Raw genomic sequence first — 288358 nt, forward strand, 5'->3', positions numbered from 1 at the left:
CCCTGAAAGTGGTCTATGGACCAGGAGAAACTGTAATCCATGGTTCAATTTTCATTAAACACAAAGTATATGAGTTGGAACACGGTAACAACTTTTTTTTTTTATGACAAAATAAAAATAATACGCTATCCACCAAGGTACACTGTCAGGAAGACGGGCAGTCAAGTGGACTTGGCGCTTTTATTTAACTTTTTATTTTGCTACTTATATTTCTTATTTTTTTAGGTATTTTTCTTAAAACTGCGTTGTTGGTTAAGGGATTATAAGTAAGATTTCACTGTAAGGTCTACACCTGTCACGCCCTGATCTGTTTCACCTGTCCTTGTGCTTTTCTCCATCCCCCTCCAGGTGTCGCCCATCTACCCCACTTATCCCCTGGCTATTTACCTGTGTTTTCAGTCTGTCTGTGCCAGTTTGTCTTGTTTGTCAAGTCAACCAACGGTTTGTCACAGCTCCTGGTTTTCCCCAGTCTCTCTTTTTCTCATTCTCCTGGGTTTGACATTTTCCTGTCCTGACTCTGAGCCCGCCCACCTGCCTGACCAGTCTGCCTACCCCTGACACGGCCTGCCGTCCTGTGCCTTTGTCCCTACTCTGGATCACCAACCTATAGCTGACCTGATCCTGAGCCTGCCTGCCGTCCTGTGCCTTTTTCACTACACTGGATTATCGACCCCTCCCTGCCTTGACCTGTCGTTTTCCTGCCCCTGTTGCTATAATAAACATTGTTACTTCAACGCAGTCTGCATTTGGGTCTTACCTGAAACCTGATAACACCTTTGTGTGTCTTCATGCAATGGGATCTGTTGGATTTAATTTAGCTGTTATCCCTTGTCCTAACAGTTTACATGAATCTTCATAACTTTCACTTGCTTGACACACTTTGACATACCTTTGTTTGGTTATAGTGGTTTTCTCTTTATTGTGTCCCCATCATCTTGTCATTCTTCGGCACCATTGCAGAGTACAACTGCCTTATTTTGCGCAGAGGGAGGGAGCTACAGTCTCACTTTGTTAATGGTGCCGGAAAGTATTTTTTTCTTTACAAGTAACTTGTTCGCCAATGACAGTGAAGTGAAGAAATTGTCCATATTGACATTTCTCCCCTTGCCAACATAAGGTTCCAGAAGCCTCATCCCCAAATTATCTGACACTCGCTTACCTACTGCCCAATGTGTACATTTTTCTAGTTATTGAAAGCCGTTCAGCATGTACAATTACATACCCACTCACTGTGTAGTCTACTCCAAATAAGCTAAACCAAGTTTATCATTTTAAAGGGCTAATTGATCATTAGAAAACCCATTTGCAATTAAGTTAGCACAGCTGAAAACTATTGTTCTGATTAAAGAAGCAATAAAACTGGTCTTCGATTACAGGCTCAAAATGGCCAGAACAAATAACTTTCTTCTGAAACTTGTCAGCCTTTTCTTGAACTGAGAAAAAAAGGCTATTCCATGCGAGAAATTGCCAAGAAACTGAAGATCTCGTACAATGCTGGGGACTAGTCCCTTCACAGAACAGCACAAACGGGCTCTAACCAGAATAGAAAGAGGAGAGGGAGGCACCGGTGCACAACTGAGCAAGAGGAAAAGTACGTTAGAGTGTCTAGTTTGAGAAACAGACACCTCACAAGTCCTCAACTGGCAGCTTCATTAAGTAGTACCCGCAAAACACCAGTCTCAACGTCAACAGTGAAGAGGTGACTCCGGGATGCTGGCCTTCCAGGCAGAGTTGCAAAGAAAAAGCCATATCTCAGACAGGCCAATAAAGGAAAAATAATTCAGATGGGCAAAATAACACAGACACTCGACAGGGAAACTCTGCCTAGAAGGCCAGCATCCCGGAGTCGCCTCTTTACTGTTGACGTTGAGAATAGTGTTTGCGGGTACTATTTAATTTCTTAGAACAAGAATAGACTGACGAGTTTCAGAATAAATTCCTTTGTTTCTGGCCATTTGAGCCTGTAATCGAACCCACAAATGCTGATGCTCCAGATACTCGACTAAGCTAAATAAGGCCAGTTTGTCACGTTCTGACCTTTATTTCCTTTGTTTAGTCATTATTTAGTATGGTCAGGGCGTGAGTTGGGTGGGCAGTCTATGTTTGTTTTTCTATGATTTGGGTATTTCTATGTTTCGGCCTAGTATGGTTCTCAATCAGAGGCAGGTGTCATTAGTTGTCTCTGATTGAGAATCATACTTAGGTAGCCTGGGTGTCACTGTGTGTTTGTGGGTGATTGTTCCTGTCTCTGTGTTTTGCACCAGATAGGGCTTTTGGGTTTTCACGTTTCTTGTTTTTGTTAGTTTGTTAGTTTGTTAGTTTGTTCATGTGAAGTGATTTATTAAAACATGAGTCAAAATAACCACGCTGCGCTTTGGTCTGCCTCTCCGTCAATGGAAGAAATCCCTTACACAGTTTTATTTCTTCTTTAATTGGAACAGTTTTCAGCTGTGCTACCATAATTCCAAAGGGGTTTCTAATTATCAATTAGCCTCTAAAAAAAAATTAGAAACTTGGATTAACTAACACAACGTGCCATTGGAACACAGGAGTGATGGTTGCTGATTATGGGCCTATGTACGCCTTATAAATCAGCCGTTTCCAGCTACAATAGTCATTTACAACATAACAAATATCTACACTGTATTTCTGATCAATTTGATGTCATTTAAATGGACAAAGAATTTTTTTTTCTTTCAAAAACAACGACATTTGTAAGTGACCCCAAACTTTTGAATGGTAGTGTATATTTTATATTTTTTACCAAAGCCTATTCATACATAACATCTGTCTCCATAAGATAACTAATCTAAACTAAAGCAATGTGCTAGAAAGGTTGACTAGAAAGAATGGTCTGAAATTTAATTCAAAAGAAAGTATACAAAATCTTGACAAAACATGCAAAAGGGGCCGAGATTATGCTCTGTATTTCTATTGCACACAGTCTCTATGGCCTATAGCACTAATGTAAAGTTTTGCTCATTAAATAAGCTATGGTTTCCATCAGAAACCTGTGCTCCTCAAGCAAGCCAGCAAGGAAGAAAACTATATTACTCTGTGAGGTTGATCCAACAAGCAATTGTTATCCATCTCCTTCCTTCAACTGCATTCCATTTTGAGTTTTTTAGTAACGCGGGTCCAACGCTGTGCACCAAGTGAGGGGGGTGTTCACTTGGGCTGCGGGTGCCAGCATGCACACCTCGCCTTTATGAGCAGGGGGAAACTGACACCCTCGGAACGCCGAGTCTAATGAGAGATGCCTTCACACAACCACTCGTTGCATTTAATTTTTATATCTCCTACGCAAGTCGCTCGATACTTCTCCCCTCGCCTTAGCTAGGCCAGCTCTACACCTCTGCTTGTTTGGCCTCGCTCTTTCTCGGGCTTCAGATGGTCCCCAGCTGTAATGAACTGTTATGTGCAATTGATTGTGGACAGCTTAGCAATTGACCAGCTTCATTATGGAGTCCCTTGTCTGCCAATACTCGCCAGTTTATTTCAGCTGACCGGTCGATAGTTAACGTATTAAAAGCTTTATTTGTATATTGTTTGCCCCGAATTCCTTTGGCCCATTGCGCCATGGGTTTGCTCTGTGTATCCCTCTCCCGCCATCCACCTCCCTAGTGACCCTAGTGCTTGGTGATGCTGGTCTATAAGCAGGGCCCTGTTTATGGCTTCTATATCCATTTTATACTAAGGCACACATATTCTACACAATACCAAACCAAAGGCTGAAATCAGAACGTATAATACTCTGCTCCCCTGTAGAACCATGGGCGTTAAGGCACCCATACACTCTTCCACTGACACACAGGGTGGCTCTCTGATGAGATATCATTTTGTCATTTAGCACACTTCGCTACAAGATCTATCTCCCCATCAATGCATCAGCACAAGCTTTTTGTCCTTGTCTGGCATTTCCCTCAAGGCTACATTCACACCAGAGGAGTCACACATAGAGGGAGATGGAGGGGAGCATGGCTGCAACATTATAAATTCTCTCTCTCTCTCGCCCCCTCTCAGACTTTGGTGACAGAGAGTTAAGTACAGGGGTTCTCAACCTTTCTTTATTTGATTTCTATTTCTCCTTTACCCCACTATGAGTCTCACACCAATGCATGGTATATGGGGTTATCCAGACATACACTACCATTCAAAAGTTTGGGGTCCTTGTTTTGGAAAGAAAAGCACATTTTTTGTCTATTAAAATAACATCAAATACAGTGTTGACCGTGTTAACGTTCTAAATGACTATTGTAGCTGGAAACGGCTGATTTTCAATGGAATATCTACAGAGTGTAGAGGGCCATTATCAGCAACCATCACTCCTCTGTTCCAGTGGCACATTGTTAATCCAAGTTTATCATTTTAAAAGGCTAGTTTTTATTTTAATTTTTTTGAATTTTACCCCTTTTTCTCCCCAATTTCGTGGTATCCTATTGTTGTAGTAGCTACAACTGCCGTACGGGCTCGGGAGAGGTCATGCGTCCTCCGATACACAACCCAACCAACAGCGCGCATCCAACCCGGAAGCCAGCCGCACCAATGTGCCTTACAACTGCAGACCCCGTGTAACCACACCAGTCCAGCACTTCCACATCCGGCTTTTCACCTGCAGGATTGTCAGAGGGTGCAGGGTGGGGTGCTGAGGAGTATTTATGTCTGTAATAAAGCCCTTTTGTGGGGAAAAACTAATTCTGTTTGGCTGGGCATGGCTCCCCAGTGGGTGGGCCTGGCTTCCTAGTGGGTGGGCCTATTCCTTCCTAGGCCCACTCATGGCTGCACCCCTGCCCAGTCATGTGAAATCCATATATTAGGGCCTAATTAAATTATTTAAACTGGGTGAATTCCTTATATAAAATGTAACTCAGTAAAATCTTTGACATTTTTGCATGCTGCATACATTTTTTTTATCAGTAAATATGGAATTGTTTTCAGTGGTGTAAAGTGCTTAAGTAATGTACTTTACTATTTATATTTTTGACAACTTTTACTTCACTACATTCCTAAAGAAAATAATGTTCTTTCTACTCCATACATTTTCCCTGACACCCAAAAGTACTCATTCAATTTGAATTTCTTAGCAGGACAGAAAATGGTCCAATTTACACATTTATCAAAAGAGCATCCCTGGTCATCCCTAATGCCTCTGATCTTGCAGACTCACTCAACATAAATGCTTAGTTTGTAAGTTATGTCTGAGTGTGAGAGTGTGCCCCTGTCTATCCATACATTTTTTTAAACTAGTAAATTGTGCAGTCTGTTTTGCTTAATTTAAGGATTTTTTTATTATTCATACTTACTCATACATACTCATACTCAAGTATATTTTAGCAATTACATTTACTTTTGATACTTAAGTGTATTTAAAACCAAATACTTTGACCCAAGTAGTGGTTTACTGGGTGACTTTCACTTTTTCTTGAGTCATTATCTATTAAGGCATCTTTACTTTTACTCAACTATGACAATTGGGTACTTTTTCCACCACTGATTGTTTTAAGAGAGTCTTACCAAGGATCATTTAGCTATATTATGTTTTATTTTAGTAACCCTTGAAGTATAATTATTTTTTTTTTTTTGAATTTAATATACTATTCTCCGTCTTAAATTGTATTGTTTCTTTACATATTAGGGTACCTCAGGATTGATTAGCAATGTTGTTTGAATTGTTTGGAAGAAGTTTATTGGTAACTTAGGGGGATTCATTTGTATGCATTTTTTCATGGATTACTGAGTCAAGCGCGCCAACTAAACGGACATTTTTGGGATATAAAGAAGGACTTTATCGAACAAAAGGACAATTTATCATGTAGCTGGGACCCTTGTGATTTCAACCAGATGGAGATCTTCAAAGGTAAATTATTTATTTTATCTCTATTCCTGACTTTTGTGACGCCTCTGCTTGGTTGGAAATGTATGTAATGCTTTTGTGTGCGGGGCGCTGTCCTGCTTTCGCCGTAAAGCCTTTTAAAAATCTGACAAAGCGGCTGGATTAACAAGAAGTTAAGCTTTCAAATGATGTATTACACTTATATTTTCATGAATGTTTAATATTACGATTTTTGTAATTTGAATTTCTCGCTCTGCAATTTCACCGGATGTTGGCCAGGTGGGACAGTAGCGTCCCACTGACGCCAAAGAGGCTAATCTTCCTTGCTCAAAGGCAGAATGGCAGATTTTTAAATTTTGCCAGGTTAGGGATTCAAACCAGCGACCTTTCAGTTATTGACCCAATGCTCTTAACCGCTAGGCTACCTGCCACCAGTGAAGCATGAGTACAATACAATGCAAAGTATTATACAAACTAATACAATACTGAAGTATGCTTGTTGCAAAACAGAAAAACATGCTCGTGACACTTTCATGGTTGCCATTCACGCCATTCAAAAATAACACTTTTTAAATGTTGTTTGTTGAAAATATCCCCTCAAATTCTGCAGCGAAATCATAGCCTACAGTGAAGCATGACCCGTTAATGTTTGTACCAAGTGGCTTCCGGGGAGCTAAGCATTTCACTTGTTTGCCCTTTAACATTTCACATGTTTGCCAGTTACCCTACAGGGAGCTCAAAAAGTTGCTTTGCCGAGATAGGCGGATATCTCTCAAATGATCTCTTTCCTGTCCGTCTCATCTATTTTCCCTAGGTCACTCTTTACTTTACTAAGAGCTACAGGTAACAGTGGAATTACTTATGTAATTACACTCACAACCTACTTAAGCACATTCAATGATGGGAACTTTTTGGGGGTCATTTTAGGGATAGCATATAATAATGATAATACTACCAAAAACCTAATATGAGAAAACCAGGCCTTTCCACTTTTGTTCTTTATTGCTCCGCTATTGTTCCTCAAGTAAAAACCCATAATTTTTTTTACACTTTAGTGTGTGTACTTTACTGTATTAATTAACACATGGGATATAACTTTTCAACAGAAAAAGTTTAAATCACTGAAGGGCGTCTTTATTTAATGCTTTAATGTCCCAAATTGCTCCCTATTATGTAGGGGATAGGTTGACCTTTGGGACGCAGACATTTATCCCGGTTGCGGTGGCTCAGATCAGCTCATTATTGGACATTATTGGACAGGAAAACAAAGGATACACATACACAGAGCCACCAGATCTTATAAAGATATATTACTCTTCTGCCATATAGTCTCTAATTCCACATTTAATAAAGCAATATCACATTACAGTTGCTTTTCCTCTCATGAAAATATAAGGCTCCAGTTTTCACAGGTTCTTTTATATAAGTCTGCAGCGATAGAGCATGTGATTCATCTGTAAATAGATACAAGGATACAATTATTATTATTAGGGGTGGCAGGTAGCCTAGTGGTTAGAGCGTTGGGCCAGCAACCAAAAGGTTGCTAGATCGAATCTCTGTGCTCTCAAGGTCAACATCTGTCATTCTGCCCCTGAACCTACTTGTTTGGTCAGGCACCGTGTTATGCGGTGGAGCGCACAGTGTCTCCAGTACGCATTCTTAGGGTGAGGATCCAGCCTGGACGGATGGTGCCAGCCCTGCTCTCCAGACCTCCAGTGCCTCCAGACCTCCAGCACCTCCAGTGCGTCTCCTCGGGCCAGGATATCCTGCGCCGGCTCTAAGCTCGCCAGTAGAACCCAGTGCGGCCTGTTCCAGCTCCCCGCACATTCCGGGCTAGACTGGGCATTCAGCCTGGAAGAGTGGTGCCAAGGCTATGCACCAGATCTCCAGTGCTCCCCCACAGTCCGGTCTATCCTGAGCCTCCTCCACGGACCAGGCCTCCAGTAGTTCTCCCCATTCTGGTGAGTCCTGTGCCTGCGCCCTGTCCGGAGCTGCCAGAGTCGCCCTCCTGTCCGGAGCTGCCAGAGTCGCCCTCCTGTCCGGAGCTGCCAGAGTCGCCCTCCTGTCCGGAGCTGCCAGAGTCGCCCTCCTGTCCGGAGCTGCCAGAGTCGCCCTCCTGTCCGGGGCCCGCTGCGAGGGTCCCCAGTCCGGGGTCGGCGGCGAGGGTCCCCACTCCAGAGGCGCCACCTAAGTGGGCCAAGCCTAAGGTGGAGCGGGGTCCACGTTCCGCACCAGAGCCGCCACCGCGGATGGACGCCCACCCAGAACCTCCCCTAGGGGTTTAGGTTTTGAGGCCGGAGTCCGCACCTTTGGGGGGGGGGGGGGCGGGTACTGTCACGCCCTGACCTTAGAGATCCTTTTATGTCTCTATTTTGGTTTGGTCAGGGCGTGAGTTGGGGTGGGCATTCTATGTTGTGTGTTCTATGATTTCTTTTTCTATTTGCTTGGCCGGGTGTGGTTCTCAATCAGAGGTAGCTATTGTTGTCTCTGATTGAGAACCATACTTACAGTGCCTTGCGCAAGTATTTGGTATTGAACTTTGCGACCTTTTGCCACATTTCAGGCTTCAAACATAAAGATATAAAACTGTATTTTTTGTGAAGAATCAACAACAAGTGGGACACAATCATGAAGTGGAACGACATTTATTGGATATTTCAAACTTTTTTAACAAATCAAAAACTGAAAAATTGGGCGTGCAAAATCATTCAGCCCCTTTACTTTCAGTGCAGCAAACTCTCTCCAGAAGTTCAGTGAGGATCTCTGAATGATCCTCACATTGGCTTTTTCTACACTGAACAATAAAATGCCACTCTAAACTGTCACACAACACGATGCCACAGATGTCTCCAGTTTTGAGGGAGCATGCAATTGGCATGCTGACTGCAGGAATGTCCACCAGAGGTGTTGAAAGAGAATTTCATGTTAATTCCTCTAAAATAAGCCTCCTCCAATGTCGTTTTTGAGAATTTGGCAGTACTTCCAACTGGCCTAGCAAACACAGACCACGTGAATGGCGTCATATGGGTGAGCGGTTTGGTGATGCCAACATTGTTAACAGAGTGCCCCATGGTGGCGGTGGTGTTATGTTGTGGGCAGGCATAAGCTACGGACAAGAACACAATTGCATTTTATCAATGGCAATTTGAATGCACAGAGATACCGTGATGAGATCCTGAGGTCCATTGTGAGGCCCATTTTTTGGGTGTCTGGTATCTGTGACCAACAGATGCATATCTGTATTCCCAATTCATGTGAAATTCATAGATTAGGGCCTAATTTATTTATTTCATTTGACTGATTTCCTTATATGAGCTGTAACTCAATAAACATTTTTAAATTGTCGCATGTAGTTGTAGCTTTTTCAATCAAGGAATGTAATATACTCTGGCAGATGGATGTGAAGATAAAATATCTATGCTGTAAGTATTACACATGTATGCTCATGTAACCGCTGATTAGAATAACATACTACATATGATAGACACTGAGTGTACCAAACATTAAGAAAACCTGCTCTTTTCATGACATAGACTGACCAGGTGAATCATTTATATTATATATATACATTTATATTTTTGTTCAGTATAAATTAAATCCGCTGATTACAAAACTAAATAGGGGCTAAATAAATATTTATTTACAAAGCTAACAGACTGAATTTCATTATTCACCCTCCACAAAGACAATCTGTTTCTGTTTTCATTGTGTATTTCTGAGTCTTTCCCTTTAAATCGCCATAGAAACAGCCCCTCTCAACTTAGATTGAACGCCAATATAGGCAATGAAAGCCAAGATCAGGATGTAATAATGACAAAGGTTTCAAGTTGATTTTGATTGGTCCAACCAGCAGAAACACCTGCAAATGGTACCACCTTAGAACACCAAATAGTCTAAACCAGCAACAGACACAGTAAATTAACATTGTCAAGTACAAGTCTATTAAGTGTATAATATTGTAGAGAACAATCTAATGATTAACTTTATGTAATTTATAAAGAAAAGAAAATGTTGACAAATTTCATAGCACCCTCTTGAAATGCCCTGTTTTTCTTTACCCTGTATAGAAGTGAGTGAACGCCCTACAACCTTTATGCAGCAATCAGATGAAAAGCATGATCTGCCTTTTTCTTCCTCACAAGTACTGTAATTAATATGCCAGAATATGTTACATCTTCATCACTCAAGTATTGAAGGTCGTGAGATGTTTCAGCTATCTTTACACATATAGCCAATACCACCACAGAGGAATATAATTATAACCTACCAAAACTAAGCCAAACTGAAATAGACCATATAGTAAGTGACAACATGCCAGAGGGCAGGGGAGTGTGATTGTTATTAATAACTCCTCTGCACTTGACACGATTAAAATAAAACAACTAGTGTTCATCGTATCAAATGAATCACAGGGCAGAAGGACAACATTTGTAGAGATGGATTTTACAGTCAGAAAAGGGGGAGAGATTAATTGGGATTATATTTGTCACATGCTGCTATGAGACACATGGTAAGAGAGAACCAATGTAGGTTTCAGTTAGGCCAATCAATGAGTAGGCCACATTAAAGAGAAGCAAAGATGTGATCTTCCTGTCTGGGTTGGCGCCCACCCTTGGGTTGTGCCGTGGTGGAGATCTTTGTGGGCTATACTCGGCCTTGTCTCAGGATGGTAAATTGGTGGTTGAAGATATCCCTCTAGTGGTATGGGGGCTGTGCTTTGGCAAAGTGGGGGGGGTTATATCCTTCCTGTTTGGCCCTGTCCGCGGGTGTCATCGGATGGGGCCACAGTGTCTCCTGACCCCTCCTGTCTCAGCCTCCAGAATTAATGCTGCAGTAGATTATGTGTTGGGGGCTAGGGTCAGTTTGTTATATCTGGAGTACTTCTCCTGTCCTATCCGGTGTCCTGTGTGAATTTAAGTATGCTCTCTCTAATTCTATCTTTCTCTCTTTCTTTCTCTCTCTTGGAGGACCTGAGCCCTAGAGACCATGCCTCAGGACTACCTGGCATGATGACTCCTTGCTGTCCCCAGTCCACCTGGCTGTGCTGCTGCTCCAGTTTCAACTGTTCTGCCTGTGATTATTATTATTTGACCATGCTGGTCATTTATGAACATTTGAACATCTTGGCCATGTTCTGTTATAATCTCCACCCGGCACAGCCAGAAGAGGACTAGCCACCCCACATAGCCTGGTTCCTCTCTAGGTTTCTTCCTAGGTTTTGGCCTTTCTAGGTAGTTTTCCCTAGCCACCGTGCTTCTACACCTGCATTGCTTGCTGTTTGGGGTTTTAGGCTGGGTTTCTGTACAGCACTTTGAGATATCAGCTGATGTACGAAGGGCTATATAAATACATTTGATTTGATTTGATTTGGAACCATTTGGAAAAGATTTACTAAATGTATTGCAAGAGAGCTATTGGAGATTAATACTGGGGCTTCAGTGTCGAGACAACCTCATACAGTAGTACCCTTATTGGAGGCAGGAAGAAAGTTGTTTTACTAAATGTCGGAACAGAGACTAAAGTAGTCATGTAAGAGACGGTGGCTAAAGCAGTCATTCAAATCAGGGTGAAATATTAATTTAAATTTTGAATAAATGTTCATGCTGTATAACTTTATAATCTCACATACACACAATGCCTACTAAGGTTGAATATCTGTACATGCACTCACTTTTTCCTTTGAGATTAATTAAACTACTTTATATGACTAATGGGAATATGTGATGTTGGTAGAAATTTGTATCTCTGTTAGATGTATAAAATTGAGATGAGTTATTGATACAGCTTGATAGTTTGAAATAATGTGGTGATATAACTATCATAGTCTGAGTTTCCTGGATCTGGGTATGAATTTCAATATTCATGAGCAGTCTGTTCTTGTACAAACTGTTCAGAAGACTGAACGAGTAACTTTGGGAGGAAGGCTGTCAAAACACTATCATGTCAAGATGAAATGGAGGAAAGATATCTATTCAATTCTGACATTTCATTAATGATTTATTTTCCCATGCATAAATATTAATAGATACAATTAATCAGTTAAATCATTGATGTGAACCAATCTCAAAGGGGAAGTTCTATTTTTCAGCTCTGTGCGCTTTCTGATTCTAATTTTATGATATTTCCTACAAATTAATATTCAGATGAGTGTCATTATTTGCAGACCTGCACAATTTCAAATAGTTTTCCATGCACCTTCTTTCCTCATCTTGAAAAAATAATTTGATTACATAATTATTTTATCTCAGCATTATTCGTTTTTTGGATAAGAAACAAATCTTACCGAGACAACCGACTCATTCCATCGACATGAAAAATATCCTTATGCTTGACATTGGTTGCATAGATGAGCATGTGCCAAATGAGTTATCCCCCCACCCCCAAATAACACTAATAGGGAAATCATTAAATACTCCTCATTTGACCTTTCAAAATGCTGGCTCCAAATTCCTTTTGCTAAATCCCCAACTTATTGACTTGGCAGCTTCCGTTGCTCTTAAAGGGCACGCCTGCCCAGGACCCCCACATACGGCTTCTTCACCTGCGGGATCGTCTGAGACCAGCCACCCGGACAGCTGATGAAACGGGGGGTTTGCACAACTGAAGAATTTCTGCACAAGCTGTCAGAAACCATCTCAGGGAAGCTCATATGCTCTTTGTCCTCACCAGGGTCTTAACCTGACTGCAGTTTGGCGTCGTAACTCACTACAGTGGGCAAATGCTCACCTTCGATGGCCACTAGCATGCTGGAAAAGTGTGCTCTTCACGGACGAATCACGGTTTGAACTGTACCGGGCAGATGGCAGACATAGTTTATGACGTTGTGAAGGCGGGCAGTTTGCTGACGTCAACTTTGTCAACAATGTGCCCCATGGGGGTGGTGGGCTTATGGTATGGGCAGGCATAAGCTATGGACAACGAACACAATTGCATTTTATCGATGGCAATTTGAATGCACAGAGATACCGTGACAAGATCCATTGTTGTGCCATTCATCCGCCGCCATCAAGTTTCAAGTTTTAATGTCATATGCACAAGTACAGTGAAAGGCATTTCCTGCAAATTCAAAACCGAACAATGCAATAATCAATAATAAAGTAATACTAGAAAAATAAGAAATGAAGAAATATGAAGAACACAATAAGTAACATACTTTATACAGGTGTCACGTTCTGACCTTTATTCCTTTGTTTTGTCTTTATTCAGTATGGTCAGGGCGTGAGTTGGGGTGGGCAGTCTATGCTAGTTTTTCTATATTTTCTATTTCTGTGTTTGGCCTGATATGGTTCTCAATCAGAGGCAGCTGTCTATCGTTGTCCCTGATTGAGAACCATACTTAGGTAGCCTGTTTTCCTTTGTGTTTTGTGGGTGGTTATTTTCAGTCTTTGTGTGTCTGCACCAGATAGAACTGTTTTGGTTTTCACTTTGTTGTTTTGTATTAATGAAGTGTTCAGTTGTTTATTAAAAAGATGAACACTAACCTTTGGTCCTCTCCTTCTTCCACCCAATACGTTCCATTGAAAGAGCACGGGCTCTAAAAAAAACTACATTCTGGTTGGTTTTTCTTTGAATTTTCTCCTACCATATCTATTGTGTTAGAATCTCCAACATTTAAAAAAAACATTTCTACAAACTTCAGAGTGTTTTCTTTCCAATGGTACCAATTATATGCATATCCTGGCTTCACGGCCTGAGCAGTCAGGTGGAAATGTAGAAAAATAGACCCTAGCCTGAAGAAGATTTAAGTCTTTAGTGATTTGGATACTGAGGAACTTGAAGCTCCCCAGCTCATGTTTCAGCATGACAATGCGTGTCCCCATGTCGCAAGGATCTGTACACAATTCCTGGAAGCTGAAAATGTCCCAGTTCTTCCATGGCCTGCATAAGCACCAGACATCAAATTGTATTTCTCATATGCGCTGAATACAACAGGTGTAGACCTTAGTGTGAAACGCTTACTTACAAGACCTTACCAGCAATGCAGTGTCACCCATTGAGCATGTTTGGGGTGTGCACATAACCTGAAGAGAAGTTGAACAACATTCCACAGGCCACAATCCACAGCCTCATCAACTCTGCGAAGGAGATGTTTTGCGCTGCATGAGCCAAATGGTGGTCACACCAGATACTGACTGGTTTTCTGATACATACCCCTACCTTTAAAAAACAAAAACAAATCTGTGACCAACACATGCATATCTGTATTCCCAGTCATATGAAATCCATAGATTGGGGCCTAATGAATTTATTTGAATTAACTGATTTCCTTATATTGATTTAAGTGGGGCCTAATGAATTAGATTGGGGCCTAATGAATTAGATTGGGGCCTAATGAATTAGATTGGGGCCTAATTTATTTATTTTAATTAACTGATTTCCTTATATTGATTCAAGTGTCCTCCCTGTAGTAAATTGCATTTTGTTAAAGAAAGGACAAAGCTTTTTGGTAATGCAATTCACAACCAAAAAATACCTGTATCTGCTTGGCTGGGTAATTAACCTACTAGTTTATCAAACCGGGTATTTTTTAAAATAAATAACACATTACCGTTGTTGATGAAGCCATCTATGTCATCAGGGCAGAAACTCGGGTCAAGCTAACTCTAGGTCGTCACTAGTTATTACAGCCACAACGTCATACAGGCCACCTATTTGTACAATTTCTCTTCTTAACATGCAATTTAAACCTTAACCCTTTCCTTAACAACTAGCCTGCTAACCTTATGCCTAACCCTAACCATAAATTAAGACAAAACAATTATTTTTGTTTTCATGAATCTTTACAATTTGTGACCCTTTACAAAAAAGTACTTCACAGGAGAGGCATTAGAATGTAATTTATTTTTTTAAATAACCAACATTCGTGAACTTCCATGTGCCTTAATTACAAACTGGTATGTAATCTGTAAATATAGATCAAATGTGAAATCACAAAGTTGTTTAGACACATAGAAAGTACATAATCTTGCCTAGCCATGATTGGTTGAGACAATGAGAGGGCTGGGACATTCACGAGAAAGAGAGTGCATTCTGTCACTTAAAGCTTCTCTGTCATCTCTGCTCTCTGCTACCGCAGATATTTGAAAGATCCATTGGATTTACTAATATTTTCAACATGCAAAGTGTAGCTACATTTTTCAATTCCAGGTTGAAGTTGTTTAAAGCCAAGTGGGAAGGATTATTTTGAAAGTGTTTCAGTCTGCTGTGAATCATCATAATCCATACACCGGTAACAGCATCCTTCGTCCTGCAACAAGCCATTGTTTACAGACGGCTGATTGCGGGACAAACCAACGTTAAGACAGTTAGCTGAGCTGGCTAGTTGCATTCTGCTGTTAATAAGGATTGCTGATGTAATAAGGCATGCATTACATTATAATAACCTTTTTCATGTTTGCCAGTTAGTCATGTTTAACTAGACTTTTAAGAAGCCCTTTGTCCTTTGAGCTTAGTGCTTGGACGTCAATGAATGTTATTTCTGTTATGCAAGGTTTTAATGTCTTGTCTAATTTTGCCTGCTTTCCTCCTTTATACTGTAGCTTTAATTGTCTGGATCCTGGTGTTGTTGTGGCCAAGGAGCTTTCACTCAGATGGAACCAGGTTCCAGCTGGTGTGCAATGTTGACGTCCCTCCTCCCAGAGATGTGAAAGCATCCCCTGGACTGGACACAACCTGGCAAACATATTTTTGAGATGATCAGGAACTTTTGCAATGAAAAGGCTATGGACATGACATGGCAGGACAGAAATATGCTCTCAGGCTAGATTCCTTTGTTCATATCATAACCTGAACCAAAGTTACTCAAAGGATCTTATGATATAGGCCTAGGTCTAGATATTGTTTTTCCTCATCCTTTATGTGTTTGTGTGTTAAGTTTTTCCTAATTGTAGGCTACTATCTTTAGCACTTGAAGTTCATAAAGTATTTTATTGTTGAAATCTTTTCTTTGTTTTTTAAGCACTATCTCACTGCTTTAGCAAATGGCCACACGTGTTCCAATGTGAATTCTATAAGAGATGGGTGTGACTAAGGCTTTAGAGGGTATGAACGATGCTAAATGGGCATAAACAAAGAACAGCACTGTAGCTGTTCAATTATTATACAACAATAGGCTATGTAATACTGTAAATGGTTTGCCTAATGGTGTAATTTGGTGAGATAATGTTCAGAGAATCCATTTGGGCAATTTGGTGAAAGTATTACTTTTTCTAAATATATGTTTCCCAAGGAATAATGTAAAATCGCAGAAAAATGTTTGAATGCCTTTTTCTCTGGATTATACGTTTGTTAATTTTAAAAGCAGCATTACTGCCCCATGTTTCCTCCAACTACAGTGTATGCCATTTTGAAGCTCTGATTCTGTAATTTTGGAACATAAGACTGAAAAGAGACAGTGGGTCACATATAGCCAATTTTGACTATGTGGCTGTGGTAACCAGTGGAAACCCTTAAAATGAAATGGATTTATAAAACGCATTGCATATTTAGACTAAAGTCAAATTCTATTCTATTGTATTCTACTGATGCAATAAAGTGCAAGTCTGAATATAATTGTTTTTCTCCATAAGATAGACCCATGGTCGGCTATACACACACACATGTTTCTCTTTGATAGTTGTGCCTCATAGCATTCATAAATCATTAATTTGGGTTCAAATCCTAACTTCAGATACAGATATGCGTAACAAGAATTATGTCACAAATCCTTTACGGCCATCAATGCCTTACATATACAGTCACATGTATTTTAAGTAAGAGGTAGACAGACAGAGAAATATTTCCGTGATGAGCATTCAAATCAGACAGATCTTCTCAGCTCTTACTCAAATATCTGCTGCTTATTCGCATACAAGCTTCAACTTTATTTAGATTCCTATTTAATGTGACTATTAAATATACTTTAAGTCAGTGTATATTAAGACAAACATAATTACTTTCACATTTTCAATTACATTTATAATTTATTAATTTGCACAATTAATTGATTAATGGTTAAGCTGTTAAAACCCCTCTTAAAGTCAACACTGAATTGACTAAATAATGTCAAAAATGGGGTTAAGGCGAGGGTCTTTTAACTGTGTTGGTGCCCTAATTGTGGGCCCAAACCCTTACCATTCATGTTTGATGTTTTGTGTTAGAACACAAAGATGCTTGGCTGTTTCCCCCTGCCCATTTATAATTTCTCTGCACACAGTGGGTCGACCGTTTTACTAATGATGCCAATTAATTGAAAACATTAGTGCATCTCAAAGATGAACATTCTCTGTGCTTTAATGGGAGTAGGGAGGAAGGAGAAGAGGAGGGGGAGGCTGTGCACTGTCTTACAAACGCATGGATCTCAAAGCCCAAATAAGAGGCTAATTGACACCCAGTTTGCCTCACTCTAATTAATAGGGGAAACAGGTTAAAGACTATGGAGAACTGGAGATACCACGATCAAAGCACCCTGTGTTCCGGGGAAGAGAATAAATGTAGTACTCCATTTGAATGAAAGGAAGTATGGACATAGCTTGTAACTTGTAACACTTCTACTGCTGCAGTCCGATTGCCAAGTAAGGCTTTTAAGCTTGTTTATATTGCTTATACAAGTTTTAGGGTTTTGATGTCAGGGCTCACTTCAGAAAACAATAATGTGCTTTTGGAATCATATTATTGATAAAACACTATTTGAAACAAGATAATGTCTAAGAATGTTCCTTTCAAGAAGGCTGGCTGAAAAAAATGACACCATTTTGCTAGGTGAAGTGTGTTTATAAATGATGAAATTCAGACAGTTATTGAATTATGCTTCCTACCTACATTTTATAAATAAGTCTGCTTGGCCTCAGGATCTTCTAGTCTTTTCCATGAGTACGACTTTCCAGAGTACTGATTATCAGAGAGTTTTCTCATCAGAAACGTGGCCCAAAATATTAATTTAATGGGCATGTGAGCATATGCCAAGTCCATATGTCTGCAGTCATGGCCATAAAATACACATGAGGAGAAACTTAGACTTGGCAGGAGAAACCATGACACATGCCTGGTGGATGAGGGGAGATGTGAGCACTGCCTTCCAGGCCAAACTCCCGATCAGCCAGGTGCCCATGGATGAGCGATGGGGGGGTGAGCAGCCCCTGCCAAGCACGGGATAGGGGGGGGACAACACTGAGTGCACAAAACATTAGCAACACATGCTCTTTCCATGACAGACTGACCAGGTGAAAGCTATGATCCTTTATTGAAATCAACTTCAATCAGTGTAGACGAATGGGAGGAGACAGGTTAAAGAAGGATTTTTAAGCCTTGAGACAATTCAGACATGGATTATGTATATGTGTCATTCAGGGGGTGAATAGACAAGACAGAATATTGAAGTTCCTTTGAATGGGGTATGTTAGTAGGTGCCAGGTGCACCGCTGCTGGGTTTTTCACTCTGAACAATTTCCTGTGTGTATCAATAATGGTTCACCACCCAAAGGACATCCAGCCAACTTGACACAACTGTGAGAAGCATTGGGGTCAACATGGGCCACCATCCCTGTAGAATGCTTTCAACACCTTGTAGTCCATGCTCTGACAAATTAAGGCTGTTCTGAGGGCAAAAGGGGGTTCAACTCAATATTAGGAAGGTGTTCCTAATGTTTTGTACATTCAGTGTATATCATGTTACAGTTTTGTAAGTTATAAATAAATAGGACAATCACTGAAGCTACAGAGTCTGGGGATGATAGAAGCGTGATGGGATGCTTGGCTGAGTGGCTAGATACTATTATATACTGTAGCTATGTAGTTAGATACTTTATATAAATGTATGCATACTGTTAAAACAGCCAGCTGATTCTAGCCATCCCTTCTGGTTAGTTGGTCAGCTTTGTCTCCGATTTAGAAGACCCCCACTTTTGTTAGTGTCTTATTGGTCAATTTATTTGACCATGATTTAACTTGGCAAGTCAGTTAAGAACAAATTCTTATTTACAATGACAGCATACCCCGGCCAAACCCTAACGACGCTGGGCCAATTGTGCACCACCCTGTAGGACTCCCAATCAAGGCCAGATGTGATACAGCCTGGAATCGACCAGTGTCTGAAGTGACGCCTCTAGCACTGAGATGCAGTGCCTTAGACCGCTGCGCCACTCGGGAGCCCCAATGATGGCCTACCCGTCAAGGTCACGTCAATTACTTATCCATACATCTCCTTCAGCCTATCAGTGGCCTTGATTCCCGGGACTTCTGTTTCCGTTGGTCTATGACCCCAGCACACTGTGTGGTCAGAAATGGGCTTTCCCCATCCTGATGAGCGCTACCACATTTTTCTCCTGCTGAACTTTTTCTTCTGTGGACTGAATCCCTGTCTGTCTGATGTTTAATTGTGCATGGATCTGAATGTAAGTGCCTTGAGTGTGTCATATTGTGTGGAGCTAAGTTTTGTGGTCTACTGTGTATGTTAAGCTTGTTAATTATCTTGCGCTCCCTCTAGTTTCAGCACTACTGTTAGTATTTTTCATTGGAATGCATGAGCATGTTTGCATGACTGTTAGGGATTAGCCGTTTATTAGCATTGTTCATTTTATAGCACTATGCTATTTTCTATTTTCTATATATGGCTCATTGTGTTTATATTATGTATACGTTTCAACATTACTGTAATTTTTATTACTACATTAATGCCTAATGAGTTCATCTGTCCTACCCCATCAGTATTGAAAATATAAGCTTGTTTTACTCCAATTTTTCTGAACAAATTACATGTAAACAAACACTAGATAGCCTCAAAACACTATCATTTTTATATCATAGATGGTCAGTCCTTACATCCATAGCTCTATGAATATGATCGTGGTTACATTTCTCCAGCCACACCACTCAGCTTTTTATAGAAACCGGGGCAGTGAGTACGCTTTATTGTTTCAACTGCTTTAAGCTCCCATAGAGAAATCCTGTCACATTTACACCTTCCTGCCTCTTCGTTTGAGTTGGGCTCTGGTAGCCATCCCGCCACTCGACACCAATGTAGCCAACTCCCCAGTCCCCCCATCGAACAGGAACTAGAACATGGGTGAGTTGGTGCTTTGGGAAATGACATGAGGGGATATAACTCTGCAAGGCATCTCATTATGGCTGCACAGCATTTCCTGTGATGTTTGTGCCCAGGCTTGGAGAAAGCGTGGGGAAGAGGAAAGGGGAAATTGTAGGAGCGTGGTTCCAGGCTTGTACTGTGCTGCCTACACGGGAGGGAGGCCTCCTATAAAATATTTGTGTGCGAGAGAGAGAGATAGGGAGTCTGAAAGAGAGTGGTGGGGATCTCCTCGGGATTGGAACTGTTTAGCGGATGAAAAAGTGAAAAGCAGATGTGAAGTTAGGTTGAGCCTGGAGCGGCTGGCGCAGAAGGAGGTGCCAAGCAAGGGAGACGGCTGATCAGGGTTTGAGTCGGGTTGAATCCACATGGTAAGCCCTTCCCTTCCCCTGAGGCTGGCTGTGTTAGAGGACTTGCTCTTGAATGGGTGACAGGGAGGGCCCCCATGCCATTTCATTACGAAAAGTGTATGTCCAGAAGATGGGAAAATAATTATCCCCCAAACCTGATTTATTGGAGAGGCTGAACTCACAGTGGAGAAGTGCTACATAGGTGGAGGTTACAATGTAGCTTCATTCACATCTCTCCCTCCCCTCCTGCTTCATTCTCTAAGGGATGTGTGCGTGTGTGTGTGCGTGTGTGCGTGATGATTCTCTGAGGAAAATTGTGAGTATGGGGTGTTCTGTCCGGCTTTCACGTCTGCCCAAACGATTGAATGTGAATGTTTGTGTGTAATGGTTGTGTTTGAGTGTGTATGTGTGCACATGTCATTAAGCATGTGCATATGGGACTGTGTGTTCAGATATCATAGGCCAAATTAAGTGTTTTTTACAGAACTAGTTATTTCACTAACTAGGAAGAGGCACAGAGAAACTGAGTATCATTGTGCTGATTTAACAGTTAAAAGAAGAATTACATAGAGCCACCAGACACAACCACTTAGGAGACACAAGACACAAATCCTGATTGTGAGGGAACGGAGCGCACCTTCATAGAAATATGTAAATCATCGCACACTCACACACAGTTTCGAGAAAACAGCTGAGGAATGGAAAACGGAGAAAGAATCTCAATTTGAGCTCATGTGCTGTGTTTGGGCCTGGGGGCACTTGCAAAACAATGATGGAGACACAAAGGAATGCCATAGAGATTTGCATTTAACAAACTAATGTCTACTCACCTGTCATGTAATATTAATGTATGGGGAAGATGGCTGGTGTTCTCACCTGTTTTAGTGTGGTAATAAGACAACTGTCTCCTTAAAGAAAGCCAATTTCCTTCGATATTGGATGAGATGAGTCGCACACTCTCTGGCTGGCACAAGACACCACGTCTTCTTAATCCTCCAACCCATGCTCAGGTAATTCCTCCCATTACCACTATTTTACAGTTATCATCATACTGCTACAGCTAACCATATTCCCATTGGTATTGTCAGTAATAATCTTGTGACAATAATGCTAAATTCCACTGTTAGTTCTGCTGTTAGCCCAAAATGGGAAGTCCACTGTGGTAAGCTCGTCCAGTGCTATTATGTCCAGTGTTCTTATTTCAAATACCATAAATATGCATACACCTGCTGTCTGCAGAAAGAATGGGATGTCAGCTATGAAATTACACATTGCCTTTGAAAAAATCTCTTTTGGTTATTGAACTACAGTAAGTGAAGTAAGATTTACACCCGGTGACAGTACACTTGATCTGAACTAAAACAGAAATGCATAATTATGGATATGAATGTAATTATCTTCATGGTGATGTATCCTAAATAGGTACACAAAGGTATACTGTACATATGCAATATCCTCCTTTGCATATTTGGGTATTATTCTACACACTGGCTATTATTTTAATGAGCTCTGCTTGATTGGTCATAGACGTCTATGTTTCACAAGTTTGGACATCAAAGTACAGCACAGCAGAAACTCAGTATAGTTCAGTACAGTTCAGTAGAGTTTAGTATTACAGTAGAATAGAGTGAAGTATAGTTCATTACAATAGTGTAAACTCTAGTGTGCTCTACTATGTACTGTACTGAACTCTACAGCACTGAACTGTACTTTTCTTCTTTATTGGACTCTATATTCTATTGTGCTGTGCTGAACTATACTCTACTTTTCTTTACAGTACTATACTGTTCTGTTCTGTTCTGTGCTGTCCAAACTGGTGAACCCAACTGTGGTTTGTGACTAGTATGATTTTCCATTGTAGCCAATTAAATTGCGGAAATCTAGTTATGGATTTTTTGGAAAGTCACTTATCGATTTTAATCACTTAATAATAATACAAAATATTATACCAGTAAAAACACTAACTAATTGATACGTCTACCTTTACTTGTTACGTCTGTGAACTTTCATTATCCTCCCTCCACACGAGGGAGAGAAATCTGAAAATATCTTAAAGATACAGTATGTGGGTTTTTGGTAACGAAATGTCTTAGGCACAAGGCAATGTTTTTTTTAAACTTACAGAAGGCAGTAAATTGGTAGCCTAGTGGTTATAGCGTTGGGCCAGTAACGAAAGGTTGCTGGATTGAATCCCCGATCTGACAAGTTAATAATCTGTCGTTCTGCGCCTGAGCAAGGCAGTTAACCCACTGTTCCCTGGCTGTCGAAGACGTGGATGTTGGTTATTGCAGCCCCCGCACCTCTCTGATTCAGAGGGGTTGGGTTAAATGTGGAATACACATTTCAGTTGAATGCATTCACTTGTGCAACTGACTAGGTATCCCTCTTTCCCAATTCTTCAGCTGGACCTGTGACCAAGAACAAGCTACATATGGACAGTACCAAAATAAATTATGTAATGATTCTGCCTCTTTGCAGCAAAATCTGCAGAGCAGGGAAGGTTGTATTGCCCATATAAATAACACTATTGGTTGAAATAATTCTGTATAATAATTTAAATAGAAAAATGTAGATTTTCTTTTTGAGTCTGGCGTCGTTTTGTGTATCTCTTCATAAACCACGTGCCATGGAATCTCTTCCGAACTATTGTACAATCTATATGGCACGGCTGTCAATTTCTTGAGCCTTAAATGAAACTGGTATACTTTTTTATTTAGCACAAATTTCTTTAACCAATTATGGTCTTTAATGCAGGGCCGACAGACAAGTTCCTTACTTTTTCCCCCTTCCACTTTCCTCTTCCATTTTTGCAGTAATATTGCAATTAGTTATTTTGGGTAGAACAGACATTTCCATGTTTTCATTAGCTGCATGTATGACATAACTCCACCAGTCGTGAGGTCTGTCCAACGCTGGTCCGACCAAGCTGACTCCACACTCCAAGACTGCTTCCATCACGTGGACTGGGACATGTTTCGTATTGCGTCAGACAACAACATTGACGAATACGCTGATTCGGTGTGCGAGTTCATTAGAACGTGCGTTGAAGATGTCGTTCCCATAGCAACGATTAAAACATTCCCTAACCAGAAACCGTGGATTGATGGCAGCATTCGTGTGAAACTGAAAGCGCGAACCACTGCTTTTAATCAGGGCAAGGTGTCTGGTAACATGACCGAATACAAACAGTGCAGCTATTCCCTCCGCAAGGCTATCAAACAAGCTAAGCGTCAGTACAGAGACAAAGTAGAATCTCAATTCAACGGCTCAGACACAAGAGGCATGTGGCAGGGTCTACAGTCAATCACGGACTACAGGAAGAAATCCAGCCCAGTCACGGACCAGGATGTCCTGCTCCCAGGCAGACTAAATAACTTTTTTGCCCGCTTTGAGGACAATACAGTGCCACTGACACGGCCTGCAACGAAAACTTGCGGTCTCTCCTTCACTGCAGCCGAGGTGAGTAAGACATTTAAACGTGTTAACCCTCGCAAGGCTGCAGGCCCAGACGGCATCCCCAGCCGCGCCCTCAGAGCATGCGCAGACCAGCTGGCCGGTGTGTTTACGGACATATTCAATCAATCCCTATACCAGTCTGCTGTTCCCACATGCTTCAAGAGGGCCACCATTGTTCCTGTTCCCAAGAAAGCTAAGGTAACTGAGCTAAACGACTACCGCCCCGTAGCACTCACTTCCGTCATCATGAAGTGCTTTGAGAGACTAGTCAAGGACCATATCACCTCCACCCTACCTGACACCCTAGACCCACTCCAATTTGCTTACCGCCCAGATAGGTCCACAGACGATGCAATCTCAACCACACTGCACACTGCCCTAACCCATCTGGACAAGAGGAATACCTATGTGAGAATGCTGTTCATTGACTACAGCTCGGCATTCAACACCATAGTACCCGCCAAGCTCGTCATCAAGCTCGAGACCCTAGGTCTCGACCCCGCCCTGTGCAACTGGGTACTGGACTTCCTGACGGGCCGCCCCCAGGTGGTGAGGGTAGGCAACAACATCTCCTCCCCGCTGATCCTCAACACTGGGGCCCCACAAGGGTGCGTTCTGAGCCCTCTCCTGTACTCCCTGTTCACCCACGACTGCGTGGCCACGCACGCCTCCAACTCAATCATCAAGTTTGCGGACGACACAACAGTGGTAGGCTTGATTACCAACAACGACGAGACGGCCTACAGGGAGGAGGTGAGGGCCCTCGGAGTGTGGTGTCAGGAAAATAACCTCACACTCAACGTCAACAAAACTAAGGAGATGATTGTGGACTTCAGGAAACAGCAGAGGGAACACCCCCCTATCCACATCGATGGAACAGTAGTGGAGAGGGTAGCAAGTTTTAAGTTCCTCGGCATACACATGACAGACAAACTGAATTGGTCCACTCACACAGACAGCATTGTGAAGAAGGCGCAGCAGCGCCTCTTCAACCTCAGGAGGCTGAAGAAATTCGGCTTGTCACCAAAAGCACTCACAAACTTCTACAGATGCACAATCGAGAGCATCCTGGCGGGCTGTATCACCGCCTGGTACGGCAACTGCTCCGCCCTCAACCGTAAGGCTCTCCAGAGGGTAGTGAGGTCTGCACAACGCATCACCGGGGGCAAACTACCTGCCCTCCAGGACACCTACACCACCCGATGTCACAGGAAGGCCATAAAGATCATCAAGGACATCAACCACCCGAGCCACTGCCTGTTCACCCCGCTATCATCCAGAAGGCGAGGTCAGTACAGGTGCATCAAAGCTGGGACCGAGAGACTGAAAAACAGCTTCTATCTCAAGGCTATCAGACTGTTAAACAGCCACCACTAACATTGAGTGGCTGCTGCCAACACACTGACACTGACTCAACTCCAGCCACTTTAATAATGGGAATTGATGGGAAATTATGTAAATATATCACTAGCCACTTTAAACAATGCTACCTTATATAATGTTACTTACCCTACATTATTCATCTCATATGCATACGTATATACTGTACTCTATATCATCGACTGTATCCTTATGTAATACATGTATCACTAGCCACTTTAACTATGCCACTTTGTTTACATACTCATCTCATATGTATATACTGTACTCGATACCATCTACTGTATCTGCCTATGCTGCTCTGTACCATCACTCATTCATATATCCTTATGTACATATTCTTTATCCCCTCACACTGTGTACAAGACAGTAGTTTTGGAATTGTTAGTTAGATTACTTGTTGGTTATTACTGCATTGTCGGAACTAGAAGCACAAGCATTTCGCTACACTCGCATTAACATCTGCTAACCATGTGTATGTGACAAATAAAATTTGATTTGATTTGATTTGATTTGATTTTTGATATTATTTTTTATTTTACATTATTTAGATGTTTTTTCATAAATTAGTATATTTGACAACAATATTTGTTGTATTATTTGTTCTATCTTTTCTAGTGGATTAAATTGAAGTTGCAACCAACTTTGTATTGCTTGTTTTAAAAAAGTGATATTTGGGAGATGATTTCCTTTTGAAATAACTGAAAGTGAGAGGTTGTAATGTGAATAAAGGGTAAAAGGCCTTCCTTGAACGTAGGGTGAGACATTCTTACTAATTTGCTAGAGAACCAGTTTGGATTTCAGTATAACTTTTGTAGGACTGAAGCCTTTAGTGAGAGGTGTAATGCTCTAATATTTAATCATTTCTGCCCTCCAAATTCATATTCATTATATAAATAGGCCCGATAAATTGTCTAGCTCGCCGTTCCAAATAAAATATTTTATTTCTCATGTCATTTAAAAAACTGTTCGCTAGGTGTAGGCAAGACCCTAAGCAAATAGGGCCAAGAAACAAGTTTTTACATACACGACTGGTCAAAAGTTTAGAACCCCTACTCATTCAAGGGTTTTTCTTTATTTCTACATTGTAGAATAATAGTGAAGACATCACAACACTATGAAATTATACACATGGAATCATGTAGTAACCAAAAAAGTGTTTAGCAAATCAAAATATATAGCCACCCTTTGCCTTGATGACAGCTTTGCACACTCTTGGCATTATCCCAAGCAGCTTCATGACGTAGCCACATGGAATTCTTAACCTCTTGGATTTTTGTCACGAAAAGATGCTCAACTATGCATATAATTGAAAGCTTTGGAAAGAAGACACTGACGTTTCCAAAACTGCAAAGATATTGTCTGTGAGTGCCACAGAACTGATGTTACAGGCGAAACCCAGATAAAAATCCCACTAGGAAGTACCGCATTTTTTGAAACCGCCTCATGCCAATGACTCCTTATATGGCTGTGAATGAGCTACAAATGAGCTTACATTTTCCACGTATTCCCCAAGGTGTCTACAGCATTGTGACGTCTTTTTACGCATTTCCATTGAAAAATAGCCGTAAGGGAGCATATTTAGCAAGTGGTCACATGGTGTCTCCCGCAGAAAATCTTGCGTAAAATACTGAGGTAGCCATTTTTCCAATCGCTTCTTATGAGAAACCAATTGCCTCGACGGATATATTATCGAATATTTATGTTAAAAACACCTTGAGGATGGATCCTAAACAACGTTTGCCGTGTTTCTGTCGATATTATGGAGTTAATTTTGAAAAAAGTTTGGCGTTGTAATGGTAGCATTTTCCGGTCGATTTCTCAGCCAAGCATGATGAACAAACGGGAGCTATTTCGCCTACAAAAATAATATTTTTGGAAAAAATGAACATTTGCTATCTAACTGGGAGTCTCCTGAGTGAAAGCATCCGAAGTTCTTCAAAGGTAAATTATTTAATTTGGTTGCTTTTCTTATTTTCGTGAAAATGTTGCCTGCTGCCAGCAGAGCTAGCATAGCATTATGCCATGATAAACTTACACAAATGCTTGTCTAGCGTTGGCTGTAACACATATTTTGAAAATCTGAGATGACAGTGTTGTTAACAAAAGGCTAAGCTTGTTTTTGAATATATTTATTTCATTTCATTTGCGATTTTCATGAATAGGAAAAGTTACTAGGGGTATTTATGTCCGATGCGTTATGCTAATTCGTTTGAGGCTATGATTACTGTGACTGCTCGACGCAAGAGGTTAATGCGTTTGTATCAGAATAAGGTAAGACCCAGAAGCAGACCGTGATGAAGTAACGTTTATTACAGCAACAGAAGCAAAGGTATAGAACGGCAGGCAGGCTCAGGGTCAGGTCAGGCAGAGTGGTCAGGCGGGCGGGTTAAGGGTCACGACAGGCAAGGGTCAAAAACAATGAGTGTGAGAAAATGAGATGCTGGGAAAAGACAGGAGCTGACAGGACAAACGCTGGCAAGCTTGACAAACAAGATGAACTTGCAACAGACAAACAGAAAACACAAGTATAAGTACACAGGGGATAATGGGGAAGATGGGTGGAAACAAGCACAAAGACAGGTGAAACAGATCAGAGCGTGACAGTTTGAGCCAATCAGTTGTGTTGTGACAAGGTATGCAGAAGATATCCTTATTTGGTAAAAGACCAAGTCCATATTATGGCAAGAACAGATCAAATAAGCAAAGACAAATGACAGCCCATCATTACTTTCAGACATGAAGGTCAGTCAATCAGGAAAATCTGAAGAAGTGCAGTCGCAAAAACCATCAAGCGCTATGATGAAACTGGCTCTTATGAGGACCGCCACAGGAATGGAAGACCCAGAGTTACCTCTGCTGCAGAGGATAAGTTCATTAGTGTTACCAGCCTCAGAAATTGCAGGCTAAATAGATTCGTCACAGAGTTCAAGTAACAGACACATCTCAACATCAAATGTTCAGAGGAGCCTGTGTGAATCAGGCCTTCATGGTCGAATTGCTGCAAAGAAACCACTACTAAAGGACACCAATAATAAGTAGAGACTTACTTGGGCTAAGAAACATAAGCAATTGACATTAGACCGGTGGAAATTATCATTAGAGATTTTTGGTTTGTGATTTATTTATAATTCAAGGCACACTAAAGTATTTTGCTTCCTCTTTCAAAATATAATTTGGTGCATCATAGGAGACTCCGTCATTTGTAACAAGTTTGAATAAATTATTTTTGGTAGCATTTCTATGTTTAAGATAAAAAAAAAACTGTGGTGCATTTTCCCCATATTCCATCCAGTTTGCTTTATACACTTGTTCCTCCATACAAATTCCTCCATTTCTTTTTGTTTTTACTTATTCTGAGCCTCTACCATACAGTTTTTATTGCTATCTATCTGTTCTGTTAGACCTTCTATATTCCTTTGTTAGTATGGACTCCTTTGACCTAATTTGCTTTCCATTGTTGCCTATTTTGCGTGTTATTTTGGCATTAATACGTGTCACATATCAGTTTGCAAACAATGTAAAAATATATATATATAACTGAGTTGATAAAGCCGGATACAAACATTGTCTCTCTTTTGTTTTCTTGAGTAAGGCGGCTCTAAAATGCAGGTGTTTCAGCCTAGCTCAGGGCTTTCTGTGGTTGTGAGGCAAGCCAGCAGAAAATACGATGCATTGCACCGTCATTGGCTCAGTGTTCTGTCACTCATGGGGAAACTACGTCGCCGCGAAATGTAAGGGGAGACCTAGAAAATTCTAGCCCTTTGGCTGCTGACAGAGCATTACATTAGAAGTGTCCATCCAAGAAGGCTCAAGGTCATTGGCCACAGATAAAATGATGTCAAATCACGTTATATGTACAGTAGCTTGATTGGTCAGATCATGTCAACATCATACTTTCAAAATCTTAGCTAGCAGTCATCATCATGAATCAAGTCGACAATCTACTGGCAAATCCTTATCATTTGAAGATAAATGATAGACAAAACGTATCGGTGCTCATCGGCCATTGGACAACAACATTACACAACAATAAGTGGTTTGGAAGGAAGTGAGCACAGCACAAGGTGAATCCAAAAATGTATTGTATGCTGCTGCATAAATGATATAATATGCCAGGGAGATATGTATACTGTAGCTAAGAAAGTAATAACGTTAGTAAGTGTATGTTTTGTAGTAAGCTGTTAGTAGCCCATGTGCCTCACGCTAATAATTGTGTGCCTTTTCCCCTCTTAATTAGGCATTGCTGGCAATATATATATTTTGCCCCACCAGGATTGACATGCTAAAATTGCAACTGCATGACATTGATGATTTCCTTTAGAGCATGTGGGTGATAGTTTGTAGAGTGATTTCCTATACGGTCTATTGAGGTATTTAAAACTGTATTATAATCTCCCACCATAATAACAGAGTCTTGTATTGCTTGCAGGGTTGATAATTTATTATAAATATTTTCAAAGAAGCATGGATCATCATTATGTGGTCAGTAAAGGTTAATGAGCCATATCTGTTTATGGTCCAATAACATTTAAAATCATCCATCTACGTTGCGGATCTGTTAGGACAATTTGCACATTCAGATACATTTTCCACACAACTTCATCTAAAATTGTTGAATGGAGTTTCCTGGAAACAATGGACGTTATATTCCTTCTCTTTGAGCCAGGAAAATATTGTTCTTCTTTTCTCATTATCTGCTCAGCCTTTACAATTATAATTGGCTATACTTATTTCACCATTTACCATAATGAGATACAAGTTTAAAATCTATTTATCATTTATGTTTGTAAATTTACCATTAAAAAGTACCATAGTGATTGAGTGTCCATATACTGTAGTTGTACCATGATATTTACAATGCTACTAAGTAACACTCCAATTGTTCTTCACTATTCCACCCACTAAAGCCCCTCCCAAGTTGGGTTGTCATCCCAATGACCGGCAGACCACCACCCTCCCCCCGGATCCCTAGGCCCCCTGTGAGGCCTGGACCCATCCTTCGAAAAGAGCACACAGTGCCACCCACAGAACAGAAGCAGATCAACTGCTAAAAGTATTTCCAATGCTCTCACCTAAATTGCTTTATATATATAGCAATTAATTTCCATTATTAACAATTAATATGCGTAATAATGTTGGCAGTTTGTGCAAAGGATTGTTACCTATAACCAGGATTGCCATTGCATTACATTACATTTTGTCTAGCAATTATTATATTAGTAAACATCTTTACCCCCTTGCAACAGATGTGGGATACATACACCAAAAAAATCAAACAGATTTCATAGGGCCCTACAGAAGATTGCGTCGTCTTTTCCCCATTTCTTTATGTTTCTGTCTGAAATCTAAAATGTGTCTGAAAACTTTAAAAGTCTGTTGATTGGGGTGCAGGGGTCTGTAATTTGCAATTAATGAACGACTCGGGTATCTGATTTGGGGGGAGGTCCTCATTTACATAGTGTAGGAAGAAAGATTCAAGAGGGCTCTGTGGTGGCGGGCAGGCGGTGTCTCGGGTTTGATTTACGCAAATACATCATGGTCGGCGATGGAGCTGCCATGGACTGCTTCACTCAGTTTACTTCTTCATCTCTCTCATCACGCACTTACCTGTAATGAATGCAGAGCGCGAGCCACAGATTTCTATTGCCTTGTCTCAATTGCTTGTTAATGGTGGGGTCATTAGGCCAGGGCTGGCTGTTCACTTCCAGTCTCTGGGGGTGGGTGGTGATGTCGGGCAGCACCGTTGGCAAGCTCTGTGCAGAATGCTGGGAAATGCTTTACTGACATAATACTTCATTACCTAACATAAAGCGTACATAACAACTACTGGAAGCATCCACCAATGAGGAGATACTGCCAAGTAGTAAAAGTAGATTTGTACAATAGCTAAAATCGTTCTGTGATTTGACTAACAGTGTTATGTCAGTTGTTATAACTGTAAGGTCATGAACTCAAAGAAATCATTCATAAAATATTATTAAACTCTTAAGCACACCTGAATAGACTCCAGTGCTACTTACTTTTAGTACAACTTAAATAACCATATGTTTCTTAGAGCTTGGTAAGAGCATGGTTGTTTCATGGTTATTTTTCTTACAACCTTCACACAACTTTATAGGAATGGTGCAGGATAGTTTCTTGGCTTTGGAACATTCTCAGCACATTTAAGGAACTTGACAAAAAAAAATATATTTTGTGTGGCAGTCTAGGGAAACCATTAATATCTTGAATTTTTATTTTATTTTTCTAATTTTATTTATATAGTTCTCGAAACTACAACATGCAAAATTCAGATATGTTTAAATTACAGAGACATCTCTATCAGAACCCGAGTTATGAGCTTTTAAAGTTGACTTCAGCCAAAAAAGTTAAAACTGGGAAAACAGCACTCAAAGATCCCTAATTCCAAGCATCGCATCTGGATGAAACCTGGCACCATCCCTACGGTGAAGCATGGCAGCATTATGCTGTGGGGATGTTTTTCAGCAGCAGGGACTGGGAGACTAGTTAGGATCGAGGGACAGATGAACGGAACAAAGTACAGACAGATTCTTGATGAAAACCTGCTCCAGAGCGCTCAGAAGCTCAGACTGGGTCAAAGGTTCACCTTCCAACAGGACAATGACCCTAAGTACACAGATAAGACCAAGCAGGAGTGGTTTCGGGACAAGTCTTTGAATGTCCTTGAGTGTCCCAGCCAGAGCCCGGACTTAAACCCGATCGAATATTCCTGGAAAGATCAGAAATAGCTGTGCAGCGATGCTCCCCATCCAAACTGACAGAGCTTGAGAAGATCTGCAGACAGAGAAGAATGGCAGAAACTCCCCAAATACAGGTGTGCCAAGCATTTAACGTAATATTCAAGAAGACTTGAGTCTGTATCGCTGACAAAGGTGCTTCAACAAAGTACTGAGTAAAGGGGATGAACACTTATGTAAATGTAATATTTCGCAAATCCCAGTCTCAACGTCAACAGTGAAGAGGCGACTCCGGGATTCTGGCCTTCTAGGCAGAGTGGCAAAGAAAAAGCCATATCTCAGACTGGCCAATAAAAAGAAAAGATTAAGATGGGCAAAAGAACACAGACACTGGACAGAGGAACTCTGCCTAGAAGGCCAGCATCCCGGAGTCTCCTCTTCACTGTTGACGTTGAGACTGGTTTTTTGTTGGTACTATTTAATAAAACTGACAGTTGAGAACTTGTTTCTTTCTCTTTCTCAAACTAGACACTCTAATGTACTTTTCCTCTTGCTCAGTTGTGCACCTGGGCCTCCCATTCCTCTTTCTATTCTGGTTAGAGCCAGTTTGCCCTGTTCTGTGAAGGGACTAGTTCACAGTGTTGTACGAGATCTTCAGTTTCTTGGCAATTTCTTGCGTGGAATAGCCTTCATTTCTCAGAACAAGAATAGACTGACGAGTTTCAGAAGAAATTTTGAGCCTGTAATGGAACCCACAAATGCTGATGCTCCAGATACTCAACTAGTCTAAAGAAGGCCAGTTTTATTGCTTCTTTAATTAGCACAAAAGTTTTCAGCTGTGCTAACATCATTGCAAAATGTTTTTCTAATGATCAATGATCAATTAGCCAATACAATGTACCATTGGAACACAGAAGTGATGGTTGCTGATAATGGGCCTATGTACGCCTATGTAGATATTCCATAAAAAAAATCTGCCGTTTCCAGCTACAATAGTCATTTACCACATTAACAATGTCTACACTGTATTTCTGATCAATTTTATGTTATTTTAATGAACAAAAAATTTGCTTTTCTTTAAAAAACAAGGACATTTCTTAGTGACCCCAAACTTTTGAACTGTAGTTTATATCGGACAGCAGCCTCTAGGTGCGGGGTGGCGTAACCAAGTGGAAGCTGGATAGTGACGGCTATTTAACCAGTTATGCATTAGGGGGCGCTCTTTTAATTTTTGGATAAAAAAACGTTCCCGTTTTATACAAGATATTTTGTCACGAAAAGATGCTTGACTATGCATATAATTGACAGCTTTGGAAAGAAAACACTGCAAAGATATTGTCTGTGAGTGCCACAGAACTAATGCTACAGGCGAAACCAAGATGAAATTTCATACAGGAAGTACCCCAGATTTTGAATGCGCTGTGTTCCAATGTCTCCTTATATGGCTGTGAATGCGCCAGGTATGAGCCTACACATTGTCGTTTCCCCAAGGTGTCTGCAGCATTGTGACGTATTTGTAGGCATATCATTGGAAGATTGACCATAAGAGACTACATTTACCAGGTGCCCGCATGGTGTCCTCCGTCGAAATTATTGCGTAATCTCCAGCTGCGTGCATTTTTCCATTTGGTTCAGAGGAGAAACCAAACTGCCAGGAATGATTTATCATCGAATAGATATGTGAAAAACACCTTGAGGATTGATTCTAAACAACGTTTGCCATGTTTCTGTCGATATTATGGAGCTAATTTGGAAAAAAGTTTGGCGTTGTAATGACTGAATTTTCGGGGGTTTTTCTTAGCCAAACGTGATGAACAAAACGAAGCGATTTCTCCTACACAAATAATCTTTTTGGAAAAACTGAACATTTGCTATCTAACTGAGAGTCTCCTCATTGAAAACATCCGAAGTTCTTCAAAGGTAAATTATTTTATTTGAATGCTTTTCTTGTTTTTTTGAAAATGTTGCCTGCTGAATGCTAGGCTTAATGCTATGCTAGCTATCAATACTCTTACACAAATGCTTGTGTAGCTATGGTTGAAAAGCATATTTTGAAAATCTGAGATGACAGTGTTGTTAACAAAAGGCTAAGCTTGTGAGCCAATATTTATTTCATTTCATTTGCGATTTTCATGAATAGTTAACGTTGTGTTATGCTAATGAGCTTGAGGCTATGACTACGCTCCCGGATACGGGATTCCTCGAAGCTAGAGGTTAACAGTCTGATTGCCTTGCAATAGAAGCTGTTTTTCAGTCTCTCTGTCCCAGCTTTGATGCACCTGTACTGACCTCGACTTCTGGATGACAGCGGGGTGAACAGAACATGGCTCGGGTGGTTGATGTCCTTGAGGATCTTTTTGGATTTCCTGTAAATAGGGAGAACAGGAAAGGGCTGAGCATGCAACCTTGTGGGCCCCTGTGTTGAGGATCAGCAACGTGGAGGTATTGTTTCCTACCTTCACTACCTGAGGGCGGCCTTCAGGAAGTCCAGGACCCAGTTCCGCAGGGCGGGGTTAAGACCCAGTGCCTGAGCTTAATGATGAGCTTGGACGGTACTATGGTGTTGAATGCTGTGCTATAGTCAATGAACAGCATTTTTACATAGGTACTCCTCTTGTCCAGATGGGATAAGGCAGCGGGCATTGCGATGGTGATTGCATCGTCTGTGGATCTATTGGCGCTTAAGCAAATTGAAGTGGGTCTAGGTTATAAGGTAGATGTGATATGATCCTTAACTAGCCTTTCAAAGCACTTTATGATGACAGAAGATAGTCGTTTAGTTCAGTGACCTTTACTTTCTTGGGTACAGGAACAATGGTGGACATCTTGAAGCAAGTGGAAACAGCAGACTGGGATAGGGAGAGATTGAAAATGTCTGTAAACACTCCAGCCAGCTGGTCTGCATATGCTCTGAGCCGGCAGCCTTGCAAGGTGTTAATATGCTAAAATATCTTACTCACATCTGCCACTGAGAAGGAGAGTCCACAGTCCTTGGTAGCGAATCACTTCGGTGGCACTGTTTTATCCTCAAAGCAGGCGAAGAAGGTGTTTGCTTGTCTGGAAGCAAGACTATGGTGTCTGCGATCACACCATGAGTTGTTAATCAGGAAACATACACCCCTGCCTTTCTTCTTCCGGGAGAGTTCTTTATTCCTGTCTGCACAATGTACTGAGAACCCTGCTGGCTGCATGGACGGGTTACATGTTTCCGTGAAACAGTGTATGTTACAGTCCCTTATGTCTCTCTGGAAGGAGATCATCGCCCTGAGCTGGTATACTTTGTTATCCAGAGACTGAACGTTAGCGAGTAATATACTCGGAAGCGGTGGATGGTGGCACGCCTCGTGAGACGGACTAGAAGTCCCCTCTGAATACCTCTCTTCCAACGGCGGTTTTTGGAGCAGCCTCTGGAATAAGGTAAATTGCCCTGGGGGTACGAACTCAGGTTCCAACTCGTGAAAGTCGTATTCCTGGTGAGCTACCGCCGCTCTGATATTCAAAAGTTATTTCCGGGCTGTATGTAATAGCACAAAATAATTTCTGGGCTGTAAGAAATAACACAAAAAAATACTGCAAAGTTGTTTAGGGGCTAGAAGTCGAGCTGCCATATCTGTCGGTGCCATCTTTAAGACTCAGAACCTCCCTGTAACCTAAAAATGGATATTCCCAAAACAGCCAACATTTTCACTTATGCCTTCGTTCCCAGAACCAACGGGAAACCAAAATCGTACGTTCCCACAACTTCTAAGAAACACAATGTTCTAGCTGGGTACGAAGCTTTACCTTGCAGGCTCTTGCAATGGTTTCATGAAGACATTATGTCAGGATACCTTGTGGAGAGGTGTTCCCTCTCAAACAATCCTGGGCCTTTATTTGATGTGCACTCAGAACCATCATAGTAGGGGGCGAGATGGCCCCTGCTCCAGGCAGGCGCAGGCTTTCATGCTGTTGACACTACTCAGCATTATAAACATATCTCCAGTGTTTTAAAACATTGTTTTTTAAGATGACCTTTTTGGATTATGCCCATATTTGTATTTGTATTGATTATGGATCCCCGTTAGCTGCTGTACAATACATTCACAGATTTCACAACACACTGTGCCCTCAGGTCCCAACTCCACCACTGCCACGTATCTACAGTACTAAACCGTGTGTGTGTGTGTGTGTGCCAATGTCTGCCATTCCGTTAACGGGATAATTGTCATCAACAACCGCTGAATTGCATAGCGCCACATTCAAATAATATTACTGAAAATATTTATATTCATGAAATCACAAGTGCAATATAGCAAATCAGCCTGTTAATCCACCTGTAGTGTCAGATTTTGAAAATATGCTTTACAGCGAAAGCAATCCAAGCGTTTGTGTAAGTTTATCGATCGCTCTACAAAACATTATGTACACCTAGCATCAAGTAGCTTGATCATGAAAATCAGAAAAGCAATCAAACTAATCGTTTACCTTTGATGATCTTCGGATGATTTCACTCACGAGACTCCCAGTTAGACAATAAATGTTCCTTTTGTTCAATAAAGGTGATTTTTATATCCAAAATACCTCTGTTTGTTTGGCACGTTATGTTCAGAAATCCACAGGAAAGAGCGGTCATGACAACAAATTCCAAATATTATCCGTAATGTCCACAGAAACTTAACAAACGTTTTTTATAATCAATCCTCAGGTTGTTTTTAAAATATATAATCGATAATATATCAACCGCAACTGTCTTTTTCATTCTGTCATTTCAAATTCACGCTCTGCAATTTGTGCAAAATGTTAAATTGATTTTTATTTGGATTTCATGTAATGGACCTACACAAAATAGTTCAAATTGGTGAAGTGAAATTAAAATAATACTTGTTTCAAGAAATTCAAATATTTTCTTAATGTAAAAGTGGTGCGTGCATATGTATTTGCTATGAAGCCCCTAAATAATATCTGGTGCAACCAATTACCTTCAGAAGTCACATAATTAGTTAAATAAAGTCCACCTGTGTGCAATCTAAGTGTCAAATTATCTGCCACATGATCTCAATATGTATACACCTCTTCTGAAAGGCCCCAGAATCTGCAACACCACTAAGCAAGGGGCACCACCAAGCAAGCGGCACCATGAAGACCAAGGAGCTCTCCAAACAGGTCAGGGACAAAGTTGTGGAGAAGTACAGATCAGGGTTGGGTTATAAAAAAATATCTGAAACTTTGAACATCCCACGGAGCACCATTTAATCCATTATTATTGAAAGAATATGTCACCACAACACACCTGCTAAGAGAGGGCCGCCCACCAAAACTCACAGACCAGGAAAGGAGGGCATTAATTAACCAGAGAGGCAACAAAGAGATCAAAGATAACCCTATAGGAGCTGCAAAGCTCCACAGTGGAGATTGGAGTATCTGTCCATAGGACCACTATAAGCCATACACTCCACAGAGCTTCTTTACAGAAGAGTGACCAGAAAAAAAGCCATTGCTTAAAGAAAAAAAATCTGCAAAAATGTTTGGTGTTCGCCAAAAGGCATGCGGGAGACTCCCCAAACATATGGAAGAAGGTACTCTGGTCAGATGAGACTAAAATTGAGCAATTTGGCCATCAAGGAAAACACTATGTCTGGTGCAAATCCAACACCTTTCATCACCCCGAGAACACCATCCCCAAAGTGAAGCACGGTGGTTGCAGAATCATGCTGTGGAGAAGTTTTTCATCGGCAGGGACTGGGAAACTGGTCAGAATTGAAGGAATGATGGATGGCGCTAAATACAGAGAAATTCTTTAGGGAAACCTGTTTCAGTCTTCCAGAGATTTGAGACTGGTACGGCGGTTCACCTTCCAGCAGGACAATTGCCCTAAGCATACTGCTAAAGCAACACTCGAGTGGTTTAAGGGGAAAAATTTAAATATCTTGGAATGGACTAACCAAATCCCAGACCTCAATCAAATTGAGAATCTGTGGTATGACTTAAAGATTGCTGTACACCAGCGGAACCAATCCAACATAAAGGAGCTGGAGCAGTTTTGCCTTGAAGAATTGGCAACAATCCAAATGGCTAGATGTGCCAAGCTTATGGAGACATACCCTAAGAGACTTGTAGCTGTAATTGCTGGAAAAGGTGGCTCTACAAACGTCACGATCGCTGTTAAAATAACTGGACCAAGGCACAGCGTGCGTAGAGTTCCACATGTTTTAATAAATGAAACTCACCAAAAACAATGCTAATCAAACGAAACGTGAAGTAAATGCAATGTTCACAGGCATAACACAAAAACAAGATCCCACAAACAACAGGTGGGAAAAGGCTGCCTAAATATGATCCCCAATCAGAGACAACGATACACAGCTGCCTCTGATTGGGAACCATACCAGGACAACAAAGAAATAGAAAACATAGATTTCCCACCCTAGTCACACCCTGACCTAACCAAATAGAGAATTAAAAGGATCTCTAAGGTCAGGGCGTGACAACAAAGTATTGACTATGGGGGGGGGGGGGGGGGGGGGGGTGAATAGTTATGCACGCTCAAGTTTTCTGTTTTTTGTCTTATTTCTTGTTTGTTTCACCCCCAAAAATATTTAGCATTTTCAAAGTGGTAGGCATGTTGTGTAAGTTAAATGATACAAACCCCACAAAAAAAGGTTTTTAATTCCAGCTTGTAAGGCAACAAAATAGGTAAAAAGCCAAGGGGGTGAATACCTACGCAAGCCACTGTAGTCCTCTCTGAATCTCTGCAACTAAAGTGGGGGGGAAAAGTACTTATTATGTCTGTCGACATTACAGACATAACTGCAGGACTACATATCAGCATGTTATCCTGTGTAAATATTAGCATATCAGCATGTATTTACTTTCTGTAATGCTAATTTCTCACTAATCACATTAGGCTACAGCCCTATGACAGATGGAAGCAAAATCACAATTTTTGGCTGTGGTGCCTGGCCTTAATTGACTACAGCTCAGTGTTCAACACCATAGTGCCCTCAAAATTCATCACTAAGCTAAGGACCCTGGGACTGAACACCTCCCTCTGCAACTGGATCCTGGACTTCCTGATGGGCTGCCCCCAGGTGTTAAGGGTAGACAACAACACATCTGCCACGCTGATCCTCAACATGGGGTGCCCTCAGGGATCTGTGCTTAGTCCCCTCCTGTACTCCCTGTTCACTCAATACTGCATGGCCAAGCAAGACTCCAACACCATCATTAAGTTTACCTTCAACACAACAGTGGTAGGCATGATCACTGACAACGATGACACAGCCTTTAGGGAGAAGGTCAGAGACGTAGAAATATGGGGCCAGGACAACAACCTCTCCCTCAATGTGATCAAGACAAAGGAGATGAAGAAAGTTGTGACAGTGCCTATTCCCCCTCAGGAGACTGAAAAGATTTGGCATGAGTCCTCGGATCCTCAAAAGGTTCAACAGTTGCACCATCGAGAGCATCACCGCCTGGTATGGCAATTGCTTGACCGCAATGTGCTACAGAGAGTAGTGCGTACGGCCCAGTACATCACTCGGGTCAAGCTTCCTGCCATCCAAGACCTCTATACCAGATGGTGTTAGAGGAAGGCCCTAAAAATTGCCAAACACTCCAGCAGCCACCTTTTGCTACAGCATGGCTGTGTTACTGGAGCTCCAAGTCTAGGTCCAACAGGCTTCTTAAACAGCTTCTACCCCCAAGCCATAAAACTGCTGAACAACTAATCGAATGGTTACCCGGACTATTTGTATTGAACCCCCCCTTTTTTATGCTGCTACTCGCTGTTAATTGTCTATTATCTATGTATAGTCACTTTACCCCTACCTACATGTACATATTACCTCAATTACCTGAACTAACCTGTACCCCCGAACATTGATACCCCCTGTATATAGCCTCTTTATTGCTGCTCTATGATTTTTTACTTTAGTTTATTTAGTAAATATTTTTCTTACAACTGTATTGTTGGTTAAGGGCGTGTAAGTAATACAAATACAGGTGTTTGTATTTGGCGCATGTGACAAATAAAATTAGATTTGATATTATATCAGTATATTGTTGCGAAAGAGCGCTCATGGTTAGAATTTCACTGTACTGTTTAACACCTGTTGTATCCTGTGCATAAAATGTTCTACAAAATACTTTCATATAAATGTTAAATTCAATCATTAGGACATACAACGCCAAGTCAACACACTACCCAAGTTAGCTAGCTAAAGTTGGATGATATATCGTCATTTTTACATTAACTCTAGTGACTCCCCATCCCGGGTCCGGGAGCGTAATCATCGACTGACACAAATTAGCATAACGCAACGGACATAGATATTCCTAGAAAATATTCCTATTCATGAAAATCACAAGTGAAATATATTGAGACACAGGTTAGCCTTTTGTTAATCACCCTGTCATCTCATATTGTCAAAATATGCTTTACAACCAAAGCTAGACAAGCATTTGTGTAAGTTTATCGATAGCCTAGCATAGCATTTTGTCCAGCAGGCGGTAACTTGGTCACGGAAATCAGAAAAGCAATCAAATTTAATTGTTTACCTTTGATGAGCTTCGGATGTTTTCACTCACGAGACTCCAAGTTAGATAGCCAATGTTCCTTTTTTCCAAAAATATTATTTTTGTATGCGAAATTGCTCCGTTTGTTCTTCACGTTTGGCTGAGAAATCGCCCAGAAATTGCAGTCACGAAAACGGCAAAAAATATTCCAAATTAGCTCCATAATATTGACAGAAACATGGCAAACGTTGTTTATAATCAATCCTCAAGGTGTGTTTCAAATATCTATTCGATAATATATCCACCGGGACAATTGGTTTTTCAGTAGGACCGATTGGAATAATGGCTACCTCTGTATTTTACGCGAGAATCACTCTGGGAGCCATCAGGTGACCAGTTGCGCAATGTAGCCGCTCACGGATATTCTTCAACATAAATGCGTAAAACTACGTCACAATGCTGTAGACACCTTGGGGAATACGGAGAAAAAGTAATCTGGTTGATAGCCCATTCACTGCTCAATAGGGACGCATTGGAACGCAGTGCTTTCAAAACATGAGGCACTTCCGGATTGGATTTTTCTCAGGCTTTCGCCTGCAACATCAGTTCTGTTATACTCACAGACAATATTTTTACAGTTTTGGAAACTTTAGAGTGTTTTCTATCCTAAGCTGTCAATTATATGCATATTCTAGCATCTTGTCCTGACAAAATATCCCGTTTACTACGGGAATGTTATTTTTCCAAAAATGAAAATACTACCCCCTAGTCACATTAACTAATAGCTAGCTAACTTTTAGCTTAGCTGGTGGGCTGACTTGGCATAGTATGTCCTAATGATTGCATTTAACATTCATATGAATGTATTTTGTTTCAACGTTTATTCTCGACGGGTCTCCTGATTAATGTGAGGCATAGGAGCACGAACCCTGTAAGACCCCAGGGCTTGAGTATAGGATAGTACTAGCCTGCTCCCAACTGTTCTTGTAGTCCATGTGGGATTTTAATGATATTAGGAATTTTAGCACGGAACGGATGAAACAGGATTTTGAAGAATTGATTGGGCCTGCTGGATACCAAAAAAACTACCTACCTTTTCTGGACCTGTGCTCTCGAAGGTAGCGAATGTTTTAGCAGGCTACTAGCACTCCACAACTGGCTATGTGACTACTGCAGCTCCTTGGGTGTAACTTTTACAGACAACTTGGAAACCTTTTGGAATTAGAGGATGCTCTATAAGGAGGATGGAATCCACCTAGGGCTGTTGCAGTGACTGTATTAACACCACACCGGCGGTCACGCGTCATGAAGGCAGTCAAATGCCACGTGACCATATAGTCACGGTAATTCGGCTTCTCCAAGCTCTGATGCTGCTGATGGTCATTAGTAGCCTACCAAACTTGCTAACTGCCTCGTACTCAGCACTCTATTGTCCCTCTAATCACTCTGATGTCAATGCAAATGTCTTTCGAAAAAATCGAATCAAACACTTCATGAGAGCCCTTGAGCTCATGTTCGTAACCTTTCAATAGGCTATGCAATTGAGTGAGAAAACAGAGGGATGGCCTCTACTAAAAAGAGGAGTATCAGCTATCTGTAGGCTAGGCCTATTACATTTATTTCTTAGCTTTCCTAATATTAAGCTCATTGCTTATATTTATAAGAGGAGTATAGCCTACCTGGCTGGCATGAAAATAAACCATGGGGAAAAGCATCCTCCATTCGCTATTTAAGTGCATAAATTACATGTATTTTTTCCCCACTGCCCCTGTTTCGATACAAGTGCATGATAATGGTCCATTCTAAATCAAAACAAATTTCATACATATATTATTTAGTATAGGTAAAGACAACATTAGATCAACAATAGTCTGATGGGTGGCAATAGTAGCCTATAACTGGTGAGTTATATATGTTCACTTGTGAATGATGCTCAGCATAAGAAGCAATGTGTCACGCCTGCTCCCGCTCTCCCTCTCTGGCACTCGAGGGAGCCAGGCTGCCATTCATTACGCACACCCATCACCATCATTACGCTCATTGGACTCACCTGGACTCCTTCACTTTGTTGATTGCCCCATCTATATCTGTATGTTCCTCCGTTGGTTCCCAGTGTCAGCATTATTGTCATCATCTCGTTTTGTTCCCCCCGTCCAGACGCTGTTCTTGTTTTGTTTGATGTCCATTAACTTCTTGGATATAGGGGGCGCTATTTTAATGTTTGGATGAAAAACGTTCCCGTTTTAAACAAGATATTTTGTCACGAAAAGATGCTCGACTATGCATATAATTGACAGCTTTGGAAAGAAAACACGCTGACGTTTCCAAAACTGCAAAGATATTGTCTGTGAGTGCCACAGAACTGATGTTACAGGCGAAACCCAGATAAAAATCCAATCAGGAAGTGCTGCATTTTTTGAAACAGCCTCATGTCAATGACTCCTTATATGGCTGTGAATTGGCCACGAATGAGCTTAGGCTTTCTGTCGCTTCCCCAAGGTGTCGACAGCATTGTGACGTATTTGTAGGCATATCATTGGAAGATTGACCATAAGAGACTACATCTACCAGGTGGTCGCTTGGTGTCCTCCGTTGCAATTATTGCGTAATCTCCAGCTGCAGTATTTTTCCGTTCGCTTCTGATGAGAAACCAACTGTCAAGACTGATATATTATCGAATAGATATGTGAAAAACACCTTGAGGATTGATTCTAAACAACGTTTGCCATGTTTCTGTCGATATTATGGAGCTAATTTGGAAAAAAGTTTGGCGTTGTAGTGACTGCATTTTCCGGTCTTTTTCTTAGCCAAACGTGATGAACAAAACGGAGCTATTTCGCCAACACAAATAATATTTTTGGAAAAAATGAACATTTGCTATCTAACTGAGAGTCTCGTCATTGAAATTATCCGAAGTTCTTCAAAGGTAAATTATTTTTATTTGAATGCTTTTCTTGTTTTTGTGAAAATGTTGCCTGCTGAATGCTAGGCTTAATGCTATGCTAGGCTATCAATACTCTTACACAAATGCTTGTGTAGCTTTGGTTGAAAAGCATATTTTGAAAATCTGAGATGACAGTGTTGTTAACAAAAGGCTAAGCTTGTGTTTGAATATATTTATTTCATTTCATTTGCGATTTTCATGAATAGGAAACGTTGCGTTATGGTAATGCACCTGAGGCTATGATTACGCTCCCGGATACGGGATTGCTGGTCGCTAGAGGTTAAATGTTCACTCCCTGTACTTGCTTCTCGTCTCCAGCATCTGTGATCGGCCGGGAGTAGACTACTTTGTGAACAGCCCTAATTGTAGCGCTAATCAATACCCAAACGGTGATTCAGTGAAAATAAACATCTCATTGACTTATCAAGACCAGTCCCTATGCTTGTCTCAGAGCAACACGAAACGGTACTGAAATAGTTGACCACACGCGGGTAGGCTATTGCTTCAAATCCTATTATAACAATTGGATATTTTGGGTGTTCCAGTAAGCAACAATTTGTTGCCTTCATTAGCCTACTTTATTCTTAAAAGAACTCCAGCACAGAGAAGAGAAAGGAGACTTAAATAATTAAACGATTGAATTCACAAATGCATTTGACTGTTTTTAATATTGGCCATCAACCAAAAACACAACATCTACCGTGGTAGAAATATGTTATTGAATTCGATCTTTATTTTTTACTATTTCAAAATGTATATGTTTATTAGTCTACTGTGAAGTCTGACAAGTAAACATAGCCTACAGTACATAGTAAACATGGTAAAGTGCCTAAACTATTGTGACCGCTACAGCCCTGTAATAGCTACTGTAAATTGAACAGTGCAGTTAGATTAACAAGAATTTAAGCTTCCTGCCGATATCAGATATGTCTATGTCCTGGGAAATGTTCTTGTTACTTACAACCTCATGCTAATCACTTTAGCCTACGTTAGCTCAACCTAATTGAGATGGTTTGGGATGAGTTGGACTGCAGAGTGAAGGAAAAGCAGCCAACAAGTGCTCAGCATATGTGGGAACTCCTTCAAGACGGTTGGAAAAGCATTCCAGGTGAAGCTGGTTGAGAGAATGCCAAGAGTGTGCAAAGCTGTCATCAAGGCAAAGGGTGGCTGTTTGAAGAATCTCAAATCTTAAATATATTTTGATTTGTTTAACACTTTTTTAACTGTGTTATTTCATAGTTTTGATGCCTTCACTATTATTTTGCAATGTAAAACATTGTAAAAAATAAAGAGAAACCTTTAAATGAGTAGGTGGGTCTAAACTTTGACTGGTACTGTATACTGTATACAGATCATGGTTTAATTTGGAAAATATTTTTACATTTTCACAGACTATGGTTTCATTTGTGAAATATTTAGCATATTTACAGATCATAGTTTTAATAACCAAATATTTAAATGTATTCACAGTTCATAGTTTGATTTGTGAGTTATGTTGATTATATGCACAGATTGTGGTAAATGTAAATGTTTTGTGCCGTCCTTTTAATAACACATGTGTAACAAATCATACTGTCAGGCCACTTCAAAGTAATTGTACTCTCCTACATACTCACACATTAAGTAGTTATGTGATAGTTAATCAATAATATTAAAATAAACAATGTTTTACCAAATATGTATAAAACCTGTTTTTGACATATTTATTTTATGTTGTAAATGTCTGTGGCATGTTGCAATTGGTGATACGTGCATTAAATTCTTGACATGGGAAAATGCAAGAATTTTATTCGGGACCATGTTGCTAACAGAAAGCATAGTAACATGGTCGAATGAATCATAATACGTAGAAATCAGTCTATTCTTGTCATAGTTATGAATATACACTGAATTTACAAAACATTAGGAACACCTGCTCTTTCCATGACATAGACTGACCAGGTGAAAACTATGATCGCTTATGGATGTCTCTGTCTAAATCTACTTCAGTCAGTGTAGATGAAGGGGAGGAGACAAATAATGATTTTTAAGCCTTGAGACAGTTGAAACATAGATTGTGTATGTGTGCCATTAAGAGGGTGAATGGGCAAGACAAAATATTTAAGTGCCTTTAAAAGGGGTAAGGAGGTAGTTAGCATGCGCAACATTTTGAGTATGTCAAGAACTTCAACGCTGCTATGTTTTCACACTCAACAGTTTCCCATGTGTATCAAGAATGTTCCACCACCCAAAGGACATCAAGCCAACTTGACACAACTGTGGAAGCACTGGAGTCAACATGGGCCAGCATCCCCGTGGAATGCTTTAGAGACCTTGTAGAGTCCATGCCCCGACAAATTGAGGCTGTTAAAGGGCAAAAGGGATGCATCTCAATAATAGGAAGTTGTTCCTAATGTTTTGAGTAACACAAAAGAGAAATCGAATGAAATGTTAAAATAAAGCATAGTTCAGTGTTTCTTTGCATTTCGGTTGCAACCATTTACGTCAATCAAACAGGTCAAAACAAAGTAGGCCGGCGCAGAGTGGGTGATCTCTCTCTCTCTCTCTTTCTCTGCCTGAACTGTTGTTGAACTCTCTATACTTCCTTCATGAGAGAGCTCAGAGCACCGGGTCCACACCAGAGCTGAATGCACTCTGCCCCCAGTGCCGCTCCGTTCACTTTCTGCATTCCCAATTACTTACACAGCCCCAGCCTTGCCCAGGCACAACAGCCCCTCGGAATGCAAGATCACCTCTTAATTCATTCTGGGGATTTTTCAGTGATCTCCCCTGGCTGTCTCTGACTGCAGCACCATTCCCACCTGTCAACTTTTCAAAGTCTGCAATCTTAAATAAACAAACAAAATCTCACCTATGATTTATGATCCGTGTAAGCTTTTTGTTTTCCTTGCGGAATATGTTGGTTGGTGTTGTGTCCAGTGCGTAGCACCCACATGTTGTACACTATTCAGTTTGTAAAGCTTCACTAAAGAATGTGATTTTGACCACATTATAGCTCAATGATCAACTATCAGCAATTTTATAAAACATTGTGCAATAAATCAACTGTGATTGTTGAAAGGAAAGACAGGATGCCTGGAATTTATGGTAACAAGCTTGTGCTCTGGGTGTCGTTAGAGCTAATACAAATTATATTTATTTATTTTTTATGTAACTTTTTGGTCAACCAGACTAAATTCACATCACAATTTGTTTATAGATCTGTCATTCTTCATTGAAAGCAAGTCTAAGACGCTGTATATACACTGCTCAAAAAAATAAAGGGAACAATAAAATAACACATCCTAGATCTGAATGAATGAAATATTCTTATTAAATACTTTTTTCTTTACATAGTTGAATGTGCTGATAACAAAATCACGCAAATGAAATGTATCAACCCATGGAGGTCTGGATTTGGAGTCACACTCAAAATTAAAGTGGAAAACCACACTACAGGCTGATCCAACTTTGATGTAATGTCCTTAAAACAAGTCAAAATGAGGCTCAGTAGTGTGTGTGGCGTCCACGTGACTGTATGACCTCCCTACAACGCCTGGGCATGCTCCTGATGAGGTTGCGGATGGTCTCCTGAGGGATCTCCTCCCAGACCTGGACTAAAGCATCCGCCAACTACTGGACAGTCTGTGGTGCAACGTGGCGTTGGTGGATGGAGCGAGACATGATGTCCCAGATGTGCTCAATTGGATTCAGGTCTGGGGAATGGGCGGGCCAGTCCATAGCATCAATGCCTTCCTCTTGCAGGAACAGCTGACACACTCCAGCCACATGAGGTCCAGCATATGGTCTCACAAGGGGTCTTAGGATCTCATCTCGGTACCTAATGGCAGTCAGGCTACCTATGGCGAGCACATGGAGGGCTGTGCGGCCCCCCAAAGAAATGCCACCCCACACCATGACTGACCCACCGCCAAACCGGTCATGCTGGTGGATGTTGCAGGCAGCAGAACGTTCTCTACGGCGTCTCCAGACTCTGTCACATGTGCTCAGTGTGAACCTGCTTTCATCTGTGAAGAGCACAGGGCGCCAGTGGCGAATTTGCCAATCTGGGTGTTCTCTGGCAAATGCCAAACGTCCTGCACGGTGTTGGGCTGTAAGCACAACCCCCACCTGTGGACGACGGGCCCTCATACCACCCTCATGGAGTCTGTTTCTGACTGTTTGAGCAGACACATGCACATTTGTGGCCTGCTGGAGGTCATTTTGCAGGGCTCTGGCAGTGCTCCTCCTGCTCCTCCTTGCACAAATGCGGAGGTAGCGGTCCTGCTGCTGGGTTGTTGCCCTCCTACGGCCTCCTCCACGTCTCCTGGTGTACTGGCCTGTCTCCTGGTAGCGCCTCCATGCTCTGGACACTACGCTGACAGACACAGCAAACCTTCTTGCCTTCGTGCCATCCTGGATGAGCTGCACTACCAGAGCCACTTGTGTGGGTTGTAAACTCTGTCTCATGCTACCACCAGAGTGAAAGCACCGCCAGCATTCAAAAGTGACCAAAACATCGGAACTGAGAAGTGGTCTGTGGTCACCACCTGCAGAACCACTCCTTTATTGGGGGTGTCTTGCTAATTGCCTATAATTTCCACCTGTCGTCTATTCCATTTGCACAACAGCATGTGAAATGTATTGTCAATCAGTGTTGCTTCCTAAGTGGATTTCACAGAAGTGTGATTGACTTGGAGTTACATTCTGTTGTTTAAGTGTTCCCTTTATTTTTTTGAGCAATGTGTATGTTCTATGTGCAATATTTCTATGCTTCCGATCTTAAGTTTTGTTAGAGTCTTTTTACATTTGGTTTAGTACACCAGCTTCAAGCAGTTGAAAATACAATATTTTTGGTTATGGAAAAAAAAATTAACAGCGGTTTAGATGGTACAATGATTATCTACACTTGCTTGTTTTGTCAAAAAAAACTGAAATTAAGTGAACTATTCAAATTTTTGTAACCAGGAAATGGTGCAGCAATTTCTGCATAGTGCATATTTAAGTAAATAAAAGTAGGCAAAATTGTAAGCAAATCAGGTTAGCTCCTTTAAAACTTCTTGTGACTCCCAAACCCGCATAGGGGAGCGTAATCATCGCCTGAAACTAATTAGCATAACGCAACGGACATAAATATTCCTATTCATGAAAATCACAAATGAAATATATTGAGACACAGCTTAGCCTTTTGTTAATCACCCTGTCATCTCAGATTTTCAAAATATGCTTTACAGCCAAAGCTAGACAAGCATTTGTGTAAGTTTATCGATAGCCTAGCATAGCATTATGCCTTGCTAGCAGCAGGTACCCTTGTCACGAAAATCAGAAAAGCAATCAAATTAAATCGTTTACCTGTGATGAACTTCGGATATTTTCACTCACGAGACTCCCAGGTAGATAGCCAAAGTTCATTTTTTCCCAAAATATTATTTTTGTAGGCGAAATAGCTCCGTTTGTTCTTCAGGTTTGGCTGAGAAATCGCCCGGAAATTGCAGTCACGAAAACTGCGAAAAATATTCCAAATTAGCTCCATAATATCGACAGAAACATGGCAAATGTTGTTTATAATCAATCCTCAAGGTGTTTTTCTAATAGCTATTCGATAATATATCTGTCTTGACAATTCGTTTTTCAATAGGACCGATTGGAGTAATGGCTACCTCTGTATTTTACGCGAGAATCTCTCTCGGAGCCGCAATGTGGCCGCCTACGGCTTTTCTTCAACAGAAATGCGTAAAACTACGTCACAATGCTGTAGACACCTTGGGGAATACGTAGAAAGCGTAAGCTCGTTGATGGCACATTCACAGCTCAATAGGGACTCATTGGAACGCAGCGCTTTCAAAACCTGGGGCACTTCCGGATTGAATTTTTCTCAGGCTTTCGCCTGCAACATCAGTTCTGTTATACTCACAGACAATATCTTTACAGTTTTGGAAATGTTAGAGTGTTTTCTATCCAGAGCTGTCAATTATATGCATATTCTAGCATATTTTCCTGACAAAATATCCAGTTTAAAACGGGAACGTTTTTTTTCCAAAAATGAAAATACTGCCCCCTAGAGACGCAACAGACCGACTTTACGTTTTTAATACCTAATTCATACAGTCCCATTGTTACTACATTCTTTCCGGGATTTGCCTTTTATATCTCCCGTGCACATACCGGCAAGTTTAGGAGTTGGAGTAGACATGGGCCGATGTGGATTGATGTGTATTTTAATAAATCCATTGAATATACACCATCACAAATAAATCCACTATTAATTTGATTTAGGCAGGTCCTAAGAAACATTATAAGACTAATAAAATGGCATATTTTGAGTTTAATTATGTTACTGGTCTGTGCAGCCTATGGGCTACATGGCTGCGCCATGCACATAAAATCAATAGTTATTTTGTTAATTAAACAGACAAGACACACTTAGGCTACGCTGATCACAGTCAACAAACATAGGCCTATATTTTATAGTTGGCTAACAATATAGTGAAATATAACATAATGCAATACAAATCATATTTTTCACACACAACATTCGTCACAGCAACGTGTGGAACCGCTGTCATATAAAAAAAGTTATATTTTGAAACAGAGCCCAAGGCAAGCCCATGCTCTTTTGATCCACGTTTCATCTCTTTCCTAACCTCACTCCGCTTTGTTAGGGAGCAGGCATAGGTTCTTACATTGAGAGTGTCTTCATCAATAATAGCAATTTATATTTTCAAAAGCATGCTTGTCTTGTGTTCAAATGTTACAAGCTCCGCAGGCTTTTGGAGTTGCCTATATGCGATCAAGCAAAATAATAGGCCTACACTTGATTTAGGCTACATTATTTAATGCTAAATTATTCTGATCAATGATATACAGTATGAGCAAATCTAATAGATAAGCTATACCTCCTGACAGCAATATGTAAGTCATTGAGAGAGGACATCAGTTCTGTATGTGAATTCATAATACTAATGACGGAGAGATAAGATTATGTCTCCCGGCCCCTCCTGTCTCAGCCTCCAGTATTTATGCTGCAATAGTTTATGTGTCGGGGGGTTAGGGTCAGACTGTTATATCTGGAGTATTTATTCTGTCTTATCCAGTGTCCAGTGTGAATTTAAATATACTCCCTCTAAATCTCTCTCTTTTTCTCTCTCTCTCTTCTCTCAGAGGACCTGAGCCCTAGGACCATGCCTCAGGACTACCTGGCATGATGACTCCTTGCTATCCACAGTCCACCTGGTCATGCCGCTGCTCTAGTTTCAACTGTTCTGCCTGCGGCTAGGGAACCCTGACCTGTTCACTGGACGTACTACCTTGTCCCGGGCCTGCTGTTTTGGATTCTCTCTCTACCGCACCTGCCGTCTCTAACTCTGAATGATCGGCTATGAAAAACCAACTGACATTTACTCCTGAGGTGCTGACCTGTTGCACCCTCTACAACCACTGTGATTATTATTATCTGACCCTGCTAGTCATCTTTGAACATTTGAACATCTTGGCCATGTTCTGTTATCATCTCCACCCAGCACAGCCAGAAGAGGACTGGCCACCCCTCGGAGCCTGGTTTCTTTCTAGGTCCTGGTATTTTCTAGGGAGTTTTTCCTAGCCACTGTGCTTCAACATCTGCATTGCTTGCAGTTTGGGGTTTTAGGCTGGGTTTCTGTACAGCACTTTGTGACATCAGCTGATGTTACAAGGGCTTCATAAGGGACAATCAAGGTGGAACAACATGGTTGTGGGCAGAATTGCAAAATCTCCATGAGACCTGGATCGAGTCTGAGGACAAAGTGAGGGAAATGGTCTCGGTGAACCTGAAGATTGACCACAGGAAGATTGAGGTTGAGTATGCCCACAGGACTGGAAAACCCACCACCAGCACAGTTGAAAGGCCCAGGCCGATTGTGGTCAAGTTCTTGAGGTTCAAGGACAAGGTAGCTGTTCTGGAAAGAGCCAAGAACTTGAGAGGAACGTTTATCTTCCTCAACGAGGACTGTCTTGAAGCTGTGTGCCAGAAGAGGAAAGAACTTATCCCAGCCATGAAAGCTGCCAATGGGAACATTGTTTACATCCGCTATGACTGGCTCATTGTCCACCCTCCTTCCCAAAATCCTGGAAGGGATGAGAGAGCTAAGCCATTGGGTTCATAGCTTCAACCCCACAGCACAGACACACTTACACACACCAACAGATTAATGGACTGCTGAATGTGTATGTTTTTCTCTTGCTTTGTTTGCTCTTTGCATAATATGTCTATCTCTGATAAGCTACACAGGAAAGGGTTGAAAATAGCCCATATTAATATATGGTGCCTTAGAAATAAGGTTAACGAAATCAGTAACTAGCTAACATCAGATAACATTCATATTCAAAAACATCCTATGGCATTCTGCATTAGCATCGAACAGCCCCCGTGATGTGTAACTTTCAGGGAAGTCAGAAACCAATATACACAGGCAGATAGAAAAAGCCAAGAATAGCTTTTTCAAGCAGAAATTTGCTTCCTGCAACACAAACTTAAAGTTCTGGGACACTGTAAAGTCCATGGAGAATAAGAACACATCCTCCCAGCTGCCCACTGCACTGAGGATAAGAAACTCTAACACCACCGATAAATCCACTATAATTGAGAATTTCAAGAAGTATTTTTCTACGGCTGGCCATGCTTTCCACCTGGCTACCCTTACCCCGGTCAACTGCACTGTACCCCCCCACAGCAACTCGCCCAAGCCTTCCCCATTTCTCCTTCTCCCCAATCCAGTCAGCCAATGTTCTGAAAGAGCTGCAAAATTTGGACCCTAAAAATCAGCTGGGGTAGACAATCTGGACCCTTTCTTTCTAAAATTATCTGCCGAAATTGTTGTAACCCCTATTACTAGCCTGTTCAACCTCTCTTTCGTGTCGTCTGAGATTCCCAAAGATTGGAAAGCAGCTGCGGTCATCCCCCTCTTCAAAGGGGGGGACACTCTTGACCCAAACTGCTACACACTTTTATCTATCCTACCCTGCTTTTCTAAGGTCTTCGAAAGCCAAGTCAACAAACAGATTACCGACCATTTCGAATCCCACCACACCTTCTCCGCTATGCAATCTGGTTTCAGAGCTGGTCATAGGTGCACCTCAGCCACGCTCAAGGTCCTAAACGATATCTTAACCGCAATCGATAAGAAACAATACTGTGCAGCCGTATTAATTGACCTGGCCAAGGCTTTTGACTCTGTCAATCACCACATCCTCAACGCCAGACTCGATAGCCTTGGTTTCTCAAATGATTGCCTCGCCTGGTTCACAAACTACTTTTCCGATAGAGTTCAGTGTGTCAAATCTGAGGGCCTGTTGTCCGGGCCTCTGGCAGTCTCTATGGGGGTGTCACAGGGTTCAATTCTTGGGCCGACTCTCTTCTCTGTATTCATCAATGATGTCGCTCTTGCTGCTGGTGAGTCTCTGATCCACCTCTACGCAGACGACACCATTTTGTATACTTCTGGCCCTTCTTTGGACACTATTAAATAGCAAATGTTCCTTTTTTCCAGAAACATTGTTTTTGTAGCCAAAAATAGCTCCGTTAGTTCTTCACGTTTGGCTGAGAAAACGACCGGAAATTGCGGTCACGACAAATATTCCAAATTAGCTCCATAATATCGACAGAAACATGGCAAACATTGTTTATAATCAATCCTCAAGGTGTTTTTCAAATATCTATTCAATAATATATCAACCGGGAGAGAGCTTTTTCAGTAAGACCGGGTGGAAAAATGGTTACCTCTGTCTTTTGCAAGAGAAATACACAAAGAGCCATCAGGTGGACACTGATGCAATGTTGTCGCTCAGGCTCATTTTTCAAAATAAAAGCCTGAAACTATGTCTTGTGATACTAGACACATTAAAGAAGCCATAGAAAAAGGAATCTCGTTGATATCCCATTCACTGCTCAATAGGGAAGCATAGGAAGGGACTCTATTTAGAAACCGCTGCGTTCCTGATTGTCTGTTATACTCACAGACAATATCTTTACAGTTTTGGAAACTTTAGAGTGTTTTCTATCCTAAGCTGTCAATTATATGCATATTCTATTTTCTGGTCCTGAAAAATAGGGAACGTTATTTTTCCAAAAATAAAAAAAATGACCCCTAGATTCAACAGGTTAACAACCCTTCAGACGAACTTCAATGCCATACAACTCTCCTTCCTTGGCCTCCATCTGCTCTTAAATACAAGTAAAACTAAATGCATGCTCTTCAACCAATCGCTGCCTGCACCTGTCCGCCCGTCCAGCATCACTACTCTGGACGGTTCTGACTTACAATATGTGGACAACTACAAATACCTAGGTGTCTGGCTAGACTGTAAACACTCCTTCCAGACTCACATCAAACATCTCCAATCCAAAGTTAAATCTAGAATTGGCTTCCCATTTCGCAACAAAGCATCCTTCACTCATGCTGCCAAACATACCCTCGTAAAACTGACCATCCTACCGATCCTCGACTTCGGTGAGGTCATTTACAAAATAGCCTCCATTACCCTACTCAATAAATTGGGTGCAATCTATCACAGTGCCATCCGTTTTGTCACCAAAGCCCCATATACTGTCCGCTCTCGTTGGCTAGCCCTCGCTTCATACTCGTCGCCAAACCCACTGGCTCCAGGTCATCTACAAGACCCTGCTAGGTAAAGTCCCCCCTTATCTCAGCTCGCTGGTCACCATAGCAGCACCCCCCTGTAGGACGCGCTCCAGCAGGTATATCTCTACGGTCACCCCCAAAACCAATTCTTTCTTTGGCCGCCTCTACATCCAGTTCTCTGCTGCCAATGACTGGAACGAACTACAAAAATCTCTGAAACTGGACACACTTATCTCCCTCACTAGCTTTAAGCACCAGCTGTCAGAGCAGCTCACAGATTACTGCACCTGTACATAGCCCATCTATAATTTAGCCCAAACAACTACCTCTTCCCCTACTGTATTTATTTATTTATTTTGCTCCTTTGCACCCCATTATTTTTATTTCTACTTTGCACATTCTTCCTCTGCAAATCTACCATTCCAGTGTTCTACTTGCTATATTGTATTTACTTCGCCACCATGACCTTTTAACTTTACCTCCCTTATCTCACCTCATTTGCTCACATCGTATATAGACTTATTTTTCTACTGTATTATTGACTGTATGTTTGTTTTACTCCATGTGTAACTCTGTGTTGTTGTATGTGTCGAACTGCTTTGCTTTATCTTGGCCAGGTCACAATTGTACATGAGAACTTGTTCTCAACTTGCCTACCTGGTTAAATAAAGGTGAAATAAATAAATAATACATATATTTGCATTTTCTGAGACTCACTTAGATAATTAATTTGATGATACAGGAGTAGCAATACAAGGATGTAACATTCATAGATGAGACAGGAATGCTTATGGGGTGGGGTTTCTATATACACTACCGTTCAAACGTTTGGGGTCACTTGGAAATGTCCTTGTTTTTTTAAAGAAAAGCACTGTTGACGTTGAGACTGAGGGTACTATTTAATTAATGAAGCTGCCAGTTGAGGACTTGTGAGGCGTCTGTTTCTCAATCTAGACACTCTAATGTACTTGTCCTCTTGCTCAGTTGTGCACCGGGGCCTCCCACTCCTCTTTCTATTCTGGTTAGAGCCAGTTTGCGCTGTTCTGTGAAGGGAATAGTAGGGAGTATGAGATCTTTAGTTTCTTGGCAATCTCTCGCATGGAATAGCCTTAATTTCTCAGAACAAGAATAGACTCACGAGTTTCAGAAGAAAATTCTTTGTTTCTGGCTATTTTGAGCCTGTAATCGGACCCACAAATGCTGATTCTCCAGATAATCAACTTATCTTAAGAATGCCAGTTTTATTGCTTCTTTAATCAGGACAACAGTTTTCAGCTGTGCTAACATAATTGCAAAATTGTTTCCTAATGATCAATTAGCCTTTTAAAATGATAAACTTGGATTAGCTAACACAACGTGCAATTGGAACACAGGAGTGATAGTTGCTGATAATGGGCCTCTGTACGATTATGTAGATATTCCATAAAAAAAATCAGTAGTTTCCAGCTACATCAGTCATTTACAACATTAACAATTTCTACACTGTATTTCTGATCAATTTGATGTTATTTTAATGGACAAAAAATGTGCTTTTCTTTCAAAAACAAGGACATTTCTAAGTGACCCAAAACCTTTGAACGGTAGTGTATATTCAGAGCCATATTCCTGTAATGCTTAGCGAAGATCTTATGGCAAGTGTTATTGAAGTGTTGTGGTTGCAGGTTCACCTGGCACATCTAAAGCCATTTATTTTGGGGTGTTGCTATAGACCACCATGTGCTAACAGTCAGTATCTAAATAATATGTGTGAAATGTTTGATAGTGTATGTGATGTAAAAAGAGAGATCTACTTTCTTGGGGACCTGAATATTGACTGATTTTCATCAAGTTGCCTGCTCAAGAGGAAGCTTCTCACCAGTCACCAGTCACCAGTTCCTGTATTCAGGTTATTAATCAACCTACCAGGGTGTTTTATGCATATAATTGGTAGTACTGGATAGAAAACACTCTGAAGTTTCTAAACCGTTAAATTAATGTCTGTGAGTATAACAGAACTGATATGGCAGGTGAAAACCCGAGGAGAATCCATCCAGAATATTTTTTTTGAGGTCACCACCCATTGAAATGCTTGTCTATGGGAAATTCAAAGGAAATCCTACCAGATTTCAGTTACTATGGCTTCCACTAGATGCCAATAGTCTTTAGAAAGGGTTTCAGGCTTGTGTTTTGAAAAATGAACTAGTAGTTGCAGTTTTTCAAGGTGGCTCTCATTTCAACTGTAGTCTTGTGGCGCGTTATTCATTATTTATCTCCGGTATTGAACATATTACATTCTGTCCTAACTTCTTGACGCTACCCATCCCTTTAGAGGGATAATTGTCATCAACAACCGCTGAATTGCATAGCACCACATTTAAATAATATTACTAAAAATATTTATATTCATCAAATCAAATGTATTTATATAGCCCTTCGTACATTAGCTGATATCTCAAAGTGCTGTACAGAAACCCAGCCTAAAACCCCAAACAGCAAGCAATGCAGGTGTAGAAGCACGGTGGCTAGGAAAAACTCCCTAGAAAGGCCAAAACCTAGGTAGAAACCCAGAGAGGAACTAGGCTATGTGGGGTGGCCAGTCCTCTTCTGGCTGTGCCGGGTGGAGATTATAACAGAACATGGCCAAGATGTTCAAATGTTCATAAATGACCAGCATGGTCGAATAATAATAAGGCAGAACAGTTGAAACTGGAGCAGCAGCACGGTCAGGTGGACTGGGGATAGCAAGGAGTCATCATGTCAGGTAGTCCTGGGGCATGGTCCTAGGGCTCAGGTCAGTTGACACTGGAGCAGCAGCACGGCCAGGTGGACTGGGGACAGCAAGGAGTCATCATGTCAGGTAGTCCTGGGGCATGGTCCTAGGGCTCAGGTCCTCCGAGAGAGAGAGAAAGAAAGAGAGAAGGAGAGAATTAGAGAACGCACACTTAGATTCACAAAGGACACCAAATAGGACAGGAGAAGTACTCCAGATATAACAAACTGACCCTAGCCCCCCGACACATAAACTACTGCAGCATAAATACTGGAGGCTGAGACAGGAGGAGACACTGTGGCCCCATCCGAGGTCACCCCCGGACAGGGCCAAACAGGAAGGATATAACCCCACCCACTTTGCCAAAGCACAGCCCCCACACCACTAGAGGGATATCTTCAACCACCAACTTACCATCCTGAGACAAGGCTGAGTATAGCCCACAAAGACCTCCGCCACGGCACAACCCAAGGGGGGGGGACGCCAACCCAGACAGGATGACCACATCAGTGAATCAACCCACTCAGGTGACGCACCCCGTCCAGGGACGGCATGAGAGAGCCCCAGTAAGCCAGTGACTAAGCCCCTGTAATAGGGTTAGAGGCAGAGAATCCCAGTGGAAAGAGGGGAACCGGCCAGGCAGAGACAGCAAGGGCGGTTCGTTGCTCCAGAGCCTTTCCGTTCACCTTCCCACTCCTGGGTCTTGTGACCGTAGCGTACGTGTAGGTATGTACGGCAGGACCAAATCAAAGAGAGAGGTAGGAGCAAGCCCATGTAATGCTTTGTAGGTTAGCAGTAAAACCTTGAAATCAGCCCTTGCTTTGACAGGAAGCCAGTGTAGAGAGGCTAGCACTGGAGTAATATGATCAAATTTTTTGGTTCTAGTCAGGATTCTAGCAGCCGTATTTATCACTAACTGAAGTTTATTTAGTGCTTTATCCGGGTAGCCGGAAAGTAGAGCATTGCAGTAGTCTAACCTAGAAGTGACAAAAGCATGGATAAATTTCCTGCATCATTTTTGGACAGAAAGTTTCTGATTTTTGCAATGTTACGAAGATGGAAAAAAGCTGACCTTGAAATGGTCTTGATATGTTCTTCAAAAGAGAGATCAGGGTCCAGAGTAACCCCAAGGTCCTTCACAGTTTTATTTGAGACGACTGTACATACATTAAGGGAACATTTCGTCATTTCGTGTATGATCAGTGAGAAAGTCCATATTGCAAATGTACGGTCCCTTACTAGACGTCCGAAAACATTTGTAAAATTCGCGGTCGGCGTCGGGCCGTGCGGTAGGGCCAGACCTACCGGGAAGTCATCAAATGAACTTTGTCGGACATTCGGTTTCCGTTTTATAAAATAAACAAGTTTTGGACCATTTTTCCGCTATCCCGGAAATTCCCACAAGAGGGCATACGGAATCATATGGCAATTTGGCAAAACATCACGAATCACGACGGGGCCTTATCTCGAAAACGGAAAATATTTCAAAGCCGAAACTTGGTGAGCGTAGGTTTGGCATAATGGGCAGTTGGCCCCGAACAAGATGGCGTCTAGGCCTCAACGGTTTTTGAGTTATGGCCGTTTTTCTTGGATTAAAGGTCCAAAATGGAAATAGAGAAATTATTTTTCCACTTCAGGTCAAAGTCAAGGAGCCTCCGGTGTCAATAAAAAAAGAACCAGCCATTTATCTATCGTCATTTAAGAGAAACGGAACAATGACAACTTGGCGATGGTCACAAATAGGCGTTTTTTTTTTTCAACGGTTACAGATCCAGTTGCAGGGTGTTCATACGAATCTTTTTAAAGTGTGCTGCGGAGCTCTGCGAGATTTCTGTGATTTTCTATGATTTTCTGAAATAACACACACATACTAAACCCTCCGTAAATAACTCAGTTCTTAACGTAAAGACTTAAAACTCAGGATTATGTAAAAGCATACCCCAATGAGGATATGTGGTGAATTATAGCTTCCTGTGCCAACCGGAAGTGCCATAATTGGTGTCTCAGGGGCTGTTTCAAAGGGTTAAAAAAGTCTGATCTGTCCAAAACTTCATATATGTGATTAGGCAACCCCCATGAACTGTAAATCAGTCATTTTTCCCCAAAAAAATCAAAGGAAAAAAAAATCACACTAAAACACAACTTGGATGGAGGGACGTATTGGGGTGCGTAGAGACAGACAGTGGCTGCAATAGTTAGCTTTGTTGGAGCTAAAAAAGAACCGTCAGACCTAGAGTTCCGAAACTTTAGAAACCTGTTCTAGACCTCCGGTCGATGGTACGTGGTGAGTTACGTGGCTCTAGACGGTTCTCGGACCGAGAAACAGCCTCGTACATTTGCAATACCTTCAATTCATTTTGACCATTACGAAAATGACGACGTTTAGAAAAGTCTCAGAGACGCAAGGCTAGGTGCATTGAAACCGGCTCGGCCCATAGAGACGGACCCCAACGTTTCTGTCCGATAGCTCGTTCAAGGACCCCGTAGCAAGGCATGGAAAAAAGTGGATTTTCAGCACCAATTAGGGTTTTTCTCGGACACCAAATGACCTATCGAGCCGAAACTCGGGGTCGCCTCACATAGGACTTCACATAATGTCCGAACTGGACCCGCAGCTAGAACGTAACTATGTGTTTTACCTTTTTATTATGTTTTAAACTAAAGGCGCTGTGAATTATGGGACTGCTCTGACATATGTGATAGTTGGCTTCTAAATGAGTAGTAAAAAGTGGGTTTGGTGTCATAATGACATCTAATTGACTGATGGACACTGACTTGCTAGTTGACTTTTGTGCATTTGCAATATGTTTAAACGGAGAGGGACCATCACCAAAATGGCATTCTGAAATCAACACAAAAAAATGGCATCACCATAGTCTCCAGACTGTGCTGAGTTCAACGAGCTATCCCGCTTGACCGTAGCTCGCTCGGTCTAAGCGCAACGACCATTAGAAAAGTAGGCCCAAAATGAAGCCTGCCCCACAATGTCATTTGCTTTTGAGTGACAGTGAGAGAACCGTTTAGGTGAGAAGAAAAATTCCACCACATGAATGTTCCTAAGGTCCTCCCGATCCGTGCAAGCCTAACCTTGACCGTGTGGCATTAACCCTTAACAGTAAAACAGTGTTTTTTGATCTCACAGATTACAGTGTCATCTCTCCCCATAGGAATACATTGCCTGCACCCCTAATTTCAACCTGAAGTCTATATGGGTTATGAATGCCGTATGAACCTGTCTTCGGTACCAGTCCATCAGGCCACTATGAGGTCTACCTGTGTTGATTCTGAGCTTCTTGGACCAACCGGAAGTGGTTAAAATGCCCCTAAAAGTGTTTACCCATACCCTGCCTGCAGTTTGACAGACATAGTGCATTCAACCCTGTGTAAATCAGTCAGTTCTTAACGTAAGGACTTAAAACTCAGGATTCTGTAACAGCATACCCCAATGAGGATATGTGTTGATTTATAGCTTCCTGTGCCAACCGGAAGTGCCATAATTGGTGTCTCAGGGGCTGTTTCGAGGGGTTAAAAAAGTCTGATCTTTCCAAAACTTCATATGTGTGATTAGGCAACCCCCATGAACTGTAAATCAGTCATTTTTCCCAAAAAAAATCAAAGGAAAAAAAAATCACACTAAAACACAACTTGGATGGAGGGACGTATTGGGGTGCGTAGAGACAGACAGTGGCTGCAATAGTTAGCTTTGTTGGAGCTAAAAAAGAACCGTCAGACCTAGAGTTCCGAAACTTTAGAAACCTGTTCTAGACCTCCGGTCGATGGTGCGTGGTGAGCTACGTGGCTCTAGACGGTTCTCGGACCGAGAAACAGCCTCGTACATTTGCAATACCTTCAATTCATTTTGACCATTACGAAAATGACGACGTTTAGAAAAGTCTCAGAGACGCAAGGCTAGGTGCATTGAAACCGGCTCGGCCCATAGAGACAGACCCCAACGTTTCTGTCCGATAGCTCGTTCAAGGACCCCGTAGCAAGGCATGGAAAAAAGTGGATTTTCAGCACCAATTAGGGTTTTTCTCGGACACCAAATGACCTATCGAGCCGAAACTCGGGATTCGGGGTCGCCTCACATAGGACTTCACATAATGTCCGAACTGGACCCGCAGCTAGAACGTAACTATGTGTTTTACCTTTTTATTATGTTTTAAACTAAAGGCGCTGTGAATTATGGGACTGCTCTGACATATGTGATAGTTGGCTTCTAAATGAGTAGTAAAAAGTGGGTTTGGTGTCATAATGACATCTAATTGACTGATGGACACTGACTTGCTAGTTGACTTTTGTGCATTTGCAATATGTTTAAACGGAGAGGGACCATCACCAAAATGGCATTCTGAAATCAACATAAAAAATGGCGTCTCCAGACTGTGCTGAGTTCAACGAGCTATCCCGCTTGACCGTAGCTCGCTCGGTCTAAGCGCAACGACCATTAGAAAAGTAGGCCCAAAATGAAGCCTGCCCCACAATGTCATTTGCTTTTGAGTGACAGTGAGAGAACCGTTTAGGTGAGAAGAAAAATTCCACCACATGAATGTTCCTAAGGTCCTCCCGATCCGTGCAAGCCTAACCTTGACCGTGTGGCATTAACCCTTAACAGTAAAACAGTGTTTTTTGATCTCACAGATTACAGTGTCATCTCTCCCCATAGGAATACATTGCCTGCACCCCTAATTTCAACCTGAAGTCTATATGGGTTATGAATGCCGTATGAACCTGTCTTCGGTACCAGTCCATCAGGCCACTATGAGGTCTACCTGTGTTGATTCTGAGCTTCTTGGACCAACCGGAAGTGGTTAAAATGCCCCTAAAAGTGTTTACCCATACCCTGCCTGCAGTTTGACAGACATAGTGCATTCAACCCTGTGTAAATCAGTCAGTTCTTAACGTAAGGACTTAAAACTCAGGATTCTGTAACAGCATACCCCAATGAGGATATGTGTTGATTTATAGCTTCCTGTGCCAACCGGAAGTGCCATAATTGGTGTCTCAGGGGCTGTTTCGAGGGGTTAAAAAAGTCTGATCTTTCCAAAACTTCATATGTGTGATTAGGCAACCCCCATGAACTGTAAATCAGTCATTTTTCCCAAAAAAAATCAAAGGAAAAAAAAATCACACTAAAACACAACTTGGATGGAGGGACGTATTGGGGTGCGTAGAGACAGACAGTGGCTGCAATAGTTAGCTTTGTTGGAGCTAAAAAAGAACCGTCAGACCTAGAGTTCCGAAACTTTAGAAACCTGTTCTAGACCTCCGGTCGATGGTGCGTGGTGAGCTACGTGGCTCTAGACGGTTCTCGGACCGAGAAACAGCCTCGTACATTTGCAATACCTTCAATTCATTTTGACCATTACGAAAATGACGACGTTTAGAAAAGTCTCAGAGACGCAAGGCTAGGTGCATTGAAACCGGCTCGGCCCATAGAGACAGACCCCAACGTTTCTGTCCGATAGCTCGTTCAAGGACCCCGTAGCAAGGCATGGAAAAAAGTGGATTTTCAGCACCAATTAGGGTTTTTCTCGGACACCAAATGACCTATCGAGCCGAAACTTGGGATTCGGGGTCGCCTCAGCTAGGCCAACACATAACTTAAGAAATGGACCCGCAGCTAGAACGTAACTACGTGTTTTATGGTTTTTTTATGGTTTGAACCCAAGGCGTTGTGAATTTTGGGCCAGCTCTGAAGTATGTAATAGTTGGCTACTAAACGAGTTGGAAAAAGTGGGTTTGGTGTCAGTTTGTATCAGTTTGGTGTCAGAATGATATCTAATTGACTGATGGACTCTTGTCCACTTGACTCTTGTACATTTGCAATATGTTTAAACAGTGAGGTACCATCACCAAAAGCGACATTCTGAAATCAACCCTAACGAGCGATTGAGATGAACCAGAATCACTGCAAAGCCATCCCGAGTTCATCGGGCCAGTCAATTTCACATTCCTGCAGGATTTTTATAGCATGACAAATTCGTGATGGTACCTGCCCATTGAAACATATTGCAAATGCACAGTGACTTTGAAAAAGTAAGGAAACATAAACAAAAAAAATCCAAAATTTTTATTTTTGGGTGACCAGTTGCACGTGCATTTGCAATATGATTCTATAGTGAAAAAACATCACCAAAAGCGACATTCTGAAATCAACCCAAACGAGCCATTGAGATGACCCAGAATCACTGCAAAGCCATCCCGAGTTCATCGGGCTAGTCAATTTCACATTCCTGCAGGATTTTTATAGCATGACCAATTCGTGATGGTACCTGCCCATTAAAACATATTGCAAATGTACAGTGACTTTGAAAAAGTAAGGAAACATAAACAACATTTTTTTATTTTTGGGTGACCAGTTGCACGTGCATTTGCAATATGATTCTATAGTGAAAAAACATATTGCAAATGCACAGTGACTTTGAAAAAGTAAGGAAAAATAAACAAAAAAAATCTAAATTTTTTTGGGGGGGATGACCAGTTGCACGTGCATTTGCAATATGATTCTATAGTGAACAAACATATTGCAAATGCACAGTGACTTTGAAAAAGTAAGGAAACATAAACAAAAAAAATCTAAAATTTTTTTGGGGGGGTGACCAGTTGCACGTGCATTTGCAATATGATTCTATAGTGAAAAAACATATTGCAAATGCACAGTGACTTTGAAAAAGTAAGGAAACATAAACAAAAAAAATCCAAAATGTTTATTTTTGGGTGACCAGTTGCACGTGCATTTGCAATATGATTCTATAGTGAAAAAACATATTGCAAATGCACAGTGACTTTGAAAAAGTAAGGAAACATAAACAAAAAAAATCCAACATTTTTATTTTTGGGTGACCAGTTGCACGTTCATTTGCAATATGATTCTATAGTGAAAAAACATATTGCAAATGCACAGTGACTTTGAAAAAGTAAGGAAACATAAACAAAAAAAATCAAAACATTTTTTTTTTGGGTGACCAGTTGCACGTGCATTTGCAATATGATTCTATAGTGAAAAAACATCACCAAAAGCGACATTCTGAAATCAACCCAAACGAGCCATTGAGATGACCCAGAATCACTGCAAAGCCATCCCGAGTTCATCGGGGTAGTCAATTTCACATTCCTGCAGGATTTTTATAGCATGACCAATTCGTGATGGTACCTGCCCATTGAAACATATTGCAAATGCACAGTGACTTTGAAAAAGTAAGGAAACATAAACAAAAAAAATCCCAAATTTTTTTTTTTGGGTGACCAGTTGCACGTGCATTTGCAATATGATTCTATAGTGAAAAAACATCACCAAAAGCGACATTCTGAAATCAACCCAAACGAGCGATTGAGATGACCCAGAATCACTGCAAAGCCATCCCGAGTTCATCGGGCCAGTCAATTTCACATTCCTGCAGGATTTTTATAGCATGACAAATTCGTGATGGTACCTGCCCATTAAAACATATTGCAAATGCACAGTGACTTTGAAAAAGTAAGGAAACATAGAATCAAATTATTTTTTTTTGGGTTACCAGTTGCACATTTCAGATCACCAGTTGCACATTTCAGATCACCAGTTGCACATTTCAGATCACCAGTTGCACGGAGGAAAATCGTTACTTTTGACTTTGACTTTTGACTTCCTATGACATCATATTGCAAATGGACAAAACATATGCCTTATGCACAAGTAAAACAAAAAAAAATTATGATAATACAAGTTGACAAAGGTATAGTTTGAGCAAAGTATAGTTTGAATTTTGAGCATGACAAATTCGTGATGGTAAAACATATTGCAAATGCACAGTGACTTTGAAAAAGTAAGGAAACATAAACAAATGGACATAATGAAATCATCATTTTTTTTTTCCCGGTTACCAGTTGCACGCGCATTTGCAATATGATTCTATAGTGAAAAAACATATTGCAAATGGACATGATGAAATCAACACAACGAGTGATGGAAATGAACAACTATCACTGCCCGGCCGTCCCGAGTTCATCAGTTCAGTCAATTTTGGCCCCCAAAAAAATTGACTTTTGACTTTGACTTTTGACTTCCTATGAAATCATATTGCAAATGGACAAATTATATTCCTTATGCACAAGTAAAAAAAATAAATATATGATAATAACATTTTACAAAAGTATATTCATACACTTCTTACACATGATTAATTGTCTTAAAATCGAAACAATTTCGAAAAACGGTCCAGAAAGCACTATTTTTAGTTTTTAAAGTTTAAAAAAAAAATCAAATTTTCGACTTTTGACATCCTATTAAATCATATTGCAAATGGACAAAACATATGCCTTATGCACAAGTAAAAAAAAAAAAAAAAATTATGATAATAAAATACGAATAAAGTATGTTGATACAGTTCTTATACGTGTGTAATTGACACAAAATTCGAAAGAATTTTGAAAAACGGTCCAGAAAGCACTTTTTTAAGGATGTGTGAAGTTTTTTACCAAATTTTGACATTTTTGACTTTTGACTTTCGACTTCCTATGAAATCATATTGCAAATGGACAAAACATATGCCTTATGCGAATGTAATTAAAAAAAAAAAAAATTGATATCAAAATTGGACAAAAGTATATTCATACAGTTCTTACACATGTGTAATTGACAAAAAAAGCGAAAGAATTTCGAAAAAAGGCCCAGAAAGCACTTTTTTAAGGGGTGAAAAGTTTTTGAAAAAAATATCCTTTTTTCAAAATGTTTCTTTTGGATGTTGACTTGGGTTGCATTTCCAATATGAAAAACCCCGGTGGAGCGCACTCGCCCCCTGTTGGATTTTTGAGGTGTTGCCATATACTTTGCACGAATCAACGCCGCTTTGGGTGGTATTGGACATCGTGTACATGGTTTGTCCAATGCCAATATCTTGCCATTCATTTTTGTACAATTCAGGGGGGTATTCCCTTACAACCATTAATATTAATTGTCAGATTCAACAGAAGATCTCTTTGTTTCTTGGGACCTAGAACAAGCATCTCTGTTTTGTCCGAGTTTAAAAGAAGAAAGTTTGCAGCCATCCACTTCCTTATGTCTGAAACACATGCTTCTAGCAAGGGCAATTTTGGGGCTTCACCAAATTTCATTGAAATGTACAGCTGTGTGTCATCCGCATAGCAGTGAAAGTTAACATTATGTTTTCGAATAACATCCCCAAGAGGTAAAATATATATTGAAAACAATAGTGGTCCTATAACGGAACCTTGAGGAACACCGAAATTTACAGTTGATTTGTCAGAGGACAAACCATTCACAGAGACAAACTGATATCTTTCCGACAGATAAGATCTAAACCAGGCCAGAACTTGTCCGTGTAGACCAATTTGGGTTTCGGTGGTCTCAAATGCAGCACTAAGGTCTAGGAGCACGAGGACAGATGCAGAGCCTCGGTCCGATGCCATTAAAATGTCATTTACCACCTTCACAAGTGCCGTCTCAGTGCTATGATGGGGTCTAAAACCAGACTGAAGCATTTCGTATACATTGTTTGTCTTCAGGAAGGCAGTGAGTTGCTGCGCAACAGCCTTTTCTAAAATGTTTGAGAGGAATGGAAGATTCGATATAGGCCGATAATTTTTTATATTTTCTGATTCAAGGTTTGGCTTTTTCAAGAGAGGTTTTATTACTGCCACTTTTAGTGAGTTGGTACACATCCGGTGGATAGAGAGCCGTTTATTATGTTCAACATAGGAGGGCCAAGCACAGGAAGCAGCTCTTTCAGTAGTTTAGTTGGAATAGGGTCCAGTATGCAGCTTAAAGGTTTAGAGGCCATGATTATTATCATCAATGTGTCAAGAGATATAGTACTAAAACACTTGAGCGTCTCTCTTGATCCTAGGTCCTGGCAGAGTTGTGCAGACTCAGGACAACTGAGCTTTGAAGGAATACGCAGATTTAAAGAGGAGTCCGTAATTTGCTTTCTAATAATCATGAAATCACAAGTGCAATATAGCAAAACACAGCTTAGCCTTTTGTTAATCCACCTGTCGTCTCAGATTTTGAAAATATGCTTTACAGCGAAAGCAGTCCAAGCGTTTGTGTACGTTTATCAATCGCTCGACAAAACATTATGATCACCTAGCATCAAATAGCTTGGTCACAAAAATCAGAAAAGCAATCAAATCAATTGTTTACCTTTGATGATCGTCAGATGTTTTCACTCACAAGACTCCCAGTTACACAATAAACTTTAGAGTTTCCAAAACATAAATACATGTTGATGATTTAATTCCTGTGCTGTTTGTATCTACCCTGGTAGGTTGACTGACAATGTGATCTAGGTTGCAGGCACTGGTTAGAGTTTTAAGGTTTTTCCTGGGTGGGCTGCTTGATGATAGCCAATCAATATTTAAATCCCCCAGAAAATATACTTCTCTGTTGATTTCACATACATTATCAAGCATTTCACACATATTATCCAGATACTGACTGTTGGCACTTGGTGGTCTTTAACAGCTTCTCACAAGAATGGGCTTTAGGGGAACCTGTAGATGAACCTGTAGACAGAGATGAACTTGTAAACATATTACTTCAACAGTATTTAACATTAGATCGTTTCTAAGCTCTAAGCTTTACAGGAATATGGTTCTGAATGTAGACTGCAACACCGCCCCCGTTGGCATTTCTGTCTTTTCGGTAGATGTTATAACTATGTATTGCTACCTCTGTATCATCAAAGGTATTATCTAAGTGAGTTTCAGAGATAGAATATGAATGTAATCTGTTACAAGCAAGTTATTGACTTCATAGACCTTGTTTCTTAGGCTACATAAATTAATATTGGCTATTTTTAGTACTTTTCTGGGTTGCTTGATTGTTTTTAATGCTTTACTGGGAAGCTTATCAGAGGTGTCCTTACTCATGTTATTTACATTGGAGCTGATAGTGCAGGGTGAGCTGCATAAAGTGGTCTTCCTACTATTGTACACAACCTCAGTGCTAACAGTTTAACTCTGGTTTATAGGTTCTTGATTACTGCTTACAATAGCTGTAGGATAAACAGATGTATTCGGTGCAATTAGCTGTCATAAATTATATGACTTACATTGTGTTTGCCAATGCCCCTAAGATCATGTGCATTTGATGCAGCATTATGACTCATTGTCACAATGGTCGGGATTAACTGAGCTGGTCTTGGATCTTTTACCAGTCATTGTTTCAACGCAGCCTTGAAAGGTGTGGACAGAGTCCAGGAGCCAAGATGATTTGTATGGACTCTGTCATTTCTGTAGAGCATCTTCTGTTTCCAGAAGGTGTCAAAGTTATCAATATAAGTGACTCCAGCAGAGCTACAGTAGTCTTTTATCCAGATGTGTAATGCCAGCAGTCTGCTGAATCTTTTACACCTGCAGCCCAACGATGGTACTGGACCTGAAATTATTGGCCATTTTTTTTGAGTATTTTAATGCTAAAATCAGTTCATTAAAATCCTTTTTCAAATGTTCTGAGCTAGCCCCCCTGATGTCGTTTGACCCCACATGGACTACAACAGTGTCAGCTCCCGGCATCTGTGATAGAACAGTCAGAAGCAGCCTTGTTATGTCCTGTACTCGTGCTCCTGGGTACCACAGGGTTTTTGCCTTGTGGACCGAAATGTTTCTCACCATAGAGCTGCCTATGATGACAGCTGGTGATATTGAATGGGCCGGTCTCTCAGGATCTGAACCCGAGGTAGAAGCCACTGGAGAGGGAGGCAGAGCCGAGGACAAAGATGCAGGTACCTCCGGATTCGATCTTGATTGGGAAGCCACCACGGACGAAGGCGCCGGAACTTCTGGATCCAGGGCGGCAAAGATGTTACTGGTCTGTATCAGTTCCGGGATCATCTACATATAGACCCCAGTTGCCTGAGGATGCCTTCTTCGACTTCCACGGCGAGCCGACACGGCAGCGAAACTTCCACCAGACCAGAGCGGTGTCCGGCTACTGGGGTGGAAAAAAAGAAAAATGATGTGGGCGTGGGATCCCGAGTAGCATACGTAGGTTTGCTACTTGCTTGCTAAGCAGTTGCTACATTGAAAGTCAACGTGGTCCACATTGTCCAGTGACAATGCAAAGTAAACACAGCTCCTGCAACGTTCAATAGCGGCCTACATTTGAGCCAGCTAGGCTAGCTGGGCTTTCGTGTATCTCCCCCTATACGGAATCTGGCAGGATCTCAGGACAGATAGCAACGCTCACAGCAATTTAGCCCAACAGAGCCGCAGGATTCAAAATAAAATAAAAGTATAAAAAACACTGTCAGCTTTTAACCCGAGGTCTTTAGTTCAGGTTTTAGCGTTCGACAGCGTTCAACAACAAACATACGTTGTACGTTGTGTCCATATCTCTTCAAATCAATATTAATCTTATCATTGTGGAATGAAAAGTATTTATATAAAACAGTTAGACCTTTCAAAGTATTATAGCTAGTATTATCTTGGTTATATATTAAGTTCATCTAGGTTTGACAAAGTTCCTTTATGTTCTAAGGCCACTGTACAGCATCTTTGTTTGCCAACCTGAGTATTGCTGTTCCTTTTGTTTTGATCAGGCCTGAAATTGCTCCATTGTATGCTGTCCCCGGTTAGCTCTGTGGTATCTAAGCCTAAGTATGTTGATCCTGGTTAGCTCATGGTATATACAGTGGGGCAAAAAAGTATTTAGTCAGCCACCAATTGTGCAAGTTCTCCCACTTAAAAAGATGAGAGAGGCCTGTAATTTGTCCTGGTCCCTTTGCAGAAAAACAGCCCCAAAGCATGATGCTTCCACCCCCATGCTTCACAGTAGGCATGGTGTTCTTTGGATGCAACTCAGCATTCTTTGTCCTCTAAACACAACGAGTTGAGTTTTTACCAAAAAGTTATATTTTGGTTTCATCTGACCATATGACATTCTCCCAATCTTCTTCTGGATCATCCAAATGCTCTCTAGCAAACTTCAGACGGGCCTGGACATGTACTGGCTTAAGCAGGGGGACACGTCTGGCACTGCAATATTTGAGTCCCTGGCAGCGTAGTGTGTTACTGATAGTAGGCTTTGTTACTTTGGTCCCAGCTCTCTGCAGGTCATTCACTAGGTCCCCCCCATGTGGTTCTGGGATTTTTGCTCACCGTTCTTGTGATCATTTTGACCCCACGGGGTGAGATCGAGGGAGATTATCAGTGGTCTTGTATGTCTTACATTTCATAATAATTGCTCCCAATGTTGATTTCTTCAAACCAAGCTGCTTACCTATTGCAGATTCAGTCTTCCCAGCCTGGTGCAGGTCTACAATTTTGTTTCTGGTGTCCTTTGACAGCTCTTTGGTCTTGGCCATAGTAGAGTTTGGAGTGTGACTGTTTGAGGTTGTGGACAGGTGTCTTTTATACTGATAACAAGTTCAAACAGGTGCCATTAATACAGGTAACGAGTGGAGGACAGAGAAGCCTCTTAAAGAAGAAGTTACAGGTCTGTGAGAGCCAGAAATATTGCTTGTTTGTAGGTGACCAAATACTTATTTTCCACCATAATTTGCAAATAAATTCATTAAAAATCCTACAATGTGATTTTCTGGATTTTTTTTCTCATTTTGTCTGTCATAGTTGAAGTGTACCTATGATGAAAATGGCCTCCTATGATAAAGGCCTTTCTCATCTTTTAAAGTGGGATAACTAGCACAATTGGTGGCAGACTAAATACTTTTTTGCCCCACTGTAAGCTTGTGTATGCTGTCCCAGGCTACCTCCATGGTATTTAAACCAGAGTTTGCTGTCCCAAGCTAGCTTTATTGTATTTAAATCAGAGCTTGCCATCCCAGGCTAACTTAAATGTATTTACACAAGAGCTTGCCATCCCAGGCTAGCTCCATTGTATATGGCTGGTGGCCTGTAGTTTGTTTAGGCCCTATAACCTGGGCCTTGCTGTGCATTGTTTGTTTAGGGCCCCTGCTCGGACACAGAGATGCAGATGGTGCAGAGAGCAGCCCTGGAGTGCCTTTCAACACACTCTTGCTGAGTGCAGGGTCATGTTCTCTCACCGAGTACAAGACAGGAAATCCATTTAATTACCTGTGAAGCAGAAGATGGGGCGTGGGGGCCTGACAGGGAAGGACTGTGTTCTAGGGAGCACTAGAGAGGCGAGACGGAAAGCGCGAGAGAGAGAAAGAGAGAGGTGGAGAGAGATGGGGAAAAAATAGTTACCTCTCCAGCTCCCACTCTCTCCTCCTCGCTAGCGTGCCTTGTCCTCTCTTTCTCGCTAGCCTTACCTGTCCTCCATCTCGCACTACCCTATGGCCTTATCTCATTCTCATACAAACATCCCTTGTCCTTCCCTTTCTCGTGTCTTTCTCTCTTGTTTAGCGCCCGCTGTCCTTCTCGTGCCTTTTCTCCACTGTGTCCTTTGCAGTCTCTCTGGTCAACCAGTGTCATATTGCCTATTTCCTTTCACTTGCCCCACACATTTTTATGTCTGTTCTCATTGTCCTCTCAAAAGTTACCTTAGATCTTCTCCGCCAGACCTTATCCTTGTCTCCTTTTGGATCATCTCTTTCCATTTTCCTAACTGTCTCTTTTAACAGCTATGGAGTAATGCTGCAAGTTAGTGATTGAAAAGATAAATGCAAAGGCCGGCCCTGCTGTTTTGGGCGCACTAAGCGAGATTTGGTTGGGGGCTCCCACCACCTCGCGGGCAAATCATTGTAGTGGGCCTCCTCTTAAGGGTTAATGCCACACGGTCAAGGTTAGGCTTGCACAGATTGGGAGGACCTCAGGAACGTTCCTGAGGTCAAATTGTGTTTCACACCCTAAAGGTTCTCCCACTGTCACCCAAAAGCAAATTACATTTTGGGCCAGGCTTAATTTTGGGCCTACTTTTTTCACGGTCGCTGCTCTCAGAGCGAGCTACGGTCAAGCGGGGCATCTTGTTGAACTCGGCACGGCCTTGAGAATATGGAAATGCCATTGCAGGCTCTGTGTGTCTTTAAGCACCGCACTTTGTCACTCCATCCTTGGTGTGTGTGTGTGTGTGTGTGGGGGGGGGGGGGGGGGGGGGGGGGGGGGGTGAGCTTTTCTTTGACATCTGTTGTGAGAAATGACTGATTTACAGTTCATGAGGGTTTCCTAATAACACATATGAAGTTTTGAAAAGATCAGACCTTTTTAACCCTTCGAAACAGCAACTATGACACCATTTTAAGGCACTTCCGGTTGACACAGGAAGCTGAAAGTGAACACATATCCTCCTTTGGGTAGGCACTTATAGAATATTGAGTTTTAAGTCTTTATGTTAAGAACTGACTTACAGAGGGTTGAATGAGTGTGTGTTATTTCAGAAAATCACAGAAATCTTGCATAGATCGGAAACACAATTCAAAAAAATGTGTCTGAACACGCTGCAACTGGATCTGTAACTTTAAAAAAACAACAAAACATTTTTGAACATCACCAATTTGACATTGTACGATTTATCTTAAATTACGATAGATAAATGGCTGCTTCTTTTTTTATTGACAACGTAGGTTAATTTACTTTGACATGAAGCGGAAAAAAAATGGCTCTATTTTCCTGTTTGACCTTTAATTCCAGAAAAATGGCCATAACTCAAAAAACCGTTGAAGCCTGGATGCCATCTTGTTCGGGACCAACTGCCCATTATGCCAAACCTATGCTCACCAAGTTTCGTCTTCGAAGTCTTTTCCATTTAGGAGAAAAGGCCACGTCGTGATTCGTGATGTTTCGTACATTTGCAATATGATTCCATTCGCCCTCTTGTGGGATTTACCGGGACAGTGGAAAAATGACCAAAATGTGAAAATTTTATAAAACGGAAACCGAATGTCCGAGAGACTTCGTTTGATGACTTCCTGGAAGATCAGGCCCTGCTGCACGGCCCGGCGCCGTCTGCGAATTTTAGAAACGTTGTCGGACATCTAGTAAGGGACCGTACATTTGCAATGTGGACTTTCTCACTAACCATATGGCGAATGTCAAAATGTTCCCTTAAGGTATGTATAAGGAGAATGCGGTTCTTATCGACTAATCCAAAAGGACACAAATCCACAAAGAGTCAGTATTAACCACATTTGTTTAAGAAAGTCAGCCATATGAGCTGTTGTTTTAAAAAAGGCAGTAAATGAGGCTGAATTAACTGTTTCGCTGCCAGACAAGGCTCCGGTGATAGCCAGGTGTAGCTCTGGTAAGGATTCACTCCATGGTGCTGAAAGGAAAGCTATGCTGTTGGGACAGATTTATGTAAGGCCTAACAGATTGTGGACACCGTTTCTCACTGTTATATTGCAATTCATGTATTTTTTAGTGTTGAGTAGTGTGGTGGATTTGCTGGCATGTATCCAAAAAAATGTGGGGATTTTACCCCACCAAGATTGACATGCTAAAATCGCCACTGGTTGGATCAGCAGCATACATGGACAAACACGCTTTGTTTAATGACAGTGGCACTGTCACGACTTCTACCAAAGTCGTTGCCTCTCCTTGTTCGGGCGGTGCTCGGCGTTCGACGTCACCGGTCTTCTAGCCATCATTGATCCATTTTCATTTTCCATTGGTTTTGTCTTGTCTTCCCACACACCTGTTTTAAATCCCATTCATTACCTGTTGTGTATTTAACCCTCTGTTTCCCCTCATGTCTTTGTCAGAGATTGTTTATTGTCAGTGTAGTGTTGTTTGTATAGGTGCGCGACGGGTCTTCGTACAAATATTTGTTTATATTCATTTTTCTATTTAGTGTTATGGAGCATGTTACTTGGACATTTATTAAAAGACTCCATTTTACACTCCGTTTGACTCTCCTGCGCCTGACTTCCCTGCCACCTATACAGTGCCTTGCGAAAGTATTCGGCCCCCTTGAACTTTGCGACCTTTTGCCACATTTCAGGCTTCAAACATAAAGATATAAAACTGTATTTTTTTGTGAAGAATCAACAACAAGTGGGACACAATCATGAAGTGGAACGACATTTATTGGATATTTCAAACTTTTTTAACAAATCAAAAACTGAAAAATTGGGCGTGCAAAATTATTCAGCCCCCTTAAGTTAATACTTTGTAGCGCCACCTTTTGCTGCGATTACAGCTGTAAGTTGCTTGGGGTAAGTCTCTATCAGTTTTGCACATCGAGAGACTGACATTTTTTCCCATTCCTCCTTGCAAAACAGCTCGAGCTCAGTGAGGTTGGATGGAGAGCATTTATGAACAGCAGTTTTCAGTTCTTTCCACAGATTCTCGATTGGATTCACGTCTGGACTTTGACTTGGCCATTCTAACACCTGGATATGTTTATTTTTGAAACATTCCATTGTAGATTTTGCTTTATGTTTTGGATCATTGTCTTGTTGGAAGACAAATCTCCGTCCCAGTCTCAGGTCTTTTGCAGACTCCATCAGGTTTTCTTCCAGAAAGGTCCTGTATTTTGCTCCATCCATCTTCCCATCAATTTTAACCATCTTCCCTGTCCCTGCTGAAGAAAAGCAGGCCCAAACCATGATGCTGCCACCACCATGTTTGACAGTGGGGATGGTGTGTTCAGGGTAATGGGCTGTGTTGCTTTTACGCCAAACATAACGTTTTGCATTGTTGCCAAAAAGTTCAATTTTGGTTTCATCTGACCAGAGCACCTTCTTCCACATGTTTGGTGTGTCTCCCAGGTGGCTTGTGGCAAACTTTAAACAACACTTTTTATGGATATCTTTAAGAAATGGCTTTCTTCTTGCCACTCTTCCATAAAGGCCAGATTTGTGCAATATACGACTGATTGTTGTCCTATGGACAGAGTCTCCCACCTCAGCTGTAGATCTCTGCAGTTCATCCAGAGTGATCATGGGCATCTTGGCTGCATCTCTGATCAGTCTTCTCCTTGTATGAGCTGAAAGTTTAGAGGGACGGCCAGGTCTTGGTAGATTTGCAGTGGTCTGATACTCCTTCCATTTCAATATTATCGCTTGCACAGTGCTCCTTGGGATGTTTAAAGCTTGGGAAATCTTTTTGTATCCAAATCCGGCTTTAAACTTCTTCACAACAGTATCTCGGACCTGCCTGGTGTGTTCCTTGTTCTTCATGATGCTCTCTGCGCTTTTAACGGACCTCTGAGACTATCACAGTGCAGGTGCATTTATACGGAGACTTGATTACACACAGGTGGATTGTATTTATCATCATTAGTCATTTAGGTCAACATTGGATCATTCAGAGATCCTCACTGAACATCTGGAGAGAGTTTGCTGCACTGAAAGTAAAAGGGCTGAATAATTTTGCATACAGTTTTATATCTTTATGTTTGAAGCCTGAAATGTGGCAAAAGGTTGCAAAGTTCAAGGGGGCCGAATACTTTCGCAAGGCACTGTATAGGTGCGCGACGGGTCTTTGTACCCATATTTGTTTATATTAATTTTTCTATTTAGTGTTATGGAGCATGTTACTTGGACATTTATTAAAAGACTCCGTTTGACTCTCCTGCGCCTGACTTCCCTGCCACCTATACACATACATCTGACAGGCAGGTCATTGGTAAAAATGTAAAATAATAGAGAGCTGCCATGTGGTACACCACATTTTCCATTTTCGACATTAGAGAAGCTTCCATTAAAGAAAACCCTCTGAGTACTATTAGATAGACACAGTTGAAGTCAGAAGTTTACACACTTAATTTTCATGAAATCACATATGCAATATAGCAAAACACAGTTTAGCTTGTTGTTAATCCACCTGGCATGTCAGATTTCAGCAAACCAAGCCAAACCAACCAAGTTTATGTAAGGACATCTCTCTCAGCAGACAAAACATTACAAACAGCTAGCAGCAAAGTAGATTGGTCACGAAAGTCAGAAAAGCAATAAAATTAATTGCGTACCTTTGATGATCTTCGGATGTTTGCACTCACGAGACTCCCAGTTACACAATAAACTTTAGAGTTTCCAAAACATGTTTATGATCCCAGTTACACAACAAATGTTCCTTTTGTTCCATAAAGATTATTTTTATATCCAAAATACCTCCATTTGGTTGGTGCGTTATGTTCAGTAATCCACAGGCTCGAGCGGTCACGACGGGGCAGACAAAAATTCCAAATAGTATCCGTAAAGTTCGTAGAAACATGTCAAAAGTTTTTTATAATCAATCCTCAGGTTGTTTTTGCAATAAATAATCGATAATATTTCAACCGGACCGTGGCTTTTTCAATAGGAGAGAGAGAGAAAATGTCTGCTCCAAGCTGTTGGCGCATGCAAAACTCTGCTGGCACCCAGCCATCCACTGACGCGATGTGATCGTTCTCGCTCATTTTTCAGAATTAAAGGCTGAAACTATGTCTAAAGACTGTTCACACCATGTGGAAGCCATAGGGAAAGGAATCTCGTTGATATCCCTTTAACCTTTTGCGTGTAGGGGAAAGTATTTTTGTTTTTGGCAACAAAAAAAATGGACCCATTTGAAACTGCCTATTTCTCAGCCCCAGAAACTAGAATATGCATATAATTGTCCGATTAGGATAGAAAACACTCTAAAGTTTCCAATATTGTCTGTGACTATAACAGAACTGATTTTGCAGGCCAAAACCTGAGGAAAATCCAATCAGGAAGTGCCTCTTATTTTAAAACCTCTCTGTTCCTATGCATGCTTATCCTCCATTTAAAGGGATATCAACCAGATTCCTTTTTCTATGGTTTCCCTAAGGTGTCAAAAGTCTTTAGACATAGTTTGAGGCTTTTATTTTGAAAAATGAGCGTGAAAAATCACATTGCGTAAGTGGATAGGTAGGGGTTCTCGGAGTGAGTTTTGCACTACAGAGTAAAGCGGCCATTGTTTCTCCCGGTGTTATTGAAAACCCTGCACACCCGGTTGATATATTATCGAATATATATTTTAAAAACAACCTGAGGATTGATTATAAAAAACGTTTGACATGTTTCTGTGGACATTATGGATATTATTTGGAATATACATCTGCGTTGTCATGACCGCTCTTTCCTATGGATTTCTGAACATAACGCGACAAACAAACGGAGGTATTTTGGGTATAAAAATAATCTTTATGGAACAAAAGGAACATTTGTTGTGTAACTGGGAGTCTCGTGAGTGACAACGTCCGAAGATCATCAAAGGTAAAGGATTAATTTGATTGCTTTTCTGATTTCAAAAATTCCAAATAGTATCCGTAAAGTTCGTAGAAACATGTCAAAAGTTTTTTATAATCAATCCTCAGGTTGTTTTTAGAATATATAATCGATAATATATCAACCGGTACTGTCGCTTTTTCAATAGGAGAGGGAGAGACAATGGCTGCCCCACTCTGTTCAGCAAGCAAAACTCTGAGTCACTGACATGATATTATCTTTCTTGATAATTGTTCTAAATAAAAGCCTGAAACTATGTCTAAAGACTGTTGACACCTTGAGGAAGCCATAGGAAAAGGAATATGGTTGATATCCCTTTAAATGGAGGCAAGGCATCCAATGGAACAGAGAGCTTTCAGGAAAAACAGCACTTCCTGGTTTTATTTTCCTCAGGTTTTCACCTGCAATATCAGTTCTGTTATACACACAGACAATATTTTGACAGTTTTAGAAACTTTAGAGTGTTTTCTATCATAATCTGACAAATATATGCATATTCTAGGCCTGAGAAATAGGCCGTTTAAAATGGTGACTTTTTTGGCCAGAAATGAAAATCCTGCCCCCTACACTCAACAGGTTAACGGGATCTCAGCCGTAAGAAGTTTTAACATATAGATCATGCTCCAACAGTCTTCTCAGCACAGACCTGACGCGGTCAGCAGAATAGACCAAAATGTTGTCTATATAGACCGCTATGCCCCGTCCCAGCATGTCCCGAAACACTTTGTTGACAAAGGCCTGGAAGACTGAAGGAGCATTAGACAGGCCAAAGGGCATTACGAGATACTCGTAATGACCCGTGTTCGTGGAAAAAGCAGGCTTCCATTCATCGCATGCACGAATGTGCACCAGAATGTAGGCGCTCCTCAAGTCCAGCTTCATGGAGTACTAAGCCCCGTGCATTTGTTCAATGATGGTTGGGTTGATGGGTAAAGGATAGTTGAACTTGACGGTGGCCTTGTTCAGTGTAATCAATGCAGGGGCGCAGTTCCCCATCTTTCATCTTGACGAGGCTGGTGACTTAGAGGTGGATACAACTCTGCTGGAGACTCTCCTGTACATAGGTCTCCATGGCCTCGGTCTCCACATAGGAGAGGGGATAGACATGTCCTCTCGGGAGGGTTGCTTCAGACAACAGGTCAATGGCACAGTCCCAGGGGTGATGGGCAGGTGTGTAGCCTGGGTCTTTGAGAAAACCCGGTGCAGATCCTGGTACTCCTCCGGAAAATCCACTTGAGGAGCACAGTCCAGATTTTCCAACGTATTGGTGTTGACAGACACCGCAAGACACCTCCCCTTACACTCCTGCAACCAACCCACCAATATCCTCTCTGACCAGGAAATTACCGGGTTATGCCAACTCAACCAGGTGAGACCTAAAACAATGGGGTGTGTGGGGGTGTCTATAATCAAGAAAGTGATCTGTTCTGATTGAGTGCCATGGTTCAGCAAGAAACAGGAAGAGTAATGTGATGTACAAGCCCTGTCCCTATAGGACAATTATCCAGTGCTCGAGCTGAAATGGGTGACTGTATGGGAACCAAAGGAATACGTAATGCAGTGGCCAGTGTGCTCTAAGAGATTCCCGGCAGCTCCGGAATCATTCAGAGCTAACGGGATTGAAGGGCTAGGGTACTAAGGGAATTTAATGGGAAAACAAACGGGTTGATTTGACAGACAAGGAGAGGAGACCTTGCCTTTTACCTGGGTTGGCACAAGGGAATTCCATGGCTTGTCACCTCCTCGCGGATAAAGAGCAGGTCAGGGAGAAAACACCCCTTTCTCCACAATAGAAGCAGAGGCCCAGATTCCTCCTTCTCCTATGCTCTGCCTCGGGCAAAAATTCCGAGCCCACCTCCAGCAGGGGTAGCCATGGGCTCTGAATTCCATGCAGGTCTTCTTCTGAACCGCAGGAGGTTGTCCAACCGGATCGCCATGTTGATGATCTGGTTGAATGACAGGTTGTCATCACGGCATGCCAACTCCAGCTGTAAATCCTCCCGCAGGGGAAAACGGTGACCAGAGCCAACACGTTCCATCCGGTGGAGGCCGCGATGGTCCGGAACTCCAGGGTGAACTCCAAGACGGCCCTAGATCCCTGGCATAGTCTAAGTAGATGCTCACCCTCCTCTCTGCCCTCCACAGGATGATCAAACACCGAGCAGAAGAGGAGGGTGAAGTGCTCGAAGGACTCGATCTCAGGTCCACCCGCACCCCAGTCCAGAGCCCGTCCGGTCAGTGTCGAGATGACGGTGGCCACCCTGTCTCCTCCGTAAACAGCCTCAGTGTAGCGAGCGAGGTACTGGTCACACTGTAGAAGAAACCCCTTGCATCTTGCTGGTGCGCCGTCGAAGCGCTCTGGGAGGGACAAGGGTATTCCAGGGAACGGCTCCGATGGAACAGCGGTAGGTTGTAGTGTGGAAGCTGGTACCGGGATCGGTGATGGAGACTGGAGGGACTGCACACTCCCCTCCAAGTGCAGGATAGTTGCCAGCACACTGTCCATGGCGATACCAGTCTGGAGAGACAGTCCTTGAGGTGCTGTACTGTCCCTACAATGGTTGACAGCTCGGCCTTTCCTGCTGTCTCCATTTTGCGGTTCTGTCATGCTGGTATAAAGGATTTGGAGACAGGCGCAGGAATACACAATAGGGGCTTCTAATACACCCAAAGCAAACACGTATACAAAAATACTGGGATGTACCCAAACATAAGAGCGAGGGTATGTTGATTGACATGGAACGATATCTGTAATACACAATATATAAAGCACGCAGCATAACAGCTGCACCAACGCATAGGTACTCACATACCTTAATCTTACTTCTACCCCCTCCTTTTTTGAAAATTCTGTTAAAAATCGCGCAACTTTTCAGCGTCCTGCTACTCATGCCAGGAATATAGTATATGCATATGATTAGTATGTGTGGATAGAAAACACTCTGAAGTTTATAAAACTGGTTAAATCACGGCTGTGACTATAACAGATCGTGTGTTTCATTGAAAAACGCAAGAAAAACTGCTCTCTGAAAGCAAAAAATAATTTCCATAAGTCACTTCCACCAGTTGTTAAAAGAGAACAGAATTTAATGGGAATCTGCCTGCAATTCATACAAATTCCGCACGATGGCGCCATTGTCCTAATTTTCAATTGAATTAATTGTTGGAAAATCCATCCATCTGACCTCCATTTTCCCAGTCTTCACCCGGATGCAGTTGTGGGAGATATCAGATGGCATTGTTTTTGCAAGTGAAGACCTATTGAAGAGACATCGCCCTGTAATCATTTTGATAGATTATAAACGTTTACTAATACCTAAAGTTGGATTACAAAAGGATTTCGAAGTGTTTTGTGAAAGTTTATCGTCGACTTTTTTAATTTAAAAAAATTACGCAGCGTTTAAAAACGGTGATTTTTTCTGAATGACACAACTTCCATACAAAGCTATTTTGGGTATATATGGACCGATTTAAACGAAAAAAAGACCCAATAGTGATGTTTATGGGGCATATAGGAGTGCCAAGAAAGAAGCTCGTCTAAGGTAATGAATGTTTTATATTTTATTTCTGCGTTTTGGGTAGCGCCGGCTATCGCAAAATCTGTTGTTTACGTGTCGAGCTGGCATTTTGGGGGGTGCATGCTATCAGATAATAGCTTCTGATGCTTTCGCCGAAAAGCATTTTAAAAATCTGACTTGCTGGCTAGGTTCACAACGAGTGTAGCTTTAATTCAATACCCTGCTTGTGAATTTTGATCAAAGATTGAGTTGTAACGAGTACATTTAGCATTTAGCGTAGCGCATTTGCATTTCCAGGGGCATACTTGAGACGTCTGCGTCTCAAGTATGGTCAAGAAGTTAAGGGAACATTTTGACATTCGCCATATGGTTAGTGAGAAAGTCCATATTGCAAATGTACGGTACCTTACTAGACGTCCGAAAACGTTTCTAAAATTTGCGGACGGCGTTGGGCCATGCGGCAGGGCCGGATCTACCGGGAAGTCATCAAACAAACTCTCTCGGACATTCGGTTTACGTTTTATAAAATAATCAAATTTTGGTCATTTTTCCGCTGTCCCGGTAAATCCCACAAGAGGGCATAAGCAATCATATTGCAAATGTACAAAACATCACAAATCACGACGTGGCCTTATCTCCAAAACTGAAAATATTTTGAAGCCGAAACTTGGTGAGCGTAGGTTTGGCATAATGGGCAGTTGGCCCCGAACAAGATGGCGTCTAGGCCTCAACGGTTTTTGAGTTATGGCCATTTTTCTGGGATTAAAGGCCCAAAATGAAAATAGAGCAATACTTTTTCCGCTTCACGTCAAAGTCAAGGAGCCTCCGGTGTCAATAAAAAAGAACCAGCCATTTCTCTATCGTCATTTAAGAGAAATCGTACAATGTCAAATTGGTGATGTTCAAAAATCGTTTTTTTTTTAAAAACAGTTACAGATCCAGTTGCAGGGTGTGTATACTAATCTTTTGAAAGTGTGCTGCGGAGCTCTGCGAGATTTCTGTGATTTTCTGAAATAACAAACACTCACTAAACCCTCTGTTAATAACTCAGGATTCTGTAAAGGCATACCCCAATCACTATATGAGTTTATTTATAGCTTCCTGTGCCAACCGGAAGTGCCTTAATAACTTCTTGCTCCTACTTGAGACGCAGATGTCTCAAGTAGACACCTGGAAATGCAAATGCGCTACGCTAAATGCTAAATGTACTCGTTAAAACTCAAACCTTCATCAAAATTCACATGCAGGGTATTGAATTAACGCTACACTCGTTGTGAACCTAGCCAACAAGTCAGATTTTTAAAATGCTTTTCGGCGAAAGCATGAGAAGCTATTATCTGATAGCATGCAACACCTCAAAATGCCTGAATGCGATGTAAACAAAGATATAGCTTAGCCGGCGCTACACAAAACGCAGAAATAAAATATAAAACATTCATTACCTTTGACGAGCTTCTTTCTTGGCACTCCTATATGCCCCATAAACATCACTATTGGGTCTTTTTTTCGTTTAAATTGGTCCATATATACCCAAAATAGCTTTCTATGGAAGCTGTGTCATTCAGAAAAAAACATCGTTTTTAAACGCTGCGTCATTTTTTAAAATTAAAAAAGTCGACGATAAACTTTCACAAAACACTTCGAAATACTTTTGTAATCCAACTTTAGGTATTAGTAAACGTTTATAATCTATCAAAATGATTACAGGGCGATGTCTCTTCAATAGCTCCTCGTTTTCAAATCAATGGCTGCCAATGTGCACATTCAAAACATCCTGGTGGAGACCGGAAGAAATGGAATCCAGTTAGTTGGATTTACCAAGGAAAAAGTCCCTTGAAAATGACGACAATGGCGACATCGTGTGGAATCTGTAGGAATTGCATGCAGGTCGATAATTAATTTTGTGCCCTTTTAACAACCCATGAAAGTGACGCATGGAAATAATTTTTAGCTTTCAGAGAGCAGTTTTTCTTGCGCTTTTCAATGAAACACACGATCTGTTATAGTCACAGCCGTGATTTAACCAGTTTTAGAAACTTCAGAGTGTTTTCTATCTACACATACTAATCATATGCATATACTATATTCCTGGCATGAGTAGCAGGACGCTGAAAAGTTGCGCGATTTTTAACAGAATGTTCGAAAATGGAGGGGGTAGACTTAAGAGGTTTTAAATGGTGTCGTAGTGGCTGTTTTGAAGGGTTAAAATGGTCAGACCTTTTCAAAGCTTCATATGTGTGATTAGGAAACTCGGGATTCGGGGTCGCCTCACATAGGCCTACACATAATGTCCGAACTGGACCCGCAGCTAGAACGTAACTATGTGTTTTAAGTTTTTATTATGTTTTAAACTGAAGGCGCTGTGATTTATGGGCCTGCTCTGACATATGTGATAGTTGGCTTCTAAATGAGTTGGAAAAAGTGGGTTTGGTGTCAATTGGTATCAGTTTGGTGTCAGAATGACATCTAATTGACTGATGGACACAGACTTGCTAGTTGACTTTTGTACATTTGCAATATGTTTAAACGGAGAGGGACCATCACCAAAATGGCATTCTGAAATCAACACAGAAAATGGCATCACCATAGTCTCCAGACTGTGCCGAGTTCAACGAGACGCCCCGCTTGACCGTAGCTCCCTCTGAGTGCAGCGACCGTGAAAAACAGAAGGCCCAAAATGAAGCCTGGCCCTAAATGTAATTTGCTTTTGGGTGACAGTGAGAGAACCGTTAGGGTGAGAAGCACAATTCGACCTCAGGTACGTTCATGAGGTCCTCCCGATCCGTGTGGTGTTAACCCTTAACAGGTAATCAGGGTTTTTTGATCTCACAGATTGACTTCGCTCCCCATAGGAATACATTGCCTGCACCCCTAAATTCAACCTGAAGCCTATGTGGGTTATGAATGCCGTATGAACCTGTCTTCGATGGCAGTCCATCAGGCCACTATGAGGTCTACCTGTGTCGATTCTAAGCTTCCTGGACCAACCGGGAAGTGGTTAAAATCACCCTAAAAGTGTATATCCATACCCTACCTGCAGTTTGATAGAAATAGTGCATTCAACCCTGTGTAAATCAGTCAGTTTTTATGGTAAATACTTAAAACTCAGGATTCTGTAAAAGCATACCACAATGAGGATGTGTGTTGACTTATAGCTTCCTGTGCCAACCGGAAGTACCATAATTGGTGTCACAGGGGCTGTTTCGAAGGGTTAAAAAAGTAAGAAAAAAAAAAAGTTAAAAAGTAAGATCTTTCCAAGTAAGATCTTTCCAAAACTTCATATGTGTGAATAGGCAACCCCCCTGAACTGTAAATCAGTCCCATAAAATGTCAAAGAAAAACTCAATCACACACAGAAACAGCTTGGAAGTTGGGACACATTGGGATGCATAGAGACATACACTGCCTGCATTAGTTAACCTTGTTGGAACTTGTTCTAGACCTCAGGTCGATAGTTAGTGGTGAGTTACGTGGCTCTAGAAGGTTCTCGGACCGATAAACAGCCTCGTACATTTGCAATAACTTCAATTCATTTTTGCATCACGAAAATGACGACATTTAGAAATGTCCCCGAGTCGCAAGACTAGGTGCATTACGACCGCCTCGGCCCATATAGACGGACCCCAACGTTTCTGTCTGATTGCTCATTCAAGGACACCGTAGCAAGGCATGGAAAAAAGTGAATTTTCAGCACCAATTAGGGTCTTGCTCGGGCACCAATTGACCTATCGAGCCGAAACTTGGGATTGGGGTCGCCTCAACTAGGCCTACACATGACATCAGAACTGGACCCGCAGCTAGAACGTAACTACGTGTTTTACGTTTTTATTATGGTTTGAACAGAAGACGTTGTGAATTTTGGGCCAGCTCTGAAGTATGTGATAGTTGGCTACTAAACGAGTTGGAAAAAGTGGGTTTGGTGTCAGAATGATATCTAATTGACTGATGGACATTGACTTGCTGGTGACTATTGTCCATTTGCAATATGTTTAAACAGTGAGGTACCATCACCAAAGTGACATTCTGAAATCAACCCTAACGAGCGATGGAGAGGAACCAGAATCACTGCCCAGCCATCCCAAGTTCATCGGGCCAGTCAATTTCGCATTCCTGCAGGATTTTTGAGCATGTCAAATTTGTTATGGCATTTGGCCCCAAAAAAAGTGAGTTTTGACTTTGACTTCCTATGAAATCATATTGCAAATGGACAAAACATATGCCTTATGCACAAGTAAAAAAAATAAAAAAAGAATGATAATAAAAGTTGACAAAAGTATAGTTTGAGCAAAGTATAGTTTGACTTTAGAGCATGCCATATTCGTGATTGTAAATGCCCATTGAAACATATTGCAAATGCACGTGCATTTGCAATATGATTCTATAGTGGAAAAAACATCACCAAATGGACATTATGAAATCAACACAACGAGTGATGGAAAGGAACAAATATCACTGCCCGGCCATCCCGAGTTCATCGTGCCAGTCAATTTTGTATTTCTAAAGGATTTTTGAGCCTGCCAAATTCATGATGGTAAATGCCCATTGAAACATATTGCAAATGCACGTGCACTAAGAAAGCACTTTTTTAAGGGTGTGTGAAGTTTTTTTTACATTTCTGCTATATTTGACTTTTGACTTCCAATGAAATCATGTTGCAAATGGACAAAACATGCGCAAGTAAAAAAAAAAAAAAAGATTATGATAATAAAATTGGACAAAAGTATATTCATACAGTTCTTACACATGTGTAATTGACAAAAAAATCTAAAGAATTATGAAAAATGGTCACTTTTTCAAAATGTTGCTTTTGGATGTTGACTTGTGTTGCATTTGCAATATGAAAAACCACGGTGGAGCGCGCTCGCCACCTGTTGGATTGTTACACCTGGCATTTGCCATCAACTTTGAACGAAACGACGCCGAATTGAGTGGTATTGGACACCGTGCATTCATTTTTGTCCATTTCAGGGGGATGTTCCCTTACACGACCAACGGACATGGGAACAATAACCTACAAAGCCAGTGGGAACAGACAGTGGGGAGAACAAGTATTTGATACACTGCCGATTTTGCAGGTTTTCCTACTTACAAAGCATGTAGAGGTCTGTAATTTGTATCATAGGTACACTTCAACTGTGAGAGATGGAATCTAAAACAAATATCCAGAAAATCACATTGTGATTTCTAAGTAATTCATTTGCATTTTATTGCATGACATAAATATTTGATCACCTACCAACCAGTAAGAATTCCGGCTCTCACAGACCTGTTAGTTTTTTTTTAAGAAGCCATCCTGTTCTCCACTCATTACCTGTATTAACTGCACCTGTTTGAACTCGTTACCTGCATTAAAGACACCTGTCCACACACTCAATCAAACAGACTCCAACCTCTCCACAATGGCCAAGACCAGAGAGCTGTGTAAGGACATCAGGGATAAAATAGTAGACCTGCACAAGGCTGGGATGGGCTACAGGACACTAGGCAAGCAGCTTGGTGAGAAGGTAACAACTATTGGCGCAATTATTAGAAAAGAAGTTCAAGATGACGGTCAATCACCCTCGGTCTGGGGCTCCATGCAAGGTCTCACCTCGTGGGGCATCAATGATCATGAGGAAGGTGAGGGATCAGCCCAGAACTGCACGGCAAGACCTGGTCAATGACCTGAAGAGAGCTGGAACCACAGTCTCAAAGAAAACCATTAGTAACACACTACGCCGTCATGGATTAAAATCCTGAAGCGTACGCAAGGTCCCCCTGCTCAAGCCATCCCATGTCCAGGCCCGTCTGAAGTTTGCCAATGACCATTTGGATGATCCAGAGGAGGAATGGGAGAAGGTCGTGTGGTCTGATGAGACAAAAATAGAGCTTTTTGGTCTAAACTCCACTCGCCGTGTTTGGAGGAAGAAGAAGGATGAGTACAACCCCAAGAACACCATCCCAACCGTGAAGCATGGAGGTGGAAACATCATTCTTTGGGGATGCTTTCCTGCAAAGGGGACAGGACGACTGCACCGTATTGAGGGGAGAATAGATTTGGCCATGTATCGCGAGATCTTGGCCAACAACCTCCTTCCCTCAGTAAGAGCATTGAAGATGAGTCGTGGCTGGGTCTTCCAGCATGACAAGGACCCGAAACACACAGCCAGGGCAACTAAGGAGTGGCTCCGTAAGAAGCATCTCAAGGTCCTGGAGTGGCCTAGCCAGTCTCCAGACCTGAACCCAATAGAAAATCTTTGGAGGGAGCTGAAAGTCTGTATTGCCCAGCGACAGCCCCGAAACCTGAAGGATCTGGAGAAGGTCTGTATGGAGGAGTGGGCCAAAATCCCTTCTGCAGTGTGTGCAAGCCTGGTCAAGAACTACAGGAAACGTATGATCTCTGTAATTGCAAACAAAGGTCTCTGTACCAAATATTAGGTTCTGCTTTTCTGATGTATCAAATACTTATGCCATGCAATAAAAGGCTAATTAATTACTTAAAAATCATACAATGTGATTTTCTGGATTTTTGTTTTAGATTCCGTCTCTCACAGTTGAAGTATACCTATGATAAAAATGACAGACCTCTACATGCTTTGTAAGTAGGAAAACCTGCAAAATCGGCAGTGTATCATATACTTGTTCTTCCCACTGTATATAACATACTAATCAGGGGAATTGGGAACCAGGTGTGTGTAATCAGACAAGACAGTCTGGGGTTGATGATAATGAATCCCGTTCAGTGTAGCCTAGAAAGCCGGTGACCTTTGCCCCCCAGACATTGTGTTGTGACAAGGTAGGGGTGGTATACAGAAGATAGCTATTTGGTCAAATATCAAGTCCATATTATGGCAAGAACAGCTCAAATGAGCAAAGCGAAACAGTCCATCATTACTTTAAGACACTGTCAGTCAATCCGGAAAATGTCAAGAACTTTGAAAGTTTCTTCAAGGCCTGTCGCAAAAACCAAGTGCTATGATGAAACTGACTCTCATAAGGACCGCCACAGGAAAGGAAGACCCAGAGTTACATCTGCTGCAGAGGATAAGTTCATTAGTTAGCAGTTTCAGTTTACGTATTTACGAATCAAGGTTATATTGTCATTTAATTTTCACAGATCGTAGTTTTATTTGTGAGTTATGTTGAATAAACACACGGATCGTGGTAGACATATTAATAGAATAAAGAAACAAATCTCACTCAATACAATTACTATGACCAGTTGTTGGCAGCTGTCAAATTTCTATAAACAAACCTGGGAATTTTGAAAACCATAAAACTATGTCAATGGAGAATCATTATTTCCAAGCCATAATTTCCACAGAATCATTTGAATGTTAGTAAAGTCCTAAGACAGAAGAGATTTCTTTATTTCGTTTAATTTTGTACCTGTTTGACATTTTACTGCATTGTTAGGAGCTAGTAGTATAAGCATTTCACTGCACCCGCTGTAACATCTGCAAAACTGTGCACGTGACCAGTAAACTTTGATTTGAGATGTACAAATGTCTACACATGTAACGCGATTCGTCTTCCTCTGACGAGGAGTGTGAAAGATCGAACCAATGTGCAGCGTGGTAAGTGTTCTTCATTTTTAATGAAAAGTCACTGAACACGAAAATAACAAAGTGAAAGACAGAAACGAAAAATGAAACAGTTCTGTATGTAGGAAACAGACACAGAAAACAATCACCCACAACTCAAGTGGGAAAAACAGGCTGCCTAAGTATGAGAACCAATCAGAGACAACGATTGACAGCTGCCTCTGATTGAGAACCATACCAGGCCAAACACATAGAAAACCAAAACTAGAACAACACAGAATACCCACCCCAACTCACGCCCCGACCAACCTAAAATAGAAACAAAAACAAGGAACTAAGGTCAGGACGTGACAGCACCCCCACCCCAAAGGTGCGGACTCCGGCCGCCAAACCTAAACCCATAGGGGAGGTTCTGGGTGGGCATCTGTCCACGGTGGCGGCTATGGTGCGGGACGGGGACCCCACTCCACCATAGTCTCGGCCCACTTAAGTGGCGCCTTAGGAGCGGCGACCCTCGCCGCCGACCTCGGACTGGGGGCCCTTGCAGCGGGCCCCGAACAGACTGGAGGCTCTGCAGACCGGAGTGAAGGGCGACTCTGGCAGCGGCGGAGTGAAGGGAGACTCCGGCAGCTCCTGACCGACGGGCGGCTCTGGCAGGTCCTGACCGATGGGCGGCTCTGGCAGCTCCTGACTGACGGGTGGCTCTGGCAGCTCCTGACTCTGGAGGGTCCGGACTGGAGGGAGACTCTGGAAGGAGAAGACACAGAGACAGCCTGGTGTATGGGGCTGCCACAGGGCCCACAAGGCTGGGGAGACCTACAGGAGGCCTGGTGGGTAGAGGCACCGGATAAACCGGGCTGTGGGGGAGCACTGGAGCTCTGGTGCGCAGCCTTGGCACCATTCCTCCAGGCTGAATGGCCAATTTAGCCCAGCCTCTCCAGAGTGCAGGCACAGATTAAACCGAGCTGTGGATGAGCACTGGAGATCTGGTGCATACCATTCACACCTCTCCATTTGGCTCAATGCCCACTTTCGCCCGGCACGAGCGGAGCGCAGGCATAGGATGCACTGCACCCTCCCAGCGCCCCGGAGGCACAGCACGCAGAGCTGGTGCAGGATACCCTGGGCCGAAATGACGTACCGGAGACCAAACACGCTGGGCTGGCACAATGCGCCCTGGCTGGGTGCCCACTCTCGAGTGGCTGGCCTATAGCGCACCGGGCTAAGAGCGCGTACTGGCGACACCGTGCGCTTGACCGCATAACACTGTGCCTGACCAGTACTGCGCTTCTTCCGGTAAGCACGGGGAGTTGGCTCAGGCATATCGCCTGACTCCGCCAATCTCCCCGTGTGCCCCCGCCCAAAAATTTGGGGTGCTGCCTCTCGTGCCTGTTGCGCTGACTTACCTCGAATTTCCACCTCTCAGTTTCGCTGCCTCCAGTTCTTCCTTGGGGCGGCGATATTCCCCAGCCTGTGCCCAGGGTCCCTTGCCGTCTAATATCTCCTCCCAAGTCCAGGAATCCAGAACCCTCTGCTCCGGGTTACCACGCTGCTTGGTCCTTTTTTGGTGGGTGATTCTGTAACGCGATTCGTCTTCCTCCGACGAGGAGTATGAAAGATCGGACCAATGTGCAGCGTTGTAAGTGTTCGTAATTTTTAATGAAAAGTCACTGAACACGAAAATACAAAATAACAAAGTGAAAAACAGAAACGAAGAACAAAACAGTTCTGTATGGAGGAAACACAGACACAGAAAACAATCACCCACAACTCAAGTGGGAAAAACAGGCTGCCTAAGTATGATTCTCAATCAGAGACAAAGATTGACAGCTGCCTCTGATTGAGAACCATACCAGGCCAAACACATAGAAAACCAAAACAAGAACAACACATAGAATGCCCAACCCAACTCACGCCCCGACCAACCTAAAATAGAAACAAAAACAAGGAACTAAGGTCAGGACGTGACAACACATGTTGAAATACCTAAATCATTTTGAAATCTTGTTAGTTTGAAATGTATACAGGAAACACTTCCAGCCAAGTCTGATCACTTTAACAGCCATTTCTGTGGGAAGAGTTCAAATAACACATGCATGATTCCACCTCTTCTTCCGATCTCCTTTCCATTTGAAACAAACATTCGAGAGCATGCACATCGGATACAATTGCCTACACACAAAAAGAATACACCCCACCACCAACGAAAATGGTCCGCTCTATAAATCACAAAACGGGAGGCAAGAGATACCAAACAAGGTGTTTGCAGGAGATAGCGTTGGCTGTGGGAGCGTTGGAGCGTGAACCCTGGCCGGGTGGCGGGCGACGAGGAGTCGTGACACCCCTGTCCCTGGCCACCTGTGTGTGGGGTTGAGTGTGTGGAGGTGAGTGCCGGAATGGGTGGCAGGCCGCCAATGGCAGGTGAAGAAACCTCCAGTTGGCACCTCAGGCACAGCAGAAGTGCACAGGGAGGGGGTTAAGAGGGGCTTAGTGCTGTGAGTGTGTGTGTATATCTGTGCCACTTATCCTTCATCTGCTCAGTAGAGGAATGAAGAAGTGTGTGTGTCAAATCATATATAGTTCCACTATGACAGAAAGAGCACCATAACAACAAGTCTAACTTAATCTAATTCAAACAATGATCGTGAATTTATAAACTCATCACTGTGGCTGCACTGGTTCATTTGTAAGGGTCCTTGGCGTTAAACACACTCCAAATAGTCATTAATAGGTGAGGTTTTGATGAATTCGTTGCAACATAATTCTCGCAGGGGCTGTTGCTGTTTCACAGTGTATTACCGTAATATGCCACACACAAAAGCTATTGTTTCTTAATCACACTGCCTGAATCATATGACATTGGGAGATGTACAGTGATGATGTACCTGAATGTCTGTCTCTGTGTGATGTTGTTGTGTTATACTTCTATACTACAGTATACTACCTTAATACTGGAACAGTGTCCAGAAATCGGGACAGTGTTACGCAATATTTGACTAGAATGGTGTTGTAAACAACAGCCAACTTTCCGTGACATAGACATGTCTTATATCGTCAGAAAGCTTAAATTATTGTTAAGATGAATGCAGTAACTGTAAGTGACTAAATGTCTAAAAGGTAAAAAAAAAAACTTAGGATACATAGTGAATTCTCCACACCCTGTGTTTCCAATCCAATAGTTACCATTCACAGCAGACCGCGCCCCCACCCCAAACTTGTTAGTATTGACATTTTTCGACTGTGCACTTTCACAAATCGCCTGAGGAGATATGGGGCACCTGCACTATGGTATGCTGCGTAATGGTATGCTGCTTCGCCTGCCTTTACACAAAACCTTGCCCCAAGTCCTTGTCGGGCGTTAGCAGTGGTCACCCTCTCGCTACGTTCTTCCCTCTGTGCCTTCCTGGCTAACAGGGCCCCCCAGGCAAGGACTGGCCCCATGATTGGCTAGATGCCCTCTGGAGAGGATCTTGTGACACTTTATGAGTCTCAAATAGCACTCTATTCCATATATAGTGCACTACTTTGACCAGGGCTGTGCACTATATACGGAATAGGGTGCCATTTGGAATACAGCCACTGCCTGCTGGGTACAAAATACTATGATGGTCAAAACACGCTGTTGGTGGGAACTGTGTGTCTTCACTTCAAATAGTAAACCTATGGGAAGAATATTTGTGAAAAAAGGGCATGAGGGGGCTTTTTAAGAGGGTTTATAAGCAAGAGAAAAGGGGGAGGTATTTGCCCTTCAAGCCGGACTGTTTTCATGCACTGAATGCAAGCCTTTTCATCACACAAAGCACTAGACAAGCACCTTCATGTCATGCAAAAGACAGAGAAAAGGAGTAAAAACACAAACAACTTTGAGGTGGTAAAAAAAAAACAGTAGCAGTGATGAATTCTCTCCCAGAGTGCTTTCATTCAGGATGCTCTCTCTCTCTCTCTTCTCTCTCTCTCTCTTCTCTTCTCTTTTCCACAAACAGCCAGTCAGTCAGTTTACCAGATATTAGCTTTGCGGTCATGCGAAGGGCAGATGCTACTGAGGGGGAGATAATTGGTCATGAGGTGTCTGAAATGTGTAATTAGATAGGACAAGACACTCCTCTCCCATCCCCTCTTCCTTTTCATTGGGTGATCTGAGCATCTTAGAGTCAGCTTTGATCTCAGTTCAAGTTCTCTGAGCATTTCAGATAGGATCAATTTTCTTTAACACAGATCGCTCTTTTGCTCCCCCCACCCACCGACCCACCCACCCACCCACCAACCCCTCCGGCAATATGTAGTTGTTTACAACAACCTCAGTAGCATCCAAAATAGCAGGAGGTTGACTTTCTCTCCCTCCGCTTTTCTTGATTCCTCTCGTGGTTGGCATTCCAACGGATGTGTGCATCTGTACTCTCTCTGAGTTACATTCTGAACGAGTAAACTGTTCCAGTATGATAATTGCCCTGCAATGGATATGTGACATAAATTATCATTGATGTAAATGCAGCAAGCTCCACACTATCATTACAGGTAGTACACAACGCCATCTTGCTCGTTCCGTCTTATAGGCAGAAACTCAAACAGGATGTACCAGTGACGACCAGTGACGAGAACCATTCAACGCTGGTCTGACCAATCGGAAGACACGCTTCAAGATTGTTTGATCGTGTGGACTGGAAAATGTACTGGTCAGCCTCAGAGAACAACATTGACCTATACGCTGACTGAGTGAGTGTGTTTATTAAATAAACTGTGAATATTAAAACCTACCCTAACCAGAAACCGTGGATGGATGGCGGCATTCGCACAAAACTGAAAGCGCGATCCACCGCATTTAACCATAGAAAGAGGTCTGGAAACATGGCCGAATTTAAACAGTGTAGTTATTCCCTCCCTAAGGCAATCAAACAAGCGCAATGCCGGTACAGGTACAAGGTGGAGTCGCAATTCAACGACTCAGACACAATACGTATGTGGCAGGGTCTACAGGAAATCATAGACTACAAAAACAAAAACAGCCACATTACGAATACCAACGTCACGCTTCCAGACAAACTAAACAACGTCTTTGCTCACTTTGAGGATAATTCAGTGCCACCGTCGCGGCTCGCTAACAAAGACTGCGTCCCCCTTCTCTTTCTCCATGGCTGATGTGAGTAAAATATTTAAACTTGTTAACCCTCGCAAGGCTGCTGGCCCAGATGGGATCCCTTGCCGCGTCCTCAGAGCAGGCACAGACCAGCTGGCTGGTGTGTTTACGGACATATTCAATCGCTCCCTATCCTAATCTGTTGTCCCCACATGCTTCAAGGTGGCTACCATTGTTCCTGTACCCAAGAAAGCAAAGATAACTGAACTAAATGACTACCGCCCCGTAGCACTTACTTCTGTCATCATAAAGGGCTTGAGAGGCTAGTCAAGGATCAAATCACCGCCACCATACCGGCCACCCTAGACCCACTTCAGTTTGCAAACCGCCCCAAAAGGTCCACAGATAACGCAATCACCATCACACTGCACACTGCCCTATCCCATCTGAACAAAAATAATGCCTATGTAAGAATGCTGTTCATTGACTACAGCTCAACATTCAACACCATAGTACCCTCCAAGCTCATCAGCAAGCTGAAGGCCCTGGGTCCCAACCCCGCCCTGTGCAACTGGGTCCTGGACTTTCTGACGGGCCACCCCCAGGTGGTGAAGGTAGGAAACAACATCTCCACTTCGCTAATACTCAACACTGGGTCCCAACAAGTGTGTGTGCTCAGCCCTCTCCTGTACTCCCTGTTCACCCACGACTGCGTGGCCATGCACACCTCCAACTCAATCATCAAGTTTGCAGACGACACAAGAGTAGTGGGCCTGATCACCAACAACGACGAGACAGCCTACAGGGAGGAGGTGAGTGGACTCGGAGTGTGGTGTCAGGAAAACAACCTCTCACTCAACGTCAACAAAACAAAGGAGATGATCATGGACTTCAGGGAACAGCACAGGGAGCACCCCCCTATCCACATCGAAGGGACAGCAGTGCATAAGGTGGAAAGTTAAGTTCCTGGGTGTACACATCACAGACAAACTGAAATTGTCCACCCACACAGTGAAGAAGGCGCAACACCACCTCTTCAAACTCAGGAGGCTGAAGAAATGTAGCTTGTCACCCAAAACCCTGACACACTTTTACCGATGCATAATCGAGAGCATCCTGTCAGGCTGCATCACAGCCTGGTACGGCAATTGCACCGCCCTCAACGCATCACTGGGGGCAAACTACTTGCCCTCTATGACACCTACAGTACCTGATGTCAGAGGAAGGCCAAAAAGATCAAGGACAATAACCACCCGAGCCACTGCCTGTTCACACCGCTATCATCCAGAAGGCGAGGTCAGTACAGGTGCGTCAAAGCTGGGATTGAGAGATTGAAAAACAGCTTTGGACTGCTAAACATGCAAACACTAACTTAGAGAGGCTGCTGACTACATTGAGACCCAATCACTGGACAATAATAAATGGATCTCTAGTCACTTTAAACAATGGCACTTTAATAATGTTTACATATCTTACATTACTCATATCACATGTATTCGCTGTATTTTATACCACCTACTGCAGCTTGCCTATACCGCTCGGCCATCGCTCATCCATATACTTATATGTACATATTCTCATTCACCCCTTTAGATTTGTGTGTATTAGGTAGTTGTTGGGGAATTGTTAGATTACTTGTTAGATATTACTGCACTGTCGGAACTAGAAGCACAAGCATTTCGCTACACTCGCATTAACATCTGCTAACCATGTGTATGTGACCATCAAAATTTGATTTGATTTGACAAGCAATGTCTTTTCAAATAAGGAAAACATGAGATATTCATGTGAGAATCCCATAACTGATAAAGTGTCTTCTAGTAAATGAAACCTACCGTATCTAAATGTATTTTGATCAATGCATAATGTAGCCTATGTTCAGCGAGGTGAGATCTCCAAGGGTCTGGTGTAGATTAAAAAAGCATCGGTTGTGGCCCTTACGACTTGGCACATGGCCAGCCGGTCCCTCCCTAGCCCAATAACCAGGAGTGTGAGGGTGATGAAGGAGAGAGGCCAGAGTTAGAGGACGTTTGTCCCATTACAACCTGCTCAATAAGGGACAGGGGACTTTAGATGGAGGAATGGGAGAGAAGGGAAGAGGGGGATGTATTTTAATATTCATCATCCAGATTTTAAGAGGTTGCCGATGAGATCAAGGAAGACTGGCTAACTGCCGCACTAATGGAAGGATATGCCCTATTTTGATGCAGTGAATATCCTCCTATAGTTATTGTTACCTGGGGATATTGCGTGTTGGATGCCACAAGCAAACAGCTAGTGGTGTATTGTCTAAACATACCCTATGCTACTGGCACCCAAAAATATATTTATATTTGTCACATGCTTCGTAAAAAAAAAACTGGTGTAGAGTAATAGGGATAGGCTTACTTACGGGTCATTTTCCAACAATGCAGACTTAAAGATGAAGATAAAAAATATAAAATAAAAATAGAAACCATTAGGCCCATAGGGTATTTTCTTTTTTTACACTATGTACGATGTGATGTGTAGTTCCTCAGTTCTTAGTGGTTAAGACAGCCCAAGTGTGGTTCTGTATAGTAGACTCAGACCTACCTCTCTAAGCATGCTCTGCACAGGGATTTTCAGCCAACTCTTTGTGTTCCAGGCTGCTCAGCCCTTTGCTCCCCCTCCCCCCTCCATCTGCTCATGGGCTGGGGAGAGTTCGAGCCAGGGCGGGCCACGAGCTGGAACAAGTCTATCTGCAGTAGCAGACTTGGATCCAGACACAGAGAAGGCTCAGACTGCATGGCAGAGGCTTTCCTCAATACCCTGATGCAGATGACTTCGCTTTTTTCTCCCCCCCCCCACACTCACAGCACAATAATACCCTTTTGTAGTGCAAGGGCAAAATCCCAGCTTTGTCCTGTCAACCTTAATTTATGGCACATATTCTGGACACACATATTGTTGCTTACGCTACAAAGGTGAAGCATTCAACGAGGCAGCAGAGGAAGAGCTGGCAAGGAAAGTCTAGCACTTTCTTTGTTCGAAAATTGTATGAATGAGTCAGTCGCGTTTGGCTTTCCCAACTCAACTCCACTAGTGCATTGATTCCCAAACTTCAAAAAGTCAAAGAGGCACAAAGGTGGGATGTTTGTTTTTTTCTAATCTGATTGTGTCTCAGCTTTTCTTTAGGGCTTCTCAGTTAACTAAAATGGGGACCAACTGACAATAATTTCTCTGTTTACACTCTTAGATAAAAATGGTTCCAAAAGGGTTTTTGGTTCAAGGTAGAACTCTTTTGGGTTCCATGTAGAACCGTCTGTGGAAAGGATTCTACATGGAACCCAAAATGGTTCTTCAAAGGGTTATCCTATGGGGACAACCGAAGAACCCTTTTAGGTTCTAGATGACACCTTTTTTTCTAAGAGTCTAGGTCTCTTCAAAACATGACCCTCATGAATCATTGGATATTGAAAGGAAGTTTTGTTTTCAGGTTTTCAAAGCCTGCCCTCTTTGTTAACAATTCAATATGGCAGATTTATCAAATAAATTGAAATGTATTTATATAGCCCTTCGTACATCAGCTGATATCTCAAAGTGCTGTACAGAAACCCAGCCTAAAACCCCAAACAGTAAGCAATGCAGGTGTTGAAGCACGTTGGCTAGGAAAAACTCCAGAGAAAGGCCAAAACCTAGGAAGAAACCGAGAGAGGAACCAGGCTTTGAGGGGTGGCCAGTCCTCTTCTGGCTGTCCCGGGTGAAGATTATAACAGAACATGGCCAAGATGTTCAAATGTTCATAAATGACCAGCATGGTCACATAATACGTCTGGGACAGGTAGCACGTCCTGTGAACAGGTCAGAATTCCATAGCCGCAGGCAGAACAGTTGAAACTGGAGCAGCAGCACGGCCAGGTGGACTGGGGATAGCAAGGAGTCATCATGCCAGGTAGTCCTGAGGCATGGTCCTAGGGCTGAGGTCCTCCAAGAGAGAGAAAGGAAAGAGAGAAATAGAGAATTAGAGAGAGCATGCTTAAATTCACACAGGACAACGGATAAGACAGGAGAAGTACTCCAGATATAACAAACTGACACTAGCCCCCTGACACAAACTACTGCAGCATAAATACTGGAGGCTGAGACAGGAGGGGTCAGGAGACACTGTGATACCCCCGGACAGGGCCAAACAGGAAGGATATAACCCCACCCACTTTGCCAAAGCACAGCCCCCACACCACTAGAGGGATATCTTCAACCACCAACAAGATCTCCTCCACGGCACAACCCAAGGGGGGGCGCCAACCCAGACAGGAAGTTCACATCAGTGATACAACCCACTCAAGTGACGCACCCCTCCTAGGGACGTCATGAAAGAGTAAAAGTAAGCCAGTGACTCAGCCCCTGTAATAGGGTTAGAGGCAGAGAATCCCAGTGGAAAGAGGGGAACCGGCCAGGCAGAGACAGCAAGGGCGGTTCGTTGCTCCAGAGCCTTTCCGTTCACCTTCACACTCCTGGGCCAGACTACACTCAAATATATGACCCACTGAAGAGATGAGTCTTCAGTAAAGACTTAAAGGTTGAGACCGAGTTTGCGTCTCTCACATGGGTAGGCAGACCATTCCATAAAAAAATAGCTCTATAGGAGAAAGCCCTGCCTCCAGCTGTTTGCTTAGAAATTCTAGGGACAATTAGGAGGCCTGCGTCTTGTGACCGTAGCGTACATGTAGGTATGTACAGCAGGACCAAATCGGAAAGATAGGTAGGAGCAAGCCCATGTAATGCTTTGTAGGTTAGCAGTAAAACCTTGAAATCAGCCCTTGCCTGGACAGGAAGCCAGTTTAGGGAGGCTAGCACTGGAGTAATATGATACATTTTTTGCGGTTCTAGTCAGGATTCTAGCAGCCGTATTTAGCACTAACTGAAGTTTATTTGGTGCTTTATCTGGGTAGCCGGACAGTAGAGCTTTGCAGAAGTCTAACCTAGAAGTACCAAAACCATGGATTAATTTTTCTGCATCATTTTTGGACAGAAAGTTTCTGATTTTTGCAATGTCAAGTAGATGGAAAAAATCTGTCCTTGAAACAGTCCTGATATGTTCGTCAAAAGAGAGATCAGGGTCCAGAGTAACGCCGAGGTCCTTCACAGTTTTATTTGAGACGACTGTACAACCATCAAGATTAATTGTCAGATTCAACAGAAGATCTCTTTTTTTCTTGGGACCTAGAGCAAGCATCTCTGTTTTGTCCGAGTTTAAAAGTAGAAAGTTTGCAGCCATCCACTTCCTTATGTCTGAAACACAGGCTTCTAGCGAGGACAATTTTGGGGCTTCACCATGTTTCATTGAAATGTACAGCTGTGTGTCATCCGCATAGCAGTGAAAGTTAACATTATGTTTTCGAATGACATCCCCAAGAGGTCAAATATATAGTGGTTCTAAAATGGAACCTTGAGGAACACCGAAATTTAGGACAAACCATTCACAGAGACAAACTGATATCTTTCTGACAGATAAGATCTAAACCAGGCCAGAACTTGTCCGTGTATACCAATTTGGGTTTCCAATCTCTCCAAAAGAATGCAGAATTGATGCCCTTGATTCAGCAGAGTTAAAACGTGTTGGAACTATCATTTGGAGCATGAATGTGTGACTCTATTTCTCTATACATTCAAAATATGTTCCTCTGTTGACCAGGATGTGGTTATTTCTCTTCAGCTCAAGGCCTGAGTCAAAGAAAGTGCATCAAGAAAGAAGTCTCCTCCTTTGCTGTGGGCCCTATGTCTGGGTCTCAAATGGCACCCTTTTCCCTACATAGTGCACTACTTTCAACCAGGGCCCATAGGGTCTGTTCTCCTTGACATGCCATCCGTGGACTAATCCGAAGTGACTGACTGCCCCCTGATGCAGAGCACAGCACTGAGCACAGACCTTTCAGATTCCGTCAACGGTGGGGGAAACAAAAGCTCCGGGGGAAAAAAGCAAACCCACTGTTGAACGGATTGACATTTCCTGTGATATTTGAGTCAAACTGCACATACATACATGGCTTTCAGGAGAAAACATGGCATTCACTCCAGGGAGACCCTCACCGCCCAACCTCACTCTGAAGTACAGCTCAATCCAGCAGGTATGTTGTGGTAGTTAAAGTGATGATGTTGGTGGGGTGAGTTTACCATGATCTTAATGTACTAGTTGGCAGAAGCATACAACTTACAATTTGGTCACACTTCATTTGGATAGTCCCATATATACAGTTTCTTGCAAAAGTATTCATCCCCCTTGGCGTTTTTCCTATTTTGTTGCATCACAGCCTGTAATCTAAATTGATTTTCATTTGGATTTCATGTAATGGACATACACAAAATAGTCCAAATTGGTGAAGTGAAATTAAAGCAATAACTTGTTTAAAAAAATTCTAAAAAAATATTAAACTTAAAAGTGGTGCGTGTATATGTATTCACCCCCTTTGCTATGAAGCCCCTAAATAAGATCTGGTGCAACCAATTACCTTCAGAAGTCACATAATTAGTTAAATATTGTCCACCTGTGTGCAATCTAAGTGTCAAATGATCTGTCACATTCTCTCAATATATATACACCTATTCTGAAAGGCCCCAGAGTCTGCAACACCACTAAGCAAGGGGAACCATGAAGACCAAGGAGCTCTCCAAACAGGTCAGGGACAAAGTTGTGGAGTAGTACAGATCAGGGTTCGGTTATAAAAAAATATCTGAAACTTTGAATATCCCACAGAGCACCATTAAATACATTATTAAAAAATGGAAAGAATAAGGCGCCAATAGAGGGCTGACCAGGCAAGGAGGGCATTAACCAGAGAGGCAACAAAGTGACCAAAGATAACCCTGAAGGAGCTAAAAAAGCTCCACAGCAGAGATTTGAGTATCTGTGCATAGGACCACTTTAAGCCATACACTCCACAGAGCTGGGCTTTACAGAAGAGTGACCAGAAAAAAGGCTAAAGGAAAAAATAAGCAAACACGTTTGGTGTTCCCCAAAAGGCATGTGAGAGACTCCCCAAAAATATGGAAGAAGGTACTCTGGTCAGATGTGACAAAGATTTAGCTTTTTGGCCATCAAGGAAAATGCTAAGTCTGGCGCAAACCCGACCCCTTTCATCCCCCCGAGAACACCATCCCCAAAGAGAGGCAGAGTGGTGGCAGCATCATGCTGTGGATGTTTCATTGGCAGGGACTGGGAAACTGGTTAGAATGATGGATGGTGCTAAATACAGGGAAATTCTTGAGGGAAACCTGTTTAAGTCTTCCAGAGATTTGAGACTGGGAAGGAGGTTCACCTTCCAGCAGGACAATGACCCTAAGCATACTGCTAAAACAACACTTGAGTGGTTTAAGGGGAAACATTTAAATGTCTAGGAATGGACTAGTCAAAGCCCAGACCTCAATCCAATTGAGAATCTGTGGTATGACTTAAAGATTGCTATACACCAGTGGAACTCATCCAACTTGAAGGAGCTGGAGCAGTTTTGCCTTGAAGAATGGGCAAAACTCCCAGTGGCTAGATGTGCCAAGCTTATAGAAACATACCCCAAGAGACTTGCAGCTGTAATTGCTGCTAAAGGTGGCTCTACAAAGTATTGACTTTGTGGGGGTGAATAGTTATGCATGCTCAAGTTTTCAGTTTTTTTTTGTTGTCTTTTTTCACAATAATAAATATTTTGCATCTTCAAAGTGGTAGGCATGTTATGTAAATCAAATGATAGAAACCCCCTAAAAAACTATTTTAATTCCAGGTTGTAAGGCTACAAAATAGGAAAAATGCCAAGGGGGTGAATGCTTTCACAAGCCACTGTAGATGATCTACAGATTGTCATATCTGTTGATAAGCAACTGCTTGCTAAGTTTAGGGTTATGATAAGGGTTAAGGTTAGGACTAGGGTTAGAGTTAGTGGATTGTTATTGAACATCGACTGAACATCTACAAACCATCTACTTGGGACTGTCCAAAAAAAGTGATTCCTTCAATTCTAACCATCTACCTTGAACTATACAAATAAAGTGTTACCTTCAATGTGTATCTGCCTCTACTTGGTCTATACTGTGTTTAGATTATGTCCTCACCCATTTGAAAATATCAAAACATCTCTGTTGCTGGGTACTAGCAAAATTACTTGGATTCTGTGTCAGCAACTAATGGACACAGCTGAAGGGGCTCAAGCAATCTGGTCCCTAACGTCATCTTGATCACTCTCCTGGGCTTATCAACAAGTGTTATGTAATTCTCTTTTCTTTTGCATAGTAAACAGATTGGGGGATTGTTGTTCTTTTTAAAGGGCATGGATGATCAGGGACCCAGGAATACCTTTTGTCATCAGATGCACCAAGCAGTTATTGAACCCTTAGCAAGAACCACACACGCTAGCGAAACAATATTCACCAGTGTTTAATTTTCAACCATGTTCTGGCATTTTACTAAGACCTTAACATCAATGCTAGCCTTCAAACCGACGTGCTTAACATTAAATTATTAATGTAAGATCAAGTATTGATTTCTGAGAGGTGTGGATATGTGCTTTTTGCCGATCAAAAACAAATTGGGTTACAGTAAAGGGTCCCTTCATTTCAAAATCTCACAACATTGCATCGATTAAGTGGACAGCTTAATCCAGAAAGACCCCTTTCAAATATATGTGTGGGTTTTTTTTCGACATTCTCACGTTCTGACACTAGTTATTGTGTTAATTGTTTGTTTTAGTTGGTCAGGACGTGAGTTGGGTGGGCATTCTATGTTTTGTGTGTCTAGGTTGTTTTTCTGTGTTCGGCCTAGAATGGTTCTCAATCAGAGGCAGGTGTCGTTAGTTGTCTCTGATTGAGAATCATACTTAGGTAGCCTGGGTTTCACTGTTGTTTTGTGGGTGATTGTTTCCGTGTCTGTGTTTGTTTCACCACACAGGACTGTTTCGGTTTTCACATTTATTGTTTTGTATTTTTGTAGTGTTCTCGGTTATCGTCTATATTAAAAGATGTTTAACACTAACCACGCTGCATTTTGGTCATCCTCTCCTTCAGCGGAAGAAAACTGTTACAGAATCACCCACCACAAAAGGACCAAGCGGCGTGGTAAGCAGCAGCAGGAGAGGCAGCAGCAGCAGGAGAGGCAGCTACAGCAGCAGCAGGAGAGGCAGTAGCAGCAGCAGCACTATTTGGAGAAATGGACTTGGGAGGAGATCCTAGACAGGAAAGGACCCTGGGCAGAGCCAGGGGAATATCGCCGCCCCAAAGCAGAGCTGGAGGCAGCGAAAGCAGAGAGGCGGCATTATGAGGAGCTAGCACGGCAGAGCAGCTGGAGGCCCGAGAGGCAGCCCCAAAAATGTATTGGGGGGGCACAGGGAGAGTGTGGCAGAGTCAGGAGTCAGACCTGAGCCAACTCCCCCTGTTTACCGTAAGGAGCCATGGATGGAATCAGAGTAGTCGGCGAAGTTGAGGTGTGCGTCTGAGAATGTTGAGGAGTTATTGGACAGAGTATAGAGAGAGCTGTTGGTTTGGCGTAGTATGCACGGCATTCGCCCTGAGGAGAGTGTTAGCTGTCCAATGCCACCTGTGTCAGTTCCACGTACTCAGCCTGAAACTTGTGTTGGAGTTCCGGAAGATTTGATGCTGGCTAAACACACCAGGTCTCCAGTACACCTTTAAGCCCGGTGTGTTCTGTTCCTTGCACTCACCCTGAGGTGCGTGTCCCCAGCCCGGTACCACCAGTGCCGGCACCCCGCACCAGGCTGTCTCTCCGTTCTTTGGCTACAGGTGCTCCCGCCTGTCCAGCACTGCTAGAGCCTTCATACTTTCCAGCGCTGCCGGAGTCTCCCGCCTGTCTGGCGCTGCCAGAGCTTCCGCCCCTCAGTACAAAGGGGCCAGAGCCCCTCAGTCCAGAGGCGCCAGAGCCCCTCAGTCCAGAGGCGCCAGAGCCCCTCTGTCCAGCCGCGCCAGAGCCGCCACCGCGGACAGATGCCCACCGAGACCCTCCCCTATAGGTTCAGGTTTTGCGGCCGGAGTCCGCACCTTGGGAGGGGGGTACTGTCACGTTCTGACCCTAGTTATTGTTTTAGTTGATCAGGACGTGAGTTGGGTGGGCATTCTATGTTTTGTGTGTCTAGGTTGTTTTTCTGTGTTCGGCCTAGTATGGTTCTCAATCAGAGGCAGGTGTCGTTAGTTGTCTCTGATTGAGAATCATACTTAGGTAGCCTGGGTTTCACTGTTGTTGTGTGGGTGATTGTTTCCGTGTCTGTGTTTGTTTCACCACACAGGACTGTTTCGGTTTTCAATTTGTACTTTTTTATTTTTGTAGTGTTCTCGGTTATCGTCTATATTAAAAGATGTTTAACACTAACCACGCTGCATTTTGGTCCTCCTCTCCTTCAGAGGAAGAAAACCGTTACAGACATGAATTACTGTGTGATATTTAACATTCTCTGCATGTAAAACACTCCATATTTAGATTTATCAAACTGATATCGCCTGAAAAGTTCATATTAAAAGCTAGTCCTGTAACGGGTGTCTTCGTTTGAAGTGGAAGAATCGGACCAAAGCGCAGCGTGTTCATGACTTTTATTGAACTGAACACTGGAACAAAATAACAAAGAGAATAAACGAAACCGAGCAGTCCTGTCAGGTGCAGAAAACACTGAACAGAAAATAACTACCCACAAAACATAGTTGGGAAAAAGTATGGTTCCCAATAAGAGAGAACGATAGTCAGCTGTCCCTGATTGAGAACCATACCCGGCCAAAACATAGAAAAAGGAACATAGAATGCCCACCCAAATCACACCCTGACCAAACCAAAATAGAGACATAAAAAGCTCTCTAAGGTCAGGGCGTGACAAGTCCTCTCTTGACCAAAGCGTGTATCCTGCAGGAATTATAATAGACTGAATAGATGTGCGAGAGAGAGTCATCTTTTACTAGACTAATTGCAAGACCTTTTAAATAATTTGATTAACAAGGTTATGACTGAAGCCCTTACCTACAACATGCCAAATCATTCAGTCGATAAAGAGAGCAAGAAGCCAGAGCGCCAGATTGGAATTTGAGGAGACAAATAGCATTTGAATGATGCCATGCATTATTATGTCATTTCCATAGTCATCTAATAGCTGTCTTACATTTAAAAAAAGGAGAACGTTATACAGTAACAGATGGTGAGAGTAAATCGGTGGCTCAGGAGCTATTTATTAAATGCATTATTAATTATTTTCAACATGATGAGCTCTGCAGCTTCCTTCTGGACAGGCTTGGAAGGAAAGTGTGCGCTAATCCCTGCCATCATTAAGCCTGTCCTGAAACCACTAACCCCTGTCTGCCAAGATGACCTAAGCCAAGCCACATACAGTACTACAACAGTCAGATTATGCTCCAATGATGTGTTGTGGAAATTCTTACACAGGGACAGTCGAAGTCAATCTTAAATTAATTATTGTTTATTGACAGCATGCTGGAGAGGTTCCCACAAACTCAATGCACCAAGTACACATGTCGATTAGGAGCTCGAACGGGGCAGTCCCATTTAGTTATCTTATATATTGGTTACAGACATGTTACATAGAAATAGTTCATTGTGTTGGTTCCGGTATGTGTCTGGCACTGTCTCCTATCTTAACTTAAAGAACATATTCTGGGCATTCAGCCAGATGATCTCATGGAGCAGGTCATTACCCCCCCCCCCCCCCCCCCCCCCCCCCCCCCCCCCCCACCTCCATATCTTTGCCAGGCACAGGCAGGAACCAAGGATTGTTTATGACACCAATGACACAAGATTAACATTTTCAAGTCTTTCTTCACACAGTAAAATTTCCTTCACAGATGTCGTAGTAGTATGTGATCTTTGCATTATCTAGACTGACATGGTCGATCATGAGTCCAACAAGTAGTCCAATTTCAAAAGATGCAGGCTGGAATGGATTTGTCTTGTATTGTTTTTTTTATGGAAGACAGTCACTATCTCACAACAGTCACCATCTTAGCTTTGTTCTGATCAACCTTAACCCCCAAAAGAATCCAAAAACCGTAGTTTCTCTGTTTACTTGGCGTTGACAGTAAAAAGCCAGAGGAGAGAACAGATTATAGACTTGAGTACTTGAGTAGCTGGCGTATGGCTGCAACACCCCGGGTGGCAATATGACTCGGTGGCGTAGATAAATCATGTGGTGGGTTGGGGTATGTGGTCTCAAGCAAAGTGAATCAGCCAAATGCAGAAGTGTGTGTGTTCATGAAAGAGCAGACCTTTCCCACATGGTAGCAGGCTCCACTGGAGCAGACAATTGCAATGTAGCCATGTGAAAACAGGGCAAGATGGAGTCACGTTTCACTGACGGGCTCACCGAAATGCCACAACTTTGATTGTGGAGAACCCACAGCAAAAGAATCAAAGGGAAACAGAGATATAGTAGGTAAAGATAGGGTACTTCGTTCAGTTAAAATGGTTTTTACTTTGACCAAAACCTGGCTCCCAGGTTTAGTTTGTACTTTGAAGGACCAGACTCCATTCCCTTCATGCGTGTTTCCCAACTGTGTGTGCTTGCTCATCAATCTGCGTGTTCCCTCCCTGTCCTTCCCATTCTCCCTCCCCACCAGCCACCACTGTACAGTATCTCTATTTTATTTTTTTATGTTATTTCACCTTTATTTAACCAGGTAGTCAAGTTGAGAACAAGTTCTCATTTACAACTGCGACCTGGTCAAGGTAAAGCAAAGGAGTGCGACAAAAAGAGCACTGTTACACATGGGATAAACAAACGTACAGTAAATAACACAATATAAAAAAACATATGCAGTGTGTGCAAATGCAGTAAGATTATAGAAGTAAGGCAGTAAATAGACCATAGAGGCAAAACATTTACAATTTAGCATTAACACTGGAGAGATAGATGTGCAGCTGATGACATGCAAGTAGAGATACTTGGGTGCAAAAGAGCAAAAATAAATAACAATATGGGGATGAGGTAGTTGGGTGGGCTATTTACGGATGGGCTCTGTACAGGTGCAATGATCAGTAAGCTGCTCTGACAGCTGACGTTTAAAGTTAGTGAGGGAGATATAAGTTTCCAGCTTCAGTGATTTTTGCAATTTGTTCCAGTCATTGGCAGCAGAGAACTGGAAGGAAAGGCGACCAAATGAGGCGTTGGCTTTGGGGATGACCAGTGAAATATACCTGCTGGAGCGCTTGCTACGGGTGTGTGTTGCTATGGTGAGCAGAGATAAGGCGGGGCTTTACCTAGCAAAGACTTATAGATGAGCTCGAGCCAGTGGGTTTGGCGATGAATATGTAGCGAGGGCCAGCCAACGAGAGCATACAGGTCGCAGTGGTGGGTAGTTTATGGGGCTTTATTGACAAAACGGATGGCTCTGTGATAGACTACAATTTGCTGAGTAGAGTGTTGGAGACTATTTTGTAAATGACATCCCCGAAGTCAAGGATCGGTAGGATAGTCAGTTTTACAAGGGTATGTTTGGCAGCATGAGTGAAGGAGGCTTTGATGCAAAAAAGTAATTCAATTCTAGATTTAATTTTGGATTGGAGATGCTTAATGTGAGTCTGGAAGGAGAGTTTACAGTCTAACCAGACATCTAGGTATTTGTAGTCAGAACCGTTGGAGTAGTGAAGCTAATAGGACAGGCATGTGCGGGGAGCGATCGATTGAAGAGCATGCATTTAGTTTTACTTACATTTAAGAGCAGTTGGAGGCCACTGATGGGGTGTTGTATGACATTGAAGCTTGTCTGGAAGTTAGTTAACACCGTGTCCAAAGAAGGGCCAGAAGTATACAGAATGGTGTCGTCTGCGTAGAGGTGGATCAGAGACTCACCAGCAGCAAGAGCGACATCATTGATATATACAGAGAAAAGAGTCGGCCCGAGAATTTAACCCTGTGGCACCCCCATGGACACTGTCAGAGGTCCGGACAACAGGCCCTCCGATTTAACACACTGAACTCTATCATAGAAGTAGTTGGTGAACCAGGCGACGCAGTCATTTGAGAAACCAAGGCTGTTGAGTCTGCTGATAAGAATACGGTGATTGACATAGATGAAAGTATTGGCCAGGCCGATAAAGACGGCTGCACAGTACTGTCTTTTATCGATGGTGGTTATGATATCGTTTAGGACCTTGAGCGTGGCTGACGTGCACCCATGACCAGCTCGGAAACCAGATTGCATAACGAAGAAGGTACGGTAGGGTTCGAAATAATCGGTGATCTGTTTGTTAACTTGGTTTTGAAGACCTTAGAAAGGCAGGGTAGGATAGATATAGGTCTGTAGCAGTTAGGGTCTAGTGTCTCCCCCTTTGAAGAGGGGGATGACCGTGGCAGCTTACCAATCTTTGAAGATCTCAGATGATACAAAGGAGAGGTTGAACAGGCTAGTAATAGAGGTTGCAACAATTCCGGTGGATACTTTTAGAAAGAGAGAGTCCAGATTGTCTAGCCCAGCTGATTTGTAAGGAGTCCAGATTTTGCAGCTCTTTCCGAACATCAGCTATCTGGATTTGAACCGGACTGCCGGGTGGTAAAGGGCGCTGTACTGCAGCGCCAGCTGTGCCACCAGCCCAGGCTCTGTCATAACCGGCCGCGACCGGGAGGTCCTTGGGGCGACGCACAATTGGCCTAGCGTCATCTGGGTTAGGGAGGGCTTGGCCGGTAGGGATATAATGGTCTAATCGCGCACCAGCGACTCCTGTGGCGGGCCGGGCGCAGTGCTTACTAACCAAGGTTGCCAGGTGCACGGTGTTTCCTCCGACACATTGGTGCGGCTGGCTTCCGGGTTGGATGCGCGCTGTGTTAAGAAGCAGTGCGGCTTTGTTGTGTATCGGAGGACGCATGACTTTCAACCTTCGTCTCTCCCGAGCCCGTACAGGAGTTGTAGCAATGAGACAAAATAGTAGCTACTAAAACAATTGGATACCACGAAATTGGGGAGAAATAGGTGTAAAACTAAAAAAAAAAAAAAAAGTCTGGAGTGAACCAAGGGCTATATTTGTTCTTAGTTCAATTTTTTGGGAATGGGGCATGCTTATTTAAGATGGTGAGGAAAGCACTTTTAAGAACAACCAGGCATCCTCTACTGACAGGATGAGGTCAATATCCTTCCAGGATACCCAGGCCAGGTCGATTAGAAAGGCCTCCTTGCTGAAGTGTTTTGGGGAGCATTTGACAGTGATGAGGGGTTGTCGTTTGACCGCGGAAACATTCCGGAAGCAGGCAATGAGGCAGTGATCACTGAGATCCTGGTTAAAGACAGCAGACAGCAGAGGTGTATTTAGATGGCAGGTTTGTCAGGATAATATTTATTTATTTCACCTTTATAACCAGGTAGGCAAGTTGAGAACAAGTTCTCATTTACAATTGCGGCCTGGCCAAGATAAAGCAAAGCAGTTCGACACGTACACCAACACAGAGTTACACATGGAGTAAAACAAACATACAGTAGAAAAATGAGTCTACATACAATGTGAGCAAATGAGGTGAGATAAGGGAGGTAAAGGCAAAAAAGGCCATGGTGGCGAAATAAATACAATATAGCAAGTAAAAAAAATAAAAAAATAATAAGTAAACACTGGAATGATAGATTTGCAGTGGAAGAATGTGCAAAGTAGATATAGAAATAATGGGGGTGCAAAGGAGCAAAATAAATAAATAAATACAGTAGGGGGAGAGGTAGTTGTTTACTGATTTAGGGTTGTACCTGTTAGGTTCTTTGATTATTTCTGTGAGATTAAGGGCATCTATCTTAGATTGTAGGATGGCCGGGGTGTTAAGCATATCCCAGTTTAGGTCACCTAACAGTACGAACTCTGAAGATAAATGGGGGGCAATCAATTCACATATGGTATCCAGGGCACAACTGGGGGCTGTGGGGTGTCTATAACAAGCGGCAACAGTGAGAGGCTTATTTCTGGAAAGGTGGATTTTTAAAAGTAGAAGCTCAAACTGTTCGGGCACAGACCTGGATTGCATAACAGAACTCTGCAGACTATATCTGCAGTAGATTGCAACTCCACTCCCTTTGGCAGTTCTATCTTTCCGGAAAATTTAGTTGGGGATGGAAATTTCAGATTTTTTGGTGGCATTCCTAAGCCAGGATTCAGATATGGCTAGGACATTTGGGTTGGTGCAGTGTGCTAAAGCAGTGAATAAAACAAATTTAGGGAGGATGCTTCTGATGTTAACATGCATGAAACCAAGGCATTTACGGTTACAGAAATGAGAGCACCTGGGGAATGGGAGTGAAACTGGGGGCTACAGGGCCTTGGTTAACCTCTACATCACCAGAGGAACAGAGGAGGAGTATGAAAAGGGTACGGCTAAAGGCTATTAGAACTGGTTGTCTAGTGCGTTGGGAACAGAGAATGAAAGGAGCAGATTTCTGGGTGTGGTGGAATAGATTCTGGGCATAGTATGATGTGAGTACAGTGGAGGTAAACCTAGGCGTTGAGTGACGATAATAGAGGTTTTGTCTATGGAGATACCAGTTAAACCAGGTGAGGTCTCCTTATGTGTGTGGGGTGGGACAAAAGAGCTTTCTAAGGCATGTTGAGTGGGACTGAGGGCTCTACAGTGGAATAAAACAATAAGAACTAGTCGAGACACCAGTAGAAACGGCATATTGACATTAGAGAGAGGCTATGGCTGGCTGGTGTCCGAGCTAAAGGTGAAGACCGCTAACCGTGGCTAACAAAGACTAGTAGCTAGTTAGCAGGCCAGCTCCTGGTGGAGGTTCCGGTTATAAGGAATAAAAATTGCAGATCCGTACCACATTGGGTGAGACGGGTTGCAGGAAAGTATATTTAGTTCATAGATTTAGTTCGTAGATAGAAAGTGAGATTAAAATTTATTACAAAAAAACTGGCTATTTACACAGGATAAGACACAGGATAAGACAAAGACAAACACACGTCTGACTGCTACGCCATCTTGGAACAAAAGGTAATGTAGCATCTGGTCTTGCAGAGAGCTCCCAGGCTGCGGTCCTGTTATTAACCTCCTATCCTTTAGGGAGGGCATGATGAAGCACACAGCAGGGTTGATAGAGAGCTAGAGATGGAGAGAAAGGACAGGGCGGACAGAGATTGTGTATTTGTCACAAATGGTACCCTATTCACTATATAGTGCACTACGTTTGACCAGGGCACATGTAATGCACTAAATACACAGAGCTTCCCTCTAACTCCTGTTGAATGACCTTTTGGTTAAATGGATAGAAGCATATCACAGGGCCTTTAGAGGGGATCTATGGTATATCAGACTGGATTACAGTCAACATCTTATGTTTTTCACTCCCTGTACATTGGTTCTTCCCCATGCTGCCCTTACCTTATTTAAAACAAAGAGATTGAGAGCAATCAATCAAATTAGTCTATTCTTCATGGCCCTCTCTGTAGAATTGATTTGATCTGAGCATAGCCATACAGATGACAAATTATACATTTGGCCAGGTTAATTGTTGAGCTGATATTTGAAAATTAAGCTCTCCCCACACTGGAAGCCTTGGCCTTCATTATGGCGGGGGCAACCATTTTGAAATGTATAGACCCAGATTGTGCAGCTACTGAGGCATGCTGCTGTCTGCTCAGAGCCCTGAAGCTGGAGGATTCCTTCCTCTCACATGGGAGAGCTTATTGGGGACATTAGGTCTGTATGGCCATTGGTTCAACCCGAGTGCCCTCAGCAGGTTGATGTTTATTGTCATGAGTCTTGTCCTGGAGGCAGAACTGAGCGATTTCCCATTAGATAGGCCCCTTAATCATAATTGGCTATACAAATTAATGAAAACAAATATTTGTTTTTTGGTCTTAATTTAAGGCTAGGCATTAGGGTTAGCAGTGTGGTTAGGGTTAAGGTTAGGGTTAGGTTTAAAATCTGATTTAATGATTTTGTGGTTATGCCAGCTAGTGATCACTCTGCAGTGCTGCCTCCAGAACAAGATTCATGAGAGAGAAATGTTAACTTGCATACCCTCACTAACAACAATAACATGATTCAGTAGCATGTTAGCACGGTTAGTAATCATGAATAGGATATGTCACAGGAAGAACTGCATCTCCATTACCTCCAGGCTTAGCCAATGGCTCATAGGCTTAGAGCATAGGGGGTAGAGGAGCTGTATTAGAAAGGGAGTGAGTATCTGATGTTCTTTATAATACTGATACTTTGATTAATATACATAATACTTGTTCACATCTAAAACACTATAATGTACACATGGATTTTGCAAACTTTTCAACCCTTTCACCCATGTAATGTCAACCAACAGGTCATTGATGTATATTTTAGTCTCACAGACAAGAAGAAGAAGTTGATATGTTAAGCATGATGTAAAGGTTACAAAGGTCTAATCATGGTACTGTAGTCTGCTTGCCCTTTCAACAACAGCGTGACTCAAATGATTTAGTGATTATAACAGTATCGTAATAATGCTTGACAAATATGTCTTAGATAGTCTTGCATGTTTATTTGACTAAGATTGTCTGATTTATAGTCCTTTAAAGATCATTGTTATTATTTTACAAACTGGAAACTGAGTTCTGACAGAATTGTTTTTATTCTTACACCAAGTTGGTTACCAATGGTGCTGCCTTTTCCCTGTTTATGGCCCCTTCTTTGATAAAGCTGGTGTGTCACTTACTGACCATATTGTTCAGTTATTCTTTTGAGACTTTAAATACATACATTAGTTCAGTGCATACTGTATGTTCTTTTCCTCTATGTACACATCCTCATTCCCCTTCCCTCTTTCTTTCTCTCTCTCTTTCTTCCCCCCCCCCGGCAGAGAGACGTGGTCCTCAGGCTGGCGCCTTCCACAAAGCGTTCTGTAAAAGTGTAATTGTGGCTAATGGTTTGTGCAGCTAATTAAAGTGTATGAATTACAGTAATCAGTCAGCCACGTTGGGCCGCGCTTTGCTCCTGCTCCTCCAGGCATGGTGGGGGCTAGAAGAGAAAAGAGGAGGAGTGTGAGAGAGAGGGTGGAGACAACAGAATAAAGAAGTGAGCAGATTATAGGGGGGTTAGAAAAAGAGTGAGAGATGGGATGAGGGGTGCTAAAATGAAAGTGTGAGAAGGAAAGAAAGAGAGAATGAGTGAGCAAGAGGAGCCAAGTATGTTATCAGAGCAGAACATAATTAAGGATTTTTTTGTATGACAAAAACACGTCCAAAGGAACAATATTGACCTTTGGAAGTAGAGCGGCACACCACATACAGCGCGCAGCTCATCATACGTTAGGGTACATTCGCATCAATGCTGTGCAGTGGCCCTGCATTCCTTTGGATGTTTCTGGAGCCAATGGAGCAATGGATGGCAGGCAATCATCAATCTAGCCATCCATCCAAACACCTCTAGGTGACCCAGGATCAGCCAAGGAAGCACTGGTGAAATACAACTGAAGCCATTTTTGACAATGATTTTTTCTGTTGAACCACTATATTGTAATATGTGACTTGTTTCAGGAAACTAGGCATAAGTTGCGCGTCACTACTTCACCATAGAGCCATTTAAAAAAACCATGATTTTTTCGTTAATATGAATTAAATTGTTAAATCATGTCCCTAGTCGGTTTAGCCACGGAAAAAAATCGGAAACTTTCCAGCTAGCTATGATTGGCTGAGATAGTGGCTGGGCAGGACATGCCGAGAGATGAGTTTGGATTGGTCTGCCATGGAGCACCTTTCTGTCCATAACATGAGCTGGTCAGTATGTGCACGTAATCCTTTCGGATCACATAGTAGAACTGCAAAAGTGATGCTCTCCACTTTCTAGAGGACCGGGTTTTTAAATCAGTGGAATGCCGTGGTGGAATTAGAATATGATAGCTAAGGAAAATGCTGGTGTTTGATTGCAAATATGCAGAGGGAGTTGAAAAGAGACCACACAGAAGGCTGTTGTATAAAACACCTGTCTCCTGATTATATCTCCAAACTAAGGGCAACCATGGCATCCGTGACAGAGGGAGAAGCGTCCATCCGTGTATGCGGGTAAGATTGTCTAGCTAGCTACATTTTCAAGTATTACACGTTTCTAATTTTGTCATTTCGAGTTAAAGCATACTGTTAGCTAGCTAGCGAACATTAACTGGCTGGCTCACTAGCTAATGTTACGTGTATGATCTGTGTCGTAATATTATTCGTACCTCAGAGCCATGTGTATTGCTAGTTATAGCCTAATGTTAGCTAAATAGATCAAATTGAACCTAGTTGGTTAGTTACCTGCAGATTCATGCAGGGTATTAACATTATGAGTTGGGATTATGGTTAATTGTTTAACTAACTAGCTAGCTAATGCCTAAACAAAAAACTCCACTATGCAAGTTACCATTTTAATAGGATGTTCATGATGTCACTGCGACAACTGTTGATAGCTGGGAAATTTGCTCTGGCAATCTACTCCGATTTCAGATTCAGAGCACTCTCATCTGAGTGTGCCAGAGCATAGAATAACTGACAAATTTATGAACGCTGAACACCCGTTGAATAAAGGTTGGCAAAAAAAGCGTAATTAAATTGTTGCCAGCAGCACAGTTACAGTCACCAACTCTCTGAATAACATGAAAACAGCCTAACCAGCTCTGATGGGTGAGTAAAATGGTCAGTGAGCTGTTCTCTCATTTGAGTCTGGAAGTAGCTAGCCAGCTAGCTTGGGTGCTTGACTGCTGTTAGGTTAGAACCCTCAGATCAGCCCTTCTCCTTCAAATTGGGAATTGATGTAAAAATGTATGTAAAAAATTTATCACTAGCCACTTTAAACAATGACACTTAATATGTTTACATACCCTACATTACTATTCTCATATGTATATGTATATACTGTACTCTATATCATCTACTGCATCTTGCTTATGCCGTTCTGTACTATCACTCATTCACCATATATTCACCCATATATCCTTATGTACATATTCTTTGTCCCTTTACACTTGTGTGTATAAGGTAGTAGTTGTGGAATTGTTAGGTTAGATTACTCATTGGTTATTGCTGAATTGTCGGAACTAGAAGCACAAGCATTTCGCTACACTCGCATTAACATCTGCTAACCATGTGTATGTGACAAATAACATTTGATTTGATCAGAGTGTCCAATGTGAAAGCTCAGAGAGCAAAACGCTCTGAATTTACCTAGTTCATGAACATCCAGAGTGCACTCTGGCTCCAGATTGAATTTACGAAGACACCCGTAGTATAAATCAACCTTTAGTCTTGAAATCATTGGTTGTTTAGTACATGGCCTCACATGTGAATCCTTAAAGAGTTGGCTGGGGCTAAGACTTACGAGAGTGTGAACGATGCTGAATGGGTGTAGACAAAGAAGAGCTGTCCAGTAGGTTTACCAAAATATTCAAGGGCCATTTTCTCAAAAGTGAGATTACAAGTTTATCAACTTTCAAAGCAGAATTACTTTCCCATTCTTCCTCAATTATAGTGTATGATATACCATTTTGAAGCTCTGTGTCTCTACTTTTATCCAATGTAAAAAGCTACATAAAACCGAATCGAGCTGGTCAGTCACATATGTGAGCAAAATTTGAAATGTTATTTTATACACTACAGTTGAGGAACAATGGGAAAGTAATTTTGGTTTGAAAGTTGATAAACTTGTAAACTCACTTTTAAGAAAATTGCCTTTGAATCTTTTGGTGCTACTACTGGAGAGCCCTTCTTTGTCTACACCTATTCGTTCACACCCCCATAAGCTTTAGTCCCAACCATCTCATTAAGAGTTAATCCGAGCGTTCTGTACTAACAACATAAGTTCCCAAGCTAACTTGCTAGCTACTTCCAGACACAAATGACAGAACAGCTCACTGAACATTACTCGCCCTAGCAGAGCTGAAGAGGTTGTTATGTTTTCCAGAGAGTTGGTGACTGTAACTGTGCTTTCAGATTGGCCGCTTGTAAATTCAAAATTAGTCGCAGCATTCAGAGCGCACACCGGACGCTCTGGCCGACGAGTAGGGTTGACCCGAACGTTCTGACCTCACAAGGGCAGTCAAGCACCCAAGCTAACTGGCAGACATTGGCTAGCGTTCCAGCTAATTCCAGACACAAAATCAGAGAACACCCCACTCTGCCCATTTTACTCGCCCTAGCAGAGCTGGTTAGGCTGTTTTCATGTTATCCAGAGCATTGGTGACTAACTGTTCTGCTGGCAACAATGTAAATATGCTTTTTTGCCGATGGTAACTGACACTGGCTATATTCAACGGGCGTGTTGAGCCAGTTGTTGAGCGTTCGTAAATTCATCAGTTATTCTACGCTCTGGCACACTCAGACGAGTGCTGTGAAATCGGAGTAGATGGCCAGACTGAATTTACAAACGCACCCTAAATGGATCTTGCATAGTGGAGTCTTATGTGAGGATGTAGCTAGCTAGCTAGGTAAACAATGAACCATAATCCCAACTCATGATGTTACTACCCTGTATGAATCTGCAGATAGCTAACCAACCAGGTTCAATGGTAGCTAGCTAACATTAGGCTATAGCTAGCTAAGCAAATGACTCTGAGATATGAATAATAAGGTCATACACGTAACGTTAGCTAGCGAGCCAGCCAGCTAACGTTAGCTAGCAAGCTAGGCAAACAATGACCCATAATCACAACTCATGACATTACTACTCTGCATGAATCTGCGGGAAGATAGCAGATTAAAAAAGTTAGCTAGCTAACATTAGACTATAGTCTTGTTACTACTTGTTACTGCAGCTTTTGACATTATTTATCATAGTCTGCTGCTGGAAAAATGTATGTGTTATGGCTTTACACTCCCTGCTATAATGTGGATAAAGAGTTACTTGTCTAACAGAACACAGAGGGCGTTCTTTAACCCTTTCACACGTACCATCACACGGGTGTGATCATTCTACAGTGGTCCCTGAAGCGTACGATCACACCCCGTGTGATTAGAACACTCATTTAGAATGCTTGTTTAGAACAGCCAGTTTAGAGTGACGCAACAATCAGCGTTTGAGCTGGCCACACTTTTTTCAGAAACTATTTACACAAACACAGTCCTTACAAGTTATGTCCAGAATGTGAGCAGTTTATTTTTGGATGGCATAAACTCAATTCTCGGCTGGCATAAACTACAATTTGAATTAGCTAATAGCAATTACTATGTATAATTAATCACATCACGGGTGATCTCTCCATTGATCGAAATAACTAGGTAAAACACTTAGAAATCGAAAGTAATCCTACGATTAGTTTCAGCGCGCAGCCATGCATTTTTTCCTCACAGAAACCGAAGATAATAAGAGAAGAAGAGATGAGAATGGTCTGTTTATAGTATGCGTGTTGAAGGGGTGTGTCATCTACCGTCGTTCACATCCCACCATTAATTTCCGGAAGTCCTCAAAAAATGTGTGAACTCTTACTCACCTAATTTTGTTATAACATCTTTGGTCAAACAGACGTGAAACGCAGAATGCATTGTATGTCAACAAACATGGCTACACAGCTGGAATTAGCTTAGCTCATCATAATCAGTACAACCTTCAAGAAAATATTTTACACACATATGTGCCCATTACAATCTGTGCAAGAATCGGAATGCATGATTTGTCACCTAGAATTGAAAACATGTGAATAAAACCGTAAATACACAAATAATTGCCACACAAAACATTTTCTGATTGTGATTTATTGATACAACCACGTAACCTCCCACTCTGCACCATTCAGTGTTGTTGTTTATGTATGTAGCTAGTGAGCTAAGCTGAAGCATTAGCAATGTCTTTCAAAAGGAGACAACTCACAAATGTGGAAATTCTGGAGATTTTTTAAAATTCTGACAATGAGTCTGAGTATGAAAGTCAGGAATCAGATTCTGACAGTGACAGTGAGGAGCTGCCCCCCAACCTTGTAGCCATTGAGAACCCTGAATCTGAATTTCCCTTGTCCACTGACAAAGTACCAGGTCCCTTTGAAGATGCTGGTGGTGATGGAGGCAGACCGACAAAGGATGAAGTATAGAAGTTCTGTGGTAGCTGGAAGGCCATCAGTCATTTCACCCCTCCTGGCCCTGCTGTTTGCTTTGACGAGTCCCAGTCTGGAGTGCAACGCCCCTTGCCATTTCCAACTGAGGCAGAGTGCTTCAAGATGTTTCTGACAGAGGAGCTGGTGAGAAACATATTAGAGGAGACCAATCGCTATGCATTGGAGCTACAGGAGAAGAGAGAGCCAGGAGTGAGGGGGAAACTCGCTAAATGGGTGACAACCACAATTAATGAAATGTATACCTTCCTGGTGACAGTCCTCCTCATGGGGATAGTAAAGAAGAACTCTAAGAGAATACTGGAGCACAGGTCCTATGTTTGCAACTCCCTTCTTTGCCACCCTCTTTTCCCATGACCACTTCCTAGTTCTGCTGCAATGCCTGCATTTCGTCAGCAATGCTACTGCCATCCTAAGTGACCCGTTATACAAAATAAGAAATATTCTTATCAGCCTGACATCAGCATTTGGTCGGGTCTTTGTGCCATACAAGGACCTATGCATTGATGTTATGGAAAGGTAGGCTGGCGTTCCGTCAATATATTCCCTCCAAAAGGCACAGGTTTGGAGTCAAGTTCTTTGTCATGTGCGACGTGAAGACAAGATTTGTCCAGGATATTATAGTTTACACAGGGTCCACCACTGACATCAAACATTATGAAGGGCTTGGGGTGTCCGGGTCCGTGGTGATGACCATGCTGGCTCCTCATCTCGGCAAGGGACACACTTTGTACGTGGACAATTGGTACAGCAGTCCCACACTCTTCCAGCATCTGCTCTCCAACAGCACAGGGGCCTGTGGCACAGTCAGGTCGAACAGGAAGTTAATGCCGGCATTCGGATGCAGGAAGATGCAGAGAGGGGAGGTGGAGTTCCAGGAGAACGGTCAACAGCTGGCAGTAAAGTGGCATGACAAACGAGATGTCCCCTGTCCATGCGGCAACCATGTCGGCCACAGGGAAAGGGGACCACCTGACGGTAGAGAGAAAGATCAAACCAGATTGTGTGCTTGATTATAACCTCAAAATGGGGGCCGTGGATAAGGCAGACATGATAAACAGCTTTGTGGAATGCACTCGGAAAAAGACCAAGTGGTATAAGAAGATATTTTTCCATCTTATCGACACTGCTGTCCTCAACGGCAGCATAGTTCACCGCCAACTAACAGGTGAGATGGTTACTGAACAAGGTATTTTTGTAATTGGACGTACAGTTCACATACAAATCTCACCCACCTACCCACTGCCTCATCATCCTCTAACTTTCCTCATCCTCCCTACTCCCTCATAGGTAAAGTAATTACCTACCAAAAATACAGAGAGAACCTCATGAGAGAGCTGCTGGAGGAGCACCACACCCCTCGGCGCCTATCCACTGGGGGTCGTTCTGCTGTAGTCAATCCCCTACGCCTCACTGCACGGCATTTTCCCTGCAAAGTCCCTCAAACTGCTGCTCAAGGTAGTCGCACACGGAGGCACTGCAAAGTCTGCCTGTCTGGAGCCAGGAGAAGTAAGCAGAGGAAGATGACAAAATACATGTGTTTAGCTTGTGATACACATCTATGTATTTCACCATGCTTTGAGGAGTATCACATGCTCAAGCATTATTGAGCACATCTGCAGCAATAAGTGACTGACTGACCTGACAGGTGACCAGCCATGATACTATGCCTTTAGAGATGGGGGTGGAAATGCAGTTGTTGTTCAGTCACTGCATAGATATTAAATATGGGTTATGCATATTCAGTTTTTTGTCCTCTAGTAAAACAAGTTGTTGAACCAACTACCAATACTGTAATGAAATAGATGACTATTACATATTGGCATATGTGTTTTCATCCAGTACTACTGTTAAGGAGTGTACTTTAGCATACAAAAGATGTCCTCATTCTTCAGCTCCAAAGATGTCCAGCTCCAGTTATGATATTGGCAAATAATGTTTGTGGTTTCTGAAAGTACAGAATAAAGAGGAATTATTCATTAGAATACAATATAAGGATATAGCAATAAAACAATACTGCAAAGAAGTAACACAATAAACACTGCTATAAAAAATAGTTTATTGCATTGACAAAATCACAGATTTGAGTTATAACAGTAAGAAACTAACTTTTGAGCTCCACACAGGGGCAAGGCAGGGCAGAACAGAGCTATGCTGAATAGACCAAATAAACAAACAATGGTCATATTTTTTATTTATTTAACTAGGCAAGTCATTTAAGAACAAATTATTATTTACAATGATGGCCTACACCAGCCAATTGTGCGCTGCACTATGGGACTCCCAATCACAGCCAGTTGTGATACAGCCTGGATTTGAACCAGGGTGTCTGTAGTGACGCCTCTAGCATTGAGATGCAGTGCCATAGACCGCTGCGCCACTTGGGAGTCATAAGGCCAGGGTAGCTTCAAAATACAACACAAGCTAAGAGTTCTCTGACGCAACTAGCATTGTTTTACAGAGCTAATAGAATAATGTAGCTACGTAAGCACAATTGACTATAACACCATAAAAGTTATAAAATGTGTAACGTTACCTCACGTGTCAGCGGTTATAAGGAATATATTAGGATCTATACATGCAGTGAGCTACAGCAGAAACAGCATACGGAAACTATTATAACGTAATAAGGCACTTACTTTGATAGAAACGCAGCCTGGATTTGAACCAGGGAGCCTGTAGTGACGCCTCTAGCACTGATGTGCTGTGCCTTTGACCGCTGCACCACTTGGGAGTCATAAGGCCATGTTGCTTCAAAATACAACACAAGATAATACTTCTAACGCAATTAATATTGTTTTACAGAGCTAATAGAAGAATGTGGCTACATAAGCACGATTGACTATAACACCATAAAGGTTATAAAATGAGTAACGTTACCTCACGTGTCCGCGGTTATAAAGAATATACACAAATACACTGCTCAAAAAAATAAAGGGAACACTGAAATAACACATCCTAGATCTGAATGAATGAAATATTCTTATTAAATACTTTTTTCTTTACATAGTTGAATGTTCTGACAATGTTTCAGATTTCAAAACTCAGTCCTACAGAAAGTGTAGAGCAACACTTATGTAGTTTTAATACGCAATACATTAAAAAAGCTGCATTAGACAGGATTACCTAGACATACTGACCACTTCAAATAGACAGAAGCGTGCTATATGGCAGACCAATCCAAACTCATCTCTCGCCATGTCCAGCCCACTCATTGTCTCAGCCAATCATGGCTAGCGGGAAGGTTGGAGTCTTTTTATGTGGCAAAACCAACTAGGCTCGTAATTTAACAATTGTATTTGTAATTTACAGATGGCATATCCGTTTTCTATTAAGGCACATGAAAGTTCACTTGTTCAAGAAGGCATTTCTGCCAACAATAATGTTTACTTTCAAACGGCTCTCCTGTGAAGTAGTGACCCGTGGCATATGCCTAGGTTCCTGAAACAGGTCACGTATGTGCAATATGCATGCATTTTAGTGCACTAAATTGATTGTATTGATAGGGGGTTGACTTAAATATGAAATGCACTTGTAATCTGAAGATCGACTTGCAGGTGCGTAGGAATTGTTGCATAATAGTTCATATTTAAAAAAAGCTCTGGCACTGTAGGTGGTTGACGAAGAGATGTCCTAGATGCCATGTAATGGAAGACATAGGCCACTCTAGTAAGTTTTGTTAGTTAGTTACTCTGGGTGAAAGAAGCTTTGTTGGCAAGTAGAGATACTGGTGTGCAAAGGCAAGATAAATAAATACATACAGTATCGGGATGAGGTAGTTGGATGGGCTGTTTACAGGTGGGCTATGTACAGGTGCAGTGATCTGTGAGCTGGTGCTTAAAGCTAGTGAGGGAGATATGAGTCTCCAGCTTCAGTGATTTTTGCAGTTCGTTCCTGTCATTGGCGGCAGAGAACTGGAAGGAAAGGCGACCAAAGGAGGAATTGGCTTTGGGGGTGAACTGTGAGATATACTTGCTGTAGCGCATGCTACAGGTGGGTGCTGCTATAGTGACCAGTGAGCTGAGATAAGGCGGGGCATTACCTAGCAGAGACTTGTAGATGACCTGGAGCCAGTGGGTCTGGCTAGGAGAATGAAGCAAGGGCCAGCCAACGAGAGCGTACAGGTTGCAGTGGTGGGTAGTATATGGGGTTTTGGTGACAAAATGAATGGCACTGTGCTAGGCTGCATCCAATTGGTTGAGTAGAGTGTTGAAGGCTATTTTATAAATGGCATTGCCGAAGTCGAGGATCGGTAGGATGGTCAGTTTTACGAGGGTATGTTAGGCAGCATGAGTGAAGGAGGCTTTGTTGTGAAATAGGAAGCCGATTCTAGATTTAATTTTGAATTGGAGATGCTTAATGTGAGTCTGGAAGGAAAGTTTACAGTCTAGCCATGCACCTAGGTATTTGTAGTTGTCCACATATTCCAAGTCAGAACCGTCCAGAGTAGTGATGCTGGACGGGCGGGCAGGTGCGGCAGTGATCGATTGAAGAGCATGCATTCAGTTTTACTTGCATTTAAGAGCAGTTGGAGGCCATGGAAGGAGAGTTTTATGGCAATGAAGCTCGTCTGGAGGTTATTGTTATGGCTGCAATCCCGGTAACGGGATCGATATGAGAACTACCAGTGAAAATAGAGGGCGCCAAATTCAAACCACAGAAATCTCATAATTACAATTCCTAAAACATACATGTTTCTTATATCATTTTAAAGCCATTCTCGTTGTTAATCCCACCATAGTGTCCGATTTCGAAATAGGCTTTTCAGCAAAAGTACTACAAACGATTATGTTAGGTCTCCACCAAACCACAATAAGCACAGCCATTTTCAAGCAAAATATAGGACTCACAAAAAGCATAAATAAAGATAAAATGAATCACCAACCTTGAATTATCTCCATCAGATGACACTCATAGGACTTCAGGTTACACAATACATGCATGTTTTGTTTGATAAAGTTCATATTTATATCAAAAAATCAGAGTTTACATTGACGCTTTAGATTTACTAGTTCCAAAAACATCAAGTGATTTTGCATAGCCACATCGTTTCAACAGAAATACTCATCATAAATGTAGATGATAATACAAGTTATACACATGGAATTGTAGATATACCTCTCCTTAATGCAACCGCTGTGTCAGATTTTAAAAAAAGTTTACGGAAAAAGCAAACCATGCAATAATCTGAGACAGCGCTCAGAACAGTAGCCAAATTAGCCTCCATGTTGGAGTCAACAGAAATATATGATAAATGTTTCCTTACCTTTGATGAACTTCATCAGAATGCAGTCCTAGAAATCCCAGGTCCACAATAAATGCTTGATTTGTTCGAAAATGTTATTTATGTTCAATTAGCTACTTTGGTTAGCGCGTTTGGTAAACAATTCCAAAGTCACAAAGCGCGTCCACTATAACGTGACGAAATGTCCAAAAGTTCCGTAACAGTCAGTAGAGACATGTCAAACGATGTACTGAATCAATCTTTAGAATGTTGTTTACATATATCTTGGATAACGTTCCAACCGGAGAATTAGAATTACTTCAGATGAGCGGTGGAACGCAAGTCCTTCCCCTGTGAACGTGCCTGGTGAAAGCATGGTCCACTCATGGCTGTGGTGACTATTTCCTGTGTCAATCGACCCCCCCTTCACATTAGAGTCATCAGACAAAGTTCTATTGACTGCTGACATCTAGTGGAAGGCATAGGAAGTGAAAACTCATCCATATCTCGCTGTAATTTCAATGAGACCTTGGTTGAAAATCTGCCACCTCCAGAAAAAAAACAACAGGAAGTGGAATTTCTCAGGTTTTTGCCTGCTATATGAGTTATGTTATACTCACAGACATAATTCAAACAGTTTTAGAAACTTCAGGGTGTTTTCTATCCAATACTAAAAATAATATGCAAATATTAGCAACTATGACTGAGGAGCAGGCTGTTTGATATGGGCACATTTCATCCAAGCTACTCAATACTGCTCCTGCAGCCATAAGAAGTTATCTCCGTGTCCAAAGAAGGGCCAGAAGTATACAGAATGGTGTTGTCTGCATAGAGGTGGATCAGAGAATCACCAGCAGCAAGAGCGACATCATTGATGTATACAGAGAAGAGAGTCTGCCCGAGAATTGAACCCTGTCGCACCCCCTTGGAGACTGCCAGAGGTCCGGACAACAGGCCCTCCGATTTGACACACTGAACTATATGAGAGAAGTAGTTGGTGAACCAGGCGAGGCAGTCATTTGAGAAACCAAGGCTGTTGAGTCTGCCAATAAGAATGTGGAGATTGACATAGTCGAAAGCCTTGGCCAGGTCGATGAATACGGCTGCACAGTAATGTCTCTTATCGATGGCGGTTATGATATCGTTTCGGACCTTGAGCGTGGCTGAGGTGCACCCATGACCAGCTTGGAAACCAGATTACATAGCGGGGAAGGTACGGTAGGATTCGAAATGATCGGTGATCTGTTTGTTAACTTGGCTTTCGAAGACCTTTGAAAGGCTGGGTAAGATAGATATAGGTCTGTAGCAGTTACGGTCTAGAGTGTCTCCCCCTTTGAAGAGGGGGATGACCGCGGCAGCTTTCCAATCTTTGGGAATCTCAGACGATACGAAAGAGGTTGAACAGGCTAGTAATAGGGGTTGCAACAATTCCAGTAGATAATTTGAAAAAGAGAGGGTCCAGATTGTCTAGCTCGGCTGATTTGTAGGGGTGCAGTTTTTTGCAGCTCTTTCAGAACATCAGCTATCCGGATTTGGGTGAAGGAGAAATGGGGAAGGCGAGTTCCTTGGGCGAGTTCCTGTGAGGAGTGCAGGGCTGTTGACCAGGGTAGCGGTAGCCAAGCGGAAAACATGGCCAGCCTTAGAAAAATGCTTTTTGAAATTCTCATTTATAGTGGACTTATCGGTGGTGACAGTGTTTCCTAGCCTCAGTGCAGTGGGCATCTGGGAGGAGGTGCTCTTATTCCCCATGGACTTTACAGTGTCCCAAAACTTTTCTGAGTTTGTGCTACAGGTTGCAAATTTTAGCTTGAAAAATCTAGCCTTAGCTTTTAACTGCCTGTGTATATTGGTTCCTAACTTCCCTGAAAAGTTGCATATCATGGGAGCTCTTCGATGCTAATGCGGAACGCCACAGGATGTTTTGTGCTGGTCAAGGGCAGTCAGGTCTGGAGAGAACCAAGGGCTATATCTGTTCCTGGTTCAACATTTTTTGAAAGAGGCATGCTTATTTAAGATGGTGAGGAAGGCACTTTTAAAGAATGCCCTGGCATCCTCTACTGACGGGATGAGGTTAATATTCTTCCAGGATACCCGGGCAAGGTCGAATAGAAAGGCTTGCTCGCTGAAGTGTTTCAGGGAGCGTTTGACAGTGATGAGGGGTGGTCATTTGACCGCAGACCCATTACGGATGCAGGCAAAGTGGCAGTGATCGCTGAGATCTTGGTTGATAACAGCAGAGGTGTATTTGGAGGTCAAGTTGGTTAGGATGATATCTATGAGCGTGCCCGTGTTTACTGATTTGGTGTTGTATCCGGTGGGTTCATTGGTAATTTGTGTGAGATTGAGGGCACCAACCTTAGATTGCAGGATGGCCAGTTTGTTATGCATGTCCCAGTTTAGGTCACCTAGCTGCACAAACTCGGAAGATAGATGGGGGCAATCAGTTCACATATGGTGTCTAGGGCACAGCTGGGGGCAGAGGGTGGTCTATAGCAAGTGGCAACGGTGAGAGACTTGTTTCTGGAAAGGTGGATTTTTAAAAGTAGAAGCTCGAATTATTTGGGTACAGACCTTGATAGTAAGACAGAACTCTGCAGGCTATCTCTGCAGTAGATTGTAACACCGTCCCCTTTGGCAGTTCTATCTTGTCGGAAAATGTTATAGTTTGGGATGGAAATGTCAAGGTTCTTGGTGGTCTTCCTGAGCCAGGATTCAGACATGGCTAGGACATCTGGGTTGGCAGAGTGTGCTAGGGCAGTGAATAAAACAAACTTAGGGAGGAGACTTCTAATGTTAACATGCATGAAACCAAGGCTTTTACGGTTACAGAAGTCAACTAATTATAGCGCCTAGGGAATGGGAGTGGAGCTAGGCACTGCATGGCCTGGATTAACCTCCACATCACCAGAGGAACAGAGGAGGAGTACGATAAGGTTACGGCTAAAGGCTATTATAACTGGTCGTCTAGTACATTCAGAACAGAGAATAAAAGGAGCAGATATCTGGGCACGGTAGAATAGATTCAAGGCATAATGCACAGACAAAGGTATGGTAGGATGTGAATAGAGGGAGGGTAAACCTGTGCATAGAGTGACAATGAAAGAGATATTGTCTCTAGAAATTATTTTTAAGCCAGGTGATGTCACTGCATGTGTGGTAGGTGGAACTAAAGTGTTAATTAAGGCGGATGGGCATTCAGGGAACGACGCGATAGCGAAGCCAGTTGAGAAAACTCCATTTGGGTGAATCACGGTGGTCCAGTCGTGATGGGTCGGCGGGGGTCCAGGCCATTTGGCAAAATAGGTATTGTAGCCCAAGGAGTGGCTGATGGATCTCTTTGGCTAGCCAGGAGATGGGCCTAGCAGATGGGCCTAGCAAGGCTAGCTCCAGGCTAATTGGTTCTTGCGCCGGGACAGAGACGTTAGCCAGGAGTGGCCACTCGAATAGCAGCTAGCTAGCTGTGATGATCCAGGTGAAATAAAAGGTTCAGAGCTTGCGGTAGGAATCCTGAGATTCCCAATTAAAAACAAGTCCGATTTGTCTGGTTTGAGTCACTCTGTGCAGACTGGCGAGAGTTGTCTGTGCTAGAGGTAGCTGATGACCACTAGCAGTGGCTAGCTGGCACTTTTAAAGAACCTGGGGCCGGCTCTGGTGTACAGTGTACATCATGTTACAGGACGGCTAGCAGAGTTACGCTGGCTAGTTATTAGCATTAACGGCAACATGTTGTACTACCTCGGGTTCCGTGGCACCATAACAAACACTTTTCCTGCCTCATAATTGATTATCATGCCACTCAGCAAATCCACACCCTCTGAGTCCCAAACAGTCCCACATTGTTACCAGGCTCTATGCGCTAAAATTTGAGCCTGGGGACGAGGTTATGTTCATTATCAACTACATCATTACCAGTGGCAAACATTTTACAAAATGCACTGAGTTGTTTAACCTGCTGTAAAGACACACTCCTCAATCTTCTCCCATCCACAAAGACCAATAAGCTGTAAAGTGTAAAGTGAGAGGTGGGTCTTGGCAAATTCTGCAAATGAGATACTATAACTCTGTGGTAACGGTTCCCCAAAAACAGGGGGCAGTTGACATTGAATGTAAATAACTCTGTTGTAGTTATATTAAATGTCAAGACGTCCCACCCTTCAGTTTACAAACACACATATTATGGCCTCACTGGGTGGAGGCAGAGATTTAGGAGTGGGGCTTTAAAGGCTTGTGGAGATGTTGGACATACAGTATAACATGCATGACAAGGCCATATCATATGCTGATGGGTATCACTTGCTGTCATTTCTGTAGTGATGAATTCTTTCCCAGAGTGCTTTCATTCAGGATGTTCTCTCTCTCTCTGTCTCTCACTCTCTCTCTCTCTCTGCTACATTTAGAAGGCATTATGAGGAGGCAAACAAGACATAGAGGGAATAAATCAAGACCCATCAAGGCCTCTTGGCAACCACTGCCCTACAATAACAACAGCACAGGGAGCCGAAGAAAGGAAGGAAGGAAGGAAGGAGAGAGAGACACAGACTGTGATGACACCGTTTGAGGAAGTAGGAAAAGTTAGAGGGACACTTTAGGGAAAGAAAGAGTAAAATAGACAGAAAAGAATCTGTCATTCTCTGACATGTACAGTATAGATTATATACTGTATATTTAGAAAAAGAAAGACAGAAAGACACACTGCCTCTACTGTAGGACCCACTTTGTCAAATTTGATAGCCTCTTTAGCATGTTCGTCCAAACAGCCAGAGGAGAGGAAAGAAAGAAAGAATAATTAACGACAGAGAATGCCACTTATTACGGACAAAAAACATCCACATCTCTCGCCATCACACACACACACACACACACACACACACACACACACACACACACACACACACACACACACACACACACACACACACACACACACACTAAATGGTGAAATGAATGAATTAGTAACTAGACGATTTATTCCGGTTTAATAGAGTCTCCATACAGAATGTTCCTAGCCCGACAAAACGAGCAAACAAGTCACAGAGTGACAGTGATATCCATTATGTGTTTAATTATCTTCAAAGTTCGAGTGAAGGGCATGTCTTCTGCTAATGGGAAGACCGAGCTAAGTGCGACGACGACAGCACTTTTAAAACACTTCTGAACAAAGCTGAGTGACTAGTAGCGTTGGTTCGGCTCAGGGTTTGACAGGCAAGTGAACACTTAAATTACCCTAAATTGGTGCAATCAGAGTCCTCATCATCAGAAAATATCCAACATTGTTGTTGTTTAATTCTTGTTTTTTTCATTTCCAAGTCAAATTTGGGCGATACTAATCCATTTTGCCTTTTAGGCAGCGTTGAAACAAGCCTAAATGATTGGAGTATTCAGGATGAAAAGGGTTGAGTGATGGATCGACTTGGTCTCAAATGTCAATCCAGAGTAGGCTTGATTGCATTGCGTTAAGTGGTGATTCTGTGATTTTGGTAATGGAATAATTAAGCCCGATTAAGAGTTGACTTTCTCATACATAGGCATATTTGACTTAACTTTTATACAGGGTTTTGCTAAAAACTCTAGGCCAAGCTCAATAAAACAAACACCGTCTTTGGTGTCCCATTTAAATCTGCAAGTTTATGGTTTGGAAAAAGTGGTGTTAGGAAGGGGGACCTGAAGGCAAGCAATTACAAAAGCTGTAGCTGATGCTTCACAATTCGGAATGGCTCTCCAACCAACAAGTATTTATCATTTTTAAGCTGAAAAGCATGAAAAATGACACTCTTGCCCCTTCTTTACACTCATCTTTCCATTTTATCACTCCAAAGCCCATCTGTAGGTTCGCAATAAGTTACATTTAAGGCCCTGAGTGACTGAGATGTTGCTAAATGTTGTTATTTATTTGCAGTTAACGATTAAGCTAGGGCTGAGAGCATTGAATGGCAGCATCTGCCGAGAAGCCACAGAGAAACTGGGTTGCCATCAAAAAGACTGCCCCATGGCCCTGCACATTTTCTGATTTCCACTCCTCCATTTTCTCTCTCTCTCTCTCTCTCTCCCTCTTTCTCCCTTTTTCTCTCTCAGACACACACTCATACACGTCTCACAAGCATGCGCACGCACACAAGCACTAAGACAAGCAGAAGCTTCATTGAGAAATGGTCACCAGAATCACCAAAATTAGAGGGTACGATACAGGACTGCTTTGCTAGCGCTGATAGGAATATGTATCGAGACTCCGCCGATAACACTGAAGAGCTAACCACCTCCGTCACCAGCTTCATTAGAAAAAGCATCTGGGACTTTGTACCCACGGTGAGGATTCGCTGCTTCCCCAATCAAAAGCCCCTAGTGCATCTTGCCTATGCCGCTCTGTCATTGCTCATCCATATATTTATATTTCTATATTATTTTTCCATTCCTTTCCTTAGATTTGTGTGTATTAGGTGGAATTGTTAGATTACTTGTTAGATATTGCTGCACAAGCCTTTTACTACGCTCGCAATAACATCTGCTAACCATGTGTATGTGACCGATAACATTTGATGTGATTTTATTTGATTAACACGGAGGTTGGCGCTAAACTAAAGAACAGGGCTACCGCACACAGAGCTATTGTAGACAACCCTGATACTACGGCCGAAGACAGAAATAAGTACAAGAATGACCTCCGCAGAGTCATCAAGTGAGCAAAAGGACAGTATAGGAATAAGGTGGAATCATATTTCACAGGCTCCGACGCCTGATGCTTGTGGCAGGGGCAACAGTCCATTATGGATTACAAATGAAGACCCAGCCGTGATCTGCCTAACGATGCTTCTTGTGGCAGACCAGGGGGTTTGGTCAAGACATTAACACAGATCAGACACGGACAGAGTTGGATTAGCTCGGTTTCAAGGGTGTTTATTTAAATAACAAACAAAGGTCTCCTCAGGGATACTATCTTCTGGGCCCCGGGGTCTTGCTGTATCCTGGAGGAACCAAACTAAGTTCCCTCCATTATCCCTGGGACTGAGCACCACTATACCTCTCTTCTCCCCCAGTCCCCTCTCCCGTGTGCTGCCCTTCTGGCAGCTTTATGGGACTCGTCCAGCTGGTGAGAAATCAGCCCCTTGATTACGCACCAAGCACAATCAGCACCAATTAGTCCTGGCAGGAGAGCCCGTCGAGACCTCGTACGTCCAGCAGAGGGAGCCATCGCCTTGTGATGTAGACTACGTCTGTCACCAGGCCTTGATGAGTCTCCCCCTGGTGGCTGACCTGCTGTACGCTGAACTCTCTACCAGACGAACTCAATGCATTTTATGCATGCTTTGAGAACAAGAACATCGGGCCAGGTGTGAGGGCCGTCACCGACTGATCTCGCTCTCCAAGGCCGACGTGAGAAAGGGCTTTAATCAGGTCACCCACAAGGCCACGGGCCCCGACGGTATTCCAGGTCGCGTTCTCAGAGCATGAGCAAAACAGCTGGCAGTTATATTCACGGTAAATTTCAACCTCTCCTTGTACCAGTCTGTAATGCCCACATGTTTTAAACAATCATCCCTGTTCTTAAGAACTCTAAGGCTTCATGCAACGTTGATTAATATCCTGCAGCACTCACTTCTGAAATGATGAAGTGTTTGAGAGGCTGGTTATGGCACACATTAAGTCCACAATCTCAGCCAACCTAGACCCACTACAAATTGCATACCGCCCAACAAATCCATATATGACCCAATGTCAATTACTCTCCACTCTGCCCTCACCCAACTAGATAAGAGGAATACCTATGTGAAAATGCTGTTCATTGACTACAGCTCAGCGTTCATCAAATCAAATCAAATGTATTTATATAGCCCTTTGTACATCAGCTGATATCTCAAAGTGCTGTACAGAAACCCAGCCTAAAACCCCAAACAGCAAGCAATGCAGGTGTAGAAGCACGGTGGCTAAGAAAAACAACCTAGAAAGGTCAAAACCTAGGAAGAAACCTAGAGAGGAACCAGGCTATGAGGGGTGAACAGTCCTCTTCTGGCTCTGCCGGGTGGAGATTATAACAGAACATGGCCAAGATGTTCAAATGTTCATAAATGACCAGCATGGTCAAAAAATAATAATCACAGGCAGAACAGTTGAAACTGGAGCAGCAGCACGGCCAGGTGGACTGGGGACAGCAAGGAGTCATCATGCCAGGTAGTCCTGAGGCATGGTCCTAGGGCTCAGGTCCTCCGAGAGAGAGAAAGAAAGAGAGAATTAGAGAGAGCATACTTAAATTCACACAGGACACCGGATAAGACAGGAGAAGTACTCCAGATATAACAAACTGACCCTAGCCCCCCGACACATAAACTACTGCAGCATAAATACTTGAGGCTGAGACAGGAGGGGTCAGGAGACACTGTGGCCCCATCCGATGATACCCCCGGACAGGGCCTGTAAGGGCGTTCGTCTGTAGGAGGAAGAGAAGCGGACCAAAGCGCAGCGTGGTGGTTATTCATGTTTTAATAAATCACTACACATGAACAAACTAACAAAACCAAGAAATGTGAAAACGCAAAACAGTCCTATCCTGTGACAACAAACACAGTGACAGGAACAATCACCCACAAACACACAGTGAAACCCAGGCTACCTAAGTATGATTCTCAATCAGAGACAACTAATGACACCTGCCTCTGATTGAGAACCATACTAGGCCGAAAACATAGAAATGCCCCAAAACATAGAAAAACAAACATAGACTGCCCACCCAACTCACGCCCTGACCATACTAAATAAATACAAAACAACAGAAATAGAGGTCAGAACGTGACAGTACCCCCCCCCAAAGGTGCGGACTCCGGCCGCAAAACCTTGACCTATAGGGGAGGGTCTGGGTGGGACGCGGACCCCACTTCACCATTGTCTTAGTCCGCCTTATTGTCCGCCTCCCTGGCTTACTCACCATGGCCACCCCTCTCAATGACCCCACTGGACAGAGGGGCTGCTCGGGACAGAGGGGCAGCTCGGGACAGAGGTGAAGCAGCTGCTCGGGACAGAGGGACAACTGCTTGGGACAGAGGGACAACTGCTCGGGACAGAGGGGCGATAGCAGCTCGGGACAGAGGGGCGATAGCAGCTCGGGACAGAGGGGCGGCAGCTGCTCGGGACAGAGGGGCGGCAGCTGCTCGGGACAGAGGGGCAGCTGCTCGGGACAGAGGGGCAGCTGCTCGGGACAGAGGGACAGCTGCTCGGGCGGCCCCTGGCTGACTGACGGCACTGGCGGCCCTTGGCTGACTGGCGGCACTGGCGGCCCCTGGCTGACTGGCGGCACTGGCGGCCCCTGGCTGACTGGCGGCACTGGCGGCCCCTGGCTGACGGGCGGCACTGGCGGCCCCTGGCTGACGGGCGGCACTGGAGGCCCCTGGCAGACGGGCGGCACTGGCGGCTCCTGGCAGACGGGCGGCACTGGCGGCGCTGGGCAGACGGGCGGCACTGGCGGCGCTGGGCAGACGGGCGGCGCTGGCGGCGCTGGGCAGACGGGCGGCGCTGGCGGCGCTGGCGGCGCTGGGCAGACGGGAGGCTCAGCTGGCGCTGGGCAGACGGGAAGCTCAGCTGGCGCTGGGCATACGGGAAGCTCAGCTGGCGCTGGGCAGACGGGAAGCTCAGCTGGCGCTGGGCAGACGGGAAGCTCAGCTGGCGCTGGGCAGACGGGAAGCTCCGGCAACGCTGGAGAAAAGGAAGGCCCTGGTAGCGCCGGAGAGGCGGGAGACTCCGGCAGCGGCGCCGGACAGGCGGGAGGCTCCGGCAGCGGCGCCGGACAGGCGGGAGGCTCCGGCAGAGGCGCCGGACAGGCGGGAGGCTCCGGCAGAGGCGCCGGACAGGCGGGAGGCTCCGGCAGAGGCGCCGGACAGGCGGGAGGCTCCGGCAGAGGCGCCGGACAGGCGGGAGGCTCCGGCAGAGGCGCCGGACAGGCGGGAGGCTCCGGCAGAGGCGCCGGACAGGCGGGAGGCTCCGGCAGAGGCGCCGGACAGGCGGGAGGCTCCGGCAGAGGCGCCGGCAGCGGCGCCGGACAGGCGGGAGGCTCCGGCAGCGCTGGAGAGGAGGGAGCCCCTGTAAGGATGGGCCGGAGAGACAGCCTGGTACGGGGGGCTGCCACCGGAGGGCTGGTGCGTGGAGGTGGTGACGGATAGACCGGACCGTGAAGGCGTACTGGAGATCTTGAGAGCAGGGCTGGCACCAACCGCCCTGGCTGGATCTTCACCCTAGCCCGGCAGATGTGGGGAGCTGGGATGTAGCGCACCGGGCTAAGCACGCGTACTGGGGACACCGTGCGCACAACTGCATAACACGGTGCCTGACCAGCACCACGCCCGCCACAGTTAGCACTGCTAGGAGCACTGTAGTGCTGAGATGGCACAGGACGTGCAAGGCTAGGGAGATGCACAGGAGGCCTGGTGCGTGAGGCTGGCACAGTCTTCACCAGACCCCTCGCTCGTACCTCAGGATGCGTATGGAGAGCTGACCCCGGTGCCATTAAATCCCTGACACGCTCCGTCGGGCGAATGTCGTGCCTCATGCACCAAACCAGCAAGTCCCTCATATCACTCTCCTCCAATTTCCCCATTAAACCCTTCACAGTCTCTGCTTCGCTCACCTCCAACACCAGCTCTGGTTCTGAGCTCCTCCTTGGCTCCTCACGATAAACGGGGGGAGTTGGCTCAGGTCTGACTCCTGACTCTGCCACACTCCCCCTGTGCCCCCCCCCAAGAAATTTTTGGGGGTGACTCTCGGGCTTCCATCCGCTCTGCCGTGCTAGTTCCTCATAATGCCGCCTCTCTGCTTTTGCTGCCTCCAGCTCGGCCTTGGGGCGGCAATATTCTCCTGGCTCTGCCCAGGGTCCTTTCCCGTCTAGAATCTCCTCCCAAGTCCATCTCTCCAAGTAGTGCAGCCTCTCCCACTGCTGATTTTGCTGCTGCTGCTGTTGCTCCTCCTGCTGCTGCTTTTGCTGCTGCTGCTGTTGCTCCTGCTGCACCAGTCGCTTCTCCTGCTGCTGCTTTTGCTGCTGCCTCTGTTTACCACGCCGCTTGGTCCTTGGTAGGTGGGTGATTCTGTAAGGGCGTTCGTCTGTAGGAGGAAGAGAAGCGGACCAAAGCGCAGCGTGGTGGTTATTCATGTTTTAATAAATCACTACACATGAACAAACTAACAAAACCAAGAAATGTGAAAACGCAAAACAGTCCTATCCTGTGACAACAAACACAGTGACAGGAACAATCACCCACAAACACACAGTGAAACCCAGGCTACCTAAGTATGATTCTCAATCAGAGACAACTAATGACACCTGCCTCTGATTGAGAACCATACTAGGCCGAAAACATAGAAATGCCCCAAAACATAGAAAAACAAACATAGACTGCCCACCCAACTCACGCCCTGACCATACTAAATAAATACAAAACAACAGAAATAGAGGTCAGAACGTGACAGGGCCAAACAGGAAGGATATAACCCCACCCACTTTGCCAAAGCACAGCCCCCACACCACTGGAGGGATATCTTCAACCACCAACTTACCATCCTGAGACAAGGCCGAGTATAGCCCACAAAGATCTCCGCCACAGCACAACCCAAGGAGGGGGCGCCAACCCAGACAGGAAGATCACATCAGTGACTCAACCCACTCAAGTGACGCACCCCTCCTAGGGATGGCATGAAAGAGCACCAGTAAGCCAGTGACTCAGCCACTGTAATAGGGTTAGAGGCAGAGAATCCCAGTGGAAAGAGGGGAACCGGCCAGGCAGAGACAGCAAGGGCGGTTCGTTGCTCCAGAGCCTTTCCGTTCACCTTCACACTCCTGGGCCAGACTACACTCAATCATATGACCCACTGAAGAGATGAGTCTTCAGTAAAGACTTAAAGGTTGAGACCGAGTTTGTGTCTCTCACAAGGGTAGGCAGACCATTCCATAAAAATTGAGCTCTATAAAAATTGAGCTCTATAGGAGAAAGCCCTGCCTCCAGCTGTTTGCTTAGAAATTCTAAGGACAATTAGGAGGCCTGCGTCTTGTGACCGTAGCGTACGTGTAGGTATGTATGGCAGGACCAAATCAGAGAGGTAGGTAGGAGCAAGCCCATGTAATGCTTTGTAGGTTAGCAGTAAAACCATTCATTCTCCACTCCAAGCTCGTCACCAAGCTTAGGACCTCCCTCTGCAACTGGATCCTAGACTTCATTACGGGCCAACCCCAGTTGGTGAGGGTAGGCTACATCCCCTCCACCATGCTGAACCTTAACTCCAGGGCCCCACAGGGGTGTACATAGTCCGCTCCTGTACTGCCTGTTCACCCACGACTGTGTGGCTTTGTATGACTCCAACACCATTATCAAGTTCGCTGACGACACGACGGTAGTATGCCTGATCCCCAGCGTCAATTAGTCAGCCTACTACCTCTCCCTCAACGTCAGCAAGACCAAGAAGCTGATCGTGGACTACAGGAAACGAGAGGGCGAGCACACCCCCATCCACATCAACTCAGCGGTAGTGGAGCAGGTAGACAGATTCAAGTTCCTCTGTGTCCAAATCACTAAAGACTTCAAATGGTCCAAACACACACGCACAGTCTTGAAAAAGGCGTGACAGTTCCTTTTCCCCCTTAGGAGGTTGAAAAAGTTTGGCATGGTCCCTCAAATCCTGAAAAGGTTCTACAGCTGAGCCATTGAGAGCATATTGACATACTGAGAATAGCACCGCCCTTGATTGCATGGCGCTAGAGAAGGTTGTGCGGACAGCCCATTACATCACTGGGGCCGAACTCCCTGCCATCCAGGACCTCTATATCAGGCGGTGTGAAAAAAGAAGGCCCGGAAAATCGTCAAAGACCCCAACCACCCAAGCCGTAGACTATTTTCTCTGCTACCGCACAGCATGAGATACCGTTGCATCAAGTCTTGAACAGCTTCTATCCCCAAGCAATACGACTGATAAATAGCAAATAAAATAGCTACAAAGACTATCTGAGTTAAGCTTGTATCTTTATTGACCTTTAATTTCAGTATTTGCACTGTCTTTATGCACACTCACAGGGCCAGACACACTCACACACTGTCACTCCAACATACATAATTTTCTCACTCACAGATAATATAACATTTATACTGACTCTACACACACGCACACCCACTCACATAAAAGCTGCTTCTACTCTGTTTATCTTATATCCTGTTGCCTAGTCACCTTACCCTATAACTCCATCACTCCATGTAAATATGGTATTGGAACTGACTTTTTAAATATTTCCTGTATATAGTATGCTTACTTACTTACATATATTGTGTAGTTCATATTTCATATTCTTATTTCTTCTTTTTTCTAGTAATACGTTGTTTTTGATTATTGCTTGGATGTGTTTTGAGTTTGCAAGAAAGGCATTTCACTGTACTTGTGCATGTGACATTAAAACTTGAAAACACACACAAAAACGCACACGCACGCACGCACGCACGCACACACACACACACACACACACACACACACACACACACACACACACACACACACACACACACACACACACCATTCTCTAAATGGTGAAATTAATTCGTAACTAGCCAGTTTATTCCCATTTAATAGGGTCTCCATACAGAATGTTCCTAGCCCGACAAATGAGCAAACAAGTCACAGAGTGACAGTGATATCCATTATGTGTTTAATCATCTTCAAAGTTCGAGTGAAGGGCATTTCTTCTGCTAATGGGAAGACCGAGCTAAGTGCGACGACGACGGCAAAGCACTTTCAAACACGTCTGAACAAAGCTGAGTGACTAGTAGTGTTGGTTCGGCTCAGGGTTTGACAGGCAAGTGAACACTTAAACACCTTAAATTGGCGCAATCAGAGTTCTCATCATCAGAAAATATCCAACATTGTTGTTATTTATTTATTGGCTTTTTCATTTCCAAGTCAAATTTGGGCAGTGCTAATTACCATTTAGCCTTTTAGGCAGCGTTGAAACAAGACTAAATTATTGGAGTATTCAGGATAAAACGGGTTGAGTGATGGATCGACTTGGTCTCAAATGTCAATCCAGAGTAGGCTTGATTGCATTGTGTTAAGTGGTGGTTCTGTGATTTTGTTAATGGTATAATTGAGCCCAGATCAAGAGTTGACCTTCTCATACATAGGCATATTTGACTTAACTTTTATACAGGGTTTTGCTAAAAAAGACTCTAGGCCAAGCTCAATAAAACAAACACTGTCTTTGATGTCCCTTATAAATCAGGTTTATGGTTTGGAAAAAGTGGTGTTAGGAAGGGGGACCTGAAGGCAAGCAATTACAAACTCTTTAGCTGATGCTTCATAATTCGGAACTGTTCTCCAACCAACAAGTACTTATCATTTTTAAGCTTGAGCGTGATAAATGACACTCTTCCGCATTATTTATTCTATCACTGAGTGACTGAGATGTTGCTATTACTGTATATATTTTTTTGTGACAGCATCTGCCGAGAAGCCAAAGAGATACTGAGACACCATCAAAGAGACTGCCCCATGGCCCTGTAATTGTTCTGATTTCCACTCTTCTATTTCTCTCTCTCTGTTTATCTTTTTTACCTTTATTTAACTAGGCAAGTCAGTTAAGAACAAATTCTTATTTTCAATGACGGCCTAGAAACAGTGGGTTAACTGCCTGTTCAGGGGCAGAACGACAGATTTGTACCTTGTCAGCTCGGGGATTTGAACTTGCAACGTTCCGGTAACCAGTCCAACGCTCTAACCACTAGGCTACCCTGCCGCCTCTCTCTCATACACATACACCTCTCTCTCTGTCTCTCTCTCTCTCTCTCACACACACACACACACACACACACACACACACACACACACACACACACACACACACACACACACACACACACACACACACACACACACACACACACACACACACACACACAGGCTTACTTACTCTCTCTTAAACTGTCCATCTCTTTCTTTAAATCTTTCCTCAATATCATAATGAATGACATCAGCTTGCTTTTGGGTGTTTTTTTTATTTGTCTATTTGCCTCAAATTACCTGTGAACACAGTGCAGATCTCTCCTGAGGTCTAGCAAAGCAGGCTAACATGTAATAGCTTTTCCCACAAAAGCCTTGACTGGGCCTCTACATGGGGCTTTCAGATCTAACACAAATCTTTATATAAACCCATTCAGGCGCCTGTCTCTCATTGACTGCTACACCCCCCATCCCCACCACCATCGCTGCCTGCCTGTAACCTCTCCCACTCAATACAGACGCTACCTTTCTTTCAGTAATATCTCTTTTGAAAGTTTTCGTTTTTCATATGGGGTGGGGGGGTTGGTTAGATTAGAGGGCTGGAGAGGTGGGATGTTGGGAGTGTGCAGAGAGTATGGGGCTATAGGAGCAAGGATGTATTGAAAGGGCAGTGGGAAATGTGTGGCATCAATCTTTGATATGCTTTGAGGCCACTTGAAATCAATTTCACCTCGGCCGCTCCTCAGCTAATCATGTGGCATAGGGCGGGCAGTGTGCCAAGCCTGTGGACCTTAATGGAGAGAGAGCCAATCATACAGACACAGGGAAATGCTGCACTGTAGCAGATACAGCAGCCTGGGTCCATCTGAAACGATGATGCTAAAAGGATCCTATTCCATTTAACTGAATACTGGCTGTATACTCAATGAATTAATGTTGGGATTCATAAATAACAAAATCCTATTTGCAGTGTAAACAAAAAGATGCCTGAAGTAGTTCAAGCATGCTTTCCTTTTTTTTTTTTTTTTGTCGATTACTGTTGTTAAAAGTGTTGATAAAACTGGGGACCACTTCATGTAATGCCTGTGGTTACCTGCAAGATATAATAATACATTATAGTTCAATTAAATACATTACAGCCTTTTTTTTAACCCTTGTGTTGTCTTAAGGGTAAAAAATGACCCGCCACTATGTGTAACAGCAGAGAAAACCCCCTAAATATATTTTTTCAACGTGAAATTGTATGACTTTTCCTAGAGTGACCCCAACATTAGAAAAAGTGAAACATCGCCTCTGTTCATATTTCCATGAAAGCTGTACACCAGAGTACAAAGATTGTTTTAGGGTCCTTTTTGACCCGGCAGTTATAAAATCATTTATACACCACATGAACCACAAAGACACACACACACACACACACACACACACACACACACACAAATTAGAAATTGAGATTGTGTGCTACTGATCATGTGCAGCATCTCCCCCCATACACAAGACTCAAGTTCACAGACAAAATAAAAACAATTTCAGACAATATAAAAATGTATTGAAAGCATTGTTCACTAATGGGGAATGCAGTCAGAAGCTATAAAGGTGCTGCAGATGACAGTCCCCCCAGTTCTCTCTTTGCTGAAGCCATGAGTGCACGTTTCAGTGCCCAACAGGTCATAGATATGATTTTTTCAGATGTCCAGTAGGAACAAGAGAACAATGATTTAGAAGAGGAGGAAGTATCTGAAGTAGAAGATGAGAAAGAATACAACCCAGAGCACGGTGCATTATCTTCAGATGAAGAAGAAATCCCCCAAGCTGAAAGAGAGACATTTTTTCCAAAGAACAGCAAAATAACATGGTCCTTGTCACCATTTGACAACCAGGGAAGGATGGCAGCACAAAATGTCATAAGGATGACCCTGGGGCCCACAAGACATGCAGTTGCCCATGCATAGGACATAGCCTTAACATTCTATGTGTTCATCACACCAGCCATCAAAACAATCATCCTAGAGATGGATTTTTTTGTCAATGATCAAGACAAAATGGATTTATGGAAAATAAAATACTAACATATCTTGATTAGATAAGTATTCATCCCCCTGGGTCAATACATGTTACAATCAACTTCAGCAGTGATTACAGCTGTGAGTCTTTCTGGGTAAGCCTCTTAAGAGTTTTGCACACCTGGATTGTACAATATTTGTCCATTATTCTTTTTTAAATGTATTATTCAAGCTCTGTCAAGTTAGATGTTGATCATTGCTAGACACTCATTTTCAAGTCTTGCCATAGATTTTCAAGCTGACTTAAGTCAAAACTGTAATTAGGACACTTAATGTCATCTTGGTAAGTAACTCCAGTGCATATTTGGCCTTGTGTTTTAGGTTATTGTCTTGCTGAAAGGTTTATTTGTCTCCTAGTGTCTGTTGGATAGAAGACTGAACCAGGTTCTCCTGTAGGATTTTGCCTATGCTTAGGTCTATTCTGTTTATTTGTATCCTAAAAAAACTCCCAAGTCCTTGCTGATAACAAGCATACGCATAACAAGATGCAGACACCACTATGCATGAAAATTTGAAGAGTGGTACTCAGTAGTGTGTTGTGTTGGATTTGCCCCAAACGTAACACTTTGTATTCAGGACAAAAAGTTAATTTCTTTGCCACATTTTTTTTGCAGTCTGACTTTAGTGCCTTATTGCAAACAGGATGCATGTTTTGGAATATTTTTATTCTGTACAGGTTTTCTTCCTGTCATTTAAGTTATTATTGTGGAGTAACTAGAATGTTGTTGATCCATCCTCAGTTTTCTCCTATCACAGCCATTCAATTCTGTAACTGTTTTAAAATCACCAATTGCCTCATGGTGAAATCCCTGAAAACATGCATTTCTCTCTTGAAATCGAGTTAGGAAGAATGCCTGTATCTTAGCAGTAACTAGGTGTATTGATACATCATCCAACGTGTAACTAAAAGGGATGTATGCTTTTTTTTTACCCATCTACCTAGGTGCCCTTCTTTGTGAGGCATTGGAAAACCTCCCCTGGTCTTTGTGGTTGAATCTGTGTTTAAAATGTACTGTCCGACTGAGGGACTTTACAGCATCCAGAAAAGTGGATTGGCAGTATAGGCATATGTCTATTGTCTCATTTGCATATGTTGTTACAATATTCCTGGTAATGGTTAATTTTGATATATATAAAGAATAATAAAATAATGTTTTAGGGTGTGGTGCTTGACCGTGCATACAATTGAGGCTAACTGTAATTATGCAATCCTAAGGTACTATGCTTTCTGATGTCATTTTTTTTTTAAATTCCAAATGACAACAAATGTGTTATGGTAGATTTTATATAAATGTTGACTATTTCAGACTCACATAATGGTTGTTTTTGCTCTCTAAAGTAATATTGAAAATTACAACAAAAGTATCATTTTTTGTGTTCAGCCAAGCCTTTCCTTTCAAAATGGCTATCCATGTTTTGACCGAAGACATACAACTTACAGACTCTTGCTAATATGTTCAGTCTCTCCAAAAAGCTTGTCCATTTGATGTAACATCCATAACGCTTCTTATTTGGTTTATTTCTCCAACATGCCAATATTTAGAAGTCCGCTTTTTGGGGTGTACACGTACCCCAAGGGGTACTATAGACACACGCATCAAAAGTTTCATTTCTATTTGATTTGTCTGTGAGACATTAAAGTTGTGATTTTGCGTGCAAGTCCATTACGCTGGAATCACCCAGTAGTGATCTGCTTCTGTAAGCAAGGTTGTTTGATGCATCAAAATAGGCATTCATGTTTGTAGCTTAGTTTAACTTCTCTTTAGATGACAGTCTATGCTTTATTGTGCAGTTTACTGCTTGTATGAAGCATTTATGAGGATTGTAATGTGTGGGGATCATCAAACATTTACACAAAAAACACATGAGAATAAAGATGGTCATAAAAGAGAATGCAATGTGTCTATATTCAGATCTGTGGCATAGTGCATTATTAGAATTTATATGAACAGGTCATGTCTCTTTATAACCATCGGCCCACACCGGGTTGATCACCATACTTATTTATGTATGGTGAGACTTTAGTGAGTCAACACTGTGCATGGCACATTGTGGTAATGGTGCATATGTACTCCGAGCACGGTCTCTTTGTTTGTTTCATTGACTTATTTATTCTGTCCATCGACTGTGTTGCCTGTAGCCCAGGCTTTCTTTTTTCCTTTTAAATCACCAGCTCCTAATTATCTGTCACATTTTCTGCTATCCAATGCCAAAGACACACAATGACCAATAATTACCCCTGTAGGCAGCATCTATCAACTCCCTGACATTAAATCTCTCTCTCTCTCTGTCTGTCTTTCTCTCTCTGTCATCATCTCTCCATCTATTTCTCCCTCTCTCTATATATCTGTTTTTCTGTCTCCCTTTCTCTCTACCCTATTCCCTCCATATCCCTCTCTCTCCTTCTCCCTCCGTATCCCCCTGTCTCTCTCTATCTCAATATCGTGCTGCTGGGGAGTCTTAGGCAGAAATGCATCCCTTGGAAACAGTGCTCAGGCATTTCACTCATTCGTTCTTCCATCTTCCCTTTGTCTTAAACTATTACACACAGAACCGCACTCAGGAGGAGATATTTGATGTGTGTCACGTTGAAAAGCCATGCGGCCTTGACGTGGGAGAGAACGAGGACCTGTCATAGAGACTGGTACATGGGGAAAATGGAATGCCAAACTAGAACAAGTGAATATCATATTGCAGCCATTTTATTTGTTTGTTACTAAAATGGCTGCTGAGGATCTGTAAGAGTCACATTCTGTATGGCAACACTGGGAAAATCGTGTTTTTCATATAATTGGATGATATTTGGATGAAACCAGTTTAAAGTAGGTTGGCCCAAGAATGAAAAAATACTGTAGCTGGTACATTGATAAAGTTGAATCATAAAGTTACTTGTACCCCTCCCCTGTGCCGAACACTTGGATTCAGGGGGCAGGCATTACCAAGGACTTACTTCCGGCTTTATGCAACATCACATAAAAACAGAAATGTAACACAATGGTAGTGTCTTATCATCTTAACTAATTTAAATATGTTCCGCCATAAAACCTTCTTCAAGTGTGCCTCAACTTTGCTTTGTCTTTGTTTACAAACCATAAGCTAGCTACTTGTAGCTAAAAACGAATGACCAAAGATACTGGTAACCTTTCATCTGTGGCGTGACTCTTAGTAAGCAAGCTACTTACCAGCATGCAGGCAAAAGCACACTGTGTTGTGACTGGATGCCATAGTGTAAAATTAATCTTGCTCTATTTTTAGAAGAATGAAAAATCTGACAGCAGTGGCTACTTTTCATTTCAGGTGGACAGGCTGCACCAAAAAGTATGATCATGTCACGCGTGTGCAGTGCACATTTCGAGTGAAGTTGCTTTATCAAATGGGGAGAATATTTGATGGAGCTTGCCAGGAAGCGAATGCTGAATACGGACGCTGTACCTTCATTGACAGAGGATCTTGCAAGCGCTGACCATAATGTAAGTATCAGAGTTTGATGAGTCTGACACAGTAACCAACATCAGGGGCTCACGCAGTAGCGGTGAGTAGGTAAAATCACTGGGGAAGCCAAGCCGTGGAAAAAATGTCATATTACAACAAGTGTTGTGATCATACCTTTGTTTGCTCTATATCCTGTAATGCCTTGACACCGTGATATGTAGGCCTAAGGCCAAGATAATAAGAAGACAGTGGCAGAATGCGTTCAACCACACCTTTGTTTCATCACAAAACCGGAGAGCAACAGCTGTCAGTTGAAATCCACAAAGCATATTGCATGTAACAAACAGTGACATAACCTACAGCATGGTCAATTAAGTGAATGTTTCCGTCATTTTTGGACTACTAAACAACTGTTGATTTAGAGCACCGGAGAGTTACCACAAGACGCAAAGAAAACAGGAGCTGCCTCCACTATTCCAGCACCATTTCAACTTCAACATTTCAACATCACCTATGCTTAGTCTAATACAGTGACAACTAAAATATTCCCAAAACAATTTAGTCCAATCAATGTAAGCTAAATATTGCGTGGCTGTCTATGGCACTGATTTCTCTGTGTGTGTGTGTGTGTCTGTGTTTGTGTGTGTGTGTAAGTAAGTATAAAAAACATGTTGAGTCACCCTACTTGTAGAGAAACACCAATGCCATCCTCCTCTCTTTCATGTTGCCGAAACGGTCTGTGACTTTGTCATACAGTACACGCTTTTCATTTTTATTGTCCTAGGCTACCTGGCTAAAATGCTTGCAAGCTAGCTCATAGCTCAACGATTAGTCAACTAGTTAACATTAGCCTTTAACATCTAGCTACATATTAAACTTCCATCTTCTCAGGCCAGAGGCACAATGTATGAATTTATGGTTGGATCAGAATCACCATTATGATTGCCAGTACAGAAAATAAAGTAAAATAACATGTCCAAAGCATTATCTCCGTCCAAGGAAACCACCTCAGCAGGAATGCTGTGATACAAAATCAGCTTTCCCAAAGGCAAAGAAGGGGGGATGTGCTGTGAAGCCTGGAAAGACAGACCCTACATACTGTAGTTATTAATTTCAAATCTGCATCAATTGTGCATTTCATGGCAAACAAAAATTCCAAATACAAACATTGAAAAGTTTCACTAAAATGTGCATGACCAAATATTGCATATTTCAAATTGAGTACTTCAAAAACACCAGAAAACACATTGTAGAATGAGTAGATCACTACATCAATGAATTTACAGCATCATAATTCAGAACAGTAAATTAAAGGAAATTAAATTCACTACCCAAACATTTCCCTTTTGAAAAACATTAGTTCCTGAAGCTCCTCTTCAACGAGGTCACCCTTGATCCAGTGCTGTATTATGTGGAAGCTGTGTGAGCTGTCCATCCCAGGACCCCTCTGCCCAGTGTGAGAGGCCTGACAGGGAGGAGGTCATAGCTGCATTTGTCTCCCGCTTCAATCTTGGGGGTGACTGAAGCCAAGTGGGTGACTGAAGCCTGCTTGATTGAAGCGAGATACATGGCCCCCCCCCCCCCCCCCCCCCCCCCCCTCCCCCTCCTCATCAATCTCTGTAGTTGGTTGAATTTCCTAAAGCCTAAGTAATTCACTTTTATGTGATATGATATCACATATTTTTTTACTTTGTATTGTTTTTTTCAAGCATTGGGACGGGAGATGAGTGTTACAAATTATACGAATCAATGGGTCCTGACATTGTTGGGTGGTCCGGTGCCTATATTATGCTTATGTCTCTAATACATTTGTTTTTGTCAAATGATGTCTATGCTGGCCTATTATAAACTCTAAAAATAAATGTCTGATTAATAATTACAATTCTGAACATATTGTTATTTATAATGCTAGTGCAGAAACACCAATAAATTGTACAGTACCCTTATTGTATGCTGTTTTCATGTCCATTCCCTTATGTCTAAGCTTCTAAGGTGACTCAGGCTTCACTAATTCTTGTGAAGAAGTGTTTCAATGAACTGTATTCTCTAATTAGTTACAAAACAATATAAATCCAATTGTGATTGCAGCTGTCTGATATCCAACAGTTCATGATCAGCTCTGTTGACCATGAGAGTATTTTGCAGAGAAAATGGGTTGAGGCATACGGAATGACAGGTGGCCCATTGTTTACCTTGTCGTCAATGACATGTGGCCCATTGTTTACCTTGTTACCTGGCAACGACCACAAAGGCGTTTAAAAGAGCTGTCAGTCAAGGCGATCTCATGTATATTTCTGGCTTGCTGATAGTGAGAGATGAGAGAAAATGTATAATTTTAATGCGTACAAATATTATGGGTGATGTTTTGGTCATTCAAAGGTTTTTACTTGGGAAATAGATTGCAGATCTTTCAATTCAGATATGATGTCATTGTTTGGGCGGCAGGTAGCCTAGTGGTTAGAGTGTTGGACTTGTAAACCGGAAGGTTGCAAGATTGAATCCCTGAGCTGACAAGGTAAAAAAAAAAAAAGCTGTCCTTCTGCCCCTGAACAGGCAGTTAACCCACTGTTCCTAGGCCGTCATTGAAAATAAGAATTTGTTCTTAACTGACTTGCCTAGTTAAATAAAGGAAAAATAAAAATGTTTTAGCACCATCCACTGAGTTCCTAAACTACAGCATGCGATGTTCAATGTGCTAATAACTCAACACAGTCTACCTTTTCAGTTTTCAAATGGCTGGAATTTGAAGCTTAAATTGGGATCATGTATACTGTGCTAATGACCATACAAAAAAAACAGCAACGGAGAGCAATGTACAATACAGCGAACTTAGCAAAACGAGGAATTTGTGGTAAGTGCATGAGGGCTGCCATCTTTATGCGCCTCCACTATTAGTTTAAAACTCAGATTTTGTAGTTTAGACCCTAATTTACATAATCTGAGGTGTTTCGGATGAGATGCAGAATGCTACAGAATGCTACAGGGTGAATGTAATTTCAATCATAGAAACATAATTTATAGAATGGACCTACTATATACCTTCAGACCACTGCAATTTAGCTGGTATGACATTGAAATTGAATTAACATTTTTACATTTTTACTTCCAATTACTACCACAAATGTGGCCGCCGGTTCACCCACCGTCGAATGTCAACTGAAATGCGCTCTCTCAACTGATGGCAGGCACAACACAAAAACCTGAGATGATGTCAAAGCTACAACATATGTACCCCCCAAAACATGTTGACGCGATTTTAGATAATTTACTTTGAATGTAAAAAGAAATGACAGTTATGTTTTGTATTTTTTATTATTAGAATAGTTTTACAACCCTATTTTGTAAGCTTTTAAATGATTTCAAACTCAACATTAATATTTTCCAGTGATGAAGACTTGGATGTCTCATGGTATGGTCAGATTTGCAAAATTGGTCAACTTTGAGTACCTCTATCTCCTGAATGTTTTTGCGTTCAGGTCCAAAAAGTATTTTTCTGACAACTTTTACCATGGGCAAGATTGGAAAGTTTCTTTAAAATCAAAAGGGGTGAGGTCAAAAAGTGATTGAATTCAAATGTAATGACCCAATGGTAATTTCAAATATTTAATTTCCCACCAACAAATGAATTCAACATACAGGATATATACAGTATTTTTAATGACATAAGGACACCTCTAGTAAATATGTTGTCCTTTTCTGTTGTCCAATCATAATAACCTTATTCGGACCACAATCTTTACATTTGACTATAAACAAAATAATCTTGTTTTTCTCGCCTTGAAATGTTTTGCATTTTTTTTGGTGTCTTCCTCCAATAGAGATGGACAAACAACTGCTCCCCACTCTCAGAATAGACTTCAATAGAGTCAGAGTGGATGACAGGGTCCCAGAAGGGACCTATATATCTGACACTAATTTATTTGGAGTGCTAGCTGCCAGAGGGGTAGAGAGCGAGAGACATTCTTACACATCTGCCCCCCTCCCAAAAAAGTGTCACCTCACAGAGCCACATAGCCTGGTTCTCATGGGTCATTAAGGCCAGCTGTCATAGCTACTGTCACACGGCTAGCCTGCCAACGCCACTTCATTCACACACCTCGATGAGGAACACTATGTTCTTGGTCCAAACATAGCACCCCACTCACTATGTTTGATGTGGCAACTATGGAATTCCAAAGAGGACGTGAATAAACAAGAATATTCCCCAATTTTTTTGAATTCACAAGAAAAAAACGATCGTGATCACGACATAACAAGTTGTACATAAAAATAAAACTAGTGAAACATGTTGAGGTTTCTAAATACTCATGAACGCTACAGTCTATGTGTCATTTTAACCACAAATGGTGGGCAAAATGTTGGTGCTGAAAAAGTTGGTGCTGAAGGACAGCTCCACCATTCATCCAGTTATAAAAATGACCTCACTGAAAAGACACATAATGTAACACGTGCAGTTTGTTTGAATGTGTAATTCCTCAGTTTTCCATTGTTTGCCTTTTATTGCTGGAGCTTAGATAAAAAGGCCCAGGCCTATACACTAGCACATGCACTCAAACAATTAAGGGTTCAACAAGGTTTCTTCTAAGATCCTCAAAGTACTTGATACTGAAAATTACCCCCAAAAGGTTATTCCAAGTTGTGGGCTTCATTGAGGAACCTCCTTAGTTGGTGGGCATAGCAGGTGCAGGCACTTAACTGAAACATGTCAATATCTCCTCAATTTAAGGTAAGGTTTGTCCCTTGTATGATCTAAAAGTGTATTGTTTTACAATGATACCATCTATCTTTTCAAATTTGTGCAAATCTTTATAAAACAGAAAATGGACACACTTCAATAGATATCAATCAACAAAGAGGTAAGAATATGTACAGTAGGCTATGAGAACATGTTGAAGGTTAGCTGTATTGGGTGCAGATGACTGAACTGCTCACTTTTGTGTCTGTGTCTGCAGGTATACAGATGAGGAGGCATACAAAGGTATGTATATTGGTTTTGGTATGTTATGCAGATCACATTTACCATCCTCCTCCCTTACCTCTTCAATGAATATCCCATAGGCCTCTACATTATGGACAAGGTATGTGTATGAAAACCATTATCAAAACTTTTTTTTTTCATTCACATTTACCACAAAAACCAAGGTATGAATACTGTTGTGTGCATATTTTGTTAATCATCTGTATAATTTATGTATTTTGGATTCATAGACTTCACTCGCAGCACAAGTAAATGTGTTAATCATAACCTGTAAACCCATAGAGTGATAGGTTATAAATTAAAGATGCGAACACTATCTGAAGTGTTAACAAAACTCATTGTTACTCTTAATATAACAGCGGAGTGAGTCTATCTTCACCAAACTCTCCATTCCTCTCCAAATGAAGATGTCCAGCTCTCATGGAGGTCTGATCCGCAGGAAGTCATCCTCATCCTCTGCTGGTGGGAGGAAAACACTGCAGGGAGTTAATGTCTCTTCTAATGTCACTCCAAAACAGGAAGGGGGATTTGTTGTTTTAGAACAAGAGGGCACAGACCTAAAATGCTAGCAGCGGGGAACCGTGGGGAGTATGTGTGAGGAAGGGAGACGAGCGTTGCTGTAACAGCTTAGCTCAGATCAGGGCTGACACATCAGAGGAAGAGGGCCCGGGCCCCAGTCGTACTGTAGGAGCTCCCCCTGTCAACCTGGAGACAGCCACACCCACTAAATCAAACAAACGGAAATAATGCATGCAAATGGGCTGTGACAAGTCGTGTGTGTGTGTGTGTGGGGGGGGGGGGGGGGGGGGGGGGGTAGTGTGTGTCTGGGTGAGTCTGGGTGTCCATGTATTTCTCTTTGCCTTAATGTGTGTGTGTGTGTGTGTGTGTGTGTGTGTGTGTGTGTGCGCGTGCGGTTGCCCATGTGCTGTGTGTGCGGTTGCGTCTGTGTGAGTACATGTGTGTGTGCGGTTGCCCATACGCTGTGTGAGTGGTTGCGTACATGTGTGTGTGTGGTCAGTCTTCTGGACCAACCGCACCACCTAGATCTCTTGGGGCCACCCTGTGACTGTGTAATTACATTGCTTGCCACCCTGGTCCAGATTTGTCCAGATTGTTCACCCCCCCTCCCTCCCCTCCCTTCCCCCCTCCCTCAGTAATGTCAGCTGATTGATGGAGTTGGTTTATCTTTAATTACACTGCAGGTGAGTTGCCAAGCCTGTGCACTCCAATGAAGCAGAAATCTCAACTTGGTTAGAGGTTAATACCAATGGACAGGGAGGAGTTTTTTTGGACAATGTGAGTGTCTTTTTTAGTTCCGCTCCACACATTTTGACAGTAGCTAATACTCAATGGCTAAAATGTGAATAATTATACATTTTATAAATGTTTTAACAATCCACATAATTGCAGTGAATGCTAAACGTACAAAGTCTAGACCTTGTCAATAGCTTGAGTCTACAGTAACAAAGGAGAGAAAGGGAGCGAAAAGAGGAATTGTGCTAGACTGGTATGAAGGGAATATATAGTAGAGAGTAGAGCAACATCTGAATTTGACAGAAATACTCTCCTCTCCCCATGTGCCCCTTATCTCCTCTTCATCCTCTCTCTCTCTCTCTCGGTCTCATTTACAGTACCTATGTGTCTCCATCCATTTAACCAGTCACCAATTAACTGGGAAAATTTTAATCTCTCTGTCTATAATGTATGGCTACACAGCATTGTACCCAGCCAGCAACAGGTGTGAACTTGCCTTCTGACTATTAGCAGCGGGCTGTTACTCTACATGGTTTTCATGTGGATGCCGTCAGATAAAACCTTAAAAACAACACCAGTGATATATCCTATTCCAACAGGTCACGCTAATCAACATTACCCTAGTCTTCTGTCAAGATCATTCATTGGTTTTGCGTTAGACATGTTCATTGGATTTTATTATAGAGAGATTCCGGTCACTTTCCTGTGAGGTGGCGATGGTAAGTTTCTGTGTGTTTGTGTGTAGGAGATGTCTATGCCTCTGGTTCAACACAGAGCTTCTCTTCCTGTTGTCGTGTTGCTGTGTCGAGGTGAGAGCCGGCAGCAGTGTGATGCGCTCAGCAGAGAGAAGAGGCAGTTTTCCCCCAGCATTCGGGATTACGGAGACGCTGGGGTGTCGTTGGGTATGGCAGGGGGTGGCAGTCTCCTTACCCTAGCTCAAGACCAAAAATTAAAAAGTAGGCTACAAAAAAGTACACTAAAATCATTCCAATCCTGATTAAAAAGCAACAGCTGTTTAGCGTAATGGATAGCTGGTTTTAGGACCATTGCCGGCATTTCTCTCACTTTAAGAAGGCAGAGAGTGCCCAGCCAGCACCAGACAGTTTGCTTTGCCAGTCATCCATTTAGGCAGTCCACTGATTGCTTTGAATTTGATGTGGGTAATTTGAATTTGGCCTTGTAAGCCATATGGCTAGCTGTTTAATGCACTGGTTACTTTCACATTGATGATGGCATAGACGGTGCATCTAACAGGTTAGGGGAAGATAAGCTTCTCTAAAGTAAATTGAATTACATTTACCAAAATTAGCTAAATAATTAAATATTAAGGTATATAAATAAATTAAATAATCCTAAATAGTACACCAGAGAGCATGATTTGGCCACAGACGATCATTATCTTCTTTTAAAAATGACCTGTGGATTGTTTTAGTGCGCAATTTGGGCAGCTCACGTGACAAATAGCCTACCAAATAGCTGATTGTTGCATTGCACTGGTCAGCAAAAAGCAGTTAAGTAGGCCCAGGCCTATTGCAATATTTTAAAATAAAATATTTGTAGAGAAAAATAATTTGAAAGCAAATGGTTATTGCTGAAAAGAGTAGACAAAGAAAATACTCTAATCTCTCTTGTTATCAAAATTCTCAACTCCCAATTGAGCGAACAGTAGTTTATTGGCACAAGCCAAGCATCTGTGAGTGCATACATTATTCACTGTTTTTATCATTGGATCAGACCACTGCAATGTTTTTTGGGGGGACAATAACATCATATTGAACAATGTCTGTCTCCCCTTTTCGTAGGCCTAGATTAGATGGTTGCATTAGATGGTTGGGTTTTAACATATTTGTTGTCAAATCAAATCAAATCAAATTACCTCAAATTGTATTAGTCACATGCGCCGAATACAACAGGTGTAGGTAGACCTTACAGTGAAATGCTTACTTACGAGCCCCTATGCAGTTTAAAAAAATATGTATAAGAAATAAAAGTAAGAAGTAATTAAAGAGCAGCAGTAAAATAACAATAGCGAGACTATATACAGGGGGTACCGGTACAGAGTCAATGTGTGGGGGTTAGTTGAGGTAATATGTACATGTAGGTAGTGTTATTAAAGTGACTATGCATAGATGATAACAACAGAGATTAGTAGCGGTGTAAAATAGGGGGGGGGGGGGGGGCAATGAAAATAGTCAGGAAAGCCATTTGATTAGATGCTCAGGAGTCTTACGGCTTGGGGGTAGAAGCTGTTTAGAAGCCTCTTGGACCTAGACTTGGCTCTCCGGTACCGCTTGCCGGGCGGTAGCAGAGAGAACAGTCTATGACTAGGGTGGCTGGAGTTTTTGACCATTTTTAGGACCTTCCTCTTACACCGCCTGGTATAGAGGTCCTAGATGGCAGGAAGCTTGGCCCCAATGATGTACTGGGCCGTTCACATAACCCTCTGTAGTGCCTTGCGGTCGGAGGCCGAGCAGTTGCCATGCCAGAAAGTGATGCAACCTGTCAGGATGCTCTTGATTGTGCAGCTGTGGAAACGTTTGAGGTTCAGAGGCCCCATGCCAAATATTTCTACTATTTCTAATATTTCTTCTATTTCTAGTCTCCTACGGGGAAATAGGTTTTGGCAGCCTGTCAGGAAGTACAGGATTCAGTTGCAGAGGGAGGTGTTTAGTCCCAGGGTCCTTAGCTCATTGATGAGCTTTGAGGGCACTATGGTGTTGAACGCTGAGCTATAGACAAAGAATAGCATTCTCACATAGGTGTTCCTTTTGTCCAGGTGGGAAAGGTCATTGTGGAGTGCAATAGAGATTGCATCATCTGTGGATCTATTGGGGAGGTATGCAAATTGGAGTGGGTCTAGAGTTTCTGGGATAATGGTGTTGATGTTAGCCATGACCAGCCTTTCAAAGCGCTTCATGGCTACAGACGGGAGTGCTACGGGTCGGTTGTCATTTAGGAAGGTTACCTTAGTGTTCTTGGGCACAGGCACTATGGTGGTCTGCTTAAAACATGTTGGTATTACAGACTCTGACAGGGAGAGGTTGAAAATGTCAGTGAAGACACTTGCCAGATGGTCAGAGCATGCTTGCAGTACACGTCCAGGTAATCCGTCTGGCCCAGCAGCCTTGTGAATGTTTACCTGTTTAAACGTCTAACTCACATCGGCTGTGGAGAGTGTGATCACACAGTCTTCCGGAACAGCTGGTGCTCTCATGCATGTTTCAGTGTTGTTTGCCTCGAAGCGAGCATAGAAGTAGTTTAACTAGTCTGGTAGGCTTGTGTCACTGGGCAGCTCTCGGCTGTGCTTCCCTTTGTAGTCTGTAATGGTTTGCAAGCCCTGCAAGCTCTGGGTCACCAGAGGAGGCTACTACTTTCTGTTGAATTAAAAAAGTCTCCAGTCATTTAAAGTAGAATTGAATGAAATGTGTTAATAAAAAGGGAAAAATGTTCCCATGCAAAGAAAGGTGAAGAAATGTTTGATTCGGCCTACTATATGTCATTATATGCTCAGGTATGCATTTTTCTTTACTTGTCTGTTTTCCTAACAGTGTTTGAGTTATATTTTTAGCCTAAATGATGACTATACAATATACTCATCACATTAGGAATAGTAGCTTATCTTACATTAGTCTGCAAGTGCGATGATAGATGCATGCAATCCTTTATTATAAAGGTTCAATTTGATGGTGAATAAATACACTTGAAACTGAAACCGCCTATGGATATCGGCATTTGAAGTCGGCCTTGTTGTGACTTGATAGCGTGTATTATGCATCTACTTCATGTTGCACTGTATGCGCCGTTCCACAAGTAAATGTGTAAATTTATGATGAGGTTGAGTAGTGTTTCAGATTGTTTGTGCCAATCCACAGACGTTTAAACCTAATATTGCGTTGATAATTAATGGCTGGGGTCATTTTTGTTTGTTTTTGCATTTTAGAGTTTGTAAGTTGTGTAGAAATGCAATAAATGAGCTTCAATATCCCAAAAATTCCTTGGAGGTAGGGAGGGAATACCCCCCTATTCCACCAGCCCCACACTTTGCCATACCCTAGATTTAGCTGAACTGACACCACTGCGGAGATGTGCCGTTAAATGGCACAGATCAGGAGCCAGCTCTTACACTATATCCCCCACTTCCCACTTCCCCTCTCATTAACTTCTCCTCCTCTCTTTTCCCTGACAACCCAATTCCCCAGTTGTGCCTATTTTCAATTCCCTCTCTCCCCTTCTCTCTCTTTTTTCCTCTACCAATCTTTCCAGTGGCTACATCTCCCTGGGTCAGAGGCAGGGGACAGCAATGGGGAATATTTGGCTTGGCCGTAGTATCCACGCTTCAGTGCTCATTCAGGTAAGCCTGAGGTGGTTCATTATAACTTGGCCATGGTATTACAACCCTTGCCCCCCTGATTCAATCTCCCTCCAAACTGGAAGGGGCCACTGACACATCCCCCTGTCTCTTACTACCACAGTCCCCCTCTGTGCAGTCACATGAGACCCCTGCCTCCGACGGCAGCTCCACCATCAGGATGTGAGAAAGTCAAGATAGGTTTCATCAACCTTTAACATGTCTTTCGGAGCTGGTCTCTGTTGCCTGTAGAATATGATTTGGATTCCAAATAAGTCATGACAGTTTTTTCAATCTCTTTGGTGCTATTTTCACAAGTATCTGGCATCCGTTCCGAACGGGCCCGAGAACTGAAGCGTGGAGATGAGGGGTGTGCAAACCAGGCTGACAGGACCTCAGGCTATCATCTTTTTGAGACGTGTGGCACCATGGCTACGGGGGCAACAGGTGGCCAACACGCTTCAGGGTAAAAGACTCAGCCGGTGGGCACAGGCTCACAAACCTCGCCAAGACAAATCAAGTGTTTGATCTCCACAGAGTGGCTGGGGAGAGTGCTGCGGCTCAGATCAAACACAAAATAGTCCCATCCAAGTTCACCCTCAGAACGTTGAAATGCAAACCCACTATCCTGTCCTGTTCTCCAAGAGCCTTACTAGCCAAAAAGCATCCTGAGTGATCATGAAACTAGCTGCCATTGACTGTAGAAGGGCTCAATTCAATTTAAACCTGCATTGCTATATTTACGAAGGAGCATGCAAACACACAGTTTTTCTGCTTTCTGTCATAGAAAATGACTAAGTGGTTATGAGAACTATTAAGTTACTAAGTGGACATCGATTAGATGCTTTCAGTTCTCTGAATAAGAGAAGTGTATTCATGGATATTTACTTTTTAAATATTGTAAGGCAGCTTTGATTGAATCTGACACTTCATATGATAAAAATGAATGATACATTTCATGACAAGGAGATGAAAAGTATTTCGTAAGCCAGAATGTGATTACATTTGATATCTGTTTATGTTTCAGTTAACAATTGTGGGTGGCCATGCAGATTTGTATTTGTATCTGCACAAGGGGGGTACAGCTTTAATTCCAATGGTGCTAAGTAATTTTCATTAAATGTCAATTAGTTATTAATTCAGAGCAAAGCTGAAATAAAATTGAGCTTCATTAATCACTCTGCTGTCCAGTGGGCTGCTAATTAAAACGTTGTGGGGCTAGATCGTTAGTCACTGGCAGACCTGATTGTTAATGTCGACTTATTGTCCTATTTCACTACGCCATCATTTATTTTCTTTGGTGTTCTTGTAAACTCTTGTTAATTATTAAATGGCTTTTTTTGTCCCCAGTGACACTTTTCAGATAACCATCAAAGTGGCTGCCGATGAGAGGAAGCTGTGGATGCTGTGTTCTTTGTCGGGGCGATGAATACGAAACCAAATATCGATAACGACTTCTCAACCAGTGATATTCGTTCTATGTCTTTTGTTCTTTCGTGTTCATGTGTTCGATCATCACAATATGTCTTGGAGATACCGGCACAATTATTTTTATTATTTCAAAGCCTGAAGAATCAGAGGTTCATGATCATCATCAGAGGTTCAAATGGAACATTTAGTAAGGATACATAGACTTAGGAGGGTTTTAGGGGTATCAGGGTTTCTGCAGGACTGTCTAACTTTTAACTTTTAAGCCTGTGTGAGCGTTCCATAACATCTACACTTTCATTTTAATTATGAAATGAACTGTAATGGAAATTCAGTATCCCTTATTGAAATGTATTTGTGTCTAAATGTGTAAGGGCCACAAGGCCGGCATTCCTCTATTTGTCCATGAATAATGTCCTTCAGCTTCTGAGGGACAGGTTGTGAGTACAACACTTTATTTGAGTGTCTTTATAACCTGGGAATGGTAGTGGCGAGGACGTAATCCCTCTCCTAAGGTTCCATTAACATTCATAATCGGCCATATCAAATAACATACTTGTTATGACACAGTGGACTTCATCAAGGCAGTGAGTGTGCAAAGGATTTAATCAAGGCAGTGTTTTATAGTCTACCATAGTCAGCCTGTATACACACTGAAGACCAGAGAGAAGGGGCCTTCTTGAGTTCCTCTCTCTGTCAAAGTGGGCGACCTTGACCTAGAATACCCTTTACCCCACACGCACGCAGCTTAATTTATATATTCATTCCCTCACTTTTATCAAATAGAATCCTAACATGGGAGGATATGGAGGATGGTGATTGAAGTGATATTCCTTTCACCACTTTTTGTAAGTAATCAAGGTGAATCCACCAAGGATTGTTTCAACTTGAATAGCGATGATGATATCTTGAACGCTAGGGTAATAATTAACGGTCGGGTTCCAACAGAGGTCTCTTATCCCTTAACAATAGAGGTGAGAGAGAGAGAGAGGTTACCACCACGGCCCTGCTAATGAAATAACCAGTTTTCTAGCCCCTCAATTATGCACGTTATCCACCGCCAGTCATACGTCTCTGTCAATGCCATTTCTCAGAGATCTCGGGGTGTGTGTGTGAGCGGGATTTGTGTGTGTTAAATAATGCAAAGCCGAAAGGTCACGGGGAGACGCAGGGAGGGGTCGATGCTCACATTGTGCAGGGCTCACCGGGGACGCCGGCAACCGTTAATTTTCAGGTCAATTCCAATAATGAAATGCATACGGTAAATGTCAAACACAGGCAGTCGAGGAGTAATCCGCCTCTGCTGGGAAATAATGGATGTCTTTCCTTAAGAACCCGACTAACTCCATCTTTCGAGAGAAAACGGACTACCAACAGCAATGAAATGCAGTGCATGGGTGTCCAACATACACTTTATATGCAGCCCTATCTCATTTGAATAAATCATCACTGAACATTTCATATTTATCCAGTACACCGGACAAGGCACAAATCCCCTTCATTTGCATGAAGAGGAGACAGATACAGTTGAAGTTGGAAGTTTACATACACCTTAGCCAAATACATTTTTTTATGAGGTCTTGGCTGATTTCTTTTGATTTTCCCACAATGTCAAGCAAAGAGGTACTGAGTTTGAAGGAAGTCCTTGAAATACATCCACAGGTACACCTCCAATTGACTCAAATTATGTCAATTAGCATATCAGAAGCTTCTAAAGCCATTACATAATTTCCAGGAATTTTCCAAGCTGTTTAAAGGCACAGTCAACTTAGTGTAGGTCGTAGGTTGGGGTTCCTAGTTAGAATCCGATGGCGAGTGGGTAATGCGCCTCTACCATCAGTCCTATTAGCCAACGTGCAATCTTTGGATAATAATCTTGATGAGCTCCGATCAAGACTGTCCTACCAATGGGACATTAAAAACTGTAATATCTTATGTTTCACTGGGTCGTGGCTGAACTATGACATGGATAACATACAACTGGCTAGATTTTCTGTGCATTGGCAAGATAGAACAGCTGCCTCTGGTAAGACAAGGGTTGGCGGTCTGTGTCTATTTGTCAATAACAGCTGGTGCATAAAATGTAATATTAATGAAGTCTCAAGGTTTTTCTCACCTGGGGTAGAGTATCTCATTATAAGCTGTAGACCACACTATATACCAAGATAATTTTCATCTTTATTTTTTGTAGCTGTATATTTAACACCACAAACTGATGCTGGCACTAAGACCGGACTCAATGAGCTGTATACCGCCATAAGCAAACAAGAAAATGCTCATCCAGAGGTGGTGCTTCAAGTGGCCAGGGACTTTAATGCAAGGAAACTTAAATCCGTTTTACCAAATTTTTACCAGCATGTTACATGTGTAATCAGAGGAAAAAAAACTCTTGACCACCTTTACTCCACACACAGTCCAAAGCTCTCCTTTGCCCTCCAATTGGCAAATCTGATCATAACTCTATCCTCATGATTCCTGCTTACAAGCAAAAACTAAAGCAGGACGTACCAGTGACTCACTGAATACAGTTGTGGTCAGATGACGCAGATGCTGAGCTACAGGACTGTTTTGCTAGCACAGACTGGAATATGTTCTGGGATTCTTCCGATGGCATTGAGGAGTACACCACATCAGTCCCTGGCTTCATCAATAAGTGCGTTGATGACGTAGTTCCACAGTGAACGTCCGTACATACCCCAACCAGAAGCCATGGATTAGAGGCAACATCCGCACTGAGCTAAAGGGTAGAGCAAGCTCTTTCAAGGAGTGGGACTCTAACCCGGATGCTTTTAAGAAATCCTTATTTGTAAACAGCATCCAAACCCTCAAATACTAGACCAGCTCTTAACCCTCTAGAGTTGATGTCCATGCTTATTAAAACAATTCCCATTCAAATCTGTCAGTTTAAGCTAGAGACATGTTATTTGATTTGCATTGGATGCTTCAACATTCACCACATCCGCCGATGTCGCACCTCTTCTCACAAAATCATCTGTAGCACCTGAATGGTTGACCCCTCTATGGTAAAATGAGACTTTCACTAACGAGATGGTGTTCTCCGTTTTGCTCACAAGCGTCTTGGGACTCGTCTGAAGTCAGTACAGAGGATCTGCCAACTTCTGTCTGTAGCGTCTGACCAGTTTGGGCTACACACTATGACCCCTCTGTTGTTTTGCTCTAGGATGCCCACAGGCCTCACAAGACTCATCTGAAGGTCCCCCTGTACCAGTTGAAAACATTTATAGAATTATATATGGAGACTGTTTAGTGCCAAAAATAAGGGGTTAAATAAATTATTTTTATTATATCTATAAGATATAGGACATACACTTCAGAACACACTTCCTTTGGATTTTTTAGGGGGGACTATATATTATTCTACGTAGTGAATATGTTATTCAATGTGTTTGTATGGGCAAATAGCACTAAGGCCAAATAAAATGTTTAATCAAATATTATTATTATTTTTTTTTTTAATACTTCAATGGGTCTTAAAATTCAAAATCAAATAGCTAAATGATCCTTGGTATGACCTTCTTAAAACAATTCCATAAAGCTTAGTAGACACCCCCCTCCCCCCTGGCTTAGACAGGGCTTAGACTGTAATGGGCTATAAAACATAAAAAGCATGGCACACCTCTCTGTTTCATTGCCATAAATGATTGAAGTGATTGTCAGGATGATAACAACAACAGCAGGACTCCTCATAGTGGAGGAGAACACACATAATGACAGGTGAGGGGGACTCAAGGTGAGGAGAGTCACAGACTACATTATCTGCAGTGGTTCGGCACCAAACGTCAGCGCCAAAGACAGATCATCCTTTAATCTCCGGCCTTCTTCATCACAGCACCCAAGATGTGTGTGTGTGTCTGTGTATGTGGGAGCGTCTTGAGGAGTGCTGGCTGGTTGGGGGGGCGTTGAGGAGGAAAGATGTGTGTAAATGACTAACAGCCTTTTGTGTAATTAATTAGGACAGTGTTGATTTCCACAGATAATTTAGCATGGTTGCGAGCACTTGACTTCTGATCTCAATTTACCCGCTCTCTGTCTCTATTTAGATCTTGGATATGTGGGAGGGGTGTTTTAACCTTGAAGAACAAACACATATCACAGACAGATACAGAGAAACACACAAAGCCTTACCCCCCCCCAACCCTCCTAAACCGCCCACACATACACATAAACACTTATTCCCCCACCACTCTCTCTCTCTTTCTCGCTCAATCTTTCACAAACAAACACACACACACACGCGAACACCTAAGACACTGGAATAAATGCATCTTTAATGATAGCAGATAAGGACTCCCAACTACCCCTGCAGTCATAGCTCAGTGATTTGGCTAGCAGGAAAGGGGATTGCAGGAATGGAGAACAAGTGACTGGAAACTTACAAAGCTCTAGGAGTCACCCTGAGAAAACACATCCAGTCAGTGGTGGAAAAGCAACAACTACCTCACAAACCTTTTGATGCAAAAAGTCTTCACTGTCTGAGTTAGTCTGTTCTTAGAGAGTCCTAAGTTTCTCTCGGAAATGAAAGTGAGATATCACTTGAGGAATCTACTGTTCAGACAAAGTAATGGGGAGTATCCAAAATGGCACCCAATTCCCTATATACTGCGCTACTTTAAAGTGCACTATATACAGTTGAAGTTGGAAGTTTACATACACGTAGGTTGGAGTCATTAAAACTCATTTTTCAACCACTCCGCAAATTTCTCGCTAACAAACTATCGTTTTGGCAGGTCGGTTACGACATCTACTTTGTGCATGACATAAGTAATTTTTCTAACAAATTTTTACAGACAGATTATTTAACTTATAATTCACTGTATCACAATTCCAGTGGGTCAGAAGTTTACATACACTAAGTTGACTGTGCCTTTAAACAGCTTGGAAAATTCCAGAAAATTATGTCATGGCTTAAGAAGGGCTAATTTCAAGGCCTTCCTTCAAACTCAGTGCCTCTTTGCTTGACATCATGGGAAAATCAGCCAAGACCTCAGAAAAATAACTTTGAGACCTCCACAAGACTGGTTCATCCTTGGGAGCAATTTCCCAATGCTTGAAGTTACCACGTTCATCTGTACAAACAATAGTATGCAAATATAAACACCATGCAGCCTCATACCGCTCAGGAAGGAGACACGTTCTCTCCCCTAGAGATGAATGTTCTTTGGTGCGAAAGTGCAAATCAATCCCAGAACAACAGCAAAGGACCTTGTGAAGATGCTGGAGGAAACAGGGACAAAAGCATCTATATCCACAGTAAAATGAGTACTATATCGACATAACCTGAAAGGCCACTCAGCAAGGAAGAAGCCACTGCTCCAAAACCGCCATGAAAAAGCCAGACAATGGTTTGCAACTGCACATGGAGACAAAGATCGTAATTTTTTGAGAAATGTCCTCTGGTCTGATGAAACAAAAATAGAACTGTTTGGCCATAATGACCATCGTTATGTTTGGAGGACAAAGGGGGAAGCTTGCAAGCCGAAGAACACCATCCCAACCATGAAGCATGGAGGTGGCAGCATAATGTTGTGGGGGTGCTTTGCTGCAGGAGGGACTGGTGCACTTCACAAAATAGATGGCATCATGAGGCAGGAAAATTACGTGGATATATTGAAGCAACATCTCAAGACATCAGTCACAAAGTTAAAGCTTGCTCACAATTGGGTCTTCCAAATGGACAATGACCCCAAGCATACTTCCAAAATTGCTTAAGGACAACAAAGTCAAGGTATTGGAGTGGCCATCACAAAGCCCTGACCTTAATCCTATAGAAAATTGGTGGGCTGAACTGAAAAAGTGTGTGCGAGCAAGGAGTCCTACAAACCTGACTCAGTTACGCAAGCTCTGTCAGGAGGAATGGACAAAATTCACCCAACTTATTGTGGAAAGCTTGTGGAAGGCTACCCGAAACGTTTGACCCAAGTTAAACAATTTAAAGGCAATGCTACCAAATACTAATTGAGTGTATGTAAACTTCTGACCCACTGGGAATGTGAAAAAAAAGCTGAAATATTCTCTCTACTATTATTCTGACATTTCACATTCTTAAAATAAAGTGCTGATCCTAACTGACCTTAGATTTTTTACTAGGATTAAATGTCAGGAATTGTGAAAAACTGTGTTTAAATGTATTTTTTATTTTTTTTTACCTTTATTTAACTAGACAAGTCAGTTAAGAACAAATTCTTATTTTCAATGACAGCCTAGGAACAGTGGGTTAACTGCTTGTTCAGGGGCAGAATGACAGATTTGTACCTTGTCAGCTCGGGGATTTGAACTTGCAACCTTTCGGTTACTAGTCCAACACTCTAACCACTAGGCTACCCAGCCACCATACACCTTTGGCTAAGGTGAATGTAAATGTCTGACTTCAACTATCAGTAATAGTGTGTCATTTGGGACAAAGTCACAGTCAGAGCTAATTCTAAAGCAGCCCAACAAGACTGGACATAGGAATTATGTGATGATAAGGAATGATGTTAGGGGTTAAATGTTGCAGTATATTGTAATTACAGAGAGGTGTAACATATTATGGTGCATTGTTGTTGAACCTACAGTACCATGTTATCAACCATTGTAAGACTTACAGTACAGTATAGTGTTGAGGTGTTGAAGAAGCCCTGATTGACACGCAAGCGCTACACTTCCTCTTTTCATTTACTGCTATTCAAACATCAATGGCACAGGGACGTATTGCTAGTAAGAGCTAAACAAATGGCATAGCAGTCCCAAAGGCCTGTCTGCTGACATTTCCTATGTCCATTATGCATGTGGATGTGCATCAGGGAAGGCAGGTGTCTCTACATGATAGGATTATACTCTACGATGCCCTACTTGTGAATTATATTTGTGTGTCTAATAAAAACATGAATGCTCAGATGGCTGTCTGGAATAGCCAGTGTGTTATTCAGTTTTCATAAAAGTAAAACAAAGGAATGTACAGTGCCATTGGAAAGTATTCAGAACACTTTCTTGACATTTTGTTACGTTACAGCCTTATTCTAAAATTAATTAAATAGATGTTTGTCCTCATCAATCTACACACAATACCCCATAATGACAAAGCAAAATCAGGTTTTTATTCATTTTTGTAAATGTATTTACAAAAACCTTTGATATCACATTTACATAAGTATTCAGACCCTCTACTCAGTACTTTGTTGAAGCACCTTTGGCAGCGATTACAGCATTGAGTCTTTTAGGGTATGACGCTACAAGCTTGGCACACCTGTATTTGGGTAGTTTTTCTCATTGTTCTCTTCAGATCCTCTCAAGCTCTGTCAGGTTGGATGGGGAGCGATGCTACATTTTCAGGTCTCTCCAGAGATGTTGCTGAGCCACTTAAGGACATTTAGAGACTTGCCCCGAAGCCACTCCTGTGTCGTCTTGGCTGTGTGCTTAAGGTCATTGCCCTGTTGGAAGGTGAATCTTTGCCACAGTCTGAGGACCTGAGTGCTCTGTTGCAGGTTTTCATCAAGGATCTCTCTGTACTTATTCTTTGCCTCGATCGTGACAAGTCTCTCCTTCCCTGCGGCTGAAAAACATCCCCACAGCTTGATGCTTCCACCACCATACTTCACCGTAGGCATGGTGCCAGGTTTCCTCCAGATGTGATGCTTGGCATTCAGGCCAAAAAGTTAAATCTTAGTTTTATCATACCAGAGAATCTTGTCTCTCATGTTCTGAGAGTCTTAAGATGCCTTTTGGCAAACTCCTTCGCGGACTGTCATGTACCTTTTACTGAGGAGTGGCTTCGGTTTGGCCAATCTACCAGAAACAGCCTTATGGGTGGAGGGCTGCAGAGATGGTTGTCCTTCTGGAACTTTCTCCCATCTCCACAGAGGAACTCTAGAGCTCTGTCAGAGTGACCATCAGGTTTGCTCAGTTTGGCCGGGCGGCCAGCTCTAGGAAGAGTCTTGGTGGTTCGAAACTTCTTCCAATTAAGAATTATGGAGTCCACTGTGTTCTTGGGGACTTAAATGCTGCAGAAATGTTTTGGTACCCTTCCCCAGATCTGTGTCTCGACACAATCCTGTCTCGGAGCTCTACGGACAATTCCTTCGACCTCATTGCTTTGTTTTTACTCTAACATGCACTCTCAACTGTGGGACCTTACATAGACAGGTGTGTGCCTTTCCAAATCATGTCCAATCAATGAAATTTACCACAGGTGGACTCCAATCAAGTTGTAGAAACATCTCAAGGATGATTAATGGAAACAGGATGCACCTGAGCTCAATTTTCGAGTCTCATAGCGAAGGGTCTGAACACTTATTTAAATAAGGTATTTCTGTTTTGTTATGGGGTATTGTGTGTAGATTGATGAGAATTGTTCTTTATTTAATTAATCTTAGAGTACGGCTATAATGTAACAAAATGTGGAAAAAGCCAAGGGGTCTGAATACTTTCCGAAGGCACTGTATATATCAATGCTGTTCAATGTCAGTCCTGGAGGGCCGAAACACTTCTGGTTTTCAAAATGTCATTTTCAACAGGGACACCAGGGGAGTACAATTAACTACCAGGTAGAAACAGTAACAAGAAGTGTTTCGGCCCTCCAGGACCAGATTTGAACAGCCCTGATTTATATTATATACATCATACATTACACAGGCATGCATAGAGTTGGGCAATTATCTAGTGATAGTACCCCTGAAATGCAAATGTATCATTCCCTTTCTTTGAAACTTTTACTGCAGGGGGCTAAATCAGGGTTACACATAGTGTTTCTTGGTAGTCTTAAACAAATCTACTTTGAAACAAAAGTATACACCTCACATAGATGGTTATGATTTTTCAAAAAAGAAGACACCTGTACCATGTCAGATATAAAGTACAAAATTATAACAGAAGACTGAAATATAACAAAACCATTTGACATAGAAACACTGGATTTTCAGCAGCTTTTAGAAACATAACAATAAGTTGATTAATTATTAAATTATGAAAAATATAAATAACATTCCATCCATGAGGCCACTAGGTACATGCAATTTGACTGCAGGAAAGGGCTACATGGCTCACTCATTTATCAAGGACCATGCACAGTTAGGTGTTGCACCATAGTTGGCTCCATATCTCATTTCCATCAGCTGTCTGTCCAAGTGTATTTAAAAACAGGTCTGCATTTAGAGCAGCTCTAGCCACTAAGCCCACCTGTCTTTGTGGCCATGTCTTAGAGTGACTCGTTCCTGGTAATTAAACAGAACACACTCACAGTACGGCACGAGACCACCCACCGTCATGAATAACGCATGAGGGTAGGTATGTTTTGGGTCTTTTCGTAATGAGCTCAAAGCTAGCTGCAGGGAGCTAAACAAACTGTCCGGCTTGCCTCCTAAGTGGGCATCAACCTTGGCACGGGGGTCAGAGGATTCAAAACATTTTTGCTCTGCCGAGTGTGTATGCCATGCACAGCCCACCACACTCTGCCATTCCACACGCCGTTACGGATGATAAACTCATACGTAAAATAGAGTTTGAGAGGGGAAGCACAAATGGTCCTAGTTGGATTTTTTAACTAGAATGATTCCAAAACACTGCATGAAACTTGTTAATCAGTAAGCAGCTAATGTTCCCTTTGGTGACTACTGGAATGCATCTCAAATCCTAGCCAAAGGGTAAAATATGCCTTTAATGATTGAAATGTTTCTCCCCATGAATGTAAGATTTACTCCTGTTAACAAGAGATGATGTTTGCAAGTCCTTAAAATTTCCAAAGCACGTACACATGCACGTATGTACACATGCTTGCATATGTACGCACACAGGCGCACACACACGCACACCCAAACACTCACTATCAGCAATCAACTGCAAATGACTAGAAAACAGCCGGGATATGTCCAAGAAGACATTTCCAGGAAATAAAAGAAACAACGTTTGCTAGGAATAAAAAAGTCTCCTACAAAAGGCACAAAAACAAACAACGCAGAAGACAAACCAGAGACCATTCACATCATCACTTTCTGAACACCCACTCTTTATCAAACCCTGCAATTATAAATCATGCTATCAAATCATATACCATTTTAAGGGGAAGGAAAAAAAGATGGATCATCACAAGAAAACAAAAACAAATCTGTCAAGGCTATTATAGAAGCGTCTCAAAAGGAAGCCTATAGATCAAAGCAGTGGGCAGCCATTTGTTCCAGCAGAATAATAGCTGTGATATGTGTCAGCCCTGCTGACCTGCTTGAACAATAAAGCAGCTTTGTAGCTGCCTAAGAGCAATGACCTTGTGCTGCTGAAACCTGCCCAAAAAGAGAAAAGAGATGGATGAAGAGAGACACATGGGCAGGGAGAAACAATTACAAGCTATATAAAGTCTGATCCTGTCCCCCACCACTCACTTGGGAGGGAGAAGATTGTTGTCTGGTACCTTTAGAAAAAAAATAAGAAAAAGGAAAACCTTTTTTGGGGGGATGAAGAGTGCAGAAGTGCCAATGTCACTGCCATTGTGAAGTGCTACTCTTGCTGCTGCTGCAACTACTACCATCACTACACAGCACATTGGCCAGTGTTACCTAGTGTTGATTTTTCAGTGTAACATTTATAGTGTTGTTTCAGGTGTTAATCGAACTCTGTAAGTGTTAAATTAACACTCATTGGTGTAAGATAACCCGAGTGTTGGTGTTAATAATAACCAGTGTTAAACCAAAACCACACCCATCATTATCATGTTTCCCAGCATGCTCTATTGCAGGTAGATTTTTAGAATTGTTTGTTTCAATAGTTATGTTTTTGTATGTACATTGATTGATTAATTAAATAGAAATAACATACATTTTTCTAAACTAATCAAATCTGTTACATGGACTTACTACACCATTGCTGAAATGGTTGCTCCAGTTTAGATGCTTTAGGTAGTCTCATATCCTAGTCTTCCCAACCCTGACAGTCATTCTTAATGCAGGTTGTTGGTGAATAAAAATTCAAAATGTTGAATATCCCCACTCTGGCTGAATTCCAATAGGAATTACACATCACTTTGCAAGCTGGCATAATGTGACGTACAGGCCTGATGTTTCCTATAAACCATGAGTTTCAGGCCTCCGTATTAGGGTTAAACTAGGTCCTCAAGATAATATCAAATAATAACATTTTCACTTAGGATTTTACTTGGTGAAGGGCACAGGACAGCAAATGGATGAATGCAGCAACCATGTCTCTGTCACTAACAAATACAGTTATGGGTAGTAACTCTGGAATATGCAAATATTTCTTTACACTAAGCAGTGTGTTAAAACTTCTTATGGCTTGAATCCCGCTAACAGGATCGATATGACAACAGCCAGTGAAAGTTTTGCAAATTCAAAACAACAGAAATCTCATAATGAAAATTCCTCAAACATACAAGTATTTTATACCATTTTAAAGATAAACTTGTTGTTAATCCCACCACAGTGTCCGATTTCAAAACGGCTTTAACGATTATGTTAGGTCTGCACCTAGTCACAGAAAAACACAGACATTTTTCCAGCCAAAGAGAGGAGTCACAAAAAGCAGAAATACTCATAGGACTTCATGTTACAAAATACATGTCTGTTTTGTTCGATAAAGTTCATATTTATATACAAAAATCTGAGTTTACATTGGCACGTTATGTTTAGTAGTTCCAAAACATCCAGTGATTTTGCAGAGAGCCACATCAATTTACAGAAATACTCATAATAAACATAGATAAAAGATACAACTATTATGCATAGAATTAAAGATACACTTCTCCTTATCCTCTCTAGGGTAGGGGGCAGCATTCGGAATTTTGGATGAAAAGCATGCCCAAATTAAACGGCCTGCTACTCGGGCCCAGAAGATAGATATGCATATACAGTGGGGCAAAAAAATATTTAGTCAGCCACCAATTGTGCAAGTTCTCCCACTTAAAAGGATGAGAGAGGCCTGCAATTTTCATAATAGGTGCACTTCAACTATGACACACAAAATTAGAAAAACAAATCCAGAAAATCACATTGTAGGATTTTTTATGAATTTATTTGCAAAGTATGGTGGAAAATAAGTATTTGGTCAATAACAAAAGTTTATCTCAATACTTTGTTATATACCCTTTGTTGGCAATGACAGAGGTCAAATGTTTTCTGTAAGTCTTCACAAGGTTTTCACACACTGTTAATGGTATTTTGGCCCATTCCTCCATGTAGATCTCCTCTAGAGCAGTGATGTTTTGGGGCTGTTGCTGGACAACACGGACTTTCAACTCCCTCCAAAGATTTTCTATGGGGTTGAGATCTGGAGACTGGCTAGGCCACTCCAGGACCTTGAAATGGATCAAATCAAATCAAATGTATTTATATAGCCCTTCGTACATCAGCTGTTATCTCAAAGTGCTGTACAGAAACCCAGCCTAAAACCCCAAACAGCAAGCAATGCAGGTGTAGAAGCACGGTGGCTAGGAAAAACTCCCTAGAAAGGCCAAAACCTAGGAAGAAACCTAGACAGGAACCAGGCTATGTGGGGTGGCCAGTCCTCTTCTGGCTGTGCCGGGTGGAGATTATAACAGAACATGGCCAAGATGTTCAAATGTTCATAAATTACCAGCATGGTCGAATAATAATAAGGCAGAACAGTTGAAATTGGAGCAGCAGCACGGCCAGGTGGACTGGGGACAGCAAGGAGTCATCATGTCAGGTAGTCCTGGGGCATGGTCCTTGGGCTCAGGTCCTCCGAGAGAGAGAAAGAAAGAGAGAAAGAGAGAATTAGAGAAAGCACATGTGGGGTGGCCAGTCCTCTTCTGGCTGTGCCGGGTGGAGATTATAACAGAACATGGCCAAGATATTCAAATGTTCATAAATGACCAGCATGGTCGAATAATAATAAGGCAGAACAGTTGAACAGCTTCTTACGAAGCCTCTCCTTCGTTGCCCGGGCAGTGTGTTTGGGATCATTGTCATGCTGAAAGACCCAGCCACGTTTCATCTTCAATGCCCTTGCTGATGGAAGGAGGTGTTCACTCAAAATCTCACGATACATGGCCCCATTCATTCTTTCCTTTACACGGATCAGTCGTCCTGGTCCCTTTGCAGAAAAACAGCCCCAAAGCATGATGTTTCCACCCCCATGCTTCATAGTAGGTATGGTGTTCTTTGGATGCAACTCAGCATTCTTTGTCCTCCAAACATGACGAGTTGAGTTTTTACAAAAAAGTTATATTTTGGTTTCATCTGACCATATGACATTCTCCCAATCTTCTTCTGGATCATCCAAATGCTCTCTAGCAAACTTCAGACGGGCCTGGACATGTACTGGCTTAAGCAAGGGGACACGTCTGGCACTGCAGGATTTGAGTCCCTTGCGGCATGGTGTGTTACTGATGGTAGGCTTTGTTACTTTGGTCCCAGCTCTCTGCAGGTCATTCACTAGGTCCCCCCCGTGTGGTTCTGGGATTTTTGCTCACCGTTCTTGTGATCATTTTGACCCCACGGGGTGAGATCTTGAATGGAGCCCCAGATCGAGGGAGATTATCAGTGGTCTTGTATGTCTTCCATTTCCTAATAATTGCTCCCACAGTTGATTTCTTCAGTCTTCCCAGCCTGGTGCAGGTCTACAATTTTGTTTCTGGTGTCCTTTGACAGCTCTTTGGTCTTGGCCATAGTGGAGTTTGGAGTGTGACTGTTTGAGGTTGTGGACAGGTGTCTTTTATACTGATAACAAGTTCAAACAGGTGCCATTAATACAGGTAACGAGTGGAGGACAGAGGAGCCTCTTAAATAAGAAGTTACAGGTCTGTGAGAGCCAGAAATCTTGCTTGTTTGTAGGTGACCAAATACTTATTTTCCACCATAATTTGCAAATAATTTCATAAAAAAATCCAACAATGTGATTTTCTGGATTTTTTTTCCTCATTTTGTCTGTCGTAGTTGAAGTGTACCTATGATGAAAATTACAGGCCTCTCTCATCATTTTTGGTGGGAGAACTTGCACAATTGGTGGCTGAAGGAAATCTTTTTTTGCCCCACTGTAACTGGTAGATTTGGATAGAAAACACTCTAAAGTTTCCAAAACTGTTAAAATGGTGTCTTTGAGTATAACAGAACTGATTTAGCAGGTGAAAACCTGTATTTTTTTTGTTGGTTATGTAGTTTTCTATTCAATGCCATTACAGTATCCATTGACTTAGGACTCCATTTGCAGTTCCTATGCCTTCCACTAGATGTCAACAGTTTTAGAAATCGTTTCAGGCTTGTATTCTTATAAATGAGGGAGTAAGACCAGTCTGAACGAGTGGACCCTAACGTGACGCAGAGTTTTTTCAGGCGCATGTGCATTTCTTGTTTACCTTTTATATTGACGATGTTATTGTCCGGTTTAAATATTATAGATCATTTAGGCAAAAAACAACCTGAGGATTGAATATAAACATCGTTTGACATGTTTCTATGAACTTTACGGATACAATTTGGATTTTTTTGTCTGATTGTTTTGACTGAGTTTGAGCCTGTGGATTACTGAAGAAAACGTTTTTTGGATATAAAGAGACTTCATCGAACAAAGGGAACATTTATTGAGTAAATGAATGTCTTCTGATTGCCACCATATGAAGATCATCAAATGTAAGGGATTAATTTTATCTCTATTTCTGATTTTTGTAACGCTTCTGCTTGGCTGGTTACTGTTTGTAATCATTTGTCATCTGGGCTGTGTTCTGGGCTAGGTATGTTCTGGGCTAGGTATGCTTTCACCGAAAAGCATTTTATAAATATGACACTGTGGTTGGTTTAACAAGAAGTCAATCTTTAAACCTATGTAAAATATGTTTTGTTTTCTGAATTTTTATAATGAGCATTTCTGTAATTGAATTCGGCGCTCTGCAACCTCACTGGATGTTGGCCAGATGGGACGCTAGCGTCCCACATACCCTAGAGAGGTTAATGCAACCGCTGTGTCAGAGTACAGCGCTCAGACTACAAATCAAGCCATACAGATATCTGCCATGTTGTGGAGTCAACAGAAGTCAGAAATAACATCATAAATATTCACTTACCTTTGATGATATTCATCAGAATGCACTCCCAAGAATCCCAGTTCCACAATAAAATGTTTGATTTGTTCGATAAAGTCCATCATTTATGTCCAAATACTTCCTTTTTGTTTGCGCGTTTAGCCCAGTAATCCAAATTCAAGACGCGCGAGCAGACGAAAAGTCAAAAAGTTCCGTTACAGTCTATAGAAACATGTCAAACAAAGTATAGCATCAATGTTTAGGATGTTTTCATCATAAATCTTCAACAGTGTTCCAACCGGAGAATTCCTTTGTCTTCAGAAATGCAATGGAACTCAAGCTAACTCTCACGTGAACGCGCGTGGTCAGCTCATGCCACTCTGCCAGACTACTGACTCATTCAGCTCCCATTCCCCCCTCCTTCACAGTAGAACTTTCAAACAAGGTTCTAAAGACTGTTGACATCTGGTGGAAGCCTTAGGAAGTGCAACTTGACCCCATAGACACTGTATATTCGATAGGCAAATAGTTGAAAAACTACAAACCCCAGATTTCCCGCTTCCTGGTTGGATTTTTTTCTCAGGTTTTTGCTTGCCATATTAGTTATGTTATACTCACAGACATCATTCAAACAGCTTTAGAAACTTCAGAGTGAGAGTGGATTTTTTTCTCAGGTTTTTGCCTGCCATATTAGTTCTGTTATACTCACAGACATCATTCAAACAGCTTTAGAAACTTCTAGCTGTGTCTGAATCCTGGTTTAGGAAGACCACCAAAAATTCTGAAATTTTCATCCCAAACTACAAAATTTTCAGACAAGATAGAACTTCCAAAGGGGGCGGTGTTGCAATCTACTGCAAAGATAGCCTGCAGAGTTCTGTCCTACTATCCAGCTCTGTCCCAAACAATTTGAACATCTACTTTTAAAAATCCACCTCTCTAAAAACAAGTCTCTCACCGTTGCCACCTGCTATAGACCACCCTCTTCCCCCAGCTGTGCCCTGGACACCATATGTGAACTGATTGCCCCCCATCTATCTTCAGAGCTCGTGCTGCTAGGCGACCTAAACTGGAACATGCTTAACACCCCAGCCATCCTACAATCTAAGCTAGATGCCCTCAATCTCACACAAATTATCAATGAACCTACCAGGTACCTCCCCAAAGCCTTAAACACGGCACCCTCATAGATAACATCCTAACCAACTTGCCCTCTAAATACACCTCTGCTGTCTTCAACCAAGATCTCAGCGATCACTGCCTCATTGCCTGCATCCGTAATGGGTCAGCGGTCAAACGACCTCCACTCATCACTGTCAAACGCTCCCTGAAACACTTCAGCGAGCAGGCCATTCTAATCGACCTGGCCGGGGTATCCTGGAAGGATATTGATCTCATCCCGTCAGTAGAGGATGCCTGGGTATTTTTTTTAAATGCCTTCCTAACCATCTTAAATAAGCATGCCCCATTCAAGAAATTTAGAACCAGAAACAGATATAGCCCTTGGTTCTCCCCAGACCTGACTGCCCTTAACCAACACAAAAACATCCTATGGCGTTCTGCATTAGCATCGAACAGACCCCGTGATATGCAGCTGTTCAGGGAAGCTAGAAACCATTATACACAGGCAGTTAGAAAAGCCAAGGCTAGGTTTTTCAAGCAGAAATTTGCTTTCTGTAACACTAACTCAAAAAAGTTCTGGGAAACTGTAAAGTCCATGGAGAATAAGAACACCTCCTCCCAGCTGCCCACTGCACTGAAGATAGGAAACACTGTCACCACTGACAAATCTACCATAATTGAGAATTTCAATAAGCATTTTTCTACGGCTGGCCATGCTTTCTACCTGGCTATTCCTACCCCGGTCAACAGCACTGCACCCCCCCAGCAACTCGCCCAAGCCTTCCCCATTTCTTCTTCTCCCCAATCCAGTCAGCTGATGTTCTGAAAGAGCTGCAAAATCTGGACCCCTACAAATCAGCCGGGCTAGACAATCTGGACCCTTTCTATCTAAAATGATCTGCCGAAATTGTTGCCACCCCTATTACTAGCCTGTTCAACATCTCTTTCGTGTCGTCTGAGATTCCCAAAGATTGGAAAGCAGCTGCGGTCATCCCCCTCTTCAAAGGGGGGGACACTCTTGACCCAAACTGCTACAGACCTATATCTATCCTAACCTGCCTTTCTAAGGTCTTCGAAAGCCAAGTCAACAAACAGATTACTGACCGTTTCGAATCTCACCATACCTTCTCTGCTATGCAATCTGGTTTCAGAGCTGGTCATGGGTGCACTTCAGCCACGCTCAAGGTCCTAAACGATATCTTAACCGCCATCGATAAGAAACATTACTGTGCAGTATTCATTGATCTGGCCAAGGCTTTCGACTCTGTCAATCACCACATCCTCATCGGCAGACTTGACAACCTTAGTTTCTCAAATGATTGCCTCGCCTGGTTCACCAACTACTTCTCTGATAGAGTTCAGTGTGTCCAGGGTCTGCTGTCCGGACCTCTGGCAGTCTCTATGTGGGTGCCACAGGGTTCAATTCTTGGACCGACTCTCTTCTCTGTATACATCAATGATGTTGCTCTTGCTGCTGGTGAGTCTCTGATCCACCTCTACGCAGACGACACCATTCTGTATACTTCTGGCCCTTCTTTGGACACTGTGTTAACAACCCTCCAGGCAAGCTTCAATGCCATATAACTCTCCTTCTGTGGCCTCCAATTGCTCTTAAATACAAGTAAAACTAAATGCATGCTCTTCCACCTTCCAGACCCACATCAAACATCTCCAATCCAAAGTTAAATCTAGAATTGGCTTCCTATTTTGCAACAAAGCATCCTTCACTCATGCTGCCAAACATACCCTTGTAAAACTGACCATCCTACCAATCTCGACTTCAGCGATGTCATTTACAAAATAGCCTCCAATACCCTACTCAACAAATTGGACGCAGTCTATCACAGTGCAATCTGTTTTGTCACCAAAGCCCCATATACTACCCACCATTGCGACCTGTACGCTCTCGTTGGCTGGCCCTCGCTTCATACTTGTCGCCAAACCCACTGGCTCCATGTCATCTACAAGACCCTGCTAGGTAAAGTCCCCCCTTATCTCAGCTCGTTGGTCACCATAGCATCACCTACCTGTAGCATGCGCTCCAGCAGGTATATCTCTCTGGTCACCCCCAAAACCAATTCTTTCTTTGGCCGCCTCTCCTTCCAGTTCTCTGCTGCCAATGACTGGAACGAACTACAAAAATCTCTGAAACTGGAAACACTTATCTCCCTCACTAGCTTTAAGCACCAACTGTCAGAGCAGCTCACAGATTACTGCACCTGTACATAGCCCACCTATAATGTAGCCCAAACAACTACCTCTTTCCCTACTGTATTTATTTTATTTATTTTGCTCCTTTGCACCCCATTATTTTTATTTCTACTTTGCACATTCTTCCACTGCAAATCTACCATTCCAGTGTTTTACTTGCTATATTGTATTTACTTTGCCACCATGGCCTTTTTTAAATTCATTTCTTAAAATAATAATATGCATATATTAGCAACTGGGCCTGAGTAGCAGGCAGTTTACTCTGGTCACCTTATTCATCCAAGCTACTCAATACTGCCCTCAGCCATAAGAAGTTATTAATTTAACACTAAAAAGTGTGGACTCGTATAGACGCTGGACCAGTGTAAAATGTAACACTGTGACTGCTGTTTTTACTACTACTACTACTACTACTTCTTCTAATACTACTAGTAGTGGTAGTAGTAGTAAAAGTAGTTCCAATATCACTACAAAATAGTGGTAGTGACAATCATCATCATCCTTTTCAATCTACATACAATAATGACACAATTCTGAAAAGAGAACGTATTGTTTTGATCGTGCATTATTGTATGGGTTATACAGATGGACATATCAGTTGCAATCAGTCTTGATGGATATCTGTCCTGACATATTATTTGATATCAACACCATTGGCATTGATAAAGACAGAGCACAAGGTGTAGCCTATTCCCATATAAGTGTCCAAGTGCTGCTCGCCTGGCCAATGCCAACGGCACCTTTTTCTTTCTGAGCTGAAAAGCTATCTGGTGTGAAAGAAAAATGGAGAGGAACAATCAGAGAGCCATTCAGCTGCCTCGGAGAGAGGTAACAAAAGGCGCCCACGAGCCGTGTACTTTTGTGCAACCCAGATAAAGGTCTCGGGGAAACAGGAGAGCGGCCTGGAATTCATGGTGTGACATGGAGGGACAGAGAGGAAGGAAATATGTGAAAGGAGCCATTCGAGGTTGAATGGGTGAGAAGGGGATCTGCGGAGAAAATGAAAGAAAGCTCAGCTCCAACAAGCCATTGGCCACAATAGGATGAAGTGGTGAAATAGTAGGCCTATGCAGGGGAGGTGATCTTTACTTGTGCCACCGCTGCTGATTGTATAGAATGCATTAGTATGGCGTGAGAAGCTAAATGTCTGCATACTGTGTTTTGTCTTTTTTTATATATTGCAGAATCCAATGAGCACAAGAGGTAATGGTGTTTGCTCTCCACATTCATGGAGCTGCAAAAGAAGGAAAGGCTCAAATTAAGTTGAAATAGTATACAGTACAGTATGTATGAACTATAATTTTTCAAAATCTGCTGGTTGTCTTTCTATAGTCGTTGATAAGGCCGGGAAAGTGGCTTGAAATACACTGTGTACCCCAACAGGCTAAGTGGAACATGGCACTGGCTCCAGTTGGGACATAAAATCAATGATGGCTCTACTGCCAACATCAAATGAGATGAAAGTTACATCAAAGTTACTTGTGAAAAATACAATCAGACTGCATTTCATGGCTTTCGTCCCTAACATTTACTGCCAGTATCAAGCAATATCAAGTCAATATCAATGGAAACCAGGTTTTAAGTTCACACAAAATTTGATACTGGCACAGAATTCTAGAATACATTCAGTCCCAATGACATCGGCTTAGCTTCTTAAACGATTAATTGAGCACAGGAATAGGGCTAAAAAGAAAGGAAACTCAAAGAGAAGAGTGGTTGCAGAGGTACGAGGTATAGTCTGAGATTCAACCAAAAGCCTTGAGCATATTCTCATGGTCTACCACCGCAACCATCGTTGTCTATTAGTGTATCGTTGTCTATTCTTATTACAGAAATTATGGTTTGTTTGTTTTTGCCCCTACCCCTACCTGTGACGGAATTCATGGTGTCATTTCAAACAGCCCTTAGGCCTTCAAAGTGTTCTCTGATCTCTCTGAAGGCTGTTTATCAAACATCCCCTTTCATTAGACTATCAACAGGGTTGTCACCACACCAACTGCAGACGTTATCAGCCTTATCGTCATGGCAACTGGAGTTTGTCACACCAGTGGGGGTGGCGGGAGACAGGGGACGTCCATGTTGCTCGAAATGCGTGTTGATGAGTGATGTTGTCTGACGGCTGATGTTGGGTGATGTTATGCGAAGCATGCGGAAATGGGCATGACAGAGGTCGGTGAAACCATTAGCGAATGGAAGGGGGAGGGATGTGGGACGGTGTCCTCGTGATGGGGAGGGTGGGGCGGCTGTCTTCTTGTGGTGACGGAACGTTATCATGTTAGCTTTGCATTCATTACATGAGGTGTTCGTCTGGGACAGCCTCCATATATACATGTCACAGGTGTCATGGTAGGAAAATATGTGACTTATTGTCATGAAGATGGAAGTGAAGGGTATCTTGTTGTTTTGTCCCACAATTCTCTCTGGCTCTCTCGTTGTCCTCAGCCTACTCTGACATCTTTGACCAGCCCATCTGTGGCTCCTAGATTACTTCAGGAACAGAGGAGACGTCTCTACAGAGTGAGTCCTTCAGTTTAAGGAGAAGACACACCAACATACGAGTGCACACACACAAACGCATGCATGCACGCACACACGAACACACAAGTCTTGCTGAGTTAAATAATTGTTGAATTTGGAAAATGAGCACAAGGCCTATGCAATGTAACATTTGCCATACTTTATCTGCCATTGTACTTGACATACAGTAATTATGACGTATGACATGTCTATGGTATCACAACAGCTATTATAGACACAGCATGACAACTGTCGCATGAATGCCTGAATTGATCAAAGCCAGTTGTTGAACTGAGCCAGGTTGTGCTGTTACATACAATTGCAATGTAATGTCAGGCATGTCATGTTGCGGTTGATTAATGGAGGTTGAATGAGAGATTGAAATAAATGTTTTAGGCCCTAATCTATGGTTTTCAAATGACTGGGAATGCAGTTATGCATCTGTTGGTCACAGATACCTTTTCTTTTAAAGGTAGGGGCGTGGATCAGAAAACCAGTCAGTAGCTGGTGTGACCACCATTTACTTCATGCAACGCGACACATCTCCTTCTTGAACAGGCTGTTGATTGTGGCCTGTGGAATGTTGTTCCGCTCCTCTACAATGGCTGTGCGAGGTTGCTGGATATTGAAGGGAAGTGGAACATGCTGTTGTACAGGTTGATCCAGAGGATCCCAAACATGCTCAATTCCACTAATTCTCTAAAACAATGTTGGAGGTGGCTTATGGTAGGGAAATTAACTTTAAATTATCTGGTAACAGCTCTGGTGGACATTCCTGCAGTCAGTATGCCAATTGCATGCTCCCTCAAAACTTGAGACATCTGTGGCATTGTGTTGTGACAAAACTGCACATTTTAGAATGGCCTTTTATTATTCTCAGCACAAGGTGCACCTGTGTAATGATCATGCTGTTTAATCAGCTTCTTGATAGGCCACACCTATCAGGTGGATGGATTATCTTGGCAAAGGGGAAATGCTCACTTACAGGGATGTAAACACAATTTGAGAGAAATAAGCTTTTTGTGCATATGGAACACTTCTGGGATCTTTTATTTCAGCTCATGAAACATGGGACCAACACTTTACATGTTGCGTATATTTGTATATTTCAGAACAGTTTAACGCTGCTTTGAGACAAGCGTGGGGACTGGTCTTGATAAATCAATGAATGTCCGATTTTTTTTCCACTGAATCTCCTTTGGATATTGGTTAGGCCAGAATTAGGCTGTAGAAATGTTAGCTAAATTGAGGTGAGTGCTGCTCATGATCATCTTGTCTAATTGGCTCATTTATTATCACTGATCAGAATATTTAGTTTAACAAGTGGATTATTTTGCACTTCACTCGCAGTCGTGTAGTAGCCAAGGCCTTCTCTCAACCAAAAGCCTGTGACTTATCTTAATCAATTAATGTGATTTTGTTTCACTGAATCAAGTATATTTGGTTAATGCTCTGGCTGGGCAAATACATGGACTTGGTATAACTCATCTATTTGTTTGCTAATCTATCACTATCAGAAACACTTAGAATGCAATAATGTAGCCTAAATAAAGTTTAGGCCTATTACTTTTGCTTGATCGCGTATAGGTAACTCCAAAAGCAGGCTCCACAAGGGCTCCCTAGTGGCGTAGTGATCTAAGACATTGCATTTCAGTGCGAAGAGTTATCACTGTAGTACCTGGTTCAAATCCAGGCTGTATCACATCAGCTGCACAGTTTGCCCATTGTCATATTGGTTTGGCTGGTGTAGACTGTCAGCATAAATAATATCTCGCCATAAGGCGATTGTTCTCCTGTATATTATGAGTATTTCACTGACTTGCCTAGTTAAATAAAGGTTAAATTAAAAAAAATACACATTTAAAAAAAAGTTTGGAGGTTGTGAAAGACTCGCATGCTTTTGACCTTAATTTGCTACCTGTCAACTTTACTGTTTTTACTTTTTAATTACCGTTTATATTTTAGTTTTTCCCTCACTCAACCTTTTTTTCACTCAAATTTTTCACTCCGGGCGCTTTTCTGGACATGGTTCGTCAGGACCTCCAACAGCCGAAGCTAAGTAGTAACATTAACATGATGCCTTCTAATTGCAATCGCTGTACTCATAATATACAGGAGAACAATCGCCTTATGGCGAGGATAGCTGTGCTGCAAGCCCAGCTTCAGACACAATCGTTAGGCAAGGGTAATTTGAGTGTAGGAAAGGATGAAACAGCGTCTGTGCCACACGTAAGTACAGATAGTAACTTTAGTATAAATCCCCTCGCACGGTCCCCGCAGCCCGACAACTTTCTCATTGCTTCTGGAGGGAAATGCTGTAGGAATGCTCAACCGGTGTCGCTCATTCAGCCGACAGAAACTTTCAACCGGTTTTCCCCATTAAGCAGCGAGTCGGAGTCTGTGGCCGAGCCTTCTCTTGTCTCTACTCCTCCCGTTACGTGGTCTGAGACGCCGAAGCTTCCCACCATTAGCTCTGACAAATTGAAAACCCTAGTCATTGGCGACTCCATTACCCGACTCCATTAAAATGAATCATCCAGCGATCATACACTGTTAACCAGGGGGCAGATCATGATCATTAGAAAGCAAATTACGGACACCTCTTTAAATCTGCGTATTCCTCCAAAGCTCAGTTGTCCTGAGTCTGCACAACTCTGCCAGGACCTAGGATAAAGAGAGACACTCAAGTGTTTTAGTACTCTATCTCTTGACACAATGATGAAAATAATCATGGCCTCTAAACCTTCAAGCTGCATACTGGACCCTATTCCAACTAAACTACTGAAAGAGCTGCTTCCTGTGCTTGACCCTCCTATGTTGAACATACTAAACGGCTCTCTATCCACCGGATGTGTACCAAACTCACTAAAAGTGGCAGTAATAAAGCCCCTCTTGAAAAAGCCAAACCTTGACCAAGAAAATTTAAAAAACTATCGGTCTATTTCGAATCTTCCATTCCTCACAAAAAAATTTGAAAAAGCTGTTGCACAGCAACTCACTAACTTCCTGAATAAAACAAAGTATACAAAATGCTTCAGTCTGGTTTTAGACCCCATCATAGCACTGAGACTGCACTTGTGAAGGTGGTAAATGACCTTTCAATGGCGTCAGACCGAGGCTCTGCATCTGTCCTTGTGTTCCTAGACCTTAGTGCTACTTTTGATACCATCAATCACCACATTTTTTGGAGAGATTGGAAAACCAAATTGGTCTACACGGACAAGTTCTGGCCTGGTTTAGATCTTATCTGTCGGAAAGATATCAGTTAGTCTCTGTGAATGGTTTGTCCTCTGACAAGTCAACTGTAAATTTCGGTGTTCCTCAAGGTTCCGTTTTAGGACCACTATTTTCAATATATATTTTACCTCTTGGGGATGTCATTCGAAAACATAATGTTAACTTTCACTGCTATGCGGATAACACACAGCTGTACATTTCAATGAAACATGGTGAAGCCCCAAAATTGCCCTCGCTAGAAGCATGTGTTTCAGACATAATGAAGTGGATGGCTGCAAACTTTCTACTTTTATACTCGGACAAAACAGAGATGCTTGTTCTAGGTCCCAAGAAGCAAAGAGATCTTCTGTGGAATCTGACAATTAATGTTGATGGTTGAACAGTCGTCTCAAATAAAACTGTGAAGGACCTCGGCGTTACCCTGGACCCTGATCTCTCTTTTGACGAACATATCAAGACTGTTTCAAGGACAGCTTTTTTTACGTAACATTGCAAAAATCAGAAACTTTCTGTCCAAAAATGATGCAGAAAAATTAACCCATGCTTTTGTTACTTCTGCAATGCTCTACTTTCTGGCTACCCGGATAAAGCACTAAATAAACTTCAGTTAGTGGTAAATACGACTGCTAGAATCCTGATTTGAACCAAAAAATGTGATCATATTACTCCAGTGCTAGCCTCCCTACACTGGCTTCCTGTTAAGGCAAGGGCTGATTTCAAGGTTTTACTGCTAACCTACAAAGCATTACATGGGCTTGCTCCTACCGATCTTTCCGATTTGGTCCTGCCGTACATACCTACACGTACACTACGGTCACAAGACGCAGGCCTCCTAATTGTCCCTAGAATTTCTAAGCAAACAGCTGGAGGCAGGGCTTTCTCCTATAGAGCTCCATTTTTATGGAATGGTCTTCCTAGCCATGTGAGAGACGCAGACTCGGTCTCAACCTTTAAGTCTTTACTGAAGACACATCTCTTTAGTGGGTCATATGATTGAGTGTAGTCTGGTCAAATCAAATCAAATTTATTTATATAGCCCTTCGTACATCAGGAGTGTGAAGTGTGGTCCAAGACTGTGAAGGTGAACGGAAAGGCTCTAGAGCAACGAACCGCCCTTGCTGTCTCTGCCTGGCCGGTTCCCCTCTCACCACTGGGATTCTCTGCCTCTAACCCTTTTACAGGGACTGAGTCACTGGCTTACTGGTGCTCTTCCATGCCGTCCCTAGGAGGGGTGCATCACTTGAGTGGGTTGAGTCACTGACGTGATCTTCCTGTCTGGGTTGGCGCCCCCCCTTGGGTTGTGCCATGGCGGAGATCTTTGTGGGCTATACTCGGCCTTGTCTCAGGATGGTAAGTTGGTGGTTGAAGATATCCCTCGAGTGGTGTGGGGGCTGTGCTTTGGCAAATTGTGTGGGGTTATATCCTTCCTGTTTGGCCCTGTCCGGGGGTATCATCGGATGGGGCCACAGTGTCTCCTGAACCCTCCTGTCTCAGCCTCCAGTATTTATGATGCAGTAGTTTATGTGTCGGGGGGCTCGGGTCATTTGTTATATCTGGAGTACTTCTCCTGTCTTATCCGGTGTCCTGTGTGAATTTAAGTATGCTCTCTCTAATTCTCCCTTTCTCTTTCTTTCTCTCTCTCGGAGGACCTGAGCCCTAGGACCATGCCTCAGGACTACCTGGCATGATGACTCCTTGCTGTCCCCAATCCACCTGGCCGTGCTGCTGCTCCAGTTTCAACTGTTCTGCCTGCGACTATGGAACCCTGACCTGTTCACCGGACGTGCTACCTGTCCCAGACCTGCTGTTTTCAACTCTCTGCACCCTCGACAACTCCTGTGATTATTATTATTTGACCATGCTGGTTATGAACATTTTAACATATTGGCCATGTTCTGTTATAATCTCCACCCGGCACAGCCAGAAGAGGACTGGCCACCCCTCATAGCCTGGTTCCTCTCTAGGTTTCTTCCTAGGTTTTGACCTTTCTAGGTTGTTTTTCTTAGCCACCGTGCTTCTACACCTGCATTGCTTGCTGTTTGGGGTTTTAGGCTGGGTTTCTGTGCAGCACTTTGAGATATCAGCTGATCTAAGAAGGGCTATATAAATACATTTGATTTGATTTTGAAAATATAGTTTGCTATTATGATGAAAATACTCAATGTAAGACCTTACGCCTGCTCTCTAACAAAGCGGGGTGAGGGTAGAAAAGAGATGAAACTTGAATCAAAAAAGCATTGGCTTGCCTTGGACTCTGATTTAAAATATCACCATTTTTTATTTATCCCTTTTTCTACCCAATTTCGTGATATCCAATTGCGATCCAATTACGATTTTGTCTCATTGCTGCAATTCCCCAACTGGCTCGGGAGAGGCGAAGATCGAGTCATGCATCCTCCGAAACATGAACCGCCAAACTACGCTTCTAAATACCCGCCCGCTTAACACTGAAGCCAGCTGCACCAATGTGTCGGAGGAAACACCATTCAACTGGCGACCGAAGTCAGCCTGCATGCGCCCGGCCTGCCAAAAGGAGTCACTAGAGCATGATGATCCAAGTAAAAAAAAAACAGGCCAAACCCGGATGACGCTGGGTCAAATCAAATCAAATCAAATTGTATTTGTCACATACACATGGTTAGCAGATGTTAATGCGAGTGTAGCGAAATACTTGTGCTTCTAGTTCCGACCATGCAGTAATATCTAACAAGTAATCTAACAGTTTCACAACTACCTTATACTACCTTATACACACAAGTATAAAGGAATGAATAAAGGAATGAATATATTCATATATCTAGAGATGAGTCAGTGTGTTGGCAGCAGCCACTCAATGTTAGTGATGGCTGTTTAACAGTCTGATGGCCTTGAGATATGTTTGTCAGTCTCTCGGTCCCCGCTTTGATGCATCTGTACTGACCTCACCTTCTGGATGATAGCGGGGTGAAGAGGCAGTGGCTTGGGTGGTTGTTGTCCTTGATGATCTTTTTGGCCTTCCTGTGACATTGGGTGGGGTAGGTGTCCTGGAGGGCTGGTAGTTTGCCCCCGGTGATGCATTGTGCACCGCCCTTTGGGACTCCCGGTCATGGCCGGTTGTTACACAGACATGGATCGAAGCCAGGTCTGTAGTGACGCCTGAAGCACTGTGATGCAGTGCCTTAGACCGCTTGCGACAGACACCCTCCAAAATAGACCATCAAGCACAGGTCTGTTAAAAATTCTCTCCAGTTTAGTCCTGAAGTATGGCTGCCAGCAGAAATTGACATAGGTCTTGTACCACAGTGCACAGCAGATGCATGAGAAGAAACGGTTGAGATGAAGGGACAGTTGGAGAGAACCAGGAAACTAATGACAAAAGCAGAAAAGGAAAAGACTGCTAGCCTAGGAGCTTTGTTTGAGACAGGAAATATTAAAAGAAATGGCAAAAACTTATGAAGACGAACGAGCACAATCTCTTGAACAAAATTGTCTTCTACAGAAACAAAATCGCCTTATACAGGAACAACTCGATTCAGCCCAAAAAATAAATACAAGGAAGTCCACACCAAACTCGATAAATCTTACACGTTAGCTACAAACACCGGTGCGCAACTTGATAACATGGATGCAATTTTGATGAACAACACTCAAAGTAATAATGTTCTAGTCCAAATGCTGCAGACCAAACACGATAAGTTAATGAACACAATGACCAAGATGGATGACAAAACAGCATAACTCATTGAAGTTGCTGACCAAATGAATGATGAGAGAAGCCAAGTGAAGAAGATGTAAAAAATATCTCTAAGCATGTGGAGGAAATCTCATCACTGAATCTCTCGCTATGCACTCAAGACCTCTACCTGCAAACCATGACAGATAAGTACGAGGCCGGACGGAGGAAGTGCGACACTCACGTATCTAAAATAAGTCTCTAAGCGACCAAATGGAATCTGCTATGCAACAGAATACCACCTGGAGGAACTCCAGAACAGTCAAGCACTACAGTGTGACTACCCAACAAAGAAACCAAGCTCGCAACCGGAGCTCGGTACACAAAGGAGGGAATACAACAGAAGGTTTCAGACTAAAGTCCCTCAGTCTTTTCCTCTTGGCCGTTCAGCACAGAGTAATATGGCACCTCCTCCACTTGGCCTTCTGGCCTTTCGGCCCACAATTCAACACAGGATGAAGCAAACCCTCTCTGCACTCTTAGTGCGGAACGCCTTTACAATACCTTTTGACCCAGTTCCATTGAAGCCAAACAAAACTGAGATGTTCTTAGCAGACATAGAGGACGCTTTGGATGGCTTCCCGAATGCAAGGAATGCTATAGGTACTGACAGGCTTTACCTGTTGAAGAGAATGTCGAATGCACACGTGACGAGGTTCATCCGTCCTCAACAGCAACATGTGCCAAACGACTATGCGAAACTTGCCACGGCTTTGAAAATAGAATTCAATGGTTCTGCGACTCACAAACACGACAGCTCGCTGGCTTACACTGTCACAAAAGCTCGGAATGAACACCCACAAGCAGTAGCGGATTTAGGTATAGGCAACATAGGCAGCTGCCCAGGGCAGCATCTTGCCGTGGGCGGCACAGGGCAACTGCACACAAAAATTTGGAATGGTGACATTTGCGTGATCGGTTTTCCATCGCTCATTTTCACGTCACATCAATGAAATCATGTCACCGTGTGGGACTGTTGGTCAATTAAACTTGTCAGAGTGGGCGCCCTGATTCTAGTATGTGAGCTAGGCATGCTACTGCCTGGGAAGTTCTCCCACTCAGAAGTACGAGATGGGGAGAGGGGCAGGGGTAGGTTGACCTCAGGTCTCCCGACTGGAAGCCCGATGTAGGGGGCGTGGGGGAATCTATCAAATAGCGCACCTCTAACTTTGTACAGTACTAATATAATTCGTAAATTCAGTCACAGAATGCAATTCCTATGGCTTCCAAAGGGTGTCAGCACTATGTTCAAGGTTTCAGGCTTGTAACCTCAAAAACAAATAAGAAATATCAGTTTTAGCATAAGAACACATGGAAATTTCTTGGAAATTCGTGTTTGAAAACATAACGCACCTGCTAAAATCAGTTTCCCGTTGAACATACTTCTTTCTGTAAGAAATATATTTTGATTATATTTTAGGGTATCTAAGGAGTAAATAGAAACGTATTTTGACATGATGGAACAAAGTTTAGGGGTAGATTTTCGGATTCCTTTCTCTGCATCTTGAACGAGTGGATTACTCAAATCGATGGCGCCAAATAAATTGAATATTTTGGGATATAAAGAAGGATTTTATCTAACGAAACAACGCTGCATGTTATAGCTGGGACCCTTTGGATGACAAATCAGAGGAAGATTTTCAAAAGGTAAGTGAATATTTAATCGTTATTTGTGAATGTATGTGCCGGTGGAAAAATATTTTGATGTGGGGTGCCTTCCTCAAACAATCGCATGGCATTTTTTGGTGTAATAGCAACTGTAAATCGGACAGTGCATTTAGATTAACAAGAATTTAAGCTTTCAGCCAATATAAGACACTTATATGTACATAAAAGTTTAAGATCCATAAATCCGAATGGCTTCCGGTATCACCTATTAATGCTCATTGGACCCTATGATCACTCGGCTACACATGCCTCTCTCTAATGTCAACATGCCTTGTCTCCTGATGTTTCGGTTAGTTATTGTTTTATTTCACTATAGAGACCCTAGCCCAGCTCAACATGCTTTAGATAGGTCTTTTGTTACACATCCCACACATGGGGAGACCTCACCTGGCTTAGCTGGTGTCTCCAGAGATGCAAGCTCTCTCATCGTCACTCAATGACTAGGTTTACCCCTCACTGTACTAACATCCTACAATACCATTGTCTGTACATTATGCACTGAATCTATTCAACCACGCCCAGAAATCTTCCCATTTTATTCTGTGTTCCCAACACACTAGACGACCAGTTCTTAACCTGTAGTGACACCCCATCCCGTGAACGGGACCGTTTTTATCATCTGACACTAATTAGCATAACGCAACGGACATAAATCTTCCTAGAAAATATTCCTATTCATGAAAATCACAAGTGAAATATATTGGAACACAGCTTAGCCTTTTGTTAATCACCCTGTCATCTCAGATTTTCAAAATATGCTTTACAGCCAACGCTAGACAAGCATTTGTGTAAGTTTATCATAGCCTAGCATAGCATTATGCCTTGCTATCAGCAGGCAACCTTGTCACGGAAATCAGAAAAGCAATCAAATTAAATTGTTTACCTTTGATGAACGTCAGATGTTTTCACTCACGAGACTCCCAGGTAGACAGCCAAAGTTCATTTTTTCCCAAACTATTATTTTTGTAGGCGAAATAGCTTCGTTTGTTCTTCACGTTTGGCTGAGAAATCGCCCGGAAATTAGCTCCATAATATCGACAGAAACATGGCAAACGTTGTTTAGAATCCATCCTCAAGATGTTTTTCTAATATCTATTCGATGATATATCTGTCGGGACAATTCGTTTTTCACTAGGACCGATTGGAATAATGGCTACCTCTGTATTTTACGCGAGAATCTCTCTCGGAGCCACCATGTGACCACTTACGCAATGTGGCCGCCTACGGCTAATCTTCAACAGAAATGCGTAAAACTACGACACAATGCTGTAGACATCTTGGGGAATACGTAGAAAGCGTAAGCTCGTTGATGGTACATTCACAGCTGAATAGGGAGTCATTGGAACGCAGCGCTTTCAAAACCTAGGGCACTTCAGGATTGGATTTTTCTCAGGCTTTCGCCTGCAACATCTGTTCTGTTATACTCACAGATAATATCTTTACAGTTTTGGAAACATTAGAGTGTTTTCTATCCAAAGCTGTCAATTATATGCATATTCTAGCATCTTTTCCTGACAAAATATCCTGTTGAAAACGGGAACGTTTTTTTTCAAAAATGAAAATACTGCCCCCTAACACCAATTAAAGCCTTTAGCCGTACCCTTATTCTAATCCTCTTCTGTTCCTCTGGCGATGTAGGTTAACCCAGGCCCTGTAGACCCCAGTTCCACTGCTATTCCCCAGGCGATCTCGTTTGTTGACTTCTGTAACCAAAAAAGCCTTGATCGTACTGTTAGGTGACCTAAACTGGGATATGTTTGGCACCCCGGCCATCCTACAATCTAAGCTAGATGCCATCAATCTCACACAAATTATCAAGGAACCTACCAGGTACAACCATAAATTCGTAAACATGGACACCCTCATAGATATAATCCTGACCAACTCTCCCTCTAAATACACCTCTGCTGTCTTCAACCAGGATATCAGCGATCACTGCCTCATTGCCTGCGTCAGGGGCCCGTGGTCAAACACTTCAGCGAGCAGGCCTTTCTAATCGACCTGGCCCGGGTATCCTGGAAGGATATTGACCTCATCCCATCAGTAAAGGATGCCTGGTTGTTCTTAAAAGTGTTTTCCTCACCATCTTAAATAAGCATGCCCTATTCAAAAAATGTAGAACTGAGAAAAGATATAGCCCTTGATTCACTCCAGACTTGACTGAACTTGACCAGCACAAAAACAACTTGTGGCATACTGCATTAGCATCGAAAAGCCCCCGCGATATATATACACAGTCAATTAGGAAAGCTAAGGATAGCTTTTTCAAACAGAAATTTCCATCCTGTAGCACTAATTCCAAAAAGTTTTGGGACACTGTAAAGTCCATGGAGAATAAGAGCACCTCCTCCCAGCTGCCCACTGCACTGAGGCTAGGAAATACTGTCACCACCGATAAATCTACAATAATCGAGAATTTCAATAAGCATTTTTCTACGGCCGGCCATGCTTTCCACCTGGCTACCCCTTCATATCGTCTGAGATCCCTAAAGATTGGAAAGCTGCCGCGGTCATCCCCCTCTTCAAAAGGGGGAGACACTCTAGACCGTAACTGTTACAGATCTATTTCCATCCTGTCCTGCCTTTCTAAAGTCTTCAAAAGCCAAGTTAACAAACAGATCACCGACCATTTCGAATCCTACCGTACCTTCTCCACTATGCAATCTGGGTTCCGAGCTGGTCATGGGTGCACGTCAGCCACGCTCAAGGTCCTAAACGATATCATAACCGCCATAGATAAAAGGCTCTTACGGATATTGAGACGCTTGCGTCTCTCCTAGCCAATAGCCTTGGGAAATGCGTAGCGCCAAATTCAAATAGTACTCGATAAAACTCAAACTTTCATTAAATCACACATGCAGGGTACTCAATTAAAGATACACTCGTTGTGAATCCAGCCAACATGTCAGCTTTCGGCGAAAGCATGAGAAGCTATTATCTGATAGCATGCACCCCTCATCTTTTGTTTACGTCTCGGTCATGTGTTAAAACTGTTTGAATCATGTGTTTCACATGACCGAGACGTAAACAAAATAATTAGTGTAGCCGGCGCTACACAAAACGCAGAAATAAAATATAAAACATGCATTACCTTTGACGAGCTTCTTTGTTGGCACTCCAATATGTCCCATAAACATCACAATTGGTTATTTTTTTCGATTAAATCCGTCCATGTATACCCAAAATGTCCATTTATAAAGCCCGTCTGATCCAGAAAAAAACAGCTTTCCAAAACGCAACGTCATTTCAAAACATTTAAAAAGTTGCCTATAAACTTTGCCAAAATACTTCAAACTACTTTTGTAATCCAACTTTAGGTATTTGTAAACGTTAATAATCGATCAAATTGATGACGGGGCGATCTGTATTCAATAGCAGTGAGTCAACAAATCATGGACGATTTTCTCTCTTTCATATATATCCGGCGTGTACCCACTGACAGGAAGTGCCTATTCTTCATTTCACCAAGGATTAACTTCAACCCAATTCCCAAGACTGGCGACATCGTGTGGAAGCTGTAGGAACTGTAAACTGGGCGCTATCTATTTTCCCTTGCCATAGACAATTCAGGGACCTGGCGGAGGGAATTCTTTTTTTTCTGAACAGTTTTTCCTTGGGGTTTTGCCTGCTACACAAGTTCTGTTATAGTCACAGACATGATTTAACCAGTTTTATAAACTTCAGAGTGTTTTCTATCCACACATACTAATCATATGCATATACTATATTCCTGCAATGAGTAGCAGGACGTTGAAATTTTGCACGCTTTTTATCAAAAAATGCACCCTAACTACTAAGAGGTCAAACAGATCACCGACCATTTCGAATCCTACTGTACCTTCTCCACTATGCAATCTGGGTTCCGAGCTGGTCATGGGTGCACCTCAGCCACGCTCAAGGTCCTAAACGATATCATAACCGCCATAGATAAAAGACAGTACTGTGCAGCCATTTTCATCGACCTGGCCAAGGCTTTCAACTCTGTCAATCACCGCATTCTTATCGGCAGACTCAATAACCTTGGTTCCTCAAATGACTGCCTCGCTTGGTTCACCAACTACTTCTCAGATAGAGTTCAGTGTGTCAAATCGGAGGGCCTGTTGTCCGGACCTCTGACAGTCTCAATGGGGGTGCCACAGGGTTCAATTCTCGGGCCAAGTCTTTTCTCTGTATATATCAATGATGTCGCTCTTACTGCTGGTGATTCTCTGATCCACCTTTATGCAGACGACACCATTCTGTATACATCTGGCCCTTCCTTGGGCACTGTGTTAAAACATCTTTGGGATAGGGGGCAGCATTTTCACTTTTGGATAAATAGCGTGCCCAATTTCAACTTCCTGCTACTCATGCCAAGAATATAAGATATGCATATTATTAGTAGATTTGGATAGAAAACACTGAAGTTTCTAAAACTGTTTGAATCATGTCTGTGAGTATAACATAACTTATGTAGCAGGCAAAACCCCAAGGACTAACCATTCAGAATTTTTTGTTGTTGTTGAGGTCAATGAGTTTCAATGAGTTTTCATTGGGAAACGAGGAGTCTATTGCACTTGTTTGCAGTTCCTACCGCTTCCACTGGATGTCACCAGTCTTTGGAAATTGTGTCACGCCCTGACCATAGTTTACTTTGTATTTTCTATGTTCAGCCTGATATGGTTCTCAGTCAGAGGCAGGTGTTCGTCATTGTCTCTGATTGGGAACCATATTTAGGTAGCCTGGATTTCACTGTGTTTTTGTGGGTGATTGTTCCTGTCTATGTGTTTTTCACCAGATAGGCTGTTTAGGTTTTCGTTACGTTCTTCACGTTCTTTGTTTTGTAGTATTGTATTGGAGATTCGTGTTTCGTATTATTAATAAACATGGATCGTAATCGACACGCTGCATTTTGGTCCGACTCTCCTTCGTATGAAGACGAAACTCGTTACAGAATCACCCACCACCAACGGACCAAGCAGCGTGTCAACAGGCAGGAGCAGCGCGAGGAGAAGCGCAATAAGGATTTCTGGACATGGGAGGAAATCCTCGACGGGAGAGGACCCTGGGCTAAACCAGGGGAGTGTAGCCGCACTAAGGTGCAGCGGGAGAAGAAACAACAGGAACAGCCCAAGGAGGAGTACAGTATGGAGTATACTACTTGGGAGGAGATCGACAGGTGGGCGGCCGACCCAGGGAGAGTGCCGGAGCCCGCCTGGGATTCGCTGGAGCAGTGCGAGGAGGGTTACCGTAGAATGGAGGCGGTGAAAGCAGAGAGGCGCTGGTATGAGAAGGCAGCACGGCGACGCGGATGGAAGCCTGAGAGGCAGCCCCAAAAATTTCTTGGGGGGGGGCTAACAGGGAGTATGGCTATGCCAGGTAGGAGACCTGAGCAGACTCCCTGTGCTTACCGGGGGGCTAGAGAGACCGGACAGGCACCGTGTTATGCAGTGGTGCGCACGGTGTCTCCAGTGCGGGTGCATAGCCCGGTGCGGTATATTCCAGCTCCGCGTGTCTGCCGGGCTAGATTGAGCGTCGAGCCTAATGCCATGAAGCCGGCTCTACGCAGCTGGTCCCCAGTGCGTCTCCTTGGGCCGGCTTACATGGCACCAGCCTTGCGCTCGGTGTCTCCGGTTCGCCTGCATAGCCCAGTGCGGGCTATTCCACCTCGCCGCACTGGCAGGGCGACCGTGAGTATTCAACCAGGTAAGGTTGGGCAGGCTCGGTGCTCAAGAGCTCCAGTGCGCCTGCACGGTCCGGTTTTTCCAGTACCACCTCCACACCCCAGCCCTCCGGTAGCAGCTCCCCGCACCAGGCTTCCTGTGCGTGTCCTCGGCCCAGTACCACCAGTGCCAGCACCACGCATCAGGCCTACAGTGCGCCTCGCCTGTCCAGCGCTGTCGGAGCCCTCCTCCTCTCCAGCGTTGTCGGAGTCTCCCGCCTGTTTAGCGCTGTTAGAGCCTTCCTTCTCTACAGCGCTGCCGGAGTCTCCCGCCTGTTCAGAACTGCCAGTTTGCAAAGAGCTGCCAGTTAGCATAGAGCTGCCAGTTAGCATAGAGCTGCCAGTTAGCATAGAGCTGCCAGTTAGCATAGAGCTGCCAGTTAGCATAGAGCTGCCAGTTAGCATAGAGCTGCCAGTTAGCATAGAGCTGCCAGTTAGCATAGAGCTGCCAGTCTGCAAGGAGCTGCCAGTCTGCAAGAAGCTGCCAGTCTGCAAGGAGCTGCCAGTCTGCAAGGAGCTGCCAGTCTGCATAGAGCTGCCAGTCTGCAAGGAGCTGCCAGTCTGCAAGGAGCCGCCAGACCTGCCAGTCTGCAAGGAGCCGCCAGAGCTGCCAGTCTGCAAGGAGCCGCCAGAGCTGCCAGTTAGCATGGAGCAGCCAGGGCCGCCAGTCAGTATGGAGCAGCCAGGGCCGCCAGTCAGCATGGAGCAGCCAGGGCCGCCAGTCAGCATGGAGCAGCCAGGGCCGCCAGTCAGCATGGAGCAGCCAGTCAGCATGGAGCAGCCAGAGCAGCCAGTCAGCATGGAGCAGCCAGAGCTGCCAGTCAGCATGGAGCAGCCAGTCAGCATGGAGCAGACAGGGCCGCCAGTCAGCATGGAGCAGCCAGGGCCGCCAGTCAGCATGGAGCAGCCAGGGCCGCCAGTCAGCATGGAGCAGCCAGGGCCGCCAGTCAGCATGGAGCAGCCAGTCAGCATGGAGCAGCCAGTCAGCATGGAGCAGCCAGAGCAGCCAGTCAGCATGGAGCAGCCAGAGCTGCCAGTCAGCATGGAGCAGCCAGTCAGCATGGAGCAGCCAGAGCTGCCAGTCAGCATGGAGCAGCCAGTCAGCATGGAGCAGCCAGAGCTGCCAGTCATCATGGAGCAGCCAGTCAGCATGGAGCAGCCAGAGCTGCCAGTCGACCAGACTCTCCCAGATCTGCCAGTCGACCAGACTCTTCCAGATCTGCCAGTTGACCAGACTCTTCCAGATCTGCCAGTCGTCCAGACTCTTCCAGATCTGCCAGTCGTCCAGACTCTTCCAGATCTGCCAGTCGTCCAGACTCTTCCAGATCTGCCAGTCGTCCAGACTCTTCCAGATCTGCCAGTCGACCAGACTCTTCCAGATCTGCCAGTCGACCAGACTCTTCCAGATCTGCCAGTCGACCAGACTCTTCCAGATCTGCCAGTCGACCAGACTCTTCCAGATCTGCCAGTCGTCCAGACTCTCTCAGATCTGCCAGTCGTCCAGACTCTCTCAGATCTGCCAGTCGTCCAGACTCTCCCAGATCTGCCAGTCGACCAGATTCTCCCAGATCCGCCAGTCGACCAGATTCTCCCAGATCCGCCAGTCGACCAGATTCTCCCAGATCCGCCAGTCGACCAGATTCTTCCAGATCTGCTAGTCGACCAGGATCTGCTGAAACCGCCAGCCAGCCAGGTTCTGGTAGTTTCTACTACCTGCCTGGGCTTCCTCTCAGTGCTGAGCTTCTTCTCAGTGCTGAGCTTCCTCTCAGTGCTGAGCTACCCATCTGTCCCGAGTTACCTCTGTCCCGAGCTGTCCCTCTGTCCCATGTTATCATTGTGGTGGGTAACCTATTTAGGGACGTTTAGGAGGGGGATTAAAACTGTCATGGAGTGGGGTCCACGTCCAGCGCCAGAGCCGCCACCGCGGACAGATGCCCACCCAGACCCTCCCCTATAGGTTCAGGTTTTGCGGCCGGAGTCCGCACCTTGGGGGGGGGGTACTGTCACGCCCTGACCATAGTTTACTTTGTATTTTCTATGTTCAGCCTGATATGGTTCTCAGTCAGAGGCAGGTGTTCGTCATTGTCTCTGATTGGGAACCATATTTAGGTAGCCTGGATTTCACTGTGTTTTTGTGGGTGATTGTTCCTGTCTATGTGTTTTTCACCAGATAGGCTGTTTAGGTTTTCGTTACGTTCTTCACGTTCTTTGTTTTGTAGTATTGTATTGGAGATTCGTGTTTCGTATTATTAATAAACATGGATCGTAATCGACACGCTGCATTTTGGTCCGACTCTCCTTCGTATGAAGACGAAACTCGTTACAAATTGGTTGAGGTTATTCCTTTGTGTAATGAAGAAGTACAGCCATCTTGGATCAGGGTAGCGTTATGTGTACTGTTTAAGAGTTGCGCAAGACTAGAAAACTAGCTTTAGTTTGTGATCCTCCTGTATTGTAAACAGATAGACCTGTCTTCAATTTGATCGATTATTAACCTTTAAAAATACCTAAAGTTGTATTACAAAGTCGTAATACAAAGTTGTATTACAGGTAACTTTTGAGATATTTGGTAGTGACGTTGCGCAAATTGGAAGCTTTTTTTTCTGGATCAAATGCGCCAAATAAATGGACATTTTGGATATATATCTACGGAATTCATCGAAACAAAAGGACCATTTGTGATGTTTCTGGGACATATTGGAGTGCCAACAAAAGAAGCTCGTCAAAGGTAAGGCATGATTTATATTTTATTTCTGCGTTTTATGTGGTGCCTGCAGGGTTGAAATATGCTATTCTCTCTTTGTTTACTGTTGTGCTATCATCAGATAATAGCTTCTTATGCTTTCGCCGAAAAGCCTTTTTGAAATCTGACATGTTGGCTGGATTCACAACGAGTGTAGCTTTAATTTGTCATCTTACATGTGTGATTTAATGAAAGTTAGATTTTTATAGTATTTTATTTGAATTTGGCGCACTGCATTTTCCTTGGCAATTGGCCAGGTGGGACATTTGCGTCCCGCCTATCCCAGAGGTTCACAAACCTCCAAACGAGCTTCATTGCCATACAACACTCCTCCTGTAGCCTTCTGTGACCTCCAACTGCTCTTAAATGGTAGTAAAACTAAATGCTTGCTCTTCAACCAATTGCTGCCCACACCTGCCCGCCCACCTAGTATCACTACTCTGGATGGTTCTGACTTAGAATATGTGGACAACTACAAATAACTAGGTGGTTAGACTGTAAACTCTCCTTCCAGACTCACGTTAAGCATCTCCAATTTTAAAGCTAATTTCCTGCTATTCCACACATTTTGCCTTGATGCTGCGAGAAAAATGTGTAGTGCATTTGAGGTTTCAAAAGTTTTCTGAAGTTTGTAATTTAGTTTGACATTTCAGACTTGATTTCCCTTCACGAAAATGTATCAAACCCTACAAAAATGTGAATGAATTATAATCCATATAATTCACATTTCCTGTTGCTGCAAGATTATTTTCATGCTGTATCAAACTGTCTCAGATTAAGATCCTACATCCGTAGGCAGTTCATTGAAGGTGTTTTTGCTCAGTCTAAGAAATCAAGTTATGTGCAGCAGTGAGAGACTCCTAAACCTCTGAGACAAATCTGTGTGTGGCCCACAATGAAGAAGAAGTAAAGAAAAACTTTGAACCTGTTCTTCTCTCCTTAATCAATATTACTTTCCTTCCGGCCGAGCTTAAGAAAAAGGTTTGTGAAAGTCTTACAAATTCAATTTTAAATTGAATTGTTGTTCTCCCGGGCGGGTGCTTTTTGTCATATGTTAACATTTTATCACTGATGCCATCTTGACAGTTTCCTTTGGCATTTCTCCGATTGCGGTTATTAACACCCACAAGGAAGAAAATCCATATTCCACGACTTGTTGTTTGTCAGTTGTCAGCATTAATAACATCGTCAGCCTGCAGGATACGTGGCAATTACTCCCAGACTCTCAATTAATGAGCTTTCTGAAAATGGTATTATTACCGTTACAGAGCTTTAGCAAACATTGCCAGACTTCACCTCTCTTTCTGCTTTTCAAACAGACACCAGTAGACTAGTTTGGGCCAAGGATGCAAAAGCTATAGCTTTGAAAGCAAAGAAAATTATTTAAGCATTAACATGGTCTTCTTTGAGTTGGAAACCAATTTGTAACGTATTAATTACAATCATCCTACCAAAGCGGTGTCAAGGAAACAGAATGCCTTCTAAGGACAATATGCTGAAGAGATGAAAATGTGGTTGAAATGAGCACATTGTGAGGAATAAAGCAGGGTCCTTATAAATGTGTGGTTGTGGTAGGCCACAATTTCTTTCCGACGAGTCCCGTGACACTTGTGGGAGTCGTAGTGACACTCCCAACCCCCAGACCAAACCCCAGATGGAAATGGTCTAAGAGTGTAAAAGAATCATGTTGACAGAATTCAGGACACGGTTAAAAGGTCTAATTTGTCAAGAGAATTCCTCGCCTCAGGCTCTCTCTCTTCTGCCTACCTCCCTCCCTCACTTGCTCTCTCTGTCTCTCTCTTGCTAATTTATTTATCAATTCATTACGATTGCCCTTCCCTCCCATCTCAACTTCTCTGAGGGTCCCCCCCCCCCCACCACCACCACCACCACTCAACGTTGGAGGAAGAGATACCCCAAATACCCTTTAACTCTCAAGAAGTCTCTTTTATTAAAACTTCTTAGGAACATTTAACATAATTCTTCCAAAGGCAACTCCGGCCATTATACATTCAGAAAATGCAACCTCAATCCCATTTTTGGAGTGCGCAAATATCTTTTCAGTGGAGTACAGTGGGGCAAAAAAGTACTTAGTCAGCCACCAATTGTGCAAGTTCTCCCACTTAAAAAGATGAGAGAGGCCTGTAAGTTTCATCATAGGTACACTTCTACTATGACAGACAAAATGAGAAAAAAAAATCCAGAAAATCACATTGTAGGATTTTTAATGAATTTATTTACAAATTATGGTGGAAAATAAGTATTTGGTCACCTACAAACAAGCAAGATTTCTGGCTCTCACATACCTGTAACTTCTTCTTTAAGAGGCTCCTCTGTCCTCCACTCATTACCTGTATTAATGGCACCTGTTTGAACTTGTTATCAGTATAAAAGACACCTGTCCACAACCTCAAACAGTCACACTCCCAACTCCACTATGGCCAAGAACAAAGAGCTGTCAAAGGACACCAGAAACAAAATTGTAGACCTGCAGCAGGCTGGGAAGACTGAATCTGCAATAGGTAAGCAGCTTGGTTTGAAGAAATCAATACAAGACCACTGATAATCTCCCTCGATCTGGGGCGAGATATCACCCCGTGGGGTCAAAAATGATCACAAGGTGAGCGGTGAACGGTGAGCAAAAATCCCAGAACCACACGGGGGGACCTAGTGAATGACCTGCAGAGAGCTGGGACCAAAGTAACAAAGCCTACCATCAGTAACACACTACGCCGCCAGGGACTCAAATCCTGCAGTGCCCCTGCTTAAGCCAGTACATGTCCAGGCCCGTCTGAAGTTTGCTAGAGAGCATTTGGATGATCCAGAAGAAGATTGGGAGAATGTCATATGGTCAGATGAAACCAAAATATAACTTTTTGGTAAAAACTCAACTCATCGTGTTTGGAGGACAAAGAATGCTGAGTTGCATCCAAAGAACACCATACCTACTGTGAAGCATGGGGGTGTAAACATCATGCTTTGGGGCTGTTTTTCTGCAAAGGGACCAGGACGACTGATTCGTGTAAAAGAAAGAATGAATGGTGCCATAAATCGTGAGATTTTGAGTGAAAACCTCCTTCCATCAGCAAGGTTATTGAAGATGAAACGTGGCTGGGTCTTTCAGCATGACAATGATCCCAAACACACCGCCCGGGCAACGAAGAAGTGGCTTCGTAAGAAACATTTCAAGGTCCTGGAGTGTCCTTGCCAGTGTCCAGATCTCAACCCCATAGAAAATCTTTGGAGGGAGTTGAAAGTCTGTGTTGCCCAGCAACAGCCCCAAAACATCACTGCTCTAGAGGAGATCTGCATGGAGGAATGGGCCAAAATATCAGCAACAGTGTGTGAAAACCTTGTGAAGACTTACAGAAAACGTTCGACCTCTGTCATTGCCAACAAAGGGTATATAGCAAAGTATTGAGATAAACTTTTGTTATTGACCAAATACTTATTTTCCACCATAATTTGCAAATAAATTCATAAAAAATGCTACAATCTGATTTTCTGGATTTTTTTTTCTAATTTTGTCTGTCATAGTTGAGGTGTACCTATGATGAAAATTACAGGCCTCTCTCATCTTTTTAAGTGGGAGAACTTGCACAATTGGTGGCTGACTAAATATTTTTTGCCCCACTGTATAATGAAAACAGGTTTGATGATATTTTGAATGTAATATTAAGAAAGAAGACAAATGGATACAGCATATTCATGGTCCTGGCACAATGGCCACTCCATGGTAAGAGACGTCATGGTTTCGGGAGCAAAAACCCTGTGCTACCCCTGGGCTCAAGTACAGGATAGTACTAGGCTTCTCCCAATAGTTCTATGCCAGCACACAAAGTTTGATGCTGTTGTAGTCCATGTAGAATTTAATTACATTAGGAACGGTAGCTCGGAACGGATGAAACAGGATTTTGAAGAATTGATTGGGTCTCTGCTGGACACCAAAAAACGTCCTATCATTTCTGGCCCTGTGCCCTCGCTTGGTTGAGGTAGTGAACTTTTTAGCAGGCTACTAGCACTTCACAACCGGCTACGTGACTACTGCAGCTCCTTGGGTGTAACTTTTGAAGACAACTTTGACACCTTTGGGAGCAGAGGATTTGAGACCACCCAAATAATTTCAGTGCCTGGATCCTGTCCAAACACTACAAGGCAGCGCTGAGGCATTGACTGATCAAATCAAGCTCCTCAAAGGTATTTGCTCCCATTAAATCGCAGCAATATTATTCCGCCACAGCTTCCCATGTTGATTTGGGTCTTGTAAATAGTAATTCCGTACCTGTTCATTTAATTTCCTTTCATAACTCTGTTAGCTCACATAAGGAACCCACTGTTGTTAGCTCCACCTATGCCATTAACAGTTTTATATCAAGCTATCGTTTTTCTACATGTGCTCATAAGCAAAGGGGTATTGTCAATAGTAATCTTGTGCACATTTACCTGAATTCTACTATTAGCTCTCAAACTTTGAATCCAATCCAATCTCATCCAGTTCTATTGACTCGTGTCACCATGGATACTGCTGCTTTCAAATCTCGCAGAGGGCTTTGACTGTTACATATACATGTTTGAAGCTCGATGTCTAAAGATTTTCTGGATGTCTAGGTGCATGACTCTAGAGACCTGACTGAATAATTTGATTATGGATAAGGAAGTTGCCATTGCGTACTACAACAATTTCAGATGTGATAGACAAACAACGGGGGAGGGCTGGCTATTTATGTAAGATCTTCTCTTATGGCATCATGCTCTCTTAGCATCTCTGTCCCCAAAATGTGGGAGTTGTTGGTTAAAAAAGTGTCCATAAGCAAAAATATGCATTTATTTTTTGCGGTTGTCTACCACCCCGAGCCGCTTCTGCAGAGGCTGTTTGGTATTATTTCTGATTATTTACAACTGTTTCTGTTATCTGAACTGGTTGTGTTAGGAGATCTAAATCTTGATTGGCTTACACATGCCTCAAATCAGTTTAAGAATATCTGTCTTTAGTTCAACTTGACTCAGCTGATAACAAAACCCACTCGGATTAATGTAAATAACCTAGCAAACTCCTCATTGATCCTGGCTAACCATCCTCATAAGTATTTGGCTAGTGGTGTTTTTGCAAATATATATCAGGGACCACTGCCCTATAGTTTGCATTAGAGATACCAAATTGAGAACTCTGGTAGTGGTAGTCAAGGTAGATGGGGTCAAATCTGAGTTCCTTGAGTTACATAAAGGGGTGACCCAAGGTTCGATACTCACACCACCACTGTTTACAATCTATATAAATAACATTGATAATGCTGTAAAAATAATAATAATAATTTGTATGCAGATGATACAGTGTTGTATTCCATTGCTCCATTGGTTGGCCAAGCCTTTTCACATGTGAAGTCTAATTTTCAAGCATTTCCTATAAATATCTTGGCATCTGACTTGATGTCAAACTGTCATTTGAAAAACATGTCACTGAGCTGGTGAAGAAGTTGAAGTTCAAGCTTGGTTTCTTTTACAAAAACAAAGCATGTCTGACTTTTGTGTACAGGAAGGAAATTGTCCAAGACCACTTTTAGGGTGGGGATATTATCTATATGCATGCAACAGCATCAACACTTAAACCACTAGATGTTGTTTTCCATTTTGTCTTTAAGTTTATTGCTGGTGATGTTAATAGAACTCATCATTGTGTTTTGTACAAAAAAAAGTGGGTTGGGCCTCTTTGTATGTAAGGAGAAAGCATTATTTTGTTGTGTTCATCTACAAAGCACTCATACAGAAACATCCTATGTATCTATCATTATTAATTAAATTTAGACTTACAAATTACCAAACCTGGTCTCAGGTTTGGATAACACTGGGGGCCCCTTCCTTCACTACAGAGTTAGGCAAAGCTACTTTTTTTGTGCACTTTATGTGGAACAATTTATAGAGCTCTCTGAAATGAGATGTTCTGGTCCCCCTTAGTCAGTTCAGAGTAATGATCAGAGACTACTATGTTGATAAATGTGACTGTTTTTCTTAATATGTTTTGTAATATTGTATTTTGTATGTGTTTGATGTATTTATGCAGGAGGACATATCTGTAAAATAGACCTCAATATGACTTCCCTGTCAAAACAAAGGTTCAATAAAAAATAAAAATAAATAATTTGAATAAAATATTGATGTCACGTTCATAACTGCCTGTGCAAAATCATATAATTTTTCTATAGTGACTAATATGCAGGATTACTTTACACCAATACTTTAGTCTACAGTTTGTCCAAGCCAATTTGGCTCATTTTCCTGCAGTAGCCCTACACACCACAAAAATCCTAGAACAGTTAAATGGGTCAGTGTCCTTAGGGTTTTCAACAATCAAATGAAGTGAATGAGACACTGAGAGTACAAATAAATGCTGAAAAAACTATTTTTACCTAAATTAGCAGGATTTTGTTGCACAACGATGCACACCTAATTGCAACTACATTTAATGGAACTTAATTTGTTCTGGTAGAAAATGTAATTTAATATATTACAGATAATATCCCTGTAAGCCTTCGAATTAAAGCTCAATTAACTTAACTGATTGATGCACTGGTTGCTTTCAGCTGAATTGATAACGAGAGGAACGTGATAGTGTGAAATAAACTGAAATTACATGTGAAAACATGTCAGTTAGGACCTTTTGGAAAGCCATGTTGATTTGTGAAGGGATGACCGGGGTAATGAACAGAAACGTTCTTGGTTGAAAGCAGATTCACCCTATGTCAATGGTTTCCAACAGGTCAATTGTAAGCTCCCAGTAGCTCACAGCCCACCTATGAGTCAAACAATTCTGAAAGTACATGCAAGTGTTCCATCGTAAAATGTCAAACAAATATCACAAGTATCAGACACCACAAGCTCCCATCTACTATCGAATCAACATTGACATTATACCACCCCTGGTTAGCCACTATAGGTACTAGAGTTGATGTCCACAGCCCTAAGGGAATCTAATTAGCATAATACAACAATTCCATCAAAATCTGTCAGTTTAAGAAAGAGATATTAGTTTTCCACTGCATCCGCCGATGTTAACTCTTAAGTCTACCCCTTCCTTTTTCGAACATTCTGTTAAAAATCGCGCAACTTTTCAGCGTCCTGCTACTCATGCCAGGAATATAGTATATGCATATGATTAGTATGTGTGGATAGAAAACACTCTGAAGTTTCTAAAACTGGTTAAATTACGGCTGTGACTATAACAGATTGTGTGTTTCATCGAAAAGCGCAAGAAAAACTGCTGTCTGAAAGCTAAAAATAATTTCCATGTGTCACTTTCATGGGTTGTTAAAAGGGCACAAAATTAATTATGGACCTGCATGCAATTCCTACAGATTCCACACGATGTCGCCATTGTCGTCATTTTCCAGGGACTTTTTTGTTGGTAAATCCAACTAACTGGATTCAATTCCTTCCGGTCTCCACCAGGATGTTTTGAATGTGCACATTGGCAGCCATTGATTTGAAGACGAGGAGCTATTGAATACACATCGCCCTGTAATCATTTTGATAGATTATAAACGTTTACTAATACCTAAAGTTGGATTACAAAAGTATTTCGAAGTGTTTTGTGAAAGTTTATCGTCGACTTTTTTAATTTAAAAAAAATGACGCAGCGTTTTAAAACAATGTTTTTTTCTGAATCACACAGCTTCCATAGAAAGCTATTTTGGGTATATATGGACCGATTTAAACGAAAAAAAGACCCAATAGTGATGTTTATGGGGCATATAGGAGTGCCAAGAAAGAAGCTCGTCAAAGGTAATGAATGTTTTATATTTTATTTCTGCGTTTTGTGTAGCGCCGGCTAAGCTAAATCTTTGTTTACGTCGCATTCAGGCATTTTGGGGTGTTGCATGCTATCAGATAATAGCTTCTCATGCTTTCGCTGAAAAGCATTTTAAAAATCTGACTTGTTGGCTAGGTTCACAACGAGTGTAGCTTTAATTCAATACCCTGCATGTGCATTTTGATGAACGTTTGAGTTTTAACGAGTACATTTAGCATTTAGCGTAGCGCATTTGCATTTCCAGGTGTCTACTTGAGACATCTGCGTCTCAAGTAGGAGCAAGATTAACCTTTCATATCTGCAGTGAAAGGTGGCAGAGCTAGAGCAGTGTTTGTCAGACCATGAGACATCCCGAAAATCAGTCTTCTCACAAATACGTCTGTAGCATCCGAATGGTTTGGCCTTCAAACTTTTACGACTCTCATGAACATGATGGTGTTCTCTGTTTTGCAAGCATCACGAGACTCATCTGAAGTTAGCACATCCGATCGGCCAACTTCTGTTTGTAGCTTCTGAACAGTTTTGGGCTACACACCTCTACGGAAAGGTGAGTCTCTCACGAACATGTACAGGTTGGCTATTTTGCACAAGCCTCACAAGACTAGTCTGAATGTAGCCAGGTACCAGTTCAAATGTTTTATGGAAGTATATGTAGATAGTTCCTAAATTAAGGGGTTAAATACATCAACAACAGATAAATAATAGTTTCCTGAACAATGCGTTGCTATGGGCTAATAACAGTAAGGCCAAGTTCAACGATTCATCGCCCCAAAAATGTTATACCTTAAGGGGTCCTAAAACTCAACATCAAATAGCTAAATGATCCGTGGTATGACCATCATAAAACAATTCCATATGTAAACTTAGTAGAACCCTCCCCCCGGCTTAGATTCTAGAGGGTTGGCTTAAAAAGCCACACCTAACACAATATCTGCCAATTAATTTCCAGCAATATTGCCCCTGTGTAACGGTTTTCTTCCGTTGAAGGTGAGGAGGACCAAAATGCAGCGTGGTTAGTGTCCAACATCTTTCATAATGACGATAACCGAGAACACTACGAAATACAAAACAATAAATGTGAAAACCGAAACAGTCCTATCTGGTGCAATGACACAAAGACAGAAGACAACCACCCACAGAATATGGCTGCCTAAATATGGTTCCCAATCAGAGACAACGATAGACAGCTGCCTCTAATTGAGAACCAATCTAGGCAACCATAGACCTACAAACTACCTAGAAAGGAAACAGCCCCATAAACATACAAAACCCCCTAGACAAAACACATAAATCCCCCATGTCACACCCTGACCTAAAAAAAAATAATAAAGAAAACAAAGATAACTAAGGCCAGGGCGTGACACCCTGTCTGTCTGTGTGGTTTGCACATTTGTCTATCACTCCATGTGTAGCCAGTTGATGTGATAACCGCCTGTTGGGTTGACAGAAATACTTTCCCCAAAACCTTCTCAATTCAATTTTAACTGCAAAGTAAAGGCAATAAATAGGCCACAGTAGCAAAATAATTACAATTTAGCATTAACACTGGATAAATAGATGTGCAGATGATGATGTGCAAGTAGAGATACTGGGGTGCAAAAGAGCGAAAAAAAAAGTATGGGATGGCCGCGGCAGCATTCCAAACTTTAGTGATCTCAGACATTACGAAAGAGAAGTTGAACAGGCTAGTAATAGGGGTTGCAACAATTGCGGCGGATCATTTTAGAATCAGAGGGTTCAGATTGTCAATCCAAGCTGATTCGTAGGGGTCCAGATTTTGAAGCTCTTTCAGAACATCAGCTATCTGGATTTTGGTGAAGGAGAAGTGGGGGGGAAGTGCTTATTGAACTTCTCGATTATCGTAGATTTATCGGTGGTGACTGTGTTTCCTAGCCTCAGTGCAGTGGACAGCTGGGAGGAGGTGCTCTTATACTCCTTGGATGTTATAGTGTCCCAAAGCTTTTTGGAATTAGTGCTACAGGAGGCAAATTTCCTTTAGGAAAGCAAAAGCTACCTTTTTCAAACGGACTGTATAATGGTTCCTGACTTCCCTGAAAAGTTGCATATCGCGGGGGCTATTCGATGCTAATGCAGAACGCCACAGGATGTTTTTGTGCTGGTCAAAAGCAGTCAAGTCAGGAGTGAACTAGGGGCTGTATTTGTTCTTAGTTCTACATTTTTTGAATGGGGCATGCTTATTTAAGATGGTGAGGAAAGCACTTTTAAAGAACAACCAGGCATCCTCTACTGACGGGATTAGGTCAAAATCCTTCCAGGATATCCTGGCCATGTCAATTACAAAGTCTTGCTCGCTGAAGTATTTTAGGGAGAGTTTGCCAGTGATGAGGGGTGGTCGTTTGACCGTGAACCCATTACAGACGCAGGCAATGAGGCAGTGATCGCTGAAATCCTGGTTGAAGACAGCAGAGGTGTATTTAGAGGGAGAGTTGGTCAGGATTATATCTATGAGGGTGTCCATGTTTACGAATTTATGGTTGTACCTGGTAGGTTCCTTGATAATTTGTGTGAGATTGAGGGCATCTAGCTTAGATTGTAGGACGGCCGGGGTGTTGAGCATATCACAGTTGAGGTCACCTAACAGTACGAACTCTGAAGATAAATAGGGGGCAATCAATTCACATATGGTGTCCAGGGCACAGCTGGGGGCTGAGGGGGGTCTATAACAAGTGTCAACAGTGAGAGACTTATTTCTGGAAAGGTGGGTTTTTAAAAGCAAAAACTCAAACTGTTTGGGTACAGACCTGGATAGTAAGACTGAACTCTGCAGGCTATCTATGCAGTAGATTGCAACTCCGCCCCTTTGGTAGTTCTATCTTAATGGAAAATGTTGTAGTTGGGAATGGAAATTTCCGGGTTTTTTGTGGCCTTCCTAAGCCAGAATTCAGACACGGCTAGGTCATCAGGGTTGGCAGAGTGTGCTAAAGCAGTGAACAAAACAATCTTATGGAGGAGACTTCGGATGTTAACGTGCATGAAACCAAGGCTTTTACAGTTACAGAAGACATCAAATGAGAGTGCCTGGGGAATAGGTGTAGTACTGGGGGTTACAGGGCCTGGATTAACCTCTACATCACCAGAGGAACAGAGGAGGAGTAGGATAAGGGTACAGCTAAAGGCTATAAAAACTGGTAATCTAGTGCATTGGGAACAGAGAATTAAAGGAGCAGATTTCTGGGAGTGGACAAATAGATTCAAGGTTGTAATGTACAGACAAGGGCATGGTAGGATGTGAGTACAGTGGAGGTAAACCTAGTTATTGAGTGATGATGAGAGAGGTTTCATCTCTGGAGGCACCAGTTAAGTCAGGTGAGGTCTCCGCATGCGTGGGGGGAGGGACAAAAGAGCTATCTAAGGCATGTGGAGTGGGACTGGGGGCTATACAGTGAAAAAAAACAATAAGAACTAACCGAAACAGCAGTAGACATGGCATATTGACATTAGAGAGAGGCATAAAGCAATCACCGGTGTTGGTCGGGAGAGCTAAGACTACAATGGGTAAATGCCAATGAATGGGCAGAGAGGGTCAGTTAGGTACACATTGGACCTGAGTTTGAGGCTGGGACCAACAGATAAACAAAATGAGGTACAGTATAATTAATGAACACTCCAACAGGCATCAGCTGTGTAGCCAAATTATCATAGGGACCAATGAGCAGCAATAGGTGAGTTAAGGAGACGTTCGGTAGTCGCTACTACGCTAGGCGAGCGAGAGACACGGCGTTCAGAAAGCTAGTGGGCTGGGGCTTGCATATCGGTCTTCGGCGACATCACAATGGAAAAGCCTGTTGAAACCACTGTTGTGTCTTTACTGTCAGTAAACTGAAGACTTCGTTTATATTAAAGATTCTCTGTAATTAGTTACTCAATTAAACTGAATAATCATGTAACAGTAATTAACTAGGAAGTTGGGGCACCAACGAAAGTATTCAGATTACAAAGTTATAATTACCCAATATAACCTTTCAGATATTTTCATATCTGATCAATAGTCTTCTGATTAATTATTTATTTATTTTACCTCACGTTAGTCTCATTTCAAACGTCGTAAATTGTTGGTTATCTGCACGAATCCAGTCTTCACTATGAGTCATCCATACATTAATTGTCTTAAATCATTTAGTTATTACTAAATAAGTAATTCAAGGAAATGCATAAACAAACAGTAAATATGGTTACATGAAATTATAGAATGTGCCCTAGTGGGCTGAACCGGCATGGCAGCTTGTTAGACAAAGGAGCAATGGGGGGTCGACTAAGAAGTCCCTACAGAGTTAATTATAGCAATTAAAATGCTAATCCCTTATACATGAACGCTCACTCATTCGGGAACAATTGCAATCAATAGATATATTTACGCTCAGTGTGTCGTCTTGATCGCTGGTGAAAAGTCTTCTTTTGTAGAATTGTCCATCTCTCCCTCTGTCTTGGTTAGAGGGGATAGTTCAAAGTGACATTCGTTATAGAATGGATGTTTCGGCGGTTGTCATTTTTCGCGTTCAATGATGCCGAATTCCTAGCTGCAGACTAGTAATTAGTATCAAAGACTTGTTCTCATTCTGTCAGTATCGATAGTCTAAGAGTTTAATTAACCACGTGGTATGGTTAAAAAGATTCAGCAATGGTCTACACCTTTAGCCTTCTCGTAATTGAAGTAAGTGATCATTTCTCAAAGTTGGGTTTTATTCAGAATGGCGGAAGAGGGCTGTCCCAGGATGTCTGACCCAAACTGGGCTCAGGGGCGGTCCTCTGATTTAGTTCAAATCAAAAGGGAATTGTATTTTTCTTCATTAAACAGTCCACAATCATATTACACCATTATACAAACGGTATCATCCTCACTCATTCATCTTATACAATAATTAGATGTAAACCTCATATCTAAGGCTATTATATAAACAGCGTTATGGTAATGTGACCACAGCGTCTCTCTTGAGCTTCCCAAGTTGTGACAAACGCACCAGTTCGTAGCTGGATTCTTCACCGATCTTTCACACTTTCTCTGGAACATGAAATTTGTTCGTCCCTCAAGTTCTGTGAGGTGGAAGGATTTCCTTTGTTCTCTGTGAAAGTTTACCCTTTCTCTAATACTGTGTGTCCATGAGGTCTTCTCAGGAATTTATGACCTCTGACCACAGCAGTCTGGTTGTAGAAGCAGAGAGCGGGGGATGGTGCTCGCTGTGCTCAAAGAGGGCAACGTCATGACACCACATCGGACGATAACGTCGGCAGACCAGTCGTGATGGATCGGCGGGGCTCTGTGTCGACATTAAAGGGTCCAGGCTAATTGGCAAAAGCTGGTTGAGAGAATGCCAAGAGTGTGCAAGCTCTCTCAAGGCAAAGGGTGGCTACTTTGAAGAATCTCAAATATGAAAAATATTTAGAATTTTTACGTTTTTTTTGGTTACTACTTGATTCCATATGTGCTGTTTCATAGTTTTGATGTCTTCACTATTATTCTACAATGTAGAATTAGAAGCTGTGCCCAAACTTTTGACTGGTACTATATACATCATTTTATTAGCAGGATAAAGTTGATTATCCCTCTGAAGAGTATGATTTAGGCTGTTTGAGAAGATTTGAATCCTAATCAACCTGCCTACACATAATTTGATGTACTATACCAACATTGCTGTCGTGCTGTAGGTCAAACCTTGGTGGAGCATGGGTAGTATAGGCGTTGCGGTGCTCATGTTATTTGCCTTTTCTTTTTGACTTCAGACCAATGCTTTTCTCACTTAGGACTTTTTTTGTTTTTAACCTCTTATGGATATGGGAGATGCTAGCATATCAACTGGCCAATTGCCAGGGGAAATGCAGAGGGCGAGATTCAAATAAAATGAAATAAAATTCAAACTTTCATTAAATCACACATTGAAGATACTCAATTAAAGCTACACTCGTTGTGAATCCAGCCAACATGTCAGATTTTAAAAATGCTTTTCCGCGAAAGCCTAAAAAGCTATTATCTGATAGCCTGCACCCATCTGCACCAGCAGTAAACAAAGGAGCTAGCATAGCAGGCGCTAAAAAATATGCATTACCTTTGACGAGCTTCTTTTGTTGGCATTCCAATATGTTCCATAAACATCACAATTGGTCCTTTTGTTCGATTAATTCCGTCCATATATATCGAAAATGTCCATTTATAAAGCGCGTTTGATCCAGAAAAAGACAGCTTACAAAAACGCAACGTCATTACAACTTTCAACGTCAATTAAACTTTGCCAAAATATTTCAAACTACTTTTGTAATACAACGTTAGCTATTTTTCAACAGTAATAATCGATCAAATTGTAGACGGGGCAATCTGTATTCAATACAGGAACGAAAACAAACCAGCACTGCTGTTCACGTCTTGCGCAACTCACAACTCACAAAAGTGTCCCCAGTTCCGAGTTGGCCTACTTCTTCATAGAACAAAGGAATAACCTCAACCATATTCCAAAGACTGGTGACATCGTGTGGAAGTGGTAGGAACTGAAAATAGGTTCCTATTAAATATCCAATGGCAAAGACAATATAGTGAACAGAGAGGGGGGGAAAAATAATCTGAACAGTTAGTCCTCTGAGTTTTGCTTGCTACATAAATTCTGTTATACACACAGACATGATTCAAACAGTTTTGGAAACTTCAGAGTGTTTTCTATCCAAATCCATGAACAATATGCATATCTTATATTCTTGGCATGAGTAGCAGGAAGTTGAAATTGGGCACGCTATTTATCCAAAAGTGAAAATTCTGCCCCCTAGCTTTAAGAGGTTAAATAGTTTTTTTCCTCCAGAAAGTGATATGCAACTTTATTATATAACATTATAATACAGCATAACATTGCAATACAAGTTAAGTAATAGTAAACAATAACGCAACAGAAATAATGTAGATGCTAGTATTTATTTACAGGGGAGAGGAGGGGGGATTAATGAGACAATTGGAAGCGACTTCAGATTTTTTGGGAGCACACTGAAAAGTAACTTGACACTGTGTTTTTAAGTTATTCGACAAACATGTTTGAAACAACTATGCTGTCAGTCGAGCCTTGTAAATTGTCTGATGCAAGCATGCATTTGCACACTTGCGGTGCACAACTGAATTGAGGCTCTGTTTACATGCGCATTTGGGGTTTAATCATTCACTATATGCGATTAATAACTAGCTTACTGTTTCTTAACAAAATTATTTATTTTCTCAGCTATGTGTTATGGTCTTGGTTGTTTTTAGTCTAGGAAATGTAACATAGCTAACTGCACTGTTTTTCCTGTCTGAAATCTGGCTACCTTGTCTTACCTAGCTAGTTTTGCAATGCCCATTGCATTCATTGTAAGGTAGTTAGCTAGCAATGTGACAGTAGCCCAAAGTTTGGTGTTGGCTCTGATCCTGTTTTGAACCTATTTTGCTAGCTAGCTATATTTTGTAGAAGAATGCCGCTATGATATATTACGAACATTGAGTTGTCGTACAGTCTTGTTGGTGTAACATTGGCTACCTAACTAGCTAGTTCGGTAGTAAACATAAGCAACGCATCTCATTGATTATAGCTAGCAATGTAGATTAACTTGAGCAGCGTGACAGTTTCCCAAAGTTTGGAGGTTTTAAACTTAACATAACTAATGTTAGCTAGCTATGTTTTGTATGATATAAGCATGAGTATGATATATTGTTGTGAAATAACTGATCATACGCTTTAGCTAATGTTACAGTCTTACATTGGATAATGTTTCCTAGCTCAATCAATCAAATGTATTAATTTATCCCTTTTTACATCAACCGATGTCAAAGTGCTATACAGAAACACAGCCTAAAACCCCAAACAGCAACATTAACAGGCTATCATAGTAGCCAGGGACGTCCGCTATCTTATTGTGCTCTGATTACACGCAAGTGTTTAGGTCAGCAGTTTACACATGATGAATTCAGACTTATAATAAAAACTTTATTTGGCTAAATATAGCTAGCTTTCCTCGCTTGTTGGTTAGCTACCTAGCCAACGATAGCTCTCATCTGACTTCAATAACGTTACGACTTGCTAGCTACCCAGCTAATCAAAACAAAATCACAGTAATTGGCTAGCTACCTTTTTTTGCATGTTTGTCAGCTAGCTAGATTTCATCTGACTGGTGTAGGCAAGCTACAGAGGCTAGCTGCTGGACTTGAACATCCCAGCTAGCAATGAGGAATCAGCCCAGAAGCGGGTGTTGGACTCAAAATGAATGACTGCCCAGACTCCGCCCAAGTAAATCGGGCTGTTTCCGTCTACCGGAATTCAGTCGACTTTGCCTGCTTCTTACCAGAATCCCCCCAAAGTGGCCCAATGCAAATTTAAATAAATGTATACAAAATTACCCGATATAGTCATTTTAAATATTACTATTTCATACATACAAATTATACCCATCCACAACAAAAAAACATTTTGTGTTGTAGGAAGCACCGTACACCTGGTGACCGTGTCAGTGTGCATGTATCTGGCCCGCCACAGGAGTTGCTACAGGGCGATGGGACAAAAAAAAAATAATTATCACAGAAACAATGAAAAAATATGGAAAAATAAATAATGAACTGTTAATTATATAAAGCAGCCCGTGTAATAATTTGCCAGAGAGTAGCCCCAATCGGCCCGTGCCCCAAGTAAAACATTTTGGCCAGATAACTCACACAGGAATTGGCCCGAGCTCAATCCCTGCATCCTAGCCATAAGTAATACTGCCGACGGCGGCCCAGACTCAGGCCACATGACGTCAGCAAGTATGACTCTCAGGCGGAATCGGCCCAGATCCACTGTGCTAGCTGGGAAGCAACATAACTTACCTAGCTAATCAAAGTATCATATAGCTAGCTATACACAGTAACCTAGGTTTGTTCCGATGACAGGCAGCATGGTGCAAGCAGCTGTGTTGTTGCTGAGCAACTAACCCAGTGTTAGAACTCTGAGCTTCAGATAAAAATAATGTTCGCATTGTCAGAAATGCTACAAAAAGGTAGCACATCGTTGGTTCTTAATGGACAGAAGTTAGAATGTGAGAGCGATAAATTATATATTTAATCAAAACTGTTGCCCCTACAAATGTTTTCAGTCTGAAAGGTGACAAGTCTAATTGTCAATTTATGGACGCTGTAATCTCTTTTTATCCGACGCCTAGACAATGAGCTAGTTCTGGGCCCAAAAAATTCTGACGACTAATGCTAACGACCCTATTAAACATTTGCTTTGTGGTTCTTGATAACGGATAGAGGGCTCATGACGAGAGGCAGAGAGTGTGTTGTGTACCTTCAATTAAGATGATTTGCAAATTTTCATCAAGATTGGTGTCATATTAGCTTAGATATGATGGTAAGGAGATTTGAATTTAACATTGAGCCTCAATCAATGCCTATACATAAAACATTATTTGAAACAATCATGGCATTTTTTATTTATATCAGAGAAAGAACATTACTTTATCTTGTCCCCAAAAAATTATCTGGATTTGTTTTTTGAAAGAATAGGGCTCCAGGACACTGTCAAACAACTTTATTAAAAGAAACCACATAAATTATTAACATACGGATGATTCACAAATCGTATTTAATAAAGGAGCAGTGCAGTTCAAACTTGATTTTAGTTTTTTTTATCGCTTTTTCCACACTATGCAGTCAAATTAACAATGAAATTGTGAAAATGGTGATGCCCTTTTTGTGTAAGAGCTGTTTGAAAAAAATGCCTGGAATTTCAGCCTGTTCAGGAGGGATGGAACTTTTGGCCCACATCATGATGTCACAATGTGATCGGATTATGATAAACCAATGACTGTTCATCCTGGTAAGGGGGTGGGCTCAATAACATCCTATTAGCCAATCAGGGCTATGTATGTAAATATCATCACATTTGTTTCCTAACGCCCAAACGATGAGACTGAGCATATCAAGGGCCATAGGAGGCTCAGGGAAATAAATGATAAAAACTATATTTTTAAATTATTTTCATTAAATAAACACAGTGATTTATTACACATACAGTGATGAGTGGAAAATGCAATGGTATAGCAGAGTTAAATGCAGCTAGATCAACTAGGGCCCTGACCCTATACACTTCCCAACCTCAACGTCTCGACTGCACTCAACCATACTGAGACTTTGTGACCTCACTATCATATAATGGAGCAACCACATTACACTATCTGTTATTTCCTGCAACCACATTACACTATCTGTTATTTCCTGGGTGTTGACAAGCGTTTTCATCTCTGTGGCCTCTTATGGATGAGTTAATGTGTTATTTTAGCTTTTCATCTGAGCTCATTCACTGGCAAGGTGAACCTCCCCCGGGCCATAATTGGCGTACAGAGCCCGACGGTGTAGGAGGGAGAGTGTAAATCCTCCTCCTCAACACTGCTAGATAAATCAGAGGAGAGGTGAAGGGAGAGGTGAAGGAGGTAGCTGGGCAATGCAGATGAGAGGAAGTGACTGAGTAGCGGTTGGAATAGAGAGTGTTTAGGAGGTTTAGGAGTCCTTGGTTTCTCTATTTGCTCTTCTGTCAATGAATTTCTTGGAAAATTCAAAAATTCAAAAGTTCATAAGCAATACAAACATAATTATGAATTCTGATGTTAGCCATTTAATGATGATTCAGAGTTCAATTTTTCTTCACTTGGCACTTATTTTTTAAAGGCACCGTGCTTATTATGGTGTTGTTATGGCCTTATAAAAGTACAGTGTTAGGTTCATCTCTGGATGGACCTAATATTTATTTAACAAACCAGAAATCAGCTTGACTCTCTATTTCAACATGAGAGATTGTTATCAGACTCAGAGAAGAGGACAGACAGCGGTACAATGAGTGAGCGCAGAGCAGAAACGTGAACTGAGAGCTATTTCATCAGGTTGACAAATAGGCCTTGACATCCTCATTTCCCTCTCCAATGACATCAAGACCCCATCATATCTTTGACAAAATAATGAATCTACCTTCTCCAAACTGTCAGTCAACAATGAGATCTAAACAATGCCGTGTTTTAGAAAGTGTCATTTTCAGCGGATTAATTTGACTGACGTATAAATTAAATAATAACATCTAGATAGACGATAGATGATTTCTTCCATTTAATTGTGTTTTTTAATGTGTCTACAATCATCTTTTTATGTATTTGAACAGGCACTGATGCACTGAAATTTCACTTTTGCTAACAGAAAATCCTCCAGTCCAACTAAATGGTGATTTAACTTAAGAAAATAACTCGCACATCTTTTGCTTGTTGCAGATGACTGACAGAATTGTGATGATATGTTAGAGGAAAATAAAAACCTGCACACTGTTCTTGCCAGTATCACTTTAGTTTATTAAGCTTACATACAGTATCAGAAAATGTGACATAACCGACTGTAAATTAACAAAAGCTGTGCTTTATTAAGGGTGAAATACTGTAACTGTATCTGATGTCATTAGATTTCAATCTATTGCAATGTGTTTTGTTCCAGACAATATTACTGTAGGTTTATTTCCATTTCCTAATTTTCTTGAAAACAATGGATTTAGAAAATCTAAGGCCTCAGTGTTATCTCAAGCTGCACTAATAACAACTCCAAGCCTTTGTAACACAATTAAATGAAGACAAAAGTCAAACAGTTTTGAAATGAATTTAATTATTTTGAAACAGTGTCTACAACACTGCTGTCACCATTGTCATTTACATCCCAGTTTAGTGAGGGCGATGATATACAGGTTCATCAGCATGCTATTAGGATGATAGGGCAGAACACATTAAACATTAAAGGAAATGTCATTATTTGATATCACGTTTTTGATTCCTTGCATTCAAAATATGTGTTTTCTAACAGATGAAAGGGAAATTAAACGAGAGTGCACACACGCCGAGAGAAGCCTTTCACTGTCAATGTGTCTGTGCCGGGCTGTTAGTGGGAGCTGATCTCCCTCAAGAGATCAAACGTTATATCGGACGGGGGAGCATTTGATTTGTTCGACGAGCCGTTCAATATGTCGATCCCTCGCCACGGGAGAGCTAAATCATAAACCCAGAGTACTCTGATGACAAGCCTGACATTCACACAATTACGAAGGAAATGAGTGGGGATGAGGAGAAGTAGAATAGAGGAGAAATCACCTCCACTTTAATCAGGGTTTTCAGTAACAATACAATCAAAATAATAGAAATGGTAATATGGGAGGTGTTTTGTAATACTGTAATTTATTTTCTTTTGTACAAGGTTTATGTTGAAATAGGAGGTGGAAGATTGGTTACATAAGGTCATCAAAACACTGAGAAAGGGACACAATAATTGCCTGGTGTACTCATATCTTGAGACTGCTTCCACCCTGAAATGGTGTTCCTTCTTAGTCCTGGTGTGCTTGGGTAACTGCACAGGATTGGCTTATGGAGACAATTCTTCCCAGTATGAACTCATTCATTTCTCAGTGAAGGGTCTCCATCCAATGTCCCCCCTTTTGTTGTGCTGTGACTTGTGTCGTCTTGCAATGTATCGCACTGTGAGCGGGCAGTTCTTATCATTAAAGGTTTACTCTCTCTCCTTTCTGTCTCTCTCATTTATTTGTCTCTCGGTCTTCTCTTTATTCCATCTCTCTCTATTTCTCTATCTCCATTCTGCTCTGTTTGCTGCCTCTGTGAAGTCTTTTTGAGAGATATCAGCATTGACACAATGTGGTCACAACACACAAGATTGATTATCTTCCCTTATTTGATGATCTACTGGGGCCCGTCTCCCAAAACATTTAAGTTCTCCAAAGATATTGCTTACATCTGTGTGTGTGTAACGGTTTTCCTTCTGGGAAGGAGAAGTGCACCAAAACGCAGCGTGGTTAGGGTTAAACATCTTTAATCAAGACGAATACCGGGAAAAACACTACAAATATACAAAACAATACATGTGAAAACCGAAACAGTCCTGTGTGGTGAAACAGACACGGAAACATCCACCCACAAAACCCAACACAAAACAGGCTACCTAAATATGGTTCCCAATCAGAGACAATGACTAACACTTGCCTCTGATTGAGAACCATATCAGGCCAAACATAGAAATAGACAAACTAGACATACAACATAGAATGCCCACCCAGTTCACGTCCTGACCAACACTAAAACAAGGAAAACACACAAGAACTATGGTCAGAACGTGACAGTGTGTGTGTTTTCTTTTTACAGTGTGAACTAATAAAAGTCTCAGGTTTTTAATAAAAGTTATATCTATGATGGTGCAAGACAAAGTGACCTCTCCAAGACAGAATTACTTTCTCAGGTGTGATGTTCTGTAGAGCTTCTTAGTCATCTTTAATATAAGCATTCTCTTGATGAAAATAACCTGAACTGACAAATTCGCTCTCACAAGTTTGCATTGACAGAGGATGTCATGATGACAAGACAGTGTCAACCAACTAGATTGTCAATAATAAAAACAGACATCCAAGGCAAACACAAAATGGCTCAGATTCAAACAAATAGATTACAGAGTGTAGATCGCTACTAAGAAGCAGCAACAATGTGTTGATTAGTGAAAAAATCACTTTACTTTGAAGTTGATATTGGGACTTAATTTTCCCCAACTCCCCCAAAAATATGCAACCCCCCTTAAAGAAGACAATGACTACCATGTTAAGACCATTCATAATTTGTGAATATTCATGGTCGCCCTCGCAATGGCCTGTTATGTAATCAACAGAGACGCAGTTTGGGAATGGGATCTGGCTTAATTGTTGAGAGATTTAATTGTATTCTTCTCCACTACAATGGTCTCAACGAATTAGCAAGAGAGTGGGAGAGGAGGGAAATGGGGGGGAAAGAGGAGGAGGAGACTGAGGAGGTGAGGTATCGACGGAGCCTATCCTGTCTGATTTGGAACTGGCGAGGGAGAAAGTCCTCATGTTAATCGTTGGTCCGTACAAAACTTGAGTAGAGTGGATTGATTGGAAGCCAAGCTGACTTGGGTCTGGTGCGTGGCCTGGTGGATGTCTGGGGAGATGCCTGCTGAAGTGGAGATAGTGGAGAACAAGATCTTAATCCCCCCTGTGTGCCTGGCACTCTTAACCCCGCCATTGTTCATGAGGCTTCAGTTTCCTTTTTCCTCGGCAGCGCAACACAGACCGGAGCTGTCATGCCAAGTCGACTTTGAGCTGCTCTGTTGGTGTTTGGGTAGGTTCTATGTTTTTTTATGCCCACATTTTTAAGCTTATTTTTCCTTACTTATGCACTTGAGAGTCAACTACTGTATCATGGGCTTGATTCAGGTGTGGCTCTTTGACCAACACTGTCAAACATTGATGAAGAAAGTCTGTGTGTGATGGAAATGTACCCTTGGGATGGGGAGGGGAAGGTAGGGATTGGCTAATCAAACTGGGGGATCAGCTGGTGAAGAGGATAAGGAAAGGAAGAATGGGGACCAGGAGACGATTCACCAAATTATTGCATTCATGACAGAGGTGGCCTTCCCTTTTCTTTTTTCCCTTACCCAATCCCTTGCACTGCAAATAAATCAGTGACTCCCCTCGTCGTCGTTGTCCGTTGCCACTATCCAAAAGAATGGTCTGTCATTTCTATGGTTAAATTAAATCCCTTCCACTTGAACATGCATCAACAGGGACCCATCAGGATGGGAGCATCATTCATCACGTTTGAGCTGGCGCTGGCGTGTGCACAGTGGCCTAGATTTGTCTTTGAGTCGTGGGGGAAAGATGATGGGAGCCGCGACGTGATCGGAGAAGCAAACGAGCATTTAAGCCCACATCAGACAGCGTGATATATATTTTTCTCTCTATGAGGGCAGAGGAGGGGAGAATACAAGCTCTGGCTGTCTCCCCCCCCGTCCTATTCACCCCACTGAGCATCAATATTGGCAATTTTAGATTCACAATGGAGCCCAGTGGTAGGTAAAATGGATGGGGGGGGGTGGGTCAAGCCATACACCTATAAATCCCTCCTGTATGTTTTCATTTTTCTCTAATCATTTAAGACAGCCAACAAGGCCCAGGATGTAAAGGGGAGCGTCACAGGGTCTATTTTGTGCAATGTTATTTTCTTTCTATCCCCTCTCCTTTTCTTTTTTGCTTTGTCGGTGTGAAATGTGGGAGCGGGGATAGAAAGAGGGACTTCTACTGGTGTATCTTGTTCCAGAGTAGTACAGTGCCTTGCGAAAGTATTCGGCCCCCTTGAACTTTGCGAACTTTTGCCACATTTCAGGCTTCAAACATAAAGATATAAAACTGTATTTTTTTGTGAAGAATCAACAACAAGTGGGACACAATCATGAAGTGGAACGACATTTATTAGATATTTCAAACTTTTTTAACAATTCAAAAACTGAAAAATTGGGCGTGCAAAATTATTCAGCCCCTTTACTTTCAGTGCAGCAAACTCTCTCCAGAAGTTCAGTGAGGATCTCTGAATGATCCAATGTTGACCTAAATGACTAATGATGATAAATACAATCCACCTGTGTGTAATCAAGTCTCCGTATAAATGCACCTGCACTGTCATAGTCTCAGAGGTCCGTTAAAAGCGCAGAGAGCATCATGAAGAACAAGGAACACACCAGGCAGGTCCGAGAAACTGTTGTGAAGAAGTTTAAAGCCGGATTTGGATACAAAAAGATTTCCCAAGCTTTAAACATCCCAAGGAGCACTGTGCAAGCGATAATATTGAAATGGAAGGAGTATCAGACCACTGCAAATCTACCAAGACCTGGCCGTCCCTCTAAACTTTCAGCTCATACAAGGAGAAGACTGATCAGAGATGCAGCCAAGAGGCCCATGATCACTCTGGATGAACTGCAGAGATCTACAGCTGAGGTGGGAGACTCTGTCCATAGGACAACAATCAGTCGTATATTGCACAAATCTGGCCTTTATGGAAGAGTGGCAAGAAGAAAGCCATTTCTTAAAGATATCCATAAAAAGTGTAGTTTAAAGTTTGCCACAAGCCACCTGGGAGACACACCAAACATGTGGAAGAAGGTGCTCTGGTCAGATTAAACCAAAATTGAACTTTTTGGCAACAATGCAAAACGTTATGTTTGGCGTAAAAGCAACACAGCTGAACACACCATCCCCACTGTCAAACATGGTGGTGGCAGCATCATGGTTTGGGCCTGCTTTTCTTCAGCAGGGACAGGGAAGATGGTTAAAATTGATGGGAAGATGGATGGAGCCAAATACAGGACCATTCTGGAAGAAAACCTGACGGAATCTGCAAAAGACCTGAGACTGGGACAGAGATTTGTCTTCCAACAAGACAATGATCCAAAACATAAAGCAAAATCTACAATTGAATGGTTCAAAAATAAACATATCCAGGTGTTAGAATGGCCAAGTCAAAGTCCAGACCTGAATCCAATCGAGAATCTGTGGAAAGAACTGAAAACTGCTGTTCACAAATGCTCTCCATCCAACCTCCCTGAGCTCGAGCTGTTTTGCAAGGAGGAATGGGAAAAACTCGGTGTGCAAAACTGATAGAGACATACCCCAAGTGACTTACAGCTGTAATCGCAGCAAAAGGTGGCGCTACAAAGTATTAACTTAAGGGGGCTGAATAATTTTGCACGCCCAATTTTTCAGTTTTTGAATTGTTAAAAAAGTTTGAAATATCCAATAAATGTCGTTCCACTTCATGATTGTGTCCCACTTGTTGATTCTTCACAAAAAAATACAGTTTTATATATTTATGTTTGAAGCCTGAAATGTGGCAAAAGGTCGCAAAGTTCAAGGGGGCCGAATACTTTCGCAAGGCACTGTATATTAAACTATGCTATACTATACTTAAGTAATAAGGCCTGAGGAGGTGTGGTATTTGGCAAACATACCCAGGCTAAGGGCTGTTCTTATGAATGACACAATGCAGAGTGCCTAGATACAGCCATTAGCTGTGGTATATTGGCTATACTGTATACCACAAACTCCTCAGGTGCCTTATTGCTATTATAAAGTGGTTAACAACGTAATTAGAAAACAAATATGCTTTTGTCATACCCATGGTATAAGGTCTGATATACCACAGCTTTCAGCCAATCAGCATTCAGAGCTCAAACCACCCAGTTTATAACATACTTTATACAACGGGTGGGTCTAATCCTGGATGCTGATTGGTTAAAACCGCATTCCAGCCAATGTCTATTCCACAAGTTACCACTGGCTAAATCTTTACTCTGTTCCATCTGACAGTGCAATCCACTGTCTCATCAGCTCAGCCAGGCAATTTATATACTATATCCACACTTTGAAAAGCATCTAGACATTATCTCCCATGTCTTTTAGACTAGCATTTGGTTTTCAACAGCAGAGATTTGTAATAACCTCTCTCCGACATTTGCAACATTGTTTCAATATTGAAATTCGATCTCCAGCTGTCCTATGGTAATGAACGTGTTGGAAGTCAGGACTAGGCAGGCTGGCAGCTTTTTTCAGCCAGTCGAAATCATGAATCAGCATCTTTATGGATATACAAAGAAATGTCTATAGAAAAACACAAAATGCAGCTAGTTCGCTGTCTTTCCAGCTTCTGTTTAAAGTGATTGTGTTAGCTGTGTAGTTGGCTATCTCTTCTGAACTGTGGCCTTGCAAAAGAGCAAATGTTCTATGCCAGGCAAAATTGCACATCATTAGCTTATTGTTATGGATGTATCCCCCAAAATATCCCTAGAAAACAGCTTCAACAAACACAAGTGCAGCTACTTTGGTGTTATTATGGCTGCACTGTTTGATGTGACTGTGTTAGTCAAAGGTGGCTAGCTAGCAAACAAGGGATTAGAACATTGCAAGCCATCATGGTAACGGAACACTTAGAATGATGTAAAGTGTAAAGCTAGCCGCCATTGGACTCTGAAGCAGCGGAAACGCGTTCACTGGAAAATATGTATAACGCTTCACCAACTGGCAGTCCGACAGACAAATCTGGGTTTGGCGGATGCCAGTTGATCGCTGCCTGTCCGAATGCATAGTGCCTACTCTAAAGTTTGTTGAAGGAGGAATAATGTCTGGTTCTGTTTTTCATTGTTCGGGCTAGGCCTCTAAGTTCCAGTGAAGGGAATCTTAATGCTACAGCATACAATTACATTCTAGACGATTCTACTCTTCCAACTTTGGGGCAACAGTTTGGGCAAGGCCTTTTCCTGTTTCAGCATGACAATCAAATCAAATCCAATTTATTTATATAGCCCTTCGTACATCAGCTGATATCTCAAAGTGCTGTACAGAAACCCAGCCTAAAACCCCAAACAGCAAGCAATGCAGGTGTAGAAGCATGGTGGCTAGGAAAAACTCCCTAGAAAGGCCAAAACCTAGGAAGAAACCTAGAGAATAACCAGGCTATGTGGGGTGGCCAGTCCTCTTCTGGCTGTGCCGGGTGGAGATTATAACAGAACATGGCCAAGATGTTCAAATGTTCATAAAATGACCAGCATGGTCCAATAATAGTAAGGCAGAACAGTTGAAACTGGAGCAGCAGCACGGCCAGGTGGACTGGGGACAGCAAGGAGTCATCATGTCAGGTAGTCCTGAGGCATGGTCCTAGGGCTCAGGTCCTCCGAGAGAGAGAAAGAAAGGGAGAAAGAGAGAATTAGAGAGAGCACACTTAAATTCACACAGGACACCGAATAGGACAGGAGAAGTACTCCAGATATAACAAACTGACCCTAGCCCCCCGACACATAAACTACTGCAGCATAAATACTGGAGGCTGAGACAGGAGGGGTCAGGAGACACTGTGGCCCCATCCGAGGACACCCCCGGACAGGGCCAAACAGGAAGGATATAACCCCACCCACTTTGCCAAAGCACAGCCCCCACACCACTAGAGGGATATCTTCAACCACCAACTTACCATCCTGAGACAAGGCTGAGTATAGCCCACAAAGATCTCCGACACGGCACAAACCAGGGGGGGGGGGCACCAACCCAGACAGGATGACCACATCAGTGACTCAACCCACTCAGGTGACGCACCCCTCCCAGGGACGGTATGAGAGAGCCCCAGTAAGCCAGTGACTCAGCCCCTGCAATAGGGTTAGAGACAGAGAATCCCGGTGGAAAGAGGGGAACCGGCCAGGCAGAGACAGCAAGGGCGGTTCGTTGCTCCAGAGCCTTTCCGTTCACCTTCCCACTCCTGGGCCAGACTACACTCAATCATATGACCCACTGAAGAGATGAGTCTTCAGTAGAGACTTAAAGGTTGAGACCGAGTTTGCGTCCCTGACATGGGTAGGCAGACCGTTCCATAAAAATGGAGCTCTATAGGAGAAAGCCCTGCCTTAGAAATTCTAGGGACAATTAGGAGGCCTGCGTCTTGTGACCGTAGCGTACGTGTAGGTATGTACGGCAGGACCAAATCAGAGAGATAGGTAGGAGCAAGCCCATGTAATGCTTTGTAGGTTAGCAGTGTAGGGAGGCTAGCACTGGAGTAATATGATCACATTTTTTGGTTCTAGTCAGGATTCTAGCAGCCGTATTTAGCACTAACTGAAGTTTATTTAGTGCTTTATCCGGGTAGCCGGAAAGTAGAGCATTGCAGTAGTCTAACCTAGAAGTAACAAAAGCATGTATTAATTTTTCTGCATCATTTTTGGACCAAAAGTTTCTGATTTTTGCAATGTTACGTAGATGGAAAAAAGCTGTCCTTGAAATGGTCTTGATATGTTCTTCAAAAGAGAGATCAGGGTCCAGAGTAACGCCGAGGTCCTTCACAGTTTTATTTGAGACGACTGTACAACCATGAAGATTAATTGTCAGATTCAACAGAAGATCTCTTTGTTTCTTGGGACCTAGAACAAGCATCTCTGTTTTGTCCGAGTTTAAAAGTAAAACGTTTGCAGCCATCCACTTCCTTATGTCTGAAACACATGCTTCTAGCAAGGGCAATTTTGGGGCTTCACCATGTTTCATTGAAATGTACAGCTGTGTGTCATCCCCAAGAGGTAAAATATATAGTGAAAACAATAGTGGTCCTAAAACGGAACCTTGAGGAACACCGACATTTACAGTTGATTTGTCAGAGGACAAACGAATGGTTTGTCCTCTGACAAATCACAAATCACAGAGACAAACTGATATCTTTCCGACAGATAAGATCTAAACCAGGCCAGAACTTGTCCGTGTAGACCAATTTGGGTTTCCAATCTCTCCAAAAGAATGTGGTGATCGATGGTATCAAAAGCAGCACTAAGGTCTAGGAGCACGAGGACAGATGCAGAGCCTCGATCTGATGCCATTAAAAGGTCATTTAACACCTTCACAAGTGCAGTCTCAGTGCTATGATGGGGTCTAAAACCAGACTGAAGCATTTCGTATACATTGTTTGTCTTCAGGAAGGCAGTGAGTTGCTGCGCAACAGCCTTTTCAACATTTTTGGAGAGGAATGGAAGATTTGATATAGGCCGATAGTTTTTTATATTTTCTGGGTCAAGGTTTGGCTTTTTCAAGAGAGGCTTTATGACTGCCACTTTTAGTGAGTTTGGTACACATCCGGTGGATAGAGAGCCGTTTATTATGTTCAACATAGGAGGGCCAAGCACAGGAAGCAGCTCTTTCAGTAGTTTAGTTGGAATAGGGTCCAGTATGCAGAGGCCATGATTATTTTCATCATTGTGTCAAGAGATATAGTACTAAAACACTTGAGCGTCTCTCTTGATCCTAGGTCCTGGCAGAGTTGTGCAGACTCAGGACAACTGAGCTTTGAAGGAATACGCAGATTTAAAGAGGAGTCCGTAATTTGCTTTCTAATAATCATGATCTTTTCCTCAAAGAAGTTCATGAATTTATCACTGCTAAAGTGAAAGCCATCCTCTCTTGGGGAATGCTGCTTTTTAGTTAGCTTTGCGACAGTATCAAAAAGGAATTTCGGATTGTTCTTATTTTCCTCAATTAAGTTAGAAAAATAGGATGATCGAGCAGCAGTAAGGGCTCTTCGGTACTGTCTTTCCAAGCTAGTCGGAAGACTTCCAGTTTGGTGTGGCGCCATTTCCGTTCCAATTTTCTGGAAGCTTGCTTCAGAGCTCGGGTATTTTCTGTGTACCAGGGAGCTAGTTTCTTATGAGAAATGTTTTTAGTTTTTAGGGGTGCAACTGCATCTAGGGTATTGCGCAAGGTTAAATTGAGTTCCTCAGTTAGGTGGTTAACTGATTTTTGTCCTCTGGCGTACTTGGGTAGACAGAGGGAATCTGGAAGGACATCAAGGAATCTTTGTGTTGTCTGTGAATTTATAGCACGACTTTTGATGTTCCTTGGTTGGGGTCTGAGCAGATTATTTGTTGCAATTGCAAATGTAATAAAATGGTGGTCCGATAGTCCAGGATTATGAGGAAACACATTAAGATCCACAACATTTATTCCATGGGACAAAACTAGGTCCAGAGTATGACTGTGACAGTGAGTGGGTCCAGAGACATGTTGGACAAAACCCACTGAGTCGATGATTTGCTCCGAAAGCCTTTTGGAGTGGGTCTGTGGACTTTTCCATGTGAATATTAAAGTCACCAAAGATTAGAATATTATCTGCTATGACTACAAGGTCCGATAGGAATTCAGGGAACTCAATGAGGAACGCTGTATATGGCCCAGGAGGCCTGTAAACAGTAGCTATAAAAAGTGATTGAGTAGGCTGCATAGATTTCATGACTAGAAGCTCAAAAGACGAAAACGTCATTTTTTTTTTTGTAAATTGAAATTTGCTATCGTAAATGTTAGCAACACCTCCGCCTTTGCGGGATGCACGGGGGATATGGTCACTAGTGTAGCCAGGAGGTGAGGCCTCATTTAACACAGTAAATTCATCATGCTTAAGCCATGTTTCAGTCAGGCCAATCACATCAAGATTATGATCAGTGATTAGTTCATTGACTATAATTGCCTTTGAAGTAAGGGATCTAACATTAAGTAGCCCTATTTTGAGATGTGAGGTATCATGATCTCTTTCAATAATGACAGGAATGGAGGAGGTCTTTATCCTAGTGAGATTGCTAAGGCGAACACCGCCATGTTTAGTTTTGCCCAACCTAGGTCGAGGCACAGACACGGTCTCAATGGTGATAGCTGAGCTGACTACACTGACTGTGGCTAATGGCAGACTCCACTATGCTGGCTAACAGCCTGCTGCCTGGCCTGCACCCTATTTCATTGTGGAGCTAGAGGAGTTAGAGTCCTGTCTATGTTGGTAGATAAGATGAGAGCACCCCTCCAGCTAGGATGGAGTCCGTCACTCCTCAACAGGTCAGGCTTGGTCTTGTTTGTGGGTGAGTCCCAGAAAGAGGGCCAATTATCTACAAATTCTATATTTTGGGAGGGGCAGAAAACAGTTTTCAACCAGCGATTGAGTTGTGAGACTCTGCTGTAGAGCTCATCACTCCCCCTAACTGGGAGGGGGCCAGAGACAATTACTCGATGCCGACACATCTTTCTAGCTAATTTACAAGCAGAAGCTATGTGATCTCTGACTGTTTCATCCTAACATCGTTGGTGCCGACGTGGATAACAATATCTCTATACTCTCTACACTCGCCAGTTTTAGCTTTAACCAGCACCATCTTCAGATTAGCCTTAACATCGGTAGCCATGCCCCCTGGTAAACAGTGTATGATCACTGGATGATTCGTTTTAAGTCTAATACTGCGGGTAATGGAGTCGCCAATGACTAGAGTTTTCAATTTGTCAGAGCTAATGGTGGGAAGCTTCGGCGTCTCAGACCCCGTAACGGGAGGAGTAGAGACAAGAGAAGGCTGACTCCGACTCGCTGCTTAATGGGGAAAACCGGTTGAAAGTTTCTGTCGGCTGAATGAGCGACACCGGTTGAGCATTCCTACAGCATTTCCTTCCAGAAACCGTGAGAAAGTTGTCCGGCTGCAGGGACTGTGCCAGGGGATTTATACTACTATCTGTACTTACTGGTGGCACAGACGCTGTTTCATCCTTTCCTACACTGAAATTACCCTTGCCTAACGATTGCGTCTGAAGCTGGGCTTGTAGCACAGCTATCCTCACCGTAAGGCGATCGTTCTCCTGTATATTATGAGTACAGCGACTGCAATTAGAAGACATCATGTTAATGTTACTACTTAGCTTCGGCTGTTGGAGGTCCTGACGAACCATGTCCAGATAAAGTGTCCGGAGTGAAAAAGTTGAGGGAAAAAACAAAAATATAAACGGTAATTAAAAAGTAAAAAACGTAAAGTTGTCAGGTAGCAAAATAGGTTGGCAACAAAACGCACAGCAACACGTAAACAAGTCTGCAAGTTGTGACTGGAAATGCCCATATGCACAAAGCGAGGTACATACAGAAATAGTTTGTCGAGATCGGTGTGGAAGAACTTAACAGGCCTGAACAGAGCCCTGACCTTAAACCCTTCGAACACCTTTGGGATGAATTGGCTTGCCAACTGCGAGCCAGGCCTAATCGTCCAACATCAGTGCCTAACCTCACTAAAGCTCTTGTGGCTGAATGGAAGTCCCCCCTTAAATTTTCCAACATCTAGTGGAAAGCATTTCCAGAAGAGTGGAGGCTGTTTTATATTTGAGATTCTTCAAAGTAGCCACCCTTTGCCTTGATGACAGCTTTGCACACTCTTGGCATTCTCTCAACCAGCTTAATGAGCTAGTCACCTGGAATGCATTTCAATTAACTAGTGTGCCTTGATAAAAGTTAATTTGTGGAATTTCTATCCTTCTTAATGTGTTTAAGAAAATCAGTTGTGTTGTGAGGTAGGGGTGGTATACAGAAGATAGCCCTATTTGGTAAAAAACCAAGTCCATATTATGCCGCCATTGTCGCAACCCCTATTACCAGCCTGTTCAACCTCTCTTTCATATCGTCTGAGATCCCCAAGGATTGGAAAGCTGCCGCAGTCATCCCCCTCTTCAAAGGCGGAGACACCCTGGACCCAAACTGTTACAGACCTATATCCATCCTGCCCTGCCTATCTAAGGTCTTCGAAAGCCAAGTCAACAAACAGGTCACTCAACATCTCGAATCCCACCGTACCTTCTCCGCTGTGCAATCTGGTTTCCGAGCCGGTCACGGGTGTACCTCAGCCACGCTCAAGGTACTAAACGATATCATAACCGCCATCGATAAAAGACAGTACTGTGCAGCCGTCTTCATCGACCTTGCCAAGGCTTTCGACTCTGTCAATCACCATATTCTTATCGGCAGACTCAGTAGCCTCGGTTTTTCGGATGACTGCCTTGCCTGGTTCACCAATTACTTTGCAGACAGAGTTCAGTGTGTCAAATCGGAGGGCATGCTGTCCGGTCCTCTGGCAGTCTCTATGGGGGTGCCACAGGGTTCAATCCTCGGGCCGACTCTTTTCTCTGTATATATCAATGATGTTGCTCTTGCTGCGGGCGATTCCCTGATCCACCTCTACGCAGACGACACCATTCTATATACTTCCAGCCCGTCCTTGGACACTGTGCTATCTAACCTCCAAATGAGCTTCAATGCCATACAACACTCCTTCCGTGGCCTCCAACTGCTCTTAAACGCCAGTAAAACCAAATGCATGCTTTTCAACCGTTCGCTGCCTGCACCCGCACGCCTGACCAGCATCACCACCCTGGATGGTTCCGACCTTGAATATGTGGACATCTATAAGTACCTAGGTGTCTGGCTAGACTGTAAACTCTCCTTCCAGACTCATATCAAACATCTCGAATCGAAAATCAAATCAAGAGTCGGCTTTCTATTCCGCAACAAAGCCTCCTTCACTCACGCCGCCAAACTTACCCTAGTAAAACTGACTATCCTACCGATCCTCGACTTCGGCGATGTCATCTACAAAATTGCTTCCAACACTCTACTCAGCAAACTGGATGCAGTTTATCACAGTGCCATCCGTTTCGTCACTAAAGCACCTTATACCATCCACCACTGCGACTTGTATGCTCTAGTCGGCTGGCCCTCGCTACATATTCGTCGACAGACCCACTGGCTCCAGGTTATCTACAAGTCCATGCTAGGTAAAGCTCCGCCTTATCTCAGTTCACTGGTCACGACGTCAACACGCGCTCCAGCAGGTGTATCTCACTGATCATCCCTAAAGCCAACACCTCATTTGGTCGCCTTTCGTTCCAGTTCTCTGCTGCCTTTGACTGGAACGAATTGCAAAAATCGCTGAAGTTGGAGACTTTTATCTCCCTCACCAACTTCAAACATCTGCTATCTGAGCAGTTAACCGATCGCTGCAGCTGTACATAGTCTATCGGTAAATAGCCCACCCATTTTTACCTACCTCATCCCCATACTGTTTTTATTTATTTACTTTTCTGCTCTTTTGCACACCAATATCTCTAACTGTACATGACCATCTGATCATTTATCACTCCAGTGTTATTAATCTGCAAAATTGTAATTATTCGCCTACCTCCTCATGCCTTTTGCACACAATGTATATAGACTCCACTTTTTTTTCTACTGTGTTATTGAATTGTTTACTTACTCCATGTGTAACTTTGTGTTGTCTGTTCACACTGCTATGCTTTATCTTGGCCAGGTCGCAGTTGCAAATGAGAACTTGTTCTCAACTAGCCTACCTGGTTAAATAAAGGTGAAATAAATAAAATAAAAAATAAATGGCAAGAACTGCTCAATCAAGCAAAGACAAAGGACAGTCGATCATTACTTTAAGACATGGTCAGTCAATACAGAACATTTCAAGAATTTTGAAAGTTTCTTCAAGTGCAGTCACAAAAACCATCTAGAGCTATGATCAAATTGGCTCTCCTGAAGACCGCCAGAGGAAAGGAAGACCCAGAGTTACCTGTACACACTACCTCAATTAGCCCAACAAACTGGTTCCCACGCACATTGGATACCCAGGAAATCTGCATTGTGTCCCGCCACCCACCAACCGCAAACCCCTCTTTTACGCTACTGGTTCTCTCTATCATACAGTTGAAGTCTGAAGTTAACATACACCTTAGCCAAATAGATTTAAACTCAGTTTTTCACTATTAATAACATTTAATCCTAGTAAAAATTCCCTTTTTTTAGGTCAGTTAGGACCACCACTTTATTTTAAGAATGTGAAATGTCAGAATTATTGTAGAGAGAATGATTATTTCAGCTTTAATTTCTTTCATCACATTCTCAGTGGGTCACAAGTTTACATACACTCAATTAGTATTTGGTAGCATTGCCTTTAAATGTTTAACGTGGGTCAAACGTTTTGGGTAGCCTTCCACAAGCTTCACACAATAAGTTGGGTGAATTTTGGCCGATTTTCATCTGACAGAGCTGCTGTAACTGAGTCAAGTTTGAAGGCCTCCAGGCTCGCACACGCTTTTCAATTCTGCCCACATATCTTATATGGAATTGAGGTCAGGGCTTTGAGATGGCCACTCCAATACCTTGACTTTGTTGTCCTTAAGCCATTTTGCCACAACTTCTGAAGTATGCTTGTTTTGCTCTCAGAGTGCACACTGGATGTTTGGGCCAAGGAGTAGGATTGATTTGAGCGTTCTGGCCTTACAACGGCAGTCAAGCACCCAAGCTAATGTTGGCTAGCTTGCTAGCTACTTCCAGACATAAATGAGACCACTCTGACCATTTTACTGTTAACCAGAGCATTGGTGACTGTAACTGTGCTGCTGGAAACAATTTAATTATGTTTTTTTGCCAATGTTTACTGACACCGGCTATATTCAACGGGTGGTGAGCACTCATAAATGTATTATTCTGCGCTGTGGTACACTCAGACGAGAGTGCTCTGAAATCGGTGTAGATAGTCAGAGCAAATTTACGAAAGCAACCGAATGTCCATTGAGAACGTACTATGACTATACCATTTAGCTAAGCTAAGAATGACGGGAATAATCAAGTCAATACACGATGGGTAGTTAGATAGCCTATAGTTCATATACAGTGCCTTGCGAAAGTATTCGGCCCCCTTGAACTTTGCGACCTTTTGCCACATTTCAGGCTTCAAACATAAATATATAAAACTGTATTTTTTTGTGAAGAATCAACAACAAGTGGGACACAATCATGAAGTGGAACGACATTTATTGGATATTTCAAACTTTTTTAACAATTCAAAAACTGAAAAATTGGGCGTGCAAAATTATTCAGCCACCTTAAGTTAATACTTTGTAGCGCCACCTTTTGCTGCGATTACAGCTGTAAGTCACTTGGGGTATGTCTCTATCAGTTTTGCACACCGAGTTTTTCCCATTCCTCCTTGCAAAACAGCTCGAGCTCAGTGAGGTTGGATGGAGAGCATTTGTGAACAGCAGTTTTCAGTTCTTTCCACAGATTCTCGATTGGATTCAGGTCTGGACTTTGACTTGGCCATTCTAACACCTGGATATGTTTATTTTTGAACCATTCCATTGTAGATTTTGCTTTATGTTTTGGATCATTGTCTTGTTGGAAGACAAATCTCTGTCCCAGTCTCAGGTCTTTTGCAGATTCCGTCAGGTTTTCTTCCAGAATGGTCCTGTATTTGGCTCCATCCATCTTCCCATCAATTTTAACCATCTTCCCTGTCCCTGCTGAAGAAAAGCAGGCCCAAACCATGATGCTGCCACCACCATGTTTGACAGTGGGGATGGTGTGTTCAGCTGTGTTGCTTTTACGCCAAACATAACGTTTTGCATTGTTGCCAAAAAGTTCAATTTTGGTTTAATCTGACCAGAGCACCTTCTTCCACATGTTTGGTGTGTCTCCCAGGTGGCTTGTGGCAAACTTTAAACTACACTTTTTATGGATATCTTTAAGAAATGGCTTTCTTCTTGCCACTCTTCCATAAAGGCCAGATTTGTGCAATATACGACTGATTGTTGTCCTATGGACAGAGTCTCCCACCTCAGCTGTAGATCTCTGCAGTTCATCCAGAGTGATCATGGGCCTCTTGGCTGCATCTCTGATCAGTCTTCTCCTTGTATGAGCTGAAAGTTTAGAGGGACGGCCAGGTCTTGGTAGATTTGCAGTGGTCTGATACTCCTTCCATTTCAATATTATCGCTTGCACAGTGCTCCTTGGGATGTTTAAAGCTTGGGAAATCTTTTTGTATCCAAATCCGGCTTTAAACTTCTTCACAACAGTTTCTCGGACCTGCCTGGTGTGTTCCTTGTTCTTCATGATGCTCTCTGCGCTTTTAACGGACCTCTGAGACTATGACAGTGCAGGTGCATTTATACTGAGACTTGATTACACACAGGTGGATTGTATTTATCATCCTTAGTCATTTAGGTCAACATTGGATCATTCAGAGATCCTCACTGAACTTCTGGAGAGAGTTTGCTGCACTGAAAGTAAAGGGGCTGAATAATTTTGCACGCCCAAATTTTCAGTTTTTGAAATGTTAAAAAAGTTTGAAATATCCAATAAATGTCGTTCCACTTCATGATTGTGTCCCACTTGTTGTTGATTCTTCACAAAAAAATACAGTTTTATATCTTTATGTTTGAAGCCTGAAATGTGGCAAAAGTTCGCAAAGTTCAAGGGGGCCGAATACTTTCGCAAGGCACTGTACTGGCAAGTTTGATGTATAACTACTAACTTTAGGTAGCTAGCTAACATAGCATATCATTACAAGAGTATGTGTCACGACTTCCGCCGAAGTTGGCTCTCCTGCCTGTTCGGGCGTTGCTCGGCGGTCGTCGTCACCGTCCTACTAGCCACCACCGATCCCTTTTTCGTTTGTCTGTTGGTTTTGTCTTATTAGTTTCACCTGTGTGTATTTTAGTTTAATTAACGTCCTTATATGTAGTAGGTTGTCCCGCCCTTGTTTTGTGCGGGATTGTTTGTATTCATGTATTTGGTGTAATACGTGTGTGTTATTTCTCCGGTCTGTTTTTGATCCTGTGTTGGATTATTTCACCCTGTATGTTGGGTTGACCATGTTTTTGTGCGCCGGAGAATAAACTGTCGAATCACTGAAACCTGCTCTCTGCGCCTGATTCCACCCACCTTGATAATACGTGACAGTATGTGCCGGTATGTGGTTTGTAAGGACAGCGTAGCTAACAAATTGTCAGCGAACATAACGTGTAAGGTAACTTATTTGAAAAGTCACTACTTTATTGCGTTGAGCAGCTACCCCTTGGTCGTTAGGGCAAATCTGGTGTGTGATAGGAGGGGGGGGGGGTTTCACTCCTAGCTCGGCTATTAAACTATTCTTTAGTAAAAGTTGAATAGTCTATTATTCAACTATTAGCCCCCCTCCCCAACTTGAAACAAATTGTTGTTGTTCCCATCTCGTTCTTTTCCCTCTTCCATGCATCATTATTCTGCGCCTGAGTGGCTCGCTTGTGGGCGTGCTGGCGGGGTATGGCAGCATCTTCAGTTGTGCGTCAATAATTCTGCAAACAGTAGCATGTTTGTATTAAGGTGTAGTTATTCACGGGCAAATTGTTATATGCTATGGAGGTACATGTGTCTTTTTGTCGAGAGCAAATTTTTTTTTATTTTCAATCAAAATAAATTGTTCTGAAAGCAACTTTTTTTCGACACAAAGGAAGTCTACGAAAAAGGACTGTGTGATGATGGCATCTCAGGTAAGCAGCACTGGGTGTTCTTCCATCCAACTTTTACATAGCTCCTACAATTCAGTGTCGGTTCATAATATACATACCGTAGAATGATAAATCATGCAATTATTATTCTCAAGCTAACCAAAAACATTTAGCACGAATGCCTGTTCTCGCCATTTTCAGTTTAATTAGTCAAACTTTCCTTCATGGCAACTCATAAGCAGGCCATGTCATATTTAAAATTATATATACAATTCTAAAATTATATTTCATGACAATGGTTAGATTTTTTTACCGAAGAATGAAAGAACACAATATGTCTGTCAGGGAATGCTATTTTGATATGTCAGATGAAGAGTTAGACCAGAAAGTCAGCATCATTAAGGCAAGGATGGCCCATGCGGGCTTTATAATGGTCAAAGGAATAGGCCATCGTGTATAATGGCGAAGAGTTAGGGAGTCTTTGCAGCGTCTAGATGGCAAATATGCAATGATACCTGCACCATCACCTAATGAACAACCACAATACCAGTCTGGTGTTAAGCTTTCTGTGCTGTATTGAGATATCCTGAAAATGACATATGCTGCTTTAGATTGAATGGACATATCTCAATTATTGTTTCTATATCTACAAAAAATAAGCTATTTTCTTTACTTTCAGAGAGCGAGCTGATCAAGGGTTCGAAAAAGTAGATATTGCCAGATGTTCACTGTCCGAGGAACAGGCCTTGGAAGCGTTATTGCTGACAAAAGTGTCCATAACCAGAGGTAATTAAACTGTTCTGTGTTCTTTTTCTTTCTTCCTCTCTGCCTGTCTTGTTGTACATGGAACCTGTCTCACATGCATAAATAAAAAAAACGTAAGATGTCAGCTGCTAATATTCAGATTTACACCACATAAACACAGCCATTTTCACTGGACTATCTGTTGCTGCCAAGTCATGATTTCCCTGGGGGTTAGCCTTGCAATAACCAAGTGGTGAGACACGTAGCCCTCCATATTTAAATGTTTCAGGTACACTCCGATAGGTGTCTGTGTCAGCTACAGTATCTTCTATTGACATTGACATCTATTGTTTGTCCTCGTGTCTGTTTTTCAGCATAAAGTTCTCTGTAGCCACTTTAATGTGGACACCAGGTGAGACCACACACACACAATAATAGTCTCTCTCCTTCACTTCATCCCTCTCCCCTTCTCCCTAAATCATCTTGGTTATATCAGCTTTGTTGGTGAACACCTCCCGCATCTGAACTGGCTGACACAGAGGGCACAGCATAACCATAGGTGAGCGGTCACTTGGTCGGGTCAACAGGAAGTATTATTGAAGAGATGCTTTACATTGAGATGTAGTAGTCCCAGAGTTAATGATCCAAGATCAGTTTTGCATTTCACCTCCTGATGATTATGATGTCTGACCGTGTTAGAATAAAAAAAACAAGGCTTAATCATAATCTCTCTATCCATCTGTCTCTCGTCTGCAGGTATGTTTTGATATGAGCGAGAAAGCCAGTCCCGTCATCGCCACCTCACCCGCTCTTAAGATAACCTTCGGGCCAACTGGGGGCCCAAGGCTGGTTAGGAGACAACCGCTAGAGTCACTGTAATTGTGATGAACCGAGAGAATATTAGGGTAGCACTGTAATTCATTAATCATATGCCTCTGTTCTTACCTCTTTCCCTTTCTGTCTTCTACATCTCTCACCCCACCTCATCTTTCTTCCTTGTTTTATAATGCACACCATATGTGCATTAAAGTATAAATTGAACTTGTATTTATAATATAAAATTACAATTATCTTAATTATAATGCATGTATTAATAACACCTAGATAATGAACTACTTTCAATAAAGCGTTTTACATTCTTCACTGGAAATTAAGTATCTCATTGAAATAATATCCTGTGTCCTCAGATTAATGCAGATGAAAGGAGTTAGATATACATTGTTTTTTTCTGTATATATATGAGTTACAAATCAGCCTTCACTTAAATCATGTTTCTCATCTATTACATAGTTACAATGTGTAATCATTGATGCCTCAGAAGCAGGAGTGGTAAACACTGTTGAAGTGTATAATTGTAATTCATATATGCAGATACAGCATCATTCAAAGAATGGAGTTTGATATGACTAAAAAAACAATGCCTCAGAGATTCATACCTGAACCGCACTTTTATTTGCTAAGGAAGAGTACATGATCAGTGAATATATTCAATGTACAGGCTACAATGTGGGGATCTCATGTGTGGTAATAACTAAAGTACATGTATATAGGACTTGCATCCTTGGCCCAAGGATCCATAGGCTTCATTAATGCCATTCAGACTTGATACAACAACTATGATAGCTGAGGTTCATAGATTGGTATGAATATTAGTTCAGAACCTAACGTTTTAGGGTCCATACACATATCGGCTACATACTCTAGCTAGCTACACATCCATAGGATTTTTTAATCCTCACTACACAATAAGCAAGTAAATAGTTAGCTAGCTATTTTACTTCAGCTGCATTGCAAGGCAAGCTTACACAATTGTACATTCAAATCAAATTTTATTTGTCACATACACATGGTTAGCAGATGTTAATGTGAGTGTAGCGAAATGCTTGTGCTTCTAGTTCCGACAATGCAGTAATATCCAACGAGTAATCTAACCCTAACAATTCCACAACTACTACCTTATTCACACAAATGTAAAGGGATAAAGAATATGTACATAAAGATATATGAATGAGCGATGGTACAGAACGGCATAGGCAAGATGCAGTAGATGGTATCAAGTACAGTATATACATATACGATGAGTAATGTAGGGTATGTAAACAAAGTGGCATAGTTTAAAATGGCTAGTGATACATGTATTAAATAAAGATGCAGTAGATGATATAGAGTACAGTATATACATATACGATGAGTAATGTAGGGTATGTAAACATTATATTAAGTGGCATGTTTAAAGTGGCTAGTGATAATTTTTTTAACATAAATTTCCATACATTTCCATTATTAAAGTGAGCTGGAGTTGAGTCAGTATGTTGGCAGAAGCCACTCAATGTTAGTGGTGGCTGTTTAACAGTCTGATGGCCTTGAGATATAAGCTGTTTTTCAGTCTCTCGTCCCTGCTTTGATGCACCAATTTGCAGTAAATGCTTTAGCTAGCTAGATTCTTTACGTCCACTGTTTCACAAGATGACAGCCTGGTTTGATGGTTCTCTCAGGAGTCCCTAAAACATTAAACAACACGAATTACAAATTCATTGTCATGTCATAAAACTAGCCAACTAATGTTAGCTAGTAAGTTAACTTGCTAAATAGCGATTTTTGCAAATAAATTTTGTGACAAAAAAATATGCACAAATGTTTGTCTCTACATTAACTAACATATTCCTCTCAATTGTAAATGTTTTGCTTGACTCGTTATGACGTTATAACTACTTACATTTGATTCCACCGTAATGTTTTGTCAGCCATCTTCACCCAGGGACGGGTGGCTCGCGTCAAATTCATCATTGGAACCACTCGATGTGATTGGTCATATAAAAACCAAATTAATAGAGACAAATTTCTTAAAATCAATCCCGTATACTATGTTATTATAAAAAAATAAAAAATAATTATCTGCTAATGCCAATACGGAAGACTATCAAATGCTTATCAAAGATGTCCTCTGGTGGTAAGACTAGCAATAACTTGCATTAACTGAAAAAATGCCTGACAAATTGATAACATGCCAAAGAATGCTGCAACAGCCCGCAAGGTGTGCCGCAGTATGATGCAACTTTTAAAGGAGGAACCACTGTAGATTGAATTTTAGAATAAGGCTGTAACGTAACAAAATGCTGAAAAAGTCAAGGGGTTCCTTTCTGAATGCACTGTATATGGAGGCATATTGAGCTGGCTGGATCCCAATGGCACCCTCTTGTGAACAGTGTGCTACTTTTATAAGGGCCCTTAAGGGATTTGGTGAGAAGTAGTGCACTACAGTTTTTTTGTATATATTTTTTATTTCACCTTTTTTAACCAGGTAGGCCAGTTGAGAACAAGTTCTCATTTACTACTGCGACCTGGCCAAGATAAAGCAAAGTAGAGCAACAAAAAACAACACAGTGTTACACATAGGATAAACAAAAGTACAGTCAATAGCACAATAGAAAAATCTATATAGTATATAGGGAATAGGGTGTCATTTGGGATGCAGAGGCTGCTGTGCTTGTATGGCTCTGACCTAATGAGTGGCCCATGCTGGAACAGCTGACTCCAGAACAGCTTGGCCAGTCAGGCCTACATATGTCTCCTCAGAAGAACTAGGCCAGACATGATAACATCTGTTCTGTTCTGCCCAGGAAGGCATGCCCAGACTGGCTCTGTGTCTGGGTCTTTCTGTCTGACCAGACCTTATACGCTGCAAGGGTGGCAGAGGGGAGGGAGGTAACTTGACACACAGGCGGTCAGGCAGGGGCGTACATACAGACATACATATACGGTACACACACACACACACACACACAAATTCAGTGGTATTTTTCTGTTTCTTGTGAAATCATGTTCTACTGTTATCATGAACTATAAGAAAACATTTCGATGTGTGAGCAAATCAAGAATCAATGTAATGATATGGCTCATTAAGTTATGAACTTCTACACAATTTGTTCTTCACAAATTGCTTTGCTTCTAGAAGATTTCACAAAACAGATTATGTGGTAATGCACTGGAAAAATAAACACTGAAATATACAAATCAACTTCAGGCTCAATATCACTGTTTCCTTTTTTTGTTGGTTGGATAATGTCCGTAATGAATCAAATGTCAAATGAGTAGGGGTTAAAGGATCGCTCATTCAATGAGCCCTTTTTGTTATCTTGGCCTATTCATGTGACAATTCCCCACAAAAGTAACAGGTGCGAAGGTTTCCATGTGCAAAAGCTATTACCATCATCATCATTTTATTTAACCTTTATTATTTTTTTAATCATCAATATCATGATCATCATCAATATCATCATCCTCATAATATGTAACTATAGTCGTAATTCTCATCACACATTGATGAAACTTCTAAATGTTTTGTGTCTTTATTCTACGTGTACATGTGAAACTGTGTGATGAGAATGTTCAGAAAATCTTTCTGAATGCCAAAAATCTAAAATAAAATCCCTGGTTAAATTTAAATGTCATATCCTTCAGTATTCAATCCCCACTTAACATCTCTATTTTTATTTCAAGACAGGAACTGTGTTCTACTTCATACTATGAAAAATGCATTTACTTGGTAGGCTATTTGTTAAAAGCGAAGAGCCTTAGTGTCACGCCCTGACCTGAGATATCTCTGTTTTCTTTATATTTTGGTTAGGTCAGGGTGTGACTAGGGTGGGTACGGTAGTTTTTGTATTGTCTAGGGTTTTTTGTATGTCTAGAGTTTTTGTAGGTCTAGGTGATTTGTATGTCTATGGTGGCCTGATATGGTTCCCAATCAGAGGCAGCGGTTTATCGTTGTCTCTGATTGGAGATCATATATAGGTAGCCATTTCCCTTTGGTGATTGTAGGATCTTGCCTATGTGTAGTTGCCTGTCAGCACTTGTTTGTATAGCTTCATGTTTCGTTTTGTTATTTTGTTCAGTGTCTCATTCTTTAAATAAATAAGAATTTACGTATACCACGCTGCACCTTGGTCCGATCCTTATAACGAACGTGACACTTAGACATTAGATATGGATAAAATACATGAAATGTTCACATCTGTTGACTAATGAAAAGGACTCTCTAACAGCTAAAATGTTGGTATATCTATTTACATTTTTGAAATCCTAAACGCTATTTGTGAAAAAAATGCAAAAGCTTATTAATATTCCACCTGAAAGGGAGACAGTCACAGATTGTGTAATTCAAATAAAAATGTTTTGTATTTTGTAACATTTCTTGTAATTTGGAGATAGGCGCTAAATGGCACCCTATTCGCTATAAAGTGCACTATTTTTTTTACCTGATCCCTATGAGTCCTGGTCAAAAGTAGTGCACCAAATAACAAATAGGGTGTCATTTGAAATAGAGACAAAGAAGCTAAGAAGGCCAATGTGAGAGAAGATACAGTATGACCCTCAAATCAGTTGAATTAAAGCTAAAGCGTCCTCTTAATGCTGCCCTTCATTCATGTGTAGATCTCATGTGATCAGCACCTGTATTTTAAAGTATCTGGAAAACCTGATAATCACATGCTGTGTGACATGAACTACTCATAACATCTCAAGGTTAAGGACAATCATAACACTGACATGAATTACAGAATAACATTCTCAGTATCTTGCTTCATGACATAATATTCCTAAAGACATTGTCGAAATGCCCTTACAGTCCCTCTCCTGAACAGTAACTAACAGCCTTCTCTAACTCTTGGAACAAGTAGCCTAACTTCCCCCAACTCTGCCTGACTCCCTCACCCTGCAGAGAGCAGAGGCGGGTAATGGGTACTCACTGTTTGTGGCAGGTAGCCTAGCGGTTAGTGTTGGGCGAGTAGCTGAAAGGTTACTGTCACTTGTGCTACCTCTCTGGCCGCTAGGTCACCAGGCTGCTCGATATGGCGCACACCTGTCACCATTGTTACGTGCACCTGTGCGTCATCAGACTGACCTGGACTCCATCACTTCCCTGATTACCTTCCCTATCTATGTCACTCCCTTTGGTTTCTTCCCCAGGCGTTATTGTTTCTGTTCCTGTGTTAAGTCTGTGCGTTGCTCGTGTTTTGTTGTATGTTGCGTTTATTTAGTAAAACACTCACTCCCTGAACTTGCTTCCCAACTCTCAGCACACATTAATACAGTTACTGGTTTGAATCCCTGAGCCGACAAGGTGAAAAAATGTATAAACAATCTGTCAATATGCCCTTGAGCAAGGCATGTAATCCTAATTGCTCCAGGAGCGCTGTTCATAATGGCTGACCCTGGTTGTGACCCCACTCTCCGAGGTTTCAGACATGAAAAATATACATTTCCAATTCACACATGCGTATAATTACACACTTGTACATGGGTGAAATAGGACAAGTATAGGCACCCATATAAATTGTAGTTTTTTGATTACAAGCAACTCTGTTTGAACCTCTGGAACTCTCCAGTTACATTCCACTCCCAATGACCTCTGATTGTGACACTTGACCGCTCATCACCACCTTTGACCCTCCCTACCTGCATCTCCTCAGGGCATCCGTCCAATAGGTAGGTGGGACCAGGGCAAATACAAGAGCACAGTCCAGTCCAGTCTGGGTTCAGTTCTCAGCAAGCAGTTGCAGAGTGAGGAGTGCTCATAAACCTCTGCCCTGCACACCAACAGCTGGGCCACAATCCATTGACCTTCCTCCTGCAGCCCTGAGGGGAATCCTACAAGGCAAGCTAGATCTTACTCAATGTTTTTCTAAAGGTAAACAGCTTCAGATATCTTCACATTCCATCTCAGGCTTCATACTACGATGGTGGATATTGCGAGTCGGCCTGCTGCTAACTCTAGCAGGCTTGTAATTGCGCCTATGTCACACATGGCTAGTCGAACCCCGAACTCTTCATTGAGATAATGCTGAAACATCAATCCATGGCAAATCAGTGACACATTTTAATTTGTGACAAAATCAAGTCTGGCTTTTTTATGTCAGTTTTGGAGCAGTGGCTTCTTCCTTGCCTTTCAGGTTATGTCAGTATAGGACTCATTTTACTATGATATCGATACTTTTGTACCTGTTTCCTCCAGCATCTTCACAGATGATTTGCACTTTTCGCATCGCACGTTAGTCTACAACCTCTCCACAATGGCCAAGACCAAAGAGCTGTGTAAGGACATCAGGGATAAAATTGTAGACCTGCACAAGGCTGGGATGGGCTACAGGACAATATGCAAGCAGCTTGGTGAGAGGGCAACAACTGTTGGTGGAATTATTAGAAAATGGAAGAAGTTCAAGATGACGGTCTCCTACTGTAAAATATATTTGCGGTTGATATATTATTGATTATATATTTTAAAAACAACCTGAGGATGGATTATAAAAAACGTTTGACATGTTTCTGTGGACATTATGGATATTATTTGGAATTTTCGTCTGCGTTGTCGTGACCGCTCTTTCCTGTGGATTTCTGAACATAACGCGACAAACAAACAGAGGTATTTTGGATATAAAAATCATCTTTATGGAACAAACGGAACATTTGTTGTGTAACTGGGAGTCTCGTGAGTGAAAACATCCGAAGATCATCAAAGGTAAACGATTAATTTGATTGCTTTTCTGATTTTCGTGACCTGATGCTAAGTGTACTTAATGTTTTATCGTGCGATCGATAAACTTACACAAACGCTTGGATTGCTTTCGCTGTAAAGCATAATTTCAAAATCCCAATAGGGGGATTGCAGCCATAACAAGTTAAACATCATACAATGTGATTTTCTGGATTTATGTTTTAGATTTGGTCTTTCACAGTTGAAGTGTACCTATGATAAAAACAGACCTCTACATGCTCTACATTACAGACCTCTACATGCTTTGTAAGTAGGAAAACCTGCAAAATTGGCAGTGTATCAAATACTTGTTCTCCCCACTATACATCCACAAGAACACCTCCCATTGACTCAAATTATGTCAACTAGCCTATCTGAAGTTTCTAAAGCCATGACAACATTTTTGGGAATTTTACTAGTTGTTTATAAAGAAACAACTACTTAGTGTATGTAAACCTCTGACCCACTGGAATTGTGATACAGTGATCTAATTATGAGTTAAATAATCTGTCTGTAAACAATTGTTGGAAAAATTACTTGTCATGCACAAAGTAGATGTCCTAACCGACTTGCCAAAACTATAGTTTGCTAACAAGAAATTTGTGTAGTGGTTGAAAAGCGAGTTTTAATGACTCCAACCTACGTGTATGTAAACTTCTGACTTCAACTGTATATTTTTTTATTAAGTCATACGAAAGTGTTACGTTGTGTGAAGTTTAAAATGCATTCTGACATTACTAAATGTGCATTACAAGGTATTGTGAGTAGATTGATGAGGGAAAAAAACTAATGTGATCAATTTAAGAATAACGCTGTAATATAACAAAATGTGGAAAAATGGGTCTGAATACAATCAGAATGCACTGTACATAGTTTTTTCCTTTAACAATAAAGCATTGTAACTGATGAAACCCATGATGCATGACGACAGTGTCAGATATTAAAACCTTATTTTCCTTTTAAGTAAGGTCATCATTTAAAAAAAAATGTAAGTGGTAGATCAACTTTAATATTGTAGATAGATTGTAGATTCCATCAATGTAATTGTCTGCATCATATCCAGTTCCCAACATATATTTTCGTAAATAAATAACAGTACCCGTCAAACGTTTGGACACGCCTACTAATTCAAGGGTTTTCTTTATTTTTGCTATTTTCTACATTGTAGAATAATAGTGAAGACATCCACATGATTAAATAACACATATGGAAACATGTAGTAAACAAAAAAGTGTTAAACAAATCAAAATATATTTTATATTTGACATTCTTCAAAGTAGCCACCCTTCGCCTTGACAGCTTTCCACACTCTTGACATTCTGAGTTAATTTAATTTTTACAGGGACAGTGCACATTAATCAAAGTCATTCTCTCAAACAGTTTCACCAGGAATGCTTTTCCAACAGTCTTGAAGGAGTTCCCAAATATGCTGAGCACTTGTTGGCTGCTCTTCCTTCAGTCTGCAGTCCAACTCAGCCCAAACCATCTCAAATGGGTTGAGGTCAGGTGATTGTGGAGGCCAAGTCATCTGATGCAGCACTCCAACACTATCCTTCTTGGTCAAATAGCCCTTACACAGCCTGGAGGTGTGTTGGGTCATAGTCCTGTTGAAAAACAAATGACAGTCCCACTCAGTGCAAACCAGATGGGATGGCGTATTGTTGCAGAATTATGGGGTAGCCATGCTGGTTCAGTGTACCTTGAATTTAAATAAATAATTAAATAATTTACACTGTCACCAGCAAAGCACCCCCACGCAATCACACCTCCTCCTTCCTGCTTCACGGTTGTAACCACACGTGGAGATCATCCATTCACCTACTCTGTATCTCACAAAGACACAGCGGTTGGAAACCAAAAATTTAATATTTGGACTCATCAGACCAAAGGACAGATTTCCACCGGTCTAATGTCCATTGCTCATGTTTCTTGGCCCAAGCAAGTCACTTCTTAGTGATTTCTTTGCAGCAATTCGACCATCAAGGCCGGATTCACGCAGTCTCCTCTGACCAGTTGATGTTGAGATGTGTCTGTTACTTGAACTCTGAAGCATTTATTTGGGCTGCAATTTCTGATGCTGGTAATTCTAATAAACTTATCCTCTGCAGCAGAGGTAACTCTGGGTCTTCCTGTCCTGTGGCGGTCCTAATGAGAGTTTGGTTTTATGATAGCGCTTCATGGTTTTTGCGACTTTACTTGAAGAAACTTTCAAAGTTCTTGAAATGTTCCGTATTGACTGACCATGCCGTAAAGTAATGGACTGTTGTTTCTCTTTGCTTATTTGAACTGTTCTTGCCATAATATTGACTTGGTCTTTTACCAAATAGGGCTATCTTCTGTATACCACCCCTACCTTGTCACAACACAACTGGCTCAAATACATTAAAGAAATTCCACAAATTACCTGTTAATTGAAATGCATTCCAGGTGACTTCCTAATGAAGCCAGATGATAGAATGTCAAGAGTGTAAAAAGAAGTCAAGGCTACTTTGAAGAATTACAAATATAAAATATATTTGTTACTACATGATTGTATATGTATTAGGACATAGTTTGTCTTCACTATTATTCTGCAATGTTGAAAATAGTAAAAATAACGAAAAACCCTGGAATGAGTAGGTGTCCAAAACATTTGACTGGTACTGTACATCTTATACACACATTTTACAATAGTTATGTTTTTAATCCTATCCTTCAGATATCCTCAACCCCTCTCTGAAGACCATCCCGTTTGAATTATATATGCCAACTGTGCTGTGTCACAAACCTATATTCTGGTTCTCTAGCAGATTAGTTAAAATATCTCATCAGATGTTCAAGAATGGATTTTTTTCCCCTTTATTTCAGATTACAACCTCACTTTCAGGTGTTTGATAATATTAAAAAAGATATCACTATTTACAAAAAAATATATAAATTGGTTGCACTTTCAGTTTAATCCAACAGAAAAGACAGAACAGATAAAATAACAAGGTGTTAAAATCAAATATACTAACTGGAATTTTTTTGGGGGGATTTAAGTACAACTTTATGACTGAAGCCTTTAGTGAAAGGTTGAATGCTTTGATATTTAATAATTTCTGCCCTCCCAATTCATTATATAAATTGTCCCGTTTAATTTTGGCTAGACAAAATGAAAGAAAAAACATCCAGAAAATCACATTGTAGGATTTTTAATGAATTTATTTGCAAATTATGGTGGAAAATAAGTATTTGGTCACCTACAAACAAGCAAGATTTCTGGCTCTCACAGACCTGTAACTTCTTCTTTAAGAGGCTCATCTGTCCTCCACTCGTTACTTGTATTAATGGCACCTGTTTGAACTTGTTATCAGTATAAAAGACACCTGTCCACAACCTCAAACAGTCACACTCCAAACTCCACTATGGCCAAGACCAAAGAGCTGTCAAAGGACACCAGAAACAAAATTGTAGACCTGCAGCAGGCTGGGAAGACTGAATCTGCAATAGGTAAGCAGCTTGGTTTGAAGAAATCAACTGTGGGAGCAAATATTAGGAAATGGAAGACATACAAGATCACTGATAATCTCCCTCGATCAGGGGCTCCACGCAAGATCTCACCCGGTGGGGTCAAAAGGATCACAAGAACGGTGAGCAAAAATCCCAGAACCACACGGGGGGGGACCTAGTGAATGGCCTGCAGAGAGCTGGGACCAAAGTAACAAAGCCTACCATCAGTAACACACTACGCCGCCAGGGACTCAAATCCTGCAGTTCCAGATGTGTCCCCCTGCTTAATAAGCTAGTACATGTCCAGGCCCATCTGAAGTTTGCTAGAGAGCATTAGGATGATCCAGAAGAAGATTGGGAGAATGTCATATGGTCAGATGAAACCAAAATATAACTTTTTGGTAAAAACTCAACTCGTCATGTTTGGAGAACAAAGAATGCTGAGTTGCATCCAAAGAACACCATACCTACTGTGAAGCATGGGGGTGGAAACATAATGCTTTGGGGCTGTTTTTCTGCAAAGGGACCAAGACGACTGATCCGTGTAAAGGAAAGAATGAATGGGGCGATGTATCGTGAGGTTTTGAGTGAAAACCTCCTACATCAGCAAGGGCATTGAAGATGAAACGTGGCTGGGTCTTTCAGCATGACAATGATCCCAAACACACCGCCCAGGGAACGAAGGAGTGGCTTCGTAAGAAGCATTTCAAGGTCCTGGAGTGTCCTAGCAAGTCTCCAGATCTCAACCCCATAGAAAATCTTTGGAGGGAGTTGAAAGTCCGTGTTGCCCAGCAACAGCCCCAAAACATCACTGCTCCAGAGGAGATCTTCATGGAGGAATGGGCCAAAATACCAGCAACAGCGTGTGAAAGCCTTGTGAAAACTTTTGACCTCTGTCATTGCCAACAAAGGGTATATAACAAAGTATTGAGATAAACTTTTGTTATTGACCAAATACTTATTTTCCACCATAATTTGCAAATAAATTCATTAAATATCCTACAATGTGATTTTCTGGATTTCTTTTTCTCATTTTGTCTGTCATAGTGGAAGTGTACCTTTGATGAAACTTACAGGCCTCTCTCATCTTTTTAAGTGGGAGAACTTGCACAATTGGTGGCTGACTAAATACTTTTTTGCCCCACTGTACATACAAAATGCCAAAATGGTATTCTAACTCACACCCCCAAAAAATAGAGAAAAAAATATGGAAAACAAAATATGAAGAAAAAGAATATAAACATTTACAAAATAGTTACATGGGTAACTATTTACACACTTTCAATATTTGGAACACCCTCAGTCCTCTATCAAATCAAATTTATTTATATAGCCCTTCGTACATCAGCTAATATCTCAAAGTGCTGTACAGAAACCCAGCCTAAAACCCCAAACAGCAAGCAATGCAGGTGTAGAAGCACGGTGGCTAGAAAAAACTCCCTAGAAAGGCCAAAACCTAGGAAGAAACCTAGAGAGGAACCAGGCTATGAGGGGGGGCCAGTCCTCTTCTGGCTGTGCCGGGTGGAGATCATAACAGAACATGGCCGAGATTTTCAAACGTTCATAGATGACCAGCAGGGTCAAATAATAATAATAATCACAGTAGTTGTAGAGGATGCAACAGGACAGCACTTCTAGAGTAAATATGAACAGTTTAGGGTTCCATAGCCACAGGCAGAACAGTTGAAACTGGAACAGCAGCAAGGCCAGGTGGACTGGGAACAGCAAGGAGTCATGCCAGGTAATCCTGACACATGGTCCTAGGGCTCAGGTCCTCCGAGAGAGAGAAAGAGAGAATTGGAGAGAGCATACTTAAATTCACACAGGACACCGGATAAGACAGAAGAAGTACTCCAGATATAACAAACTGACCCTTGACGCCCGACACAAACTACTGCAGCATAAATACTGGAGGCTGAGACAGGAGGGGTCAGGAGACACTGTGGCCCCATCCGATGAGACCCCCGGACAGGGCCAAACAGGAAGGATATAACCCCACCCACTTTGCCAAAGCTCTACACAATATTGTGCTGCTGATGCCAGGTGCCATAGCAGTCTCTTTCTGCTGTAAAGTGAGTATCAACAGGTATAATGCACAGATATATATAGAGTACAGGGAACATAAGGTTGAATATATTATAGACCTGCTAGATCTACTGTCTCTTTTATATTATGACATTTCAGCTAGATCTACTCTCTCTATTATATTATGACAGACCAGCTATATCTACTGTCTTTATTATATTACTTTGGCCATTGTTGTGGGCCTGCTCTCCCCTCAACAGCCTCAAGTAGGCTATTTCATGTGGGTTGGGGTTGGGCGGCAGACACACGCATCTCACATTTAATCTACATTACATGTTTAAATATTGCTTTCAAAATAAATTTAAAAAAGACAAATAATATTTTAGATTATTAATTTCAAACAAGGGCATAAGCATGAGAAGAACTTACCAGTCTTAAACATGTCCTCTCCGTTCAAAAAATATTCCTCCACTTGGGAATCGCTAAATGAATCGTCCTATAACAATCTCTGTCTCACTTTTACGATCAATTTCTTCAAAAATTGTGTGTACACCTGTATATCTAGACTTAGATTTAGCTTTCCCTGACTTAGTCGCCATACTGATTGATATATGAACAGTTGAATCTGCACGTTTACCAAACAATGCTGTGCGTAATATGCGTAGCTCCTTCCGGTATAAAACTTCAATAGCGAATGACTCTTTACGCAGGAGTTTACTACATGGGTTGGTCTTCCAACACATAACCATTGCATATTGCCATTTACCTCAGCTCATTGGCTATCTACCCATCTAGATTTCAAGACGATCAGTGGTCATTGGGTTAAAATACAGTCAATCAACGAAACAGTGGTCATATCATTGGTGCACAGTGTTGTCTTCAAATCGGTTTCTTTCAGTCAATACGGCCCATCAGGTTTGGTTGTGTTACAAACAAACCAGTTGATTGCAATGAAACCAAACATGACTGGAAAAGTCACGTTTTGTGTGGGTATTTACCCTCGAATGTGTTGTCGAAAATGAAATGAGACGGAATTGACGACACAAGCGGTTCACAAAATGTTTCGTGTTAGGCTATAAAAACGGATTTTATCAAACAAAAGATAATTCATTGTGTAACAATGAGCATTGGGATTGCAAACAGACGAAGATCGTCAAAGGTAAACAATTTATTTTAATACAGTTTGTGATTTTGTTAGCCTGTGCTGGTTGAAATATTTTTTTTTTTTATGGGGTTCTATCATCAGATACTCGCATCGTATTCTTTCGCAGTAAATCCTTTTTTAAATCTGACAACGCAGTTGGATTAGCAAGTGTCACAGCTTTCTTCTGTTGAAGGAGAGGCGGACCAAAACGCAGTTTGGTTATTGTAATAAATCTTTAATGAAGATGATAAATTAACAATATACAAAACAAGAAATGTGAAAAAACCGAAAACAGCCCTATCTGGTGTAACAAACACAAAGACAGTCATTCATCACCCACAAACCCCAACACCAAACAGGCTACCTGAATATGGTTCCCAATCAGAGACAATGACTAACACCTGCCTCTGATTGAGAACCATATCAGGCCAAACACAGAAACAGACAAACTAGACACACAACATAGAATGCCCACTCAGATCACACCCTGACCAAACAAAACATAGAACATACAAAGCAAACTATGGTCAGGGTGTGACAGCAAGATTCTAGGCTTTCGATACATGTGAGACACTTGTATTTTCATGAATGTTTAATACTTATGTAGCGATCACCTTATGTTGTGGAATTTCAGCCCGCTACCGGGTTCCGTGCGCAGAGAGGTTAACAGCTTCTACACCCAAGCCATAAGACTAATGAACAGCTAATCAAAAGGCTACCCAGACCCCTCTATAATGCTGCTGCTACTCTCTGTTTATTATCTATGCATAGTCACTTTTACTCTACCTACAATTACCTCGACTAACTGGTACCCCCGCACATTGACTCTGTACCCGTACCCCTCTATATTGCCTTGTTATTGTTATTTTACTGCTGCTGTTTAATTATTTGTTCATTTTATTTTAAATTTTTTACTTTACACTTAATTTTCTTAAAACTGCATTGTTAGTTAAGGGCTTGTAAGTAAGCCTTTCACTGTAAGGTTTGTTAATTAATAGCATATATCTGTTGTAGTTTCAGTGCACGTGAAAAAAATATATATATATATTTTGGAGGTATGGTAATGTGAGACTTGACCATTGCTAACACCTAATAGCTGCTATTGTATATATTGCAATACTGTGTGCTACGTCAGCTATAATAGCCAATACTGTTAGCCTAGCCACACTAACAGTAGTTTCCTTATACGGTTTTCAATGTTAAACCTATGTTAACATCTGTAACCTGCTGTAGGCTATGCCATGTTCATTGATGCTATATAGCTATGCTATTAATGCTGGCCAATGCTGCATACAGTAGCTACTAGCCATCACTGTTATTACTGTTGTGTAATGCATTCCCCTTTCTGTTCTATTACAGAAACCACTAACACTAGTTTCCTCCTACTTCCTGTTTGCTGTGTGTGCAATAAAGTGTGTTCTGTACAGCTGTCTCCTACTGGTCATTACCACGCCTTCTAACAGAGGCCCCGGGATGATTGTCCCTATATTTAACAGGTATCTCTTCCGGAGGCCACCACCAGTTGATGGCGCTCCTTTTCAGATGTTATTCTTTATGACACATTATTGCACTATGAAGGCATTTCCGCAACACATCTCCAAACAGAACCATTGCCAGCCACCACAAGTCCAGTCCCAGAGAAATCCTCTGTGCATCTATCCTAATCACGCTTCCCATGGAATTGACTGATAATTAATGCCAAACCACCCGGAACATACGTCCCCATAAATCCCTATTACAAGGAGTAAAAAAACAGGTCCATTCAGGAACACTTTAAGCCACTTTAAGCTAACTTTCACAAGAAAGTTAGCACTTGTCGTAATTTAGCCTGTCGGATCACAGTTCATTAACCTCCAGCATGGCTCTAGAAGCCTGGGGGGGTGGGGGAATGCATGTTATTAATTGGGAGTTGCTCAGTCCCCCACCCTACCAACACCACCCCACCAACACCAACACCCCTCTTCACCCTCCCCCACCATTCTCTTGACCACCCCACCTTTACCTACCCCGCTCCACCCCAACTCGCTCTGTTCCACCCCGCTCCCCCTACACTCCCTGCCCTGCATGGTCTCTGTCAAGCCTGTTTGCTGCGGCCTCCTGATGACTCAGCAGATATGCTATAGTGGGCCTTAATAATAGGGCCGTGGAGTAACAGAGGATATCTACAGTATTTAGCACTTGAGCTGGCACCCAGCTCACCAACAAGAGAGAGTCCGTGTGTGAGAGCGAGAGGGGTGGAGGGAGGGGGGGGGGGGAGTGGAGAGGAGAGGGGAAGGGAGTCTGACATGGTGATGTCATATGCTGCTTGGAGTGATGTATAACCTTACACGCAGAGACGGTCACCCACACACGGACCACAAGAACACAAAACACACATACAGCTATCCACCCACACTCAAGCTCAGAGTTCTCATCTGGCATTAAATAACTTCTTTGGCTCTGATGTCTTGTCACTTATCTTAGTCACTGGAAGGATGTGGGCTGGGATGGAGGGATGAGGAGGAGGATGGGAGGAGGGGGCTGGATGACAGAGATCCAAGCTCCATTTTGCTGACTGCATAACTTTAGGCATCGGTGAGGGTAGATTAACAATGACGGCATGTGCTAACATCAATTCCATGTGAGGAATGAATTATTTTCATCACGTTATGAGTATATTTATAATCATCTAAAGTTAGGAGTATCTCAAAAACGAATACAGTAAATGAGCCCTTATAACCCCAGAGTATTTAGGTGATTAGTCTTAATCTTATTTTATTGGCTGTCTGCATCCTTTAAAAAAATCTTAGTATACTAAGCTGGTTCCAAGACACACTTGAAAATGGAACAGCTTGTTTCGGATACTATTTCAAAATCTCTGTTCCAAGACCAAAACATTCCTTCACTCCAACATCCCAGCTGTCTTGTACCATTGTCTTATACCATTGTCATTCACACTGAGTTCTATTACGGCATCCATATTAGGAAGTGTCTCAGTTGTCAGATGAAACTCCCTCAGTTGTCAGTTGACAACTTCCGTCTTAACTAAGGGACTTCCAACAATGGATGCCATATTCCAGGCTTCCTGTCGGCTCTTTGTCCTTGTTCATTTCCTCTGAAATACCTCATTCCCAGGCCTTAAAATATTTACTCCCACCCACATCTCAATTTCAAATCACTCTTGTTGTTTTTTTCCTTTGAACCCGGTTCAGTGTGAGATGTTTTCTTCACCCTTTTCTTTCTTTCTTTCCCTCTCTGTCTGTTCTCACCATTGTCTATGTTTTCCTAGAGGGAAAAGAGGTCTATTTTAATAAGCAATGCCCTGCCATGCATCATCCACCCACACAGTGCAGGGAGAAATTGGCACATCTCATGCATTTCAGGGGGAGGGTTTCAACCCCCCCACCCCACTTCTCTTCATCCATCCTTACTACCACCTTCAGTAGCACAGTCCATCAAAAGCAAAGGTTCAGGTAGCCTAGCGGTTAAGAACGTTGGGCCAGTAAACAAAAGTTTGCTGATTGGAATCCATGAGCAAACTAGGTGAAAATCTGTTGATGTGCCCTTGACAAGGCACTTAACCCTAATTGCTCTTGTAAGTCGCTCTGGATAAGAGCGTCTGCTTAATGACTCAAATTTAAAAATGTGCAGTGTCTGCAAAAGTTTATCGAATGCGCTGTATCTGAAAGCAGAATTTGTATCTCGCTGCTGGAGTCTGCAATGTTGTGAGATTGAGGTCTGGGGGCGTCTCCTTGAAATGCCATCGAGCACAGAGACATTGAGGAAGAAATTAAGCAACTCTGATTATGCATAGCCAAATTATTCTTCATCTGTTTTCTCGACTATTAGCAAATGGTGAATATCTAGGTGCCTGAAACGTGATACGATAAGCTATAGTGCATGTGGAAAAGCTAATTATACCTTGCTGGTAGAATTAATCTCAGAAAATGTGTTGTGAAGCTAAGCTTAGTCTGAAGCATTGTAGTATTGCACAGTGTGTGCTGTGCAAAGTAAAGTTATTGATTCAGCATGGATTGGGCATGAATTCAAGTAGTCTTTGAAAAACACAATACAAATATTGACGTTTTACACACAGTGGAACCAGGATGTTTATCGACATGTTTGTCAACATACAGTATGTGTGCAATATGTAGTGTTCCAGTCAAATGTTTGGACACACCTACTCATTCAAGAGTTTTTCTTTATTTTTGAAACTATTTTCCACATTATACAATAATAGTGAAGACATCCAAACTATGAAATAACACATATGGAATCAAGGAGTAACCAAAGAAGTGTTTAAAAATCTAAATATATTTTATATTTGAGACTCTTCAAAGTAGTCATCCTTTGCCTTGATGACAGCTTTGCACACACTTGGCATTCTCTCAACCAACTTCATGAGGTAGTCACTTGGAATGCATTTCAATGAGCTTTTCCAGGAGTGGAGCCTGTTTTATATTAGAGATTCTTCAAAGTAGCCACACTTTGGCTTGATGAAAGCTTTGCACACTCTTGGCATTCTCTCAACCAGCTTCATGAGGCAGTCACCTGGAAGGCATTTAAATTAACAGGTGTGCCTTGATAAAGGTTAATTTGTGGAATTTCTTTCTTTGTTAATGTATTTAAGCCAATCAATTGTATTGTGACTTGGTAGTGGTGGTATATAGGCCATAGCCCTATTTGGTAGAAAACCAAGTCCATATTATGGCAAGAACAGCTCAAATAAGCAATGACAAATGACAGTCAAATTACTTTAAGAGATGAAGGTCAGTCAATCCGGAAAATGTCAAAAACTTTGAAAGTTTTTTCAAGTGCAGGCTGGAAAACCAACAAGCGCTATGAAGAAACTGGCTCTCATGAGGACCACCAGAGGAAAGGAAGACCCAGAGTTACCTCTGCTGCAGAGGATAAGTTCATTAGAATTACCAGCCTCAGAAATTGCAGCCCAAATAAATGCTTCACAGAGTTCAAGTAACAGACATCTCAACATCAACTGTTCAGAAGAGACTGCGTGAATCAGGCCTTCATGGTCAAATTGCTGCAAAGAAACCAATACTAAAGGACACCAATAATAAGAAGATACTTGCTTGGGCCAAGAAACATGAGCAATGGACATTAGACGGGTGGAAATCTGTCTTTTGGTCCGATGAGTGCAAATTTGAGATTTTTGGTTTTAACCATCGTGTCTTTGGGAGATACAGAGTAGGTGAACGGATGATCTCTGCATGTATGGTTCCCACCATGAAGCATGGAGGAGGAGGTGTGATGATGTGGGGGTGCTTTGCTGGTGACACTGTCTGTGATTTATTTAGAATTCAAGCCACACTTAACCAGCATGGCTACCACAGCATTCTGTAGTGATACGCCATCCCATCTGGTTTGTGCTTTGTCCCACTATCCTTTATTTTTCAACAGAACAATGACCCAATAAACCTCTAGGCTGTGTAAGGGCTATTTGACCAAGAATGAGATTGATGGAGTGCTGCATCAGATGACCTGGCCTCCACTCTCACCTGACCTCAACCCAATTTTATATTTTGTATTTGTATTTTTTATGGATCCCCGCTAGCTGCTGCTGCTACATTCACATATTTCACAACACACTGTGTGCCTTCAGGCCCCTACTTCACCACTACCACATATCTACAGTACTAAATCAATGTGTATGAGTGTGTATAGTGCGTCTGTTATCGTGTGTGTGTGTGTGTGTGTGTGTTTGTGTCTGTGCGCGTCTGTGCGCATGTGTCTGTGGCAATGTTTGTGTTGCTTCACAGTCCCCACTGTTCCATAAGGTGTATTTTTATCTGTTTTTTAAATCTAATTTTATTGCTTGCATCAGTTACTTGATGTGGAATAGAGTTCCATGATGTCATGGCTCCATGTGTGCCTCCAATAGCCTGTTCTGGCATGTCTTGTGGCATGTCTTGTGGGGTTTGCATGGGTGTCCGAGCTGTGTGCCAGTAGTTTAGACAGCTCGGTGAAATTGAGATGGGTTGGAATGAGTTGGACTGCAGAGTGAAGGAAAAGCAGCCAACAAGTGCTCAGCATATGTGGGAACTCCTTCAAGACTGTTTGTAAAGCATTCTGGGTGATGCTTGTTGAGAGAGTGCCAAGAGTGTGCAAAGCTGTCGGCAAGACATTTGTTCAACCTGTAGTGACACCCCATCCCGTGAACGGGACCGTTGTCATCATCTGACACTAATTAGCATAACGTAATGGACATAAATCTTCCTAGAAAATATTCCTATTCATGAAAATCACAAGTGAAATATATTGGAACACAGCTTACCATTTTGTTAATCACCCTGTCATCTCAGATTTTCAAAATATTATTTACAGCCAACGCTAGACAAGCATTTGTGTAAGTTTATCATAGCCTAGCATAGCATTATGCCTTGCTAGCAGCAGGCAACCTTGTAACGGAAATCAGAAAAGCAATCAAATTAAATTGTTTACCCTTGATGAACTTTGGGTGTTTTCACTCACGAGACGCCCAGGTAGACAGCCAAAGTTCATTTTTTCCCAAAATATTATTTTTGTAGGCGAAATAGCTCTGTTTGTTCTTCACGTTTGGCTGAGAAATCGCCCGGAAATTGCAGTCACCACAACGCCGAAAAATATTATAAATTAGCTCCATAATATCGACAGAAACATGTTAAACGTTGTTTAGAATCCATCCTCAAGGTGTTTTTCTAATATTTATTTGATAATATATCCGTCGGGACAATTAGTTTTTCACTAGGACCGATTGGAGTAATGGCTACCTCTGTATTTTAGGCGAGAATCTCTCTCGGAGCCACCATGTGACCATTTACGCAATGTGGCTGCCTACGGCTATTCTTCAACAGAAATGCGTAAAACTATGTCACAATGCTGTAGACACCTTGGGGAATACGTAGAAAGCGTAAGCTTTCTATTTTTTCCCAAAAATGAAAATACTGCCCCCCAACACCAAGAGGTTAACACTTTTTTGGTTACTACATGATTCCATATGTGTTATTTCATAGTGTTGACATTTTCACTATTATTCTACAATGTAGAGAAAAATTAAAATGAGAAAAACCTTTAATGAGTAGGTGTGTCCTAACTATTGACTGGAACTGTACGTATATATGAGTACACCCTTGTATGTGACTTGTATGTGTGAACAATCTCTGTGTGTGTGTGTGTGAGTGCGTGCAATAATGTGTATTTGGCTGTTCATCACCTTTTTTTTCTCCCCTCCTCTCAGAGAGACGAGTGTGAGATGACTCGTGGGACGAGCAGGCACTGGGCACACGCTGAGCTCAGGTAATGAGAAATGATGTTCATGTCAGTGGCAGAATTGTCTAAATCATTCCAAAGCTGAGTTACATAATGCGAATATCATTCCACCACTCTGCCTGCCCTTTATCCTTTATCTCCACCTTATCCTCCGGCTCTTTCCCTCTTTCCTCACTCCCATTTCAAATATATATTTTTTCCCATATTCTCCTCCTAGGGGGGAGTGCAGAGATTTGAACAGGGCTTAAGTAACCCATCGGAGCAGAGCATGCTGGGTAAAAAGGCCCTTCGGTAAAAAGAAGGGAAGACAAAAATAAGGAATTCATATACGTGTCATTGTACCCAATCTGAGACCTGTTCACAATGATCTTCTTGGAGGTGGGTTTGATATTAAATGCTTCTGAACACAGTGATAGACAGCATAACTATATTGTTACTGACAGGATGGAGTTCATATAGGAAATCTTTGAAAAGGTCTTATTTATTTTCACAGTGCTAAGTCTTTCACAAACAATGCATTGATGTGGTGTCTTCACGTTTGATCTAGTCTGACCTAGAGAGCTATTGGTGGTCAGCTGTTTCAAACGGAAATGGAGTTCACAATTGGTTTTTGGAATTTGAATGGAACTTTCTCGGCGGTCCGAGTCGGAATTGGAACCAGATTGAACCGAGATGCAGTTGGAATATGAACAGAGAGATGAAGTTGACCTCAACCTTTTCTTTTTTGTCCCTCCCCTTCCCACCACACCCTTCCCCTCCCCACCACCCCCTCCCAATCTAACAGCTACTTCTATGGCAGAGAAGAAAATGTACTTAACTGTGGAAAACTTTTCCTCCCATCTTTCTTTTTATTCACACCCACTCATCTTTCCATCAACTTTCTCTCTCTCTATCTCTCAATGTCCAATTATCTGATGTCTTGGCAGGCCTTAAACTGTCTCTAGTGACATTTGGAGGCTGGAGATAGAAAGGAGTGTGTGGACTGGAGATATACAGGGGTGTGTGGACTGGAGATATAGAGGGGTGTGTGGACTGGAGATATAGCGGAGTGTGTGGACTGGAGATATTGCGGAGTGTGTGGACTGGAGATATTGCGGAGTGTGTGGACTGGAGATATTGCGGAGTGTGTGGACTGGAGATATAGAGAAGTATGTGGACTGGAGATATAGAGGAGTGTGTGGACTGGATATATACAGGAGTGTGTAGACTGGAGATATAGAGAAGTATGTGGACTGGAGATATAGAGGAGTGTGTGGACTGGAGATATAGAGGAGTGTGTGGACTGGAGATATAGAGGAGTGTGTGACTGGAGATATTGAAGAGTGTGTGGACTGGATATATTTCAGGAGTGTGTAGACTGGAGATACATATGAGTATAAGGAGGGGTGGGTATGAGTGTGTGTTGAGGTGTAAAGGACCCTCTGCGCCCCTGGACAGGCCCCGTCCGTCCAACGGTCGTCCAGACGGTGTGATTCAGCTCTTCTGAAGCCCAGACAACTCTCGCTCACTCTCTCTGCCCCTCGCACACACACATACACTCTCCCTTTTTCTCTATCTTTTTCCCCTATCACTCATTAATTCACTCACTCTGCCCTTCTATCCATCTCTCTCGCTCTCTTGTCACCCCAGTGAGACCACACAGGAGGAGGGCAGGGTGGTCTGTAGTGGTGGAGATGGTGTATGTGTGTCGGGGGGGCTCTCTGGTGCTCAAACCCAGGGCAAGGTGACCTTAGCCTGGCATGTACCATCCAGGAGGGCCATGGGAAGGGGTGTGAAGGGGTGGTGAGCGTAGAGGGTGAGGGGTGAGGATTAAGGGTTATTCGTACTCCTGTCAAACTTCACAGGAAAAGGGTTTGTTCCTTCAGGGTCAAGTTCTATATTGAGATACGTGTACGTAACTCCAACCTTTTTAAACATATGCATGCATGATTTATGCAAGAGTCGTGGTCATGTATAAGTACGGAATTACAACCTTGGTGTTGTATGTGATGGAGGCGTATTAGGAAATCTGCGTATTGCAGTAATGCAGCAAACAGGTAGAAGTCGTAATTCCGATGTACCAATGTGTCCCAAGACTACAATTTCAGTGTGATTACATACCAATGTTATTGCTGTCTGTGGCATAACGTCAATACTAAGTTGGTAACCTTCTGTGTACAGGATTCTATTTAGATTGAGCTGACATCTGCAGCATTTTACTGTGAATGTATTAGCTGTGAATGCGGTAATAATGCCTTTAAAAGCTGCATTGCTGACAACCCGCAATAAGATTGAATCCTGGCCTAAATCTTGCAACAGGAAACATAATTGAACAATACTTTGATGAATTACTACAAGTATTAGCTACTTTGACAACATGATGTTAATAAGTTAGTTAGGGCATTGTGGCATGATTTCACCTGGAATACAAAAACAGTTGAAAAGTCAAACATTAAGAGGATCTACTTATCCAACAGTTCCATCATCTCAATTTATAAAGATCTGGCAGTAGGTCATATCCATCTTATGTCCTCACAAGGCATGACATCATGGTATGTGAACTACATAACCTTCTACAGTTGGCCCCATTGTGTCCAGGTAAGTTAGCGTCTCCATGATGTATCAGTTGTGACAGACACCTGGGGTGACCTCCAGACATACTCTGTGCTCATGTCCCTCTACGCTGGCGTGTCCCTCTAAGGCATCTGCATTGAGCAGACCATGTGAATCCTGACCTGTCATTTGCTCCTCAGTGGCGTGTGAGGACACATGCAAACAGGTCAACTGTTCTGAACTTTAACTGTGTGTGCGTGTGTGTGTGTGTGTGTGTGTGTGTGTGTGTGTGTGTGTGTGTGTGTGTGTGTGTGTGTGTGTGTGTGTGTGTGTGTGTGTGTCAGTGAAAGCTTCTCAGAGGGGGAAGGGGAGGACCATCCTACTCAGTGAATTTCAGAAAAATACAAAATAATGAAACTATTTCTAAATTATCCCTTTTAGATAAAACTATACTAATTACAGTATATTCACATATCACCAAATGCCTGTTTAAACCCACTGTTTTGCAATGGACTACAATAGTCTTAACAGTGGGAGAATCTCAATTGCAGACTCCTCGCGTCCTCTCTCCTCGCCTCTTTCTCAGAACCAATTGGAGGAGATGGTCAGAGGGAAGGGAGGTGAGGGAGGGGACGAGAGGAGTATGGAATTTACATTCTCTTATTGACTTCAATACAAAACCTAGGAGGCTTGTGCTCCTCACCCCTTCCATAGGCCTACATTATAATTGACGACTTCCAGAGGAACCAATGAAATCTTTTGCAGTATGAACTGACGTTGTCCATCTAATCAAAGGATCAGAGAATTAACACAGTACTACGCATGTGTGATTTAGAAGCTTGGTGAGTTGGTGACATTGTTGGAGAGATTGAGATTGAGATTGACATTGTGAATAGTGATCGCATTTTAGGGATATTGTTCAATTCTTCAAACTCGTTTCTTCAAAGTACAGGAAATGGAGGAGGTAGATGATATGTTTTCTTGCTTTTTGAACTTTATTTTTGTATCGAGTTAGTGTAATTTATTTTAATTTGCCTTGCTAACTTTACAAGCAAGTAACTAACCAGAGAGCAGTTTTTCTGCCAGAATGGATAGCTAACGCTAATGACAATGTAGTGTATTTTTGTTGAAGATCCCCTTTCACTACTCATATCAGATTCAAGCTTCTGGAAAGAAGCTGCATTGATCATGTAATGGATGAAGGTCTACGTATTCAAAATGCGCAACACAATGAGAAGGTCATGAAAAACAGAGATGTTCTTAAGCAGCTTATCTACAGTGCTGCCTTTTTGGGCATGTAAATTGGCTTTGTTGGCTTTTAGGAGGCACGATGAGAGGGAACGTTTCACTAACAAGGGCTTCCAGAGGTAATTGCACGTTACAATGCTTTCCTTTCTATGCATATGGAAGTTTCTACTGCCTTCTCTGTGATCATCATTTCAGAGTGATTTGAGAGCTTCCATCGCATCATCAATTAAAATTAGATTAAAATAGACGTTGACGCAGCACATTCTTTCGCATGGCAAATGGATGAAACCACAGACATCAGCTGTCGCTCACAGTTGTCAGTTAACGTCAGGTATGTGGATGATCAGGGCTTTATTTAGGAATGTTTCTTGGGCTACTTTGACGTTTCAAGTGGGTGAGATGTGTAGTCTGTGTTTGACTTTGTAAATTCTGAGATGTCTGAGTTTAACTTCAGGGATATTGCCCAAACCTCTGATGGCGCTGCTGTAATAGAATGAATCTACTATTTGTATTTACATCTAAATCCCCTACTGTGCCCTGATTAAGAGGGGATGACCGCTCCACACCACTACCAGTGTCAACTCTCAACCTGATGTGAACTGAAGCCATGTCTAATGTATCCTCTTATCCACTGGCACATTGAATATCTCCATTTCAAGCACTGTAAGTAGCCCTGTCAATGTTCTCTCATTACTGTCTGTAGAGTCAAATACAAATCAAATAACATTTTATTTGTCACATGCGCCGAATACAATTGATGCAGACTTTACTGTGAAATGCTTGCTTACGAGCCCTTTCCAATGATGCAAAGCTTAAAAATATTAATACAACTAAAATAGTAACACAAGGAATCAAATAAAATACGCAAGAATGGAGCTATATATAGGGAGAACCATTACCAGATGAATGTGCAGAGGTAAGAGGTATTTAAGGGTAGATACTGTACGTATACGAAGGCAGGGTAAAGTGACTATATACTGTACCAGTCAAAAGCTTGGACAAACCCTTTTATTTATTTCTCTCATTCTCTCATCCAGCTTCATGAGGTAGCCACCTGCAATGCATTTCAATTAACAGGTGTGCCTTGTTAAAAGTTAATTTCTTAATGTGTTTAAGAAAATCAGTTGTGTTGTGACAAGGTAGGGGTGGTATACAGAATATAGCCCTATTTGGTAAAAGACCAAGTCCATATTATGGCAAGAACAGCTCAAATAAGAAATGACAAACGACAGTCCATCAATACTTTAAAGACACGAAGGTCAGTCAATCTGGAAAATTTCAAGAAGTTTCTTCAAGTTCAATCGCAAAAACCATCAATCTCTATAATGAAACTGGCTCTCATGAGGACCGCCACAGGAAAGGAAGACCCAGAGTTACCTCTGCTGTAGAGGATAAGTTAATAACTGCACCTCAACTTGCAGCCTAAATACAGTGCCTTGCGAAAGTATTTGGCCCCCTTGAACTTTGCGACCTTTTGCCACATTTCAGGCTTCAAACATAAAGATATAAAACTGTATTTTTTTGTGAAGAATCAACAACAAGTGGGACACAATCATGAAGTGGAACGACATTTATTGGATATTTCAAACTTTTTTAACAAATCAAAAACTGAAAAATTGGGCGTGCAAAATTATTCAGCCCCCTTAAGTTAATACTTTGTAGCGCTACCTTTTGCTGCGATCACAGCTGTAAGTCGCTTGGGGTATGTCTCTATCAGTTTTGAACATCGAGAGACTGAAATGTTTTCCCATTCCTCCTTGCAAAACAGCTCGAGCTCAGTGAGGTTGGATGGAGAGCATTTGTGAACAGCAGTTTTCAGTTCTTTCCACAGATTCTCGATTGGATTCAGGTCTGGACTTTGACTTGGCCATTCTAACACCTGGATGTGTTTATTTTTGAACCATTCCATTGTAGATTTTGCTTTATGTTTTGGATCATTATCTTGTTGGAAGACAAATCTCCGTCCCAGTCTCAGGTCTTTTGCAGACTCCATCAGGTTTTCTTCCAGAATGGTCCTGTATTTGGCTCCATCCATCTTCCCATCAATTTTAAACCATGATTTTAAACCCAAACCATGATGCTGCCACCACCATGTTTGACAGTGGGGATGGTGTGTTCAGGGTGATGAGCTGTGTTGCTTTTACGCCAAACATAACGTTTTGCATTGTTGCCAAAAAGTTCAATTTTGGTTTCATCTGACCAGAGCACCTTCTTCCACATGTTTGGTGTGTCTCCCAGGTGGCTTGTGGCAAACTTTAAACAACACTTTTTATGGATATCTTTAAGAAATGGCTTTCTTCTTGCCACTCTTCCATAAAGGCCAGATTTGTGCAATATACGACTGATTGTTGTCCTATGGACAGAGTCTCCCACCTCAGCTGTAGATCTCTGCAGTTCATCCAGAGTGATCATGGGCCTCTTGGCTGCATCTCTGATCAGTCTTCTCCTTGTATGAGCTGAAAGTTTAGAGGGACGGCCAGGTCTTGGTAGATTTGCAGTGGTCTGATACTCCTTCCATTTCAATATTATCGCTTGCACAGTGCTCCTTGGGATGTTTAAAGCTTGGGAAATCTTTTTGTATCCAAATCCAGCTTTAAACTTCTTCACAACAGTATCTCGGACCTGCCTGGTGTGTTCCTTGTTCTTCATGATGCTCTCTGCGCTTTTAACGGACCTCTGAGACTATCACAGTGCAGGTGCATTTATACGGAGACTTGATTACACACAGGTGGATTGTATTTATCATCATTAGTCATTTAGGTCAAAATTGGATCATTCAGAGATCCTCACTGAACTTCTGGAGAGAGTTTGCTGCACTGAAAGTAAAGGGGCTGAATAATTTTGCACGCCCAATTTTTCAGTTTTTGATTTGTTAAAAAAGTTTGAAATATCCAATAAATGCCGTTCCACTTCATGATTGTGTCCCACTTGTTGTTGATTCTTCACAAAAAAATACAGTTTTATATCTTTATGTTTGAAGCCTGAAATGTGTCAAAAGGTCGCAAAGTTCAAGGGGGCCGAATACTTTCGCAAGGCACTGTAAATGCTTCACAGTTCAAGTAACAAACACATCTCAACATCAACTGTTCAGAGGAGACTGTGCGAATCAGGCCTTCATGGTCGAATTGTTGCCAAGAAAGCAATACTAAAGGACACCAATAATAAGAAGAGACTTGCTTGGGTCAATAAATATGAGCAATGGACATTAGACCAATGGAAAACTGTCCTTTGATCTTATGAGTCCAAATTTGAGATTTTTGGGAGATGCAGAGTAGGTGAACAGATTCCCGGTTCCCTCCGTGAGGCATGGAGGAGGTGGTGTGATGGTGTGGGGGTGCTTTGCTGGTGACACTCAGTGGATGTTGCTGGTGACACTCAAGTTGATGTTGAGATGATTTATTTAGAATTCAAGGCACACTTAACCAGCATGGCTACCACAGCATTCTTCAGAGATATGCATTCCTCTGTTGTTTGCACTTAGTGGTACTATCATTTGTTTTTCAACAGGACAATGACCTAACACACCTCCAGGATGTGCAAGGGCTATTTGATTAAAAAGAAGAGTGATGGAGTGCTGCATCATTGCATTTCTGCAATGTAGAAAATAGTAAAATAAAGAGAAACCCTTGAATGAGTAGGTGTGTCCAAACTTTTGACTGGTATTGTATATTGTCTAGTGAGTGTGGCTAGGGTCAGTGCAAGATATAGCCAGGGCAGATAGTTTGGATACCATTTTATTGACAATTTAGCTGTCTGGCTATTTAGCAGTCTAATGGCTTGGGGTAGAAGCTGCCTCAGAGCCTGTTGGTCCGAGAGCCGATGTTCCAGTAACTCTTTCTGGACGGAAGCAGAGTGAGCAGTCTATGGCTTGAGTGGCTGGAGTCTTTGGCAATTTATGGGGCATTCCTCTGACACCACTTGATATAGAGGTCCTGGATCGCAGGGAGCTCGGCCTCAGTAATGTACTGGGCTGTCCGCACCACCCTCTGTAGCGCTTTGAGGTCAAGGGCGGTGCATTTGACATACCAAGCGGTGATCCAGCCAGTCAAGATGCTCTCGATGATACTGTTGTATAACTTTTTGAGGAGACACAAACACAAATCACATTAGCTTCATTTTTCAAATTATTACACGTCAATGTGATTGTAATCCTTGCTTGGACTAACTCATTCTGTCTAACTGTGTTGTGGTATTGTTTTCTCAGTCCGATCCTGTCCTGCCCTCAGTAGAAGAGTTGAGCTCTTCTCCAACACCATCCATCTATGATGAGCCTGACAGGCTGACTACACGCTCGCACCGCGGTAATGCACCTAATTTATGAAAGTTGCCAATCGCAATATAAAGTCAAGAGAAGAAAAAGCCTAGAAGGAGGAGATGACTAGAAACGATTCGGTTGACCGTTTTATGTGTGGATTAACTGTCGGAGTAGAGGACCTTGTACATTTCAGGGAAAATAAAAACTCAATGTTTATATCCCAGGACAAATTAGCTAGCAAGTGCAAGCTATCTAGCTAAATTGCCATAAATGTTTCATGTTTTTCGACCTGTCCCCAAATTAATGTAATTGGTTCAGAGTTTGTTTTGACATTTTAAAATGTGTCGTATCGGGATCGGGATTGGTGTGGGGGGACAAAATAAATTAATGCACGATTGCGCACACGCGCAGCCAGTTTGGGTTCTGTGTGACCTGCAGTGAAGCCTCTGAACACCTCAATCCCTGTTCTGCGTGGAATTCAAGCCTCTGAACACCTCAACTCATGCCTTACACCCTCATTCAATCACTGCTGTGATCCCTTCCCTACACTGTGTAAGTAGCCCCCTCATTCCCATTACCCATAAGACTTTATTAAATGTTTTAGGTAAAAATGATTTGTCTTGATGATTTTTGAAACACGCTTTGTAGACTCCATGCCGTCCATGTCTGTACCGTGGGTCTCCCATCCTCCTAACGTCTGGTGTGTGTGTGTTTATTCCATGGCATTGTGCTTGTTTGTGCCATGGCATGAGAAACCCTGAGAGTAATGCATGCAAGCTCAGAGAGAGAGAGAGCAAGAGAAAGAGAGAGAGAGCGAAAGAGAAAATAAAACAAGAGCGGGACAAGACAGGAAGGAGGAGGAGCGTGACAAGCACCATAACGTCCTCTGAGATGCATTTGGACAGAGAGAGCATCTGTCAAAACACGCCAGCCTCAACGGCCGCCTCGCTAATGGCCACAGACGTGAAGGAAGGAGGAGAGGAGAGGAGAGAGAGAGAGATTAGGGCTCCACACATGCTCATACACCTGCTACTCCCTCCCTTCCTTATTTTGCTTCTGCACAACCACTCTCGCAACAAATCATTCGCCTCAGAATTTCTATAAAGTTACAATGTAACGTTAATGGCTATTGAATTATATTTTTTTTCCACTTTGCTGCTTTTTGTGATTGTTTGTGTCTGTGTGCGAGTGTGTGAATGTCTGTCTATTTTCCAATGTTTTCTCAGTGTCATATATCTGAGACTCTCATTTTGATGAATTGGCCCCACTGTCAATCACTCATCTGAATAGTTTTTTGAGGCAATTTGGATCAAGTCGTTTTATTTCCTCTTGGGGAGCAACAACCATCAGCAATCATCCCTAGCTTTAAATCATGTCATCGCAGGGAAGGCAGGCTCACTGCTAAAAGTGCTAAGTTGAACAATTACAGAGCAAAGCGATATTTTAAAACATTGCAAGATATTTTTTGTTTAAACATTTTCCACTCATAAAACAGCACTGAACGGTGAAAAAAAAAACATTAACTTTTTTTGTGGGGAGCTGGGTAGATCTGCTTAAATACTGCAGATATCAATGTAATCTCCATTTCCCCATATATTTTTGGGGTATATACAGTAAATATTGTAGATAGAATGTGGTTTCTAACAATGTAATTTCCAATTCCCCATATATTATTTGGTATATACAGTACCAGTCAAAAGTTTGGACACTGATTCAATTTTTAATATTCTTTGGACTTTTTCTACATTGTGGAATGATAGTGAAGACATCAAAACTATGACATGAAACATATGGAATCATGTAGTAACCCAAATATTGTTAAACAAATACAAAACATATTTTTGATTCTTCAAAGTATCTCAATTGGGTTGAGTTTGGGTGATTGTGGAGGCCAGGTCATCTGATGCAGCACTTCATCACTGTACTTCTTGGTCAAATAGCCCTTACACAGCCTGGAGGTGTGTTTGGCCATTGTCCTGTTGAAAAACAAATGATAGTCCCACAAAGCGCAATCCAGATGGGATGGCGTATCGATGTGGTAGCCATGCTGGTTAAGTGTGCCTTGAATTCTATATTCTATATTCTAATATATTCTATTTCTATATAAATCACTGACAGTATCACCAGCAAAGCACCATCACATCTCCTCCTCCATGCTTCATGGTGGGAACCACACATGCGGAGATCATCCGTTCACCTACTCTGCGTCTTACAAAGACACAGTGGTTGGAACCAAAAATCTCAAATTTTCACTCATTAGTCCAAAGGACAGATTTCTACCCATCTAATGTCTATTGCTTGTGTTTCTTGGCCCAAGCAAGTCTCTTCTTATTATTGGTGTCTTTTAGTAGTGGTTCCTTAGCAGAAATTTGACCATGAAGGCCTGATTCACGAAGTCTCCTCTGAACAGTTGACGTTGAAACATGTCTGTTACTTGAACTCTGTGAAGCTCTTTATTTTTAATTTTTATTGAACCTTTATTTAACTGGGCAAGTCAGTTAAGAACAAATTCTTATTGAGAGCTAGTTTCATCATAGTGCTTGATAGTTTCTGCGACTTCACTTGAAGAAACCTTAAAAGTTCTTGACATTTTCTGGCTAGACTAACCTTCAGGTCTTAACACTTTTTTGGATACTACATGATTCCATATGTGTTATTTCATAGTTTTGATGTCATCACTACTATTCTACAAAACTGTTGAATGAGTAGGTGTGTCCAAACCTTTGACTAGTGCTGTGTGTACAGTAGTGGCCAAAAGGTTTGAGAATGACACAAATATACATTTTCACAAAGTCTGCTGCCTCAGTTTGTATGATGGAAATTTGCATATACTCCAGAATGTTATGAAGAGTGATCAGATGAATTAAAATTAATTGCACTGTCCCTCTTTGCCATGAAAATAAACTGAATCCCAAATAAACATTTCCAAGGCATTTCAGCCCTGCCACAAAAGGACCAGCTGACATCATGTCAGTGATTCTCTCGTTAACACAGGTGTGAGTGTTAACGAGGACAAGGCTGGAGATCACTCTGTCATACTGATTGAGTTCGAATAACAGACCACCCTCCTTTTGAAGCTTCCAAAAGGAAAGTGGTCTGTTATGCATGGAATCATTGTTCTTCCTCTGTCAACCATGGTTACCTGCAAGGAAACACGTGCCGTCATCATTGCTTTGCACAAAAAGAGCTTCACAGGCAAGGATATTGCTGCCAGTAAGATTGTACCTCAATCAACCATTTATCGGATCATCAAGAACTTCAAGGGGAGCGGTTCAATTGTTTTGAAGAAGGATTCAGGGCGTCAAAGAAAGTCCAGCAAGCGCCAGGACCGTCTCCTAAAGTTGATTCAGCTGCGGGATCGGGGCACCAACAGTACAGAGCTTGCTCAGGAGAGACAGCAGGCAGGTGTGAGTGCATCTGCACGCACAGTGAGGATGCGAATACTTTGAGGATGGCCTGGTTTCAAGAAGGGCAGCAAAGAAGCCACTTCACTCCAGGAAAAACATCAGGGACAGACTGATGTTCTGCAAAAGGTACAGGGATTGGACTGCTGCGGACTGAGGTAAAGTAATTTTCTCTGATGAATCCCCTTTCCGATTGTTTGGGGCATCCGGAAATAAGCTTATCAGGAGAAGACAAGGTGAGCACTACAATCAGTCCTGTGTCATGCCAACAATAAAGCATCCTGAGACCATTCATGTGTGGGGTTTCTTCTCAGCCAAGGGAGTGGGCTCACTCACAATTTTGCCTAAGAACACAGCCATGAATAAAGAATGGTACCAACACATCCTCCGAGAGCAACTTCTCCCAACTATCCAGGACCAGTTTGGTGATGAACAATACCTTTTACAGCATGATGGATCACCTTGCCATAAGGCAAAAGTGATAACTAAGTGGCTCGGGGAAGAAAACATTGATATTTTGGGTCCATGGCCAGGAAACTCCCCAGACCTTAATCCCAATGAGAACTTCAAGAGGCAGGTGGACAAACAAAAACCCACAAATCAGCCAAGACCTCATAAAAACAATTGTAGACCTCCACAAGTCTGGTTCAATCTTGGGAGCAATTTCTAAATGCCTGAAGGTACCACGTGCATCTGTACAAACAATAGTATGCAAGTATAAACACCATGGGACCACGCAGCCATCATACCCCGTTCTGTCTCCTAGAGATGAACGCACTTTGGCGCGAAAAGTGCAAATCAAAGGTGTGTGAAGAAGAAACAGGTACAAAAGTATCTATATCCACAGTAAATGAGTCCTATATCAACATAACCTGAAAGGCCGCTCACCAAGGAAGAAGCCACTGCTCCAAAACCGCCATAAAAAAGCCAGACTACAGTGTGAAACTACACACAGGGACAAAAATCTTACTTTTTGGAGAAATGTGCTCTGATCTGATGAAACAAAAATAGAACTGTTTGGTCATAATAACCATCGTTATGTTTGGAGGAAAATGGAGGAGGCTTGCAAGCTGAAGAACACCATCCCAACCGTGAAACAAGGGGATGGCAGCATCATGTTGGATGGGTGCTTTGCTGCAGGATGGACTGGTGCACTTCACAAAATAGATGGCATCATGAGGAAAGTGGCAAAATGGCTTAAGGACAACAAAGTCAAGTTATTGGAGTGGCCGTCACAAAGCCCTGACCTCAATCCCACAATTTGTGGGTAGAACTAAAACAGTGTGTGCGAGCATGGAGGCCTACAGACCTGACTCATTTACACCAGCTCTGTCAGGAGGAATGGACCAAAAGTTCACCCAAATTATTGTGGGAAGCTTGTGGAAGGCTACCCGAAAAGTTTGACCCAGGTTAATCAATTTAAAGGCAATGCTACCAAATACTAATTGAGTGTATGTAAACTTTTGACCTACTGGGAATGTGATGAAAGAAATAAAAGCTGAAAGAAATAATTATCTCTATTATTCTGACATTTCACATTTTTAAAATGAAGTGGTGATCCTACCTGACCGAAGACAAGGAATTTTTACTAGGATTAAAAGTCAGTAGTTGTGAAAAACTGAGTTTAAATGTATTTGGCTAAGGTGTATGTACGTAAACTTCTGACTTCAACTGTATATACACTGCTAAAAAAAATAAAGGGAACACTAAAATAACACATCCTAGATCTGAATGAATGAAATATTCTTATTAAATACTTTTTTCTTTACATAGTTGAATGTGCTGACAACAAAATCACACAAAAATTATCAATGGAAATGAAATTTATCAACCCATGGAGGTCTGGATTTGGAGTGACACTCAAAATTAAAGTGGAAAACCACACTACAGGCTGATCCAACTTTGATGTAATGTCCTTAAAACAAGTCAAAATGAGGCTCAGTAGTGTGTGCTGGCCTCCACGTGCCTGTATGACCTCCCTACAATATCTGGGCATGCTCCTGATGAGGCGGCGGATGGTCTCCTGAGGGATCTCCTCCCAGACCTGGACTAAAGCATCCACCAACTCCTGGACAGTCTGTGGTGCAACGTAGCGTTGGTGCATGGAGCGAGACATGATGTCTCAGATGTGCTCAATTCGATTCAGGTCTGGGGAACGGGCGGGCCAGTCCATAGCATCAATGCCTTCCTCTTGCAGGAACTGCTGACACACTCCAGCCACATGAGGTCTAGCATTCTTGCATTAGGAGGAACCCAGGGCCAACCGCACCAGCATATGGTCTCACAAGGGGTCTGGGGATCTCATCTCGGTACCTAATGGCAGTCAGGCTACCTCTGGCGAGCACATGGAGGGCTGTGCTTCATCTGTGAAGAGCACAGGGTGCCAGTGGCGAATTTGCCAATGTTGGTGTTCTCTGGCAAATGCCAAACCCTACAACCCACACAAGTGGCAAGAAGGTTTGCTGTGTCTGTCAGCGTAGTGTCCAGAGCATGGAGGCGCTACCAGGAGACAGGCCAGTACATCAGGAGACGTAGAGGAGGCCCTAGGAGGGCAACAACCCAGCAGCAGGACCACTACTACCACCACTGCACGGTGTTGGGATGTAAGCACAACCCCCAACTGTGGACGTCGGGCCCTCATACCACCCTCATGGAGTCTGTTTCTGACCGTTTGAGTAGACACATGCACATTTGTGGCCTGCTGAAGGTCATTTTGCAGGGCTCTGGCAGTGCTCCACCTGCTCCTCCTTGCACAAAGGCGGGGTAGTGGTCCTGCTGCTGGGTTGTTGCCCTCCTCGATCCTCTTCTACGTCTCCTGATGTACTGGCCTGTCTCCTGGTAGCGCCTCCATGCTCTGGACACTACGCTGACAGACACAGCAAACCTTCTTGCCACAGCTCGCGTTGATGTGCCATCCTGGATGAGCTGCACTACCTGAGCCACTTGTGTGGGTTGTAGACTCCGTCTCATGCTACCACAAGCGTGAAAGCACTGCCAGCATTCAAAAGTGACCAAAACATCAGCCAGGAAGCATAGGAACTGAGAAGTGGTCTGTGGATACCACCTGCAGAACCACTCCTTTATTGGGGGTGTCTTGCTAGTTGCCTATAATTTCGACCTGTTGTCTATTCCATTTGCACAACAGCATGTTTATTTAGTGTCAATCAGTGTTGCTTCCTAAGTGGACAGTTTGATTTCACAGAAGTGTGATTGACTTGGAGTTACATTGTGTTGTTTAAGTGTTCCCTTTATTTTTTTGAGCAGTACATATATATATATATATATATATATATATATATTTTTTTTTTATTATTTTTTTTTTGTTATTAAAAAATACTTCTTAGCTCAATACTCTGCAGCTTGTTTTATGTTGTAACTTTACACTTACAATGTCTTGTGATGAGGCGATTAACAGAGTTGAGAAAAGAGCAACGCAAAAATGCTTTTCAATGTTAAACAATTGCAACATGATGCAGTTGCTACCTCTAGAATTCGTAACTCACCTTGGATAATGTACTATTTCTTCTAGCCTTTAAACGTTATTTTGTGTAACACTTTTTCACTTCATCGGTTGTTATGCACAAGGAAAATGTCCCCTTTTGTCACCATCTGCTATTGCTGGTTAGAATGTAAAGCATTTGGACAGGTGTTGGTGTAACAGATTGAGATTGGACTGGATAAACTCTCTCACAGCTTGAAATGTCGCCACTGATGCCATTGAATCGGATCCTTTTCAGTGGTGACACTGGTTGGTACATTGTAAAGCAGGTGGTCAAGTGTGCTTGCGATCAGAGGACCTCTGGTTTGAATCCAGTAAAGGGATAGGGACAGTAGATAAAGTGATAATGTTAGCAGCTTAGTGGCACCAGTTACATTGTTCCCCTTTCCCTTTACATTTAAAAACCTGTATTTTAAACAATTCAATATAATATTTGTTTGATCATATGAGTCTAATGCATTTAATGGGAATACATTTAAAAACAAAATAGCTTTACAATTTATAATACCAAAAGACCAAGTACCATTATACATGCAAAGTAAATTATCCTACACTGTATAAATCCTCCAAACTGTTGTTGTTTATCTTCAAACAGCTAGCTCTATCTTCTCTATCTTTGGCTGTGTGTTGTAGCTTTCCTCCTGACCCTAAACTGCTCCTGTCATGTATTGTCATGTTGTGTCTTGTTTCTGTCCTTTCCCTTCACCCTGTCTCCCTCTGCTGGTCGTTATTAGGTTACCTTTTCTCCCCCTCTTTCCCCCAGCTGTTCCTTGTCTCCTCCTAACTACCTCGCACCCCTTTTCCCACCTGTTCCCTTTTTCCCTCTGATTAGTCCTCTATATCTCTCTCTGTTTTTGCTCCTGTCTTTGTCGGATTCTTGTTTGTTGTGTTTCATGCCTGAGCCAGACTATCGTCATGTTTGCTGTAACCTTGTCCTGTCCTGTCGGAATCTGCCGGTCTATCTGAGCCTACCTATGTTTGGTTATTAAAGAAGCTCTGTTTAAGTTAGTTCGCTTTTGGGTCCTCATTCACTCACCATAACAGAAGAATCCGACCAAGAATGGACCCAGCGACTTCGGATCCTCTCCACTCAGCCGTCGGGATCCAGGGAGCGATGCTAGGCAGACACGAGCAGGAAGTGTCTGCTGCTCGACATGCCGTTGAGACCCTGGCCACCCAAGTCTCCAACCTCACAGAACAGGTTCACCATCTCCGCCTCGATCCACCGGCCACTTCCAGGGCTTTCGAATCTCCGGAGCCCAGAATCAATAACCCGCCGTGTTACTCTGGGGAGCCCACTGAATGCCGCTCGTTCCTCACCCAGTGTGATATTGTGTTTTCTCTCCAGCCCAACACTTACTCCAGGAGCACTGCTCGTGTCGCCTACGTCATATCTCTCCTTATTGGACGGGCTCGTGAGTGGGGCACGGCAATCTGGGAGGCAAGGGCTGAGTGTACTAACCAGTATCAAGACTTTAAGGAGGAGATGATACGGGTTTTTGATCGATCTGTTTTTGGGGAGGAGGCTTCCAGGGCCCTGTCTTCCCTATGTCAAGGCAATCGATCCATAACAGACTACTCTATTGAGTTTCGCACTCTTGCTGTCTCCAGTGGCTGGAACGAGCCGGCCTTGCTCGCTCGTCTTCTGGAGGGTTTCCGCGCAGAGGTAAAGGATGAGATTCTCTCCCGGGAGGTTCCTTCCAGCGTGGATTCCTTGATTGAACTCGCTATTCGCATTGAGCGACGGGTTGATCTTCGTCACCGAGCTCGTGGAAAGGAGCTCGCGCTCTCCGTCGCCTCCCTCTCCGCATCACTACCATCTTCCTCTGCCGGCTCGGGTGCTGAGCCCATGCAGCTGGGAGGTATCCGCATCTCGACTAAGGAGAGGGAACGGAGAATCACCAACCGCCTCTGTCTCTATTGCGGTTCCGCTGGTCATTTTGTCACTTCATGTCCAGTAAAAGGCCAGAGCTCGTCAGTAAGCGGAGGGCTACTGGTGAGCGCTACTACTCCTGTCTCTCCTTCAAGATCCTGCACTACCTTGTCGGTCCATCTACGCTGGACCGGTTCGTCAGCTTCCTGCAGTGCCTTAATAGACTCTGGGGCGGAGGGCTGTTTTATGGACGAGACCTGGGCTCGGGAACATGACATTCCTCTCAGACAGTTAAAGGAGCCCACGGCCTTGTTCGCCCTGGATGGTAGTCCTCTCCCCAGGATTCAGCGTGAGACGCTACCTTTAACCCTCACTGTTTCTGGTAATCATAGTGAAACCATTTCTTTTTTAATTTTTCGTTCACCTTTTACACCTGTTGTTTTGGGCCATCCCTGGCTAGTTTGTCATAATCCTTCCATTAATTGGTCTAGTAATTCTATCCTCTCCTGGAACGTCTCTTGTCATGTGAAATGTTTAATGTCTGCTATCCCTCCTGTTTCCTCTGTCTCTTCTTCACAGGAGGAGCCTGGTGATTTGACAGGGGTGCCGGAGGAATATCACGATCTGCGCACGGTGTTCAGTCGGTCCAGGGCCACCTCTCTTCCTCCACACCGGTCGTATGATTGTAGTATTGATCTCCTTCCGGGAACCACCCCCCCCCCGGGGTAGACTATACTCTCTGTCGGCTCCCGAACGTAAGGCTCTCGAAGATTATTTGTCTGTAGCTCTTGACGCCGGTACCATAGTCCCCTCCTCCTCTCCCGCCGGAGCGGGGTTTTTTTTTGTCAAGAAGAAGGACGGGTCTCTGCGCCCCTGCATAGATTATCGAGGGCTGAATGACATAACAGTGAAGAATCGTTATCCGCTTCCTCTTATGTCTTCAGCCTTCGAGATCCTGCAGGGAGCCAGGTTTTTCACTAAGTTGGACCTTCGTAACGCTTACCATCTCGTGCGCATCAGGGAGGGGGACGAGTGGAAGACGGCGTTTAACACTCCGTTAGGGCACTTTGAATACCGGGTTCTTCCTTTCGGCCTCGCTAACGCTCCAGCTGTCTTTCAGGCATTAGTCAATGATGTCCTGAGAGACATGCTGAACATCTTTGTTTTCGTTTACCTTGACGATATCCTGATTTTTTCACCGTCACTCCAGATTCATGTTCAGCACGTTCGACGTGTCCTCCAGCGCCTTTTAGAGAATTGTCTTTTTGTGAAGGCTGAGAAGTGCACTTTTCATGCCTCCTCCGTCACATTTCTCGGTTCTGTTATTTCCGCTGAAGGCATTAAGATGGATCCCGCTAAGGTCCAAGCTGTCATTGATTGGCCCGTCCCTAAGTCACGCGTCGAGCTGCAGCGCTTTCTCGGCTTCGCGAACTTCTATCGTCGTTTCATCCGTAATTTCGGTCAGGTGGCAGCTCCTCTCACAGCCCTTACTTCTGTCAAGACGTGCTTTAAGTGGTCCGTTTCCGCCCAGGGAGCTTTTGATCTCCTCAAGAATCGTTTTACATCCGCTCCTATCCTTGTTACACCTGACGTCTCTAGACAGTTCGTTGTCGAGGTTGACGCGTCAGAGGTGGGCGTGGGAGCCATCCTTTCTCAGCGCTCCCTCTCTGACGACAAGGTCCACCCATGCGCGTATTTTTCTCATCGCCTGTCGCCGTCGGAACGTAACTATGATGTGGGTAACCGCGAACTGCTCGCCATCCGGTTAGCCCTAGGCGAATGGCGACAGTGGTTGGAGGGGGCGACCGTTCCTTTTGTCGTTTGGACTGACCATAGGAACCTTGAGTACATCCGTTCTGCCAAACGACTTAATGCGCGTCAGGCGCGTTGGGCGCTGTTTTTCGCTCGTTTCGAGTTCGTGATTTCTTATCGTCCGGGCTCTAAGAACACCAAGCCTGATGCTTTGTCTCGTCTCTTCAGTTCTTCAGTAGCCTCCACTGACCCCGAGGGGATTCTCCCTGAGGGGCGTGTTGTCGGGTTGACTGTCTGGGGAATTGAGAGGCAGGTAAAACAAGCGCTCACTCACACTCCGTCGCCGCGCGCTTGTCCTAGGAACCTTCTTTTCGTTCCCGTTCCTACTCGTCTGGCCGTTCTTCAGTGGGCTCACTCTGCCAAGTTAGCCGGCCACCCTGGCGTTCGGGGTACGCTTGCTTCCATTCGCCAGCGTTTTTGGTGGCCCACCCGGGAGCATGACACGCGTCGTTTCGTGGCTGCTTGTTCGGTCTGCGCGCAGACTAAGTCCGGTAACTCTCCTCCTGCCGGCCGTCTCAGGCCGCTTCCTATTCCCTCTCGACCGTGGTCTCACATCGCCTTAGATTTTGTCACCGGACTGCCTTCGTCAGCGGGGAAGACTGTTATTCTTACGGTTGTCGATAGGTTCTCTAAGGCGGCTCATTTCATTCCCCTTGCTAAGCTTCCTTCTGCTAAAGAGACGGCACAAATCATCATCGAGAATGTTTTCAGAATTCATGGCCTTCCGTCAGACGTCGTTTCGGACAGAGGTCCGCAATTCACGTCTCAATTTTGGAGGGAGTTTTGCCGTTTGATTGGGGCTTCCGTCAGTCTCTCTTCCGGCTTTCACCCCCAGTCTAACGGTCAAGCAGAACGGGCCAATCAGACTATTGGTCGCATCTTACGCAGTCTTTCTTTTCGTAACCCTGCGTCTTGGTCAGAACAGCTCCCCTGGGCAGAATACGCCCACAACTCGCTTCCTTCGTCTGCGACCGGGCTATCTCCTTTTCAGAGTAGCCTCGGGTACCAGCCTCCGCTGTTCTCATCTCAGTTCGCCGAGTCCAGCGTCCCCTCCGCTCAGGCTTTTGTCCAACGTTGCGAGCGCACCTGGAAGAGGGTCAGGTCTGCACTTTGCCGTTATAGGACGCAGACTGTGAGGGCTGCTAATAAGCGTAGAACTAAGAGTCCTAGATATTGTCGCGGTCAGAGAGTTTGGCTCTCCACTCAGAACCTTCCCCTTAAGACGGCTTCTCGCAAGTTGACCCCGCGGTTCATTGGTCCGTTCCGTATTTCTCGGGTCATTAATCCTGTCGCAGTTCGACTTCTTCTTCCGCGATACCTTCGTCGCGTCCACCCGGTCTTCCATGTCTCCTGCATCAAGCCCGTCCTTCGCGCCCCCGCTCGTCTTCCCCCCCCCCCCCCCCCCCCCCCCCATCCTTGTCGAGGGCGCACCCATCTACAGGGTCCGTAGAATTTTGGACATGCGTCCTCGGGGCCGTGGTCACCAGTACCTCGTAGATTGGGAGGGGTACGGTCCTGAGGAGAGGAGTTGGGTTCCCTCTCGGGACGTGCTGGACCGTGCGCTGATCGAGGATTTCCTCCGTTGCCGCCAGGTTTCCTCCTCGAGTGCGCCAGGAGGCGCTCGGTGAGTGGGGGGGTACTGTCATGTATTGTCATGTTGTGTCTTGTTTCTGTCCTTTCCCTTCACCCTGTCTCCCTCTGCTGGTCGTTATTAGGTTACCTTTTCTCCCCCTCTTTCCCCCAGCTGTTCCTTGTCTCCTCCTAACTACCTCGCACCCCTTTTCCCACCTGTTCCCTTTTTCCCTCTGATTAGTCCTCTATATCTCTCTCTGTTTTTGCTCCTGTCTTTGTCGGATTCTTGTTTGTTGTGTTTCATGCCTGAGCCAGACTATCGTCATGTTTGCTGTAACCTTGTCCTGTCCTGTCGGAATCTGCCGGTCTATCTGAGCCTACCTATGTTTGGTTATTAAAGAAGCTCTGTTTAAGTTAGTTCGCTTTTGGGTCCTCATTCACTCACCATAACAGCTCCTATCTGAGTTCAAGGTTCTTAGAACCATGTATAAGTCTCGAGAATTATGTTGGTCTGTATTGTGAATGCCATTGAGGACAAACACAAAGGTCTGGCATAAGGCACTCTTAAGGTTTTCATGATAATGACATACATGAAACTTGTCATAGACTGAAGTCAGCTTATGATTGAAGATATGACACTGTCGGGACACTGAAGGGTAATTGTGTCGAGAGAGAGATCAGAGCAACAAGCAAGGCTAATATATTGTATGTCTCCCAAATGGCACCCTATTTCCTTTATAATTCACTATACAGTGCATTTGGAAAGTATTCAGAACCCCCTTACAGCCTTATTCCAAAATGTATAAAATCTAACAAATTCCTCATCAATCTACACACAATACCCCATATTGACAAAGCGAAAATAGGTTTTTAGAAATGTTAGCAAATATATTACAAATAAAAAACAAATATCTTACTTACATTCAGACCCTTTGCTATAAAACTCTAAATTCGAAATTGAGCTCAGGTGCATCCTGTTCCGATTTATCATCTTTGAGATGTTTCTACAACTTGATTGGAGTGGTAAATTAAACTGATTGGACATGATTTAGAAAGGCACACACCTGTCTATACAAGGTCCCACAGTTGACAGTGCTTATCTGAGCATAAGCCAAGCCATGAGGTTGAAGGAATTGTCCGTAGAGCTCTGAGACAGGATTGTGTTGAGGCACAGATCTAGGGAAGGGTAACAAAACAATTATGCAGCATTGAAGATCCCCAAGAACACAGTGGCCTCCATCATTCTTAAATGGAAGAAGTTTGGAACCACCAAGACTCTTCCTAGAGCTGGCCGCCCGGCCAAGCTGAGCAATCGGAGGAGAAGGGCCTTGGTAAAGGAGGTGACCAAGAACCCGATGGTCACTCTGACAGAGCTCCAGAGTTCCTCTGTGGAGATGGGAGAGCTTTCCAGAAGGACATACATCTCTGCAGCACTCTACCAATCAGGCCTTTACGATAGAGTGGCCAGACGGAAGCCACTCCTCAGAAAAAGGCACATGACAGCCCACTTGGAGTTTGCCAAAAGGCACCTAATGGTCTCCCAGACCATGAGAAATAAGATTTTCCAGTCTGATGAAAGATTGAACTCTTTGGCCTGAATGCCAAACGTCACGTCTGGAGGAAACCTGGCACCATCCCTATGGTCAAGCATTGTGGTGGCAGCATCATACTGTGGGGATGTTTTTCAGCAGCAGGTACTCAGAGACTAGTCAATAAAGTGCTGAGTATAGGTTCTGAATACTTATGGAAATTAGATAATTCTGTTTAAATTGTTTTATAATTTTGCAAAAAAGTAGTGCACTATAAAGGCAATAGGGTGCCATTTGGGCCACACACAATAGATTCTCACTCTCTCTCTCATTTTTGCATTATTTTTTTCATTAAAAGTGCAGCTGTCTTGCCAGTAAGCTGAACTTGGCTGAGAGAGACTGTATATTCCCAAATGACACCCCATACCCTATATTGTGTACTATGTAGGGAATAGGACACCATTTGGGACACAGGGAGACTCAAAGGGAGGGACGGAGCTAACAATGGGCTGTCACACTCAATTTGGGTTCCACCGCCAAATACAAATACTCAGAACGGATTGCTTAGCGCCTTTCAAAAGCATTCTAGCAACAGGAGGCTGGCTATATGTGTGGACACACACATGCATTTGAATATTTGTAGGTACACATACACACACCTAGATAACAAAAAAGGGTGATTGGTTAAAGAATGAACCATTCAATGTAACAGAGACTGTCTATGTTCACCATTCACTGCCTGTGAAACACACACACACACACACACACACACACGCACACACACATTGTATAAAAACACACAGTCACAAAGGTAGATATGTTGTGATGCACGCACACACACACACACACACACACACACACACACATCATGGTATGGGGTATTTTTTGTTCCGATTTTGACAAACAACAACTGTGACCTTTCAGTCCACCGAAGCAGCAGGGCTCTGATCACAGGAATGGAGACAGAGCCAAAGTGAAATGTCAACCATCCCTGTGGTTTCAGCACTGACGCAAAACTGACTGCCAGGGAGCTATGACAAGTGGAAGGGCTGTGTGTGTGTGTGTGTGTGCGCACACTTGTTTTACTATACTTGTGAGTACCAGAAGTCCTCACAAAAATAGTAAACCAACTAAAATTCAGAGATGTGAGGATATTTTTCAGGTCCTCACTTGTAAAAGGATATTTTAGGCTTAAGGGATAGGTTTAGAATTAGGGTTAAAATAAGGGATTAGTGAAAGGAGTTAGGTTTAGGTTAAATGTCACTACAGTATGTTGACATATTCTGATGAGATCATGTCGGTCTAATAAAAAAAGGGTGTTGACTGTGTTACGTCCTAAGACACCGAAACACATTGAGACAATATTTTACTGTAATACAGTAGAACTTAACCTTTGTAACATGATTGTGGGAAAATAATACTCCGTTTCTGTTGCGGGTGGCATTGTGGTACCACGTACCGCTAGCAGCATTTTAGCCACAGACAGTTATGTGCTAGCTATCTAGTCTGTTATTTATAAATGAGCAATGAGCATAAAAATACACATTTACAGTGCCTTCAGAAATGATTCTGACCCCTTTACTTTTTACACATTTTGTTAGGTTACAGCCTTAAAATGCATTACATTGATGAGGAAACAATCTACTCACACTACCCCATGATGACAAAGCAAGAACAAGGTTTTAGAAATGTTTGCTAATTTATAAAAAAAAATAAAGTAAATATTAAATTTACAAAAGCATTCAGACCCTTTACTCAGTACTTTGTTGAAGCACCTTTGGCAGCGATTACAGCCTTTTTGGGTATGAAGCTACAAGCTTGGCAGACTTCTATTTGGGGAGTTTCTACCACTCTTCTCTGCAGATCCTCTCATGCTCTGTGAGGTTGGATGGGGAGCGTTGCTTCACAGCTATTTTCAGGTCTCTCCAGATATGTTAGATTGGGTTCAAGTCCGGGCATTGGCTGGGCCATTCAAGAACATTGAGACTTGTCCCGAAGCCACTCCTGCTTTGTCTTGGCTGTGTGCTGAGGGTCGTTATCCTGTTGGAAGGTGAACCTTCACCCCAGTTTGAGGTCCTGAGTGCTCTGTAGCAGGTTTTCATCAAGTATCTCTCTATACTGCCTGTCACGGTCGTCATAAGGAGGAGGCCAAGGCGCAGCGTGATAAGCGTACATTCTCATTTATTAAACAAATGCAACACTGAACAAAACTATACAAAATAACAAAACGAACTGTGAAGCAATATGACTAGTGCGAACAGGCAAATAAACATAGAATAATAACCCACAAAACCAAAATGGAAATGGCAACCTAAATAGGATCCCCAATCAGAGACAACAATAAACAGCTGCCTCTGATAGGGAACCAATTCAGGCCACCATAGACCTACATTACCTAAACATACTAAAACCCCATAGAATTACAAAAACCCTAGACAGGATAAAAACACCTAGACAATACAAAAACTAAATCAACCACCTTTGTCACACCCTGACCTAACTAAAATAATAAAGAAAACAAAGATAACTAAGGTCAGGGCGTGACAGCGGCGTTTATCTTTACCTCGATCCTAACTAGTCTCCCAGTCCCTGCTGCTGAAAAACATACAGCATTATTCTGCCACCACCATGCTTCACCGTATGGATGGTGCCAGGTTTCCTCCAGACCCGACCCTTGGCAAAGCGCTTTGTGATCTTAGGCTTGTTTCACAAAGCTCCAGACTAACAGTTCTTGTGCTGAAGTTGCTTCCAGAAGCAGTTTGCAACTCGGTAGGGAGTGTTACAACCGAGGACAGATGATTTTTACGCGTCACACGCTTCAGCACTCAGAGGTCCCATTCTGTGAGCTTGTGTGGCCTACCACTTCGCAGCTGAGCCGTTGCTGCTCCTAGACATTTGCACTTCACAATAACAGCACTTACAGTTGACCGGGGAGCTCCAGCGTGGCAGAAATTTGACGTCAGTTCGTCACTGTTTGTCTAAGGAGATCGCATGGCTGTATGTTCGATTTTATACACCTCTCAGCAACGGGTGTAGCTGAAATAGCCGAATCCACTCATTTGAAGGTGTGTCCACATACTAGTCCACATATTAGTGTACTTCCATTCACTTTTTCAGCTGGTACCCAGGGGACCTTCAGACGAGTGATGACTCCATTTTGTTGATCCCTGCCTACAGACAGAAACTAAAACAAGAAGCTCCCGTGCTGAGGTCTGTTCAACGCTGGTCCGACCAATCTGATTCCACACTCCAAGACTGCTTCCATCACGTGGACTGGGATATGTTTCGTATTGCGTCAGACAACAACATTGACGAATACGCTGATTCGGTGAGCGAGTTCATTAGAACGTGCGTTGAAGATGTCGTTCCCATAGCAACGATTAAGACATTCCCAAACCAGAAACCGTGGATTGATGGCAGCATTCGCGTGAAACTGAAAGCCCGAACCACTGCTTTTAATCAGGGCAAGGTGACCGGAAACATGACCGAATACAAACAGTGTAGCTATTCCCTCCGCAAGGCAATCAAACAAGCTAAGCGTCAGTATAGAGACAAAGTAGAATCTCAATTCAACGGCTCAGACACAAGAGGTATGTGGCAGGGTCTACAGTCAATCACGGATTACAAAAAGAAAACAAGACCCGTCACGGACCAGGATGTCTTGCTCCCAGGCAGACTAAATAACTTTTTTGCCCGCTTTGAGGACAATACAGTGCCACTGACACGGCCCGCAACTAAAACATGCGGACTCTCCTTCACTGCAGCCGACGTGAGGAAAACATTTAAACGTGTCAACCCTCGCAAGGCTGCATCCCCAGCCGCACCCTCAGAGCATGCAGACATATTCAATCAATCCCTATCCCAGTCTGTTGTTCCCACATGCTTCAAGAGGGCCACCATTGTTCCTGTTCCCAAGAAAGCTAAGGTAACTGAGCTAAACGACTACCGCCCCGTAGCACTCACTTCCGTCATCATGAAGTACTTTGAGAGACTAGTCAAGGACCATAACACCTCCACCCTACCTGACACCCTAGACCCACTCCAATTTGCTTACCGCCCAAATAGGTCCACAGACGATGCAATCTCAACCACACTGCACACTGCCCTAACCCATCTGGACAAGAGGAATACCTGTGAGAATGCTGTTCATCGACTACAGCTCGGCATTTAACACCATAGTGCCCTCCAAGCTCGTCATCAAGCTTGAGACCCTGGGTCTCGACCCCGCCCTGTGCAACTGGGTACTGGACTTCCTGACGGGCCGCCCCCAGGTGGTGAGGGTAGGCAACAACATTTCCACCCCGCTGATCCTCAACACTGGGGCCCAACAAGGGTGCGTTCTGAGCCCTCTCCTGTACTCCCTGTTCACCCATGACTGCGTGGCCACGCACGCCTCCAACTCAATCATCAAGTTTGCGGACGACACAACAGTGGTAAGCTTGATTACCAACAACGACGAGACGGCCTAGAGGGAGGAGGTGAGGGCCCTCGGAGTGTGGTGTCAGGAAAATAACCTCACACTCAACGTCAACAAAACTAAGGAGATGATTGTGGACTTCAGGAAACAGCAGAGGGAACACCCCCCTATCCACATCGATGGAACAGTAGTGGAGAGGGTAGTAAGTTTTAAGTTCCTCGGCGTACACATCACAGACAAACTGAATTGGTCCACCCACACAGACAGCAACGTGAAGAAGGCGCAGCAGCGCCTCTTCAACCGCAGGAGGCTGAAGAAATTTGGCTTGTCACCAAAAGCACTCACAAACTTCTACAGATGCACAATCGAGAGCATCCTGTCGGGCTGTATCACCGCTTGGTACGGCAACTGCTCCGCCCACAACCGTAAGGCTCTCCAGGGGGTAGTGAGGTCTGCACAACGCATCACCGGGGGCAAACTACCTGCCCTCCAGGACACCTACACCACCCGATGTCACAGGCAGGCCATAAAGATCATCAAGGACAACAACCACCCGAGCCACTGCCTGTTCACCCCGTTATCATCCAGAAGGCGAGGTCAGTACAGGTGCATCAAAGCTGGGACCGAGAGACTGAAAAACAGCTTCTATCTCAAGGCCATCAGTCTGTTAAACAGCCACCACTAACATTGAGTGGCTGCTGCCAACACACTGACTCAACTCCAGCCACTTTAATAATGGGAATTGATGGGAAATGCAAAATATATCACTAGCCACTTTAAACAATGCTACCTAACATAATGTTTACATACCCTACATTATTCATCTCATATGTATATGTGTATACTGTACTCTATATCATCTACTGCATCTTTATGTAATACATGTATCACTAGCCACTTTAACTATGCCACTTTGTTTACATACTCATCTCATATGTATATACTGCACTCAATACCATCTACTGCATCTTGCCTATGCCGCTCTGTACCATCACTCATTCATATATCTTTATGTACATATTCTTTATCCCCTTACACTTGTGTCTATAAGGTAGTAGTTTTGGAATTGTTAGCTAGATTACTTGTTGGTTATTACTGCATTGTCGGAACTAGAAGCACAAGCATTTCGCTACACTCGCATTAACATCTGCTAACCATGTGTATGTGACAAATAAAATTTGATTTGTTCTTGAGTGTCTCGCTTTTCCACGGAGAGGTCATATCAGTGTGTAGCCCAAAGTGTACAAACGCTACAGACAGAAGTTGGCTGATTGGCTGTATCGACTTTAGACGTGTCCGAAAACGCTTGTGAGGGTTGTAAAGCAAAACGGAGAACACCATCGTGTTCATGTCCTTTCGGATGCTACAGACAATGAGAGAAGACCGATTTTTGGCATGTCTCATGGCCTGACAAACACCACTCTAGCTCTGTCATCTTTCACCACAGATGTGGAAGTGCAACATAGGCGGATGCAGTAGATTGAGACGCATACAATGCAAAAAAACATATCTCTAGCTTCAATTGACAGATTTGTGTGGGGATATTTTGTATTATGCTAATTCAATTTCTGCGTGGACGTCGACCTTAGGGGGTAAATTGTGCAACAAAGCTTATTCAGAGAAAACTTTACATCTAGATATATATCGTGAATCGCCCTTAAATGAGAAAAAAATCTAGATATCATTTTTTGGCCATATTGCCCAGCCCTATGTGGAGACCATTGACGGGAATGCTGAGTAACATCATATTTTTAGCAGAAGAAATGCATTGTGTGAGTGTGTGTTGTGATCCACTCGCCAATGGCCTCCTCACACCTCTCAACATTTACTCACATCTGATTCCTTCAGGAAAAATTTTGAACCAAAGTGTCCACATAATCCCTGAATACCGAAAGGGAGAACACACGTGCCCCTACACACACACACACACACACACACACACACACACACACACTTCTACACATTATACCCTTCTTGCCTCCATATACCTTTCACACTTAGTATCCTCCAAAACTCATTATTTGAAGATTTAAAATCATAAAAGTTCACTGAGACAGCTGAAGGAAGAGATCCTATAATGCATTCTCATTTGGACACCAAACTCACCACTGGTGTGCGTGGCAAAGTATTCATGTCATCTGAATAAAGCACCGGATCTAGTCCAAGTGCCAATGCCATTTAGCACACTCCAGGCGTTTACATTTGTTGGCTGACATGAAAATAGAGCTCTTTGGCCACACACATCAGTGGTGGGTTTAGCATCCATGAGAATGCTTGAGCAGAAAATAACCTTATACCCACTGTAACATTTGGTGGTGGATCTTTGATGTTATGAGGCTATTTTGCTTCCACTGGTCCTGGGGCTTTTGTTAAGATCAATGGCATCATTAACTTTTAGCCAGTACCAGGATATTTTTACAAAAACCTGTTTGCCTCTGCCAGGAGGCTGAAACTTGGCCGCAAGTGGATCTTACACCAAGACAATGACCCCAGGCACATATCGAAATCCACAAAGAAATTGTTAATTGGCCACAAAATCAACATTTTGAAATGGCCATCTCCATCTCCAGACTTGAAACCCATTGAAAACGTATGGTTTGAAATGAAGATGGCAGTCCATCAATGCAGATGAAGGATATCAAAGGATCTGGAAGGATTCTTTATGGAGGAATGGTTTAATATCCCACCCAATGTGTTCTCCTGTTACGGCTGCTGTCCTTGTACAGGGATCAACATCAGCGGACATCAGCGTAAATTTCAGAGTGACAACTAATAGTACTCGATACAACTCAAACTTTCATTAAAACACACATGCAGGGTACTCAATTAAAGCTACACTCGTTGTGAATCTAGCCAACATGTAAGATTTTTTAAATGCTTTTCGGCGAAAGCATGAGAAGCTATTATCTGATAGCATGCAACCCCCGAAATAACGGGGACGTAAACAAAATAATTAGCGTAGCCGGCGCTACACAAAACGCAGAAATAAAATATAAAACATTCATTACCTTTGACGAGCTTCTTTGTTGGCACTCCTATATGTCCCATAAACATCACAATTGGGTCTTTTTTTCGATTAAATCCGTCCATGTATACTCAAAATGTCCATTTTTGAAGCCCGTCTGATCCATGAAAAAGCACCGTTCCAAAACGCACCGTCATTTTTTTTTATTAAAAAAGTTACCTATAAACTTTGACAAAACACTTCAAACTACTTTTGTAATCCAACTTTAGGTATTAGTAAACGTTAATAATCGATCAAATTGATCACGGAGCGATCTGTATTCAATAGCAGCACGTTTTGAAATCATGGTCCACATTCTCTCTTTCATAACTTCCTGTGGTGTGCTCGACGACAGGAAGTGCCCATTCCTCATTTTACCAAGGATTAATTTAAAATCAATTGACAGTACTGGCGACATCGTGTGGAAGCTGTAGGCATTGTAAACAGGGCCCTATCTATTTTCCCTTTTTGTTTTGTGAACAGTTTTCCTTGGGATTTGTCCTGCTAAACGCGTTCTGTTATAGTCACAGACATGATTTAACCAGTTTTATAAACTTCAGAGTGTTTTCTCTCCACACATACTAATCATATGCATATACTATATTTCTGGCATGAGTAGCAGGACGTTGAAATGTTGCGCGATTTTTAACAAAAAGCTGCAAAAATTCGCAGCCTCTTTTTACACATTTTAGTTATAGGCTCAGTGCTGTTTTCCTTGCAAGGTAAGGTATTTAAAGGTATTGAAAACAGGAGTTTTCTTTTCTTTTTATAAAAAAATATATTACCTGTTAACCTCAAATATATTTCTCTGAGCAATTGTATTAGTATAAAATATTATAATTTTCCAACAAAAATTTCCCACATTTTTGGAGCATTTTTGGAACATACCGTTCATCGTTGGAATGAGGTGAGGACCAAAACGCAGCGTGGTGAGTGTTCATCATCTATTTATTAAACCGAGAACACAAAACAATATAACAAAAGAGAAACGGAAGGAAACAGTTCTGAAAGGTGACATACACATAACAGAAAATAATCACCCACAACTCAAAGGTGAAACCAGGCTACCTAAGTATGGTTCTCAATCAGGGACAACGATTGACAGCTGCTTCTGATTGAGAACCATACCAGGCCAAACACAGATATCCCAAATCATAGAAAAAAGAACATAGACAACCCACCCAATTCACACCCTGACCATACTAAAACAAAGACATATCAAAAGAACTAAGGTCAGAACGTGACAGTACCCTCCCCAAAGGTGCGGACTCCGGCCGCAAGACCTGAACCTATAGGGGAGGGTCTGGCAGCTCTGGCGCGGGACGTGGCCTCTTTAGAGCCGCGACCCTCGCCGACGTCCTCGGACTGGAAGATTCCGGCAGCACCGGACAGGCGGGAGACTCCGGCAGCTCCGGAGTGACGGGCGATTCCGGCAGCACAGGAGTAACGAACGGCTCTGGCAGCTCAGGACAGACGGGAGACTCTGGCAGCTCAGGACAGACGGGAGACTCTGGCAGCTCAGGACAGACGGGAGACTCTGGCAGCTCAGGACAGACGGGAGACTCTGGCAGCTCAGGACAGACGGGAGACTCTGGCAGCTCAGGATAGACGGGAGACTCTGGCAGCGCTGAGCAGGCGGGAGCACCTGTAGGGAGAAGACAGAGAGAGCCTGGTGCGGGGGGCTGCCACCGGAGGGCTGGTGCGTGGAGGAGGCACCGGATAGACCAGACCGTGGAGACGCCATGGAGTTCTCGAGCACCGAGCCTGCCCAACCCTACCTGGCTGAATGCTCCCCGTAGCCAGGCCAGTGCGGCGAGGTGGAATCGACCGCACTGGGCTGTGCTGGCGAACCGGGGACACCATACGTAGGGCTGGTGCCATGTACCCCGGCCCGAGGAGACGCCCTGGAGACCAGATGTGCTGAGCCGGCTTCATGGCACCTGGCTTGATGCCCAATCTAGCCAGGCCGATACGAGGCGCTGCGCTGTAACGCACCGGGCTATGCCTGCGCATCGGGGACACCGTGCGCCTCACGGCATAACACGGTGCCTGTCCAGTCCACCTCTCTCCACGGTAAGCACGGGGAGTTGGCGCAGGTCTCCTACCTGACTTAGCTACACTCCCCGTGTTCCCCCCCCAATACATTTTTAGGGGCTGCCTCTCGGGCTTCCAGCCACGCTGCCGTGCTGCCTCCTCATACCACCGCCGCTCAGCTTTAGCTGCCTCCATCTCTGCCTTGGGGCGGCGATATTCCCCTGCCTGTGCCCAGGGTCCCTTGCCGTCCAAAATCTCCTCCCATGTCCAGGAGTCTGGAGATCGCTGCTGCTGCCCGTTACCACGCTGCTTGGTCCTTGGTTGGTGGGTGATTCTGTAACGTTTGTCGTTGGAATGAGGTGAGAACCAAAGCGCAACGTGGTGAGTGTTCATCTATTTATTAAACCGAGAACACAAAACAAAATAACAAAGAGGAAACTAAACAGTTCTGAAAGGTGACATACACATAACAGAAAATAATCACCCACAACTCAAAGGTGAAAGCAGGCTACCTAAGTATGGTTCTCAATCAGGGACAACGATTGACAGCTGCCTCGGATTGAGAACCATACCAGGCCAAACACATATATCTCAAATCATAGAAAAAAGAACATAGACAACCCACCCAACTCACGCCCTGACCATACTAAAACAAAGACATAACAAAAGAAACAAGGTCAAAACGTGACACATACGATATACTGTAGCTCAGTATTTTAATTATTTATTTAATAAAGTCACTTTTGCTCATCTTTAACAAGGATGTCAATAACAAGCATACAAAATTATTCCGAAGTCTCACACTGCAATGACTTGAATAGTGATGCATGAAATAGTTTTTTCTCCATTATCCACGTTTTTCGAACCAACCCTCTTTTGATATTTCTAATTGTATGATCTGCGTCGCATGTTGGCAAGGGACTCGTATCCCACACAAAAACACTATTTCATTTGAATGCATGCTTGGAAAATCCATTTAATCTAAATAATCATCCCAGGCCTACTCATTTTATTGTGTAAACTGATAATGAAATTGTGTGAAGCTTTGAAGATGAAATATATATTTATATATTTTTTTATGGATTTGGTTGAGATAGGAAACGGAGCACAGACATAGCTGGGGGTTTGTTTGGTATCGAGCTTGTTAAACTTGTTGATACTCTATTTTCATGGGACTGCTGTGTTGGGTTGTGTTTGCTCGCCAAGGATGATGTTACCCTTAAAAGTACACACACTTTCTTTTCTTTCTTCAAAAAAAGTGTTAGGGAACTCTGGAGTTTAAAATAGGTGACATAGCTCACTTGCAGGTGCAGTTAACAACACCGGGTGTTCACCAGTGTAGCATGAAGATGAGTGTTAGTGTGGGAGGGATGATGGGGTAGTGGGGTTAAAGGGGATCCAAAGATAGGTGAGCCACGATTGATGAGGGGGGGTCAGTGTTTCTTATGTGTGAGTGTAGAGTGTGTGTACGTGCATGTGTGCGTGTGCATCTGAGCTGTATGGCTCTATTGGGATTTTGAAGCCTGATTGACAGGGGAGAAGTCTATTAGCAGAGATTGTTAACTCGGGGGCACGGGCCAGCCTGTTATCGGCTCCAGACAGGCATGAAAGGGGACGGCTGATTCACAAGGAAGCCATTGTGGATTTCAAAAGGTGTTGTCTGAGTGATTTGGGCCTAGGCCAATACCACACAGAGTGACTGGAGCGTGTGCTGGAATCCACTGTGATCAATGAGCTTTCAGGAGCTCTCTCTCCATCTCTCGCTCTCTTTTACCTCTGAAAGATTATTTCAATCCTTCTTGTTTTCTGTTTCTAGTTTTTGTTTCTAGTTTAACCAGCTTTCTGAATCTGGTGTATCTCATCTTCTCTTTCATCCTCTCTCCGTCTGAATCGGTTTCTCTTTCTTCTATTCTCTTTTTTACAGTGCTTTGTGTCTTCTTTGCTTTGAGTTTCTCTAAAGAAAGGTTAGACGGGTGCAAAGAACTGGAAAAATACTGGGAGTGTGTATCCGAATGGCATGACTGGTAAAATTGCAGGTCCTATATTGAAGAAGGACCAAGACTACCAATAAACACTCTGTGTGACCCTGATTCAGCCCACTGCAGTAAAAGGTTAATTAAGTACCTGACCCTGATTGTTTTCAATTAAAGAAAAAAAAGAAGAAAAAAAGTGCTTCTTAGCAAAGAGCAATTTCTCAAGTAAGAATTTTGCTAGGACTGTCTGGGAGTGGTTTGAATTGGCAGGGGAAAACTGAAAAACAGCTGTCATTGGCAGAGAGGTTTGGAACTCTCTTTCTTATTGGTCTATTAACTAATTTTCACTAAACCTCCACCCCACTAAAACAGCCACAAATTTCAAGCAGTCATTTCAAGCAGCTCTTACACTAAAGGGCATTATCTAAATTTTTTAAATTTCACAGTATTATTCCAAACTCATAATGTGGAAATATATATAAAACACAGGAAAATCTATTTTTTTACTGCACTGGGCCTGTAAGAAAAACAACTCACCTTACACTGGCTCAGTAAGATCTAATTTGGTGTGCCCCAACCTTAAATGAAAAAAATGGACTGTGTGAGAGCATGTGTGAGTGTACTTGGGTTTGTGTCTGTGTAATGTGTTTTAATGCTGAACTCTTTCTAACCTTGGTTTAGATACAAAATGATTGCCAAGCGTGTTAAATGAATGTGTATCTGTGTGTATAAACATTTGTATGTGATTGTGCACGTGTGTGCCTGCTTGTGTGTGTGATTGTGCATGTTTGTGTGTGCCTATGCACGTCTGTGTGTGTGTGTGCACATCTGGGATATTGTGCTTGTGTGTGTATTTGTGCATGTGTGTGTACACATTCACACACAAGGTTATCCAGTGACTAAGACAAATTATAAATAATATTCTGGCTCCACACCCCTGTCTGTCCCGTCGGCTCAATGGCAAAGCCCCTATGTCTAGTCTTGATGTTTGGGGAAATCGATACAGTGACATAATCAGGATGTTATTTTTGATGATCATATAATTTTGGTCAATATTGCAATACTATTTTTACACTAGTTGGCTGTAGCTGCACCAAAACTTTTTTCTTCATAGGTTTTTCTCCATCTTCTTTTTAAAAAGGCAGCCAATTTGTTTTCAGCACTTTTATTTCCATGACTGATCAGAATTTGCTTTCTCATGGCTCTCCCTTGTCCCTCTGCAGCAGACACATGGTGAGCAATATGTTTGGAACATCAATAAAATCACAGTATTGAATTGCAATTACTTATAGAATCATGAGAATAGCAAAACATATCGTATAGGCACCAAAGTATCATGATAATATCGGAAGGTCCCTGGCAATTCCCAGCCCCCTCTGAGCCACAGGTCAGACCATAGAGGACATCTGCTCTGCTAGGCTAGCCCCTCATTGGCCACAATTCTGAAATGTGATTAAGCAGTTCAGCGAGAGGTGAATGAGATGGACCTGTTCCCTACAGGCTAACAGGAGAATTACTCGAAAGAGCTTCTACTTCACTGGTCCACAAATTGTTTTAACAGAGGCTAGGCTTGGATGTTGTTCAATGTTTTTACATTATTGTTTGGTGGGTTTTACTGAGTGCATAGTCTAGGTGACTTAAACTATCAAATGCCGTGAGCAATGAGAGGAATTGCATTTGTAGTCAAAGGCTTTTAGTATTTTAGTATTTTCTTTAGTATTGGTTTAGAATACTAAAGAGAAACATGGTGGGGTGGTACATGTTATGGTTGCAATCTTACCATAAATTCCATATCTGAGCTCACATAATATGGGTAGCTACCTGAAGAAATCACAGGTAAAAATGAAGGTTAGGTACTTTTTCAAAATAAATAGTCATCAATACCAACACAAGCAAACTCCTACTGTTGGGGAGCCTTGGCCATTTCAATTTCCACTGGTATAGTCTCTTACCTGTAGTATCACGAGGATGCCAAATCAAATCAAATTAATAATTTGTGAAGACAAATCAAATCACCTGTTATGGAGCGCTCACAATCACTACAACAGCAATTTCTCGCCCTGTCCCAACTCACAACCAAAGAGAGCTTGTATCTACTGTTCAATTGTTCTCCCCCTACTTCATTCATTGGCTACCATCCCAGTCATGTATTTTCCTGTTTGCATAGTGTATTAGGTGTGTGCATCTGCAACATCTTTGAACTACCAGTTTGACCCTAATGGTAACATGACATGCAGGTATTTCTAACCGTATTCTCAAAAACCGCCCCTAGCATCCATCATCAATCCGACTACAAAATCTTGACTTGTGCATATCATGCACATCACTATAATGAAAATGTACAGCTGCACTAGAGGCAGGACTACCCAATACGACCCCGCTAAGCATCAGATCAAAGCCTTTAAAAAGATGCAGGGAGGAATGGCTGCTGGACATTGTATATGTTCAATTATACAGTGAGTAACAACAACGCAATCTGTAACAACACTATTATGTGCATGTTATAGGACATTCTTTTGACAAAGCTGGGTTGCTCAGAATCCTGATCAATGACATCATGAAAATAGGTATTTTCCTCCAACTAAATATCCTATTTAAACACACAATGACTACTTAGGTGTACAAACACCTGTAGCAAATGGATTCTGTAACTATGACAACCGATGCATATGATGGACTGCAAAACCCTACAAGGACCAACTGAGTGTGTGGATCTGGCCAAAGCAAATCAACATCTCAGAAAATTTTAATAGCAGGGCCCGGAATGACATTCACCTGATGGTAAATGTGTAAATGGGACATCTCCCTGACCCACACGTGTGAAACAAACCACTGGAGGAAAGCAGTAACTGGAGTTGGAGATAAGCCAATGCCTTTGAGGACCATCCCTCACATGTGGCCGATACATTATTGACTCAAAGTGTAGGGATGTTACCCGGCTAGCAGATGCCTTTTTGGCTGCGTCCCCAATTGCACCCTATTCCATATATAGTGAGTGGGCTCTGTTCAAAAGAAGTGCATTAATAAATAGGGACTAACATGCCATTTGGGACGAAGAATTTTACTTTCCCCCTCTTCTGTCTGGTACCCCTTCCTGGACAACTCATCCTGCTCTTATCTGGACCCAAGTCCTCTTCGCCATATCTCCCTATCTGTTAGGCCGGGTAATCCACTCCTTCCAGTACATCTGATGCCCCTAGCACTGCTCTTCTCTGTTTAGAGCTCCCTTTCCCTTCACACACTCCCTTGAGAATGTGTGTGTGTGTGTGTGTGTGTGTGTGTGTGTGTGTGTGTGTGTGTGTGTGTGTATGTATGTATGTGTGTGTGTGGGGTCTTCTATCCTTCTGGGGACCTAAAATCCCCAAAAGTCCCCAGAAGGTTAGTAAAACAAGGACAATTATCCCTCGGGACATTTCTCATATTCACATGAGGACAAAGGCTATTTTAAGCTTAGGTGTAAGGTTTAAGGTTAGGGTTTCAATTAGGATTAGGGTTAGAATAAGGATTAGGGTAAGGGGTTAGGAGTTAGGGTTACGGGTTAGGGTTAAGGTTAGGGTTATGGTAATAGTTAGGTTTAGGGTTAGGTGAAAATAGGATTTTGAATGGAAATTAATTTCAGGTCCCCATGAGGATAAAAGAGCATAACGTGTGTGTGTGTGTGTGTGTGTGTGTGTGTGTGTGTGTGTGTGTGTGTTAGATGTGT

Source organism: Oncorhynchus clarkii, chromosome 7 (genome assembly GCF_045791955.1).
Source record: "Oncorhynchus clarkii lewisi isolate Uvic-CL-2024 chromosome 7, UVic_Ocla_1.0, whole genome shotgun sequence".
Classification (NCBI taxonomy): Eukaryota; Metazoa; Chordata; class Actinopteri; order Salmoniformes; family Salmonidae; genus Oncorhynchus; species Oncorhynchus clarkii.